The 255,224-nt window shown below is 47.6% G+C and overlaps 5 protein-coding genes across 7 annotated transcripts; 1 reads left to right on the top strand and 4 right to left on the bottom strand.

Moving 5' to 3' along the window:
• Positions 1-2,186: 2,186 nt before the first annotated feature.
• Positions 2,187-35,105, bottom strand: PPA1 (inorganic pyrophosphatase 1). The gene is made up of 11 exons (XM_076010072.1): positions 34,916-35,105; positions 31,796-31,854; positions 21,226-21,279; positions 20,271-20,390; positions 17,926-18,012; positions 16,514-16,640; positions 9,800-9,927; positions 9,189-9,274; positions 4,708-4,777; positions 3,618-3,660; positions 2,187-2,536 (listed from the first exon to the last, which is right to left on the bottom strand). The coding sequence occupies exons 1-11, from the start codon at positions 34,977-34,979 to the stop codon at positions 2,505-2,507; spliced, it is 870 nt and encodes a 289-aa protein (XP_075866187.1). The 5' UTR covers positions 34,980-35,105; the 3' UTR covers positions 2,187-2,504.
• Positions 35,106-49,045: 13,940 nt separating this feature from the next.
• On the bottom strand, positions 49,046-61,508 carry NPFFR1 (neuropeptide FF receptor 1). The gene is made up of 5 exons (XM_076009653.1): positions 61,476-61,508; positions 60,350-60,538; positions 58,566-58,911; positions 53,010-53,109; positions 49,046-49,984 (listed from the first exon to the last, which is right to left on the bottom strand). The coding sequence occupies exons 1-5, from the start codon at positions 61,506-61,508 to the stop codon at positions 49,108-49,110; spliced, it is 1,545 nt and encodes a 514-aa protein (XP_075865768.1). The 3' UTR covers positions 49,046-49,107.
• Positions 61,509-86,097: 24,589 nt separating this feature from the next.
• Positions 86,098-166,915, bottom strand: LRRC20 (leucine rich repeat containing 20). 3 transcript variants are annotated; one of them, XM_012762614.2, is made up of 5 exons: positions 166,844-166,915; positions 161,489-161,633; positions 124,771-124,920; positions 107,597-107,764; positions 86,098-88,195 (listed from the first exon to the last, which is right to left on the bottom strand). In XM_012762614.2, exons 2-5 carry the CDS (start codon positions 161,568-161,570, stop codon positions 88,041-88,043), a joined length of 555 nt encoding a protein of 184 aa, XP_012618068.1. In that variant the 5' UTR covers positions 161,571-161,633; positions 166,844-166,915; the 3' UTR covers positions 86,098-88,040. The 3 variants fall into 3 exon arrangements, with proteins under 3 accessions (XP_012618068.1, XP_075866188.1, XP_012618071.1); XM_076010073.1 differs by lacking the exon at positions 166,844-166,915 and adding an exon at positions 161,764-162,191; XM_012762617.2 differs by lacking the exon at positions 161,489-161,633 and having other exon boundaries at positions 166,844-166,896.
• A 20,898-nt stretch (positions 166,916-187,813) lies between these two features.
• Positions 187,814-213,957, top strand: EIF4EBP2 (eukaryotic translation initiation factor 4E binding protein 2). The gene is made up of 3 exons (XM_012762613.3): positions 187,814-188,286; positions 210,355-210,540; positions 211,847-213,957. Exons 1-3 carry the CDS (start codon positions 188,142-188,144, stop codon positions 211,876-211,878), a joined length of 363 nt encoding a protein of 120 aa, XP_012618067.2. The 5' UTR covers positions 187,814-188,141; the 3' UTR covers positions 211,879-213,957.
• A 3,317-nt stretch (positions 213,958-217,274) lies between these two features.
• NODAL (nodal growth differentiation factor) lies at positions 217,275-229,511 on the bottom strand. The gene is made up of 3 exons (XM_012762612.3): positions 229,311-229,511; positions 223,550-224,247; positions 217,275-221,969 (listed from the first exon to the last, which is right to left on the bottom strand). Exons 1-3 carry the CDS (start codon positions 229,504-229,506, stop codon positions 221,817-221,819), a joined length of 1,047 nt encoding a protein of 348 aa, XP_012618066.2. The 5' UTR covers positions 229,507-229,511; the 3' UTR covers positions 217,275-221,816.
• Between the last annotated feature and the right edge of the window lie 25,713 nt (positions 229,512-255,224).

A 255,224-nucleotide genomic window follows, 5' to 3' on the forward strand; every position in this document is an offset into this window, starting at 1 on the left:
GTAGGAGCAGCTTTTTCTAAATGTAAAGAACATTACGTGCAAAAGCACAAGTTAGGTCCTTTTAGAGCAAATATGCTCATCAGATTGGACATAATCGCTGTTAGAGCTGCAGCACATGCAGGCCTGGGCTCAGTGATGATGAGTGACTGGAGCTCTCGTTCAGACCCTTTGCACAACCAGCCAACGCTTCAGGTTCCCTTATCTGGAAAAAACGCACTGATTAAATTCAAGAGTTGTTGAGATCGCAACTACAAACAGCCTTTACCACACACCCACTATGACACTGCCAATGAGCAAGGTCCTTTGCACACATTCCCTAAAGCAATTTGGTAGTTCTTTATAAATCTAAACATGTGGCCAGGTACAGTGGCTCACGCTTGTAATCCTAGCTCTTTGGGAGGCCAATGTGGGGACATTGCTTAAGCCCAGAGGTTGAGGTTGCAGTGAGCTATGGTCACACCACTGCTCTCTAGCCCAGAGAACAGAGCAAGACCCTAAAAAAAAAAAACCCAAGACAATGACAAAAAAACTAAACACATGCATGTATCATGATGTATCATGTGATCCAGCAATTACACTGCTAGAGATTTATCTGAAAGAAAATTTTTTGTGTTGACACAAAAACATGTTTATAAATGTTCAGAGCAGCCGTACTTGTAATAGCCAAAAACTAGAGAAGCCCCGATGTCCTTCAACAGGTAAAACAAATCATGATACATACATACCATGTGACAGTACTCAGCAGTACAGAGGAATGAATTATTGATACATACAGCAAACTTGAATGAACTCCAGGGAATTAATGCTGAGTAAAAAAAAGAGGCAATCCCTAAAGGTTATAAATTACTGATTCTGTTTGTTCTTGAAATGACAAAATTATAGAGAAATGGAGAATAGACTAATGGTTGCCAGAGATTAAGGATGGAGGTGTGGCAAGGACAGGAAAGAGGTGGGTATGGTTACCAAAGGGCAACATGAGGGATCATTGGTGTCTAAACTGTTCAGTTCCAGTATTTCTGTCTAAACTGTGTCTAAGCTTACACAGGTGGTTGAACTTAAGCTTACACAGGTGACTGAACTGTACAGAACAAGGCCAGGCATGGTAGCTCACGCCTGTAATCCAGCACCTTGGGAGGATGAGGTGGAAGAATCACTTGAGCCCAAGAGTTCAAGACCAGCTTGGACAACATAGCAAGACCCTGTCTCTACAGAAAATAAAAAAATCAGCTGGGCATGGTGAAGTACACCTGTAGTCCCAGCTACCCAGAAGGCTGAGGCAGGAGGATCATTTGAGCCCACAAGTTCGAGGCTGCAGTGAGCTATGATCAGGCTACTGCACTCCAGTCTGGGTGGTAGAGCTAGACCCTGTCTCTTAAAAAAAATAAAACTGTACAGAACAGTTTTATAGAAAAATATAATACACAAATATTAATACAAGCAAAACTGAGAAATCTTAATAAGATTGGTGGATTGTATAAAGTCAATGTCCTGGTATACTATATACTATAGTTTTACAACTGTTATTTTTGGGGGGAACTAGACAAGGTATACAGAAAAATCTCTATATTACTTCTTACAGTTGCATGTGAATCTATAATCACCTCAATAAAAATTTCAATTGTAAAAATCTGAATGTTTATCACATGCCATTACATGAATGATGTCTGTTGTACAGATGAGGGAACTGAAGTTGAGTAGCTGGTGCCTGACTTAAGGTTACAGAGCTAGTAAGATGCGCCAGGATTCAAACTCAGGTGTGTCCAGCTCCAAACACCATGAATTTAACCACAAAGCTATTTTGGTTGATACCTTAGAATATAATGTAAATAACTTAAGGGTCCAATTAGTTGACTAAAAAAGTAAAAAAATAACTATTAATATATAACTTCAAAGGGTGAGCAACATTGTACTTTCTGCTACTATGATATAAATTAAAAAGCTTTGGTTTAGAATGTGATGCCAGGACTTAGGCATAGTTTTAAGAGTACTATAAGAGTACTTGAGCATAGTTTTAAGAGTACTATAATTATAATTTTACTCTCAGGTTCCTAAAAATAATGTTAGTTTTTATCTAATAATTATAAAATTGAATTATAATACTATCAATAGAAAACAAACACCAAAAAGTACCCATACTTACTTGGTAATGTTGGCTTCAGATTAAAATAAAAATACCCTAAACCAAGTTTCAGCAAAATAATTTTATTTCCTAACACATAGTAAACATATACATCCATATGTGCTCTTCTTGTATATCTATTCACAAATGACTCCCAAATTACAACTGTTTCATATTTAAGCATGTGCTACAGTTATCTTAGTGGAGATATGAAAAACGCTTTAGACTGATAACATTCTGAATATATTGGGTTGGTCACAGCAGAATTTGCTTTCATTAGATGAGTTCTATGTATTTAAAACTTTGAAAAGCTACTACTTTTACATCTAATACTTCCAGACGAATAGGATGCAGCAATATCAGCTTGTATTCCAGAGAAATCTCATTAGTTTTTCTGGTGATGGAACCATTTATCCACTGCATTCAGAGAAAAGAAAAACAAATCAGATTCTCTGTTAAAAAAAATTGCACCCAACATAGAACAAAGACTAATGTACTTACTTTAATGGATCCTACTATGAATGAATTACCTTAAAACAAACATACATACATAGAAAGCTTTGAAGCAGTAAAGGCAGATAACTTGTCAGTGTTTTCTTTTCAGTGTCCTTACTCTTGATGCTATTGTATAGTGTAATTTTCAAACTTGTTTTTAAAGTGGCAGAACCCTTTTCTTACCAGAAAAACCTTACAGAGAATTCTAACATCTAAAGTGGGAGACAACTGTTTTTTGGGTGAAGCAGCCTGTGGCCAGATGGGGATGCAGAGCCCAGCCCCCTCGGGGTTCCTCCCAGTGTCCTCGGGGCATGTCCATGGAACTCACAGGAGTACAGTGGGTCACAGGTGGGGAACTACTATGATGGAGTGTGGCACTGAAGGTGGTATGTAGCAGCCTATCTTTCTTCCCAAGTACACTACAGAACTCTAAAAATGTTTCTCTTCTCCCCTTCCTTCTCTCTCTTCATATGTATGTGGTACGTTAAAAAATATATATATGACATGGAACCTGGAGGACATTTTGCTAAGTGAAATAAGTCAGGCACAGAAAGACAAATACTGCATGATGTCACTTATATGTGGAATCTTAAAAAGCTGGACTCATGGAAGTAGAGAGTAGAATGGCGGTGGCCAGGGACTGGAGAATGGGGGAAGGGGACATATTGATCCAAGGGTACAAAGTTTCAGACAGATAGGAAGAACAAACTTTGATGATCTACTGCACAGAATGGTGGCCACAACAAATAATAATGCACTGTATATGTCAAAAATTGCTACAATAGATTTTAAATGTTTTCGCCACAAAAAAAAAGATAAGTATGTAAGGTGCCAGATTTGTTAACTAGTCTGATTTAATCATTCCACATTGCAAACATATATCAAAACATCACAATGTACCCCATAAATATATACAACTGATTGTCAATTAAAGATAAAGTTGATATACATAATCCCCCCATATATATATGTAATTTTTAATGTAATTTTACTGGAATCTTACCATCTGTCGGTACTGTGCAGGCAGATTCACATGGTGGTGGTAGCTAAAATAAAATATTAAAATATATCAGTCTAATCCTGGGGGGGGGGGAAAAGCTTAAAAGTATGCTGACAAAAATTTGAAAGAATCTGAACAGAAAACTATCCCAACTTTTAGGCTCTAAAAATAACTTATAACATATAGAACAATGTAAGGTTTGCTCTACTGCTAAGAGATGCTAATAAATTCCAGCCTCTTGACTTTTAATGATACACAGGAAAATAATAAATTTTTTTTTAAATAAAAAAATAAAAAGACTTATGCATACATAATGATTTTATATATATACCCATATGTAAAATACGGGCAAAGTGTTCTCACTGAAAAGTTATAACAGTTAGCCACTGGCTTTTCCTTCCAATTGTTCTTATTTATCTCAACTTTGTCAGGATTCATACATAAAGAAAGATAATTCTAAATGTACTGACTTCGTTGTTACATTGTTCTTTTTTCCTTGTAATATCCCATTTATGGGGCAGGAAAAAGTCAGACCTAATTTTCTTTTGCTTTCCTTATTTAATATTGTAAATGAAAATAATTTAAGGTGATCTAGTTCAGTCCTTTGGTTAATCCAAATCAGATCATTAAAGATAGTACAGAAACAACATGATTGCTTTTTAATAGTTTACTACCTCACATGAAAGTCTTATAAACCATTCCTGTAATGGTACCCAAAATTTGATAACTTCCTTAGTCCTTGCTATAACCAAGTCAAGTAAATTCCCACTGGTTCTTTTGTGGAAAATGGCTTATGATAGGTAATAGGCACTTGGGTTACCTGGTATATTCTGGAATCATTTTGATTTTTACAAATTACACTACCATGATTGATTGACTAGGACCACTCCTCAGCTTTTCCCCTCAAATGTCTACTTGTATGTGTTTATGGTTCTAGTTTCAAGACTTTATAGTCTTGACTTTATAGTCTTTCAAGACACAGTAATATACACATTGAAGGTACTCAAATATTTGTTGAAACAAGTACTTCTCCCAACTTAGCACCATATTTTAGCCACCAGGTATTTTCTTTTTAAAGGAAACTTTTACGTACAGCATCCACAATGGCTTTGGCAGCATCGGGATCACACTTGAAGGGGCTCTCAGACACTGTTGTATTCATGCTATTAAATGAAACGAGAGAAGTCATAAGAAAAAATTCTCTCAAGAGTTAAAAAAATAAGTAAGTTAGAGATGTTTGATCAGATGACAATTAAGTTTGGTTTAGTTGAAAGCTTTCTCACTTAAATATTCTGATAATTTATTGTGGCAAAGTACAACTATTCTTATGGTCAATTTTATTAAAGTATTTTGTTTGTTTGTCTTAAAACAGGATCTTCCTCTGTCACTCAGGCTGGAGTGCAGTGGCATGATCATACCTCACTGCAATCTTGAACTCCTGGGCTCAAGCAATCCTCCTGCCTCAGCCTCCTGAGTAGCCGGGACTACAGGCACTCACCACCATGCATGGCTAATTAAAAAAAAAATTTTTTTTTTTTAGGGATGGAGTCCCAATATGTTGCCTAGGCAGGTCTTAAACTCTTGGCCTCAAGCAATCCTCCTGCCTCAGCTTCCCAAAGTGCTTAGATTACAGGAGTGAGCCACTGCACCTGGCCTCAAGTATCTTAACAAGTTCAGATTCTTTATTTTTTCATTTTTGAGACAGAGTCTCGCTCTGTCACCTGGGTAGAATACAGTGGTGTCATTGTAGCTCACTGCAACCTCAAACGCCTGGGCTCTATCAATCCTCTTGCCTCAGCCACTCAAGTAGCTGGGACTGCAGGCACAACCATGATGCCCAGCTAATTTTTTTTGTTTAGTAGAGATGTGGTCTCACTCTTGTTCAGGCTGGTCTCAAACTCCTTAGCTCAACTGATCTTCCCACCTTGGCCTCCCAGAGGCATGAGCCACCGCATCCAGCCAGCAAGTTCAGATTTAAGAATCTGTTTTATAATTCTCACCGAAATAGCTGAGAAATGCAAATTAAAATGAGAAACATACCTTTCCTAATTGGAAAAAATGAACAACAATAAAAAAAAAAATCAGTTCCTATACTGCTGATGAGAAATCTGAAACTGACACTCCTGGCAGGAATAATAACTGGTTCAGCATTTCTGAAAAATAATCTAGTAAATAGTATCCAAAACCTTTAAGGTCATAGGCTTTAACAGAGAAATTTTGCCTCTAAAAATCTAGTCCAAGACTAAAATGATTTACAAATATGTCTATCATATTGGAAATAACCAAAATGTCCAGCAATAAGGAGTTATTAAAAATGGCTTATGAAAAAGTAGAATAGAGGATAATAGAGGCTGAGAAGGGTAGGGGTAAGGAAGGAATAGGGAGAGATTTGTTAAAGGATAAAAAAGTACAGCTAAATAGGAGGAATAAGTCCTAGTGTTCTATAAACACTGTATAACCATAGTTAACAATAATATATTATACAGTTTCAAATAGCTAGGAAGACGATATTGAGCATTCCCAACACAAAGAAATGATGTTTGTGATGATGGATATGCTAATTACCTTGATCTGATCATTATATATACATATTAAGACATCACTATATATCCCATGAATATGTATAATTATTATGTCAATTAAAAAATCAGGGCCGGGCGAGGTAGCTCATGCCTGTAATCCTAGCTCTCTGGGAGGCCAAGGCGGGTGGATTGCTTGAGGTCAGGAGTTTGAAACCAGCCTGAGCAAGAGCGAGACCTCATCTCTACTATAAATAGAAAGAAATTAATTGGCCAACTAATATATATAGAAAAAATTAGCCGGGTATTTTTATGTAAAGCCTTGACCCAGTGTTTAAAAATATAATTGTATTTAGATCTTATTGCTCCAGTACATAGGAATTGTGTAAAGTGTTACAGCAGCTGTATATGTTTAAATTGTGTGTGTTGAAGATTAGGAAAAGATAGTGGTTATTTTTCCTAAATGAAATAACTTTTTTCTTTGCCCTACCACCCAAATTCTTTTCTCAAGTTGCTGACATTTGGGTCAAGGTTTTATTAAAAGCTACATTTTATAACACTGGCACAAAAAAAGTAGTTTTAAGCTTGTTTGCACAGTTCTTTTTTTCCATTGGAAATGGAATTCATTGCCTTAGGTCTTTTTAAATAGTGTATTATTATCGTTGGGGCTGGCTCTATGCTTGAAAACCGGTTTATTTATAACCTGTTATAAGTGCTATATTCCGTTTGCAGTTAGGAAATGCAGAATTCAAAGTGATCTCCTAGCTTGTAAGCAAACCGAGATGCACTATCCCTTTTCTATAAAAAATGAGTTAATGTGTCAAGAAACCAACTCTAGTAAAGTGGGGTTTAACATTACTCTTTCCTATGTGTTTTATCTAATTATTTTGGTTGTTAATATGGTGATAATTGAAAGTCAAGGTAAATTTTAAATATTAAGAATTTTGATTTATTGAGCTTGAATTATGCCACCATGTTTATGTACAAAATGAAGGTGGCACCATGGTGAAACTTAAAGAGAAGTAGCTTCTCAGTTGTAACAATTTTGATTTTTTCTCTTTCCTTTGACCTCCTCTTATCTTGAACCATAGCAAAAGGATACTGCATCTCTCATTACTGTAGTGCTAAGGTTATTGATGTTATATAAAACACATCTCAGTCTCTGTTTCTTTGAAAGGTATCTATTAAGTCCTGCTAGCTTACTGATAAGACTAAGCAGTGAGAATAAAGATAAATGTGTTTCATGTTTTGCACAAAAATGCAGAATTTGTATAACCACATGACTTCATAGTTGTGATCTTAAAAAAGAAGGAATTTCTCCTTTATCTTTTTCTTGCAGTTACTGTAAGAATACTTTAAATCTCTAAGCTTCTAAAGTGTTAGAGGTAGAGCTGGTTTAGTAAAGATGTAGTAGTAATGTTTTATCCATTTAGCATGTGTTGATTTTTCCTTATGTACTCAAAGGTGACTTATTTGTTGAGCTCAGTGATATTATAGCTAAAAATCATTCATTAGCAAAAGGAGAAGCAGTTTCAATCTAACAAATCAGAAGTTTCTTCTCATTATTTTATATTGAGTTGGATATTTGACTCTAACACTTTTCTACATACAAAATTCAAGTATCGTGAAGGTTCGTCATAATTGCATTATAGAAGAATTTAGAAGTGCTTTGTAGATTTGACATTCAACCGTAGTATCCATATGTTGGTTAATTTTCTTCTGAGCCCCATGATGGAAAGACTTCAAGATAAATTTGAAAGAAATTAGATTATCAGGTCCATTAAATTGTTACATGTATCTTGCTTAAATTTCTGTTTATTAATTTATATCCACCCAATTACATAAAGCAAATTTGGAGAAAAAAAAAAAAGAAAAAATTAGCCGGGCATGGTGGCGCATGCCTGTAGTCCCAGCTACTCGGGAGGCTGAGGCAGCAGGATTGCTTGAGCCCAGGAGTTTGAGGTTGCTGTGAGCTAGGCTGATGCCACTGCACTCACTCTAGCCTGGGCAACAAAGCAAGACTCTTGTCTCAAAAGAAAAAAAAAAAAAAAAAAATCAGTAAAAAAAGGTTTATCCGTAAAATGGAATATTATATAAAGATGGAATGCTATATTATAAAAATATTACATTTTTAATAACATGGGGAAATGTTTATAATATAGTGTTAAATTTAAAAAAATCATAAAACATATGATCCTTTTTTTTTTGATATAGGGTCTCACTCTGTCATCCAGGCCAGAGTGTCATCAGCTCGCTGCAACCTCAAACTCCTGGGCTTAAGCAATTCTCCTGCCTCAGTCTCCCAAGCAGCTGGTACTACAGGCGAGGTCCACAATGCCTGGCTAAGTTTTCTGTTTTTTTGTAGAGATTGGGCCTATGTTGTTTAGGCTGGTCTTGAACTCCTTGCCTCAAGTTCTCCTCCCACCTCAGCCTCCCAAAGTGCTGGGATTTACAGGCACGAAGCAGCATGCCTAGCTACCCTCACAGAGCTCTGATCTTGCTGTCTTCTTTCTTTATAGTTTTAGTTTGTACTTGTTCAGGAAGTATCTTATGGGCACTTTTTTAGTTCATGTATTTACCTTCCCACTCACCTGAACGCTGACTGACAAAATCAATAGTAATCCCCGCTTATCTGCAGGGGATACGTTCCAAAGATCCCCAGTGGATGCCTGAAACTGCAGATCATCCAAACCCTACATATGCTATATCTTTTCAATCTGACAACAAAGATGGCTCCTAAGATGCTAACGGGTCAGTAGCCTATAAAGCACGGATATGCTGGACAAAGGGATGACTAACACACTAGGTAGGACAGAGCAGGAAGCGTGAGATTTTATCATGCTACTCAGAATGACATGCAATTTAAAACTTATTAATTGTTTATTTCTGGAATTTTCCATTTAATATTTTCAAACAAAGGTTGATTCAAGTGACTGAAACCATTTAAAGTGAAACAACAGATGGGGGGCACTGCTGTATCTAAGTGTTTTGTGATTATTAAAACCTTTGGAGTTTGCTTTGTTTGTTAAACTTGCAAAGAAGAGTTAACACTTACCAACTGATTCCTTTTCCATCTGTTTTCTTAGTCACTAATGCTTTCCAATGGTCGTGAGTGCTTTTAATAATATCCATTGTGAAGTCCTATAATTTGAAGAGATGCATTATAATGATAGAAAGGAGTTCTTTTCCTATTATCAACATTTTCCCAAATCGTGATACTTTGTCTTTTTTGAGTCACTTTCTTTCAGTGGCGCAATCATAGCTCACTGTAATCTTGAACTCCTGGGCTCAAGCAATCATCCCACCTCAGCTTCCGAAGTAGCTGAGACTACAGGCTCATGCCATAATGCTCAGTTAGTTTTTTTAATTTTTTGTAGAGACAGGGTCTTACTATGTAGCCCAGGCTGGTCTTGAGTTTCTGGCCTCGAGTGATCCTCCCACCTCAGCCTCCCAAAGAGCTGGGATGGTGGTGTGAGCCACCGTGCCTGGCCCTGAATTACTTTCATTGGTTAAAAATGGGAGAACATTTAAAAGAATACAAAAATGCCAAGACTATCTTATGTCTTTAGACTTTTGTTTAATGCATCTTTAGATGGTTATAATACAGCTAAATTATAAGTCTCAACACAAATAGGCCTAAAGGTAAAGTTCTGAATGACACATTACCTTATCTTTAAATTCCGCATTGAAAGCAAACTCATTTTCTGGTTTTCCATCAGGAACCTTGTATCTTCTAAACCAGTCCACAGTAGCTTCTAGGTAGCCAGGTTTCAGCCGTTTGACATCGTGAATATCTAACAGTAACAGATTTCAAGATGCATAAGTAATTATTTATGCATTCAACAAAAATATCAAGTACTTACTTTGTGAGAGCTGTGGTGGTGGATGGCTTACCGAAAAAAGTTCAAGAAAACGTTGGAACTAACCACATTATGTTGCGATGAGAACCCGCACACATTAAAAGGAAATCATCTGATTCTTTTTTTTTTTTTTTTTTTTTGAGACAGAGTCTCACTTTGTTGTCCAGGCTAGAGTGAGTGCCGTGGCGTCAGCCTAGCTCACAGCAACCTCAAACTCCTGGGCTCAAGCGATCCTCCTGCCTCAGCCTCCCGAGTAGCTGGGACTACAGGCATGCGCCACCATGCCCGGCTAATTTTTTATATATATATCAGTTGGCCAATTAATTTCTTTCTATTTATAGTAGAGACGGGGTCTCGCTCTTGCTCAGGCTGGTTTTGAACTCCTGACCTTAAGCAATCCGCCCGCCTCCGCCTCCCAAGAGCTAGGATTACAGGCGTGAGCCACAGCGCCCGGCCAATCATCTGATTCTTAGAATAGCTCTGACACTAAGTTCCAAGAGAAGAATCGGCAAGATAGTAACTTCTATTAGATAAGAAGAAATGACTGGTGGCTACATAATTAAAGAACCAGTTTGTCAAGTGTGTATAACTTCATGAGAAGGGTAGAAGATACTGAAAAAGACAGGTGGAGCCTGTATTTCAGAGGATCATATCTCATTACATAAGAAAAGTAAAAAAAAATGAATTAGACTGAAATCCACTGATGGGTTACAAATAAAATGTGACTAGACTTTGCTGGATAGTATAGGCATTCTATATCACAATGCTTTAATTGTGGCCAATAGTAAAGTGTGCTGCTTAAAAACTTTAAAAAAGTTTCTGGCCGGGCATGGTGGCTCACACATGTAATCCTAGCACTGTGGGAGGCTGAGGCGGGAGGATTGCTTGAGCATGGGAGTTCAAGGTCACAGAGAGCTATGAGCTATGATTGCACCACTACACCTCAGCCTGACCAACAGCAAGACAACTGTCTCTATTAAAAATAGAAAAAAATTAGCCAGGCATGGTGGTGCACGCCTGTAGTCCCAACTACTCAGGAGGCTGAGGCAGGAGGATCACTTGAGCCCAGGAGTTTGAGGTTGCTGTGAGCTGGGCTAATGCCACTGCACTCCTGCCAAGGCAACAAAGCAAGACTCTTTCTCTCAAAAAAAAAAAAAATTTTTTTGAACAGCCATCAGCAACATCTTCTAGCCTCAATGTCATCAAACTGAACTTTAAATGACCAACCTCCTGCTCAATGCAAGCAAATAGAAGGTACAAGTGTTAATCAGTAAAAGTATTACTGGAAAGAGGAATTACATTCAACAGAAACTTATTTATAGTCATATAATATTATTTCAGTCCAATTTAAGATCTACATATTAATAGTTAAAGAACATCATGCATTTATTTGATTATAATACCACTAAAAGTATGGAAAATTTACAGAATGAATTGGGAAATATTTAAACACTGATAAATTTCAAAGAATTTATAGTTGACATAAAATGTGTCAGCTGATATAGAAATAAGTTAAAAACCCAGAAATCTGAAATGCAAATACTGGTGTTTTCCAATACCAACAACCAATTCTCTAATTCTCCAATACCAACTGCGTATCCAATACTTCAATTCGATCTTGACACTATCTTCCTGGAGTTAGCATCAGATCCTATAAGTTAAAGAGCTCAGTCTCACAAGACTGCCCTACATCAGATGTTAGCTGCAATCCTGGGCCTCCCGTACTTCTGACCAACCTGCTATAAATTAAGGTCACCACAATCCTTTCTTCGGATTCCATAATTTGCTAGAATGGCTCACAGAACTCAGGAAAACACTTAAGTTTACTGTTTTATTATAAAGGATACAACTTAGGGACAGCAAATGGAAAAGCGGCATAGGAGGCAAGCTATGGTATGGACAGACAGACACTGCTTTAGGTTGACACTTAGGGAAAGCTGTGTACTACTCGCACTATGCGACGGGCCACTCAGAGAAGGCGTTCGGGCTGCCAATAACACCTACTGCAGGGAAAAAACATTCTAGCAAATTAGTGCTGACATAGAGATGCGACTGGCTTCACTAATCATGGCCAGAGCACGGCACTTAGAGTGTATTCTCCTGTGTGAGTAGCACATGTGAAAATGGACACATTGATCAATAGAATCAGAGTTGTACCATTAAGTAGTTAACAGATAGATGGTATGAATGCACTCTCACTGTACAAAATTTAAACAAAGCAGAAGTATCTGGAAACAAAAAATTAAGTCTCTCTTCATCCTTCTCATCACTGCCCTATTAAAGAATTGGTGTTCTTCCAGTCCTTTTTCAACAAATTTACACACACATGCAAATATATATTATCTCATTTTAAGGGAGCATGTTCTCAAGAAGACTTTTTTTTCCCTCTCCAACTAACACCTTGCTCACGGAACAGATGACTCTGATCACTGTTGTGCTGACCTTGGCCACCCGGCTGGGGTGGTGTTTGTCAGGTCTCTCTATTATAAAGCCATTCTCCCCTCTCCCACTTCTACAATGTACTCTTTGGAAGGAAGTCACTATGTGCAACCTACAATGAAGGAGTGAGGAGTTACATTCTACCTTGAGAGTGAAGTATCAACATAAATGACTTTAAATTCTTCTGCTTAGAGATTTGTCTATTCTCCCCTATTTGTTTATTCAATATTTATTTTTGTCCATATGGACTCATGGATATTTATAATAATTTACACTCTGGGTTAGCAGCTAATACTACTTTATTTTGATTTGCCCAAATTGTTCCAGCTTTGGCCACAGGAGCTCTCTCAGTTGTGTGTCCCCTTGACAGACTCCCATCACTACTCTTTTTTGAGAGCATTCTTTACTTCCTAGAACTACACGATGCTCCAGGCTCATCTTATTCCCTGTCCCAGCTCTAGAATCAGCCATTTCTCCAAGGAGCCTTGGTTCCTTTTTATTGTAGAATGGTATTAGAAACCAAGATCCAGGTGTCAGGGGTGCTCATTGCTACTGAGATGGTCTTTTATGCTCTCAGTTGACAGAACAAAGAAACATATGTGTGTTTCCTGATCTGTATATACATACATATCTAAAAGTGTTTCTCTACGTATCCATCTGACTCCATAATGATGAACACATACTGATATTTCCAACTCTAATCCATCACCACATGGATCATTCTAGCCACACCTCCTTGCTTATCTATAACCTCCCATTCCAACAGTGAGAAACCTGTTCCCACCATCTTCTATCCATTTATTTCATTGTTCAAATCCAGTATACATGTATAGTGTATAGGTTGACAGAATTGTCAACCTGTACTCCACTGAGAAACAACTTTACCAACTAGAATACAATGTTTATGTGTGGGTTTTCTTGCCTTTAGTCTTACTGACTCCACTCATTTCTAAAGTTACTTAGTTTAGAACCTTTTCTCCCCATCTCCTTTGGTGAGGGTTATCTCATACATTTTTAACATAGTTAGATCCTTCTGTCACAGTTTGCATTCCATTCTGGTATTGACCTTGTAAATGACATTTAAAAAATTTGCATACATTAAGGTCCACTCCTTTCACTGTGTGTTTTTACTTATCTATTACTGCTATAATAAACTACCACAAACTTATGGCTTAAAAACAACACAAATTTATTATCTAAGAGTTCTGTGGGTCAGCAGTTCTACATGTTGTCACCAGCCTAAAATCAAGGTGTCGGCAGAGCTGTACTTAATTCTGAAGGCTCTAGCAGAGAATCTGTTCCTTTGCCTTTTCCAGCTTTTACAGGTTGCCCACTTTCCATTGCTGTGGCCACCCTAACCCCTCCCCCCCACAATCTTTAAAGCCAGCAATGTTGTACCTCTCTGACCTGCCATCACATCTCTCTCTGCCCATAGCTGGGAAATGGTCTCTGCTTTCAAGGACTCATGTGACTGGACTGGGCCCACCTGGGTAATCCAGGATACTCTCTCCATCTCAAGGTTCTTAACCTTAATCATATCTGAAAGTCCACTGACCTTGTAAGGCAACGTGTTTACAGGTTTCAGGGGTTAAGAGGTGGACATCTTTGGCGGGGATGGCATTATTGTGCTACTGTAAAGTTCTATAGGTTTTGACAAATGTATATATCATATATCTGCCATTGCAGTGACATTCAGAATAGTTTTATCACCTGTTGTAAAATATTGGCCCCTCCAAAGATGTCCATCTTTTAGTTCCCAGATAATATGAATATGTTATGTTTCATGGCAGGGAGAATGAAGGTTGCAGATGGGATTAAGGTTGCTTATCAGCTGACCTTAAAATCGGGAGATCGTCCTGGGTTATCTGGGTGGGCCCAATATAATCATAGAGGTCCTTATAATGTAGAATAGGAAGGCAGAAGAGTCAGAGTTAGAGAAGGAGTTGTGACACAAAGCAAGCTTGCAGTGATATACTGGCCCGATCTGCCATTGCTGGCACTCACAGGGGCCATGAACCAAGGAATGTGGGCAGCCTCTAAAAGCTGAATAAGGCAGGACAATGCATTTTTCCCTAGAGCATCCAGAAGGAATGCAACTCACTGACACCCCCCCATATTCATGTTTATGGAATGACACTTTGATTTTAGCCCAGTGGGACCCATTTGGGATAGGGAAGAAAAGATTAATTCAATAACTAGATAAATAGATTAGACCATTAACTAGAAGGAAGGTTAATATAAAAATAGTCAAGTTAAATTAGACATGGAGTTAAAAGGTATAACCATTGCTTTTTCTAAAAGGACTTCAGACAATCAAATTATAGCACTAGCTAACAGACTTATGGTCAATTGATTTTCAACAAGGATGCCAAGACAATTCAATGAAGGAAAGAAAAGATTTTTCAACAAACATTGCTGGGACAATTGGACATCCACATACAAAAGAATGAATCTGGACCCCTATTACACACCATCTACAAAACTTAACTCTAAATAGATCAAAGACTTTAATGTAAAAGCTAAATTTATAAAATACTTGGAAAGAAATCTAAGTTATAAATCTTCATGATCTTGGATTAGGCAATGGTTTCTTAGATATGACACCAAAAGTACAAGCAATGGAAGAAAAAACATAAACTGAACTTCACCAAAATTTTAAAGTCGAGTTCTTCAAATGATACTATTAAGAAAATAAAAGTACAATCTATAGAATGGAAGATAATATGGGCAAAGCATACCTGATAAAGGTCTAGTAACCAGAATATATAAAATACATTTATAACTAAACAATAAAGACACATCCACTAGGACGGCTATAAATCAAAAAGATAAATGACAAGTGCTGGTGAGGATGTGGAGAAATTGGAACCCTCTTGCACTGCTGGTGAGAATGTAAAACGGTGCAGCTGCTTTGGAAAACAGTTTGGCAGTTCTTCAAACGGTGAAACATGGATACCACAAGACTCAGTAACTCTACTCCTACATATATACCCAAGAGAATTAAAAACATATGTCTACACAAAAACTTGTGGAATGTTCATTGCAGCTTTATTCATAATAACAACAAAAAAAACCCTCAAATGTCTATCAGCTGATGAACAGATAAATAAAATGTGGCATAGTCATACAAGGAATGAAATTCAGCCATAAAAAGGAGTACTGACACGTGGCACAACACAGCTGAACCCAGAAAACATTATACTGAGTGAAAGAAGCCAGACACGAAATATCACACACTATACAAGTCTATAGATATGAAATATAAGCAAATCCATAGACAAAAAGCAAATTAGTGGTGGCCAGGGCCTGAGGGAAGGAGGAAATAGGCAGTGACTTAAAACTAGTAGTAATGGCTGCATAACCTTGTGAATGTATTAAATTGCCACCAAAATGTATTTTTAAAAATAGCTAAAATGGTGAATTTTACCACCAAAAAAATGGGAATTAAGTGCTGATATATGCTACAATGTGGAAGAACCCTCAAAAACACTATGCGAAGTGAAATAAACTAGACATAGATGCCACCTATTATATGATTCTATTTACATGAAATGTTCAGAATATGCAAATCTGTAGGGACAGAAAGCAGATTGCAGCTGACAGGCACTGAAGGAAAGGGGACAGGGAGCAATTGCCAATGGATGGATATAGGATTTCCTTTTGGGATGATGAAAATATTCAGAAATTAGACAGTAGTAATGGTTGTATCATACAACTTAGTGAATATACTAAAAACCACTGAATTGTATACTTTACAATGGTGACTTTTAGAGTATGTGAATTATATCCCAATTAAACATTTTTTAAAAAAATAAACATAGCAACTAAGTGCTAGTATATGGGGAAGGAGAAGGGGAAAAAACAGTAAACTCAAACTACTAGACTTTTTTCTTTCCTGGAATGAAGGAGAAAGTTTCCTTAGCTAATTACCCTAAGTTCAGTAGTAGAAATAACAATGCTTTGTCAAATTCTTTGGTTCTCCATCCTTCAATAGCATGGGCTTACAATTCCATCATACAGGTGAGGTTTGGTGGTGCTTAGATATAATGAGAATGGCTGTGAACTCCTCAAATTGTCTTACCATTATAATTGGCTGCATCCGGATCATCCGCATTAATGGCAATGACTTTCCAGTCAGTTTCCCCTTCGTCAATCATAGCCAATATGCCCAGAACTTTTACCCTGATTATTTCACCTCTTGCACATACCTGAGAGTCAATAACCAAAGTCAGAACAACACCACAAAAGGAAACTTTGAAAGAAAAGTTTTACTTGGTGGATAATAGGAAATAAGAAAGATGCCAAGTTCTGCAAACTTACCTGAAACTTGCACCTTTAAGTAAATTTTTAAAAGCTAGATAAGTAAATGCTTCATCAGTTCTTTTAACATTAAGGTTGAAAACAGGATTTATAGGTCCTATTTTCTTATAGGTCATAAGAAAATCAGTAACATAGTTCCAGGTACTTAATGTTTTTAACATTACTATTGATTATACTGAAGAATAAGTCCTCTATAGTTTCCAATCCATATTTTAATGTGCTTTCTTTATATTTTATTAAAGCCACTTAGTTAAGCAAGTCATTCATATGATAACTTAAAAATTTTATGACTTAAAAAAGTCATTACAGCTTTGTTTACTATTTCTCTGAACCTGAGAGTGATCATAAAGAAATAACTATAAAAGGAACCTTAGGGCAACCCTACTTAATAGAGGAATCCCTAACGTAAGTCTCCAACTCACGAGGTTATTTAGTTTGGGTCAATTCACTGATCACTCTAAATCAGCAGGAAAGTATTGCCTGCTGCCATGTATTGAGATGAAATTTGCCTCCTGGTACCCTTCACCTACTGACTAATTATCTGCCTTCTTTTTTTTTTTTTTTTTTTTGGTGAGACAGAGTCTTACTCTGTTGCCGTGGCATCAACCTAGTTCACAGCAACTTCAAACTCTGGGGCTCAAGCAATCCTGCCTCAGCCTCTCGAGTAGCTGGGACTACAGGCATGTGCCACCATGCCTGGCTAATTTTTTCTATGTATTTTTAGTTGGCCAATTAATTTCTTTCTATTTTTAGTAGAGACGCAGTCTTGCTCTTGCTGAGGCTGGTTTCGAACTCCTGACCTCGAGTGATCCTCCTGCCTCGGCCTCCCAGAGTGCTAGGATTACAGGCGTGAGCTACCATGCCCAGCCTGCCTTCTTTTCTTTTTAATGCCTGCTTCAGGAGGAATAATTATCTGTCTTCTAAAGCAATGGAGAACATGTCCAGTTCTTCCATATATATGTTCAAATCATACAAACACACATTTTTCCAGACTAGGTTTAAGTGTACAAATTATAACATTTAAATACTTAGAATGAAACAAAAGCCTTTAATTTATCACCCAAAGAGACATCATTATTTCACTAAAATTCATATATTTTATTCACAATATTTTTAAAAGTATGAACATTATTATCATTTTAACACTACAAAAAAAATCTCAGATTTCATTACCTTACTTCCAATTTCACACACATCAATTGGGTCATTGTCACCACAACAGCCAGTATGTTTATCATTATGTCCTGGGTCTTCCCAAGTCTGAAAAAAATAAATAACGCTTATCGCTTATCATTCCATACACGCTGTGGACAAAGTGGCTCATGTTGAGAGATTAACAGATAATCTCATGAGTCTTTCTGCAAATATATGTATCTTTAGCTATTTTTTCTCATTTTTAGTTCTTTATTCACATTTAAGCACTTAACAATCTTAACTACACACAATAATTTCTTTTTTTTTTTAGACAGAGTCTCACTCTGTCACCCCAGCTAGAGTGCAGTGGTGTCATCACAGCTCACTACAACCTCCAACTCCTGGGCTCAAGCAATCCTCCTGCCTTAGCCTCCCCAGTAGCTGGGACTAACAGGCACATACCACCATGTCTTGCAAATTTTTCATAGAGAGAGGGTCTTTCTCTTGCTCAGGCTGGTCTCAAAGTCCTAATGTCAAGCAATCCTCCTGACTCAGCCTCCCAGAGTGCTGCGATTACAGGCATGAGCCACCATACCAGGCTTAGATTTTCTTTATCATAAAATTCCAAAACAGAGGTAGGTAGGCAGTAAAACTAAAAATGGAAATATGTTCTGATGGTAAAAGTATCATCGCTGACCAGAAGCCAAGACTGAAAAGTTTAATCAGGATTTTCTGAAGCTTTAAATTGCTGGCTTTATTTACTTGCTAAACTGCAAGCCAGAGAGTCCTTGCAGAGCATCTCACAAAGGAACTCATAGCCCGTGCTTGCCAGGAAGTCAGGTTTAAAATGTAGCTGTTGTTTTGGCTCTTTTTTCTCCCAACCAGAACATATTACTTGGATTTGTTTGCCTACTCAGCTGGAGTAAAGGCAAAAAGATCAAAGTGAAGGACCATAAAGGAAGACCACATCCAACAGTCAATATTAATGAAGCAAAATCCAACTGACAGAAGAGTATTTCAGCAATCTTCTTCGAAAGGGACACTATTTCAAGGTCAAACACTAAATTGATTGAAGTACAAGGTAATGTGTTGTAATTAAGGCAGACTAACGACTTTGTGATTACCTAACAAGGTAGGTGAGTTTTGATCTATGTTCTAGTAACTTAGAGGCTATTTCACAGTAGATTCCATTTAATAGAGTTAATGGTTAATTAAAAACAAACCAGGCTGGGCGCGGTGGCTCACGTCTGTAATCCTAGCACTCTGGGAGGCCGAGGCAGGCGGACTGCTCGAGGTCAGGAGTTCAAAACCAGCCTGAGCAAGAGCGAGACCCCGTCTCTACTATAAATAGAAAGAAATTAATTGGCCAACTAATATATATAGAAAAAATTAGCCGGGCATGGTGACGCATGCCTGTAGTCCCAGCTACTCGGGAGGCTGAGGCAGCAGGATTGCTGGATTGCTTGAGCCCAGGAGTTTGAGGTTGCTGTGAGCTAGGCTGATGCCATGGCACTCTAACCCAGGCAACAGAGCAAGACTCTGTCTCAAAAAAAACCAAAACAAACCATTTATCAACAGGAAAAAACTAAATTGAATATTGTTATAGCATTAAATCATAAGGCCTAACCAAACCTGAATTAAGTATATGTCATTTATTCATAATAAACATGATTCTAGTGATTCTTCATTCAAATATTAAATAAGAACCTACTACATACTGGCATTGTACTGGGAATAAACTAGTAAACAATGCAGATAAACCCCCTCCTCAAAGGGTTGACTGTTTAACAAGAGCCCCTCATTACTTTACCACAAATAGCTTGACCTAAAGAAGGAATCAGGACTCATAAAAGTAAACGGTGGTAAGAACTTGTGTGTGCTAGGTACTAAGTGCTTTATTCCTCACAATAATTGTATGAACTAAGTGCTATTAAGATCTCAGGGAAGAGATATTAATGTATCAAAGAGAAAGAAGGGAGGAAAGTGAGGTAAGCTAGGAAGTGGCTGCCTTGGCATTTGAACCCTGGTCTGATGCCAAAAATCAGTGCTGTTAATTACTAATGTACACTCTCTATTTAACAGACTGGCCACTCACTTTGTAAAGAATGAATTTATATAGCTTATGATCACTAGATAGAAAAAAAGAAATATTTCAGAAAATAAGCTTTCAAATCTGAATTTAAGCATTATAAATATTTACCTTTCAGTTTATCTTGAAAGTAAGTTATTTAAGTAAGCATTAAAATGAGTTAATTACCTTTAAGTTTTTAAAATATACTATAACAAAAAGTCTCTGAAGGTGTTTAAATCTTTTTACTAACAGCAGTAAGCCAATTTTTAGTAAGCTAAAACAGTACATTTTCAACAACTGCATAGAGACATACCTGAGGGATGGCCCCATAGTTCCAGATATACCCTTTATAAGGGAACAAATTCGCAACATAACGAAGTTTTCCTTTTTTCACATCTTGTTTAATTGGGTTTAAAGGGTCCTTTGTAGCAATCTGAAATTAAAAAATTCAAATCATATATTTGGATGTGACATACTATTCAAATAAGGATTCAAGGAAATGAATTTTGATATCCATGCCCCCTAATTCCACTTTAATGATACATTTATTCCTACTATTTTTATAATGAAGGTGTTTCCATAATCAGCCATTAAGTGGAAAGCTATTAAGCTTACTTGAGGTATGTAGGAACTATCAAGAAGGAAAAAAAGAACATACTAATTCCAGAAAGCAAAAACTATAATTAGCAGGAATACTAACGTTTGTGAAATAAAAATAAGAAGATTATTAAAAGGACAAAATAAATATTATCCAACTTCAGCTTTCCTTTAAATCACTTAAAATTATTCAAATAATTGTCTATTACATGCAAAGTGTGATTACTGTCAAAAAGTTTAATTAAGTGATATAAAATATGTAATAAATATCCCTAACAAAAAGATAACTACATTAGGTGTCATCAGAAAGACATTAACAAAATGTAACAAAAATTTCAATAAGATTATTTTCAGCTGTGTTGACCAAGGAGGAATCAGTGATGGACTTTAAAGAGAATGAAGAAGAAAAAGGTAATTCTAGGTTTTTGGAATATTGGAAGTAAAGGTATGAGGAAAGGAAGTTTGGAGCATTTTTGCAAATAACAAATTGTTGAATTTAGCTGGAGCCCAGAGGGAAGACAGGCAGGTAATGGGAGATGCTACAGAAAAATAGACTGGGACCAGACAAGGGAAAACCTTGGAGTTCAGATGTTTTAGTCTTGAGTGAATCATTGTGGCTAGATCAAAACCAACATCCTAAGTTTTACTATCAATGTAAGACACAACATTACCTCCATTTTTGCATTAGACCAACGTGGTACTTCAACTACCATGTGGAACACATCCTGGGAAAACAAAGAGAAAATGAGAGTCATAGGGGCTAATTTGTTTTCTTATTTCAGGAAGCATATCTTATTTCTTCCAAAATTAAACTATTCATTGCATCAGATCTTTGAAGTCAATGGGCTTTCAACAAAATGCATCAAAAAAATAAGATAGCCCGGATGTGGTTGCTCACACCTGTAATCCTAGTACTCTGGGAGGCCAAGGTGGGAGGATAGCTCAAAGTCAGGAGTTAGAAACCAGCCTGAGCAAGAGCGAGACCCTGTCTCTACTACAAATAGAAATAAATTAATTGGCAAACTAAAAATATATATAGAAAAAATTAGCCAAGCATGGTGGCACATGCCTGTAGTCCCAGCTACTCGGGAGACTGAGGCAGAAGGATTGCTTAAACCCAGAAGTTTGAGGCTGCTGTGAGCTAGGCTGACACCACAGCACTCTAACACTCTAGCCCGGGCAACAGAGTTAGACTCTGTCTCAAAAATAAATAAATAAATAAAATAAGATAGAATGACAGATAAAGGGATAAAGCAATTATAGGAAACCATTAATTGTAGAAATCAAGGTGCTAGGTATATGGTTGCTCATTGTATGTTTGCTTGTAACTTTTCTGTATGTTTTAAATTTTTTTCGTTTTAAGAAATGGGATCTTGCTCTGTTGCCCAGGCTACAGTACAGTGGCCTGATCATAGCTCACTGCAGCCTCAAACTCCTGGGCTCAAGGGACCCTCCCACCTTAGCCTCCTGAGCACCCAGCTAATTTTATTTGTTTATTTTTATTTATTTAAGAGACGTGGTCTTGCTATGTTGCCCAGACTGGTCTCAACCTGCTGGCTTTAAGTGATCCTCCTGCCTCATCCTCCTGAGTAGCTAGGATTACAGGCATGAATTACCAAGCCTGAATAAACTACTCTATCCCTGTATCCCTCTAAAGCAATAACCAGATGGTTTAGAAAATATAACACGAATTGTTCATGGGTAAGAAACCTCAGAATCAATCTTTGATTAAATTTCACTTTATCCATGAAGTTTTCAAGAACTGCGTCTATCTAGTACCACTTCTCTGGTATAAAAATGAAAAATCTGTAGGTCTGTGATGCAGGAATAACTCAGGGCTTTACAAGCTTTTTGCAGCAATACCTTCAAAGCTCACAAGATGGAGCTGTTACTACATGAAAGATTAACTGAGAGGCAAGCCAAGGAGATTGGTTATTAATTTTAAAAGAAAATGCCACCAAATGAATACATTGCTTCAAGAAAAAAATAGCAAATAGAGCTGAAATCACTAATTCAATGTTTGGAAACTATATTGAACACTCTAATAGAATTAAATATGTACAGACCCTTAAAACAGCATTACCTAATACCACAAACCTAGGTAATTAATGGGAAGGAAAAGAATATCCATCAGAAAACGTAAGAGAACTCTACTGCAAACAGAACTATAACAGTGCTTTTTAGAACTAAGCTGGTCTAAACCCAGCAAGGTATACCTGCAAAAAGCTGCAGAGTCAATACATTTATTTTTTTCAACAATATTTACTGAGCACCACCACTACAACACACCAGATACTTTTCCAGGCTCCAAAGACTAGCAGTGCACAAAATAAACTTAACTCCCAACCAAGTACTTCTACCTTGTAGGCCACAGGCTACAGCTTGGGATCCACAAACCTAGGTGAGCGACTAGTCTATAAAATGAATGTTTAGCACATTTTCAAATGCATATAGATGCTATAGTAATTACTGTACATTTTTAAAAACAATGAATTTGTACTAGCCTTTAGACATTATTTTCTCCTTCAATAACATAAAGGGGGATGTTTTGAAATATTTTAATATTAAAAAGGGGGGTTTCTCACACTTTAGTAGGGACTACCTTTTAGCAGGAACTATCACTACAGAACAACTTACTTCTCCTAAGCTACAATTCAAGGAGATGCCACTAGGTGAACAATAGTAATATTTAGGATTTTATCAGTGTGGTTGATATGAGAAATTCAACCAGTTACTCCATTGGTATAAAATCTTTTACTTAATTTTTGATTTTTTTTTCAAGACAGATTCTCCCTCTGTCACCCTGGGTAGAGTACAGTGGTGTCATCATAGCTCACTGCAACCTCAAACTCCTAGGATTAAGCAATCCTCTTGCCTCAGCCTCCCAAGTAGGTAGGACTACAGGCACATGCCAGCACACCTGGCTAATTTTTCTATTTTTAGTAGAGACGGGTGTCACTCTTGCTCAGGCTCGTCTCAAACTCCTGAGCTCAAGCGATCCTCCTACCTCGGCCTCCTAGGGTGCTAGGATTATGGGCATAAGCCACCATGCCTGGCCAAAAATCTTTTACTTTAAAACATTATGCATTCTAGTATTTCCAGTGTGGGTTTTTTTTGTTTTTTTTTTTTTTTGAGACAAACTCTCACTTTGTTGCCCAGGCTAGAGTGAGGGCCGTGCCGTCAGCCTAGCTCACAGCAACCTCAAACTCCTGGGCTCAAGCAATCCTGTTGCCTCAGCCTCCAGAATAGCTGGGACTACAGGCATGCGCCACCATGCCCAGCTAATTTTTTCTATATATATTAGTTGGCCGATTATTTTCTTTCTATTTATAGTAGAGACGGGGTCTCACTCTTGCTCAGGCTGGTTTCGAACTCCTGACCTCGAGCAATCCACCCGCCTCAGCCTCCCGGAGTGCTAGGATTACAGGTGTGAGCCACTGCACCCGGCCATATTTCCAGTGTTTACATACTTAAAAATACTGAGATAAGATTTTTAGAAATATAATACCACCCAGTTACAAATTCATGTCTTCTTTCCTTAATCCCAATTGGTTTCAACCGTTAGTTAGCTCAATACTGGATTTTCCTATTATCCCCATTGTTGTTTTTTTTTTTAGTTTTTGTTTCTTTTTCTTTTTGACCCATCTTGTTCTGGATGTGTATCCCCATTGTTAGGACTTCCCAGAACTCTATTCTCCACTTAGACCATACTCTGGATTGCCAGTCTGCTCTGGCATCAAACCTCTCAGGTTTCTGTTTATAGTTCTAGAGAAAGGAAGGAGGTTAGTATCCCTAGAGGGGTAATTTTGATAAGCCTGTGCCTTATAAGGAGAAAGGCAAACTATAGCTTTAGCTTTGACTTCCCAAAGTCAGAAACATAAGAGTCAATCTCACTTCCCAGATTTATAATCATTTCATCAAGGAGTCAAGAATGTTGATATCCAGATGCTAAGGAAATTCGAAACTTAAATCTAAATTGTACCATTCCATTAATCAAAAAGATTTAAAATAAAAGAATTTCAGGGATAGAAGAAATATCTCCCATATCTTGGTTAGGCCTATAGCTTCACTGATTAAACATAAATATTACGGTAGTTATGGGAAGGATAGGCCTCATCTCCAAACTGGGTAGTGTTCCTGTGGACCAGGTCAGTAGTCCGACAAGTCAGTCACTAATGAACAGGTTATGGCAATCTGGTAGACTAATACTAATGTAGTTAAGTATATATATATATATATATATAACATACTCTTGACTTAATTATATCCCATCTCTGAACCTCAGTAGTAAAGTTATATGTGTCTTTATTGAGAGACTTATGAACCCCTCATGACTTATGATCCATTTCCAACCCTGGACCTAGGGAATATGATGAGCTGTATTGCAGAGTAACACAAGTAGCTGAAATCAGCATCTTTAAGTTGACTCATCATGCATTTCTCTAGATAACATCAGAAATCAAGTAAATACCAGACTTAGAAATAAAATCACCCTCTGATCTCACCACCTATTTTTTAATCTTATTGTTTTGTAATAAAATTTGGAGAAAAACAGCAATGATAAAATTTTCTTCTAAATTCATCTAGAGATTAGACATAAAGCAAGAAGCTAATACGAATCAAGAATAGCTCTATTTTTATTATTATTTTGGGGGAACTTCTAGAGTAGTTAAGATCCCTATCAGAAGAACTCACATAGTTAATTAAAAATGCTCCTTTTAGGCCCTGCGAGGTAGCTCCCACCTTTAATCCTAGCACTCTGGGAGGCTGAGGCGGGAGGATCACTCAAGGTCAGGAGTTTGAGACCAGTCTGAGCAAGAGTGAGACCCCATCTCTACTCAAAAAAAAATAATAGAAATTAATTTGCCAACTAAATATACATAGAATTAGCCAGGCATGGTGGTGCATGCCTGTAGTCTCAGCTACTCAGGAAGCTGAGGCAGAAGGATCACTTGAGCCCAGGAGTTTGAGGTTGCTGTGAGCTAGGCTGATGCCATGGCACTCTAGTCCAGGCAAGAGAGCAAGACTCTGTGTTGAAAAAAAAAAAAAATGCTCCCTTGGCCAGGCGTGGTGGCTCACACCTTTATCCCAGCACTTTGGGAGGCCAAGGTGGGAGGATCACTAGAGGCCAGGAGTTTGAGACCAGTCCAGGCAACAGAGTAAGACCCCACTTCTACAAAAAATAACAAAAAATTATCCAACATGGTGGCACACCCCTGTAGTACCAGCTACTTGGGAGGCTGAGGCTGGAGGATCATTCAAGCCTAGGAATTTGAGGTTGCAGTGAGCTACGATGATACCACTGAACTCTAGGCCTGGGCAAAAGAGCAAGATCCTGTATATAAAAAAAATTTTTTTTTTTAATTAGCTAGGCTTGGTGGCTCACACCTGTAGTCCAAGCTACTTGGGTGGCTGATGCAGGACAATCCCATGAGCCCAGAAATTAAAGGTTACAGTGAGCTGTGACTGAGCTACTGCACTCTAGCCTGAGTGACAGACCAAGACCCTGTCCCTAAACAAAATAAAAATTAAAAAAATTTTTTAAAAAGTGCTTCCCCATAAAGGTGCTGTTGAAACAGTGTACCAGATTTCAATATTTCCAAGATTTTACCTTATTCAGTTCTAGCAAGTGACAACAGCTCTTAACCCTTACTTTTAGGCTTTGGCTGTAAAGTTGGTTATATGATTATAGAAAAACATACTCTAAGTTATAAGTAAATGGGCCTGGGCTCGGTGGCTCATGACTGTAATCCCAGCTACTTGGGAGGCTGAGGCAGGAACATCACTTGAGGCTGGGAGTTTGAGACCAGCCTGGGAAACATAGCAAGACTTTGTCTCTAAAAAAATAACAATTAGTCTGGGATGGTGGTGCATGCCTGTAGTTCCAGCTACTTTAGAGGCTGAGGCAGAAGGATCCCTTGAGGCCAAGAGTTTGAGGCTGTGATTGCAGCACTGTCCTCCAGCCTGGGTGACAGAGTGAGACCCTATCTCTAAACAAAAGGAAAAAGTAAATGGATTCCTTAATTATTTCATTGGCAAGTGACAAAAGTCTATTTGAGAAACCAAGAGAAAGACGTAAGATGACTAAAGTTCACATTGTTGTGCCCCTTATTGAGAATTGTTTAACTCAGCAAAGAAAAACATGACTTATACCAACCAAAAACACATTTGCCCAACAAATTGTGTTAAGAGTCTGGGGAAAGAGTTAACCTACTAAAGTTAAAAAATTAAAACACACACACACAAATAAGACTTTCAGTGGTACTCATTTGTTTTCCAGTTACATATTTTTCTACTCATAGCAGTTAAAAAAATTCCCGTATTTGATAACATAAACTACCATTTGTTACCAATTAAGTTAATAAATAACTTAATTTGCCATGGCATAACTAAGAATAAGCTCCTATTTTTTTCCCTTCAGATAAGTTTTAGGATGACTAAATTTTGAAAAAGGATATTCTAACCATAATCTGTTTATTTTCTTCTCTTTATAAAATCAAATAAAAGGGCCTGCATCTCCAGTTGTCAAACTTTTCTATGGTTTCCAATGACTAAGAATTTTGCCCATGGAAACTTTCCCAAGAAGGTTTATACCAAGCTGCAGAAAATATTCTGTTAAGTTTCTTTCTTTTTTTTTTTTTTTTTTTTGAGACAGAGTCTCACTTTGTTGCCCAGGCTAGAGTGAGTGCCATGGCGTCATTCTAGCTCACAGCAACCTCAAACTCCTGGGCTCAAGCAATCGTTCTGCCTCATCCTCCCGAATAGCTGGCACTACAGGCATGTGCCACCATGCCTGGCTAATTTTTTCTATATATTTTAGTTGGCCAATTAGTTTTCTTTCTATTTATAGTAGAGACGGGTCTCGCTCTTGCTCAGGCTGGTTTCAAACTCCTGACCTGGAGCAATCTGCCCACCTCGGCCTCCCAGAGTGCTAGGATTATAGGCGTGAGTCACCCCGCCCAGTCTCTGTTAAGTTTCTGAAGCATAAAATTTTCTGGCCGGGCGTGGTGGCTCACGCCTGTAATCCTAGCTCTCTGGGAGGCCGAGGCGGGCGGATTGCTCGAGGTCAGGAGTTCGAAACCAGCCTGAGCAAGAGTGAGACCCCGTCTCTACTATAAATAGAAAGAAATTAATTGGCCAACTAATATATATATACAAAAAAAAAAAAAATTAGCCGGGCATGGTGGCGCATGCCTGTAGTCCCAGCTACTTGGGAGGCTGAGGCAGGAGGATTGCTTGAGCCCAGGAGTTTGAGGTTGCTGTGAGCTAGACTGACGCTACGGCACTCACTCTAGCCTGGGCAATAAAGTGAGACTCTGTCTCAAAAAAAAAAAAAAAAAAAAAAATTTTCTGTTAAGTTTCTATTTCATTAGAAGCTTGACTTTCGGGCAGGTGGGAGGGGGGCGGGTATATACATATATAATTAGTGAGATGTGCACCATCTGGAGGATGGTCATGATGGAGACTCAGACTTGTGGGGGAAGGGGGGAAATGGGCATTTATTGAAACCTTAAAATCTGTACCCCCATAATATGCCAAAATAAAAAAAAAATTATATATATAAAAAAAAGAAGCTTGACTTTCTTTTAGAAGGGAAAAAAAGAAATACAGTTTCACATTTATGTATGTTTCTATATGTTCCCAATAGTCACCTAATAAACAAATAGAACCCTACACTGTCAGAATTAGGATTTAATATGAAAGTTTAAGGTATGGAATAGAAAAATATCAAACTTCTAAAATTAAAACATTAATTAAGTCATGGCAGGGCGTGGTGGCTCACACCTGAATCCTAGCACTCTGGGAAGCTGAGGAAGGCAGATCGCTCCAGGTCAGGAGTTCGAAACCAGCCTGAGTGAGACCCCATCTCTACCAAAAATAGAAAGAAATTAATCGACCAACTAAAAATATATATACAAAAAATTAGCCAGGCATGGTTGCACATGCCTGTAGTCCCAGCTACTCGGGAGGCTGAGGCAGCAGGATTGCTTGAGCCCAGGAGATTGAGGATGCTGTGAGCTAGGCTGATGCCACGGCACTCACTCTAGCCTGGGCAACAAAGTGAGACTCTGTCTCAAAAAAAAAAAAAAAAAAAGTCACGACATTTGAATACTTTAAGATTTAGATAAAGCTTTTACTACCCAGTGTTGAAAACAATGTTTATACCAAGATCTAGATTTTCTAAATTTCTGGTACCTTAGAAGTTCTATGTTGGAAGATACTCTAAGCTCCAGGTCCTTTTACATTTGATCCCCCAATCAACTCAGAGCCAAGGACCCTCCCACAGTTAACAAAAACAACAACAAAAAAAATCCTGTGAGTCCTTGCCTTTGCCTTTTCCACCCACTGGATTTGGAAATAATCCAAGTAGTGTATCTCAGTCACAAGAAATTCCAGACCTAGCTAGACTGATTACCTAATGGCATATGCCAAATTGGTTGTTCTCCACATTGAAAGGTCCTGACATGGAGTAGAATGTAAGTCCTTGAATATTTTTCCTTTGTGGAGCTGTGTTAAAGGTATGTTAATATGTTAAAGACTGATAATGGCATTGCCTTATCACCCCTCAGATCACTGACCATATTAGGAACAAAGTCTAGGGCCAAGCACATGGAAATGTATTTATGTAAACTTAATCACATTGGAATTTAAAAAAAAAAAAAAAAAAAGGAAATCACACTATTCTGTAACAAATTGAATTAATCAGATCTTTTTCTTAGGCTACAACCCGAAATAATTTCTGTCTACCACACCCTGATTTGTGTTCTAAACAAATAACTTCCTTAAAAACAAAAGAACTCTTTCTGACCTCTAAGGCAGGAATTAGAAGCACTGAGGCCCAGTGAAGTCTGGACTACTGGCGAAATCCAAACGCCTTGCAAGAGCTTTATGCTTTCCAGCTGGGACATACTGGGACAAGGGGAGAAGTCTTCATTTGAGTGATCCACTATATAGACACAACCAGTCTCTTACAAGACTTCAGTGTCGCAAGGTAACCTGAGTGAAGATGTTTTACACAACACCAAAATGTAGTAGCCCCAGTTTCCTATTTTGGAGTAACTTGATGCAGCAGTAAGAGTAGGTATCACAACTTCTATGATCATTCTGGTCCTTGATGAAAATCACTATGTACACCAAAAAATAGTTGTAATTTAAAAAGAAAGTTTTCCTTCCTTGTCATTCCTGTATGCCAGGGTACCATCAATAAACTAAAAGCATGTTTTATACCTCTTCAATACTCAAAATGGTCAGAGACGTTACCGTAAAATGTTTTACAGTATGATATACATACATCATACAACAGATAACTCAAGTCAATCTAATGAGGCCAATTCAAGAGAAGAGGATTCTGCCATTCATATCAACTCCCAGAAAATCAGATATAACCAATTAGAGTTTCTGGATAAATACAACTTAGTTAGACTCCCACAGGAAAACACATGCCAATTAGAGGTCCCTTCTGTAACTGTGCACATAATTGGCCTCGGACTGTTTGCTCTAATGCTCCAACTGGAGCCCAGCTTAAGTAGGCTCCTCTGAAGCAATGAGTAAATTGGATTTTCTGCCAGTGTCCAAGTGTCATTACAGAACGGCAGCAATCTCCCTAGTAGAAGTACAATAAATTTGTCTATTTCTATTTGACAATAACGCCAAGAAAAACTGTAAGACTCAGCATATACAAGACCAAAATTTTGTATTTACTATTATTGTAGATGTGCACTGGAAAGTGATGTTCACATGTATTATATACTAACATCTAGCTAAGGAAGTCAATAACCTATGTAGCTTTTACAACACAAAAAGCTTTGTACTCAATGTAAATCAAACTTCCTTATTGAAGAAAAAAATTGAAAGGTATAAAATGAATCAGATATTTGTCTTTGTGTTAAGTTCCTAAATATAGCACGAACTTCTCACTGAAAGGAATATAAAAAAAAATGTGTTTTTTAAAATAATTATTTAAAGCTGTATATATAACACATGCTCTTTGTTAAGATTAAAAAATATAAAAAGGCACAAATAAAAATGAAACAAAAAGTCATGTTAATCCCACCATTAAAGAATGGTAAGTATTTTGGTACATAGTTACAGACTTTTTCCCCTAGAAATGTAAAGATTTTTACTAATTTGTGGTAAACATACCAATGTATGCTAAAGTTGGATTTCTTCAGCTTACTGGTGTATATCAGAATAGTCATTTCCTGTTAGAAGTCTATGTACTTACCTTTATTAACACTATTTGCAAATCTTAACTCTGTTAGCCCATTCCTGAATGTTCCTATACTCACTGGATAATTTATTTTTACTGTTTAATAAACATCCCACAGCCAAAATTCTGTGCTGGCTACCCATTTTATTTCGAAACCACTAATGAAGTACTAAGATTTTAGTTCCAAATATACATACAGAAAAGACCAATGTGATTTTTCTTAAACCAAGGCAGCTTAAAAACTTTTGCTTTTATTCCTCTTTTCCTTCTCCAATTTTATAGCTGCTTCTATAACCAAATAATCTTGTTTTAAGACTGACTTCTTATTTACTCAATGAACCTTCAAATCACAGCACGATGGGCCATTTTAACCCTTTGCACTCGGATGTCGAGTGTGACTCGACATGGTTAGCAAAAATTATAGACATTAAAATTACTCTTTGAATGTATCAATAGTTTGAAATATTAAAAAATCCAAATAAATAAGTTTGTATTAAAAGAAACTCCAGTTTTTTATTCTACTGCTGCGCTTTGTAAAATCTGGGGTATTTAAAAAATTAAATCCCGAGAAGAATAAAGGAATCGAGAAAAAAAGCAAGCAAGTGCAAAGGGTTAAGCACTTGTTAAGAGACATGTATGAAAACTGATATGTAGAAGTAGCTGACCTGAGTAGAGACTAGCCAGCTGTGGTAGCTTACACCTGTAATCTTAGCACGTTGGGAGGCAGAGGAGAGAGGATGGCTTGAGGCCTGGAGCTCAAGACTACCCTGGGCAATATAGCAAGACCCCATCTCTACAAAATATTTAAAAATTAGTCTTGTGCCATGGTGGCACATCCCCGTAGTCTCAGATACTTAGGGAGGTTAAGGCTAGAGAATCACTTGAACCCAGGAATTCAAGGCTGCAGTGAGCTATGATTGTGCCATTGCACTCTAGCCTGGGTGACAGAGTGAGAGACGCTGCCAAAAAAAAAAAAAAAGGAAACAAAGAAGAAAAAGGAAAAGACTGTCCAAAAGACAAGGATGCCTTACCTTATCTGCATAAATTGGAATATCATGAAATGGAGATATATATTGTCCTTTTTCATTTTCTGCAAAATCAATTAGAAGTTATTACTGTGATGAATTATTCAGCAAAACGTACACAGTACACATTTTTTTATACAAAGATTTTATTCTTACACCAGGAAAACTGATTGTACATTTCACCTTTCCTGACTTTCCTCCAAGACTGGGTTGGGTTTTCATCCTATGGATTCCATAGGCATCTAACAGGTATTAATTTCTATACTGAGAGCAGGAGTGCCCTTATACACCTCTGTATCCCCTGGGCCTAGCAGTACCTAGTATACAAAAGGTGATCAAATTGTTTTGAATTGATCTTACATCACTGAACAGTTTACAGAACTATTATGAAATACTTGGGGAGAAAGGAGGGGAACAATATGCTAAATTACAGAAGATGCTGCTTTAAGCAATACGCCATGAAGACAGCACACCATCTGAGATTATGATTTTCCTTAAAGATAATCAAGTTAATTTCTACATTCTAGAGATCTGACTATATAAAAGATAACTTTTTAATCTTTTGTTAAAAATAGAGATAGGTCTTGCTATGTTGCCCAGGCTTGAACTCCTGGACTCCAGTGACACTTCCACCTCAGCCTCCTGAGTAGCTGGGGACTACATGTGCATCTGGCTCAAAACATAATCTAAAGACTTCCTCACTATTCTTTAGGAAACCTAAGAGCTGTCTGCACTGTATCCCTTCAAGTTTAAAAATCAAAGTGGAACAGGAAAAACAGAACAGCGATCACCCCCAATCCTATAAAGGTCCCCTCAGAGTGGACTGTGACTTTGTGGTCCTTACAACCAACCCTTATCAGAGACTGACAAATGTTAACATTATAAAGGTAAAAAAGTTTACTTCTATTTAGGAAGGATGCTAAGAAATCTGTGTCTTTCCAAAAGCACTTAAAATTTGATAATGATATAGTAGGTTATAATTATTGGTACTTCTTTTTTTTTTTTTTTTTTTTTTTTGAGACAGAGTCTCACTTTGTTGCCCAGGCTAGAGTGAGTGCCATGGCGTCAGCCTAGCTCACAGCAAACTCAAACTAACTCCTGGGCTCAAGCAATCCTCCTGCCTCAGCCTCCTGAGTAGCTGGGACTACAGGCATGCGCCACCATGCCCGGCTAATTTTTTTCTATATATATTAGTTGGCCAATTAATTTCTTTTTATTTATAGTAGAGACAGGGTCTTGCTCTTGCTCAGGCTGGTTTTGAATTCCTGACCTTGAGCAATCTGCCCGCCTCGTCCTCCCAGAGTGCTAGGATTACAGGCGTGAGCCACCACGCCCAGCCCTATTGGTACTTCTTAAATTCCAGAGAGTTCTATTTGATAAAAACAGCTACCTTAGCCAGTGCCAAAGTCAAGGAAAAGCTTTGTTCTCCCATAATGGCCATCAAATACTCACTGCCAGTAAATAATCTAAGTAAGAGTAGTATGTTTGTTCTGCATATGTAACTTGAAGACAATTACCCAGATAATCCCCTGACCTTCAAACTAGAGTCTCTGGTGTAGGCGCCTCCTACAGAGAAATTCTGGAATCAACACTATTTCCAGAAAAAAGTTCAGTGAGTTATTTGTCAAAAGTTCTTGCACTGCCTTTGCTGCTTAATTCTGAAATTAAATAAAAATGTGGAGTCCCACTCTTCCTGGGTTTTACCTGGTAGCTTTAGAGTTAGATGTGCAAGCTTTAGGGTTTACTTTCCTCTTCCTCCCACACCAGGCTACTTTTTGCTGGGAACTTTGTTCACTTGTTCAATATGCATTCCCTTTCGTCCCCTCTACTCCCACCCTTCCATGCCCTTCACACACCAACTCAGAGTTCACTGCACCTGCCCATTTCCTTCCGAATAAAACTCAAAAGAGGTTAATATTAGAAGAGCCTTTGGTGACACATTTTTGAACACCTACGTTATCGCCTATAATCTATTTGCAGTGTGGGTGTGGGTGGGGTGGAGGAGAGAATTAAGATAAACCCCCAGAAGGCCTGGAAAGTGGCTCATGCCTGTAATCCTAGCACTCTGGGAGGCTGAGGCGGGAGGATTGCTCCAGGTCAGGAGTTCGAAACCAGCCTGAGCAAGAGCGAGACCCCATCTCTACTATAAATAGAAAGAAATTAATTGGCCAACTGATATGTATAGAAAAACTTAGCCGGGCATGGTGGCACATCCCTGTAGTCCCAGCTACTCGGGAGGCTGAGGCAGTAGGATTGCTTGAGCCCAGGAGTCTGAGGTTGCTGTGAGCTAGGCAGATGCCACGACACTCACTCTAGCCTGGGCAACAAAGTGAGACTCTGTCTCAAAAAAAAAAAAAAAAAAAAAAAGATAAACCCCCAGGTAGCTTTCCTCCACCTGCACAGCACCTGCCAGCCTGCAGAGGTGCAGGACTTGGGGTAGGCACCCAGTGGACGGCGATTCCTGATCAAGGGTGAAAACTTGGCACTTTCTTACTCATGCTTCCCTGATTGACGTCACCTATTTGACCTGGGGGGAACAGCTTTCTGTTTCATAAGGAGCATTCCCAGCACCAGCGCTGAGGGAAAACACGCGGCGGGAGACTCAGGAGCACTGCTAGGACCCCTGAGGATGGGTCCAGCGCCTCCACTGGCTCCGATCTGGGCCTCAGTTTCCCCGTCTGTAAAACGAGCCGACAATCTTAGCTACAGAGGCGGAATTAAGGTCTTTAGAAGTCATCGTCCCCGCCCCCCGTTCCTCCAAACCTAGCAATCCTCTTACGGGGATTATTTTACCTCCAGGCACCTTTCTAGGGTGACTCAGTGATTTCCTTTTCCCATCAGACCCTGCCCGAGCCGAACACCTGCGAAACTAGCCCGGTCCCGATTCGGGTGCTCCGGAGCGTGTGAAAGGGGAATATTTCCCTTTAGCAGAGGGATGGCCGGAGGCGGGCCCGCGCCGTCCCGCCCGCAAGTGTGAGATGTGAGGGCCGGCCAGGCCCCGGGGACCGGCCCGAGGAGCCGGGCCCGCGCCGGGGACAGGGGGATGAGCGCGGGCCGCAGCCGCCCGCGGGAGGCGAGGCCCGGGAATGAATGGGCAGGCGGGGAGGGAGGGCCGCCGACACTCACTGAGGAAGACTCGGTAGTCGAGGGTAAAGGGCGCGGCGCGCTCCTCGCTGCTGAAGCCGCTCATGGTGCCGGAGACCAGTCGCCGCCGCCGCCACCGCCACAGAGCCACCAGCCCGCACGCGGCGCCGACTGACAAGGAGAGTCCCACGCCTGCGCACTGTGAAGACCGGCGCGGCCACCAGGGCGGAGGGCAGCCTTTAACTCGGCTCGCCCTGCGCCCCACCCGGCCGGGCCCCGCCTGCGCGCAGACGCACTCGCCCTGCCCGCGCACCCCCCCCACTCACTCTCCCGGGCCCCGCCCCTCGGGCCCCGCCTCCGCGCACCGGCCCCTGGCTGCGAGCCCCGGCCACGTGGCTGGCGGCCGGCGCCTCCCGGGGCGGCCCGCGGGCTACGGGCACTGGCGCGGGAGGGCAAATGCGCAGACTCTCGGCTTGGACCAGCCAGGAGTTGACCGCCGACCTCTCCTCCGTCACGCACACGGGTAGCTCACCTTTGGCCTTCACACACACCCACCTCCCCGCAGAGCAATTCCTTATCTCGGAAGGTGTTGATAAGCACCGGTCTTAAAGACGAGAATTGCTCGCATCCATTTTAGCATAGTTGAGGCAAATTACTGACACCTCTCATGGCTACCGGTCAGATTCCGGCTCTGCTTTCTGGTGTATGGCATCGGGCTTTTAACCTCTCTGACTCAGTTTCTCATCCGGGAAACGGAGATAATGATAGTAACCGTGTCACGGTTTGTTGGGATGATTAGCTCAGCCTATATGCCAAGAGTAGGAGCAGAGCCTGGCTCGTTGTAAACACTCAGGAAGTGTAATTATTATTCTCAGCCTCCCCAGTGGGGGAGGACTTACCCTGCCCCCTCCCTGCCCAACCCCCTCTGGGTCCTCAGGGACTTAATACGGCAGGTCTGGGAAGGTCCGGGCGTGAGCTCAGTGTCCCTTGAGGCATTTCTCTCAGCGGTAGGCTCCTCTGAGGTTGTTTTCCTAGTTCTGTTTTGTCATGTCAGGCCAGACCCCAAAAACTAAAGTATGACTGAGGCTATGGGCAGATATTTGCATCACTTACTTATTCAGTCCTAAATGTGGGGAAAAAAATATATCAAAATCCCAATTACAAGTTAGGAAATTATTATGCACATTTCGAAGAGTGCCTAGTTTTGTTTTTTTTTTTTAAGTTTTTTGATAGGTACGGTTTCCTTAAATAATACTGTTTTTGTAGGACATTAAAGATAATGTGCCTTAAAGATATTTTGAGTTAAACTCTTTTTTCAAAACAATGTCTATTGTATAGGATGAGATGTATGAGTATTCAATGAAAACCCAGTAAGATAATTTTCTAGTTAGTTATAGTGCCCCTCCCTTTGTCTCCATCCAACTCCCAGACCCCACTGACACACACTAACTTTTTTTTTTTTTTTTTGAGACTGAGTCTCACTTTGTTGCCCAGGCTAGAGTGCTGGGGCTTCAGCCTAGCTCACAGCAACCTCAAACTCCTGGGCTCAAGCAATCCTCCTGCCTCAGCCTCCCGAGTAGTTGGGACTACAGGCATGTGCCACCAAGCCCGGCTAATTTTTTCTATATATATTAGTTGGCCAATTAATTTCTGTTTATAGTAGAGACGGAGTCTCGCTCTTGCTCAGGCTGGTTTCGAACTCCTGACCTTGAGCAATCCGCCCACCTCGGCCTCCCAGAGTTCTAGGATTACAGGCGTGAGCCACCACGCCCGGCCCACACACTAACTTGTACAAGGCTTTGATTCACTGACCTCTTGAACGTTACACTATACTGTTGTGCTGTAGTTAGAATACAAGGGCAGACAAAAAACCAGTGGAGCAGTAGTTTAGTCAATAATACTATGTAGGCCTGAAAACTGAAAACATATTTGCTGAGTGAATACTAAGTAGGATCAAGTCTGGAGAATTTTTTAAAGGAATGCTCTTTTGATTGAACTGCTCTGTCATTTTTCTGCCTTTGGGCAGACAGAACCAATTTTCTTGGAAAAACCCAGAATCCACTTATGAACAGACAGAAATGATGCAATAATGTGTTACGCACACTTTCCCTTTTGCCTCCTGCCAGCTCAGAGCAAGATAATAAAGTCTAACTGAGCTTTGGACTTGCACACTAGCTCTTGTTTCATCAAATGTATTCAGAAAACCAATCGACTCCAATCCCAGTAAAACATCCAGCCCTGGTGCCTTGAAACTTTCCCTTGCAGGCAAGTGTACTGAGAGACCGTGCTCTATTTTTCATGTCTACCTAGGGCCTAACACAGTACCTGGCCTGCAGTAGATGTTCAGTGAATCTTTGCTGGACCAATGGTTGGAGGAATTAATGACAAGGAGGGGAAGATACCTTCTTAAGTGTATTAGGTTGACAAAGGAGGAGTGCATCTGCTCTCAAACATTATCTTTCTTGCTCTGTAACCAAGTCCAGTGACACTTGTCAGTCCATATCTGTCCCTTTTGCTGAGGGTGACCCTATTGGATATCTCCAATTCTTGATGCTCTCTCTTCTTTGGATTATGAGAAGATTCTCTTCTGATGTTCTTCCTACTTCTCTGGCTTTCTTCTCGTGTTCTCTCTCTTTCTTTAGAGATACCCTCTGTCTAGGTTATTTATATCTTTGGCATCCACTACCAACTATAGGTCCTATAACATGAAAACTTTCAAATCTATAACTAAGTTTTATTTAACACTTACTGTAGTCATGCTCTGTGCTAGGTGGTAGGGATGTAGCTCCACAGGCCCTTACAGAACTTATGGTCTAGAGGGAAGACAGGCTTAAACAAATAATAGAGATAAATTTAGGCCAGGCGCCTTGGCTCACGCCTGTAATCCTAGCACTCTGGGAGGCCGAGGTAGGCGGATCGTTTGAGCTCAGGAGTTGGAGACCAGTCTGAGCAAGAGGGAGACCAGGTCTCTACTAAAAATAGAAAGAGATTAATTGGCCAACTAAAAATATATAGAAAAAATTAGCCAGGCATGGTGGCACATGCCTGTAGTCCCAGCTACTTGGGAGGCTGAGGCAGGAGGATTGCTTGAGCCAGGAGTTTGAGGTTGCTGTGAGCTAGGCTGATGCCACGGCACTCTAGCCCAGGCAACAGAGTGAGACCCTGTCTCAAAAACAAAAACAAAAAAAAAAAAAAACAGTTAAATTGGAAATTTCTGTGACTTGAAACCAAAATATCTTGCCAATGAGTGGATGTATCCTCCTATTACAGGGAAAAGAGTGAATAATTGTATAGGTCAGGTGGCTCACACCTGTAATCCCAGCACTTTGGGAGGCTGAAACAGAAGAATTGCCTGAGGTTAGCAGTTTAAAGCCAGCCTGGGCAACATAGCAAGACCCCATCTCTAAAAAAAAAAAAAGTGAATAAATAGGAAACAATAATACAATCTTGTACAACTCTGACAAGGAGCTTGAGACACCTAGTCTATAGGGGTTAGCTCCCCTGCCCACCTGTGGCACAACAAATACAGCTGAGCAAGGGAAGGGAGTAAAGAATGGGTATGACAACAGGGGCTTAGGATAGCAATAAAGTTGGATGAGAAGGCAGCTTGAAGTTGCATTTGCATAGTCCATTATATAAGACAGAAAAAACAAGTTTCCAGACTTGTCAATGACAAATAGTGAAGAGGATCTTGTAGAGCTTATGAGGAACTGAGGGAGACTAAAGTCTAAGTTGAGGAGCCTGGTGGGTGGTTAGATGTGAGGCCTGGAACTCAGAAGAGAAAGGTTGGCTGGAGCCATTGATTTGGGGAGTTGAAGCCATAGAAGAAAATGAGATCACCTAGGGGAAATCTGTGGGGTAAAAAGAGCAGAGGGAGGGCCTGGAACAGAACCCCAGGGAATCTCAATATTCCAGGGATGGATGGCAGAAGAGGAGCCAACAGGCCGGGCGCGGTGGCTCACGCCTGTAATCCTAGCACTCTAGGAGGCCGAGGCGGGCGGACTGCTCGAGGTCAGGAGTTCCAAACCAGCCTGAGAAAGAGCGAGACCCCGTCTCTACTATAAATAGAAAGAAATTAATTGGCCAACTAATATATATATAGAAAAAATTAGCCGGGCATGGTGGCGCATGCCTGTAATCCCAGCTACTTGGGAGGCTGAGGCAGTAGGATTGCTTGAGCCCAGGAGATTGAGGTTGCTGTGAGCTAGGCTGACGCCACAGCACTCACTCTAGCCTGGGCAACAAAGTGAGACTCTGTCTCAAACAAACAAAAAAAAAAAAAAGAAGAGGTGCCAACAAAGGGGTCTGAGAAGGAATGCCAGAGAGATGATAGGAGATAAAACTGGGCAGTATATGGATGGGCGCAGAGGCTCACACCTGTAATCCCAGCACTCTGGGAGGCCGAGGCGGGAGGATCACTCAAGGTCAGGAGTTCAAAACCAGCCTGAGCAAGAGCGAGACCCCGTCTCTACTAAAAATAGAAAGAGATTAATTGGCCAACTAAAATATATACAAAAAATTAGCCAGGCATGGTGGCGCATGCCTGTAGTCCCAGCTACTCGGGAGGCTGAGGCAGGAGGATTGCTTGAGCCCAGGAGTTTGAGGTTGCTGTGAGCTAGGCTGATGCCATGGCACTCTAGCCCTGGCAACAGAGTGAGACTGTGTCTCAAAAAAAAAAAAAAAACCCTGGGCAGTATGGTGTCTTGGAAGCCAGGGAAAGAAGAGTTTTTGAGGGAAAGGGGATTGTCAACCCTTATATATAGCTGCCTTCTAGACTGCTCTGCTTGGCTGGTCCACAAGCATCTCACATTCACAAAGTCCAAGAATGAGCTCACCCTCTCTCTAGTGAGTCTCCTCTGTCAGTTAGTGATGCCATATCTGCCCAGTCAGCGAATCCGGAAGTTCCTCTAGCTCCTCCTGGTTGACCTCTGCAACAGCCACTGGTGGTTGCCCACCCAGCACCTGTTCACTCTCCCTTCTTTCTAACAGAATTCTGTTCAGACATACATCCACCTGCCCCTGTATGTCCATGTGCTTCAAAGGACTCAGTGCCAGCCTCCGCCCCAGGGGAAGATCCTGATTAGTCTAAATTAATTATGGTGGTTCCATTCATTGTGCCTGTGACTGGTTTGCTCATGGGTATATGACATGGTTCTGGCCAAAGCAATGTGAAGAGAGTGTGACAGAGACCTGGGAGAGGTTCTCTTGCTTCTGTGAGTGATACACAGCTCTTCTGTTGGACATTGTCATGGGACTGGCCAACCACTGCCTTCCAACCTGGAGGAGAGGTAGCCTGTAGGTAATATTGATAGACCTACAAGGAAGATGCAGAGTGGAAATCCCTTAACTGTTGATGATGTCATTGAACTGCTGAATTAACTGGCCCTGGAGCTTCCCTGCCTCAGGTCTTCTTGTTATGTAAGATAATAAATTGACTTTGTCGTTGTGTTTAGACCAGGGTGATTCAGAGTATTCTGTTTCTTACAGCTGAAAAACATTCGAAGGGATACAACTTCTCAATAGTCTTTCACCCTCTCCCCCAGACTAATGAGATTGGATGTTGACTCTAGTTCCAGGATAGGCCTTAATTTGCCTAAATCAGTCATTGTAATCTCATCTCATTAACTGTTCAGGAACCCTGTCCCAGAACATGGGATTCAGAACGTGGCATTGCCCTGGCCATAGGGGTTGGTTCAGTAACGGGTACCTGACCCAATCTGAGCCATTAAGAGTTGCTCCTTCCTTCTGCTCTTAGGGAAGGTCATGACAATAGAGATTCCTAGCTCCTCTCCCACCCCTCTCTCTCCTTCTCTCTCTGTCTCGATGTAAACAGGAAAGCATGTAGCTCAGATTGCTGATGGCTTCTCTACACCGAGGGAAGCAGACTCAGGAAGAAGTTCACATCATAGATGGTAAAGAAGAGGAATGGCAGTAACCTGGGTCTTAGGTGACACTGTTGAGCCCCTGGAGCAACCAGTCCTCTCTGCACTTGGCTGATATGTTAGCCATTGTATCCTTTTTAGTTTTAGCTAGTTTGAGTCGAGCTTCTGTTAGGGGCAACTAAAAGCATCATAGAAGATGACCCATCCCCCAGCATGCTACTGGACCAGGTAACGCTGAACTGATTTCTCAGACATCTCTAGAACTTGTTGCCCCTTCTCATCCCTACTTCCTAGCCAATCTCAGATTTCCCACCTGTATTCCTGCAAATACCTCCTACTTTACTGGCCTCCAGCTCCATCTCCCTCCCTCCCTCTCTCTCTACATGCTGCCAACATGAGCTCTAAAAGATGAAGTTCTGAGTGCATCACTCCCCTGCTTCAAACCCTCCTCTCTATGTGGTTGTCTCTAACTTGTTCTTTAGGACTTTTTCAAGCTTCTTCTGGGAACCTTTTATTGACATCCCTCAGGCTGTTCTCTGACTTCTTTGGCCAACCGTGGTACCCCCATTGTAGAAAGCACCATGCCAACCACATTATGATTTTTCTCTATTCTGTCTCTGCTCACTGGTCTGTGGTGTGGTCCTGTGACTCAACAGACACTAAGTTTGTTGACTGAATACAAACTTAAGTTTCATCTAAACTGTCTCATGTACTTATAAATGGGGAGTTAACCAAACAGGTAATTTGTTATAGTGTTAAGAACACTGGACTACAGTCCACAAAGCCTGAAATTTTGTATTGCTGTTAACACTTATGAGCTATAGGGACCTAAATCATGTGCCTTAACCTCCACACAACTCAATTTCCCACCTGCAAAATGGAAATACTGCAGTTATGTTGGTGGTAACATAAACTACTGTCTACCTCTGTTGAAGGGATAGATATTTTGCCTGAAAACTTTTCATTCACAGTGAAAAAGCAAAAAGGGAAAAGTTATTAATGCAATGGAAAGTAAAACATAAACACCAAACTCTTTTATAATGAGTTTATTTTCTATAATTTATAGCGTAGGTAATGGGATCATTTTGCAAAGACAGGGCCTAGAGGAGAATAAAGGAGGTGATTATGATCATTAGAGGTGGCTTCAAGGGACCAACAGATAGCACTATGGACAAACAGAATACATAACACAAAATGCTTTTCTTTGGGGGCAGTCAAAACACATAAATGTAGGTTGCTCAGTCACTAAAACAGATTGACTTGGCTGTTCTAACTGCCACACAGAAAGGAAGACAGAGAGGGTGATGGGGGAGAGTGATTGCTCCTCAAACAGAGAGTGATTTAACACCACCACTGGCTATGTGACAGATAAACTAATTTGCCCAAATCACTAAGCTTGGGTTTTTCCATCCACATTAATTTGGTTGCTTGCACATGACAACAGCATCATTTGTTGATGACAGGATTCAAAGACCTGGGCATTGCAGCTAGCAAGAGAACACAAACAACTCAAGGCAGGACACTACAGCCAGTTCAGCAGCTTTAGCTCCTTCAGTGACCACAAGGGCAGGGGAGCCCGTGGCTGCCTTCAGGGCTTGATGTGGTGTTGGATCAAACTATTAATACATTTAAACCTTTTACCTAAACTTCTGGTATTCCTTCCATCTCAAATCTTTGGAAGCCATTGAATGTGATGGAAATGTGGTCTTGTGGCCAAAATAGCAGTCTGGAGCCTGTGGCTGGCTGGTTTTATTTTTAGGATTATAGGAGACCTCCATCAAGCCTCTTTCTTTTATTCTGAACCTCAGTTTCCCACATGTAGGAAGGAGAGGCCACAGCAACTTGGGCAGTGGCAGAAACCTGGGCTTCATTGTCAAATGGGCCAAGATTTGAGCCTCAGCTTCAGCACCTCCTAGTTATATGACTTTTAGTAAGTTACTTCTTTGAGGCTTGCTTTTCCCATCTACAATATAGGAATAATAATAAATACCTGCTTATTTCATGACTTCATTCATTCAACATCGACTGAGTGCCTCCTATGCACCAGGCAATATCCTAGCTCTAAGCCCACGAAGGTAAGTGAAATAGACATAGCTCCTGTCCTCACAGAGCTTAGGGTCCATTGCGAGAAATAAGCATTAATGACAGACACAAAGCACTTAGTACTATGCCTGGCTTTTAACAGGTACTGAATGAGTGTTTTGAGTTGACCAGAAATTTAATTATTGAAATCCACTAGCATTTTGATATACATTAATTCCATTTTCATTGATCCCATTCCTAACTCAGGGCCTTGGCACATGTTGCTTTGTCTGGGTTCATTCCTCAGCTATTCACATGGCTCCCTCTCTCACTTTTTCATATCTGTATTCAAATGTCACCTCCTCAGAGGGGCCACACCTAACCCCCTATTGAAGTAGCCCTCTCACCTTTATCACACTATATCCTCTTATCTTGCTTTAAACACATTCTTGATAGGTTTAAAAAAACATCTATTCATGATACATACCTCTTAGATTTAGGGCAAATTTTTGTGCAAAAATCTCTATCGTATTTTTAAAAGGTAGATTCGAAGACACTTTACAATAAAAAATATAAGAATGGCCAATATGCCAATATGCACACAAAAAGAGGCCCAGCATCACTAGTCATGAGGGAACTTTAAAAAGGTTGCTACTACTTAGTGTTGGCAAGGATGTGGAACAACTGGGACACTCACACACTGCTGATGGGAATGCAAACTGTGAAGCTACTGTAGAAAACACTTTGGCAGTTTCTGACACAGTTAAACTATATATAATACATACCATGTAATCCAGCAATCTCACTCTTAGATATTTACCTAAGAGAATTGAAAACATACGTATGTATAAGGACTTATATATGAATGTTCATGGCAGCATTATTCATAATAGCCAAAAACTGGTAACAACTATCAACTGATGAATGGATAAACAAAGTGTGATATAGCCATACAATGGAATAGTACTAAGCAATAGAAAGGAATGAGCTACTGCTACATGCTGCAACATGAATGAATCTCAGAAACATCATGCTATGTGAAAGAAGCCAGACTCAAGGCTATATACTATCTGATTCTATGGACATGGCATTCTGAAATTAGATGGGTAGTTTCCTGGATACAGGAGCAGGGAGAGGATAAACTATAAATTGGCACTTTTTAGGATGATGGAAATATCTTCAGTGTGGTGGTGGCTACACAACTGTATACAATTGCTAAAACTCATCGAACTGTACTCTTTTTTTTTTTTTTTTTTTTTTTTTTGAGTCTCACTCTGTTGACCAGGCTAGAGTGCTGTGGTGTCAGCCTAGCTCACAGCAACCTCCAACTCCTGGGCTCAAGCAATCCTCCTGCCTCAGCCTCCCAAGTAGCTGGGACTACAGGCACACACCACCATGCCTGGCTAATGTTTTCTATTTTTAGGTGTTTGGCTAATTTTCTTTCTATTTATAGTAGAGACAGGGGCTCGCTCTTGCTCAGGCTGGTCTCGAATTCCTGAGCTCAAGCAATCCTCCCACCTAATCCTCCCAGAGTGCTAGGATTACTGATGTGAGCCACCGCGCCTGGCCTGTACTCTTAAAATTGGTGAATTTTATCACATGTAAATTATGCCTTTAATAAAGCTGTTACAAAAAATTTAAATATATAGATACTTATGCATAGAGAACGACTCTATACTTATCTCTCATGGTGGGATTGGGGTGCTTTTCATTTTCTTGTCTTTGCAGAGAGAGAAAAAACACAATAAAATGCCATAAACATAAATAATTGGGTTATTCAACAAGGAATCTCTTGTCGATTCAACATTGTTTGCTTGTAATGCAGCCATTTGGGTCACCTCGTTCTCATCTGTCTTTCCTCAGTGGCACTTATGAGGGGTGAGCTGAGGAAACGGATGCAATAAGGTACAGAGCTTAATAGCAATGCCTTGTCCATCCAGCCCTCGGTTTGGCTCTGACCTTGATTTTTGGATGAATACACAGTAGACTAATGGTAGGGGACTCTCATCCTACTTTGCCAACCCCGCCTTCCATTCCAACCCAGATCAACTCATGCGTCCTCCAGGCCCCAGAGAAAGTCTTCAGCACAGGGCTGGGCAGACTGTGGTTTGTGGGGTCCAGGCTGGGCACCCGCCTCTGGCTCACATTGGTCTGCTGGGTGCTGCGTGGTCTTGGTGAAGTCAAGAGGCCATTCATCAGTGGAGACCCGCGATGAGAACAACTGCTCATGCTACACACAGCCGGACACGGAGTCTCTCCAAGAGCCCCTCTGGGGGGGGGTACTCAGTGTCAACAGGCCTCTGGCCCTTTTCCCCTATCACACACATCCAGTTCATCTCCTAACTTTCCACTTGCGAAAGGGCAGTCACCTTAAGAGACCTCGCCAACCCGTAGGCAGAGGATGGCACACCAGAAGTCCACATTGCTTGCACTAGAATGCCATGGCTGCACGAGGCCCCCGACAGGGTCCACGTGTCAGGACACAGGAATCCAGTGAGGATAATAGAGCTATAATTATAAAAAATAGCTTCATAAAAATATCCCATGTGGAGGTAATACACAATTTTATAGCCACTCTACTCAAGAAGTATAGCCCAGCAGAGAGGCTCAGAGCAGTTGGGGTGGGCACAAGGGAGTCACTGCTATCCTTGAGCCTCTGCTTTGTCACCCACAAATGATAAGTTGGGAGAGACCCCAAGTTCCCAACTTTGGGTCTCTGTCCTCAGGGTTCACACAGGCACTATTTTCAGGAACTACTTTTAGTTACCTAAAAATTCCATTCATTACTCACAATAGCCAAAAGGTGAAAAAACCCAAGTGTCCATTGACAGATGAATGGATAAGCAAAATGTCCATACAATGGAATATTATTCAGCCTTTGAAAGCAAGGAAATAATTTTAGACATAGGGTCTCTCCTTGTCACCTAGGCTAGTGTGCAGTGGTGTGATCATAGCTCAAGCAATTACCCTCCTGCCTCAGCCTCCTGAGTAGCTGGGACTACAGGTATACACCACCACACCCAGCTGATTAAAATTTTTTGTAGAGATGGGGTCTCACCATGTTGCCTAGGCTGGTCTCAAGCTCCTGGGCTCAAGCGATCCTCTTGCTGTGGCTTCCCAAAACACAGGGATTACAGGTGTGAGCCACTGCACCCATCTCTGAGGGTGGAAATTCTGACACATGCTACAACATGGATGAACCTTGAATACATCATGCTAAGTGAAATAAACTAGTCACAAAATAAGAAATACTGCATGATTCCCCATGTGTATGAGGTACCTGGAGTAGTCAAAATCAGAGACAGAAAGTAGAATGGTGGGCACCAGGGGCTGGCAGGAAGGGGAGTGGGGTGATACTGTTTAATGAGTACGGAGTTGCAGTTGGAATGATAAAAAAGTTCTGGAAATGGATAGTGGTAATGGTTACACAACAACGTGAATGTATTTAATGCCACGGACCTGTACACTTAAAAATGGTTAAAATGGTCAATTTTATGTTGTGTATATTTTATTATATCCACAAAGAAACAGACTTACTCCCCACATACCCACGAGGCCTCACTACTTCATTAAAGCATCGGGTCATGCCTTCATTCAGATGAAGTCTCTGAATGGGCAGGTACAGCCTGATTGATTTTTTTTTTTTTTTTGAGACATAGTCTCACACTGTTGCCCAGGCTAGAGTGCTGTGGCGTCAGCCTCACTCACAGCAACCTCAAACTCCTGCGCTCAAGCAATCCTCTGCCTCAGCCTCCCTAGTAGTTGGGACTACAGGCATGTGCTACCATGCCCGGCTAATTTTTTTTCCTCTATATTTTTAGTTGTCCAGCTAATTTCCTTAGCTGTAGAGACAGGGTCTCGCTCTTGTTCAGGCTAGTCTCGAACTCCTGAGCTCAAGGGATCAGCCCGCCTTGGCCTCCCAGAGTGCTAGGATTATAGGCGTGAGCCACCACGCCCGGCTCTGATTTTTTTAAAAGAAATAAAAATAACAGCAAAATATCTGAATTGTGACCTATGCAGTTTTTTTGGCAGTTATCACCTTTCAAAGCATGGCATCTTTGGGGGTAATTAAACAAAGGGGCATGATGGAAAGGTTGGCTTGGGTGAGTGCCTTGGTCCTATCCCAGTCCCCCCACCCCCAAAGCCTGTGACTTTGTGCCGCGGGAGTCCATGCTAAAGGAGAAACACACTCCAGAGGAGAGAACAGATGGTGTCTTCAGACAACTCCTACCCAGCCACAGGGACAGGCATTTTAGGTTTGAGATAGTCCTTTTTCTAGCCTATATTTGGAGCCTAGAGTCAGAATTCTTCCCTATTCCCTATTCTAAATAGCTGGGAACACTCGGGCCTACGTGACACATGACACTGATACAGCACCAGAAAGGCGTGGCACCAGCTAATACCACTGAGGGGCAGGATGGCAACCCTCTCTGAGACCCTCATCCATCACCCCAGACTCCTGAAAGAGGACAGTGTCATAATAGACCTTGGCAGCCTGCTCAGCACACGGGTATAGACAATATACACAGAACAGCTCAGGGTGGAAATTACAAGAGTAAACACAAAAGACTCTCATTTCCCAGACCAAGAGCCTGGGCGGCAGGATTCTGGGCCTATGAGTGTTCTGATTCACCATTAGGCAAAAAACTTTTGGGGGCATTTCCAGCTCTCCTCCCCGCCATGCCCACCTTCCTTGAAAAGCAGCATGCAGCGTGGGAAGAACAGACCACAAATCTAATCCAAATCCTGCCCCTCGGTGGCCCTGTGACCTTGGCACTCAGTTACTTTGTGAAATGGCAAGAACAACACCTCTTTCAATCTCATTAGTATGGATCAAATGAGACAGTGTCTGGGGATATGCTTGGAGAATGTATTGTGCTACTGCTTTGGAATTTTCTTCTGCTCCTGTACTTGGAACTTAAACAGGGCTGTCATTGTGTGTCAATTAAGGAAACAATCAGAGCCTCAGAGCCCTGACCCCTGGAAATGTTTCTTTTTTGTTCACTAAATGTTTAGCAGCACAATAATTTCTACAGAGGTGAGGAGGAAAATGTCCAGTTAACTGCAGATGACTGGGGCTGTGCAAGGATCACACAAGGCGATCCCATTTTCTCCCATCTCCTGGAGAGAAGCCTCATTTCTTTAAGGTGATGCAGGTTTGCTGGATGAAAGAGCAAATCAGGGATCACCTGGTCCCCATCCTCTTTTGGGTACACGAGTTATCCGCACTGGGGGAGTGTTTAGTGTGTGTCTTTCACGAATCCCCAGAGGGCACCCTGGCTACAGCTTTGGTTGGCGGTCTTCTCCCTCTTGGTGATCTTCTCCTTCGCAGGGAGCCTGGAGGGGAGAGGCCTTGGGGAAGGCTTTGTACTTGCAGCTCCAGTGAGCAAATGCGTTTCCAAAGGCGAGACGCCGGTACTCTGCTTTCCCTTCCTCCTTGTCCATGAGTCAATAAACAGACACCTCCATATGGCCTTGCAGCTGCCTGTCACATGGTGAGTTCTTGCCACGGCCTGGGTGGTGAAGGTGGGAGGGAGTCCCCTCCTCCCTTCTCTAGCTCAGACCCAGAGCGCAAGGCCTAGATGACCCTGCAGCTGAAGCAGGGTTCCCCAGGATTCCTTCTGAAGCTGCTCAGCTGTGACAGCCTGGAAGAGAATGGCCCTGGACTTTTCTTGGAACAAAGGAGACAAATCAACATATTAAAGCTGGCAGGAGGGGCACACCTTGTCCTCCTAGGAAAGGGACAAGGGGAGGGGCTTTGGTAACAGAACAAAAGAGACCCCACCGCATGGACACAAAGCATCAAAGGACAGGTGGGCTTTGTTTTTAAACTCTTCCCAGCTGCCTCACCAGGATCTACACAGTTCACTATGCTCTACCTTAACGGGCCCTTTTGGAGCCAGCTGGAGATGGCAGAAACCAGACAGGAGTTAGTCTCACAGGCTCGCATGAGATTCCAGCTAAAGACCTTGGGCTCCTCACCTCGCCTCTCCAGGCTTGTTTTTGCATCTGTAGAAGGGGAATAAGAAAACCTATTTCCATTCCATAGAGGCAGTACTAATAAAAAAAAAAAAAAAAAAAAAAAGAAAACCTATTTCCAAAGCATTCAGTGAATCTAATGAGATGATGTTTGTCTACCACACAGAAGGGACACGCCAGAGAGTCCTCCGCCTATCTGCCTCTATCTGAGGGTGAAGGTGTCCCCAGCGGCTGCCCGCTGCCTTATTTTGGAGAGGGACGCACCATGCATCCTTTTCTCTAACCCCACACCACACTGCTATCGCGTCCAGGTGTTGCCTGCCCGCTCAGGCCTGCCCTCCCTGGACCACGTCAGATGTCCCAGGCCGGCATGGTGAGGGGCAGATGGGAGCAGCCAGCACCCTCCGCCGGCAAGCCATGGTGGGCCACCCGCCCGTGTCGCAGCGGGAGGCGGCCGGGCCTGGGGGCCCCGCTGCTGGGCCCCGACTCCGAGGGCAGGCCCGAGTCGCTGGGCTGCACCTCCACGAAGACCCGGCGGCGCAGGAGCCGGCCGGGCCGCTCGGAGTAGGCCTGCCGGTGGCTGCCCCAGGGCGGCAGGCAGAGCTGGGCGCGGAAGGCGGCCTGGAAGCCGCGGCGGAAGTTCTCGTTGAAGTAGCCGTAGATGATGGGGTTGGCGCTGCTGTTGAAGAAGGCCAGCCAGTGCGCGAAGGGGAAGGCGTACACGGTGACCAGGTGCAGCTGCGGCGCGCTGAGCTGCCCGTAGTCGGTGAGCAGCAGCAGCGCCCAGAGCGGCAGCCAGGACAGCGTGAAGAAGAGCGCGACCATGACCAGCATGTGCACCACCCGCGCCTTGCGCCGCGCCGCGCGCCGGCCGCCCGCCGCCGCCTCCTCGCCGGCCTGCGCGGGGCCCGGCGCCTGGCACAGCTTGCGGGCGATGCGCGCGTACATGACCACGATGAGCGCCAGCGGCGCCAGGTAGATGTGCGAGAAGAGCACGGTGGTGTAGACCTTGCGCATGCCCTTCTCGGGCCAGGCCTCCCAGCACGAGTACAGCGGGTAGGAGCGGTTGCGCGCGTCCACCATGAAGTGGTGCTCCTCGCGCGTGACGGTCAGGGTGACGGCCGAGGGACACATGATGAGCAGCGCCAGGGCCCAGATGACCGCGATGGTGACCAGCGCCTTCCGCAGGGTCAGCTTCTCGCGGAAAGGGTGCACGATGCAGCGGAACCTGCGGCAGGGGGAGAGGCAGGGTCTGGGCGGGGCGGGCCCTGCCTCGCATCCCCGCGGCTCACGCGACCGCTCGAGCGACAGTCGGGCTCTTTGGTATGCAAATTGGTTTCTCACCTGTGTGGGAGGCAGCTCATCCGGAACAAAGGCAACGACAGGCTTCATGAGAGAGGGGGGGAGGCTACAGATAAGCGTGGGAACAATTAATCCTGTTTGTGCTCGTTTGGGGGCAAACTGATTAGCTAGCAGCTAGCAGAGCACTCGGGCTGCACAGTCTGTCCCTGAGCCAATTCGGTGTATCAAAGAACACAATTTCTAGCTGTTGATGGATTCTCCAGAAAACTTCAGGAGGTCAGATGTGGAGCCTACATGACAACAGTCTGTCCCTCTGTCATCTTGGCCAAAGTCCTTCTTGTAAGTATCTCCACCATGTAAGGACAAGTCGGTACCATTTATTTCCTCATAAGGATGTCTCAGCAGCAATTCTTACACCCTTGAATTACAGATGAGGAAACTGGGACTCAGAGGCATCACCACTTAGCAAGAAACCTATTTGTCTTGCTCCACTGTGCCACATAGACCAGTAGGTATAAACCCTTCCTGTGCATTAGACTCTACTGAAGCATTAAAAACACACACACACACACAAAAAACTGTGCTTTATTTCTTAGGGCCAAAGTTTCTAATTGAATTAGTCTAGGGAGGGGTTTTAGTACTGATTTTTTTAAAAAAGTTCCTGGAGTGCAGAGTTGAGAACTGCTGCTATCTGTAGGTGGAGGTGGAGCCTCCCCCTGGCAGTGTGATTCAAAGGCAATCGCTCAACTGCAAGTTCTTTGAGAACAGGTGCCAAGTGACTTTTCTTCTCAGTATTCCTGGGAGGGGTTTATGCATCAATGCATGAACAACCAGAAGGGCACATTACTCAAAAATTTTTCTGAGTCTCAGTTTCCTCATCTGTAAAATGGGGCCAATAATAATATGACTTACTCTGTAGGGTGGTTGAGAAGATTAAGTGAGGCTACATTTACCACACTCTTTGAGACATTTTGAATGCTTGACAATGAGGAAAAGGATGGGCTCCTACTTCCCAGAATATCTTTCCTCATCTACTGATGCCGGAAATAGAAGACTATCTAGGGAAGCTTACTTGTTTAATGGAGAGGGAATCTGGCCCAGAGAGGGAAAGGGACTTTCTTATGGTCACGTGGCTATTTTAGGGTCAGAACCTTCTCTAGAACATAGGTCTAGAGCTGACTCCAAGTCTAGTGCCCTTTCCACTTCTCTAAGCTGTGTCCTGCCCTCCTGCCTACCTACTCTTTCCTTGGCCTGACAGCACCCTTTACCTCTCCCATGGCCTGACTCAAGCCTCGCAGTCTCAACCTGTATGCCTTTGACCTACTGGCTTCATAGCAGCACATACTTGAGAACTCTCCAGAGAACAAATACTTCTTAAAGCAAGGAGTATTGGCTATAAGTGCAATAGCAGTTAATGGATGGAGGAGAATCCTGGGGTAGTCCAGGAAGGCTTCCTGGAGGAAGTGGGTCTTGAAGAATATTGCAGACACCACTAGGAGAGGTTGCAAGCTCTCATATCATTCAATGATGATAACAAAGGTCAGTGAAGGGGAGGGACTTCCCCCCATCATCCAGCTAATTAGCGGCCTTGTGGACAGAGGAACCCAGTGCCATCATCCCAGCTGCCTACTTCACTGGGATACAAAAAATACCGGGTTCTAGGAGGGCAGAGGTGGAGACTCCAGAAAGGGTGGGGCTACGAAGTGCCCATGTTGGGGAGAGGACAGGGATATTTTTCTTTTTTTTGAGACAGAGTCTGGCTTTGTTGCCCAGGCTAGAGTGAGTGCCATGGCACCAGCCTAGCTCACAGCAACCTCAGACTCCTGGGCTCAAGCAATCCTGCTGCCTCAGCCTCCCGAGTAGCTGGGACTACAGGCATGCGCCATCATGCCCGGCTAATTTTTTCTATATATATTAGTTGGCCAATTAATTTCTTTCTATTTATAGTAGAGATGGGGTCTCGCTCTTGCTCAGGCTGGTTTCAAACTCCTGACCTCGAGCAATCCGCCCGCCTCGGCCTCCCAGAGTGCTAGGATTACAGGCGTGGGCCACCGCGCCCGGCCTAGGACAAGAGATATTAACAGCTGGCATTTGGATTCCGTGTCAGGAACTATCCAGAAACTCACGGAAGCCTCTCAACCACCCTGTAAGGTATTTGCCATTTTACCAATGAGACTACAGAGGCTGAGAATAAAGTGACTTACCCACCATGATCCGGTTAGGCAGTGATGAGGACACTTCCAGCTTACCTGCCTGCCTCCTCCTCCCCAGGGTGAAGCACCTAGAGGGATCCCTTACACCACTAATGATGCTAAGGGGGAGGAGGACTCATTGCAGCGCAACAAGGAAGACTCATGGGCACAGTGCTTTACAGTTTGCAAAGCCTCCTTGCCCCCTGGCTCCATTCCACACCTCCAGCCACATTGACAGATCCATGGTTATCAGAGAATCTGATGGAATCTGAGGCTGAAAGCCCAGAAGCGGGGGAGCTGGGGACTGATTGAGGCCTGGAGTGACTGCCAGGGGCCAGCACGGAGGCAGTGGGGTAGAGTGAAGGAGCAGGGAGACCCCTTCCTCCCCAGCCATACCGAGGCCCCCCCGTAAGCTACTTACCTAGCTCCCACTCCCTGGCTCAGACTTAATGGTGGCAGGATTCCTACTGCTTAGGAAACAAGAACTGCTCTCAAGGTCTGCACAGTCCCCAATAATCCCTATTAAATCTTCTCAAGAGCTAGTCCAGGCCTTCCAGAAGGAGGTGGTGGAGTCCTTAGCAGGTCCCCTAAGTCTAGAGGTCAGCTGGGCCCACAACCCTTCCCTTTAGGGCTGAGGATTTAGCCCCTCCTACCGCAGAGCAGCCCCAACCTCTAGCTGGCCCAGCGTTAGAGGCAGTGGCTCCTCTTTGTGCCGGGCCCCAGCCGGCCCAGGGACAGTCCAGCCAGGTAACCTCTCACCTTTCCACAGCAATGGCCACCAGCGTGAAAACGGAAGCCGACACAGACATGCCCTGCACCAAACCGCTCATCTTGCATGTGGCGTTGTCGAAGGGCCATCCTGCAATGACAGAAGCCCCCACAGAGTGAGAGATGTCCACCCACCAAGAGCCAGAGACCTCGGGCTGTCCAAGCCAGGTCCCTTCTGAAGCTCGTACCTTGCCTCCATGTCCTGCGAGGGGTCACCTGGCCTCTGCTTGCACACTTCCAGGGATGAGGAACTGACCAGCCCACATACCACGGACAGCATGACTATGAGACAGATGCTCTTTCTACTGACTAGTGATTTCTATTGCTGAGCTTTTCATCCATCCAGCCCTGCCCAGCTCTCTGCTCCCATAGCCCTGCCCAGGCCCTAGGCCAGCGGTTGCTTACCAGAATCACCCGGACAGCTTTGGCAAGAGCCAACAGCCAGGGCCATCCCAGGCCAATTACAATCAGAATCTCTGAGGGTGGAACCCAGACATCAATATTTTAAAAATGTACCCAGGGGATCTGAATGGCAGCCAAAGTTGAGGACAAATCAATTCTGACTCCCAGGTGGGGGACAGGTGTAAGCAGTGGAGCCCTCCTACCGGTGTCGTTACTCTCATCCCTGGGCTTCTGCCTTCTGAGGAGCCCTGGCTCCACCTGCCCTCAGCACTGCAGCGTGTCACTGGTCACATCTTGGGTCCTGAGGTTATGTGCTGGTAACTGCCTGGTGTCTCTGTCCCTCTAGGCCTGGAGGCCCCACCTTACTCTGGCCTGTTGTTCCTGGAACAGGAGTGCTCTCTGGAGGCAGGGCCCCTCCCTCCACCAACAGCGCCCCCTGTGTTGGCTTTCTGCCTGCGCAGTTACTAAGTCCCAGGCACTGTCTCATCCAAGCCTCACAACAACCTTACTATTACTGTCCCCTTTTTACAGATGAGAAAACTGAAGGGGAGATCAATGTCTTACATGCTCAGAAAATAAATAATTGAAATCTACCAGGACATGGGCAGGGGGTGGGGACCCAAAGTGAAATATAAATGATAACAAACCTAATTGTATTACAAATGAATAATATAACCACATTGAAGGGGGTGAGGAAAGAAAGACACTAACCTAAGTAACACTATTTTGAATGTATAAGACTAAAGACAAAAAAGAACTGTTTACAAATTCTGTATTCTCACTGATAAATTTGTGGTATTCTTGACAAAAGTGCGTAAACTGGATCTAATTAAGAGAAAACATTAGGCAAACCCAAATCGCAGAAGTATGGGTTAGCAATACTGAAACTACTTATGTGTATGCTAAGATTCAACAAATAAGGGAATATCCATAGATAAATAGAGATATTTAACACACATATCTTTATTTCTATATTTGTCTGTCTGTATGTGTAAATAATGTGTAGATGGACATCCAGATGAACAGACATAGAAATAAAGATATATGTGTTAACTATCTTTATGTTAGTGTGCCTATATTTCCTAGTTCTTTTTTTTTTTTGAGACAGAGTCTCACTTTGTTGCCCAGGCTAGAGTGAGTGCTGTGGCGTCAGCCTAGCTCACAGCAACCTCAAACTCCTGGGCTCAAGCGATCCTTCTGCCTCAGCCTCCCAAGTAGCTGGGACTACAGGCATGCGCCACCATGCCCGGCTAATTGTTTCTATATATATTAGTTGGCCAATTAATTTCTTTCTATTTATAGTAGAGATGGGGTCTCGCTCTTGCTCAGGCTGGTTTCGAACTCCTGACCTCGAGCAATCCGCCTGCCTCAGCCTCCCAGAGTGCTAGGATTACAGGCGTGAGCCACCGGCACCTGGCCTATTTCCTAATTCTTGCGAGGGTTTAGATGACACCCCATTAGCAACGAGCACACCTAGAACCCAGATCTTGGTTTCTAAATACCATTCTCCAATAAAAAGAACTCCAATAAGGAATAAAAATTATTCCTTAGAGAAATGATTAATACAGAGATGGAACAGGAAAAATACATGATGATCCTGGAACATTTTGTGGTACCAGAAAGTAAAGAAATACTCAAAAAAAACCAATCATAGCAGCATGTTGAAAGAACACTGGAGTCAATTGGAAATAGCCAAAACAAGGGCAATTTAACAACAAAACAAATAATGGTAATATTGGATGATAATGCATACAGTATTAATGCATACAGTATTGTATAAGTATTAATGCATACAGTAGCATCCCAATGAATAAATGTTGAAAGAATGATGTAAGTAGAAGATCATCATTGAGGAATACAACAATAATAATTGTCGTAGGCAACTGTCATATGTAAGAATCATCAACAGATACTGAAATTAGTGGGCAAAAGTATAATGAGTAAAAAGACATTTGTGTAGTCTCAAAGGATCACCTCATAAGATACTTACAAATTGTAAAGGGAAAAATGTTTACAGCACACCCAAATTGCACAACATTCTGTAAAATAACTGATCAGTACTCTTCAAACACGTCAAGGTCATGAGAGACAAAGACCAAGGACCTCTCACAGACTGGAGGAAACTAAGAAAAATAACTATTAAATACAGTGTGTCATCCTGGGTTTTTGGACATGGACATTTGTGGGAAAAGTAGTGAAATTCACATCAAGTCTGCAGGTTAGTTAATAGTGTCATGTCAATGCTAATTTTCTGCTTTTTATCACCACATTATGGTTATTCAAGATATTAACATTAGGAGAAGGTAGATGTAAAGGAAATCTCTGTGCCAGTTTTGCAACTTTTCTTTAAATCTAAAATTATTTCAAAATAAAAAGGAAAAGTCCACCAGACTCAAAAGGCTACATACTGTATGATTCCATTTATGTGACATTCTTGTAAAGGCAAAACTATACTTTCTGTCCCTACAAAAAATAGATCCACGGTGCCAGGGGGTGGAGGGAGGGGCCAACTACAAAGGGACAAAGGGGAGCTTTTTTGTAGTGATGAAATTGTTTTTTTTTTTTTTTTTTTGAGACACAGTTTCGCTTTGTTGCCCAGGCTAGAGTGAGTGCTGTGGCATCAGCCTAGCTCACAGCAACCTCAAACTCCTGAGCTCAAGCAATCCTGCTGCCTCAGCCTCCTGAGTAGCTGGAACTACAGGCATGCACCACCATGCCCGGCTAATTTTTTCTATACATATTAGTTGGCCAATTAATTTCTTTCTATTTATAGTAGAGACGGGGTCTCGCCCTTGTTCAGGCTGGTTTCGAACTCTTGACCTTGAGCAATCCGCCCGCCTCAGCCTCCCAGAGTGCTAGGATTACAGGCGTGAGCCACTGTGCCCGGCCTGATGAAATTGTTTTAAAACTTTTCTCCTCCTGCCCCAGCCTCCTGAGTAGCTGGGGCTACAGACATGCACCACCACATCTGGCTAATTTTTAAATTCTTTTGTGTAGATGGGGTCTCACTATATTGCCCAGGCTAGTCTCCAACTCTTGGGCTCAAGTGATCCTCCCACCTGTGCTGCCAAAGTGCTAGGATTACAAGCATGAGCCACTGCGCCCAGCCTTCTAAATCTTAATTGTAGTGGTAGCTACATGACTGTATGTGTGTTCATCAAAACTTGTGGAACTGTACACTAAATAAGGTGGATTTTATTTTATGTTAAATTACACCTTAACAAAAGTATTTAAATGTAAAATGTGCACATATCCATGGCACATTTTCTAAGAATGCATACAAACAAAAAGACACAGATTAAATATAACAGAATGGCTTCCTGTGAGTCAGAGATGGGATGTGGAGTGGGGTAGGGGTATAGAAAGGAATAAATAAATCAACAAAAAATAAACAAGAGGCCTCCCAAGAGAGTTAAGTCACATAGTGCCATGAACTGTGGACATGAATAATTCAACCCTCTGCACCTGAGAAGAAAGAAAGAAAGAAAGAAAGAAAGAAAGAAAGAAAGAAAGAAAGAGAAGTTGTATGAAGTTTTAATTGCAGAATATTCTATTAGAAACAAGCTAACTATCCATCAAAAATAAATTATAGTATATCCATACAATAGAATTCTAAACAGTCATAAAAAGAATGAGAAACTCTTATCTACTAATATGGAATAACATGTAAGTTGATTTTAATGAATCATTTATAACATACATGATATATTTTTAAGCGGGGGTGGGGAGTAAAGGTACAGAATTGACTGGGAAGTTAGAATTTCCTTGATTTGCTTGTACTCATGTAAAATATTTTTGAAAAGAGATACAAGAAAATGGAACCATTGGTTTCCTCCCAGGAGAGAAGCTGGGAGGCCAAAAGACAGGGGTGGAAGAGAGAGGTTTCACTGGATAATTCTGGGAGATTTTGATGAATGACCCATGTGAACATTTTACTTATTCAAATAATTTTAATGGAGGTGTGTGAAAAGGGCTGGCAGACACCACCTTAACCAACTAGTGGCCTCCCCCTATCACTGTTGGCTGGTGTGTGTGTGTGTGTGTGCCTGCATGCATGTGTGTGCATCTCTGCACATGTGTGCATAAGTACACGTGTCTGTGCTTTGGGAAGGAGAAGGATGCGCAGTTTTTGTTCAGCATTGATGGAGGAGTCTGAGACTCAGCAGAGAGTAAATGTTCCACCAGGCGGAGCCAGTACTGCCAAAGGGGTGCTGACTCAGCCCTAGCTTCCCTTCCTGGGTCCTGGAACCGACAGGAACACAGGCTGTGGCTGCTCTGCCCCAAGTCAGTCCCAATGGGGCTGTCCAAGCCCTGGATCCTGAGCTCCAGGCAGCTGCTGGGAGCTATGAGCTCAGAATCTGCAGGCTCAGACCTCTAGGGGTCTCCAGAGCTCTGAAAACCACCTCCTCCCCACCTAGAGTTTCAGGTAAGAGGATCCCTGATCCTACAAGAAAGGCTAATCCCATGAGAGAGAGATGACAGTGGTGGCATTCTGACATCTGCAGGATGCACAGGTGGCATTTAGAGGTCAGGTGGTCTAGCTGTGCTTGAATACCTTCTACCAAATCCCTCCTGAGTGGCCAGCCAGTCCCTGCTTAGATACTCTCAGTGACGGGGAGCTCATTACCTACAGGGCAGTGCTCTCTTCTGTGGGAGAACAGCTCAGTTGAGTAGATTTTTAGGTTCTTGATCAGAGAAACCTGCTTCCCTACCAGCGGTTCTGGATCTGTCCATGGAGAGTGAGACTGACTGGTACACAACAGTAATTAGAAATAGGTGTGGGACTGTGGGCGTGGACACTTCCCAGCTGTGTGACCACAGAGCACTCTGAGCACATTTCCTCATCCATGAAACAGGGATAATAAAAAAGCCTACTCCCCGGGATTGTTGTTAGGGTTAACATAACGTAAGAAGGGTATACAATAGAATGCCTGGCGCAGTGAAAATGGGCAACTCATTGTATCTGTTATTTCTAGCCTAATCCCTCGGCCATCAGACTGTCTAGAGAGTTTGAGGCAATGGCATCTTGGCCAAGAAGCCAGCCCAGCAGTGACTTCAGTCTTCCAAGCTTCCATTTCGGGCCTAAGCTGAGGAGTGGGAGTGGGGGTGGGGGGGGCGCCCCTGCAGCCCGCCGCCCACACTCACCAGTGATGAGGTTGTCCACGAGGGTGGTGGGCATGCAGAAGATGCCCACCAGCAGGTCGCTGACGGCCAGGTTGAGGATGAACATGTTGGTGACGGTGCGCATGTGCCGGTTCTTGAGCACGATGAAGCAGACCAGGGCGTTGCCCACCATGCAGAGGAGGAAGATGAGGGCGTAGGCCACGATGAACATGGCCGCCACAGGGGAGGAGTGCTGGTAGTAGGAGGAGAAGGTGAGGTTCACAGCTGGGGCAGCCTCGGTGTTGCTCCCATTCTGACTTGGGGGCCAGCTGCCGTTGGGAGGCTGGGAGGACTCCGCTAGGACAAAAAGAGCATATGGGTCAGGACCCTGGGCCAAGAAGAGATGACTGAGTTCTCACCACTGGTGTGAGACTATTCTTTTGCCAAACCCTGACCATGCACTGATCCAGGACTTTCTGCCCACAACCACTCAAAGCCCTGATCACACCCCATCTTGTCCACACACCACCCCCCATCGAGGCTCCATCCTTCTTGGCCCTGCTCTGTGCCCCAGAGGCTGCCCTGTAAGAACCGCATGACCCAGGTTCCCTTGTCCTCGGCCCCTGGCTGAGTTCAGCCAATGGGAGGCATAGAAGGGGATGGCAGGGCAGGAGAGAGAGGTGTAGGTATTTGTCTGCTGACTCCCTCCCTGCCTGGCCAATTCTGCCAGCACCTGTTTTTTTCTGTGCCTACCACTGGCTCCTGTTGGGTGACTCCTCTTCCATGGCTGTGGCCCTTGCCAGGCTACAATAGCTCTGCTCCTTCTCCTTGCACCACCAGGCCTGCAGGTGGTAACAGCTTCCTGTGGTTGCTAGTCCCTGCGTGCTTCCACATTTCTTGCTGGATCTCTTACCCCTCGTCTCAACTCTGTAAAGCCTTCCATTAACTCTCTTCAGTTAAACCCTTTCTGAGTGCACTGCCTATTTTCTTCTGGGATTCCACTGTTACACCCTCAAAACCTTTGGTGTCTTTCCTCCTCATCTCCTCTACGGAATTTGGTCGGGAAAGGCAAGAAGGCAGTAGAGAAAGGGAGAGTAGAAGGGGAATGTGGGCCAAGGCCAGGGAGCAGAGGCACAACACGTTCGCCAGAGCATCCACAGCCAAAGCCACAGCCCATCCTTCATCGCCTCCCATCGTCGAGATCAGCTGCTCCTTCTGCATAGCACCAAGCAAAGCATTTTCTTTTTTTTTTTTTTGAGACAGAGTCTCGCTTTGTTGCCCAAGCTAGAGTGAGTGCCGTGGCGTCAGCCTAGCTCAAGCAATCCTACTGCCTCAGCCTCCCGAGTAGCTGGGACTATAGGCATGCGCCACCATGCCTAATTTTTTCTACGTATTTTTAGTTGTCCAGCTAATTTCTTTGTATTTTTTAGGGAGACGGGGTCTCGCTCTTGCTCAGGCTGGTTTCGAACTCCTGACCTCTAGCGATCCTCCCGCCTCGGCCTCCCAGAGTGCTAGGATTACAGGCGTGAGCCACCGCGCCCAGCCAGCATTTTCATATCTAATATTTTATTCAACTTTCCGAGCCACCCATGATGTAAGCAGTCAGGTATTAGGCTCATTTGAGATGGGGACCGGAAGGGTTCCGTGACTTGCTCGAGGTCCCCCGACATCTTCGCAGCGGAGTCGGCCCCTCGCTGTGTGTCTCTGAATCAGGACCAGGCTTCGGTGTTTCGCAGGGAGGGCTCAGTGTCCAACCACATCTCTTCTGGGAAGTCATTAGTTGGGGTGACTCATGATGTTGTCTCATAAACTCTCCTCCTGCTTACCTGTGGGATTGAACGTGGCCTGTTCCAGGGGATGAAGAGTCTCTGGGGGGTCTTTCTGTCGCACCAGAGCTCAGCCACTGGGCTGGAGGCTTGGGATCTGGAGGCTAGGGACACCCTGGGGGGAGCAGGGCTGATGAGCTGGCACCATCCGGTGCAGAAGGGGACACTCTGTGGGCGCCGGAGGGGCTGCTGGGGGAGGTGGAGACGCAGAAACGTCCTGTGCCTAGTGAGAGGAGATGACACTCACCTGCTGAGGCCTTCCAAGGGCTTCCAAATGCACTCAAACATCTTTATTTTAATATTTAATATATAATTAATATTTAATATTTTGACACTGCAAAGCAGGGGTCCTCAAACTTTTTAAACAGGGGGCCAGTTCACTGTCCCTCAGACCGTTGGAGAGTGCAGCGCACATTCCACACGTGTGCACTGTGGGCCCGGGACCAGTCGGCTGCTAAGCAGGACAGGCAGCGGCGGCAAAAACACCCTGCAGGTGGGATAAACGTCCTCGGTGGACCACATGTGGCCCGTGGGCCGTAGTTTGAGGATGCCTGCTTTAAAGTATCAAACATGGATAAGAGACAATACATAGGGAACCTATATGAGTATAAAGTTTAATGAACCATTAGCAGAGAGAATAGTATAAAGAACCCCCACCTATACATCATGTACTTTCAACAATTATCAACTCAAGGCCAGGAGTTGTTTCATCCATACCCCCACCCCTCTTTGGATCATTTTGAAGCAAATATTAGACATTACTTCCTTTCATCCATAAAAATTTCAGTTTGTATCTAAAATATAAGAACTCCAAAAAACAAAAAAACTCCAAAAAACAAACCAAAAAACTGTGATCATGTTATCATCAAACCTAACAAATTAACAATTATGTCATAATATTATCAAATATCCAGCATCCAGCATTCAAAATTCTGTCTCATAATTTTTTAAGGAGTTGGTTTGTTTAAATGAGAATCCAAACAAAATTTCCGTTTCTATTAGCTATTATGATATAGCAAACCACCCAAAACACAGTGCTGTGGCACCACAGCTTGGCAATCGAGGTCGTCCTTCTGCAGGTCTCTCTTGGGATCACTCCTGAAGCTGCCGTCATCTGCTGGCTCACCCGGGCCTGGAAGGTCCAGGACGCCCCACCCATGGCTAGTGATTAGCACTGGCGATTGGCTGGGGTGTCTCAGCTTTCCTTCGAGTGGCCTCTCATCCCCTAGGAGGCTGGACTGGGTTTCTTTAGAAACTGGTGGTCTCAAGTTTCCAAGAGGACAAGGGAAGAAGCCTCAGGCTAAGACCTAGGCTCCGGAATTTTGACAATTTCACTTCTGCCACATTCTATTGGCCAAAGCAAGTTGCGGCCCAGATCCAAGCCAGTGGAGAAAACAGTTTCACTTTTTGATAGGAAGAACAGCAACAAGACATTGCAAAAGGGGTGTGGTCGTAGAAGTGTGATTCATTACAATGCATTATTACACAATCTACCTCCATCCCAATATTGCAGCTGGTGGGCGTGGCTCTCAGGGCTCTTAGTTTACAGATTCCCCCGCGGTCTCTTTCCCCTTTGTACTCTATTGTCACATAGATTGGATCATTGTTCTGCAGTTTCCTGCAGACTAGATTGTGCTGATTGCTCCTTCATGATGTCCTTTTACACGTTCTGCTCTTTCTGTCGCCTGTAGTTAGATCTAGAGACTAGATCAGGTTCTGTCTGGTGGTCTCTCTCTTTGCGGTGCTAAGACTGATCAGTGAGCTCAAGTGATGTCAGCCTGACCCTCCGTTGTCATGATCCCCATCAGCTTTTGACCTAATTTTCTCAGCAGCCACTAATGATCATTGCCCTACACCCCTCACTGCATTTTAAATACAATCCATGCCTTTCACCATGGCCTGCAAAACGCTGCATGCTCTCGTCCCTGTTGCAGTCTCTCTGGCCTCATCCAGTGCCGCTCTCCCCTTTGTCCATCACGCTCTGGCCACTTTGCCATCCTCTTGGCTCTTGCTTCTTTCAACCACAGGGCCTTTGCTCTCTCCCTCCTTTAGGTCTCAGTGTACTGTTGTTTTCCCATAGAAGCCCAACCTGATTACTACCTGTATAGTATGTGCCTCGCTATTATCTCTCGCAGCATCCTGTTTATGTTCTTCAATCTGTCAATATTTTATGTGTTTCCAAGTTCATTGTCTTTTTCCCCCACACTTAAAAGTGAGCTTCCAGAGAGCAGGGGCCTTGTCTTCCCTGTCTTATTGGCCGCAGTGTCCCCAGCATCCTGTCAGCGCCTGTCCGAAGTAAATGGTTCAACAAACAATCAGTGGTTATGGAATGAATAAATATTTGTAGGAAGGAGAAAAGGAAGGAAGGTGGATCCTGACACCAGGTGATAGGTCCAGCTCGACGGAGGCAGTACCGGTGTTGGAAGGCCTTCCCAGGCCCCTGCGGACGAACCCCTAAGGGAGGCTTCTCTCATCACAGTGCCTGCAGGGAGACTTCCCAAGCAGCTGAGCCTCAAAATCAACTCTGAGTCAGCTCCTGTGTCTGGGGGAATCTGTGGGTGTGGATGAGCAGAGGAAATTTCCAGAACCTTTCAGGCTAGACTCCAGTCTGTTTTCCCTACTGCCCTTTGCTTGGCCCTCAAGTGAGTTCATATTCCAAAGTCTGTCACTGGGAAGTGTCTGGGAGTGACCCTGCCCATCTCAAGAGCCTCAGCTGAGCCTGGGCATGCGGCTCTAGACTTAGCCCAGCTTCCAGCACTGCACACTAATCCTTTCTCAAGGAGGAAAGCTCTTCGTATCCAAGGCAATTCCCCTGGACTGGAGGCAGGCCATCCTCCCACCACCCATGGGCTCCATGCCAGCAGCTAGAGACCTCATTGACACCTTAGACTTGCCCTTTCTGGGATCTGCCAGGTGCCCTTGCGGTTACATCCTGTGAAATTTTCATCTGCTGAACCCAGTTAAGCCATTCCCCTTCCGGGGGAGCTTCCAGGAGGTCTTAGGATGCAATAATGGTTGTCTCCAGGGCACTCTGAGGACCTCAGAGGCCAAGCTCTGGGCCACCAAAAGCCCGGGGCTGGAGAGAAGATTGAGGTGCAGTGGTTCTCCAACTGGGGGGGTCCCTGACCAGAAGCATCAGCATCCCTTGGAACTTGTTAGAAACACAAATTATGGGGCCTCATTCCTGACCTTGGGAACCCGAAACTTGGGGGGGGGGAGGGATGGGGCGGGGGCCCAACTATCTCTGTTTTAAATTTTAAAGCATGCTCCAGATGATTCCAAGGCACACTCCGGTTTGAGAACCGCAGAACTGAAGGACTTGCCCCAAGACCTGGGCAGTCCCAGCCGTCCTTCCTCACCTCTGCAGGAACTCGTCGGCGTTCTCCCCTTTGCAACAGAAACACAAACATTTCCTGGGCAGGGAGGTCAATGTGGGCTCTCTGGAAACCAGACTCCTGGTTGGTAAAACGGAGCTGCCAGCTGACACCAACGGAGGAGGGTGTGGGGAGGGTTTAGGGGGACGGTGAGTGAAAGCTCGTGGGAGCTCACGGCACGCGGCAGGAGTCAGTGTAGCAGCTGCAGCACCGACAGGATGAAATTGCACGGTGGCTGTGAGCGTGACAGTCTATGGCTCTCTTAGTTTGGGCCTCCGCACGAGCCCGAACGACGTGTCAGAGAGAAACAACCGCACGAGGAAGCTGGAGCCAGAGTGGCTCTGGGCGGTTCCCCGCGCTCGCGGGTCTCACGCTGAGGGCTTCGCCGACAGCGCCCCCTGCTGGTGCGTGCTGGTGAGACACGGGAGCGCGGCCGCTTCCCCAGCGCGCGCGGGGACGCCGCCTGCCTCTGAAGAGCACGGCAGGAGCGCTGCCTAGCGCACAAAGCACAGGGCGGGACAAATGGCTATGGAGCACACGAAACAAAAAGTGCAAGTTCATTTCCAACCTAAGAAATGCAATTTTAAAAGAACGTCGGGGTAATTTTTTCATCAATCAGATTTGCAAAGATGCTGGGTGAGCCAAAACCCTGCGTGCCCACTACTCCCTGCAAGTGTGTGTCAAACATCGAGTGCTCTTTTTTGGGAGGGGATCCAACGCTTTTGAAGAATTTTCCTTCGGGGAGTCAGCCCTCCTCCTTGCAAGTCCTTTTTGACGGACTGTCAATCAGGAGTCTGCACCCACCCCTGGCCAAAGGACAGCCAATCAGACCTCTTCTGCTTTGGATTTGCCCCTGGGTCCTAAGGAACGGGGCAGCTTTTCCTTCCTTTACACGACCTACCCGCACCCTTCCAATAGACCCCCAATGTTAGTAGCAGCACCAGTTTCTGTTGCTTGTAGCCCTAAAGCTAGTCATCCTTGGACCTCCTAGGAGTCTGCAGAGTCCCTGTTCAGAACCCCAGGGACAGTGGAAAGGGTAGGGCTGGGCAGGGGTAGCACCACAGACCCTCAAGGTTTCTGCTCCCAAACACACGTGCTGCCTCTTAACAGGCCATGTGATATTGTGCAGGGACCTTGCTGACCTAGAAATCAGGAAGCCTGGCCTTGAGTGTTGGCCCAGTGGTGGTCACTCACTACATATAAGAGGGGCTGCAGGGTGGGCCACTTGGTTTGAAAGAGAAGCTTAGGAACTTGTTTTAAAGCTATGTCATACAGTTTTAAGAGAGAGGTGTATTTAGTTTGGGGTGGCTTGGGGATTGATGATCCCCAAGAGGACCCTAAGCCCCCATGCCACTTCTTGGTACTCCATGTGAACTGGGAAGATCTATTTCATTCTTGTGTCCTCCTTGGCTTTCAAATGTAGATGATGAGGGCTTCTTGCCTCTTCCCACCCCATGGGGTTGTTACCAGGCTCAGAGAGCTATCAGAATAAATTACAAAGGGCTCCACAGTCCTACAGGCTCCTTCTTGACTGCATTAGCTACCTCTCAGGCCTCTGTGGGGGGCCGAGGGGTCACAATGAGGTTCCAGTTCATCTGGGTTTATTCCCAAGGAAGCAAGCCTAGGCGAAGCCTTTGCTAGCACTGCTGAGAACAATGGACAGTGGATGTGCAGGAAGATCTATGAGGAAGGAGACTTTCTGAGACCGGCAGCCTCCTATTGCTCCTCCTACAGGCTGAGCCAAAGTCCACCCCATCCCAGGCACCCACCACAGCCACAGCAACGTGGATTTTGGAAGCCTGGCCCCTTCTGGGTGAGTAAGAACAGGCAAGCCTTCCAAGAATAATTTAGATTGGCAAAGGCCAAAGATTTTGAGGGCAGAATTCCTGGGGCAGCCAACAGGAGCCCCCAAACAAGCCCCTTTTTATACTTTCCCTTTTTCTACTCTGAGGCCTTTTTATTTCTCCTTGTTTCCTCCAGGAGCTCTCTGGTTTTAGCATCAAAACCTGTATTCAGGAAAGTTTCTGATACAAGTCATTTACCTCTCTGTGAAAACTGAACTGCCTTTATCACACATTAAGCCTCTACTCTGAGTCCTCTTAAAGCAATCCCCAGCCTTAAAAAGGGAAAGTAGAAGAGGCTTAAGGGGGAAGGGGAGAATTAAGGAAAGGGGGCAAAGGATTTTACTCTCTTTTGCTTTTAGTAAGGCTAAACATATGCCCTGGAGCTCCATTTCTGGATTCTATGGCTGTCTGTTCCCTCAGGGTCTGCCTGTTTAGTCTACCTGTATTGCTGGTCACATTTCACTTCCTGCTTCATCTGGGCATAGAGTTTCCTTCCCTCCCACTAAGCCGGAAACACCGTAGGGGCAGAAGCCATGCCTAGTTCAGCTTGGAATGTTTCCCACCATCTGGCACAGGGCCTAAAATATATAGACAATTAATGAATGTTGACAATTAATATTGATACTAAAGGCTATGAATTTTCCTCTAAGCACTACTTTACCTGTATCCCATAGGCTTTGATAGATACTGTTTCCATTATTGTACAACATCAAGCTTTGACAAGGAAAGAATTATTTTTGTTTCACAGGAAAGTCAAAATTCAAAGCTCAAAGACAAAGATACTTGCTCTCAGAATATAGGGTGCAGTAGTGGTGGACATTTACATTTTGCTTGACTCCAGGATTCTGGGTCCATCAAATAAGACAGGAGACCTGGTCTGAGTTTGAGCCCCAGGCTGACTTTGCCATCTCCAATCATTTTCTCTTCCTCTCTGGGTATCATCAGATCACCTGTAAAGACCTCCAGTGTCCATTAGCAGCAACTAGGGACCCTTGGTTTGGGAGAGATTTTGTCTCCCTGAGGCTCTAGCTACAAGGCTGACACCATGAATATTGTGTATATCATCTAAAATCTTGCCTGAAGAAGCAGGCACACAGTGGGCAGAGGCTGAACCAGGGTTGCCCTGGGCTCAACTGAGGAGTAATGGAAGAGGATACCTAACCCCTTTGAGATTCATTCCTCCTCCACCCAATTCTTCCCAACAAGGCTTCACCACCCAGAGTCTCCGTGTCTTTGTCACAAGTTACTTACGTTCTCTCCCTCCCCACCCCTAGCAGGATTTTCTTTTAGAAAAGATTCTGATGAACTTGTTCACATGGACAAGGAAGTGACTCATAACAAAGTGCTGTGTCTCTTTTGGTGTTTGCATTTCCAAAGGAGTCAGCCTTTAGATCAAAAACAGCAAAGCTCTAATGATACAATTTCAATTATTAATGAAAGAGTAGTAAAAAGCTTTTGAGAAAGAGAGACTGAATTTAATTATTTTATATTTGTATTTTAAATAGATCTGGTGCAAATTAGCGATGTTATCAATTCTATTCACTGTGCCTTAGTTTTCTCATTTGTAAAATCAGAGTTGAGCAGCTGCTTATGCAAGCTTCTCCTGGCTCTAATAGCCTAGGTTTTTTGCAATAGAATGGACCATACAATGATTGAAGCAGAAATACTCATTGTAAGTATGTCTCCTCAACTCACTGCTGGAAGCAGGACAGACTGTCTTCGGATAGACCATGCCCCAGTGAGAACCAGACCTGCACACATCTGGCCTCTGCCTTCCCAGCAGCAGCTGAGACCCCTCCCATTCCTCACTCCTAGCAAGACACGAACGTGCTGAAGGTCTTCAGGACAAGGATGGGCAGCTGGACTGCATGAAAGCTGCAGCCCCACAGTATTCCCAGAATCTAGGCCATTCGTGCAGAAAGAACAAGCAGACATATCTATAAGCTGTGTCTCCTGGGCCTCGGTTTTATTATCTGTTAAATCGGGGTGATACTGTTTCCCTGCCCACCTCCCAGCTGGTTGGGTGGCTTCAGGGTGATGAAATGCTTTGTGACAAAGGACAGGGCACAGCGACTCTGGCAGCACCATTTCCAAGGCGCATGGAGAAGCAGCGCCCACCTGGACCTCCAAGATGCTACCATGTCCTGTGCTGGAGAGACTCCAGCTGACTTGCTCATGTCTCCTGTCTTTCCAGTGACTTCCTTCCCCTGTATGGCCCCTTCCTCATCGGTGTGCCCAGCTCCAGCCAGTGCGTGCATGCATCCTCCCAGCCTAGGGCCCCTCAGCCACGGAGCTCCCAGGCTGGGTAGACAGCTGGTGAGGCCACCGGGGGCTCCCAGGAAGCCACTAGCCTGGGGTCGGGCTGGGATTGCCATGGTAGTGGATCTGATTTGCTGTCCTTCTGCTGACTTGTCCCCCAGCATAACATGACCGTCAAGGCCCAGTGGGGAAGGCGAATGGGTGTTCCTGCCCTGCCAGCCCTGTCAGTTCTATAGGGGGCTCGGCAGACTGCAGTGTCTCTCTCTAGGTGTTGGGAAAAGGCTTTGGGGCCCTCAAAGATCCCCCCACCCCAGGCCATAGTTTTGGTCCACCCACCTAAGAATGTCCCCTTCTTCCCCCAAGTCAGTAATGAGACCTGTCAGCCCCCGTCGCTCAAGCTGGATCATGGAAACCGGTAAGGAGACAGATTCTAAGCCGGCTTTGAGTGATAGAGAGATCTTCCTGATGTTGAGTTGAATTGCTCCCACCGGTCCCAGTTCTGCTCCCTGGAGCCATACAGAACAAGAGTGAGCCCCTGTACCCAGGATCACCCTCTCTCCCTGCCTTTTTCTCACCTCAGTGTCCCAGGGTATCCAGCGAGAGGGGCTCCGTCCCATCTCATCATCAGCCTGTCTTGACCCCCCTGCCAGTAACTTTCCTTAAGAATACAAGCCAGGCTGGGCGCGGTGGCTCACGCCTGTAGTCCTAGCACTCTGGGAGGCCGAGGCGGGCGGATTGCTCAAGTTCAGGAGTTCGAAACCAGCCTGAGCAAGAGCGAGACCCCGTCTCTACTATAAATGGAAAGAAATTAATTGGCCAACCAAAATATATATAGAAAAAATTAGCCGGGCATGGTGGTGCATGCCTGTAGTCCCAGCTACTCGGGAGGCTGAGGCAGCAGGATTGCTTGAGCCCAGGAGTTTGAGGTTGCTATGAGCTAGGCTGACGCCATGGCACTCACTCTAGCCTGGGCAACAAAGTGAGACTCTGTCTCAAAAAAAAAAAAAAAAAAAAAAAAAAAGAATACATGCCAGATCTAAATGTATGCCATTGATTTTTTTTTTTTTGGACCTAAATTCAGGAGTTTACATTTTATTTACATTTACATTTCTTTTTCTTGGTTTCAATCCAGCATGCCAGTATATGGAGATAACCTTAAATCCTGAATCTGGTAGTGTTATGGCTCCTATCCACAGGGTTGACAAGCATGCCTCTTACTTTCCCCTTAAATTATTAATTCACATCATGTCAGAGGAAGAGTCCTAAGGATCCCTGGGCTGCTGCTATAAAGCCTTTAATGAGACGCCGCGTCAGTCCTCCGCCATCCTCCCCACGGCTCTCTGTCAACGCACGGGGTTTTCATGAGAGATCTTTGCAGCATCCTGCTGAACTGTTATAATTCATCCTTTTTTCCTCTCAGACACCTAGTCTAAAGGAGGCAGATGGTTTAGCCTGATTTGGTTGGTTTAGCCTGATTTGTTCTTTTATTTGTTTCGGAAGTATTATTTATTGTAAAACTTACAAGCTTTGTGAATAGCGATGTCAAATCGACAGCTAGATGGAGTTACAGAATCATCTACCAACCAGTCGTATCTGATGAACACTTGCTCCAAAGGCATTGATTTGATTTTTATCTTGTATTCTTTGGGGATTTTTAAAAAAAACTTTTTTTAATTTTTTTGTTGTAAATGGATGATTTATAATTGTATAAATGTATGACCTACAAGGCTATAATTTATGAATACAATGTGGAATAATTAAATCAAGCTAGTCAACATAGCCATCACCTCAAATACTTAACATTTTTGTAGTGAGGACATCTGACATTTACTCTGTGAGCTATTTCGAAATGTACAATACTCTATTATTTAATAAACTATATTCACCATGCTGTGCAATAGAACACACACACAAAAAGAGAGAACACAAGAAAAGAAAAACATATTCTTCCTGTCCGAGCTTATGTTTTCTTTGGCCATCATCTCCCCATTACTCCTCCCACCCAGCCTCTGTAACTACCATTTACTGTCTGCGTCTATGGGTTTGATTGTTAGAGATTCCACATAATGTGAGAACAAGCTGCATTGCCTTTCTGTGCCTGGCTTGCTTCACTTAGCATAATGTTCTCCAATTCTGTCCATGTTGTTGCAAATAACAGAATTCTGTTTTTTTGTTTTTTTTTTTTAAGGCTGAATAATATTTCACTGTGCACTCAAACCACATGTTCTTTATCCCTTCATCGGCTGATGGACACTTAGGTTGACTCTAGCATTTGGCTCTTGTGGATAATGCCTCAATGAATACGGGGGTGCAGACATCTCTTCAAGAAACTACTTTCAAATTTGGGAGTAAGTGGGATTGCTAGATCATATGGTCATTCTATTTTTAGGTTTCTGAGGAACCTCTAAACCATTTTCTATAATGGCTATGCTCATTTAAATTCCCACCAATAGTGTACAAGAATTCCCTCTTCTCTGTACCCTTGCCAACACTTATCTTTCATCTTTTTTTTTTTTTTTTTTTTTTTTTTTTTTTTTTTGAGACAGAGTCTCGCTTTGTTGCCTAGGCTAGAGTGAGTGCCATGGCGTCAGCCTAGCTCACAGCAACCTCAAACTCCTGGGCTCAAGGGATCCTCCTGCCTCAGCCTCCCTGGTAGCTGGGACTACAGGCATGCGCCACCATGCCCGGCTAATTTTTTATATATATATCAGTTGGCCAATTGATTTCTTTCTATTTATAGTAGAGACGGGGTCTCGCTCTTGCTCAGGCTGGTTTTGAACTCCTGACCTTGAGCAATCCGCCCGCCTCGGCCTCCCAAGAGCTAGGATTACAGGCGTGAGCCACAGCGCCCGGCCTATCTTTCATCTTTTTGATAAAAGCCATTCTGGCAGGTGTGAGACGATGTCTCGTTGTGGTTTTAATTTGCATTTCCCTAATGATTAGTAATGCTGAGCATTTTTTCATATATTTGTTGGCTATTTGTATGTCTTCTTTTGAGAAATGTTTATTCATGTCCCTTGCCCATTTTTAAATTGGCTTTTTTGTTTTCTTGCTCTTGAGTTGTTTGAGTGCCTTGATTTATTCTTAGTGAGTATTAACATACGCTCCTAATGAATATTACGTTATTTGTTTCTTTCTGAAGACGCCTTTTTGTTTTGTTTTTATAAGAAAAGGTGTTCTTATGATAAAACAGTCTGAGCACTACAAAAGAGAGAGTAAACAGCACAGAAATCTCACACCCAGAGACAGTCCCTGTGGCTGATGTATTTGTCATGCTCCCTGCCTGCCACATGCCCTCGGCCCAAAGATTTCGGCTGGGGTAGACAGTTCCTTGCACTTCCAAAGCCCCTTCAAGCCTGCCCACCCAGAACTCTCTTGATTTCCTTTCTCTGGAGCCACAAGCAGAACAACCCAGAACTGTGGGAGTGGAGAAACACTCAACCAGTGGGGAGGGGCAAACAGCAGTCAGCACCCCATCTCATGTGGGGCAAATCTCAGGTTCATGCTGCACTTTTCTCAGAGGGTCCCCAGCAGGATAGAACCCCCAGTTGCCCACACTAAAACTAGCCCATTAATGCACCCAATTCTTGCTTTTTCTCCCATCCCTATTTCACATTCCTCATTCTCTCACTTCTGCTTCCTGGCATCCCCTCCCTAATAATAAACTCCCTAAATCCAAGTCCTGTCTTAGGGTATGCTTTCAGGACCAGGAGGATCCAAAAATGTTAGTGACCATCTCATTGAGAGATATAGATCTCAATGATAAACCTATGTAATTTCGCATAAAGAGGAACATACTACATATGTGTTCAAAAACCTTTTTTGTTACAGTAGGCATTGAACATATTTCCATGCCAATAAATAAAACCCTAAGCACACTTTTTAATGTCTACACAGCATGCCACTGCAGGTGTGTCTCGTCTTTGATTTAATTTACTTAATCTACGGGCATCCAGATGGTTTCAGACGTGCACTGTGATGTACGTGCTCAGGCTCAGTCTGTGCAAGCGTGCAGATGGCCCCCTTTGAAAACATTCTGAGATGTGTGATTGCATTGTGTGTTTGATCAGTTCTTCTAGAGTTTTAATAGCGGTCAATACTAATCTGAGCAGTTTAGAGGCTTGTAAGAAATCTATCTTTCCTCCCTTTTTGAAAACCAGGACATTTGCCCATCTTCAGTTTCCTAGCACCTCCATCATTCTCTGTAATTTCCCCTAAGGCAATGATTACATCTGCAAATACCTCCCGGTCCCTGGGATGTGATTTGTTTGGGCTTCAATGGGGTGAGCTCATTGTAGGTGGCTCGATCTCTTTTTCTTATCATTCGCTTATCTTGGGTCTCAATTTCCTCCCTATGCTCTTTATTTCACAATTTGAAGTAAAATTACCTGTGCCCCACTCTGCCCGCCCTTGAGCCCCAAGCCTGAGCAGCTTCCTTCTTGTCTTCCTTACTTGGAGCTCTGAAAGCTCTTTGCTCTGTCTTTGACAATTTTCCCCTGGTCCATTCACTGGAGCTTCAGTGCTTTGCTAACACTATTCTTACAGACCCTGCCAATCTTCCAGATGCCTCTCGGGTTATGCATTCCTCCTTGCATCTTTTGTGTGTGTGCTTTTCAAACCCTAGCTCATTGGAAAGCTACAAGTGCAACCCTCCAAAGATTTTCTATAAAACGCCCTCTTCTTTCTTGACAGCAGTGTTTGCAATTATTGGAATTTCAGGGTTTTATCATCTCTTACAGCAGCTTTCTCACTCTGGCATGAATTTGTACAACATATCCTGTCTTGTTTTATCCTCACAGGTATGCTGTGAGCCAGCTGAATATAAGTTCATCCATTCAACAGATGGGTAACCAGTAGCACAGAAAGGTTTAGGGACCATCTCAAAGACACCCAGCAAGCCAGTGGACCAGCCCTCAGCACTCCACTTTCTTGGCCTAAATATAGTTTCCCTTGCCCACAATGGCTAAAACAGGGTCTACCCTCCGCCCCCATAAGACTGGAGCAAGCAGCCTTATGCCTTGGGCCACTAGCCCTTAAAGTCCTGGAGGTTAGGTCCATAGTTCCTTCTTTCCCCAGGGAGAGAAATCTCCCTGTGTGGAGGAGATCTCTAGAATTCCATCTCTCCCACTATCCCCACCTCTTCAAGCAGGCAAAATCGTGACAGTTCCTCTAAAGCTAATAGCCAACTGTCCTTGCCTGGTCTCAAATGATCCTCTGCTCAGAGGCCAGGACTGTGTGCGTGCACACTCTCACGACATGGACATAGGGACACCCCCCCCCCCCCAGATCTTTCTTTCTCCTGCTCTCTGTCTCGGTTTCTGTCTGTCTCTCTTACACACACACACACACACACACACACACACACACACACACACACACACTCATAACATGGCCATAGAGGCGCCCCCAAGTCTTTTTCCCTCTCTCAGTGTCTGTCGGTCGCTGTCACAGACACGGAGTGTCACAGTGTCTGGTTCTGGACAGCCATCGGTGATCAGCCGCCCCAGCCCCTTTCCTCTCCCTCGGCCCCCTGCTCCTGACCCAGTACCCCACCCCGCCCCCATGCCCAGTCCCGGGGTCACTCACCCTCCATGCTGCCCACTCTTGCCGGCTCCGGGACAGTCTCCGGCCTCTTTGGTGGCAGGGGCGGAGGGGCGGTCTCCAGACACTTGCTGGCCGGCCAGCGCCCTGAGTCTGAGCTCCGCGGGTCCACCCGGGCGAGGGGCCCCGGCCCCTGGCCAGCTCGCTCTGCCTTCGGGCCGAGTCAGCCCGTCAGCCGCGGCGGCTGGGCTGAGGCTCCCGCGCAACGCAGCGCAGCTGCCCTCTCGCCTCTGCCGCCGCCCGGAGAGAGGGGGGGCTCCGCGGCGCAGTCGTCATGGCACTCGGCACACCTGCGCCCGCCCGCCCAGCGAGGGCGCCCGGCCGCCTCCCTCCTGGCACTCTCTCCGCAGGGACGAGCACCCCTCCAAAGTAGGGGACACTCCGCCCCACTCTGCAGCCCTAGCAGGCACGTCCAGTAAGACGTGCCTCTCTCCCGTGCCCACATCCCAGCCTCTGTCCCCACTCCTCATCCTTGCTGTCCCCAGCCTGACACGCGGGGTCCCCAAGCTGGTGTCCCGGCCCCTGGCCCTCCTGAGAAGGGGGTGAGAGGTAGCTGTGACTCCACAGGAGGGCCACAGGTCAGTGCTGAGCTCCCCCAGGACAGTGGGGACAGGGTGTCTGGTACGTGGAACTAACCAGCTCAGGCACTTACCAGATGTTTGCCCTTGGGCAAGGTCCTTCCTCCAACCTGAGTCTCAGTTTCTGCGTTTGTAAAATGGGGTTTGTTTTGTTTTGTTTTGTTTTGTTTTGAGACAGAGTCTTTCTCTGTTACCCAGGCTACAGTGCAGTGACATCATCATAGCTCACTGCAACCCCAAACTCCTGGGCTCAAGCGATCCTCCTGCCTCAGCCTCCCGAGTAGCTGGGACTACAGGCATGCACCACCACAGGGCTAATTTCTCTCTACTTTGTAGGGACAAAGTCTCACTATGTGCATAATGGTGTTGAGGGGAGTAAATGTGACGATGCCACACTCTCCTGCCCAATACATAGCAGATGCTCAACAAATGGTCCCTTGAGCTGATTGGACGCCACACGCCTCCCACCATCTCCAGGCCCTGTCAGGCCCCCAGCAGACACCATCACAGATTTTTGTCACATGAATGAAGACCCCAGGTTCTAGCCAAATGAAAGAAAGTGAATAGTCCATTCCTTCCTTCATTCAGAGTCAGGGTTTTGTTCCAGTGGCTCTGGGCAAATGGATCACATCAGGCTTCCTCCTAGACTCACTTATTTCTCTAGCTCCTCCCTTGTTCTGAGCAGCCGGCAGAGTCTCAGAGCTAGAAGGGGCTTAGAGGTCATTGGGTCTAATCTTGACCCAGGGCAGGTGTCCTGACCCTAACCCCTAGCATGGGTACCTGTGTCCGCACATCCCTCTCTCTTCCCCCTGGGCAGAAGGAAGGGGGGCTGCCCCCTCAAGTTGGCCCTACTGCTGCAGAAACACCTGAGTTTCACTGGGCTTTTGTGTTTCTGTGACTTTCCTCAGTTCCTTCATCTATAAAATGGGGACAATAATAGTACCTTACCCCCTAGAATGATCGTGAAGATTAAAGGAGTTGCTATATGTAAAGCACTTGGAACAGTGTCTGGCACATAGTCCTCAGTAGATATCGTTCATATCATCATTGTCTCGAGTCCACCCCTCTGTGGAAGTGCTCGCGTTTCTTGAAGCCCCTGACAGTCAGAACCCAGAACTGGGACAGGTCACGTTAAGCCTCCTGGACCCAGGCAGAGTTCGCTGTGCTGTAAGGTCCGCACAGCCCAGCACTGGCGTTGACTGTGTGTGGGGCTTTGAGAAAGGTATATAACCTCTGCATGCCTCTGTTTCCTCTCATCTACAAAATAGAGGTAATAGTGCCTACCATGTAGGGTTGTTATGAGAATTAAATGAGTTAATATATGTAGTCATTAAATGAGTTAATATATGAATTAAATGAGTTAATATATAGGTACTCAGTAAACATGACCTGTAATTACTGGGGCACTAGACTTTGAATAATGCACTCTCACTTTTCCAGGTTTTTTTCCTTCCTTCCTCCCTCCCTCTCCTCTTTCTTTAGCAGCCTCATCATTCTAGTGGCCGATTATCCCATCATCTTTTGTCTGTGAATAGTTCTAGATCTCAGAGCCTTTTCCTTCCTTCTTATCTTCTTCTACAGACATTTTTCTTCAACCACTGACATCTTTGTACAGTGCCAAAGGCCCGTGGTAGCATACAGACAAATTCAGTGGATCCAGCCCTGGAGAGCAGGCAGGGCAGTGCCATGGATAGAAAGGACAGGGTGTGAATTCTGTAAGCCCTCTAACCTCATTTTCCCCATCTGTAAAATGGGAGTCGCGGTGCTTCTTCTCAAGGCTGCCATGTGGATTAAGATCACATGCCATGAAATATAGTGCCCTTCCTCATTGCCAAAGTTATGGGTGGATGTCAAACAGATAGATTGGGTTAAAGTTTCTCTGTGCAGATAAAGAAAAGTGCCTCTTCTCCTTTTCTTCCTGTTATGGACTGAATTATGTCTCCCCAAAATTGATATGTTGATTCCCTAACTCCACAGTGTGATTGTATTTGGAGATAGGGCCTTCAGGAAGTAATTAAGATTAAATGAGATCATAAGTGTGGGACCCTAATTATATAGGACTAGTGCCCTTTTAAGAAGAGGAAGAGGCTGGGCAGAGTGCCTCACGCCTGTAATCTTAGCACTTTGGGAGGCCAAGGCAGGACAATTGCTTGAGGCCAGGAGTTCAAGATCAGCCTGAGCAAGAATGAGACCCCATCTCTACAACAACAACAAAAAAAAAAATAGAAGAATTAGTCAGGCATGGTGGTGTGCACCTATAGTTCCAGCTACCTGGGAGGGAACCTGAGTTGGGAGCATCACTTTAGCCAAGGAGGTTGATGTTGCAGTGAGCTATGATCATACTACTGTATGTTAGCCAGGGCAACAGGGGGAGACCTTGTCTCAAAAAAAAAAAAAAAAAAAAAAAAGGAGGGCAAGACACCAGGAATGTGCATGCACAGAAGAAAGGCTATGTGAGGACACAACAAGAAGGTCAAGGACAGAGGCCTCAGAAGAAATCAACCCTTTTGGCACCTTGATCTTAGACTTCCAGACTCCAGAACTATAAGAAAACAAATTTCTGTTGTTTCAGCCACCCAGTCTTTGGAATTTTTTTATGGCTGCCCTAGCAAACTAAGGCCACCTCCCTACCCCAAGGGGGCTCCCAGGCAACCCGAGGCACTATTATTTTCCATTTCAGATCATGCCTTCCTCCCAGGTTCACCTGACTGCAGGGCTGGGGCACTTCTCTGCTCTGAACCTTGAATCCAGAGCCCTTGAGTCAAACGAGGCACCGTTGCTCTTGTTTTACAGATGAAGTCACTGAGGCTAATGCCTTAGCAAAAATGACACAGCTTGTCAGTAGAAGAAAGAGGCCAAGAAACCTCCCCTGGACTCCTTGGTCACTGGCCCTGCTGCACCCCAGCCCAGCCTCCCCCCAAGTTTCTTGGCCTTCTGGGAGCACCTAAGAAATCCAAGGGTGCAGTCTTCTGGGGTGTAGAGCAGTCCCTGTCCATCTTGACCAGGAAGGAGCCCACCATGTCCTTAGCCTGTAGGGCTTCCAGCACATCCATTCCAGCCAAGACCTGGACCTGGACATTCATCCTCAGGGCAGCTGCTCCCCACCCCTCCCCCAACAGCTACAGCGCTGCTCGTGTGCTGTGGTCTAGGAGCCTTTTCACAGAAAGCCCCGCCGTCCTGGAACCTGGTTTCCATCTGGAAAGCTGCGTGCCAGGAGGTTACAAGAGGAAAGGAGAATTGAGAAGTCCCTTGAAGGAGGAAAAGCCTCCTGTGCCAACTAGAGACCATGTGGACACCTGCTTGAAGAAGCCTCTGAAAGGAGCAGGGAGGAGGTGGAGGGTGATATTCTTGGACTAGAGTTTTTTGGGGGGCTGTGGGGTCCATCAAAGGGGCAATAGCATGACTGCAGGACTGCCTTTCTTCTTGGAGAAGACAAAACAGTACCTGATACCCTAAGGAAGAGAAGATTTAATGGTTTGTGGTGACTTTGGAGAAACTGAGGCAGGGCAAAGCAATTCAGCTGAGGTCCAGAGCTGGCCAGTGGGCCATGTGTTGGGCTGGGTGATGTTGTTGTCTGGGAAACAAGAACCTCCGATTCTAGAGCAAGCCCTGAGCATTGCGTGACCTCGGGCAAGTTGCTCATGCTTTTTGAGCATCAGTGTGAAAAGGGAGGCGGCACTAGGATCAAATCATTTGGTGATCACTGATCTGGTCTCCGAGTTCTGTGAATGCCACTCGCATCTCTAGCTTCCAGTGGACGCAAACCTGGAAGTCCTACCTGTCCCAAATTGGCTCATCATCTCTTCCGTCCCCTGCTGGCCTCTTCTCTGGCTGTGTTGTCCTTCCAGGGAAAGGCACCTGCCTGTACAATCTGGACATAGCCAGGTGGCAAACTGAGGGACCAGACAGGATTCTGCCAATGCAGAAGTGAAAGTGACCATGTGTGGGCACTTGGGCACGTGTGGCCCGCTTCTGCCACCCTGCTCCAGGAGATCACTGCTGTTGGAATGTTGGCCCAGGGTTGCCAGCTCTTCTGATTTTTCAAGAGAAGCCAGAAATCCAGATATTTTGCATAAAAAGATTTCAGCTTCCAATTATTTTTAAACACTGTGCAGACCAAACAAAATGTATCTATGGGCTGAATTTGGCTCAGAGCCCTTTTGCAACTTCTTAAATCTCTGGAGATCAGGGGTTCACCATCCTGGCTGCATATTAGAATCACATGGGGGAGCTTTAAAAAAATTACCAGTGCCAAGACTGTAGGGCAGACCAGCTAAAGCGTGTTTGATTCAATGGGATCAGACCCATTCAATTGTATCTGTCTCTGGTGGTTAGGGCCTGGGCATCAGTGCCTTTTCAGAACTCTCCAGGTGATTCTGATGTGCAGGCAGGGTAGAGAGAGAGTCACTGCTACAGCCCTCCTTGGCTTTCCCCCTTCCAGGAGGATCCATGGACAACTGTGGGAGACATGGATGAATGAGTGAGTGAATGAATGAATGATCACCTAGCCTGGGATCCACGCACTGTACTATCCCCAGTGATCCTCCCAAATCATGAATCTAATCATGCCCACCCGTTTCCATTCTCCTGAGGGCTTCTAGGTACCCCTGGTTTGAACATGAGCCCTCCACATGCCATCTAAGCTGCCCCGGTCCATGTTCACTTCTCCACCCTCAGATCCTACTGTTTCTCCCTCTTATCTGACACGACACCTGCCGAGCACCTTGCCAGTTTTCTAACTGCTCTGTTCCTTGGCACGTGCTGTACCCTCTGCCTGGGTAGCTCCTGGTGCCCCCTCTCCTGTCCCCCTCACCTGCCCATCAGCCTGTTCCTTGTCTTATCCTCTCCTGTCTGCTATCTCCAGAATAGCTCTCAGACCTGAGGTTCCCAAACTCTGCTGCACTTTACAATTGCCGGGGGGTGAGGGTGGGGGGGGTTAAGCCCTCCCCACCTCAAACTCAGGTCGCACCCACAGCAGTTAAATGACAATGTCTGGGTGTGGGAACCAGATCAGTTTTTGAAGACCCCCAGGTGGTTCCAATGTGCAGCAAAATTTGAGAACTACTGTCTGTGACATTCCAGTCGTGTTTCTCTCCCCACACCTGTCTTCCCAACTAGTCTATGGCCTTCCCTCTCCGTGTTAGTCTGCCCAGGCTGCTATAACAAAATGCAACAGGCTGGGGGGCTCGAACAACAGAAATGTATTTCTCGTAGTTCTGGAAAGTCCAAGATTGGGGTTCCATCCGGTTTGGTGTCTGGCCAGGGCTGTCTTCTGGCACGCAGACATGGCGGTCTCGCTGCCTGCTCTCGCAGCTTTCCCCGGGGTGTGCACGCGGGAGACAGTGAGCGCCCTGGCTTCTCTTTTTATAAGGACCCCAATCCTAGGGGATCAGAGCCCCACCCCATGACCTCATTTAAATTTCTTTTTGGAGACAGAGTCTCCCTCTGTTGCCTGGGCTAGAGTGCCCTAGCTCACAGCAACCTCAAACTCCTGGGCTCAAACAATCCTTCTGTCTCAGCCTCCCTAGTAGCTGGGACTACAGGCATGTGCCACCATGCCCGCATCCTCTCTCGGGTCAAGCACGCTGGCTCCTGGCCACCCCACTTAGGGAAAGCCCCAGTCTTGTGAGGGTCTGTAAAGACCAAAGTGAGGAAGACTTTCTGCTGTTTTTCATTCCCATAGAAGCAACCTTTCCTGGTGGGAAACACAGGTATTTACCAGAGGACCTGAACTTGAGCTGGGAGGTGACCACATCATACAGTAGCTCTCTCACAAGTGGAGGGCCCCAAGCATCAGCGTGCATCATTCAGCCATTCAGCAAATATACACGTGCCAGGCAGGCATTGCTCTAGGGGATACAGCAGAGACCAAGACACACCAAGATCCTTCCTTCACGGAAATTTTATTCTAGCGGGAGTAGACAGATAATTAGCAATAGATATAATAAGTAAATTACAGGGTCTATTGGATGAAAAGCACTATGAAAAAACGAAAAAGTTAAGAAGGTTCAGGGAGATAAAAGTGGCTGGGGTGGAATGGAGCAGGCTGCAGTTGGGTGGTTAGGGTAGGCCTTGGTTGGAGCAATGACTGGAAGCAATGACTGGAGCAATGACCTGGCTAATTTTTTCTATATATTTTTAGTTGTCCAGCTAATTTCCTTCTATTTTTAGTAGAGATGGAGTCTCACTCTTGCTCAGGCTGGTCTTGAACTCCTGACCTTGAGCCATCCACCGCCTGGGCCTCCCAAGGTGCTAGGATTGCAGGCGTGAGCTACTAAGCCCAGCCTTCATTTAACTTTAATTACTTCCTACTGGCCCTGTCTCTCCAAATACAGTCCACTGGGCAGTTAGGGCTTTGATGTGTGAATTTTGGAGGGACACACACAGTCCATTAGCCCACCCAGAGCAGAGACCCTGCCTCATGCACTGCAGCACGCCCTGTCCCGGCATCCTTCCCGGTCGCAGGCCCTGAGTGGGTGTGGATGGAACACACAGGCCTCTGCCGGCCACACACACACACACACACACACACACACACACACACACACACTTCCTGGTCTCTAAGCACTGCTGGAGGTGTGTTATAAGATGCTTGAGAGAGTTGGTAGGTGCCAGGGAGAAGGGTTAGCCTCGTGGTGGGGAAGCCAGGCGTCTCTGAGAGGAGACTCAGTTTATCTCTCTCTGGCAGGAAATACACACGGGCCTTTGGGGCAAGGAAGGCCTTTGGTGTGGCCGTCATTTTGAAAAGAAACCACAGGGGAGGGGGAGAGTCTCAGCATGGCGGGAATATGGCCCCAGCACACAGCGTTTCAGCACGTTAGTGGTAGTGGGAGAGGAGGGACTGTCCCCTTGAAGGGCAAGACCAGGGGAGCTGCGGAGAGGCTGAGGCCTAGACGGGGGCAGAGTCCCTGCCTGGCAGCCGGCAGGCACCCCTCCCTCTCCTCACCCAGCCTCCCAGGAGCATTTCCTTCAACATGTTTTAAAACACTTCTTAGCGAGCTCTCCCCAAGGAAGCAGGTCAGCGTTGTTATCTGCTTTTGTAAACGGCAAGTGAGGGTTCTAATGGCTGACTCACTCCCGCAGCACGGGAAAAGAGGCCCTGGGGGCCGAGCAGAAGAGCTCCCACACACAGGGCCCCGCCTGGGCCACAGGAAGGACCCGGGCAGGGAGTCAGGAGACCTGCACATTTGTCTGGGCACTGCCACCCACTCCCTGCACATCCTTGGGTGAGTCAGACCACGTGCCCGTTGGAACACAGCCTCAGTGACTCAGTGTTCCCAGCTATAAAGTGGGAGAGGCAGAAGAACTTTCTCACTCTGTCTCCCTGCTGCTCCGGAGCGCCAGGTGCGAGGAGGCTTCCTGAGGGGCTGGACACCCTGAGGGACTGTCCGGTTGGGCCCTGCACCTGGGCGGGGGCAGCGGGGGCTTCTGGGGTGGGCACTGGGTCAAGAAGGATTCAGGCCACTGCGTCAGGAAAACGTCTCTAGAGAAGGTGGTGAGGCCTCTTGGGAAAAGCTGGGCAGCTCTCTGGGACGGCTGGGGGCAGCCCAGAGGCCTCCTTAGCATATGCAGGGCCTTCTAGAATCCATTTCCTGGGCCCTGGACTCGGATCCTAAGAGACACAGGCTCTGGTCAAAAGGCCTGGATTTGAGCCCAGGTTGCCCCACCCTGCCCCACCAGTATCTGACCTTGGCCAACGGTTGCCCCCTCCTCCAAGCCTCAGTGTCTTCGTCTATACAACTGAAATATAGTAGCTGCCCTGCCTGCTGCTGTGGGGATTAAATGAAACGGTAAGCCGAGAGCACTCAGCGCACTCACAGATACACGGTGAGCTGCGAGTACGTTTTTATTGTAGCTGCTTCTCACTTCCTGTGCTGTGTTTTTGCACCTCTGGTTCTTTCCTTTCCCCTTAAGATTTCTCCGTAGAACACAGAGCATCTGATAAACTGGGTCCCAGGAAGGTGACCACTCAAGAGCCACCCTTCTGTGGGGATCTGTTCTTAGCAAGTACTACCCCAAACCTGGAAGAGGCCAGGATGCATGCTAACTGCATGCGTGAAGCACCGTTCCACACGCCTGCCCCTGAAAATGTGCCATTGTGACTTTGTTAGTTCCTATTAATTCAGGGTACAGACCCTGTGAAGTTGCTTGTTAACTTGTAGATTTGTGTCCAGTAGAAAAAATAACCCCAAAGTTGACTGTTTGTTGTCCAGGAGGACATTCGTGGCCACAAACCATGTAGGGATTAAAATGCAGGTTCTGATTCAGTAGGTCTGGGACAGACCTGGACTCTGCATTTCCAATACAGAGTTGCACAGTGCTGTTGACACTGATCGTCTGAGGACCACACTTGGAGTAGCAAGGGCCTGGTCCAATCCCCCAACTTTGTCTCTTGGAATCCCCTTCTAAGTCCTGATGGGGGTTGAAATAAGATCACAGGGAGAGGGCAATGCTTGACCGAGAGCAGTGATCGGATCTCACCCTGGTGGCCTTTCAGGCCCGTGCAGGCTCTGGGCGGGGTTGGGCACTACGCGTCCTCTCTCGGGTCAAGCACGCTGGCTCCTGGCCACCCCACTTAGGGAAAGCCCCAGTCTTGTGAGGGTCTGTAAAGACCAAAGTGAGGAAGACTTTCTGCTGTTTTTCATTCCCATAGAAGCAACCTTTCCTGGTGGGAAACACAGGTATTTACCAGAGGACCTGAACTTGAGCTGGGAGGTGACCACATCAGACAGTAGCTCTCTCACAAGTGGAGGGCCCCAAGCATCAGCGTGCATCATTCAGCCGTTCAGCAAATATACACGTGCCAGGCATTGCTCTAGGGGATACAGCAGAGACCAAGACACACCAAGATCCTTCCTTCACGGAAATTTTATTCTAGCGGGAGTAGACAGATAATTAGCAATAGATATAATAAGTAAATTACAGGGTCTATTGGATGAAAAGCACTATGAATAAAAGAAAAAGTTGAGAAGGTTCAGGGAGATAAAAGTGGCTGGGCTGGAATGGAGCAGGCTGCAGTTGGGTGGTTAGGGTAGGCCTTGGTTGGAGCAATGACTGGAAGGAAATAAGGGAGTCGGCCAGGGGAATATCTGGGGCGGGGGGCAAATGCAAAGGCCCCAGGGTGTGAGCATATTGGGCTGCCGAGGAGCAGCTGGAAGCCAGTGTGTTTGGAGTGTGAAAGACACCGGAGAAGTAACAGAGGACAGATGACGCCAGGCCTTGAAAACCATTGTAAGACCTTGGCTTTTACGTTGAAGGAAATGGACAGCCACTGCTGGACTTGGAGCAGGAGAGTGCCTTAGGATTTAAAAGGATCCTCTGGGTGTTGGATGAAGAATAAATAGGGACTTTTTAAGGTGCAGGGGTATGGCCCTAATTCCAGAGTCTGGTTTACTGGGGGCTCAGGCAGGCCTGGGAATCTGCATCTTTAAAAGCACCCATGATCGATTATCTTGTAAACAGTGTAGAGAAGTGTTACCACGCCCTGCACAACTCCAGGGGGCATGCTCTCGTTGTTTTCTTTCTGAGATGCACTGCGAATGACAGCCCTGTAATGGGCACCGAGGCAGTCCCACCGAGGCCACCCTGGAAGGCACCCTAGTTTAAACGCTTTCACCTGCAGGAAGGAGGGTGCCGGCTGCCTCTGCTGTGTGGATTTGGACGTACATGTAGAGCAGCACAGGCCCCAGGTGGCTCCTGGCCAAGGCCTGGAATTCTTCATCATCCCACGCGGTTAGCCGTCCTCCAAGGCCTGCGGTGAACCTTTGTAGAGTCCTTAACTATGAAGGTGGAGTGGGCGGGAGCTGTCAGTCTTCTCGTGCCCGTGGGACGGAATCTCCCGTGCAGACGCGCTCCGGGGATGCGCAGCACGCAGCTCTGCGTTGCCCCGAGGAGGAGGCCAAGCTCGTGCTGGGCACTAAAGGCTGTGCCCACACAGGGCGGCGTGAGCAGAGGTGCGCGGAAGCTCTCAGGTGTGTGAAATGGGCGTGAGGCTGATGTGCTGACCCACCTCATCTGTTGCTAACCCTGTGGCATTAGGGAAGGCTGTGTTGGCACCCACTTTGCAGATGAGGAAAGTAAAGGGTCAGAGAGGCCTTTTCACAGGAATGTGATGAGAAAAGGACCGTGTCAGCTGGAGACAGCGATTGACCACTTCTCCTGTCCCTGCCGCCTTCCTCGGAGGCCTGGGGCTCTTGGCAAAGACCCTAGGCTCGCAGCGGCAAAGCAGCCCAGGTGAAACAAACCCCAGCCCTGCTCCTTCCCAGTCCTGTGCCAACCCCCTCCCTCCCCCCAGAGCCTGTTTCCTCATCGTAGAGTGGGCACCAAGAGGGCTGTTGCTAACAGGAAAAGAGAAAACGCCCCAGTGCCTGCCCAGTGCCAATGAACACGGGGAGCTCTGTGGTGCTTGCTCTTCTTGGACCTGACGCAGCTGGGCTGTGTCCCCTCTCTCAGGCATGGATCTGGCCTGCCTGGTCCTGAGACACGGAGCGCATGGTCTGTCTGCTCACGTGCCGAGAGTTTTTCCTGCCCAGTGGCCCCGAGTCACGCCCTTTTCCCAGGCCCACCCTCCTGGCCTTGGCATCTCGCCCAAGTCCCCGCTGAAACCTTCTAGGGCAGCTGCCAACTCTTGCCCTGCCAAGAACTGCACCCTGTCCCCCAGGACTGGCTTGCTGCAAAGCAGGGCTGTGGGGTCCAACACGGTATTTTAGGGAGGCTCACAATCAAAGCCCTCCAGCCTCGCACAGCTTACTGTCTACGTTAACTTCATTCTTCCCTCCGACCATTCTCTCCGACATGACTGTACTATTCCAGGAAACTTTGCCCAGGAAGTAAAAGTTGTAAATATTAACAACTTTATTGTTCATTCCAGGAGCTCTCTGAAAGAATCATTTAAAGTAACATCAAACTGCTCAACTCTTCGTTGCATCAAAAGACTCTTGAACCCTTTGCCTCAAAATTCCCCCTTGCCATGTCCACCTATCCTATAAACTATGTCATGAGCTTGACCCAATCCTAATCAAGCCTTCCTCCCCATGCCTTCAAAGCCCCACCTAACACCAGACTCCGAAATCTGCTCTCTTCCTGACTGCCCTCCCAGTCGGACACACGAGAGAAGAGGCAGAGCCGTTGCTCACGGCAGGAAGGGCAGGGCCAGCTTTGTCTGGCGAGCAGGTTGAGCTGGTGGACTCTGGGGACCCAGCATCCAACAGGACACCGCGCAGCGGGGAGTCCTCTCTGCCCTTTGGGCTGGGGAGCGCGGCACCCTGAGTCTAGGCTGATCCGTAGGGGAAGTTCAGAGTGACAGCAGGGCCCTCAGAAGTGGAGAAATAGTGACCATGGGAGTTCCAGAAAGCCCTTGGGGATCTCCTGGTGCAGCCCCTTCGTTTTACAGACAGGAAACAGGGCCTGCAGAGGAACGAGATTTATCTAAATCACAAAGCTAGCTAGGCTTGTTACAGGGATTAAATGAATTAATATCTGTACTGTGCTTACACACTGCCTGTCTAAGCACATTATCCACTAAGCTCTGTATGTGTTTGTTAAATAAAAATAATGGAGTGTCTGGCCGAAAACTCAAGGCAAACTTAAGCTAGTCTCCCATTTAAAAAACAAAACCCACCTTTAACCTTAAACCCAGCACAGTGGCTCTCTAACGTGAGCACGCCTCAGAACCACCTGGAGGGCTTGTTAAAACAGTTTCTGATCCTGCACATCCGGGATGGGGCCAAGAACCTACATTCTAATCAGCTTCCTGGAGGTCCTGATGCTGCTGGTCTAGAGACTCCTCTTTGATAACCAGGGACCCAGAGGGACAAATTAAGGGTGTAATTTCTGGCACCACTGAGGGAGAACTTTGGAGACAGTGGGTCTCCTCAGCCCTCCCAGGTATAGTTCCCCGCCGCAAGTCTTGTGCCAATTCTGCTTCACCCTGCCTGTGCCCACCTGTGGACAACCCGAGTGTCCCCCCAGGCTAGCTTTCTCTACCTTGTGCTTTCAACACAAGCGGCAGCCCTCTTGCCTGCAGGCTGGTTTGACAGCCAGGCTGCAGGAGGTTTGTACAGCAAGAATGAACCAAACACCAACCAGGCAGATGAAACCAACACATTCTTTATTGCAGACTGAAGCTAAGAGGCTTACTCACACAGTGAGCTCTGATCTGGGGGCTTTTCTGACTGCCCAAGTTTTCCCCGAGAGTCAAGGGCAACTCTCCCAGCAGAGTAGAAAACAACTTCCAGAAGCAACCCCTCCAAAGGGTCCGAGTCGAGGACCTGGGTAAGCGGGCGGCTTGGCATGCAGGGGTTACCAGAAAGGCAGGGTCCAGAGGGTTGGGCACACCCAACCCTCACCTCCTTGTGACTGTGGGTCACTCCCGTCCTTGGGAGTGTCAGGACTAAGACTCTGGAAAGATCTAAGAGGCCAAGGATCTCCCACGGCTGGGTTAGGGAAGGAGCTGAGCAGACTCAACTCCCTGGAGGTGGCAGGGGGAAAACTGAGAGAACATTCATCCTCTGCTCCAAGGTCATCCCCAGGGTCACCCTAAGGCCCTTGCTTCCCGAATTGTAAAGTGCTTGTAGGAGTCAGCTGGGGATCTTGCTAAGGCAGTTCTGGTGAGGGTTCTCTGAACCACAGGTGTTACCAGGGAGCTAGAGCCCCAGGCCTTCTCTTGGCAGGGGACGAACCATCCTGCCAGGCCAGGGACCCACAGGGCTGAGGATGGGCCCTGCAGAGGGTCGAATCCAGGGGCCTGAGACTCTGCATTTCTAACAAGCTCCCCAGTGACACTGCTGCTTCCTGTCCACAGACCACACCTGGAGTGCAAGGCTCTGGCCACACTTTGTGCATATCACAAAAGTGTGCGTCTTTTTCAACAAGGAGAAACCCCACACCAGGACACAGGGTGGGTGGGCCCGTCCAGCCTGGACAGGACTTCAGCCTCTACTTGCCCCCCACATCCACAGCTGGACTTGGGAACCCTGGAGATCCTGTCTTGACCGCCTGACCCTGAACATCCTTTCCCAGAGTTTGACCAAGCAACCTTGGGATACGAACGGAGTGAACAAGTCTCTCTTGGACACAGAGCCAACATTGGCCCAACCAGTCAGCTCCATGCCAAGAGACAGGAGACCTGGGCAGGGGGAAGGGAGCTGGAGTGTTCTGAGAAGGGCTTACTGCGCTTAGCAGTGGTCCGAGCTCAGAACAGCTCGGTAAAGTAGCTACTGGCCTCCAGAACGCAGGATTTGGTGGCCTGGCTTTGTCCCGAGTCCTGGGGCCTCAGGTGCCTCTACAGACCCAGACAGAGGTGCAGACCAGGTGGGGTCTGGGCACTCTGAGTCTGCTTGCTCCACGGAGGAGAAGGTGGGAGGTAGATACCTGGCGGACCAGAGGTGAGGGTTCTCCGAACCACAGGTGTTACCAGGAAGCAAGAGCCCTAGGCCCTCTCCTGGCAGGGGACTGACCATCGGGGACCCAAAGGGCTGAGGATGGGACCTGCAGAGGGTCGAATCCAGGTTGGTTCTCAGGAAGCAATAAATAGATGGAGGTTGTCTTCTACTCCTCTCAGGCAGCGACTGGCTTTCAGTACTAGAAACAAGGCCTCAAAGCCGCAGAGGCCCAGAAAACGCTCAGCAGTGCCCCTCTGTGGGCTCAGAGCTGCCGATGATTTGGAGGTAACGTGGAGGCATGTACTGCCTGAACAACCTCCAAGGCACCCAAAGGAGGCAAAGGCTCCCTGCCCTTTCTCCAAGTAACAAGGCTCAGAGAGGGCAGGAGATCTGTCCAAGTTTGCACAGCAGCTGTGAGTGCCCAGAGTCCAGGCTGCAGCCCCCACGTCACCTCTTCCCTCAACATTCCAAGTCCACTACTGCCGCAAGCTACCTATCCTGGACTGGCTGCACCCCCGCCCACCACGCGCTGTGCGGCCCACCCGCCCCCAGCCCCCCAAGCTTGGCCTCTCATGGGCCCGTGGGCCCCCCTTCCTTCAGGGTGCCAGGCCGGTGGCCTCTGTCCCTTGCTGGGTGGGCATGAGGAGGGTGGCCTACAGCGGTGGGGCCCTGGCGCCCTCCGGAGACATGAGCATGTCAAACTTGATGAGTGGCGGCGCGATGACGCGCACCTCGGCGCTGAGCGGGTTGAAGCGGAGGTTGATGCAGCGCAAGGCCGGCATGGCGGCCAGCTTCTCCACGGGCACATCTGTTGGGGACAGAGGGGACAGGTTAGAGGGGCTGGGGTAAGGAGCAGGCAGAGAAGAAGGACGTTGGGTCAGGAAGACTGTGAGCACACGGTGGTGTGGAGCAGCTCTCCAACACCCCACGCATGTGGGCTCAGCTCTCGGTGCCCAGCCCTGTGCGAGGGGCCACCGTGGCCACCAGGATACTACAAAGACATGGACGAAAGCATCCTAAAATATAAGGACCAGGCTTCTCAAAAAGCTAAACATAGGATTGCTGTATATCCCAGCATTTTTACTCCTAGGCAGAGCTGAAAGAATTGAAAACAGGTATTCGGACAAATATTTTACATACATGTTCACAGCAGCACTACTCACAACAGCCGATGACCGGATAAACAAAGCGTGGTGTAGACATGTGATGGAGTATTATCCCGCCATAAAAAGAAACGAAATTCTGACACGTGCTACTACATGGAGGAAGCTTGAATGCATTGTGCTAATGAAAGGCAGGCACAAAATGACAGACACCATGTGATTCCACTTACATGAGGCAGCTAGAGTAGTCAAACTCATGGAAGGAAGCAGGAAGTAGAACAGAGGTGACTAGGGGATAGGGAATGGGGAGTTATTGCTTCATAGCTACAGTTTCTGCTGTGGTGATGAAAAAGTTTTGAAAATAGATAGAGCTGATGGTTGCAAAACATAGTGAATGTAATGTCACTTAAGGAGTATGCTTAAAAGTGGTTAAAATGGCAAATTTTATGTTATGTGTATTTTATCACAACTTAAAATTTTTTTATTTTTTTTAATTTTTTTTTTTTTGAGACAGAGTCTCGCTTTGTTGCCCAGGCTAGAGTGAGTGCCGTGGCGTCAGCCTAGCTCACAGCAACCTCAAACTCCTGGGCTCGAGTGATCCTTCTGCCTCAGCCTCCCGGGTAGCTGGGACTACAGGCATGCGCCACCATGCCCGGCTAATTTTTTATATATATATCAGTTGGCCAATTAATTTCTTTCTATTTATAGTAGAGACGGGGTCTCACTTTTGCTCAGGCTGGTTTTGAACTCCTGACCTTGAGCAATCCGCCCGCCTCGGCCTCCCAAGAGCTAGGATTACAGGCGTGAGCCACAGCGCCCGGCCACAACTTAAAATTTTAATAATGTAATGTGTCAAAAACCACTGAAGTGTATATTTTAAATGAGTGAATTGTATAGTATGTGAATTATATCTCAATAAAGCTATTAAAAAGCAAAGAATATTATGTGCATGAAGTTAATAATCTTGCTAAGAGAGAGGAGGCTGCATACAGTGACCTATGGAAATTCTTCTTTTCTTTTCATTTTTTTTAATCCATAGACTCTGCTTGATATGGGAATTCTTCTTAACTATGGGAATGCAATTCTTTATCACATCGTCTGGTCCATCATGACCCTGAAGAGTCCCCAAGGAGGAGGCATGTCTACCCCGGGTCTAGCTAAGGGAGGTTAGTTAAAAATTAAACTTAATCAGGAATCTTGATAATGCATCCTTCCTGCATCGCTGCCCCATAAGAGCTATCTGGGAAGTTCCAGACTATATTAATTTGGATCATCAACCAGAGATTGACTGTTATCTGCAACCAAAATAAGGTTTTCTCTTGTTACAGCTCTAGTTTCCAAAATATTATGTGTAGAATTTGCAAATCAAGTTTCAAATTGTCATCTACTTAACTTATAAAATAATACTAGGGCATCTCCCAAAGCTCATCAAAAATGCCGCATTGTAACATATGTAAGGTAATGATCTACTAGTTAACTCAAGGGCCAATATTTTGAGTTATAAGTGAAGAGGCCATGTAGCCTAATGTCACAGACTTAGGACTTAACAGACAGGCCTGAGCTGAAGCCCAACTTTACCCTGTACTAACTTTTATTGCCTCCCTGTACTTTAGTATCCTAATCTTGAAAAGGGAAATAATGAATTCTCCCTCAAACAGGTGGTGTGAGAACTAAATTGGGCAGTGACTACTTAATGGGTATGGCTTCTCTTTTGGGGTGATGGAAGTGTTTTGGAACTAGACAGAAGGTACTGGTTGTGCAACTAGTGAATGTACTAAATGCCACCAATTGTACACTTTAAGTGGTTAATTTAAGTGGTTCATTCTATGTTATATGAATTGCATCTCAATTTTTTTAAAGAAAGGACCAGAATAAGGCAGCAGCTGTATTAACACTTGACAACACTTTGGTTCCTCCCACCTAACCTTCAGGATCACTCAGTCTGCACTTCAGTTCCCAGATCTGCCATGTGACAGCCGTGTGGCCAAAAGCAAATTATGAAATTCATACTAGGGTAACAATACTATTACTGTACATACCTCACAGGACTGCTTCAGGATGAATAAGACAATCTATGTACTCCACACGGCATTGAATGAATGGTAGATACTATCATTAAAGGACACAAGGCCCAGAGAGGTCAAGTAACTTGCCTAAGGTCACCAGGTCATAGTAAGCTGAGTCCAGATTTGATTCTTTGTGGTCTCCATACAAAGGAAAAATTTTATAACGAATATTTTGTAAACAAAGGCACATTTAGTTACAATTTCCCATCTTCCCTGCATATGGCGACTTTTGGAACACCCTATAGTGTAAGCAAGAGCGTTCTCCTCTCTCCCACTTGCCTATTTATTATCAGTATGGCTCTTATGTTTCTAGTGGCTTATAATTCATTATTGTATCTCATTATTTTGATGCTCAAATTGTCCCAGGTTTGGCCAGACCCTCAGTCTGGCTCCTGTGTCTTTTGACATGGCCCCAGCAGATTTGGGATATGACACAACTTCTGCCCCAGCCCTGGAATCAGCCATTTCTCCAAGAAGTCCTGGTTCCTTTCCTTAGGGAAGGGCATTAGTGACCAATAGTGACAGTGCCACTGATCAAGCCATGCTTCACAACCCATCCACAAGGCCCGTGAGCACCAACCTATCTGCTTTGACTGCTGTCTAGTGTATATAGCACGGTGTGTACCTCCCACACTCTGCCCCTCTGCTCTGCCAGCGATGACACCCAGGTGGCCTCTGTCTGTCCTTAGGGGCCGGTGTGGAAAAGTCTTTGGATGTGTGCCCAGGAGCAGGACTGACTGCTCCGTTGAAGGATTCATGTGCATACTTCCTCTAACTGCTCTCTAGAACTCCTGCGGTCTACCAGGAGCTCGGTACCCGCCTCACTGCCAGGGCTTTCAGGGAGGCCTCGACCTGCCTGTCCCCCCTCCAGGCTGACACACACTAAGGCCCTGACCTTCAGCAAGGTTCCTGCAGCCTCCTCCCTCCCCTGCCGGGAGCCTCATGGTGAAGGCCGGCTGCTGTCCTGCCCTCAGGGCTTGGCAACTGGGATGTGGCTCCACCCCAGCCATCCTGGGGAGATGGAGAAGGGGAAGGGGAGGCCACTGGCCCAGGAAAGCCCCTCGTATGTGTGTATGCACTTCCACGGGTGATCACAAAGCACTTCCACGTGTGATCCCCCTAGGCCACAGGGGCAGTGCAGCGCAGGGCTCCTCTGCCCACTTTGCAGAGGGGGAAACTTAAGAGCATGCAGCTATTAAGAAACAGCTGTGCCCTGAGTTTGCTGACAGCTGGTTCACATCATGCTCCAGTGTCCCATGTTCGTGCCCGACTGGATGAGGTGGGCATGGGAGGGGAGAAAGTGACTTGGCAGGCGGTTCTGACCTATGGGAGCTCCCAGCACCATGGGAGTTTGCAGGGATGTGGGCCTTCCAGAGCACTCTGCTGGGTTGTTGCTGATGGTGGTTTTTTAGGTGTTAATAACATGTGTTTCAGGCTTGCTGACTTAAGCTCTTTAATGTATTTAATCCTCACAATAGCTGTCTGAGTTGAGTGCTACTATCTCCGTCTCACAGATGAGGAAGATGAAGTGTGGAGAGATCGAGTCCTTTGTCCAAGGACACAAGCTGGGAAGTGCTGGAGCCAAGCTAAGAAGCCAGGCCGGCCTCACAGCCCGCCCCCACCCCCACCCCACCACTCTCCGTGGCCCTCAGATAAGGGAGATAGAAAACAGTCTTGCCCAGGGCTGCAGGGACCCAGCAGGAGTGTCTCTGGCTTCCCCTGACCAAGACGCTCACCCACCGCCACCTGGGCCACCTGGCCAGTCCCTCCCGAGCCCAGGGCTCCGCGCTGGGGACACAGGGTAGGAGTCACAGAACCTCCAGGCCCTGTAATGTCCCCATGACAGTCACTTCCTTGCTGACCTGCCCAGAGAGAAAGGGTTTCCTGGAGATGTTCTCAAATTCATTCCAGAGTCTTCCAGGCCTTTTTGTTTCTGCTGTGGGTCACAGCGCAGAACAAACCTCTCTCTTCTTGTCCATGACAACACTTCTGAAACCTGTAGCTCAGCAAATGCCACCACCTTCTACAGGCAAAGGCCCCCAGAGCCTTCCCTTCACGTGATATTTGGGGAGTGGGTGCACAGTAGTGAGACGCCCGTGATCTGGAGTCAGAAAGGTGAGCCTGGCTTTTCCAGTGACTGCCTGTGTTGCCTTAGGCAGGACCTCTGAACCTGAGCTCTCTCACCTATATGAGGTCACACTGCCCGCCCTTCAGGGAGGCCATGTGAAATGGACAAGACCCCTGTGTGCAGTGTGCCAGCAACACGCATTCAACAAGGGCAGGCCCCTTGCTCCCTGCCACTAACATGGGGACCACCGAGCACCACCCCCAGATGCCCAAGGCAAGCCCTCGGGCCTCAGCCAACAGCATCCCAGCCTGAGTTCACCCCTGAGAGGGCCTGGATGCCAGATCACGTGGACAGGGAAGAGGCGGTGAGCCTCAGCTTTCTCCTGAAAGTGCCACAGCTCCCTGAGCCCCTCACCACCATTCACCAAAGGACAAAAGCCCCAGATGTGGCCTCCACTGAGAGCTGAGAGGACCGACTGCCACTCGTGTTTGTGGCCAGGGTCTGTACAGGTCATGGCAGGGACCATCAGAGCTGGGAGGGCCCTCAAGTTGTGGAAACTGAGGCCCAGCAGGAAGTAGCGACTTTATCCCAGGTCACCTGGCCACTGGGTGGCAGGGCTGATGTTGAGACGGAGAAGGCCGGCCCGAGCAGAGAGGAGCGATGTGCTCCTCCGTGCAGCCGGCCCCGGGCCCTGTGAACAGGCAGCCAAGCCCTGCACAGGAGAGCTCACCGCCCTCAGACTTAGGGGTGACCTGGCCGCTCAGCTCCTGTGGCAGGCCCCGTGTATTGGACGGGGGCCAGTCCATAGCCTTGAACGCTGCGGGATCCAGGAATGCTTGCGCCAGGGGCTGGGTCGCCAGCAAGAAGACACTACCTGTCTGGCAGGCAGGTCCCATATGACAGGTGAGAGGACGGGAGTGAGCGTGAAGGAGGCGTGGGAGGGACCCAGAGTCCAGGGCACACCTGGGAGGAGGGAAGACTCGGAGACAAGGCTGTTTCCGGAGCGCAGGGTCACGAGCAGGCCCCACTCCTGGGAGATGAGGAAAAGCGAGATCAAGTGATATTAGAGCCCGCCCCCGGCCTTTGCTCCTGCGACGCAAATGTCACCTTGCACAGCGGCCAGCACCCTGGCCTCGCGCCTCCCAGCCCTTGTAGGTGAAGGAAACGGCTGCCCACGCCAGTTCTCGCAGCTCTCCTTTCGATCTGGGCCCCCATTTTCCCTGCCAATAACGGCTGGGAAGAAAAGTGCTGATTCCTTGGTATCTTCACCGTCTTCACGGTAGCAGCAGCTCTGTCATGGCTGTACCTGACAGCACAGCTGGCAGCATGGGCCGGGGGCACACACCAACGCTCTGCCCCTGATCACCTAGAATGAGAAAACCCCCGTGTGCTGGGCTTTTGGAAGGTAAAGTCATTTCATGGGGAGTCAACTTCCACAGGACACAGAAGGAAACCGAGGCCCAGGGAGGGCTAGTGCCTTGTCTAAATGGGCCCAGCAAAGGAGGCCACTCCTGGGAACTGATATTTGAGGCCCTGGACTACATAGTTCCTCGCAATGACCCATTTCGCAGGTATGGAAACTGAGCCTCAGATTTGTGGTGCCCACGGTCGCCAAGCCAAGAAGTGGTGGAGGCAAGATTTACAAAAGCCCATGTGTGTCACCCCTCAACATGGAGGGGCAAGGCCAAGGCCAGAGCCTGGTCTCCTTGCACCGGCCCCTCAGCGCCCAGAAGGTAATCTGGATGGCAGGTTTGGCCGAGCAGCTCAGGAAGGGCTGGACCCTGGGCTGAGAGCATCACAAGCTCACTGTCAAGATACTCTCACTTCAGAGATGGGGGCTCAGAGCTGCTAAGTCACCCCATTTCCCCACCTGCCGCTGGGGACCACTGGTACTGCCTCAGTTTCTCCAGAGGAGCTTGGACTGGGGGGTGGCTAAAGACCCTTCCCACTCTGGACTCTGTGACTCCTCTGTCCATCAGCTGGGGAGCCAGCGGCCTGTGCAGTGGCCAGTGCTCCTGAGGGCGGGAAGAGGGTCTCCCTACGAAGCTGCTGCCACAGGTCTGCTGGGCACGGCATGAGGACCAGCTCAGCACAGCCTTGGAGCACATCCGTCCGGGTCTCAGCCTGTTGTTTCCATACCTACCACTGAGCTGGCCTCTCTAGGGTCTGCAGAATTCTCCAAGCTGCCCAGCTGAGGATGGTGACAGCCTTCACAGGGCAGAGCAGGGATTAGGTGTATCTCTTTCCCCTGATTTAGCTGGGAGTGTTTCAGCAGCTCAGAGGAAGAAGCAATAAGGCCATCAGAGCATGTCAAAGCTTGGCAGAAGCAACAAACCAGAGCAGTCACATTAGCAAGTGACAAGCCCAAGAGGCCAACTGGGATTTTCTGGATAAAGCTGAAATAAGATCATTTACGCTCACAGCAACCTGACAACAGAGACAGATGGCTGGAGGCTGGAGGGGAGGATTTCCAATGATCTGCATTTTGTGGATGGGGAAACTGAGGCTGGGAGAGGTTAAATAAGCTTCCCCAAGCCATATAGCACATCAGCAGCAGAGTGATGACAGAAGCCAGGTCTCTGGATCTGGCACACCTGGAGAGGAAAGGGGCCTCAGCTTCTGCAGTTCTGTGGGCCATGCCCTCATCACCACTCACCCGCGTCCTGCGGCTCCCCGAAGCCCAGCTCATAGGTCACTTCTTTTGTCATTCCCCTCGTTCCTCCTCCAAACTCTCATAACATTTTCTTTATGTCATACTTGTATCACACATCACACTCTGCAACCTGTGACTATGTTTGTTCACTCTATAGGTGTGTTACCAAGAGCAGTGCCCACGGCGTGCTCAGTAACTGTTGGAGGAATGAATGAATGAATGTCTTACTGCCAGGACTAGACCACAAGTCCCTTCAGGCTTGAGACCACCCTGGGCTGGGCAAACCGCAGACCCACCATCCATGCAGCTTCATCAATTCTGTGGTCCCCCAAGTGTACAATGGTGGGGTGGTCATGGGCTTCTATGTCTCTGTGTCTCGGGCGGGGACTAAAGGCAAAGGCTCACAGACCGTGGCAGGGGAGAAGGAACTCAACCAGGGTTAAACGTGCCGGGTCTTGCCCTCCTCCCACTGCAGACAGCCATCCGGATTCCTGCCTGTGCCTGTGGGAAGCCTGGATAATCAATACTAGCAGCATCGGAGTGGGCAGTGTTTATAGAAAATTACTTCCCCGAGGTCAGCTTGGCCTCATCTCACTAATCATTAGCAGTATTGACTGGTAAACTCGTTTCACACCAGTGAGGCCAGCCGAGAAGCAAGATGATTAAAAATGAGCACTCCAGAGCGCTGTTCTCCATCCCTGTGGCACCCATGGTCCAAAGGATGCCAAGAGGAGGAGGGGTCTGGGCCCAGGGAAGCAGCAAGGGGCGGTGGGCTCCCAGCAGAGACCAGCTGGCCTCCGAGTCCGCACTGCTTGAGAACGCAACCCAGCCCGGCCGCAGAACTCAGCCTCCAGGCAGCTCTTGGTGCCTGGGGACCAAAACAGCTAAGCTCAAGGATGTCCTGCTGTGCTGCGCTGAGCTTCACACCCCCACTTGAAATGCCACAAGAGAGAAACAAGCAAACTGTGGTCACCTGGCGGGGACAGGGAACTGAGCCTGTGACAAGAACAATCCCTTCCGAGCCACGTGCACGCACATCTCTCAGACCGCTCGCTGCTGGTGGGAGCCGGGTGGGGGCAGCGGCTGAGCCCCCCTGCACTAAGGCGCATCCTGGCACGGGTGGGGCCGGAAGCAAACAGAAATAGAGCAGCCCCCGCCCCCGGGGAGCAAGCAGCTCACTGCAGTTCCTGAGCCCCAGCCCTCAGGAGGAGCTGGGTGGAACAGAGTTCTTCGTCCACTGCTAAAGAAGGGCCATTTGGCAAATGGCAAAAGATTTATTCAATCTGAAGAAAAACCAGAGTACGAAGAAGGTCCATTTGGGAGGGTGGCCAGGGCCAAAGACCCGGGACTTTGGCCCTGGCCCAACAGCGTCTTTGGCTCTGCCAAGAGGATTTTGGCTCTGCCATTTAAAGCCACACACCCTCGGGCCAGTCCCTCAACCTCTCTGAACCTCTGCCTCTCAAGACAGCTCTTCTCCCTCATGGTCTGTGAGGTGGGACCACAGGTGTTGCCAGGAGGGACCACAGGAGCTCTCCAAGGTGGATGACATTACTGAGGTGCATAAGTGTGGCAGCCACCTCTCTTCAGAGGATGAGAAGCACAGAGTGTTTTAAGAATCTACTAAAGAACCAACAGACACCTTTCCCTGCTTAAGTATGAGCCGCAGGGGAAGAAAAAGGAGAAAAGCCCTGGCTGTAATTTCCTTCTGTGCCCAGGCTGGCCAGCAAAGGTGGGCTGACGGGTGGTCAGGGCCACCCGCCACAACCCTTCCTTCCAAAGGCTCCCTGTGCCCGGGGCCTACATGCAATCAATGCCGACTCCTAAGATCCTCCTCGGAAACCACACGGTCTTCTCACTGGCCACTCTGGAGACAGCCAAATACGCAACTCAGATAGCCGAGCCCACACCGTGGCATTTATCTCCTCCCTCCCCCTCTCCCACACTCCGGCCTGCGCCCTCCCCCAAGCTGCCCTGGGCCTCTTTCATAAATAGTTCCTCCAACTGCTTTGGTTAGACGCTCTGGGGAGGGCCTCGGAAAAGAATGGCAATTCCACTGTCACCTCTGGAGCATCTGCAGCCGCTCCCTGGGAGCTGGTGGCGTGCGTGTGTCTAGACACCCTATGGAGGACTAGAGCTGCTCCATCCGCTGTGTCTGTGCCACTGCACTGCAGGGTGACAGGGCTGGTGGGAGGGAACCTCCTCTGAGGTTCTCCCTGGGGGTGGAGGGCGAGGATGGCTCCTTTGTAAATCCTTCACGCTGAGAAATCAAAGTGGCTGATACCAACTGTACAAATCCTTCTGCTCGGGTTGAATATCATTGTCAGAGAAACAAGACCTCCCTTACAATCGCAAAAAGAAGAAAAGCTCCCAAGGTGAGGATGAGTTAGGTAGGGTGCTGCTGCCCAGGGGAACCAGCTCCCAGGAAACAAAATGGGTTGAAGATGAGGCGTGATGGGGTGGGGGTGTTCTCGTTCTCAGCTGCCTTTGGCTTATTGGTAAAGCTCCCTCCGAAAGGCGTTTTTGCGGGACTGGAGCAGCAGAGCACCACGTGCAGGGTCTAGGGGGTAGCAGGGTGCAGGAAGAGCAGCACAGTTACAAAGCTCTTCTCTGCCACCCTCCCAGCACCTGTCAGCTCTCATGGCTGGGCTTGTTGCTCTTCTTGCCCTGACGTAGCTGCTAAACTCACATGTGCACACATGCACATGCAGACATTGGGAGGAGGAGCAAGAGGGAGGCTACGGCTTCTTCTGGGACTGGAATGGGAAGGCGGAGGTGGTATGTTTATAGGCCTGCCTCCCCGAGGCTGTGTTTATATGAGCTTCCAACTAGAAAGGCGGCCACTAGGAACCTACACTTGGGCAGAATGGTGCTTATTGATTGCGAGTTCTGGTCTTGCTCAGTGGTTCTGTCTTGCCTGCACACTGGAACCGTCTGGAGAGTTTAAAAAAATCATGAAGCCTGAATCCCACCCCCAGAGATTGTGATTTAACTGGCATGAGGTGTGGTCTCAACACGGGGTTTTAAAAGCTGGCTGGATGACTTCAAGGTACAGCTAGTTTGAGCACCACTGGTGAGGATTAATGGGAAAATCTGTTGACGATTCTTCCATCTTCCATCATGCGTGCTGCCTCCTGCCTCACTGTGCATGGCAGAGCTGGAAGGAGCAAGGCTGACTGCCTTCCTGGCCTAGAGAAACCTGCCTCATTATCTTACACCGTTCTCCCCACCAATTTCCTTCCAACCAAAGTTGCGCTGCGGCTTCCTATCCCCCTATAGCTATGTGCAAAAATCTTCTCTCCCTATGCAAAACACTGTCCCAAATATCTAGGGCTCTGCAACAAGACTGCTTGGGTTGGAATCCTGGCTCTGTCCAGATGGCGTGACCTTGGCCAAGTTACTTAACCTCCCTGTGCCTCTGTTTCCTCACCTGGAGAGAATAATAGTACCTGCCTCATAAAGTTGTCTGAGGATTAAACAAGAACATCCTTGAAAAGTGCTTAGAGGAGGGTATGAAGTGAATGGTCACCTGAGTGTCAGCTAGCGCACTGCACGATGCCAGAGGCCCTGATAACAGCGAGTGAGCTCTGTCTGTCTTTGTGACTCCAGCTCAGTGCCTGGCACAGAGTAAGTCACTCAGTTAAAAACAACCACTGGTGAATGAATGATCATTCCCCAAATGCCTGAATCCATGTCTGCATAGCCACAAGCCTCTTACTCCTTGAATGAGGCGCCCCTGCAGGGCTGGGCTTGAAAATCCAGAGCACTGGCAGCTCTCCAGCACCCTGGACAGAGACAGGGACAGGCGGGAGTAGAGACTGGTGGCGAACAAAGCACAGAAGCTATTTACTGTGTTTTAAAAGAGGGTCAGGGAACTTCTCTTCATGCTGTTGGCCCGGGTGCTGCCAGCAGAGTGCCAACAGTGTCCTGGAGACTTGGAGGTTCTGGTTCATCAAGGCTTCACTGCACAGTGGTTGGCACAGAGAATGCCAGTAGGGCAGAGACCAAGTGTGTAGAAGGTCTCTTGTCCACAAACCTGGCTTGCTAGCTCCCTGCAGGTGGACACGTGGGGCAGGGCTACAGATGGGAGCTTCCTGCACCCTTGTAGCTGGGGGCCATGTCTAATTTGCACTAATTGCTATTGATGCCTATTTGTTTATTCCAATTTCTCCTTCATGTGGCTGCACAGTTGGCAAGCACTCCCTGCACTGCCTAATGACTGCTCCCCCAAGTGCTTTCTTTTTTTTTTTTTTTTGAGACAGAGTCTCACTTTGTCGCCCAGGCTAGAGTGAGTGCCGTGGCTTCTGCCTAGCTCACAGCAACCTCAAACTCCTGGGCTCAAGCAATCCTGCTGCCTCAGCCTCCCAAGTAGCTGGGACTACAGGCATGTGCCACCATGCCCGGCTAATTTTTTCTATATGTATTAGTTGGCCAATTAATTCCTTTCTATTTATAGTAGAGACGGGGTCTCGCTCTTGCTCAGGCTGGTTTCGAACTCCTGACCTCCAGCGATCCGCCCGCCTCGGCCTCCCAGAGAGCTAGGATTACAGGCGTGAGCCACCACGCCCGGCCTCCCCCAAGTGCTTTCGAGTGCAATCGATGCCTGTGGGCACAACACGGAGCTCTGCAGGCACCAGGCAAGGGCGCGAAGTGCAGAGGGCACTAGTCTGTTGTGCACTCAGGCAGCTGCCACCTTGGAGGGCAAGTCATCCTTCCCTGGGTCCTACGACACTCAGAATGCAGGGGTCAAGGAAGGGCTTGGACTCTGGGCAGCTGGCTATGCTCAGGGCGGGGAATCCACATCCCATGCCCAAGGAGGAGACAACTCCACTTCCCTCCAGATGGGCTTGGAGCCCCAGAACCAGGGGCAGGAGAGAAGTGCCAAAGTTTTGACTTTGTCCTCCCAGATGTGTCAGCCAAGTGGGTTCCTGCTTAGTCAAATCCTTGCCAGCCTTGAAAGCTGTGCATCACGATTTTTCCCTCTTCTAAATACTAAGTGGCCATCTCAAATCCCTTTTACAGATGTGGTGAGGAAAGGAGGGAGGTAGAGGAGGAGGAAGGACCTCTGCCACCCACCCCCAGCACTGTCAGTCCCTTGCAGCTGGCCTGCCATTCTGTACTGCTCCGTTACTGGCTTTTATCTTTTCACGCTACACCATGAGGATATAGATAAGGACCACTCTTTCTACTCTTCAGATGGAGAAACTGAATCTCTGTTCCAGCTAAATGACCTCACACAGATAATAAGTGGTAAAGCCTGCTCTCAAACATAGATCTTCAGCCCCCTCACCCAGTGTCCTTTCCACCATCCTTGAAGTGGTAAGTGGGAAATTCCTCAACTGGCAATTACCTCCCTCTGTGAGCCATAATGGGGTGGAAGAGTGGGACATGGAATGACTGAGCAGCATGCTTGCAGGAGTGGGGAGGGGGGTGGTTCCGAGGGGCCAGGGAGGGCATCACATTCTGCAGGCTGGCCACTCAGAATCCTCTGGAAGGACAACTGTGGTAACCTCTCCCTGGCCAGCTGACCCCTGCCCTGGACCTTGTGACCCACCAGTTACCTCTGTCCAACCCTGAACAGTGTCCTCTGCCTCCTCTATCCCGGCCCCCAGGTAAATGCAGGCTGCAGGGCAAGGAGCGAGGTGAGTGAGCAGGCAACATGTGGCCAGGATTCCTGGTGGGCTGAGTGGCAGGAGGGCCAGCAGGCAATGGGAGGTGATCACAGTGACCCTACCTCCAGCCCCACTTCCAGTGGGTGGAACTGTTCTCCTCACTGTGCAGACGAGGAAATGGGGGCTGGCAGAGATGAGGTGGCCTGTTCACGCAATGATGTGCATGGGGCTTCAGACCTTTGCCTCTTCTGCTACAAATCCCTGAGAAGCAAGGATTCCCTGAGGTAAGGGAAGGAGGACAGGCAGGAGTCCAGTGTGGAAAGTGGTCAGGGTTGAGTGAAGTTTGATTCAGAGGCTCTTTACCTCGCAGGGGGCCACAAACCATCAGGAGAGAGAAACAAGTAGGCAGAAGATGAGTGTGCACTGGCTTCTGCTTTTGTTATCACCATGGGGGTCTCCCCTTCTGTGCCAGGCAGAGAGGAGACAGGCAGGCAGTTCCAGGGGACACACTGAGAGTCTTTCATGCCTATGGTTCAAGCTGCCTTGTGGGCCTGGGGGAAGTTCTGAGGGCAGCTGGTGCTGACAGATCAAGGTGCCCTCTTTGGCAAACGGGGAGATCTGAAGCCTCCCCCTGTGTCACTATCTGGCCTGGCAGGAGGCAGGGCTTTGCGTCCAGAAGCATTTGTTTTGCTCAAGATTCCCTACTTCCTGCTGATCCCATCCTACTCAGCATTGGTGGTCTGCAGGGTGGGCAGCAGGCTGGACCTCTCAGAGCGCTCGAGGCCTTGGCATGGTCCCTTTAATGAGATCTCCCTGGGAGGGAGTCTCTCCAGCAAGGCCTGGCATCTTTAACCGACCAAGCAGTGCAAAGTGGAATATGGTGCAGCTCGAAAGATGAGACCAGACAGATTCCAAGCATGCCTTTTACAGCTCTGAGCAGAGGTTGCTGAGAGCAGCAGCCGATGCTGGAGGAGAAAGAGAGCACCATTTGCTAATCCACATGCAGATTAGACAAGCCCCAGCCCCCAAAGGAGCTAGGCAGCTTTGTGGGGAAAGAGGAAAGAGGGCAAGAGATCAACTTCTTTGCTTTGATCTGTCTTAAGAGCTGACAGCCTAGCATGGCACCCAGGAAGCTACAGGGAGCTTGGCTGTTGCCAATTGCTCCCTTATAAAATATCAGCTACCATGGCCTTGCAGTGTGACTCCCCCAGGGAGCTTGGCTTTTCCTATACTTACAGGACTCTGGCTACAGTTGAGTGAGGCCAAGGTGGGAAAACCTATGTCCTTGCAACCTGCCAACTCAGTGTGCAAACAGTTATTGGGTGCCTACCAGGCATGTGGCATCCCTCAAATGCTTCTCCCTGCAGCCATGGAAATTCTAGCTCAGGAGGTATGAGATAGGACCCAGGAACCTGCATTTTTAACTGGCACTCCAGTGGCATTGGGATGTGGGCTCTGAGGAGCATACTCTGAGACCTTCCGTGCTCGGGAGGCGCAGTTGTGCTTGGGAGGATGGTGAGGCCGTTAACAGAGTTGGCTGCTCTGGGATGGCACCTGGTGCTTTAGGGCAAGGCCCTGGGCCAGCTCCTCTCAGACTGTGTTGCACAGTAAGTCCTCACTATATATTGTTCCTTGGTCCTTGGATACTGTGAATTTAAGCAAAACAGTGTACTGGATAACAAAACCAATTTTACCAGGCTAATTGATATCAACAAGAGTTAAGTTCCTATGGCTTCCGGCATATCATTTCCTCTAACGGGCAGTTCCCAAGAACCTGTTAAGTGCGGACTTACTGCACAAACAGATCACCCACAGATCTTGCCCAGGGGCAGATTCTGATTGGAAAAATACTAGGTGAAACCTGAGGCTCTGCATTTCTTTTTTTTCTTTTCCTGTTGTTTTTTTTTTGAGACAGAGTCTCACCCTGGGTAGAGTGCAGTAGTATCATCATAGCTCACTGCAACCTCAGACTCCTGGCCTCAAGCAATCCTCACACTTTGGCCTCCCAGAGTGCTAGGATTAGGGGCCTGAGCCATCATGCCAAGCTGAGGTCCCGCAATTCTAACAAGCTCCCAGGTGTCCCCATGCTGCTGGTCTATGGATGATCCTTTGAGAACTGAGAGTGAGGCAGAGATTCTCAAAGTTCAGCATGCATCCAAACACCTGGGGGGAGGGCGATTTAAACAGGCTGCTGCCGTCCCCTCAGAGGGCTCCAGTAAGTGTGGAGTGGGGCCTGAGGATGTGCATTTCTAACCAGTTCTCCAGTGCTGCTGCTGCTGGTCCCGGGCCCACACTTGCAGAAATACAGCCCTGGATAGAGAGAAGTGAACAGGACAAGGGTGGAATTAAGCAAATGCAGCCCAGAACATCCCTATGTAACACAGATAATTTTCTTTTTAAAAGTGGCATTGCACTATTTATTAAATTCTTAACAAGGACAAGTTTTCCTAGGATCTCTTGCTCTCTCTGGAACATTAGGTACATAGGGGGGAAAAGTTAAATTCTAGTTTAACTGAAATAGTCTCCTGTTTAGCAAAATGAAGACTCCCAGATACATGACTTTCTCTCCACCCCCACACGTTGCAGGACCGACCTGCTGTGCGGCATCGAGTGCTTGCGAGCACGTGGTGGCCTTAATGCAGTTCCCGCCCCAACCTTTAAGCCATGTGTGTTGGCGACTGGGGTGAGCGAGCTGACTTCCTTATCTTCAGGTGGCCCATCATGTCCCTATGCCATTGCTCACAGTCAGACTAAATTCCTCCACCTCCTCAGAAACCCTCCCCAGATCTTCCTGGGAGCCCCGTCCCACTAGGACGCGCAGCCAGCTTCCCTCCCGCTGAGAGTCCTCTCCCTGTCACCCCATGGCATGCCAGACCTCCCCTCCAGCTGCGGGTAGCTGTCTAGCCGTCTAGCATTGGCTTACGCTAACAACTGTAAGCAACTCGAGGTCAGGACCTGCGTCTCATGCATTTTTGTAGCCTCTGCTTCCCTGGAGACCATATTTCTCCAGGCAGTCTTGTTTACAAATACTTAAACACTTCCACACACCATCCCGTGTCCCAGAAACTTGTAAATGACTGTTGTCTGAACAAACATTCTAAGCTACAACCCCGTTTCCTCCCTCTTGAGAGTACTCACAGCCAACAACCATGTCTGGCAGGCCAGTCCCTAAGGACCCAGGAAGCCCCTCAGAAAGCTGCTGTGTGTCTGCCAGGGGGCTGGCTGTGGGAGGGCAGAGGCTTCTGGAACTATTCTGCTTCCTGTTCACCTGAACGGGGCCCAGAGCTGCAGACTCAGGGCGCCTGGCCACCGGCAGAGAACAGAAGCCCCAGGAAAGGACTTACAGAGCAAGAGCATAGGCTGTGCAAGGTAGAAGACAGGGGTGGGGACATGAGGAAGGAAGGCTGTATAATGTGGTGGGGGCATGAGCTGCCAAGAACAGCCCCCACATCTCTGCAGGACAACTCACAGGAGTGGCTTTCCATACCTGCCCATCATGACACAGAAAGAAATACAAGTTTTCATCATGAGCCAGTAGATATCCTGTGCATGCACATAGTAAAAGTGAAATTAAAAGTCAGGCAATGGTAATTATCGTGCTATGTGTGATGTACTCTGACATCTTCTATTCTATTAAAAAATTGCTGGTCTCAACCCACTAATTTGACTTCATGATTCACTAGCCGGTCATAACCTGCAGCTTGAAACAATCTGCCCCATTGTGTCTCAGGTATCTCAGGGGAGCTTCGGGGCTTTGGAATTCCTGCTCTGAGCAGTACTCCCCACCAACTGAGCACCTGCTGTATGCCAGACACAGTGCCAGACGCTCGTGGGGGCTCCGGAGAGAAGAAGCAGGTGGCTCCGGAGAGAAGACGACGTGGAGACCACCCTCGAGGACAGAGAAGGGTCACACGCATGGGTGGCAACAACAAGGGCAGTCTTGGGCTCCACAGATGTGAGACCTGAGGGTCTTTAGCCACCAGTGAGCCCCAAGGATAGGCACCGCCACCTCCCAGAGGCTGGCATCAGAAAGCAGACACGAGTATCCCTGTCCCTCCCAGCCGATGTGCCCTATTGGTTCCAAGCTTCTCTCCTCCACAGAACGCGCCACCTCCCCTGCTCTATGCCCAGGGTGGCCTAGACTGTGGAGGAAGGTCAGGTGGCAGCACTATTTGGAAACAAGAGGACAAATGAGCTGGTCCCGGCAGCTGCCGAGATGCTGAGAGCCTCCAGGCCTCCCTGGGGACATGCCACAGGTATCTCTGCGGGGGTCCCTTTGGGGTGGGAGTCCTTCCAATGCACTGGGGGGCTTGTTTCAGAGCCGCCTGTTCTCTACTTACTAAAGCTTAAAGGCAAGTCATGTATCTCAAATTCCTTTCTCATAAGAATTTTGTTTTATTTTCCTAGCACCCTCTAAGGGTTCTGACAGGAAAAAACAAGCCACTTTGAAGGTGGTTTAAGCTCCTTCGCCAATTATCCCAGCGAGCTCCTGCAGGGATCAGCCACTGGCAGCAAACAGCGCAAGGCTATTTTTCCATAACGGAGGGCTCAGCAGCCCCTCGCCGCGCCAGCGCGCCCTGTGGTGTGGAGGCGGCAGCCTGCCCTCCTGCCGGCCTGGGATTTGAGAGGCCACCAAGTAACTAGAATGGACCGGGGGAGGTAGAAAATGGAAGCAGGGTGACGCCAGCAAGGGGGCAGTGGCTGCCTCCATGCACCCTTTCTTGCCAGCTGGGGGGCGGGAGAGGGCCCTGGCATTGGTTGAGCTCCTCTGGGAGGAGCAGCTGGCCACTTGGGGGGAACCAGGATCCTCTCCTGGACAGACCCAGCCCCTGGCATCTCCACATCGCCAGGGCTGGCAGAGCCTGGGCGGCAGGGGCTCTGTCACAGGCTGAACTGACTGGGAAACACGGCCTAGTTGCTGCTGTCTCTTTTACCTGGCCAGGTGTACAACAGGCACTGGGCCAAGAAGGCTTAGAGCCTCGGTTTCTATGTGTGCCGCATGGGGACCATCACCCTGTGGACAAGGGATCACACGTGTCCTAGGTGTGAAGAGTCATCGCTGTCACTCCGCAGAAAGGCAGAGTGAACCCAAACAGCAGATCTACGGTCTGGGGCCGTTGCTGCTGAGGGACATTGTCAGCCGTGTGGGAGGGGAAGTGTTAAGGGACCCGGGCTACCCTGTGCTGCCTGCTTTGGTGAAAGTCACTTCTTGGACTGCAGCCAGCAGCGATGTGCACTCAGCCTGCTCTGCTGCCTGGGAAAAGCTACCTTCTTCTCATCTCTGATCACCTTCTGGGGTTGGAGGATGCGTTCCACGTGAAAGATGAGAAGCCGAGGCTCAGGGAGCTGCTGGGAGCCTTCCAAGGCTGCGGTTAGGAAGCATGGAAGCCAAGGCCAGCACCCGTCCTGACCCACCTCCCCACCAGCAACATGCCTGGCTTGGGTCGGCACCGGCCATAGTAGCTCTTGCTCGGTTACTGCCCCAGTTAGGTAAACAGTAGAAGAAGCAGAGGCACCAGGAAGAGCCTCAGAGAATAAGAAGCAGGAGAGGAAGGATGCAGGCAAGGAGGGCCTGGCTAGGAACGCAGGGAAGGGGGGGGCTCCACAGCCAGACCCTGGGTGATCAGGACAGCAGAGGAGGGACGGCCTCACAGCAAAAAGGCACTCTGGGCAGCCCCTTTCTAATTAAAGACTGTGCAGGGGCCCACGTGACTGGAAGCCAACCGCTTGGGGACCCTGGTCTTAGGAGCACAAGACTGAGCCAGGCGTGTCCCACAGGCAGGCAAGGGGACTCCCCCCCCCCCAGACACAGGGCTGAGTTCTGGCATCACGTATTCTCGTCCTGGCATTCAGGCAGTCTCACAGAGCAACTGGATGCTCACCGGTAATGTGCTTCAGCCTCAGTCTATTCGCCTGTTGAAGAACAGACCCAGGCCCTCAAAGGTGAGCTGGTCCTACCTCCCACCCAGCCAGGGCCAACTCCTGCCTGCAGCGTCCGCGGGAGACAGGCTCTCGCCACCGCACGAGGCAGGCCATTCCCCATGAGAAGGCTCTTGCTTTTAATCAAATGGCATAATGGCTGTAAAAGGGCTTACAAAAATGAAAGCACAACTGAAGGGGGTATTATTAACGTCATTGACATTAGAACAGCACTGACATTAGAGGCGATGTGAGAGAGGGCGAAATGGGGCCACGGCCAATGAAAGAGGGCGCACAGGAGGGAGGGGCCGCTGGAGGAGAAGCGGGCATGAAGAGACCCCGCTGAGGGCCCGGTTTCTCTGGGGAGATTAGACTGCTAGCTGGAGGGCCGCTCAGCCCTCTGAGGTCCTGATGAGACAGAGAGGCACATAATTGTGCAGGAGGAAGGATGGACCCCTCCTGGACCTCAGTGGAAACCAGCCCCTTGAGGTCTGCTGTTTGTAGAAGATGCCCATCAGACTGCCCAGCTCCCTGGTGGGGGCCCTGGAGGCTGGGCTGGCAGGGAGGAGCCTGCTCGTGCTGGCAGGCACATCCTTGCCCAGGCCCCTGCTGCCAGTGATGAAGAGGTCCTGTGAAGGCAGGGACTCGGGGAGGAGCAGGTGCAGAGGGTCAGAGCAGAAGGGTCTTGGAGACAGCCTAGGCCGGCAGGTGGAGACCAACACAGGGAGAGCCTGAGGCCCACGGTGGCCCTGCGCACGCCGCGTGCAGCCAGCAGGGCCAGGTCCACTCACCCACGATCTCGTTCTCCTCTAGGTTGATGGTCTCCAGCGCTGGCAGGGTGGTAAGCTGCTCGGGGAAGTCTTGGAACTGGTTCCGGGACAGGTCAATGGCCTTCAGGTGCTGCAGGGCAGTGACCTCACTGGGGAGGCGGTGCAGGAAATTCCCTTCCAGGTGGAGCTCTGCACGCGCAGGGAAGGAGAGCGGGGTAAGAAGGGGGCTGTCCAGAGGCCACAGAGACTGCCGGCCACTGCTCTCTGCTGGGCCAGGAAGGCAGTAAGGAAGCCCCAGACCACAGAGGAAGTCCCCCAAGCAGCTGGTTAAATGTTTATTTTTGCTAGAGGAGGGACAGCTCCTACCATTGCTCAGGGCCTGCCACCTGTCATCCTGGCTGAGGTCACCCCACCTGCTCTCGGCTTTGGAATGGAAGGCTCTCCCCACAGACACCTGGGCCTAGAGGAGGAGTCAGGATGTGCAGGCTCCTCCCTCAGATGAGGCCTCGGCTCACGGCTTGAAGGGGAGGCCAGGATGGGCAGTCCCTGGGACCCCTGTACCCCATCTAAGGGACCCTGCTCTCCACAGCACTCCTTGCCCAAGGTGCTGCCTGGGCAGCCACGTTCTTTCTGTGTCACATGCTCCTACCCTGCTGCCCCCCTGCCACAGCTGACCAGACACGGGTGGGTTCCTGCCTCGAGAGTGGTCACTCTAAGAGCTGACCAGAGCCCTGTGCGGGGATCTGGGAGGCAGGAGCTGGGCCGGGAGCCCCTCTGTCGGGAGCCTGGCCCAGGCAGTGCCAAGTGGTGGAGGATGAAGGTGAAATGCCACAGTCTAGCAAAGAAGCCAGGAGCCCACAGGGCCCTGCACAGGGAGGAGGGGTGACAAGCAGAAATAGGTCAGCAGGTAGCAGGGGAACATTACACAGGGCTGACAAGAGGGGCTCTGGGGCCCACCGCCTGGACACAAATCCCGGCCGTGCCACCTGCCTTCACTACTTTCCCTCAGAAAGCCATTTAACCCGGTCAGGTCTCAGTGCCTCACCTGTAGACAGGAACCTGTAGACAGTAACAGCTGTGGGAAGACTAAGTCTATTAATACAGGCAGAGCCCAAATGTGGTCTGACGGTGAGTCCCTCCTTTGTTACATGACCTTTGTTACAGGACCTCCCTCCTTTGTTACAGGACCTCTCATCCTGTCTCACCCAGGGAAACTGAGGCCCAGAAATACCAAGTGGCCTAAAGAATGTCCCTCAACTCTTCTCCCCAGGGCTGGTTTTGTGGGCATGTGACCTGTACAGTCACACAAGCCCCATGCTCCGAAGTGCCCTACACTTGGGGTGGAACGTCCTGTGTGGCCATGTGACTGTCTTAATCATTTTATCCTTCAATCTGTGTTTGCTGATGGAGCTGGGGTCATGTAGTCTGTGCTCACACATGGTCCTGCTGCCCACGCCTCCCCAGGATGGGTGGTCTGCAGCCTTCTCTCCCGCTCTCTGGTGCCCCAGGACCCTCCTGGCCTCCATCCCTGCTCTTCCAGGGTGCAGCCCTCCACCCCCAGCAGGGAGGGCCAGAGTCAGGCACGCCCATGCCCCGTGCCGTCTCAGATGGAGCACGGTGGCAGCTCTCCCGCCCCTGCGCAGGGCTCCTGGGCTAGCAGCACAAGGCGTGTCTGGTGGACAGCCAGCTGGAGGCTGAGTCTCAGCAGGAATGAGCCTCCCGCCCATCCCCGACCCAGGCATTGATGCACAGGCTTAAAGCTCCTTGGAGCTGCAGGTCTGCCATGGCTGAGGGGGGTGGGCTCTTAGGAAGGGAACACACCTGGCTCAACTTCCCCAGATCACCCCGGGCCAAGGCGAAACACGGCCAGTCCAACGTCTGGTAAGAGCAGAAACCTCGAAGCCGTCAGGCCTGAGGGTGCCTGTGTGTGCCCTACAACACATGCCATGGGGCGGGGCCCCAGGGTCCTCGGAAGTCTGCACTTCTCTTCCTCGCCACCCTTCCTGAGTCTGCTTGAGCTTGTCATTCTGGTCTACTGAAGGCACCTCTGGAGATGAGCCACGAATTAACAAAGTGTGTACTTTCCACACACGAGTTAAAGGCTCTCATAATTGCATTTAACGACATAAGGATGAATGGCAAAATTCATGCTAAGTTTTGGTTTTTCCTTACTTAGAACAACATGAACTAGCAAATGAAAAGCACCACACCAGGCTGAGAGAGGGACTGCAAATAAAGGGCAAAGCTTCCTTCATACCTTCACGGGCACTTTCCCTGCTTTCTAGACAAGAGAGAATTCTCGCTGGGCCCCACCAATTATGCAGCCGGCCCTGCCCCTTCCCTGTGCTCCACGCCCTTCCACAGCCCCATGATGTAGCTGCTCAGAGGTCCCAACTGCCCCCTCCAGGGTTCCCACAGTGAGAGCTGAGCCCCTCCCCCGCCCAGGGCCTCTGTACACACGTGTGCATGCACACACACAAGTACATGCATACACACGCCTGGGTACCAGCCCCATGGCAAGTCCCCTGCTCCAGCACGCTGGGGCTCTGGGCAGGTGGGAACTGCATCTGACTTATCTTTGTCCCTAAGTCCAGCCTCCCAAGGGGCACCTTGTGGTCACTCAGCAAATAATTGATACATAATGACTCTTCTCCCCCTAGGAAGCAAATAGATAATGCAAAGGGCCCGGACTGCCTCCCATTTTTCCATCTTCAGGGACATCCTGAACACCCAAGGTTCCATCAGCAGATCTACTGTCTGCTCCAGGCAAACCCAGGCCCCCTCCAGCAGCCAGGTTCTTGGATAGCCACACCTTACACCATAAAAATGACACTATGCTATCCAGATCACAATTACAAGGTCCCAGTATTGGAGCAGACATTGGACAACATTTAGTCCAGGGTTCTCCAAATGTGCTTTTGTCTGATAGCATTTCCTCAAACAGGCCAAGCATGCTGCTGCCTCAGAGCCTTTGCACATGCAGTTCCCACTTACTAAACCACCGTTTACTCGTGTATTTGCAAGCCTTGCTGCCTCACTTCATTGGTATCTTTGCTCAAATGTTACCCTACCTAAAGTAGGGTAATGATACCCACCCACTGGATTCTGTTCTGTTCTCCTGTAGTGTTCACCTTCATAGTATCCATTATTACCCAACATGTTGACTAACTTGTAAACTGTCTGCCTCCTCCTCTGAGAACATAAACTGCACAAAGGTGGCACTTTGCCTCCACTGTAGAAAAGTGTACAAACACTGCCCAGTACACAGTGAGCAGAACTGTAGAAGCCTCTACCCCTGGAGGCAGTTCCCAAGAGCCTTTTGGGAACTTGTCCCTGTGCCTAGTCTTTGGGGTCAGGGCTGATGGGGCCATGGAAGCTGATGTGGGCCTGTAATGGGTCATTTTAGGTGTCAACTTGACTGGGCTAAGGGATGCCCAGATAGTTGGTAAGGCATTATTTCGGGATGTGTCTGTGAGGGTGTTTCTGGAAGACTGAGTAAAGCAGACTGCCCTCCCCAGTGTGGGTGGGCATCCTCCAGTCTGTTGAGGGCCCACACAGAACAAAAAGGTGGAGGAAGATGGGATTGATTTTCTGCATGAGCAAGGACATCTACCTTCTCCTGCCCTCAGACAATGGTGCTCCTGATTCTCGGGCTCTGGGACTTGGAACGGGACTTTACGCCTGCGGCCCCCAGTTCTCAGGCCTTTGGACTCAGGTTGGGACTTACGCCCATCAGGGGCTGTCCTGGTTCTCAGGCCTTTGGGGTTAGACTAGAACCACACCACAGGCCTTCCCGGTTCTCCGGCCTGCAGATGGCAGATCGTGGGACTTCTCAGCCTCCATGATCTCATGAGCCAATTCCTTATAATAAATCTCTTTCTAGGTACCTATATATATCCCATTGGTTCTGTTTATCTGGAGAATTCTGACTAATGCAGGGGGTGATCTCTGGAGGTCTCAGAGGTCTCCTCCGGCAGTCCGCCCCACCCGAGGCAGCATCCCCGAGTGGCAGAGCCTCGTTCCCCTCACCATTGCTGATGCCTGCCCTCAGCCGGCCGTGTGTGGATGGCACAGGTGGGGCCGCCTACTCTGGGAAGGTTGGAGCTGAGAAGGCTCTGTCTGGCCTCTACCCCTGGGACTTTGGAGCCAGGCAGAGGGCCACCCACATACCTGCTGCCCACCCTCAGCACCAGCCCCTAATTCCTAGACCCAAGGCTCATCTGAGCTACATCGCTAGAGATGAAAAACGAGGTCCCAACCAGTCCCTCACCCTGCTCAGGGTAGCACGTTTGGGGTCATACTCAGGCCTGGCTTAGGTACAATGACATCCTTGAAAGGGACCTGGAATGACCAGGGAGGCTTTCCTTCTTGCAGTGACACTTTTCTTACAGCTCTAAAGATCACAAGGCTTGTGGATACAAAAGCAAGCTGAGGTCCTGCCTTTCTGTCCGGGCAGGCTCTCGGGAGAGGCTCAGCTACAAGGAGCAGGTGCTGGCTCTGCCCGAGGAGGGGCCTGTCCCCCTGCTGAGAAGCAGAAGGCACAGAGCAGGTGGCGGCTGGGTAGGCAGGGCTGGCACCGCTGGCGGCCAGCTCCCTAAATGTGTTAGGGTGACCAAAGGGCTGAATTGCAACTGGGAAGGGAGGGGACACTTCCCATTAGCGAGCTCTGGAGGGGTGCGGATCTGCTCTGGGACAGGGAGTGTCAGCCCGCCCCAGGGATCAGGCCCAAGCTCTTTGACAAAGTGCTGGGCCTGAGAGGGGGATGGTTTCCAGGAGACAGCTCTACTGCAAGACACCAGAGCTTTAGCTCACTAGGTATGGGACTAGTGTCTGTTTAAACACTGCTACGTTCTAGGCACTTGTTCTAGGAACACTTTAATTTTACTATAACCCATTACCCTCAATTTACAGAGACGTGAAATAACTTGCCCAAGGTCACACAAAGCCCAACCTGCCTTAGACATCTGTCTTTCCTCTTCCAGCCCCAAAGTAGGATCTGAACCCCCCAGCCAGCTGTGTCCAGAGCCTGGCACCTCGTCACATTGTTGTCCTGCCTTAGGGGCTTTGCACGCCACTTTATCTAGTCTGTACCCTTAATCCCTGCAGTGCCTGTTTTCCAAGTAGACGCTCAGCAACCTCCTGCTTATTTAGTGATGAATCAATGAAGGAGAAGAACCAGTAGGACCCAGCTCTGCTCTAACTCTTCATGTGTCCTTGGACCCATCCTCTCTGGTGGCCTCATGACCAGAAGGTCCTCCCCACCCATGTGTCACAGGCTGTGACAATAAGTTGACAGAAGGTCATAAGAGGCGGGAGGTGCTACACAATTCAGGCATTTGCTAGGCGCCCACTGTTTGCTCAGTCTGGTACTTGAACTTGAAAAGGATAATCTTTGAAAATTAAAAACACTCAACCAACAGAAGGAACTACTTCTGGTAGAGAGGTACAAGACCCACAAGACCTTTGCAGAAACAAAACTGAAAGCAACATGAAAGCAGGAATCAAAAGGGACAAATAAAACAGTGTGGGCGTGGCTGTGACACAAGGCTTGCGGGCAAGGCACTCAGACGGTGATGCCAAAACAGCAGGCACTTACTCAACAAATACTACCCAGCCCTGCCGCAGGGCAGGCACTGCGAGGGGCAGGAAGCCACGGCCAACAAGACAGTCTAGATCTCTCCCTGAACAAACTTACACACTAGTTGGGTGAGAAAGTCATAAATAAGAAAAGAAATAAGGTTATTTCAGATCGCTAGGAAGGCAGGTAAGGTCAGGGGGAAGGAACCAGCTCTGCAAAAGAGCCCAGGGAAGAGCTAACAGAGCAAACGGCAAGCGCAAAGCCCCAAAGTAGGAAAGAACCTGGTGTGTCAAAGGAACAGGAAGGAGATCCATATGTCTGGGGTGAGAGGTAAAAGAAGAAAAGTGGTTGAGAAGAGGCTGGAATTGGGTTATGCAGGGCATCGAGGACCCTGGGACGGTGCTGGATTTTACTCTCAGTGAGACAGGAAGCCAAAAAAAGCTTTTTTAGGAGGGGTGTGCATAACCTAGCCGATTTTGTGTTGATCTTGTAAATTCAGACTTTGCTGAACTCATTTATTAGATTTTTGTTTGGGGAGGATTGGAGAGTTTTTTCCCTTTTTTTGTGAGTTTTTTTTTTTTGCAAATTCCATGGGATTTTCTATGTAAACAATGATGTCATCTGCAAATAGAGATAGTTTTATTTCTTGATTTCTAATCCGTATGCTTTTTATTTCTTTTTCTTGTCCTACTGCAATGGTTAGAACTTTCAGGGTGAGAGTGGACATCCTAACCTCATTCCCAATCCTGGGGGACTCAGTGATGCACTTCATCACTAAGTCTGATGTTAGCGGCAGGATTTTTGTGGATGCTCTTTACCAAGCTGAGGTAGCGTCCCCATATTCCTAGTTTGCTGAGAGTTTTTGTCATGAATGGGTGTTGTAGTTTGTCAAATGATTTTTCTTTGTCAACAGATATGATTTTATAATTCCTCTTTAGCCTTTTGATATGATTGATTGATTGATTTTCACTGATTGATTTTCAAATGTTGAACCAGCCTTGCAAACCTGGAATAATTGATAAACCCCACTTGGCCATGTCATATATTCTTTAAATACATTGCTGGATTTGATTGCTAATATTTTACTGAGGATTTTTGCATGGCAGATATTGGCATGTAGTTTTCTTTTTCTTTCTTTTCCTTCCCCTCCTTCCCTCCCTCCCTCCCTCCCTCCCTCCCTCCCTCCCTCCCTCCCTCCCTCCCTCCCTTCCTTCCTTCCTTCCTTCCTTCCTTCCTTCCTTCCTTCCTTCCTTCTTTTTCCTCTCTTTCTCTCTCTCTTTCTTTTCTTACTGTCTGCCTGCCTTTGATATCAGAGTAATACCAGCCTCATAGCATGGGTTGGGAAGTGTGCCCTTCTCTTCTGTTTTTTAGAAGAGACTATGTAAAATTGATGTTAATTCTTGTTTTAAAAGTTTGGTAGAATTTTCCAGTGAAACCACCTGGTTCCGGAGATTTCTTCTTTGGGATCTTTTTATTTAGAAACTCAATTTCTTTAATGGTCATAGGCCTATTCAGATTGTCCGTTTCATCTTGGTTGAGTTTTGGTAGTTTGTGGTTTCTAAGAAAATTATCCATTTCTTCTCAGTTGCCAAACTTATGAGGGCAAAGTTGTTTATCATAAACCTGGTAGGTTTTGAGCTAGGCCCCTTCCCCAGGAGAGGGTGATGAGAGCAGGTTCCTGGAGTGAATGTCCCACCCTTGTCAAAGTCCCCATCTTGCCCACATCCGGCTTTATGTGCCAAATTCCATCAAAATTGTCAGAGTAAATCTCACAGGTGGCCAAGTCTAAGCCCCATGAGAGGAAAGTGTTCTAGAGAAAGGCCTCAAACTGGACACAATGGGGCCTGCTCCCTGCAGTGAGAGGGGCTGGCAGGAGAGCAAGTTCTCCTGCACCCTTGAGGCTCACATCTCAGAAGTCATGGCCCAGTAGGGTCCCTGAGTTACTTCTGCACCTACACCAGTGTCCACTGCTATACCCAAGCCGCCTTATTCACAAGCTCCACAAATCCTCTGTGCAGTAAGGCGAGGCACATGTACACAACTAATTAAAAATGCCCCGTTGGCATTAGACAAACTTTCAGTAGCCAAACCATCTGCTTCCATGGCAGGAGCCTGACCATGGGCCCGGGGACCCTGAGCTGAGGTCTTGCCTCACATCTGCTTGGAGGTGGGTCAGACAAGCCACTTCTCCCTTCTGAGCCTCGGGTCCCCCATCCCTGAAGACTTGGACTTGGAGATCTCTCTGATTCTGTTCTTACTGAAACTCCTTGCGTAGAGACAGATTTCTATGACTGGGCCATTTTCCTGACTACTTGGCCAGAGACCCCTCATAGACACAGTCAGGTCCCACGGCGTCACCGTCATCACCATATCAGAGCCATCTTCATCAAGAATCTTCCACGCACCAGACCCTGCACAGAGCGCCTCATGTGTGTTATCTCCAACCTCACAAAATCACTATGTGTAGGCCGGGCGTGGTGGCTCACGCCTGTAATCCTAGCTCTCTGGGAGGCCGAGGCAGGTGGATTGCTCAAGGTCAGGAGTTCAAAACCAGCCTGAGCAACAGTGAGACCCCCGTCTCTACTATAAATAGAAATAAATTAATTGGCCAACTAATATATATAGAAAATTAGCTGGGCATGGTGGTGTATCCCTGTAGTCCCAGCTACTCGGGAGGCTGAGGCAAGAGGATCGCTTGAGCCCAGGAGTTTGAGGTTGCTGTGAGCTAGGCTGACGCCATAGCACTCACTATAGCCTAGGCAACAAAGTGAGACTCTGTCTCAAAAAAAAAAAAAAATCACTATGTGTAGATGTTTCCTCATTTCTCAGATGGGGAAACTGAGGCCTGGAGAGGCCAATTGCTGCCAGCAAGGCTGCTGATGACTTTGCATTCTTATTACCTCCTATGTGGCCCCGACCTGGGCACTTGAGGTTTTCTGTATCGTTTCCAGCTCAGAGGAAGAACCAAGCATGACCCACAGTCCAGCCACTGGGTCAGCCAATGTGCTGAGCTCCCACCCGAACCCAGCCAGGGCCACATCTGACTTTGTTTCTCACCCATGGGGTCTCGGCACCCTGGCTGTTTGCCCAGAGTCTCACCACCCCCTCTCTGGTCTCAGGGGGCTGAACTAGGGGGCTCCAGGGCTCAGAGTCAAACGACCTAGCTTCCTGGGATGGACAGGGGCTCTGGGGGAAGACCCCACTCCATCCCACTCCCAAGGTTGTCCACAGCCCCAGTCACAACAGTTCCTGATTTATCACACCTACTAAACTGTGGCTTCCCGTGTCTGTTAAATGGACTTCTTCCCCAAGTTCCTCTTATTACTTCCTGCATCAGCCTTATCTTGGACCACTGCCAAGGCTGACTCAGAGGCTCAGATTTACCCCAGCAGAGAGAGAAGGTCTGCTGATTCCATTAGCAGACAGACAAAGCTGGCCTGCAGTAATTAGGAGACAGACAAAGCTGGCCCATCAGCCAGAGAATGTGGCATCTCCCAAAATACCTGCCCCCTGAGGATCACTCAGCACCTCGGCTCTGACCCTGCACCAGTGAGCAATCACAGTCGCGAATGCCAGGACCCCTCGCAGGGCAGAATCAGATGGTCAAGCGGGGAAAAAGTGTCCTTCAAACGGTCCATGCTCAAAATGCAAAGCAAAACCACAAAACCAAAATCACCTAACCCCAGTGAGAATGGCTTTTATCAGAAAGTCCCAAAATAACAGATGCTGGCATGGAGACAGAGAGAGAGGAACACTTACACACTGCTGGTGGGACTGCAAACTAGTACAACCTCTGTGGAAAGTAGTATGGAGATACCTCAAAGAACTAAAGGGAGACCTACCATTTGATCCAGCAACCCCTCTACTGGGTATCTACCCAATGGAAAAAAGTCATTTTATCAAAAAGATGCCTGCACTTGACTATTTACAACAGCACAATCCACACTTGCAAAGATGTGGAAACAACCTAAGTGCCCATCAGCACATGAGTGAATTAATAAAATGTGGTATATGTATACTATGGAGTACTATACAACCATAAAAAATGGTGAACTAATACCTTTTGTAACAACCTGGATGGGACTAGAGATCATTCTTCTAAACGAAGTATCACAAGAATGGAAACACAAACATCACATGCACTCACGATTAAATTGGAGCTAATTGATTAACACCCACGTGCATATATATGGTAGTAAAGCTCAATGGAAACCAAGCAGGTGGGAGGGAGGAGGGGACGGATAAATGTATACCTAACAGGTACTATGCAGGCTACCTTGGTGATGGGCACACTTATAACTTTGACTCAAATTGCACAAAAGCAAAACATGTAATCAAGACATTTGTACCCCCATAATATTCTGAAATCTATAAAAAGGAAAACAAAAAATTGGCCCATGCTCAGTGCTGAGGAAGCTCCACACAGGGACAGTTGTGGCCCACAGGGGTCAGAGGACACAAGGGTCAGAAAGCTACACCCACACCTTGGGGTAGATAAAGGGAAGAGGTGTGAAAACACTTTAAACCAGGTCTGTAGCACAGTCATAGCATTGTTAAAAAAAATAAAAAATAAAAAAAATAAACCAGGTCTGGAGCAGATGAAAATGAAGTACTAGACATTCTGCCCCATGACAACACTAAGGCAGCTCTCATTATACCAACTTTCTAAAATACATTGTAACAAAAGCCAGACACAAAACGGTGTGCATCCCCTACTCCCATGAATAGTTTATAAAGCAGCTCTGGATCTGCAGCCACAGACAGTCTCAACCTCCTTTTTTCTTGTGACCTCAGGCAAGTTACCTAGGCTCTCTCTGCTTCAGTTCCTTGCTTAAAAAAGAGAGAGAGAGAGATAATAAGAGAACCCACCTTGCGGAGTTGTAAAGATTTAAATAATTTTATACTTGTAAAGTGCTTACAACAGTACCTGCCCATGGTGGTACATTATAAAGGCCACTAATATTAAATATATTTATATTTACATAGGCATAAAATATCTCTAGAACTGGTAGTGGTGGCTGCCTCAGGGCAGAGAACTGGACGTCTGAGGACAGAAGAAATAGGGAGACATTTTTGCCTATTATCCTTTCAACCCTTGGAATATTGTGTTTTGTGCAACTGTTGCCTAATCAAAAATAAACAAGTAAATGGACACATTTTTTTCAAATGAAACCTCAGAGCTCTGGCAGGTGGGTCAGGGGGAGGAACAACTAGAGTAACACATGGGAGTGGGTAAGAAAGGCAGAGGTGGGGATGGAAACTTGTCTAAACTGCAGAGCCAGGAGCAAAGGAGATCTGTGCTTAGCACTTGGAGGAGGGAAGTGAAGGGAAGCTGCAGAGTCCTCTGTCACACAGGGGCCCTGGAGGACAGACACATCCGATTTGGCTCAGAGGCACCATCCCACGCCCTCCTCCCCACGCCTACTGGCACACAAGTCCCGGGCTGGATAGGCAGAGGGGCTGCTGAGGCCTGCTGCTTTCCAGGGGTTCGTAAGATGCAGGATGGAAGAGATGCTCTCCTGCTTTCGTGGCAGGACTCCCTCTCCAGGCTGCTACCAACTGTCCCCCAAAGCCAATTTAATTTATTTCTTCCAGCTCCGTGGGTTGGTTGGTCTCTGCAGGGCCGTTCTTCTGCTCTCTGTTGTACAGCCTTAAAATGCCCTTGGACCTTGGTAATCTCATTTCTGGGATTCTGTTCTAAGGATATTGAATCCATGTCACTTGGGTGGTGCCTTTAACACTGTTAGGGAGGGCTGACCCACTGCCCAGAAGCATGCATGAGGGGGTCACAACCTTATCACCACCTCGATATCAGGTGGGAACTCTTTTTTTTGGGGGGGAGGTCATTAGGTCATGAGGGAACTCTTAATCATCAGCAATTGGAGGTGACCCTTTGTGAATAACTCAGGGGTTAGGAACTCTCCCAGACCCCATGATTCCAGTGGTAGGCGGCCCTGACCGAGCAGATCTGCCTGACCCCAGACCACAGGTGGATGTCAGTGTCTGACTGACTGCTACAAAGCGTCCGTGTCTGCCTGGCTTCCCAGTACACTTCTGTATCGCTCTTCTTTTCTCTTTCGTCCACTAAGCGACACCGGGTTGCTTCAACCAGATGGGCTGAAGCAAAGTAGCAAGTGGGGGAAGAACAGCATGCTGTGACTACACCCCATCTCCTTCTGCTTTGGGGTTACCCATCCTGATGGTCTTCCTAAGGACAGCGCTCTTGCTGCACAGTTTTGTATATTTATCATGCCTGGGGACCCCTCCCTTTCCAGAACACCAGGGAATAAGCCCTTCAGGGTCCCTGACAGACACTGTCTACTGGCACGCCCCTCCCCATCCCCAAATACCTCCCGAGACTCCCGACCACACATGGTCAACGGCAGCTTGGATGGTGTGACCCAAGGAACAGAGGGACCAGCCCCATCTTCCTGTCAGCAGGAACTCAGTTGCTGTAAACTAGCTCCTCTGTGCCCCCGGCACCAGGCACGGTCGGGAGGGGGCCTCAGAGCAGAAGACTCTCCAGACAAGGCCCGGGTGCCTCCCTCCCACCTGTCCTGATTACAGAGGTAATGAGGAAAATTGCTCCACTTTCTCCGGCAGCAAACAAAGGAGCTGCTGCCTGGAGGCCCCAGTGGTGAGGACAGCAGGCCCCTGGGGAGGTGCGTCATGCCCTGCAGGGCTTGCTCGGGGATGACCCTGAGGTCACCATACTCTGAGGAGGAACTGTACTTTCTTCTGGCTGGCTGGCACCTCCCTGTCAGGAGAGCTTAAAGAACGAGCACTTGGGAAAACATCAGAAAGAGGCAAAGAAGCCTGTTGCTGCTCAAAACCACAGCAGAAGACCAGCTGCAAGCCCAGAGAACGTCTCACGCCACACTGCTCCAGGGACGGGGGCTCCCACAGAGCCCAGCTAGCAGCCCTCTGGGGCCCAGCTCGGACAGGCCGAGCTCTGTCGCCCCGTTTTCTCCTGCTGCAGGGCCTTTGGGTCCGCTCGTCTCCACAGAGGCACCCAGCCCAGCGGACCGCAGCAGCCCACGACTCCCAGCCCACCCGCACCTGCGCGAACTGCCCTCAGCCAGCCAAAGCCCAGCGGCTGCCTCCCTGCTACCCAGCCAGGCTCCCCTGGTGAGGGGACTCGCCTGCCTTGGGGGGAGAAGGATGTCACGACCTCCCTCAGCACTTGGCCGTGGAGGCTCTGCCCCTTCCCGCACCCTCCCGGCCTCACGTATGGACTCAACTCTCCTCCCGGCTGGGATGCTTCCCTCTGCCTTGTCCACAGGGCCTGGCCCATGCCCACCACCCAGGACTCTTCCCAAATATCCCTGCTTGGGCCGATCGCTCCCTTCAGCCGGTCCCTCTGCTCTGTAACCGCCGTGTACCACCTTTCCAGTCATTTTCCAGACAACCTTTCATCTTCCTGAAAGATGCCTCAGAAACGCCCCCTTATTTACCAGGCAATCTCCTACTCATCTGTCAAACCTCGGCTTTAAGTCGTTTCCTCCAGAGATTTTCTGATTCCCTGCCCACTCTGAGTAGAATTGACTTTGCCTGCTCGGTAAACTGCCGTGCCGCCCTCACACCGTGCGGTGGGAGTCTGCTTGTACACTCGCCGCCCCGGCGAGACAGCGGCCCCTCCAAGGGCCACGTCCGGCTCTTAGTTTTCTTGTCACTCCCCCCTGACATGAGTGTCACCGGGATTACATGATACAATGCACAGAGGACACTTGGCGTGGAGCCGGGAGAGCCAAGCACTCAGTGAATGGGGCTCTTGTGTCACTGCCCCAGGTCTGCCTGGCACCCCAGGGCCAGGCCAGCACAGATGCCTGTGACGATCTGCTGAACTGAACTGGAAGGCAGGGGTGTGAGAGGCTGAATACACAAACAGACAATAACCAGGCCAAGTATAAAAACAGAACCCTGATCCACAACATGCAGCAACCTGCCCGGAAACCAACCCCTGATCTGCAATAACCAGCACAGGACACCAGCCCGCCACACGTTGTAGGAAGTCAGACTCTGTCTCTGGCAATAATCTAGGAAGCCAAACAATATCCTCTGTAACACCTGATCCCAATGGTCAGGACTTGATTAATAACTGATGGCGTCCCTGATTTTTGTCCCTGCTTCCAACTGAGGACCAACCAGAGAAAGCCAAATATGCGCCCCTCAGCATCATGTAGGACTCCCCGATTCTAGTCTGCAGCTGCCCCCTGCCAACAGCCGAGAATCGGAAAGTATCTGCAGGTTTCCCTTATTTCTACGATTCAGCTGTCCCACTGTGCCTTTGAGTCTCTTCCAGAACACCAGTGGTGGCGGCTGACTCCCTTGCCATACAGCAAACTCAGAACAAATAGCCTTTGCTTTTCTCAGGTGGGTGGTCTTTGTTTATTTCCATAGCTGTGTCTCATATACCTCTGGTGTCTGGCAGGCCCAGGTACACTCAAAAAAGGAGCTGGGTGGCTAGGGAGGAAGTGGGGTGACTGCGATCCAGGAAAGAGGGGACAGAGCCACAGCCATAGTGGGGGGACCCATCGTCCACAGGTCCCACCTGCCGTCAGACCAGTTCCATATGTGCCCTCGGCTTTCTCAGGTCTTGCTTTTTCCTTCCATGAAATGGGTGAAGGACATCGAGGCCGTGGAATCTCTTACGGATGGCCCAGCCCTGACAGGGCCTCAAGACTCAGCCCTGGAGACAGCGGGGCAGGCAGGGAGGACGCAGAATGTTCTCTCCCCAGCCCACCTCTGTCAAGTACCCAGAGGAGGACAGAGCAGGCCTTGCAGAGCCCAGCAAAGCTTGTCTACGCCTCCCCTTCACATATGAACAAAGAGGGTTTTTCTAATTGAAAGAAAAACCATAACAAAGGCTCAGGCCCAGAGCCACCTCTTGGGGGAGGGCAGCCAGAGACACACTAGGCTCAACCCCTCCCCACCACTGCCCACCACAGCCCTGGACCTGCTGCTTCTGTGAAATCCAATTAGCAGGCACACTGGCCTTCCCTTTGTGATCCGAGGTGGTGTCGGGGGGTCTGGAGCCGCTGCAGCGAGGAAGGAGTTCAAACAGCATCCTTCAACAGACTTGGACTGGAGGGTGCTCTGATAAACATAATTCCCCAGACAGCCGGAGACGGATGTGTGGCACTGTAAGTGGCATTTCTCTGGCACTTTTCTCCGTGCCCCCTGGAGAGGGCCTGCTTACTCATGCCACGAGGCACTGCTCAAATGTCAAGTCCTTTGAAAGCTCTTGCTCCATACTTAGCCCCTGCCCACGCCACTCTCAGGAAGGATTAATTCCCCTTCCCTGTGGTTCCTTCCAGCATTTTGTCCATGCTAATATCACAGCACTATCTCAGCGGTGAGGATGAGTCTGTCCGGAAACCCTGGCTTCCTTCGGAGAGAGACCCTGGTGGATGAGCCTTCTTTGTCTCCCTGACTCCAAATAGGTCTGGGACACAGCAGGTGCTAAGGGGAAGGTCTAAGGAGTGCACAGAAACTCTCCTCGCACCCAAAAGAAGCCGCCCACCTGCCTGTGTCCTTCCTGGGGGCCCCAGACAACCTCCACCATGCATTTTCAATTGTTCTCTCCTCCTCTGGAAAGCAAATATCCAATCCCAATTGGATGGACACAGCAGTAGAGGATGCTTGAGCTAATGCAGGTGGCTTAAAAAGACAGCGCTGGCCTGCAAGGTGGACAACCTGGGTTCTAGTCCTGGACCTATTCATCTGAGACCCTGGACAAGTCTCCTCCCTCCCTGACCTTCCTTCTCCACCCAGGAAATGGGATGGCAGAGGCAGTGCTATTAACAATATATTTCTTGCATTATTTCAGGATGGGGAAAAAAAAGAAATTAAATATATAATATAAATAAAGTAAAAAATTTAAAAAAAAATAATAAAAAAAAAAAAGAAAAAAAAACCAATATATTTCAAGAGAGTCTCTCAATTGGTGGCCCATGGACTAAATCTAGCTTGCAAATATGTTTTATTGGCTGTCATATTATGTAAAACCTGGGGAAATTCACATAAAAATCCTTATTTGCAGTTTTAATTAAATCAGCAGAAGAGTGGACAACATTGGCCCATTTTCTCTCGTGGTACACCTGGCTAAAGCTGGGCAGGCCATGTACTTGTTTGCCACAGTCCCCGCCACTCCCTGTTGCAGCCCCAACCTAAGTCACTCATTCCTTAAAGCTAGGCTCTCAGGCACTTGTGTTTATAATCCCTGAGCTATGGTCAGGGTACCATGGCTGTGGCACTTTAGAATGACTGGTGTGGGTACCAACAAATGCCTAGGCCCAGGCCCACACCCAGGCGTTCTGATTCAGCTGGTCTTGGGACCCAGCCTAGGCAACAGCGTTTGCAGAAAAGCTCTGATTTCAGCCAGGGAGGAGAACTGCTGGTCCAAGGGGCATGCTGACTGTGAGAATCTGTCTCATTTGTGTAAAGAAGCAGCTGCCAGGAAAAGAAAGTGGGCGAGGTAGGCCAGGTTAAAAACATCCACAGGCCTTGCCCTAGTACCACCACCATCCCGCCGCCCCCATTATGGGTATTTTAGCTTTTCAGGCACAAATGCAATGAGCTCTGTGAGCTTCGCTCAGAAACAGGCACACAGACTAATCCCTCCTCCTTGGCCTTCTGTTTGTACCTTTCCAGGTCCTGCTGGTAGCTCCCACCTGAGCCACTGTACAAGCTACTTCCCATCCCTGGATCGTGCTTGCGAATTTACACCACCCTCTCCCTTCTGGGCGTGCCCAATGCCCACCCCTCCTCCAGGAAGCCTGTCCAACCTAAATTCAGCTGTATGAGATAGGCTTGCTCAAGTCCCTCATGCACTATCAGCATTCTGTGTATTTGTTGCTTTAAACAAGATCTTAGACTCTTTTCACATAGAGAGTTCCAGAAGGCAGGAACCACCTCTCCTAGGCTTGCTGTGTCATCTGCAATTCTCCAGCCCCACCATTTTGCAAACACACAAGTATCCAGGCCGCAGTTCTGTCCCAGGTGTCTCTGAGCAGCGGTGACATCTCACAGAAGGGTGGGGCGACTGCTCTCTAGTGAAGGGGGCAGGCATGCAGTGGTCATGCAAACTGCTCATGCATCCAGAGGAGCCATTTCAGCAGAATCTACAAGGCCTATCTGCTGGCCTCCTGCCATCTCCCTGCTAAGCACCATGTCCCACATGTTCAGTGTGCACCCAGCAGAGAAAATGCCAGCATCCCTGGCATCTGTCACTCCTGAGCTGGGAAAACAACACAGAAGAACAAAGCTATACTGGAGGGTGAGAGGGAGGCTCGTTCAAGGCTACTGAGAAGTAATGACTTCTGAACCTCAGGACCCAAACACCCCACCACTGCTCTGTTCAAAAAAGAGAATCACTTCAGGACTCACACCCTTGTCCCTTCATCATTCTGACTCACAGCCAGCTAGAGGCAGAAGTGACCTAGAGATTGCCAGGCTGCAGGGAGAACACAGGTCCATCTTCAAAGTCTACCCCTTGGGATGACTTCGTGGGTCTAGCTGACCAGGGATGGGTTCTAGAGATACACCCCAGATAGTGTCAGAGACTGAAGGACATGGGACGGCCATGCCCTCTTGGCTGGTGCCGACCAGGACCTACCTCGGAGCTGACTGAATGTGGTCATGAACTTGCTGGTGAGAGACTTGAGCTCGTTGTTAGCCAGTGTGATGAGGTGGATCTGGTCGGAGACATTCCGCAGGACCTTGTAGATGCCAATGGGGAAGGAAACCAGCTTGCACTCGGCCAGGTCTGCAGCCAAAGGATAAAGACAGACCAGAGGGTCAGCCACAGCTGCCCACACGCTTGCCCCAGACCCGCATGGACCCCAACCCCAGCCTCCTCCCGGCCTCCTTGCCCTCCCACCTGTCTCCCTGGACCGAGCTTCAGATCCTGCCCTCCATCTTCCGGGGACTTTCCTCAACAGCATTATCTCACCTGTCCTTCCCTCGCGCCCTAAACCTTAGGATTTATTCTAGCACCTTCCCTATTTCCACAGCCTGCTAGCTGGTAGCATGTCTACAGGACAGTGATGACCAACACTCATAGCTGTGTCCTTGTAGCCCTGCAGAATCCACAAGTCCCTCTGCAATAATCAAAGACTCAACAGTGAAGCTGCAGTCTTAAGAGCACTCCACAATAGTCTACTTTGAAAACAGGCAATTCACACAGGCTTTGTGGTTTGACCTTCTTCCTAGCCCTTTCACACTGAAGGCGAGCCTTGGACAGGCAGCGGCTGGGAGGCCGCGGAGCACGACAGTCTGGCAACTCCTTACATGGCCTAACACAGAGTTATAATCTGACCCAGCAACCCCACTCCCAGGTATACACCCAAGAGAAATGAAAACATATTAATACGTCCACGCAAAAACACATGACACACAAGTGTTCATAGCGACATTATTCACAATAGCCTGAACATGGAAACAACCCAAATGTCCATCAACTGAGGAATGGATCAGCAAAATGTGGCATATCCATAAAAAGTAATGTTATCCAGAAATAAAAAGAAATGATGCCAGGTGTGGCAGCTCATGCCTGTGATCCTAGCACTTTAGGGAGGTCAAGGGTGGAGGATCACTTGAGACCAGGAGTTTGAGACCAGCCTAAACAATGTAGCAAGACCCTGTCTCTACCAAAAGTAGAAAAATTAGCGAGACACAGGGGCACCCACACCTGTAGTCCCAGCTACTCAGGAGGCTGAGGCAGAAGGAGCACCTGAGCCTAGGAGTTTGAGGTTGCTGTGAGCCAGGCTGATGCCACGGCACTCTAGCCCAGGCAATAGAGCGAAACTCTCTCTCTCTTAAAAAAAAAAGGAGGGGGGGGGAGGGCTGGGCGGAGTGGCTCACACCTATAATCCTAGCACTCTAGGAGGCTGAGGTGATCGGATCGTTTGAGCTCAGGAGTTCGACACTAGCCTTAGCAAGAGCGAGACCCCATCTCTACCAAAAATAGAAAAAAAATAGCCAGACATGGTGGCATGCACCTGTAGTCCCAGCTACTTGGGAGGCTGAGGCAGAAGGAGCACCTGAGCCTAGGAGTTTGAGGTTGCTGTGAGCCAGGCTGATGCCACGGCACCCTAGCTGGGCAACAGAGTGAGACTCTGTCTCAAAAAAAAAGAAAAGAAAGAAAAAATAAATATATAAATTGCATTAAAAAAAAGGAAGTCAGCCACAAGGGCTTACAGATCATTCACTCCATTTATATGAAATTACTAGAATAGGCCAATCCATAAAGACAGAAGGTAGATTAGTGACTGCCTAAGGCTGCTGGGGATGGGGGTAGTGATGACTGAAGGGTAGAGGGGGGTGGTCTTTGAGGGGTAATAAAAGTGTCTAGGATTGTGGTGACATTAATAGTTGCATGACTCTGTGAATCTATTAAAACCATTGAACTGTATGCTTTAAATGGGTGAACTGTAGGGTATGTGCCATATCTCAATAAAGCCAATACGTGTGTGTGCATGTACATATGTATACATGCAGCAGCAGGGGGACACTGAAAGCACAAGGTCAGAAACGAGGCTGCCCAGCTCATCTAAGTGTCACTCACGTTCCCTGAGCCTCAGTCTCCTCATCTGTAGATTGCAGGTATCATCATCTACCTAACGGGGGTGTCAGGAAAAATACATGCAATAAAATGATGACTAAAAAGCACCTGGCACATACCTAGTGGGGATGCTACGAATGTTCTTTCTCTCCTCCCTTCCACTTTACCCTTCCCATTCTATCCAAATCCATTCTATGCTTCAAGGCCGGCTCCCTTCCACCTCTTCCAGAAGTCTTCCTAGGTCACCCCTGTTGCTAGTGGTCACCTCCCCACCCCGAGCCCCAGGAGCACTCACTGCCCATCTCTCACTCAGCAAACTCCCACCTGTCCCCAAAGAGCCGAGGCTCTTCTTGGCCTCTGAGTCTTTGCATGTTGCTCCAAAATACATATGCAAACTTTAATAATATTCCCATATGCAAGCAATAAAATATAGTTTTTATTTTTTATTTATTTTTTTTTTTGTTCACACAAGCCTTCCAGAGAAAAATATAGTTTTTAAAGACCCTGTCCCTAACATCAACAATAATACAAAATATATGGAAACAGTCATAATTGAAGCCCTTCTTCCTCATCTGCCTCATAGAATTTCTGCTACTGCTTCAAGACCCAGCTCAAATGTCACCTCCTCCATGAAGCCTTCTCTAACTGCCCTAAGCAGTTAGTTGCTCCAGCAGCTCAGCCTCTTCACCCTGCATCGTATTAACCCCTTTTTGTGTCAGTTTTCCCACTAGACTGGAAAAACCCCCAGAGCACAGTGCCAGAGCGCAGCAGGCTTGAGGGCAGGGCAGAGTTCTGTGACCTCGCTGAGGACGTTTGAGAAAAGATAGGGGACAGGTGGGAAAAGGGCAAAGGTCCAGGTGATTGAGGGGACACAGGGCTCCTCTGACTGGCAACAGGGATGTCGTTAATGTAGTGCTGTCCAAGCCTACTCTGGTCAGGGGCCACGGTAGGTAACCCCGGCTGCTGTCCAGTGTCAAACATCAGCTCTTACATCGGCGGGGAGAGTGCCCAGTCCTGCAGGCAGGAGGAATCACTAGAAGTCAGGCTTTCAGAAGTGGGAGATGAGGGGCTGAGCTGGACGTGGACCAGCAGTTGGGCTCAGAGTTTGGGGCAAGCTGGGAATTCTAGGAAGAGCAATACTTCCAAACAACGAGCCCCTTGGCGCTTTATTACAGATACGCGAAGGGCTGGACAGGGGTTTTTGTAGGGGTTGTTGTGAATTATCCCAGCCCCTTTGGGTAGGAGCAGACAGATGTCATCACACATGCCAGGAGCAACATCAAGGGAATGGCAGAAGCTTTCCCTTTGAAACAAAGAGCAAAATAACGATGCCTTCGGTCACCAGTATCCCTGAATACAGTCTTGAAAGTTCTGGCCAATGAAATAGGAGCACAGACATTGAAAACAGACAAAATGATTATTATGTGCCCATAGAATGACTGCGTAGGCTCAGAAACCCAAAGCAATTATCTGACAAACCACATGAACTAAAAAGAACTCAGCAAAGTGGGTAATCAGAATAAATATGCAAAAGTCAATAGTATTCCTATACACCAGCAATAAAATATAAAGGCCCTATTCCAAACAGCAACATTATAAACTACATAGAGATAATCATAATGGAAAATGTATCTGACCAATATGAAGAAAAGTAGAAAAGTTCATGTATCTTGTTTTTACAAATAGATTTATATGTGAAGATATATAACATGTTCATTGACGACAACTCAAAATATTGAAATGATGTTGCTTTGCTCTAGCAATTAATTTCTATGTTGTTTAATGTAATTCCTACCTGAATTCCCAAAAGGTGTTTTTAAAAACTTGATTAAATGGTTTTAAATTTTACCTAGGGGAATATTCAAGCAAGATCCTCAAAAAAAGAAGGTGAGGTTATAACAAATATGGCTACAATAATTAAAACAGAAGGCAAAAGGAAAAATAGATCATAGAAATAAAATATATAGTCCTGAAAGTATTAGTCCAGAATTAATATGTCATAATTTGATAAACACTAAAGGGGGCTTCACAAATAAATTGAGGAATGGAAGGATTAATCAACTGATGTCAGAAATACCACATAACAATTTTGGGAAAACAAATGAGAAAGATTAACCTAAGAATCAAAATAAATTCTAGATAGAATCACACTTTAAATATTTTTTGAAATGAAGCAAAAAAAAAAAAAAAACAATCAGAAGTAAACAGAATTGAACATTTATACAACGTCTTAAGCAAGGATGATTTTCCCAGTCTAGGAGCTATAAAAGAATCACAAAGGAACAGATCAACAAACCTAACCGTGTAAAAATTGTAAAACACTTAGACACTTGAAGAAAAATAAGACAGGCAACAGATTGTGAACAAGGATCTGTAAATAGGATACATAAAGAGTTCTCTTGGCCAGGCACAAGAGGCTCACGCCTGTAATCCTAGCACTCCAGGAGGCCGAGGTAGGAGTATTGCTTGAGCTCAGGAGTTCGAGACCAGCCTGAACAAAAGCGAGACCCCATCTCTACTAAAAACAGTAAAATATTAGTTGGGGATGGTAGCGTGATCCTGTAGTCCCAACTACTCGGGAGCTGGGGCAGGAGGATCACTTAAGCCCAGGAGTTGGAGGTTGCTGTGAGCTAGGCTGACGCCACCACACAGCTCTAGTCTGGGCGACAGAGTGATACTCTGTCTCAAAACAACAAAACAAAACACACAGTTCTCTTTATTACCAAAAATGCTCAGTATAATTGAATAAAAAAAAAATTAAGACTACTTGAGAAAGAAAGGTATTCACAGAGGAAAAAGTATAATTAGTAAACAAATATATGGCTTCTGATATCTGTTACCAAATTACTTTTCAGAATATTTATGCCAGTTTACATACATCCTGTCCAATAAGTAATAGGATCATTAAAAAAAAAAACTTGCTCCTAGCACTCTGAGAGGCTGAGGCGGGCAGACTGCTTGAGGTCAAGAGTTCAAAACCAGCCTGAGTGAGACCCCGCCTCTACTAAAAATAGAAAGAAATTAACTGACCAACTAAATATATATGAAAAATTAGCCAGACATGGCACATGCCTGTAGTCCCAGCTACTCGGGAGGCTGAGGCAGAAGGATCACTTGAGCCCAGGAGTTTGAGGTTGCTGTGAGCTAGGCTGACGCCACGGCACTCACTCTAGCCTGGGCAACAAAGTGAGACTCTGTCTCCAAAAAAACAAAAAAATAAACTTGCTAATATGACGAAGGGAAATGAAATCCCTTGTTTTAATTTGTAATACTTTCAATAACGAGACTGATTATCTTTGCTGGTTAATTAACTGTTTTCACTCCTCTTGCGGAAAATCCCGTTCATGTCTCACTATTTTTCTTCTTTTCTTCCAATGGTTGGGTAGAGCTCCTTAAACAGTACCATTTTCTTATTTGATGGCTCATATTATAGAATTTAGGTGGTGTTTTTTTTGAAACAGAATATAAAAAGCATATGCCCACTGTAATTCCAACTAGGTAAAAACATATGCATGCCTGGGAAAGACGGCAGAAAGGAAAATAACTAGAATGTTAACAGTGGTGATTTCAAAGGATTTGAGCAATGGGCCACTATTTATAGTCTTGATGTTTGTTTACTTTATGTAAAATACCACTATCTATTTATATGAAACCATTTGCCAAGTGTATAAATAGTATTACTCTACTTTTAAAATAGAAAAATAAATTTATCATAGAATTAACTTTTATTGGAAAAAATAACTTAAGCAATTCAAGGATGAACTGAGGACAACCAGGTCCTTCTCATCTACGAGAGAAACAGAGACAAGTAGACCCAAGAAATGCAGGGCGCCCGCGCTGGACTAGGGCAGGGCTGGGAGACGGAGCTGCAGGACACAGGCACCCCTGCTCCCCACAGCAGGGAGAGAAAGAGCTCACGACCAAGGGAGAAGAGACGCAAAGCCATGAAGCCCTGCAAGTTACTCCAGAGGGTCCTCAAAGCAGCCTGTCTTCCCCAAAGAGAGCATCCCAGAAATGCCAACCCACTCTTACACCTCCCACTCTTCCAGTGTCCGAGTCAGGCAGCGTACAGGCCCTCTGAGGCATCACTGGCCAACACACACAGGACACATCACCCTGACACTGGAGGACACCGAGGGCCCAGAATGCCGCCCCCACTGCCTGCTTCTTTCATTCACTCTCTACAAATAGCGATCAAGGCCCTACTGTGTGCCAGGCACTGATCTGCATTGTGTCCTGCGACTTTCCCATGATTTTTTCTGTTCCTGGGTATTTCATCTGCTCCCTCCATTCTGTGACCCCTGTACTGCCTTACTGGCGGCTGGCGTGCATGTGGAGGGTGCACCACAAAGCTCCTACTCGGCGCAGTCTGGCTGCCACTGATGGCAAAGGCCACCCAGGAGTCCTGCAAAAGAGCCCCGCTGGGATGTGATGCAAACACCCCTCATCCCAGCCGCATCACCAGCCACTAACTCAGCATGTGGACTCTTGGCCCCACTGCGAGGAGAGGCCCATGATCTCTATGGTCCCTGGGACAAGAATATCAAGACCCAGGTACCCAGACATTCTCGTACAAACCTCAACCTTGCCTAGTTATACTCCCATCTGTACACAGGAGCAATATACTTCATGTCCATGCCCTGCGGGATTGAGATAATAACCACAGACAGGTGCAGAGGCTCACGCCTGTAATCCCAGCACTTTGGGAGGCTGAGGCAGGGGGGTCACTTGAGGCCAGGAGTGTGAGACCAGCCTGAGCAACATAGTGGCATCCCGTCTCTACAAAAAAATTTAAAAATTAGCTGGGCGTGGTGATAATCACTTATAGTCCCAGCTACTAGTGTGGGCAACAGAATGAGACCTTATCTCCAAAAATAATAATAATAACCATAAACAATACCACTTACTATTTCACATGTATGGTGTCACAAGAACTATCTCCTCTCTACACATGAGGAAACAGCAATTAAGTGGCTTTCCCAAGGTCATACAGCTAAAAGTAGGGAAGGGATAAGATTTGGACCCAGATTAGGCCAGTCAGGAAGCCAGGGATCCTAACCACTCTGTTATACTGCCCCTTGAGTCAACAACATGCCCAGGTGCCAGCATCAAGAACAGGCCAGAGAAAGGGGAGTCTATTCTGAGCTCCCCAGTGGGAAACCAGGGCCTTGGCTACCAACTCCTTAGGCCTTTCCAGTTCAGAGCCCTCAGTAACCCCCAATACCTCTGGGGAAAGGAGGCCACAGCCTTCTGCATGAGCCAGTCACCTTTCGTTCTTAGGAAATTCCTCTGCAGGTCTAACTCAGAGGCTGGGCACCATCTATACTCATTATACCTGTTCATGGAAGAGAAAAGCCCCCATGAGCTGAGCCAAGTTCAATGCTGGGTCCCTGGATTTACGGAAGCAAACAGCACTGCTTCCAGAGGACACAGCAAGGATGTAGCTGGGGGCCAGGCCCCACTAGGGAAGGGGGGACCCCACCACTCAGGGAAGAGAAGATCCAGGCTGCAGACAGGAGAGTTGTCCTCGAGAAACTGCGGTATGTCATCAACAAGAGGGTACCACTCTCTATGGGTCCTGAGAGCAGACAGTATGGAGCAGGCATCCTCAAACTACGGCCCGCGGGCCACATACGGCCGCCTAGCACATTCATCCGGCCCTCTGGGTGTTTTTGCCGCCACTGCCTGTCCCGCTTAGCAGCCGACTCGTCCCAGGCCCACAGTGTGCACTCTCCAATGGTCTGAGGGACAGTGAACTGGCCCCCTGTTTAAAAAGTTTGAGGACCCCCGGTATGGAGCATAATTCACCAAGTCACAAAGAAAAGGCTCCAGGGTGAGAGAGTGACCACCAAGTCACAGGGCGTGACCAAGCAGGCTCCCCGCAGAGAGCATCCCCAGCCAGACAGAGGCCGAGCCGTGAGCTCAAAGCTCTCATTCAACTCAATAAGACAAACATAGCTAGGAGCATTGAGTATTTGCTATGTTCTAGGCACTTTTAATATATTAACTTATTCAATTACTATAACAACCCATGAGTTACCCTCACAGCAGGGAAGTGAGGCCCGTGTTGGCAGATAAATTGTCCACGGTCATTTTGTTAAGGGGATGGGGGCCAAAGAATCTGAACGCAAAAATTCCAGACCTAAGATTCAAGTAGGGGGCCAGTGGGTAGTTTGCTTGGGACTTAGCTACTTTTAGCACTGAGAATCCTGCATCCTGGGAAGCCCTCTTCAGTCCCAGGCAAATTGGGATGTTTCGGGTCACTCTACAGAGAGGAGAAAGAGAAGGTGACCCAGGGGTGAGCCACGGCACGAGCAAAGGCCCCAAAGACCTTCACCCGCTCTGGGACCCCACGTTCGAGCTCTGCCTTCTCCTGCAATTGCTGAGCGCTTTATCCTTACGCCACAAACACTCAGAAAGGAAGTCTCTGGGCTTTGGAACCATTTACTGCTCCTTAGTGGTGCATGTCCACAGACCCCAGCAGGGGCTTGGGGTTGGGGTGGGGGTTAATCAACTACAAGGAGCGACACCAGACTCCTGTGTCACCACGTGATGACAGCTGGATGCAAGCACGCCTTCCCCCAGCACCCCTAGCTGCTCTCTGGGCTGCAGAGAACAGAAGATCCTTCAGGGAACACAGCACAATAAACACAGACATACTGATCCTAATAATTATAATTATTATTGCGAGAAGTCCAAACTGCATGTCCCCAAACCTCTTAATGAGAACAGTACTTTGTGTTAATAGAGAAGGCTTTTATTCAAATCACTCAGGTCCTTTATTAAAGCTAATCTCATTACTTCTAATGAATGCCTAATGAATAGTAACTGGTGGGCAGAACCAAGTCAGAACAAGCAAAATTCAAAAAGTAAGCAGAACATTCAGGTCGAAGTCAGGAGTGCTGGGTCAAGCTAGCTGTGCGATTTAGAAAAACAGAACTCTGACCCCTGGCAGCCCCTGCCGAGAGGTGGGCAAGGGTAACAAGGCCCCAAAGTGGGAAGCACAGAGGGTCACGGAGCCCCCTGCCATCCAAGTCACTGTGCCCACAGATGAGGGTGTCAGGGGCTTAGGCTGGGGGTGGGGGGGGCACATGGGCTTCTGGCCAAGGAGGAAGGCTCCCAAATGCAGCGGAGGAAATCCGTGGCCAGTGTGACCTGATGCCACGCAGAATCTTCACGGAATCTCAGGGTTAGAAGGAGACAAGAAGCGCTGAGCCCACGTTTCCCAAACCTTCCAGTAAGAATCATCTGGAGAGGCTGGTCCTTGCACCCTCCCCAGATAGTGTGCCTCAGTGGGTCTGCGATGGTGCCCGGGAGTGTGTGTTTTTAACAAATGTCCGCAAGTGCTTCTTATCAACAGGCAAACTCGGGAGACACCGAGTAACGAAGCCTCCCACCTGAGAGCTGAAACTCTCCAGGGTCTCCACCGGAGCTCAGAGAGTTCTCCTTGAACACTGGTGATGGAGGCTCATTCTCTCTTCCATGGAACGGTTTTAACTGCTAGAGAGTTCTTTCATGGACCACTTTAATAACTGCCACCCTTCCTCCACCCACTGGTCCTGCCTCCCTCTTTTGTCACATGTAGTATACCTGTCCCCCCTTCTGCATGGCAATCCTTTACATAAATGACGACGAAGGACATCAACAACTTTTTTCCTTTTTAAGTGTGGCAAAAATACACATAAAATCTATCTTATCAGGGTTGCCAGGGTTAGTGAGGAGAGGGAAGGATGAACAGGCAGAGCACAAAGGGTTTTTAAGGCTGTGAAAATACTATGATACTGTAATGTTGGACACACATTGCTATACACGCACCCAAGCCTACAGAAAGTGCAACACCCACAGTGAACTCTAATGTAATCTATGGACTTTGGGTGATAATGACACGGCCACGTAGGCTCATCGGTTGTGACAAATGTCCCACTCTGGTGCAGGACGCTGATAATGTGGGAGGCTAAGCACACATGAGGTGGGGGAGTGTATTAAGAAATCTCTTTACTTTCCTGTCAACTGTGCTGTGAATCTACAACTGCTCTTTAAAAATTAAGTCTTTAAAAAATATTTACCATGGGGGGGGAGGTTGGAGGGGGGCGGGTATATACATACATAATGAGTGAGATGTGCACCATCTGGGGGATGGTCATGCTGGAAACTCAGACTTGTGGGGGGAGGGAGGGAAAGGGCATTTATTGAAACCTTAAAATCTGTACCCCCAGGCCGGGCGCGGTGGCTCACGCCTGTAATCCTAGCACTCCAGGAGGCCGAGGCGGATGGATTGCTCGAGGTCAGGAGTTCGAAACCAGCCTGAGCAAGAGCGAGACCCCGTCTCTACTATAAATAGAAAGAAATTAATTGGCCAACTAATATATATATCGAAAAAATTAGCCGGGCATGGTGGCTCAGGCCTGTAGTCCCAGCTACCCGGGAGGCTGAGGCAGAAGGATCACTCGAGCCCAGGAGTTTGAGGTTGCTGTGAGCTAGGCTGACGCCACGGCACTCACTCTAGCCTGGGCAACAAAGTGAGACTGTCTCAAAAAAAAAATCTGTACCCCCATAATATGCCAAAATAAAAAATATATATATTTACCATCTTAACTCTTTTTACATGTATAGTTCAGCAGCAGCATTAAGTATATTCACATTGTTGTGCAACCAACCTCCAGGACTTGCATCTTACACAACCGAACCTCTGTACCTACTAAACCCTCCGTTTCCCCCCCGGTAGCCACTGGCAACCACAGAACATTATACATTTCTCTCCAGGCGAAAACATCTCTAGGACCTTCAATCCCCAGTGTTCTGGAGCCTCCCCTTAAGATCAATCAGCCCAGACTCTGGCCCGGCCAGAACTTTCTCCCGTGCAGGCTCTCAGTCTCCAACACACATCTGCAGCCACTGACTGACGCCAGCTGTATACCAGAAGCTGTGTTGAGGCTTCAGACCTATATTCCCTCTACTCCTCACAACCACCCTCCATATAAGGTCACTCGTATGCTTATTCCTATTTAACAGATGAGGAAACTGAATCACAGAAAAGTTAAACAATTTTCTCAAAGTCACATGACTTATTCAAGGTCACCCACTTAATGAAGTAATGCAAAACATTTGCAAAGTGCTTCCTACCTGCAAGTTAGTGATCTCAGCATTGTCATGCATTAGTTCATTGAATCCTCATGACACTCCCATGAGATGGGCACCGTCATTCCCACTGCTGCCTTACAGAGGAGGAACCGAGGCACAGAGCCACAGGCCTTGGGTGGTAAGCAGTAGAGCCGGGCTTGAGCACATGCCCCAAGTCACTAGGCTGCACTGCCTCCCTACAGTATAGGATGGCCTGCCACACTGAAACAAAGTGGGAGGTGTCTTTCCAGTGGGCAGACAGATCTTCCACAATTTACAGCGGATTCCCGAGAACACTGGTACATTGCATTACCATGGAGCGATACAAGGGGGGACTGAGATAGAAAGAGTTGATGAAAGACTTACCCGAGATCAGGAGCCTGGATTTGTCACTTATTGGCTGTGGGACTTTGGGCAGGACCTTTTGGCTCTATGCCCTTGGTTTTCATCTCAGTAAAATGTCAGGGTTGTAGCTGATCCTCTCCGAGACCCCTCCCAGCTGCCACCTGGGACTCTGGATGGTGGTGCTCTGACTTGGCCACACACTGGGGAGCTTTATAGAGTCCTGATGCCCGGGTCTCACTCCCAGAAACTTTGACTTAACTAGCACGGGCTGGTGCTTGGGGGCTGGGCGAGGTTGAGAGCTCCCCACATGATTCCACCGTGCACTATCCCACTGCCTCTCAAACTACACTGTGCCAGGGAGTCACCTGGGAATCCCGCTAACGTGCAGATTCTCGTGCCACATGTCTGAGGTGGGGCCTCAGGTGCTGCATGGCTACCAAGCTGGTGCAAGGACCACAGCGAGTAGCAAGGGCTTGTCCAGTGCCATGGTTCTCAAAGTGGGGTTCCCAGGCCCACAGATCAGCATCACCCCAGAACCTGCTAGAAATACAAATTCTCAGGCCCCAACCCAGATCCACAGAATCAGAAACTCCGGGGGTGGGGCCCAGGCACCTGTGTTTTAACCAGCTCTCCAGGGGGTTCTGATACTTGGGCCGCTCTGGCATGGGGGGCACAGGCCTCCTCCAGCTGTGGTTACTCTGCCCGGATTGATGATGACAACAGGTGATAATGACAGCAACTCCCCTTCACTGAGAGCTGGCTGCTCTGCCCTGAGTACAGGCCTGCAGGAAACCTTGTTTGCCCCATGCACTTCCTGCTTCCCTGCAGGGTTGGCTATTTCAGCACAGAGCCACAGAGAGAGGCCCTTCGTTCTTCCACGTGACCCTCGGTGTGGAAGCATCCCTGAGCTGGGACTCAAGAGGCTCAAGTTCTCATCCCGGTCTCTCCACTATCAGCCATGGGATCTCAGGGAAACAACGTTTCCATGGGCTTTGTCCCCTTACTGCAAAGGGAGGCTTTAGACTAGCCGATTTGGGGGGCCTCAACCAGGCTGGACATGCTGTGACTCCCTAAGTCTAGGAAGCAAAGGCTCTCTGGGCAATGCTCCTGTTAAAGAGGAGGGACTGCAAGCTGCAGCCAAACCTTTCAGAATCTACCTTGCCGTAGAACAGGCTTGAACGCGCACTGCAATGGGGGATAAGAGGCTTGGTGAAGTGGCTACTCCGCCTCACGTTGCTGGTGAGCATATAGAGCTGGGATCTGAACCCAGGGCAGGCCAACCTGAAGGCCCATGGTCTTCCCACGGCATTCCATCAATCTGTGCCACATGAGGCTAACTCTTCCCACCATGGGCAGAAGCCAGTCTTTAAAAGCAGCAGCAATATAATAATAGCTCACCCCTATCTGACACTCACTATATGCCTGAGACCTTTCTGAGCACTATACACATCCTCACCACAACGCCCTGAGGTGGGTACTACCCTCTCCATCCCCATTTTGCCACTGTGGAAACTGAGGCACGGTGGGTAGAAAGAAGAGTTAAAATTCGAACCCAGGCAGTTCAAACCCCGAGAGAGCTTAGTTTAACAGGGTAAGACGTGAGATTATGTCTGAGCATTAGAATGGAGAAGCTGGGTGGGACGGGGCTCTCGTTCAAGAGGCTGGCGTAGAAAAAGGAGACTTTTCTAGAACATGAAAATGAAAACTGAGACCTGGGTCTACCGGGCAGAGCGAGAACCCCCTTCCAGAAGATGACCCTCCCAGCACCTCCAGGGGTACTCAAGAGCCAGGGGCTCAGCATTGGCATCCTGCTATAAGAAGCAGAACTGCGAACAGTGCCAACGTGCCCAGCTGGGCCTCCCATGCCTGGGGCTGCCAGTCTCTGAAATCCCACTTGGTCTCCAAAGCGGAGACACACAGAACTCAGGGAGCGAGCAAAACGGCTACTCACCAAAGGGCTGTGCCTGCCGTCACCGGGCACAATTAGGCATTACTTTAGCAAAGCAATCTGTGCACAGTGCTTACAGAGCTGACCAGCTCTGAAAGTCTCAAGGCAAAAGCACCCAGGCCCTGCTCCCTCTGGACAAATCCCTTTCCCTGGAGACAACTACTGCAAGGTCTGCGGGGGAATTTTCTGGTCTTTAACTCCTGTTCTAGTGCAGTGTTCCCAAGCCTGTTCCCTGAGTCATGCCGCCCACAGAGAAAAGGTCACAGGAGGAAGAGCTCACCACCGGGGACCACAGGCGTCCAGAACATTTCACCACATTAACACTTAACACTGGGCTCGGGCGGGTAGTTAGGGAAAGGGCAGAAAGGCACTTCAAGGAGGGGCGTCTCCCGGGACATGGGGGCTTGAATGTGCCAGTGGGTGGGGTTATTTTCTTTCACTTTCTACTTCATAGACTATTGTGTGAGATGTTTGCAACAAGCACTTATGACTTTCTTAGAAATACTCTCAGTTTAAAGAAAGTAGCACATTCCTAAGATCCAGCTACCCCTGGGGAATGTTTCTGTCTAATGCCAGGAAGGCTGGTCAGGGGACATAGGCGTTGCCTGGGATGTGGGGAACAGATCCCGCAGGGGCCAAGCTCGCAGAGGCTGATGGGGAGCGCAGTGGACAGCCCCCTCCCGACAAATGCTGCCCACACGGATCCGGAATCTCAGAGGTGCTTTCTCACGGACCTACGGCAGAAGACCTAACTTCTCTCTCTAAGAAATAGCGTTACTGCAGAGAGCCTGCCGCAGAGAATAGAGCTGCCCATTGGGCCCTCCGGCCAGTGGCCGTCACACTCCAACACTCAGGACGCATTCTAACGACACAAGAAGAGACGGACACCTAAAAAGGAAGACCTCTTCCTTAGGATCCAGACTGAGGCTTTTCTTGGGCCACCTCCTTCTTGCTGTGGGGCCTCAGGCAAGTTCCTCGACCCCAGCCTCAGTTTCCTCTTCAGTAAAGCGAGAGCGAGAGCTCATACAAAATCTGGTACACGAATGTTCATAGCAGCATTATGCACAATATCCTGAAAGTGGAAACAACCCAAATGTCCATCGGCTGATGAGCAGATAAAGGACAGGTGGTATCTCTGTACAGTGGAATATTATTCAGCCATGAAAAGGAATGAACTTCTGACACAGGATATAACATGGATGAACTGTGAAAACACTCTGCTAAGTGAAAGAAGGCAGTCACAAAAGGACAAATAATGTACATTCCATATACATGAAATGTCCAGAATGGGCAAATCTATAGTAGATTAGGGGATGGGGGAGTTAGGGAAATGGGGCATGATTGCTAATTGAGTACAGGATTTTGTGGGGCATGATGAAAATGTTTTAGAATCAGATAGTGGCAATGGTTACATAATCTTGTGAATATACTAAAAACCACTGAATTATATACCTTAAAATGTGAATTGTATGGTATTTGAATATCCCTCAAAAGCAAATGAGGACATGATCCAACTAACAGGTGGTTCTGAACATGAAAGAGAACATCTACAAGGCTAGGCCAGGCACTCTGGCTCACACCTGTAATCCCAGCACTTTGGGAGGCTGAGACAGGAGGATTGTTCTTGGGGCCAGGAGTGCAAGACCAGCCTAAGCAACATAGTGAGACCGTCTCTATAAAAAAACTTTTAAAAGTTTGGGGGATGGACACGCTTGAAGCTCTTACTTGAGGGGGAAGGGGAGGCATGGGCAATATATGTAACCTTAACACTTGTACCCCCATAATACGCTAAAAAAAAAAAAAAAAACTTTAAAAAATTAGCCAGGCGTGGTGATGAACACATGTAGTCCCAACTACTTAGGAGGCTGAGGTGGGAGGATCACTTGAATCCAGGAGTTCAAGGCTGCAGTGACCTATGCCCTCTAGCCAGGCAACAGAGTGAGACCCTGTCTTGGAAAAAAAAAAAAAAAATCCTGCTCCATCCTGGCAGCCAGTCAACCACTTTAAGAAAAAACATGCCTAGGCTGCTGGGTACAGTGGCTCATGCCAGTAATCTTAGCACTTTGGGAGGCCAAGGCAGGAGGATCACTTGAGGCCAGGAGTTTGAGACCAGCCTGGGCAAAATAGCAAGACCTTGTCTCTACAAAAAATAGAAAAATTAGCCAGGCATGGCAGCATGTGCCCGTAGACTCAGCTACTCAGGAGGTTGAGGCAGGAGGATCACCTGAGCCTAGGAGTTTGAGGTTGCAGTGAGCTATGATGACACATGCCATTGCACTCCAGCCTGGGTAAGAGCTTGAAACCCTGTCTCAAAAAAAAAAGAAAAGAGAAAAAGAAAAAACAATCCTATATTTAATTTAAATCAAAAGTGAACCCAAAATAGAATACAATCAAATGACACATAGTTGCCAAATTGAGACATTAAATTACTTTGACTTAACTGATGACTCATGACAAACACATAGGTACAAAAAGGAATGGAAACAGCAGCCAGGATGACGCTGACAGTGTGGCCACCAACAGTTCTGAGGGGACCACAGCTGGTCAGAGCAGAGGCCACATGGCCAAGCCAGACCTTGGAGAGGACTGGGCAGGCCCTGAGGTCTTCTACAAAAATAACAGCAGTCCACCCTGACCAAGCATCACTTTATCTAATCCTGACAACAACCTCCAAGGGAGGGTATTATTATCAGCCCCCTTTTGCAGATAAGGAAACTGAGTGGTTAAGGCCCAGAGTGGTTGAGAATTTGCTGAAAGTCACACAGTAAGGAAAGGATGGAGCTTGACTTCTTGAAGACATTGCCCTGCAGAGCAAGTCTGGAGGTCTGGATTCTGGTCTGCTGCTGCCCTTAACCCATCAAGTGACCTCAGGCAGGTCACTCATGGGGGCTTGGGCTCCCTATTTGTAACTCTAGAGAATGAATTCAGCCTGTGTCTCTGCAAGTATGGAACACACAGAACTACTCTCAAGGAACAAATGGGCATCTCTAGGTGTGATGAGACACCAGACACCACTTAGCCCAGGGCAGAGCGGGGGCCAGGGAGCCGCAGCGGAGAGCTGGGGTGGCTGCGTTTGCTGAACCCAGGCAGCACCCTGGGCACCACGGGGCTGCAGGTGGTGACTCACCAGATTTTCACAGCACCGTTTCTCCTCCTTAACAGTCTTTCAGGGTTTCATATGACACAGAATGGTTTCTCACAGCAGTCATTGGGCCTCCTAGGCTCACAGGTGGATGACTAACGGGACCCAGAATGCAGTGACAAACGCCTCCAGCCAGCATCTTGTGCTCCACGTGTGACCTGGCCAGCTGGCATGGCCCACCTCACCCACCTGCCACTGCCCAAGCTCGCCCACCACCGGATGGGCTCCCGCCGTTCCCACAGTCTGGAACACCCTTCCCTCCCCTCTCCGCTCACCAGCCGGCCCCAGCTCCTCCAGGGAAGGTGCCCGCCTCAAACCCCGGGACACGCGCCTTCGTGCATGACCTGGATGTCTTCTCCTGGCTGGTGAACACTGGCAGACTTGCCCCCAGGACCCAGGAGGGGTGCGCTTGTGTGAAGGAGTGTGCGTCCTCCCACCACCACCCCTGCACCTAGCACAGCGCCTGGCCACGCTCTGGGCGTAATTTCAGCCCTCACTACCAGGGAGCTTGGTCTCAGGATCCCCCTCTGTGAAATAGGGGTATGCACACCCTTCCAGGGGGTGAAGAAAAGAAGGAGCTAATATTCATCTAAGGTTTGAGTTCCTAGTAAGAACCATACTACAACAAAGGCGTAATTATTCTAATATGATTTTACTGTAACCTGAAAGGAACCAGCTTTGTAGCCCTGACAATGGTGGTGGCTGTATCTTCACTGAGGAATCCTTCACCCTGCCCTGCAAATCATGCCCTCACCCTTCCATCCCGTGTACCTGAATACCTCTTCCCACAACGTCATTCTCCCATTCAAGAATCTCCATGCCAACAAACAGCCAACAGGTATAGGAGAAAATGCTCAATATCACCAATCATCAGAGAAATGCAAATCAAACTACACTGAGATATCACCCCACTCCTGTTAAAATGGTTTTTTATCAAAAAGATAGGCAAGAATGAATGCTGGTGGGAATGTGGAGGAAGGGGAACTTCTACACTGTGAGTGGGAATGTAATTTAGCACAGCCACTATGGAGAACAGTATGGACAATCCCCAAAACGCTAAAACCAGAACTACCATATAACCCAGGAACCCCACTGTGGGTATATATCCAAAAGAAAGGAAATTAGTGTATCAAAGAGATGCCTGCACTCCCATGTTTATTGCAGCACTATTCACAACACCCAAGATACAGAATCAACGTAAGTATCCATTAACAGATGAATGGATAAGGAAAATATGGTACATATGCACAATGGAATATTACTCAACCATAAAAAAAGAACAAAATCCTGCCATTTGCAACAACACGGGGTATGTGTGTGTGAGAGAGTCTGCCTCCCCCTCCAGACTGGGCACTCCCAGGGCACTTGGGTCCTCTGGGCAGGGCACACACAGCAGGTGCTCAATGTGTGTTTGTTGAAAAAGGAGCCAATGGCAGTTTCTAAACCAAGAAAAGATCTGGTCCTGCTTCAGTGGAGGCTTCCTGAGTAGCCATGTTCAAGAAAGAGGTTGCAGGCCGGGCGCGGTGGCTCACGCCTGTAATCCTAGCTCTCTGGGAGGCCGAGGCGGGCGGATTGCTCGAGGTCAGGAGTTCGAAACCAGCCTGAGCAAGAGCGAGACCCCGTCTCTACTATAAATAGAAAGAAACTAATTGGCCAACTAATATATATAGAAAAAAAAAATTAGCCGGGCATGGTGGCGCATGCCTGTAGTCCCAGCTACTTGGGAGGCTGAGGCAGCAGGATTGCTTGAGCCCAGGAGTTTGAGGTTGCTGTGAGCTAGGCTGATGCCACGGCACTCACTCTAGCCTAGGCAACAAAGCGAGACTCTGTCTCAAAAAAAAAAAAAAAAAAAAAAAAAAAGAAAAATTGGCTGGGTGTGGAGGCACACCCGTAGTCCTAGCTACTTGGGAGGCTGAGGCAAGAGGACTGCTTGAGCCCAGGAGTTGGAGGTTGCAGCGAGCTATGATGATGCCACTGCACTCTAGTATGGACAACAGAGAGAGACTCTGTCCCTCCCCCCCAAAAAAATCTAGTGTTTGGTAGCACAGTATGGAAGCTATAGTTAACAATAACTTATATATTTCAAAATGACTAAAAGAGGCCAGATATGGTGGTCCATGCCTGTAATCCTAGCACTTTGGGAAGCCAAAGCGGGAGGATCATTTGAGGGCAGGAGTTCAAGACCAGCCTGGGCAACATAGGGAAACCCCATCTCTAAAAAAAATACAAAAATTAGCCAGGCACAGTAGGATGCATCTGTAGTCCCAGCTGAGGCAGGAGGATCGCTTGAGCCCAGGAGTTGGAGGTTGCAGTGAGCTATGATCACGCCACTGCACTCTAGCCTGGGCAACAGAGAGAGACCTTGTCTAAAAGAAAGAAAGAAAGAAAAGAATAGAATTAGAATGCTCCTAACACAAAGAAATGATGAAGACTTGAGGTGACGGATCTCCCAATTACCCTGATCATTACACGTTGTAGGCTTATATCAAAATTTCATATGTAGTACATAAATATGTACAACTATCATGTACCCATAATAATTAAAATTTTTTTAAAAAGACACTGATCCCACCATCTGCATCCTGGGCATCACTGAGAAGGATCCAATTCCCACCTCCCCTTTTAGACGTCCCTGTTGCCACTCTCTACCAAGCTGAGCCAGGCTGCTCTTGCTTCCCTGCGATTCCCTTTATTTTCCCACCTCTGTATTTTTGCTGTTGCTGTTAAGTAGAATGTCCTCCCTTATCCTGAAACACTCCCATCAACACCGCATTAAATGCCTCCTCTCCACAAAGCCTTTGCTCACATCTTCAACTAACATAATTGTTTTGCCTTTGAACTCCCACTGCATTTCTGCTGGCTCTGTCGGCCCCTGTTCTGTTGTATCTCACAGGAGAGTTGTTAATTCGTTTGTCTCTTCTTGGCAGAGCCGAGTCCCCGAGGGCAGGAATTAGGTCCCACTGGGGTGGGTGGCATGTTAAAGAGGGCACAGGAGACCAACAGACTCAAGTTCAAATTCCAGCACAAGATTTGCTGGCGATGAGAATCCAGGCAAACCACTGCAGCCAGTGGAGCCTCAGTTTCCCCTTCTATGAGTGATGTGAAAATACCGCCTCTCCATAACTGTTGAGAAAATCAGATGCAATCATTCCTTAGACAGATACTTCCTGGGGACCCACTACAGTGCCAGAGCTGCCCGAGGACAGGGTAGTGAGCAAGACAGAGTCCCTGCCCCCAAGGAACTTACACTCTAGTGCGAAGGACACTTAGCACAGAGACTAATACTTGAGAGAATGTCAAGCAGTGACAGATGCCCTCAAAAAAACAAAATGGGAGAGCCAGTAACTGAAGTGGCAACCCTTACTAGGGTGGTCAGGGAGGGCTTCTTGAAGGAAGTGACATTTAGCTGAGACAAGAACAAAAAAGATCAGGGCATGCAAAGATCTGGGGAAAGGACTATCTGTATAGAAATCACAGCAAGAACAGCTTAATGACACACCTGCCAGAGCTCAGCAATTAGCTCCCTCCTCCCTCTGTCACCTTCCCATCCCACCCTCTGCAGAGCAGCACACTGGCAGACATGGCACATGGTGAATAAATGTTTGCCAGAGCGAACCTGACAAAATGAGGAATCTTCGGGATAAATTGGAGCGCAACAAAAATATGCATCTTAGCAAAAAACAGTCAATGGAGATGAGGCAGGAGCCAATTAAAAGGATCTTAAATTCAGCTTCATCTTCGAGGATAATAATCACCTTTCGCAGCACCTGCCTCTCAGAATAGACCACAATTTCCTAACCTGTAAAGGGAAGGAGATCTCTGATTTCATCTGAGTCACTACATTTGCAGCAGCTCGGGGCTTGTGTGGGGCTGGAAGCCAGAACGATGGCTTGGCCGGACCCCCCCCCACCCCCCTTTCACGCACTTCCCTCCCTCCTATCAGCCAGAGCCGCTTACACTTACAATGCAGGAAGATGCCAGAACTGTGGCTCACGCCTGTAATCCTAGCTCTTGGGAGGCCGAGGCGGGCGGATTGCTCAAGGTCAGGAGTTCAAAACCAGCCTGAGCAAGAGCGAGACCCCGTCTCTACTATAAATAGAAAGAAATTAATTGGCCAACTGATATATATATAAAAAAAAAAAAAAATTAGCCGGGCATGGTGGCGCATGCCTGTAGTCCCAGCTACTCGGGAGGCTGAGGCAGAAGGATCACTCAAGCCCAGGAGTTTGAGGTTGCTGTGAGCTAGGCTGACGCCACGGCACTCACTCTAGCCTGGACAACAAAGTGAGACTCTGTCTCAAAAAAAAAAAAAAAAAAAAAAAAAAAAAAAAAAAAAAAGGAAGCATTTGATTGTAATAAACTCCTCGGCCCCCTTAGAGCACTGCCCCAAGGCTAACACTGTCATACTTGAGCAACACAAGCTTTTGATGCCTCAAAATTATCTGGTTATCTCTCTGATCTCTCCACAACATTTTTATTCTTCTGCCAGCATATGCTTTTTGAAACTACATAATTATCCATGTGGTTTCAAAGAATATTTTTTTTCTCCTTCCAAAACACTGCTTCAAGTGCTGGTGACACACAGAGCAGGCAGGCAACCTGGGGTGAACTACTTAGCCACTGCTTCTCAGGGTGCCTGCCAGTCTGTGCTGTGAGAAGGGGGTGAAGGATGCACCCCAACACGAGGTGGGGGCTGAGGCAGACAGGGACCCGCTGGTGCAGTGGCACTTCTGCAGAAATATCCGTTTCCAGCTGGCTGCACCCAAATTTCCAGGCTCCTGCTGTGAGTTCCTTCATGGGTGTCCCTTGGGGTCCTCAACTCACCAGAATCCCCTTATTCAGCCCAAACAGCTCAGACTTCTCTGGTTTTGTTAAGGCATGATCAGGTTTCAAACTGTACGCCCCTGATAACCAATCAAGCCCCCCACAACTGATCACTGCCTACCTGTCCCAGCCCCTCCTTCCTCACATGTCTCCTCCCACTGGCCCCGCCTCCTGATAAGGCCACGCCCACACAGGCCCTGGCACACAGAAAAGGTGCCAAATTGATTCTTCCCTGGGTTCCCTACAACTGGTCTCACATCCATTCTACGCCCAGCAGTGATCCTCCTAAACCCAGTCCAGATCACGTCACTCTCCTGCCCAGAAACTGTCCTCCAGATTAAGCACACAAGCTCAACTAACTTATTGAATTCAGATGCCACATAGGACTGAAAATATGCATTTCTCTACAACAGGGCTTGCTATCCCCAAACGAGCCACTTGACTTGGTTCCCAACCCGCAAAACAACAGCCTACGCCCAGGCTGCTGGTGAACACGGAGGTAAGAACACAGACTGTGCTAGGGTTCAAATCCCCTCCCTGTCCACAATGAGCAGGGGTGGCCTTGGGGAAGCTGCTTAGCCTTTCTGTGCCTCGGTTTCCTCATCTGTAAAATGGGGATAATAATGGCAGCTACCTCCTAAGGCTGAATGATGATAAGTCACAGGGTTGTTGCAAGGATGGACTGAGATGAATGTGAAATGACGGGGACAGTTGGGCAGGGCCATAGTGGGTATCCAATAAACCCAAGCTCTTATTTTTCATGGGTCATTTTGACCCTATGTGATTTTCACTTTTCAGGCATGAGATAGGACCTTGTTGCACACACTACTTACGGTGAACTATAGGCCCTCCTGCCTCAGCTCCCGTTGCTCTTCTATGTCACAGCCTTGCTATTCCTGGCACGTGCCACTGCATGCGCCACTGGCTGCCCTGCCTTTGTGTACACAGATACCTTCACCTAGGATGCCCCTCCCTCTCTCCATCCCATGCCCTAAGCCTGGTCTTCCTTCAGGGTTCAGCTGAAATGCCACCTGCTCCATGCAAATCCCCGAGCATGGATGCCAAACCAACGTGCTGTGCGCACACAACTCGAGACAGTAAAAGCAGAACTCCTCCTGACTCAGTATCTTTCTGTCCAGTGGCCTCCAGGGCGGTGGCATCTCCACCAGTGCCTGCAGCGTCCAGGTCTCCATCTCCTCACTGTGCGGAGACCACTGTCCACTGGGCTTCTTGGAGACAGCTCAGGGTTGGACCAGTTCCCACATGTGGGGCGATTTGCGGAGAATGAGAAGGGGAGAGAACTAAGAGAAAACCGAGTGATTTGTACCCACGGGGGATAAGAGATTCATTCATTCGTACAAGTGTATTGAGCCCTTGGCCGGGTGGCATAGCAGTGACAGGGAGCCCACAGAATAGGCCACCCACCACTGACCTTTACTCTCACCCTTCCTCCCCCCAGAAGTCTAAGGTCCACAGCGCAGCTAGAACAGGGATGGTGGGGCTTATGGCCACTGATGCTTTCAAAGCTCTAGAAGGACTGAGGGACCCCCAAAGGAGAGACTTGAGCCACATCCATAGGGCTTTAGGGTCTATCCCACCACTGCTGTAAACTGAACAAGCCTCAGGACACCAGCCGGCCACCCTCACCTGCAGCAATTCCAGAGCCGGCCAGCCTAGCCCACAGGGCCTCGCAACTGCTTCTCTCTTCCACAAGACACTGTGCCGGGGAGGAAGGGACCAGGGGACCAGAGCACAGGTGGGTGCAAGCTGTTTACCCCTCTGCACCGCATGGTTTACACCCTAGGCACATGGATTACCTACTGCTTTTTAATTAAACACATTATTTTTTAAATCATTTCTCTGAGTATAAACACGAAGGCTGGAGCCAGAGGACAAATTTGTTCTCTCTCCATCCCAAGAGCTGCCTTTCAATACCGAGCTGTCTTCTCCCTTCACAGCAAGATGTGGGGTCCAGACAGGCCCACGGAGCCCCACGCTGACCTGGGCACAAAGAGACCAAGGCAAGGTGTGTAAGGTTTGCTAGAAACCCCCGCCCAGCCCTCTCCTGGCCCACCTGCCTGGACGCAGCACTCGTGTCCACCTTCCCGGCAATCGGCTGCTCTCAGGCCAGGTCCGAAGCAGTCAGGACTCCACAGGTGCTCTGGGTGGGGGGGTGGGAGGACACTGACAGAGCCAGTGGCCTCTGAAATGAGGGAGCCAGCCCAGACCCAGGCCCTTCACTTCTGCCCCACAAGCCGCTGCCTTGGACCAATTTGCCACCAGGGAAACAATACGGCTCTTGGAAAGTGCTAACAATTTTCCTTTCCAAGCTGGTGATTTGCCTCCAAATAACACCCTCAGCCGCCACCCCGCTGGGGTCTCACCTACACGCCTGTCTCTGCCCTGGCACCCCTGCCAGACGTCAACCTCCTGAGCTCCCCAAGCATTTATGGAGCACCTCTGGAGCCACAGCCGGTGCCCATGGCCATTCTCTCTCCAGAACCCCAAGGCCAGAAAATGCCCACGTCCAGGGGTGGCCTGGAGAACAGGCTGGTCCCTGGCCCCTTTCTTTGACAAAAGAGGCTGATCCAGAGAGATATAAAGTGACTGCCGAGGTCACCCAGCATGTCCGAAAATGAGCTGAGATTCAAGTCCAGCCCAGGCCAGGGCTCCCTCTACTACCCCACAGGCCTCTCCTGGCGTGGATCCAAGGGCCCTCAGGTGCCCTGGGTATCTACCACTCACGGGCTCTCCCTGTCCCCACAATGCCACCACCAGCCAGTGCCCCAGCCAGCCTGAGTGACACTTTTCCTGGAGGATGCTCGTCCCCTAGAAGATGCCACAGCTCAGACATCTCCTTAGAGAAGCACGTCCACACGTGTGCCAGGGATGCACACAAGAAGAGCCACGGCAGCGCTGCTCCTCACGGCCCTGTATGTCACAACAGTGGCAGGGACCAGCAAACTGGGCTACATCTGTGCAATGGAGTTGATCCTGAACACTGATGGAAACGTATAGAGTGATATTTAGGCAATAACACCTGCGTCTTCTAAGTCATGGTATTAAAGTCTGAGGACTAGAGCACGCCGAGGAGCGAGAGCTGGCCTTTTTTCTATGAGTGCACTACAAGAGAGAGGTGCGGACTGCGCGCCCCGTCCTGTTTCCATGGCCCTGACAGTCACCGTGTGGCCCTGTCTCCAGCTGCCTCCTGCCTGGGTGGGTGTGAGAGTGGACCCCGTGTGAAGTGGCGTGTGGGAGCATCTCCCTCTACTGGCAGCCGCAGTCACTGCAGCACCTCTGGGAGATCACCTGGTGCTAAAACGCTGCCATTGCCAAGGAGGAAAATACCGAATTACTGCTAAGAACCGACCTTAAGACCAGTCTACAATTAACACAGGTTTACAGTTCATGCCTGTGGTTTTGTGTCTGTTGTTTGGTGGTTTTTTTTAGTGCAAAAGGTTTAAATTTATAGTTGTGAACGTAACTTGTGTGTGTTTTTCTAAGTAGATTCACAAGATAATTAAAAACTCACTTTTTCTCAGAAAAAATAAAAACACTATAGCTGGCCGGGCGCGGTGGCTCACGCCTGTAATCCTAGCTCTTGGGAGGCCGAGGCGGGCGGATTGCTCAAGGTCAGGAGTTCAAAACCAGCCTGAGCAAGAGCGAGACCCCGTCTCTACTATAAATAGAAAGAAACTAATTGGCCAACTGATATATATATATAAAAAAAAAAAATTAGCCGGGCATGGTGGCTCATGCCTGTAGTCCCAGCTACTCGGGAGGCTGAGGCAGAAGGATTGCTTGAGCCCAGGAGTTTGAGGTTGCTGTGAGCTAGGCTGACACCATGGCACTCACTCTAGCCTGGGCAACAAAGCGAGACTCTGTCTCAAAAAAAAAAAAAAAAAAACACTATAGCTATAAGCACCACATGAAAAAGTCCCACAGTCATAAGGCTGGGCAGTAAATCAACAGAATCAAAGACATCATCATACATCATAAATACATGCACATGAGGTATAAAAACAAACCAAGCTAAGCTATATTGCTTAGAGGTGCATATACGGATGGTAAAACTGAAAAAAGCAAAAACTAAGGAAAAGTTCATCGCAACAGTGAGGTTACTGGTTACCTCTGGGGGTGGGAAGACTACTGGGGATTGCGGTGATGTTCTATGTCTAGTGTTTGTTTTGTAAATATCTGAACTGTGTGTATTGCTTTATGTACTTTCCTACCTGTACTTAAATTTTCACAGCTTTGTTTTAAAAAAGAAAAATGGTTGTGAAGGCCAATTAGGAAGGTCTGGGGGCCTCTCTAAAGAATAATTTAGGTCCGGCATGGTGGCTCACACCTGTAATCCTAGCACTCTGGGAGGCTGAGGCGGGAGGATCACTTGAGGGCAAGAGTTCGAGACCAGTTTGAACGAGACCCATCTCTACAAAATATAGAAAAATTAGCCAGGCGTGGTGGTGCAGGCTATTGCACCTCCCAACTACTTGGGAGGCTGAGGCAGGAGGATCGCTTGAGCCCGGGAGTTCTGGGCTATCTCGCACTGTGCCCACCAGATGTCTGCACTAAGTTCGGCATCAATATGGTGAACTCTTTGGTAGTACAGGGGACCACCAGGTTACGTAAGGAGGGGTGAACCAGCCCTTTCCAGGATGGAAAGGAAGTAGGTCAAAACTCTCATGCTCATCAGCAGGGGGACTGCATCTGTAAATAGCCACTGCACTCCAGACTGGGCAACATAGTGAGACCATACTTCCAAAAAACAGAGACCCCACTTCTAAAAAAAAAAAAAAACCAAACCTAATCTAATCCCCAATATGAGAGCATTTGGGGCCTGGGAGGTGATTAGGTCATGAGGGTAGAGCCGCCATGAATGGACTAGTGTCCTTATAGAAGAGACCCCAGAGAGGTCCCTCCCCACTTCTACCACGGGAGGACATGGGCGAGAAGACAGCTGTCTAGGAGCCAGGAATCGGACCCTTCACTATACACCAAGCCTGCCAGCGCCTCGATCTTGGGCTTCCCAGCCCCCAGCCTGTGAGAAATAAATTTCTACTGTTTATAAACTACCCAGTGTATGGTATTTTGTTATAACAGCCTGAATGGACTAAGACAACTAGCAAATAGTGGGTAGAGGCTAGGGATATTGCTAAACATCCTACAATGCACAGAACAGCCCCCACCACAAAGAATTATCCAGCCCAAAAAGTCAATAGTGCCAAGATTGAGAAACACCAGCCTAGGGCTGCAAAGCCTTCTCTCAAATATATACTGACCCCTCAAGTGTAAAAAGTCCTCTCCAAGGGGCACAGGAGACAAGAAGGAGAAGGTCATTCTTGGCCTCCTGGGACCCCCTAATCCAGAGAGAGCACATCCCGAGAAGGCATTTTAGGCAAAAGCTTCCAGTCACCCCTTCATAGCACACCATGCAGGGAGCAGAGTTGGGAGACAGCAGAATCCACACGTGAACTCGGAGTCCACCTGGAAGAGCAGCACGGGCTCTCCAGTGGGTACCTCTGTCCCCTCCCCGCCTGCCGAATCCCCCCTGCTTCTCCAGAGAGACAGGGAGCCAAGGATGGCAGATCTGAGGCCTCAGCCCTTGTGGTGGACAGAGACAGGCAGCCTTGTGTGAGAGTCCATTCCCGCCTCCACACCCTCAGGGCTGGGCTGGCCTTCAGGACTCCCCAGGCTGAGAGACAGGGCAGTCCCCCTCACCCCTGGCAGGTGCCAGCCTGCTCAGCCCTGCACCAGGAACTGCAGGTCACTAAGGCCCTAGAGGGCCAAGACCCTACCCCATCGGGCCAGAAATGCTGCTCCAACCACAGCCCCTGGCTTCTCCCTCCCTCGGGGTATGTGTGTGTGAGAGAGTCTGCCTCCCCCTCCAGACTGGGCATTCCCAGGGCACTTGGGTCCTCTGGGCAGGGCACACATAGCAGGTGCTCAATGTGTGTTTGTTGAAAAAGGAGCCAATGGCAGTTTCTAAACCAAGAAAAGATCTGGTCCTGCTTCAGTGGAGGCTTCCTGAGTAGCCATGTTCAAGAAAGAGGTTGCAGGCCGGGCGCGGTGGCTCAAGCCTGTAATCCTAGCACTCTGGGAGGCCGAGGCGGGCGGATTGCTCGAGGTCAGGAGTTCGAAACCAGCCTGAGCAAGAGTGAGACCCCGTCTCTACTATAAATAGAAAGAAATTAATTGGCCAACTAATATATATATATAAAATTAGCCGGGCGTGGTGGCGCATGCCTGTAGTCCCAGCTACTCGGGAGGCTGAGGCAGAAGGATTGCTTGAGCCCAGGAGTTTGAGGTTGCTGTGAGCTAGGCTGACGCCGCGGCACTCACTCTAGCCTGTGCAACAAAGCGAGACTCTGTCTCAAAAAAAAAAAAAAAAAAGAAAGAAAGAGGTTGCAAAGTCAGGTGCCTGCGGGGGCCAGACAGGAATGTAACGCAGGAAGGAAACCAGACAGGGAGTGGGAGCCCAGGTCAGGGCCTGGGCTCTCACACCAGGCAACAGCCCACTCAGGTCCCGGGCTCAGCCAGCTTCCTGTCCCCTGCTGGGCTGGTGACAGGGTGCCATCTGCTGGTAAGTGCAAAAGGAAAGCACTGGGCAAGCAGAGGAGAGAATGGGAGAGAGGGAGGTACAGGAGGCACACCCCTCCTCCCCCTGCTCCAGATGACTTCACAGCTCCCAGCCTCGTGTGCAGGCCCCTCCCTGAAACACATCATACCCGTATCCACATCCATTCACCCTCTCACTCACACACAGAGGCCTGCGGGCAACGCCCCTGCCCTGCCCCACAGAAGACACCAGGAAAAGGAAGCTCCAAGTTGTAAATAGTAAGCCAGTGATTCTCAAAATTCAAGGCAGGGAAGAATCATATCAAGTTCATGTTAATGTCACCCAAATAGTGGGAAAGAAAAAAAAACAAAGTTCATGTTAAAATGCAGGTCGATAGGCCCACCCTCTGAGATCCTACTTTTAAAACTCTAGAGTGGGGCCCACATGCATGTATGTTTAACCAATACCCAGATGACCCTGACAGGAGGAAATCTTGTGACATTGTGTTTGGCAAAGATTGCTCAGAGACAACACCAAAAGTACCATCTATAAAAGAAAAGAAATGATAAACTGGACTTCATCAAAATTAAAAATAGGAGCCAGGTGTGGTGGCATGCACTTGTAGCTCCAGCTACTTGGGAGGCTGAGGTGGGAGGATTGTCTAAGCCCAGGAATTTGAGGCTGCAGTGAGCTACGATGACGTTATTGCACTCCAACGTGGGCAACATAGTGAGACCTTGTCTCTAAAAAATAATAAATAAATAAAAGTTAAAAATATCTGCTCCTCAAAAGATACTGTTAAGGGAATAAAAGACAAGGCACATGCTGGAAAACATACTAGCAAAACACATATCTGATAAAGAATTTGCATCCAGAATATATAAAGAGCTTTTAAAACGTAACAAGAGGCTGGGCGCGGTGGCTCACGCCTGTAATCCTAGCACTCTGGGAGGCCGAGGCGGGCGGATTGCTCGAGGTCAGGAGTTTGAAACCAACCTGAGCAAGAGCAAGACCCTGTCTCTACTAAAAATAGAAAGAAAGTAATTGGCGAACTAATATATATAGAAAAAATTAGCCGGGCATGGTGGCGCATGCCTGTAGTCCCGGCAACTCAGGAGGCGGAAGCAGTAGGATTGCCTGAGCCCAGGAGTTTGAGGTTGCTGTGAGCTAGGCTGACACCATGGCACTCACTCTAGCCTGGGCAACAAAGTGAGACTCTGTCTCAAAAACAAAAAAAAAATTAATAAGAAAATGAAGCCACTGGAGCCTATAGTCCCAGGTACTTGGGAGGCTGAGGCAGGAGGATTGCTTGAGCCTAGGAATTTGAGACTATAGTTTGCTAATGATCACATGGGCCCACTGTGGTTCTGAGCAGGCCTGGGAAGAGACACAGGTGTTTAAATAGCCACTGCATACCAGCCTGGGCAACACAATGAGACCCTGTCTCAAAAAAACAAACAAAAGAAAGAATGAAAACTAAATTTTTTTAATGGGCAAAAGATTTGAATAGACATTTCATCAAAGACACATGGCCAGAAAGCACATGAAAAGATGTTCAACATTATTTTGTTGTCATAGAACTATACACTAAAACCACAATGAGAGACTATTACACCCTATAAGAATGTATGAAGTTAAAAACCATACTGAATGTTGAAGAGAACATGAAGGAATTAGAACTCTCAACATTTTGGAAAAGAGTGTGGCAGTTTCTTATACTGTCAAACATACACTTAATACATACAGTGGCCTTCTGTGTCCACAAGTTCCACATCCAAGGATTCAACCAACCACGGATCAAAACATATTTGAAAATAAATAATACAAATTAAATGATACAGTGTAACAACTGTTTACATAGCATTTACATTGTATTAGGTATAATAATCTAGAGATGATTTAAAGTATATGGGTGGATGTGCACAGGTTATACACAAATAATATACCATTTTATATAAGGGACTTGAGCATCTTGGAATTTTGGTATCCAAGGGAGTCTTGGAACCAATCCCCCATAGATATGGAGGGAAAATGGTACAACCCAGCAATCCCACACCTATGTATCTAACCAAAAGAAATAAAAACTTTGCTTCACACAAAAACCTACATGTAAATGTTTATAGGCTTTATTTGTGGTGTTATAAAACTAGAAATGGCCAGGCATGGTGGTTCACGCCTATAATCCTAGCACTCTGGGAGGCCGAGGAGGGAGGATCACTTGAGCTCGGGAGTTTGAGAGCAGCCTGAGCAGGAGTGAGACCCCATCTCTACTAAAAATAGAAAAATCAGCCAGGTGTCCTGGCAGTGCCTGTTGTCCCAGCTACTGGGAAGGCTGAGCCAAAGGATTGCGTGAGCCTAGGAGTTGGAGGTTGCACTGAGCTACCATGACACCACTGCACTCTAGCTGGGGTGACAGAGCAAGACTCTGTCTCAACAACAACAAAACCTGGAAACAATCCAAATGTCCTTTAACAGATGGCTGGATAAACAGATCGTGGTGCATCACACAATGTAATTCTATTCCGCAATGAAAGGAACGAACTACTGATTCACCCAAAACATGGATGAATCCCAAATATGTGACGCTAAAGTAAAAGAAGCCAGGCTCAAAAGGTTATGTTCAGGCTGGGTGCGGTGGCTCACGCCTGTAATCCTATCACTCTGGGAGGCCGAGGCGGGCGGATTGCTTGAGGTCAGGAGTTCGAAACCAGCCTAAGCAAGAGTGAGACCCCGTTTCTACTAAAAATAGAAAGAAATTAATTGGCCAAATAAAAATATATAGAAAAAATTAGCTGGGCGTGGTGGCGCATGCACATAGTCCCAGCTACTCAGGAGGCTGAGGCAGGAGGATCACTTAAGCCCAGGAGTTTGAGGTTGCTGTGAGCTAGGTTGATGCCATGGCACTCACTCTAGCCTGGGCAACAAAGTGAGACTCTGTCTCAAGAAAACAACAACAACAACAAAAAAGGTTATGTTCTGTATGATTCCATCTGCATTATATTCCAGAAAAGGCAAACCATAAGGATGGAAAATAGACCAGTGACTCCGAGGTCCTTGGGGTTCAAGGAGGATTTGACTGCCAAGGAGCATGAGGGACTTTTTGGAGGTAATAAAAAGGTTCTAAATCTTGTTATGGTGAGAGTTACATGATTAGATGTGTTTGTCAAAATTCATAGAATCATATACTAAGAGGGTAAATTTTGTTTATATAGATAATAACTTGATAAAACAAATAAGTTCAAGTCCTGGCAGAAGCATCTGGAAGCTTACTAATATGCAGTCCACCAGGCCCCAGCCTCAGGGGTTCTGTTTTCTTTTTCTTTTTTTTTTTTTTTTTTGAGACAGAGTCTCACTTTGTTGCCCAGGCTAGAGTGAGTGCCGTGGCATCAGCCTAGCTCACAGCAACCTCAAATTCCTGGGCTTAAGTGATCCTCCTGCCTCAGCCTCCCAAGTAGCTGGGACTACAGGCATGCGCCACCATGCCTGGCTAATTTTTTCTATATATATTAGTTCGCCAATTAATTTCTTTCTATTTTTAGTAGAGACAGGGTATTGCTCTTGCTCAGGCTGGTTTCGAACTCCTGACCTCAAGTGATCTGCCTACCTCAGTCTCCCATAGTGCTAGGATTACAGGCGTGAGCCACCGCCAGGGATTCTGTTTTCAAAGCTCTGGAGAACCCATAAACCTGCATTCATTTTTTATTTATTTATTTGTTTATTTTTGAGACACAGTCTCACTCTGTTGCCCAAGCTAGAGTGCTGTGGTGTCAGCCTAGCTCACGGCAACCTCAAACTCCTGAGCTCAAGCAATTCTTCTGCCTCAGCCTCCCAAGTAGCTGGGACTACAGGCATGCACCACCATGCTCAGCTAATATATATATATATATATATATATTTTTTTTTTTTTTTAGTTGTCCAGCTAATTTCCTTCTATTTTTAGTAGAGACAGGGTCTCACTCTTGCTCAGTCTGGTCTCGAACTCCTGAGCTCGAATGATCCATACAATCCTGATGCTGGTTATTCAGGACCCACCCTTTAGAACACCTGCAGGAGTGGAGGAACTGACCGAGTGACAGCGCTCCATAGAAACAGCCCGTGGGGGCTGTCCCTATCCTCTCATTACCACTGGAGACATCCTAACAATGATGTAAATATTAGGTACGATGGTAGATGTTCACCTGTGGTTATTTTCCTCCTTTTCAAGGAACACGGTGGGCCCACTGTGGTTCTGAGCAGACCTGGGAGGAGAGGCAGGTGTGTGAGCAGGAGGAGGGAACTTCAGGTCCTTCGGGTCTCTCTGCCCCACCCCTTAAATGAGGGCAGCAGGGTGCACAAGGAAGGCAGGGCTGTGCACCCCACAGACCTGGGGTGAGCTCTGGCTCCACCTCTAAGCAGCTGTGTCAACAGCAAAGTCACTGGTCCACTCAGTATAGCTCCAGCATCTATCAAACAGAGGAAACTACTGCAAAAGCAACACAGTAGAGGAGGTAAGTTGAATACCCTTATGCAACAAAACACTTTGAAACACTGGATGAAAAAAAATGTTTCATAACTTTGTTTCTTCATCTGTAAAATGGGGATATTAATGTCACCTTTGTCAGAGGGTTATCATGAAGATTAAGCAAGTCAAAACCAGTAAAGTGTTTACAACGATTTCTGGTATAATAATAATGGCAAGCCCCAGGGTTCAAAAATAGAGAAAAGGTCACACCTGTAATCCTTATATTTTGGGAGGCTGAGATGGGAGGATCTCTTGAGCCCAGGAGTTCGAGGCTGCAGTGAGCTGTGATCCTGCCACTGTACTCCAGCCTGGGTGACAACCAGACCCTGCCTCCAAAAAAAGACGGGATGGGGAGAGCAGAGTGCCATGGGCTAACGGCTTGGAATTTTTTAGAAATGCACCCAGACAGGAATCCTCAGAGTCAGGAAGTACAAAAGGCTTCAGAGAGGAATAAAAGATATGGAACGTGAACATGCCCAGCCCAGCAGCCTGACACACAGCAGGCCCCAGATAAAGGCTGGTTCCTCCCTTCCCAGAGCTTGTTGGTCTCTCCTTTTGCCACCTGGGCAGCGCCTCTGTCCCAGCCGGGCATGTCCGTTCTTCCTGCCTGGTCCCACGCCTCTCTAATCTCACACACTCCTTTGCAGTAACAATCATGCTTTAAAGTCATCCCCAAAGCACACAGCAGACCTAGGAGCCTTTGCCCTGGAGGCAGTGGGGTGCAGGGCCTGGCTGGAGGGAATGTGAGGGCAGGCCTGGCCTGGCTGGAGGGAATGTGAGGGCAGGCTGGGGCCACTCAGGAGCACAGGACCCAGGGAACCCCAGACGGAGGGAAAGCCGCTCACTCTGGAGACAGTAGGCAGTAGGCAGGAAAGCCTGGTTCAGGGGAGGGAGGCTGAGTACAGTGCAGAGTTCTCAACTCTGCAGGCTGGTGGTTAGAAGAGTCTAACGATGGTGCCCAAGAGGGGTGAGGGGCTGCCAGGAAAGCGGCTTCCACCCAAGCCGAGGGCCTACTGGGCCAGATGGAAAGGAGCCCACTTCTGGGGATGCAGAAGCCTGGAGGCGGGTGAGAAGGGCTGGGACCCAGGCTCAGGTTACAGGAGGAGCGAGCCTGGCTCCAGTGCCACGGAGGTGCCCGGGGACTGCTAGAGGAGTGTGAGCGGTGCTTAGCAGGGTTACCCACCTGAGTAAGGTGAGAGCAAGCCTGTAACCGAGCTCTTCCAGCCCAGTCTCTACAGGGGATCTCACACTCTGCAGCAATGCACCTGCGACTTGCAGTGGCCACCCTGCCAGGCCTGCACACTGGAGGGGGGAGGGGGGCCAGCACAAAGGGAGGAGCCAGGGAAACCCACGTCTCTCCCAGGGTCCTGGGCTTCCAGAAGGAGCTACCCCTGAACTCTCGACTGTTGCTGGGACACGTGTTTTATTTCCACCTTCTAGAGCAGCAGGTTGTCCCTTATCTAAAATCTATTCTCTAATTTTAAGTGTCATACATTCATTGTACAACATTAAAAAATGCAGAATAGTACTTTCTAACTCCCATTTCTATCTTGTTTTATTTCCTTCTGTTTTCTTTTCTACATATACACACACATGTTTAACGTAATTGGTATCTTACTCTATATACAGTTTAGAATCCTTGGTTTTTTCCAATTCATGTTATACAAGACAATGTGCCAGTCTATTCAAGCATACAACGAAATGTCATGTACCATTGTTAGTGGCTACATAAATGGCATTGTGTGGCTGTGACAAAATTTATTTAAGCAATTTTCTGGTGCTAGATGTTTAGGCTGCTTCAGATTGTTTGCTATTTTACATGAGAACCATGTAGAGTTACTTCACCTATCTTTCAAGACCCAGTTCAATTCCCACCTCCTCCAGAAAGCCTTCCTGGACTACGTCAGCACCCAGCAACATCTCCTATCTCTGAATTATGACAACCTGTGGTCCATATGACACAGCTTAGCATGGATCCTACACTGTCTCCTAGGTGGTAGGCTGGTCTCAGGTCCAGGACTTTACAGCACACATCCCTGGGAGCCTCCATCGTACCTTGTACACAGCAGGTACTCAATACTTACTGACTGCTTAGACTCCAGCCCCCTTAGATTGTATGAGCCTGGTCAGCTCCACTTTCCAAGGGTGGCTACTTCCCACAGTAGCCTGGTTTGATATTTGACTTCTCTGGCCACTGCAGAGGCACAAAGACTCCCTATTGCTCAACCCTAACCTTAAGGCCCAGTCCCTCCACATGGAAGTCTTGGGCTTCAGGCAAGATTGCCATGGCTAAAGATTCTCCCAAGTTGACTAGAGCTTTGCTGCACTCATAACTTGGTGATCACCAACCATTCACCCCTACTCCAGGGCTGCATGGTAGGGAACGGGCTCAGGCTCTGGTGCCAGACAGTCAGGGTTCCAAACTCAGACATGGTGGTGGTCAATTTGATCTGAGCTGTCAATTTGCTCTGAACTCCCTATTCAGAAGCAATTAGAAGCAGGGCCGGTGGGGACCTGGCTGACTGACACCTGGAGGAGGTACATTTATTTGCACAGGGGAAAACTTAGGCCCTACCACCAGCTTTCAGGGATGAGTAAAAATTAAAAATTAAAAATAATATTAATAACAATAGTAAAAATTAAAAATTATTGAGCTCCCTCCATGCTAAGCACCTTATAAACATGACAATTACTCCTAACCACCCTGATGAGGTGGACACAGTTCCCATCTCCATTTTATACATGAAGGAAGAGAGGCTCAGAGAGGTTAAGCCATCTGCTAAGGTACCAGGACAGTAGGTAGCAGAATGGGGATTCAAATCCAGGTCCATGTGCCCCAAGGCCTGGCTCTCACCCACAGTCTCAGTGGTAGACAGCCTGGACCAGCCATGCTGGGGACTGGGGGAGGATCACAGAGTCCCCTCACTGAGGCCCATAGCCATCAGCTCACCAGCTAAGGGCTCCCCCAGAGACTTCCCTCCAACACCAACCACAATCTTCAGTCTTTAGTGAGCTTGCTGACAGAGGAGGTGCCTCTCTCACCTTAGCAAACACCTCTACTGCTTCCAAAGTGCCTGACACTGTACTAGGCTGGCGGGGCAGGGGCGTGCAAATGACCACAGGGTCCCTGCCTTCAAGGATGCTGAATGAGAGCCTCAGAGGAGGAAGGGATCAAGCAGTGGAGAGGGCTGGGCGGAGGGGTTCCTGGAAGAGGCAGTGACCAAGCGCATCTTGAAGGCTGGGTGTCCCTCCACTTCCTGGACCACCACTCCCTGCTGTGGAAGCCTGCATTCCAGACACACCTGATGAGTAGCTGCTCACAGAAATGCTCCACCTTTCCAGTCCCTGGGTCTTAGCTAGGCAATAACCACCATGGAAATAGATGCTCCTTTATGAGACAGACAGACATCGGCACACACAGGCACACACACCCCAAATTGCCTGTGAAATCCCTTTTATGTACCGAAGGCCTAACCCACATTCTACCTGTCCATCTGCATGATCATCCCCCAGGCAGGACTGTGCTCCAGGCCTCCTGGTTCCCACAACATGCCTGTGGTGGTGCCAGGTTCTGGTGAGCGAAACATAAATACACGCATACACACACACTCACAAGCATGTGCACAGATGTGCATGCACACACAGACACACATGCGCACATGCACACACTAGCATGTGCACACGCAGCTAACTGCACTGTACCCCCTGCTGCCCCTTGCACAGGGCAGATGATCAATAAATATCTGCTGAATTCAATTAAATGGGATGACTTGGAGTCTTGGGCTGACTGATGGGAAAAAACACTATGACCAATTCAAAGCAAAAAACATAAAACACAATTCAAGTGAAATAATGGAGTGTCAAGGGGCCTCCTGACTGGGCAACCTCAAAAAAAATCCACTTTGCCGTCTCGCCCCTCCCCCCCCATCTGCAGACTGGGACTCACGGGGCCCAGCAGGCATCACTCACCCCGGGAGCTGTGAGGATCCAACAAGATAACACTCAGAGGCGCCGGCACAGGGCCTGGTACGCGGGTGCCACTCCACACTTTCAGCTGCTCCAAAGGCACACGCGCACTCAGTCACTGGCAGTCCGAGGGCAAGCGGACAGGCTCCGTGATTTTCAAACCTCTTTCACCATGACCCATAGTAAGAAACACGCCTTACACTGAGAGCCAGAACACACAAACTGCACACCGCTGCAATGACAGTTACACGGAATGCTTGTGTGGCAAGGGCGCACATGAGACTGTCTCTCTCCCCTCTTCGATCTCGTTGCTAAGCTCACCTCACCACCACCTCCAGGCAGTGGGAGAGCCCTGCCCTCACTCACCCAGGGTGTCAGAGCCGCTCTCCACCGTCTCGTTGACCTTCCTCGCTACTCTGGCCACGGCCTCACCCATCTTCTTCAGCATGCAGCCACGGGTGTCCTGCCGCCAGCCCCCAGGCCGGTCTGCTGCTCACAAAGGGGCCTGTGCCTGGGGAAGACGCAGGGCCGTGAAGTGCTCGCCTTTCAGCGGGGTCCCCGCCCCTGCATTCACCCCCAGCGACCTCCTCCCCAAGCCCCAGGCTGCCAGGAAGCCTGGGCAGAGGGCCCAGGTCACTCACCTCCTCCTGCGGAGCCCAGAGCCCAGGCCACATCCAGCTCGGCCCTTGGAGTGGCTGATCTGCCTGTCAGAGAGTGGCGGCACCTGGGCCCTACCGGTGTTCTGGGAGGATCAACACGTATGACCTCACCAGACCCAGGGTCCAGGCCTGAACCAGCGGCCAGGCAGGCAGGAGGACACAGGTGTGCGCTGGCCTGTGACTCACTCAACAGGCGGGGCGTCAGGGAGGAGGCGGGGCACAGCCAACTGCAGGGGAAAGACACCTGTCCCTCCATCCCACAGCCTCTGAGCTGGCACCCTGTCCACACCCCTCAGGACAATTCTCCAGCTCCCCTGTTCACTCCACCCACACCTGCCAGGCAGGAAGTGGGGACACAAAGGTAAATCAGAGCCCCGAGAGCCAATCAGAGCTCACAGGCTGGGTGGGGGTGGTCTCTACAAACTCCCTTCCATGTGCCCATATGGACGGGGAGATTGGCCATCAGACCTGATCAATTGGCCCACAGACCTGATTACCAGCTGATGCTGAGTTTATCTGCAAGAAAAGGGAGGGGGAGGAAGGAAATGGGAGAAGGGAAATTGGATCACTAGGGGAGAAGAGGCTGAAAGAAGGATGAGAAAGACAAAATGATAAGGTGTTAAGATATGAAGACACAGAAATGTCCCCAGCTCCCTGTTTATTACACAGAAGGAAACTAGGGCACAAAGAGAAGCTAAGTGACCTGGCCAAGGTAAAGATGAGTAAGTGGCAATAACTGGGTCGGCCCAGCTCCATATCCAGTGCTCACTTTTTGCAAAAGTCCCCCTCCCATCCCCCATTGCCAATAGCAGCATGCATTCCATGGAGAGAGGAATGAACTTGAGGCTCAGGTCAGCACCCCTTTTTGCTTCAGAACCCGAGATCCCAGCTTCACAGACAGCTCGAGGAGCTCCAACAAACTTGTTCTGAGGGCCTAAGGAAAAAGAACGGAAAGGGCAGAGACAAGGGCCATGGGGACACTGCTCAGAGCTGGAACAGACGCCAGAACAAAGTTCCCACGTGCTCAACTAGATAAGCAGGCAGGTGAGGCCACGCCAGAGCTGGCCAGGCCCACCCATGTGCTTGGGGGAGTTGGTGTGAATGTAGCATACATATGTGTTTCATCAAGGAGGCTGACACTGGAGGTTTGAGATACATGGCACAGTGGTGAAAGGCTGTTTTATGGAGACAGGCCTAATGCCCAACTCAACCATTTATTAGCTGAGAAGCCTTAGGAGAGTTTCTTAACTGCTCTGAGCCTGTTTCTTCATCTGATTTGGAGACCTAGTAATACCAACCTTGCTGGGTTGATATGAAGATTGAATAAAGTATATATACCCATCTAGCTTGGAGTCTAGGACATGTAAATACTCAATAAATGGTAGTTGAGAAAAGAAATCAGTACATGTGCAACTATAACACCAGCATCTAATCCCAGTGTGACTCTGAACAAAAAACTCAGTGGAACTCAGCTTTGAGGAATGAGTACAATTTCCATCTCTCCGCCTCTAGGAAGTCTTCCCTGATTGCCTCAGTGTTCTCTCCTCCCTCTGAGTTTCAGTAGCACTTAATGGCTTAGCACACATCACTTGGGTTATTTATGAGCCACACATACACTTGTCTCCCCTGTTGGCCTGTGGGGCAACTTGGGGCAGAGAGCAGATCTATACTGTGCTTCTCACCTGCACTATACATCATACACTGAACAGAGATGCTTAATTAGTATCCCCCAATGGTGATGATGAAGATTAACAGACATCATTTGGGTTGAAAATGTGAATACAGTTCAGATGGGTCTTATAACAAATCTAAGACATTGTCTAAATAGAAAAGGGTCATAAATTCAAATGCCTAAAGACACCAGGTGGGCAAACTGCAAAAGGTAGGCCAGTATAGGACAATAGGGAATAGAAAGGACTTTGGCAAACTGGACCCAACACCTTCACTGCGCTGCCTTTAAGACTATCCCCTAAGCCTGAATCACAGCCATGTTGCTGGAGTCTTGGTGACTTAGTCTAACCCCTTTAAGAATGGGAAAACTGAGGACCCAAGAGGGGAGGTGAACCAGCTAGATGAAAACAAAGAACCAGCCAGGTACACTGGCTCACGCCTGTAATCCTAGCACTCTGGGAGGCCGAGGCAAGTGAATTGCTTGAGGTCAAGAGTTTGAGACCAGCCTGAGCAAGAGCGAGACCCCATCTCTACTAAAAATAGAAAAAATTAGCCCAGCATGGTGGTGAGCACCTGTAGTCCCAGCTACTTGGGAGGCTGAGGCAGGAGGATCACTTGAGCCAGGAGCTCAAGTGCTGTGAGTTAGGCTGACACCACAGCAGTCTACCCAGGGTGACTGAGTGAGACTTTGTCTAAAAAATAAAATAAAATAAAAAGAAAGAAAGAAAGAAAACAAGAACTTAGGTCTCCTAATTCCCAGACTAGCACTCTTTCCACTATATTATGCCTTCTCCCTTCCCTATCTCCAATATTCATCATCAATAGTTATAAGCATTTATGGAGCATCTACTGGCATGGGCATGAGAATGAAGAGGGAGGAAAGAAACACAGGAAATAGCTCTGACTTGTGATTCTGATGAGGAAGAGCTCTCTGAAGAACAACACTGAGGCAATCCTGGCCTCACAGCACAGAGGGAAGGGAAGGGGAGGGAAATTGCCAAGCTGCCAGAGTCTCCGCTAACCCTGGTAGGATCCACAGGCTTCTTTCAAACAGGCGCTATTCCTGCAATTCTACCAGCTGCCACCAGGTGGGGAGGTGCCTAGGCGATTGATAAAAACTAGTCAGATTAAACATCTCACCCCTGTTGGCAAACTCAGAACGCCCCCCTCATGTGCGTCAGCATGGACATAGGAGCTGGAACAGGAACAACATGTAAAACCTAGGTGTCAGAGAAATTCACTAGGATGAAGGACCTCTTATATTCCAGAGGATGCTCTGAGTACAGCAGAGATGTGCCTGGGACACACTCCAACCAGCGTCAGCACCATTTGAGCAATCAGCGCAGAGGGCAGCCCTCCTGGAACCAGAACCCAGGAGAGCCCAAAAGACCCAAGTTATGGGCTCCTCGAGGCATCTGGTCAACCCCACGTGCAGGGATGGTGGAAGCAGCAGGTCAGAGAGTGTCCGAAAAAGGAGAAAGAGGTACCATAAGCCTGCCCGGGGCAAATCTGGGCTTCAGCACAGGGTCTAAGCTCATACTCACACTACTGCTGTCCTTGAAACGTCACCCTCTCCACACACCCCCAACTCTCTGTTCCTCAGAGTGAGCATCATGGTCCCAGAAAATGTTGAAATCCAACAAACATCTCCTGGACACCTCCCATAAGGCCCACACCAGGGAAGTAAAGGTACACAGATGGGGTATGGGCCAGAACAAGCTCCTACTAAGAGATGGCAGCACCAGGCCCAGGGAGTCGGGGTCATGAAGGCACATGGCATAGGCAGGGGGAAGAGCAGAGAAGGTCTGAGCAGCAGGTGCACAAAGGGATTTGGGAGAGAGGGAGACAGCAGCCAGTCTGTTCTCAGATTGCTGGGGAGGGAACTATAGGCCTCTTACAAACCTGTCCTCTGGTTCTCTGTAGGGAACTAAGAGAAGTTTTTTGAGGAAAGTAGCCTAATCCAACCCGAGTTTTTAGAAAGTTATCAGTGTTGGGAGCAGCCCCATTTGTAAAATGGAAATAGCACCTTTCTCACTGGGTTGTTGTGAGAAGTATAATAACTGATATGTAACTTTTGAGAACGGACTTTGCAAACCATTAAGTGCTTCCCACACTAAGGCATTACCAACAGGTGATTAAACAGGTGCAGAGAGGAAGTTTGAATATAATAAATTGGCTGGAGGGGGAAAGTACTGTTTTATGGGAGCTGGCACTACAGCCCTCCTGTCCCTATAACCTGGTTTCACCTGGATACAAGGCTGGGGAAGGGACGATTTTTGCTTAAACCCAGATCGTGGTCCTCAGACTCCCGTCGTTACCAGCAAAAATTCTACCTTATCTGCAGTCCCAAGATCGCTGCAAAGGAGCCACTGCGACACCCCGTCCGCACCAGCTGCTCCTATATTTAGTTACTGGTGTGGTCAGCTGGGAACTTTAGAGCCTGGCAGCAGCTCCGACAGGCAACCGGAGCCTCCTGAGCCATATGTGCGAGCTGCCCCCCCCCCCCCCCCCCCCCCGGCTGCAGCCGGCCTGTCCTTCGTGCCAAGCCAGGAGCGGGTGGGGAGGTGAGGGACGGAGCGCTTGCTGGGACCCAAGTAGCCCCAAAGGCCCACTTGAGACCAGAACAGAGTTGACCCACTTTCCCATCCAAGGGGAAGAAGCCCGCTGGGGCGTGAGCCGGACCAGCTGGCGCCTCGTTTTTGCGCCCTGGGGTTCGGGGAGCCCCGCGCGTGTTCCCTTATGGGCACCTAGGCATCCTCGGACTGCACCTCCCAGCACTGTGCGCGGTGGCCAGCCAGGGTCCCCGCGCCCCACGGCCTGGCCCCGCCTCACCGCCCGGTGCCCACAGCCAATGGCACCGGCGGGCGGGGAACGGAGAGAATGAAACAGGCTGAGGCGGGGGGACGCTGGCGATCTCAGATGGCCAAGGGTTCCGCGCTGCCCGGAGGCCGACAGGACGCTCTGGAGCAGGCGTCTGCAGCTCCCCGGAGCGGAAGCAAACCACGAAAGTGTCGCTTCAGGGACGAAACGCACAGCAGCCTCTCCTGGCAAGGGCGCCTCCCCCGGGAATGGAGGCCCGCCAGGGAGCGCTTCCCCGGGCTCCTATTCCCTGGCACCGCTGCGCCCACTCCCCCGAGCCTTCGGGGTCCTGCAGCGGTGCGCCAGCGAGAGCCGGCGCGTGCCGGGCCCCTGGGCACCGCAGGAGCCGCGGCCGGCGCACCGCTGCCCTTTTCCGCCGGGTGACCTGGGGGAGGGGACGGAACGCTGCAAAAACCGGGGCACTTCTCTCCCTCTCTCCCCCAGCCCCTGCAACGCTTAGCCTCAGACCACGTTTACTTTGCGGGGCACCAAGCGTGTGGCCCCGCTCCGGGCCGCCTTCGGCTCCACTTACGGCGACAATGCCTCCTAGCGCCCTGCGCAGCGCAGTCACACTCCCTCGGCCGCCGCCGGCGCCCCACGCGAGTTCCGCGCCGGCGGGGCGGGGCGCGCGGGGCTGCGGGCTGAGCGCGCGCGACCGCTCGGCCAATCGCCGCGCCAGGACCGGCGCCGGGGCGGGAGCAGGCCCAGAGCCCGGGCCTCGCGCAACCAATCAGCGCGCGCCCCCGCCCTGCGCGCCCGGCAGTGGCGCGCGCCTAAAGGCGGCCCGCGCGCTCCCGTCTGCGGGGAGGCCCCGCTTTGTGTGCGGCTTCTGAAGGGAGGGTGCTGCGGAGAGCCCAGGTGTGGACGGGGACGGGCAACATATCCCAGGATCAGTGGCTCCGAGGCTCCGGATCTGGGTGTCTCGAGGAAATGGAGTTGAACTAGCCGGGTCAGGGGTCATCTGAAAAAACGTGAGGATGGAGCGTGGGGAACTTTCCATGTGACGTCCCCGGTGCCCATTCAGGTTTTTAGAGGCGATAATTCTGGCTACGCTAAGTTACCTCACGTCTCTAAAGCCAAACGTTCTTATCTATAAAATAGGAACTAAAATTCATAAATGGCTACTTCACAGGCCATGGTGGGGATTAACGCGTGGAGCGTCTAATGCAGTGCCCGCGCCCTGACGGGAGAGCCTCAGGGGAGGGGCCGCTGCACGGGCCTGGCGTCTCGGGGAGCTCACCGCACACCCTCTGCGGGACGCTCGGGAAGACGAAAGAGTGAGGCCCCTGCCTCAACCGGACGCTGACGGTGTCAAAAGCTCTAATGAAAAGAAGTACACATCAAGTATGGGGGTGGGGGTGGGGAGTCCTGAAGAAAGCACACTTAATTCTGCCGCTAGGGGTGGCAGACAAGGAAAAACTCATTCCCTTGGGCCTTGATGGATGTTAAGGGTTGAACTCTGTCTCCCCAACCCCCCACCTCACCACTACCAAAAATGATATGTTAAGGCCCTAACCCCCAGGACTTCAGAATGTGACCTCACTTTGAAATAGAGTCACTGCAGGTGTAATTAGTTAAGATAAGGTCACACTGGAGTAGGGTGTGCCCCTAATCCAATGTGCCCAGTGTTCTTAGAAGAAATGCACAGAGAGACACGCAGGGAGAACGCCATGGGATGATGGAAGCAGAGACTGCAGTGATGCAGCTACGAGCCAAGGAGTGCCCAAGGAGTACCCAAGCGTGTTGGCAAGGATCAGCAGCGAGGAACAGGCAAGAAAATAAATTCTCCCTCAGATCCTCCAAAAGGGAGCCAGCCCTACAGATAGTTTGATTTGGACTTATAGCTTCCAGAACCGTGAGTGAATAAATTTCTGTTGTTGTGGCAACTTGTTGAAGCTGCTCTAGGAAACAAATACTATAGGTTAGTAGGAATAAAAGAAAGAGGAGGGTAAATATCTACAAAATCAGTCTTTCAAAACTGAATGCTTAGTATATGCAAGGCCCGGTGTCTCCCAGTACACTAGGAAGACTCAGACACAGACTGTGCCCTCAAGGGGTTATCAGTTGAGTGGATGCCTGAGCAGCCCTGTTTTCTGATCCTTTACCACTGAATCCCTGCCAGACATATACCAAATACCAGATATAAATAACAAATGAGTGGAGTCCCATTCTGCCCAAGCCAAGATACTTGTACTCTGGACAAAGCAGACATAGCTACTTCTGTTTTACTGAACACCAGCCTGACATTTCTGGCCAACATTTGCACATGGATGTCTCCTCTCCCCTGCCAGGCCACATGCAAACCTGAGACAGCTAGTACAGTGTTTCTGAGTACATAGTAAGGGTTCAGTAAATACTGCCAAATGATGGCCCCAGCCTGGGGTTTCCCACATTCATTCTTTACCTTAGCCAATCCCCTGCCCCAGGAAGTTTATCCTGGACCCTCCAACTCCACAGAGACAAGATTCCTCCCCAGCTCAAATGCCACCTCTTCTATTCCTGCTGTGTTTGCTTCTCCAGAGCACTTACTGCATTATACACATAATTATACCATCTGTGCACAAGACTCTGCCTGACTTCAAGTACCAGAGCTTGGCATATGCTAAGTGTTTGTATCAGTCAGTGTTTGCTGCGTAATAAAACACCCCACGATTTAGATGTGGCTTAAAATGATGGCTAATTTAGTTTGTGATTTTATGGGTCAGTTTCTTAGGCTGGGTTTGGCTGGGCAGTTCTTCTGGACTCCCTCATACATCTGGGGTCAGTTGCCAGGCATTCAGAGGCCTCTGCTTCTGAGGGGTGGCTAGCTGTCAGCTGAGGCAAGTGGGCTGCATGTCTCCAATCTACCAGCAGGCTAGCCCAAGTTTGTTCACATGGAGCTGCAGGGTCCTAAGAGCAAGAGTGGAATCGTGAAAGGTCTCTGAAGGTCTAGGCTCAAAATTAGCACTGCTTCATTTCCACAGTTGTCTTGACTAAAGAAAATTGCAAGGCCAGTCCAGATCCAAGGGTGAAGAAGAAATAGACTCCACCTCCTCATAGGAGGAGAAGCAAAGTCACATCACAAAGAACATGGGTACAGGATAAGTGGAGAATTGGGGCTAATTTTGCAATCTACCACAGTGCCCAATAAATATTCCCACATTACCTAGCACATAGTGGGTGCTCAGTAAATATATATCAACAGTGCTAAGATTTTCAATCACTATGTTTACTGACTCCATTCAGTGCAATCAGTTGGCAAAATTTTATCCCTTGCTACTAGGGTCTAGAAGCCTCAAGACAGTCATTGCTACCTGCAGTTTCAGAATAGCAAGTGAGAGCATCAGGAAGGTAGGCCTGTGCAAGGGAACTCCGGCGAGGCTTCTCAATGAAGCAGCTCAACTGACCAAACAAACAGGCTCCTCTGGAGAGATCAGAGCACCTTCAAAGGCTTTGGCCACTTAGGGACTGGCTCCAAGCCTGGCCACCTGAGTTAGAAGCCATACACCCCTCACCTATGAACAGAGAAAGACTCAGGTGTTTGCTAGGGCTTGGACACAGCCTGTGCTCACGCTTGAAAGCTTTGCAAGCCACCTGCAGAAAGGAAAATTCTTGTGCTATGACAGATTGTTATATGGCTATTTCCTGGTGGGTCTGCCCTTCACTGGGCAATATAAATTCTCAGGGCACTTGTTGAGGGGACACTATCCTATAGACAGAGCCAACATCTCATCTCTTATAATTGAAAACCCTGATGGGGACCACTTCCCCCTAGAAATTTTCTAGATGCAATCTCAAGGCCTGTTATGGGTTGATTTGTGTCCCCTCCCCACCTACCACTACCACCACCACACACACACACACACACACACACACACACAGAGATATTGTAGTCCCAAACCCTACCTAGTACCCCAGAATATGACCTTAATTGGAAATAGGGTCTTTACAGAGGTAATCAAGTTAAAATTGAGGTCATTAGGGTAGACCCTAATCCACTATGGTTGGTGTCCTTATCAAAAGAGGAAATTTGTTCACATACAGACATGCATAGAGGGAAGACACTATGAAGAGAGACAGGAAAAAGATGGTCATCTATAATCTAAATAGAAAGGCCTAGAACAGATCCTTCCCTCACAGTTCTCAGAAGGAACCAATCCTACCAATACCTTGACTTCGGATTTCTAGCCTCCACACCTGTGAGACGATGGATTTCTATTGGTAAGCCACCCCACTTATGGTACTTCATTACAGTAGGCCTAATATTATACAAGGCCTTAATACAATATAACACCTTAAATCTCTCCTTTTCCATTCTATTCTCCTTATATTAGCCCTTATCTCACACCTCTTAAGGGAGAAGTACGTTTGGATGAAAACAAAATGTGAAGTCTCATCAAGTGTGAGTCAGACACCCTCTCCCCCTGCCCCTGCATCATCCTGTGCCCTCCTGTGCCTTCCACCAAGGGCTGCACCCCTGCCTGGAGCTGAGTTACCAACAGCCAGAAACTCCAAGTCACTGCCATCCTAAGGCAGAAAAGCAGTTCATCCAGTCCCCCTTCCAGAAGGTTCAGCCTGGTGAGATGTGCCCACCACAACCCCCTGCCAGGTACTTCAGGGTTTGCAAAAATGAGCAAGTAGCAGTCAGTCCCCTCAAGGCACATGCGCTCTACTATGGGGAATAAGATCGATACAAAAAGCGACTCTAAAAAAACACGTCCCAAGCTTCAGCCATTGCCCTGCCACCTTCCTGATTTTGCTATATCTGAGCCCCACCCAGTGGTGAGCTGGAGTCACTTGTACAGACTCAGAGAGCTTGCTCATTCTGCATGTCTTTCCTCAATTCTGGATTCAGTGCAATCACCTTGGTTACTTGAAATAGGCGTGGTGGGAAAATTTCCACTGCAGAAATCAGCACACACTACAGATCAGCAAGATGGTTTACTATACTATTATTTACTTACGGGTTTTTTCTTCAAGTTAACTCACTTTTTAACTTAAAAATGTCATTTTAAAAAGAAACTTTATATCATTCTACAAATGATAAACTAGTAGCACTTGCCATAGATAAAAAAGTAACCTTAAAAATAAATATAATAAAAATGAAACAATGTTACTAAATGCTAGCACATTACTGTTGCTTGATAAAGGGGTGAGTCTAAAGCCTATTCCCTTTGTTATAAAAGAAGTCTAACAAGCATTAGGGATATGGGACTGATCCATCAGCCCCTTGGTTTATTCAGAATGATTTAAATAGATTTAAAAAGGAAATAACTCTCTCATATCAGCGCTATTGTACAACCAAGAATACAGCTTCTGTCTCGGAAAAGACTGTTGTATTGCAACAAAAAGAAATTGGAGTTCAATGGTACCCAGTAAAAAGTTTCAAGAACAGGTTGCTCCCAGTATGCCCACCAACTGCAGGAAGAGGTGATACTTGGGTAAGTCTTCAAGGCTGGGTTGAATTTCAGTAGGCATAGAAGGCCAAGAAGCAGGTGAGAGTGGAAAAGGAATAAGGAAGGGAAGACCATTTCTAGAGGAAGGCTCAGCTAAGCAAAGGCTTAGAAGCAAGAAAGTATAAAGTATTCTGGGGAATACTAAGTGTTCACGTTTGGCTGAAGCTTGGGGAATAAGGAAGCTGTGAGAATGATATGAGAAGGTACCCTGACCTGATTGTGAGAATCTCTGATGCCAGGAAGAGGAGCTGGTGCTTGGTTTACTGGGTGTTTCAGTTAGCTTTTGCTGTATAACAAACCACTCCAGAATTTGGTGACTTATAGCCACAGTTATTTCTGGTCAGCTGAACAGGATTTCTGGTCTGCACTGTCTTGGCTGATCTCTATAGTCAGCAGGCACCTGGCTGGGGTTGGATGGTCTTGTTCAGCCTCACTCACATGACTGGCAGTGAGCAGGCTGTTGGCCTAGAGGCCTCAGCTGTGATAAACTGTGGCCTTGTTCCACATGGTCTCTCATCACCCAGGAGGCCATCCAGGCAAACCTCAAAGCAAAAACACTCTTAAAGCCTCAGTTTGTGGCACAAATTTGCTATTACCCCATTAGCCAAAACATGGCCAGGCCCAGAGTCGATGTGGAAGAGCCATCCAAGGGTTTAAGTACAGGAGGAGTAAACATATTAAAGATCATAACTGAAGCAATTTCCCACAGCAGGTAATGGAGAACTTTTGAAAACCTTTGTGCAAGGGAGTAATGGGATAAGAGAAGAACTTTGGGATGAAGGAATAGAGTATAGGGTGACTTGGAATAATAATAACAATAATGTTTATACCAAAAATAGAACCATCACTTTTTCTTTTTTTCTTTTCTTCCTTTTTTATATGTATAAAGTCCCAAGTAGCTGAGACTACATGTGCAAGCCTCCACACCTGCCTACTTTTTAAAAATTTTTACAGAGATGAGGTCTCACTATGTTGCTCAGGCTGATCTCAAACTCCCAGCCTCAAGCGATCCTCCCACCTTGGCATCCCAAAGTGCTGGAATTACAGGTATGAGCCACTGCACCCAGCCTCTTTCTTTCTTTTATCAAAAAATTATTTGTGAGTCATAGTATCTTGTGATATGACAGGTGTTTAAGAGGCAAGGGCTGGATTAGAGAACATTGGTATATCAGCAAGGGAGGCAAGGCCAGGGCAATGGTTCCAAATTTTGGTCTTCATGGACCAGTACAATTCTTTTTCTTTTTGTTTTTTTTTAGACAGAGTCTCACTTTCTTGCTGGGCTAGAGTGCTGTGCTGTCAGTCTAGCTCACAGCAACCTCTCACTCCTGGGCTCAAGCAATCCTCCTGCCTTAGCCTACCAAGTGGGACTATGGGCACATGCTACCACACTTGGCTAATTTTTTCTATTTTTTTAGTTGCCCAGCTAATTTATTTTCTATTTTTAGTGGAGACAGGGTCTTGCTCTTGCTTAGGCTGGTCTCGGACTACTGAGTTCAAGCAATCTTCCCACCTTAAGCTCCTAGAGTGCTAGGATTACAGGTGTGAGCCACCAAGCCCAGCCAGGACCAGTACAATTCTAAAAGACATAGGACTCATTAATATAGGATTCCTGGTATTTTATCATAACAAATGAACCATGCAAACTATTACCCTTACAGTTTTATTTTTAAAAAGGACTTGGGCAGTACATAATATAGGAAGAAAGTAACAAACTTATCCACATTGTTCTTATTTATTTTTTCTCATTTCACCATGGACTGGTGACATTTGGGTGTCATTTGGCATATCAACATTGGAGAGCCACCATACAAGACATGTATGGTTTGAGACAGCCTCTGGCAGCACGCAGCTCCTTGCTCAGCAGCGTTAAGTGGCTGGTTTAGGGATCCTAGTTCTGGCACTTGTGGAGAAGACAGCTCTGGAAAGAGCATGCGGTTGGTGCGGTAGGTGCAGGCATACCTTGGCTGATAAAGGATCTGTGAGCAATTATTTGTGGAAGTCAGCTGTTTATAAAATAAAAGGCTTGTGGGAGTCTGAAAACCATATTAAAATACATGAAGGCCTTTTATATATAATGATCCTTGTTCTGCCAGAGGGCAGAACTAGAGCTAGAGGAAGTCCCTGGCAGATCCATTTCAGTTTAATGTAAACAAAAGCTTTTGACCATCAGATATTTCCAGTAGAGGTTAGCAAACTACAGGGAGATGGGACTGCCTCCTCTGGAAGAGCTCGAACACCTTTGAGCAACAATTTGTTAGGAGATTCCCAGCTTTCTCTTTCACTTTGATTCTCTCTTGGAGAAACGGCTCAAAACTGGCAGCACCTATGATTCTGTCTTCTATGGGGTGGGACTTTAGGACCTGCTTCCTTTTTTGTCCCCTTCCCCACAAGCTTCTCCACAGGCTCCATGATGGCAGTGGAGGCAGAAAGGCCGAAGTTGCTTATTTACAAGATCAATGACTCATTCTTTCTGATCTCAAATCACATATTGGTTTAATATGGCATTATACATATGTTTACTCCTATGAAAAATGACCTTTACTGGGTCTTTTATTATTTCAAATTTAATTTTATAATTAAATTAATTATAATTTAATTAATACAATTTATAATTTTTTGTTCTCACTAATGTTTCATCCTATTATAGCTTGAGTGACTGGCCCGGTGTTGAATTATTAGGGCAGGATGGCACAGTGACCCAAAGAACCATCAATTTTTCTACCAGGCACTTTACATCATTCTTTTCTCACACACACACACACACACACACACACACACACACACACACACCTGTTAACAGCCTCATTTTAAAGATGGGGAAACTAAGGCATTGAGAAGTTAAAGAGGTTGTCAAAGGTCACACATCTACTAAGTGGTAGAATCAGTATTCTAACTCCATAGCCTAACATACACCATTAAGCTATGGAAGGGCCCATGAGCAAGCCCTTTTGGTGGCCTATGTGGGGAAGACAGACCTGACTTAAGTAGTTGTACAGGGAACAGAAAAAGGACAGATTCAAGAGATCCTTCTGAAATAGACTCTGTAGGACTTGGAAATTAATATGAGGATAGAAGAGGAAAATGAGGCCGGGCGCGGTGGCTCACGCCTGTAATCCTAGCACTCTGGGAGGCCGAGGCGGGAGGATTGCTTGAGATCAGGAGTTCAAAACCAGCCTGAGCCTGAGTGAGACCCCGTCTCTACTATAAATAGAAAGAAATTAATTGGCCAACTAATATATATAGAAAAAATTAGCCGGGCATGGTGGCACATGCCTGTAGTCCCAGCTACTCGGGAGGCTGAGGCAGAAGGATTGCTTGAGCCCAGGAGATTGAGGTTGCTGTGAGCTAGGCTGATGCCACAGCACTCACTCTAGCCTGGGCAACAAAGTGAGACTCTGTCTCAAAAAAAAGAAGAAAATGTATTGGAGAGGTGGTGGACATAGGGGACAACGCTCTTGGGTGCGAAGCTATCAGGAAGACTTGCTGGTGTAGGCATGAGTAAAGAGGAGGAGGGTTTGGGATACATTGGGGATCATGTTAAGTGGACGTCCACTTGGCGACGTCTGACAAAGCCTTGGAAGTAGAAGTCTGGAGGTACAGAGAGAGAAAGCAGGGCTGGAGTCTCATAGGCCAGGGGCTCTGGCTAAAAACATGCAAGAGAAGAATCATCTCAGGGGATGGGGCAGTGCGTGCACAGTGAGAAGTGACAAGGTCTGAGGAGGGAGACACCTGAATGTGGCCGCTGGGGGTGAGAGGGCAGGGCTGGCCCCCAGAAGTCAGGGGTCCTAGAAGGCTCCAGCTGAGGGCTTGGGCCACAGGGCAGAGTGCTACAGGGAGGTGAGGGGGGGAGAACTGAGAAAGTTGCTGATGAGCACTGCCGGGGCCAGAACTAGATGACGCAAACAAAATGACAACAGCCACAATACACAGCACTTAGTAAGCAGCAGACACTGTCCTCAGCATCTTATACGTGTTTACTCATTTAGTCCTCACAGCAGCCCTAGCCATTCTCCCCCAGCCTGCTAGTAACCCTCAAGCTCCAACCACAGTTGAAGGTCACATAAGATTTGTGGCAGCTCTGATCCTTCCCCGGAGCGGAGTTCTTCCTCATGGGCTCCTCCTCCCTGTCCCCAGCCTCTCTAGCTGTGGAAACTCCTTTGGGTTCTCCTGTGAAGCCCATGTTTTCCCCATTGAGGACTCCCCAACCAAGATACCCCCACGCTTATCACAATGGTCTCCCTCAGCCTCGGTGAGCCTTTCACTTACTTTTATTGTCACCTCCTTGAACCCTGCTCCAGAAATACATACATCCTAGCAAATTTTTAGATCTTCAAAAGACACTAACAGCTCTTTGAAGGCAATGACCAGGTCTTATTCATCCCTGAATGCCCAGCACAGGCCTTGCACTTAGAACTAGATCAGTGCTTTTCAATTTATAGGTCATTGCCCATTTGCAGGTTCAGAGATCAATTTAGTGGCCGTACTAGTTATCTATTGCTGCACTGCAAGTTACCCCCAAACTGAGTGGCTAACAATACCACCATTTATTGCACCATGGCTTCTGTGGGCCGGGCGTCTGGGCGCGGCTTAGCCTCTCAAAGCTGCACTGGGAAGCATGCTCCGCCCAGCTCACGCACATGACTGCTGCCAGGATTCAGTTCCTCCTGGGCTTTTGGACTCAGTAAGACCTCAGTTGCTTACAGATAGACATTCAAGGAACACACAGATACTTTTTTTTTTAATCATTGTAGTATGTGAAACACGCCTTGAAGGAAAGCACAGGGAGAGAAAACAACAGGAAGGGCTGGTTTAGATTGGGGGTTAGAGAAGGCCTCTTTGTGGAAAGTGTGGTCAGGCTAAAGAAAGACTATGAGTGACCCAGGACAAGAGAGAAAGAAGAGTGTCTTAGGCAGAGGAAAGCACATTCAAGGCCCTTAAAGCTGCAGAGGGCTGGTGTTTTCAAGGAACCCACAGAAGATCTGTGAGGCTGGTGCACCTTGAGGGAGAGAGGGTATAAGGGGAGACTGGTAGAGTGAGCAGAGGTCAGACTGGGCTGGTCTCAGGAACCTTGTCTTGTCTAAATGCAATTGGAAGTCATGAAGGTTTTTGAGCAGAGGAATGACAAGACCTGATTTGTACTTTAAGATCTCTCTGACTGCAATGAAGATAAGGACTGGAAGGCCAAAGAAGGATATGGGGAGAATAATTAGGAGGCTTGCTCAGTCTTCCAGGTGAGAGGTAAGGGAAACAGGGGACAGGAAGTTGCAAGATAGCTAGGAGGCAGAGTCACCAGGGCTTGGCCATGGATTGGATTTGGGGACTGAAAGAGGGAGGTATCAAGGATGCCACTCTGGCCTGAGCCTTTACTAAGTAGTGCCATGACCTAAGCCTGCAGAGGAACAGGTTTGGGGAGATAGGTTTGGGGTGATCAGGAGTTTAGCATGTCTGATACTGTGTTTGAGATGAGAGTGAGGTATTCCGGTGGGGGTGTCAGTAACAACACCAACACCTACTCCCTCTTGTTGAGTCACCCTGTGCCAGGCTGTGATCCACACTTCACATTTCATACTCAGTCCAGAACACGACCCTATGAGGACTCGTGTTATCTCCACTTTAGGGATGTGAAAACTTAAGCACAGAGACTAAATCACTTGCCCAAAGTCATGTGGCTTATACACAGCAGAGTCAGGATTCAAATCCCTCCTATCATACCCCAGCCCCCAGGTGTCAAGTAGACTGAGCCACCCTGGGAATAACGCAGGGAGGGAGGTAGAAGTTAGGTGGGTGCCTTTAATCCATTGCATCTCCTTCCAGGGTGCCCTCAGGGAAGACAGCACCCGCAGCAGCTTGTCCCAGCCCTGCGGTAGATTCAGAAATGTCTGGGCCTGTCTGGGAGGTCTGTGGGATGAGACCCTGTGAGACTATTTGTGTAATCTCTGATAAGAGATCAGAGAGCCTCATGGGAAAGCACTCCCCAGAAGGGAAGAAGACAGGAGGGTGCTTAGTCCAAGTAGAATGGGTCACATTTGGAAAAGAGGAATAGTGGAAAAACAATTTTTTAATACTATCTTTCCCCCTAGCTACAAAAATGTCATTTACAGAGTGCAGAAAATTTGTAAAACATAAAAAAAGACAATGGAAAAAAGTCACCAGTAACGCAAACTTCCAAAGGTTAGGGTTACTGCTATCTTTTGGATGTGCATCCTTCCAGTCAGATATTTATATACTTTTTAAAAAACTATAATTTTTGTACTTACGAACCATATATAAACCTGTTTGCTTATTTTGGTAAGAATTCTTAGTAGGGAAGTCAAACACTTCACTAGCAGGTAGGTCAGAAAGCAAATCTTACAAAGAAAATGTCTGAGCTGGGCTAGGGAGAGGTACCCCGAGGCTCCCAGGGTACAAAATTTAAGGAGGCACTCACTCCTACTGCTGACCCTACACTTGAAAAAGCCTGAAAGTAAGTGTCTCCTTAAGTATTACACTCAAGTATGTTGCTTGCCTTGTTTTAGCCCCAGCCTCAGCTTTTGGGTCCTAGTGAGAAACTGGCAGCCAGAAACAGGTCTTCTCTGTGACTTGTCAGCAAAGCTTATGTAAGATGTGTCAGGGTGGAGCATTTTCCCATGACAGTGTTAGAGGACAACTATGTCTGCAAGCACACACGGGACACCTGCTTTATTCTCAGGGACTATATCAATTAGGGTACAGCTAAACTGCTATAGACCCCGTGATACTACTGCTTAAATGAAATAGTTTATTTCTCATGAAACAAGTGGTCTAGGGGAGGTTGACAGCTCTGCTCCAAAAGGTTGTTGAAACTAAGGTGGCCAGTTACTGTCATCTTCAACATGACCCTTCCATCTCTGGGTCCAAGGCTGCTAGTGCAGTGTTACCATGTCTGAGCTGGCAGGATGGGGAAAAGACAATGTCCAGAGCAAGCCACTTTGCCTTTCAAGAGATGATCCACATGTTGCACACGACACTTTCATTTACATCCCAGGGTCCTAATTTAGTCATATAACCACAACTAGCTGCAAGGGAGGCTGGGAAATGGAGCCTATGGTTGGGTAGTCATATGCCCAGCTAAAACTTACACATTTTATCGCTAAAAAGAATGGGAAACTGGATACTCCACTCCTCCTCACTCTGAATGTCCTACAAATCATTCATTTATTCAAAAGACATTAACTGAGCACCTTGCATGTGCCAGGCACCATGCTAGTCCTGGAGAAAAAGCAGAGAACGGAATGGGCTGCTTTCATGGAATGCACAGCTATTCAGTGGAGGGGCAGATAGGAATTTAATACTCACACAATTATAACTGGATAGGTCATGAGGAGGAGAGGCACACAGTGGCATGAGAGCCTATGACAAGGAGGTGGTGCCTTGGCACAGAGGGTGGGGTGGGCTGCCCTGAGAAGATGAATCTGAGTGGGATGGGAATGGTAAGGAATGAATAGGAGTCAGCTAATTAATATTAGAGAATATATTGGTTTCTTATGCTGCATATAGAAAATAATAAATTTACACACTTTTAAAAAAAAAACACAACAAATATAGCAGTTTAAACAACACAATTAATATGTCACACTTTTTGCTCAGCTTGGTCTTCTGTAAGGCTGCAAGCAAGGTGTGAGCCAGAGCTGAATGCTCATGTGGATGCTTGGACTGCTGGCAGAATTCATTTCCTTGTGGGGTGGAGGGGATGAGGGGAGGGAAAACTCTAGAGGGAGTCTGCAAGTTGGTGAGCAAGATGCAATCTTACATAAATTAATATGTTCAAGGGGTGACAGCCCTGTCACCTTTGCCAATTCTATTGGTTAGAAGCAAGTCACAAGTCCCACCCACATGTCAGGGTGTGAGCATGGGCAGGTGGGGATCAGGAGGATCACCACAGAGAACAGCCAGGCAGAGGGATAACATGTACAAAGGGCCTGTGATAGAAGGAAGCACAGCCCAATTGAGGACCAGGAGCACAGAAAGCAGGAGAGAGAAGGGTAGGAGATGAGGAAAGACCATACAGAGCCTTATTTAAGTAACAGGAAGCCATGGGAGAAAGAGTGGTGAAGTAATCCAGTCTACACTGCTAGTCACTGTTAGCCCAGGGCTTCTGAGTCCAATCCAGTATGAATGGAAAAATAACCACATCCAAATCCAGCCAAAAGATATGGATGCAAGGAGTTGTCAGCAAGGCAGGTGGGGCCCATGGCTAGATGGGAGCTCCATGAGATCTCTCTTTGTTCACCCTGAACCCAAAGCCAGGGCCATACCAAGAGCTGAGTAAATACTTGTGCATAAATTGGTTGACAGACAGATGTAAGCCAGATCACTTATTCAGAGCCTGCATGGAGAATCAGATCCCCAATAATCGAGTCAGTCTTCTCTCCTGATTCCAACAGTCCCCACTCACCCAGTCCTCATAAAGGATTACCCTTGAAGCCCCTGGGCTCCACCCAAGAGGTCAGAAGCTCCCCCCGAGCAGAGCACCTCTTGCCTCACCTTGGCCAGTACCCACTGTTGGCTCCTACACTCTGTGCACAATGTGCTTTGCCTTTGGGCTGTGCTGGAACAAGGCTGGCACTGGGCTGGCACAAGGTTGGCACAAGGCTGGCACTGAGCTGGCACAGGGTGTGGCACGCCATTCACTGTTTGGATGACAGTGCATTTCCATTTCAACAGTGCTCTCTCTGGTTGGAGCTCAAGCTATCCAAACCAGCACATTCCACCGGATGTGGTGTGGCATTAAGCACACTGCCCACTTTGGCGTTGCTTTCACCCTGCAGGCCAGGGGCAATAGAGGGAGAGTTGTACCCATGAGGAATCTTCTACTCAATACCGGGATGAAGAGGAGAAAGACAGAAATGACAGGTGTTGAACTGTAGTAAACAGGCAGAGAACAAACTGGTTTCCAGAGGACTTTATTATGTCAAAGTAACTTTAACCAAGCTGTGCTTATTTTCAGAAGTCTACACCTACAGACAAAAGGCATCACTGGACAAGACCTCCAAAGGTGTAAATACTGAGCCCACAGCCTGGCTTCCTCCGGCATGGCAGACAGACACACGCTGCTATCCTGCCTGCTCCTCTCCAGCCCGAAGGGCCCCAGCACCTTCCTGGATCCAGTTTGGTGCTTGATCATCACTCCCGTTGACCACACCTTGGCTGAGAGTGACATCTAATCCTCAGAAGAGCACTCTGCGAATGAGGAGTTACCCCTCCTATTTTTCAGACAACAGACTCAGAGCTCAAGGTCATACAGCAAGCTGGTGGTAGAGCCAGCATTTGAACCAAGGCATGCCCGACGTCAAAGCCTATGCGTGGTCAACGGTTCCCAATCACTGTGAGAGGCTAGGGAAATTTCTAGAGCTACAGCAGGTCACTTTGGGCAATGTAGCTTCTCTGAGGCTGCTTCCTCGACTGTAAAATAGGCGTAATAATGCCTGCCATGTATGGCAGCTGTATTAGAGGTGAGCCTGTGAAAGGCATTTGGTACAAAACCTAACACAGCCTTGATACTTACAAACGCTGTTTGTTGTTATCATCTTCTCAACACACTTTGTCTCTTGTATTTCAGGAGCTCAGCAAATGGATGCTGCTTATCCCTCAAAGAGTTCAGCAGATGTGACAATAAAGGATGGTTGCCCAAGGCACGCCCTGCACTCTTTAGGAATGTAGGAGGCCAGCAGGTGCAGGAGATGGTGCAAAGGACCACCAGCCAGAAACTTGATTTCGAGTCCCAGCTCCACCAGGTCCTGGCTGTAGGACCTCAGAGAAATCACTTAACCTCTTTGAGCTTCAGTTTTTTTCACCTGTAAAATGTAGATGAGAATAATAAATAGCCTTTGTCACAGGACTGCAGCTCAGCTTGAAGGAGATAATTGTTGTGAAAGTGCTTTGTAAAGTGGAAAAGTGTTATCTAAACCTAAGGGACTATTAGCCTTATGATGATATAGATCTAGTGTGGGTGGCTATATTACAGAGGGTGGGACCGGCCTCCCTCTGCCCCTGGGAAAGATAAAACCAGGGGGAACAGGGGCAACAGGTGACTGCAGGTGGTTAGAAGGAATGAGTTTAGGGAAGCCAAGGTAGCTGAACACTGGAATAGATGACTGCAGGAGGGGCAGCCCTGGGCTGGGGACACTGGGCCACTTCCATTCTTTCAACCTTCTATTATATTAATAAACTAAAAATATTCCAGGACAGCATTGCCCACATGTGGTAGATCTTACATGTTTGATCCTGGCAATACATCAGGTGTGGATCTAGAGGGTCCTGTGTCTGTGGGGTCACAATTGCATCAGCAGCTCCTCAACCCCCAACTATTTGGGATCCTCATTCAGAGATAACACCCACCTGTACATTTCAGGCCACATAGAAGCCTTCTTAGTCTCCCACGGTGGGCTCTGGGGAGGGGTTACATATATTTTTTCCTTCAAATTCTTATCTGATAGGCAGTCTGGGGTATGTGCATAAATAGAATACTACCTAGCCATAAAAAGGGCTACTGATACAAGCGACACATAACGCTGAGTGAAGAAGCCAGTCACAAAATAGCACACACAGTATGATTCCATTTGTATGAAGCTTCAGAACAGATGAAACTCACAAACAGTGACAGACAGCAGACCAGTGATTGCCTGGAGCCCGGGCTTGAGGGTGGGGTTGCAGTTGTTGACTGCAAAGAGGTATGAGGAACTTTGGGTGCGATGAAAATGTCCTGTATCTTGATTGTTGTGGCATTCACAAGGAAGCAAACATTAGTCAAAACTCACCCACATGCAGACGTGCAAGAGGTTCATTTTAGTGTGTGTAAATTATATCATAATCCAGTCCATAAACATTCTCATCTGAATAGGGAACCTAAAAGGCCTCTTGCCCCACCCCACCCCACCCCCGACCTCTCTGCCCATAACTGTGTCTAATGTTTTTCCCAAGGTTTCCACAAAGGCTTCTTAAAGTCAGTTCGACAAACACTAACCACAGACTGATTCTGTGCCAGGCTCCGTGCAGATATGAGGCAAAGAGAAGGTCATCCTCACCCTTGAGGAGTTTGCAGTGCTGCCAGGAATCCGATGCATCAGCAGACAAGGCTTGTGCAAAGGGTTGCTGCAGAGGACCATAGTGTGCACAGCATGCTATGGGCGCTCAGAGAGAGGGAAACAAATGAACCTTGGCTGGGAAGAAGAAAGTCAAGGAAGGCTGACCCACAATGCATATTAAATATGAGCATGAGGTAGGCAGAAGAATGGGCAGGGGGTGGGAGGTGGAAATCCCAGGGGTGCCGTCTGTCTCAGGGATTGCTATACCCTCCACCCCAGAACAGTACCTGGCACGTGATAGGTGCTCATTAAGTATTTATTGAGTTAATGGACAGTACGAGGGGACTTCAGAAAAGTGGAAAAATGGATTTAAAAGACAAAAATAAAAATATAAGTTTTACTTTTCAACCTGTTAAACTCCAACCTTTTAAGCTCCAACCTGTTCAAGACATTTTGTAAGCCATTTGATCCATCCCTAAAGAACTGAGGGGCCTGGGATTTTAACCATTCAATGCAGTTTTTTTTTTTTACATTATGAACTGAAGAAAAATGGGTGCCCCTTGTGGACTCTTTTTAAGATTAGGAAATAAAAAGAAATCAGAAGGTGCCAAAATAGGACTGCAAGGTGGATGCCTAATGATTTTTCACCAAAACTCTTGTAAAAAGTACCTTCGTTTGATGACAGGAATGAGCAGGACCATTACCATGGTGGAGAAGGAATCTCTGGTGAAGATTTCCTGGGCATTTTTCTGCTAAAGCCTTGGCTAACTTTCTCACAACTCCCTCATAACAAGCAGATGTTACTGTTCTTTGGCCTTCCAGAAAATCAACAAGCAAAGTGACTTGAGTATGCCCCAAAACTGTTGCCATGACCTTTGCTCTTGACTGGTCCACTTTTGCTTTGACTAGATCCTTAATGCCTCAAAATAGATCTTCTTCAGGCATGTTATGACAAATTAGTATGAGTTTATTTTGGTGCAAAACCTTTTTGAAATCCATGCACAGTTTTTTCATAATATGCATTTTCCCTGAACTTTTTGAAGACCACTCATATAAGCAAAGTCAGGGGTCTGCAAACTATGGCTTCAGGCCAATCCAGCCAGACTCCTGTTTTTGTAAATAAAGTATTGCTGGATCCACACTCATTTGTTTACATATTGTCTATGGTTGCTTTTCTCCTGTAATGACAAATAGTTGTAACGGAGACTCTGTGGCTTCAAAAGCCTAAAACAAAAAGCCTCTGACCTTTTAAAGAAAAAGTTAGGTGACCCCTGAGCAAAGGGAAGGAGGGGATGCTTTTAGACTTTAATCCTGAAGGCTGGGAAGAAGTAGGAAATTAGATGAGGTGAGAAAGACAATGGGAGTAAATCCTACTGTCCAGTTAAAAAATGCTGTCTAGGCTGGCGCGGTGGCTCACACCTGTAACTCTAGCACTCTGGGAGGCGGAGGCAGGCGGATCTCTCAAGGTCAGGAGTTCGAAACCAGCCTGAGCAAGAACGAGACCTCGGTTCTACTATAAATAAAAAGAAATTAATTGGCCAACTAATATATATAGAAAAAATTAGCTAGGCATTGTGGTGCATCCCTGTAGTCCCAGCTACTTGGGAGGCTGAGGCAGCAGGATTGTTTGAGCCCAGGAGTTTGAGGTTGCTGTGAGCTAGGCTGACGCCTCGGCACTCACTCTAGCCTGGGCAAGGAAGCGAGACTCTGTCTCAAAAAAAAAAAAAAAATGCTGTCTACACATCTTAACTTTTGTGGTGGATACATAGATTGGTGCCCTCAATACCTGCTCTAACTTCCCTGTGGTTTTAACTTCCTTCTTTACAGTGTGGGGCCTGGGAAGCTTTAAAAAAAAAAAGCAAAACATTTTCCATGATCCCTCATAGCATTGTGTTTCAAATTACAGCAATCAGATGTCCGCACATAAGACTTGAATTCAGAACTGAGGTAAGTGGGGAGAGAGGCAGTGTTGCCCTAGGCATGCATCGCTGACATGGACCTAGCAGGTTCTGTGTGGCTTTGAAGCCCACAGTTATGGCGGCAGCCCCCTGATCTCTGAATTACAGCCAAGGTGGGGCCAGCAGTTGGGACAGTAGCTCCCTACTCCCCAGTTTCCTGGCTATGGTCAGGCAGCAGCTCTCCAGAAGGGTCAGTTCTGCCATGCTCTGAAGGTTGTTTTTGGAGGCCCAGCCTGAACCCCATTCCTCTAGTTAGTCCAGGTTATTTTAAGCACCTACTTCTCTGAATAAACCTTTTCTGTTATTGCAACTGACTCCTGACTGCTATGCTATTTAAAAGCATGTGCTGTGTACTTTAAGTGAAACTGGGTAGATTAAACATCTGCGTTTATCTCTTCTCTCCATTAAACCTCTCTAAAATGAGAGTAGTGGAATTTGTTTTTTTAAAGGCGCAAACCCAACAGGACTAGGAAGCCAGGAAAGGATATGGCAGTGGGCCAGCGATGACAATAAAGTTTTGGAAGCTGGAAAGCAAAGACAAGTGATAATTGACTTAGCAGACTGGGGGAGGTGGAGGTGGAAAAGCTAACAAGAAAAAGGCCAGTTCATATCACGGGACTCCAGGAAGACTCACAAATTGGAGGCTCCAGGTACCTCCGGATTAGAGGTGCAAGGGGAAGCTGGGAAGAGAAGGATTGGTTCAACATCTTTAAAAGGAGCAGCTGCAACCCCAAAATCTCGTTCACTGTCTTGTCCAGATAGGCACCCTTCCCTTCCCGGTGCCTGCTGATGCGAGGTTTGCCTTCTACAGAAGTTAACAGTAGACACAGCATGTCTTGGAGACTTCATGTCCTCAGGGACACATCCCAGCTGTGGCCCAGGGGAAGGTGTTGCATTGCAAAAAAGGGGGTCAGTGACAGTCTGTGTTCTGATTGGAGAGGGTCCCCACTCCCAGCCCCAGCTTGGCTCTCAGAAACATGGCCCTCAGACTTGTATTCCACCAGCCAGAAAATGGAGAATGCTTCCTGGAGAACATTGACCAGCAAAAGAGGAAACATCTATAGATATGAACATTTGACATTTGGGAGCCCCTCCCCCCCCAGTGAATTGACTGGTCTGGATCTGATTACCCTATAGAGAACCCCACCCTGAGACAAGCCCTTTCATGCCACTGCTGCGACTCCCCACTCAGAGCTTCCTTTAAGAACTTTAGCCCCTCACTAATGCTTAACTATGAATAGACAAAGACCACAAGGCAAGTCAGGAACATTTCTAACATGGAAAACAGGGGCTTAGAAATGAGTAAAGAAAGTAAACCCAAAGGAAACAGAGACATAGAGCTGGGATTCAAACCCAGTCTGTATGTCTCCAAAACCTGTGCTCTGTTCACTTCTCCAAGATGCCTGGAAAAGTGAATAAAAAGTATATAATACTTCTCTGTCTCTAAAACTTTGAAACTGTGCTCTGGTACAGCCTCCATTTATTTCATTTCATCCCATGTGTAGTCCCATCCTCTGTGTGTAACTTTTTCTATCATCTTCACCCTTTGCTCTGGCCAGAGAGGTCTCCCTACTGTCCCCAGAACATCCCCATAATCTGTAAAGACTGATCAAGGAGTGATGCATTTTATACATCATACCCTTTGTAAGCTCTACACAAACATAAGCTAGTACTTTGTCTTTTTCTTCTGTTATTATAGAAATGTCACTTTCTCTTGACACATCCAAAGCCTTAGTCTTTCAAGGTTAAACTTAGTCCTCTGCAGCTCTGGGACTCCAGAGTGCAGGACAAATGAGAGACTTTTCTTTCTGAATTCTTGGGACACTCACCACAAAATCAGTACCATGTCATGTCCTGGCCCATCCTGCACTGTGTAAGTTCTTTTGTCTATGTCCTTGTCAAGTACCTGCTTGACCCTCTAAGCAGTGGAGAAGTAGCTGTTTTACTTGGATTAAACCCTCAAACTCTCTTAGTCTCAATTTTTCCCATTTGCAAAATGGGAGTGATGGTAGCTATGTTGATCTTATCCATGATTTTCTTCCCACTCCCATCTTGGGAATGTTGTGGGCAGAAGCAGTTCTGCTTAGCACAGTGTTTTTCAAAGAGTGGTTTAGAGAGCCCCCAGGGGCCTGTGAAGCCTCGCCTTTTCCAACTACATACCTGTGTGAGGCTGAGTTTTCTTTACATACTTGAACTGGAAACAGACACAGCTTGAGAATCCACTTGTCTTCTATTAAGACAGATATTAAAGCATTTGCAAAAATGTAAAACGATGCCACTGTTCTCACTATTTTTTTTTGTTTTGGAAAATATAATTGTTTAAATAAAAATATATGATTATGTTAATATGCAATAGGTTATTGTTATTTTGTGAATTAATGAATATTTAAAAAATTTCTCAGTTTTAATTTCTAATAGAGTAATTATCAATAGACATAACCTACACAAACGAAAGATCTCGGGGATTCTCAATAATTTTCAAGAATGTAAAGAGACACGGAGACCAAAAAGTTCAGAGGAAAGAATAGAGTTCTAGATCTAGATTTTTTCAGGGATTTCGTGGTCTTACATCCTCTCCTTGGCCTCGGTTTATTTCTAATACAATACACATCCTTGTGACGGGGCTGGCTCTTGGCCTCTGCCTTTCCCTATTTAGATCTTGCTTTATGTACGTATATAGGGACCGTCTCTGGAAGGATACGCAAGAAACTGGGGTCAGTGGCTGCCCTTGGAAAGGGGGACTGGAAACTGGGAGAGAGTGGCACGGTAAACCTTTCTGCTCTGTTTGATTTTTTTAAATGCAGTACATCGTGCGTGCATTGCCTATACCTAATAATGAACAATTAAAATTATGTTTTTAACGGATAGAAATGGAAAAGAAACTGAAGTCGGCTCAAGTAAAGTAGTACCGATCGACAATTAAAAACAACCAGAAAGTTTTCCTCGTGGCCCTTCGCCCGGCTCACAGTCACCTCGCCCGGGTGCCTCCGGGTTCCTCCCCCGCCCGCCTGGGCTGACCCCGCCCCTCGGCCGGGCCCGCCCCCCGCGTCGCCCCGCCCCCACACGTCACCTCCGGACAGCCCGCTTCCCCGAACTCCCTCTGGCTCCCGCCTTCGCCCGCTTCCGGTCGTCGTCGTCGCCGCTGCTGCCGCTGCTGCTGCTGCTGGGGCTGCTGGCGGAGGCCGGAGGATCGGGCGGCGGCGGCGGCGGCGGCTGAGAGGGCGGCGGCGGGAGCGGAGCGGGACGAGGGAGCGAGAGGAAGCGAGCGAGGAGCGAGCGGAGCGCGCCCTTCCGCCCGCCTGAGGAGCCGGAGCAGCCCGGGCCCCGCCGCCGCCGCCGCCGCCGCCGCCGCCTGCCTGCCCGCCGGACAAAGCCAAGAGCCCGCGCCCAGAGCCATGTCCTCGTCCGCCGGCAGCGGCCACCAGCCCAGCCAGAGCCGCGCCATCCCCACCCGCACCGTGCCCATCAGCGACGCCGCGCAGCTACCTCATGACTATTGCACCACGCCCGGGGGGACCCTCTTCTCCACCACACCGGGAGGTGAGCGCCGGCCAGCCCTCCGCCGCGTCCCGGTCTCCCGCCACGCTCCTCTGTCACTCCTCGGCGTGTCCCCCCGGCTCCACCAGAGCCCCGGGAACGCCGCTCTCGGGCCGCGCCCGCGCTTTCTGGACCCTTCACTTCGCGTTCTCTGTCGCTCGCAGCTCGGGTCCGCGCGCGCCCCACTCGGGGACGTGGCTGTCCTGTCGCGACAAAAAGCCCTTGTTCTCGCTTCGTGGCCCGTTTACGCACTTGACCCAGTTTTCTCTCCCCTCTTCGCCTGCTTCCCATGGCTACACTTGGCCTTGCGTTTCACTCCGCGTTGCCTCTAACTCTTGCAGAGAGTGCATGTTAACGCTTGATTTTGGAGCTGACTCCCGGGCCTTTTTAGAAAGCAATTTGGGGAGAGGATTTCGGTCCTGGGACCCTGCGGTGACTTGCTTTGCTGCTTTTAGAACATCAGGAGGAGGCTGGAATGCGGAGTCTGGAAGCCTTGCCCAGCCTTATCCTGCTTTGACAGCATTGTTTACTTTGCTGGACGAGGCCCCGCGGGAGGGGGGAGTCCCTCGGCCAGGACGAGCGAGTGATAAAATAATGCTCAAGTAATAGCCAAGGTGGGGGTGGTAGAGCGCTGGCAGCCTTAATAGAGCTTCTTTCCACAGTGGCGGTTTTGAAGGTGGATTTAAGGGGGCATTGTCAAGGAGGACCCCTACTTGGGTGGGGTTGCTTGATCCTGGGGAAGGGGCTTCTAGAGAGAGGCAGTGCAGAAGGAGGTTCCTGAGCATTGCTTTTCAAAATACTACCAGGAACTGTTTACAAGTTAACACTGGGGTAGAGGTGAAGCTAGTTGAATTGGTCACGAGAAAAGGGAGCTCAAAGGTTGTCTGTCCCCGAGTGGGCTGTTCTCCAGAGGGAGGATACTGGAAAGAGATTTTGAGGGGCCTATTGAAGGGAACGGGGCTTCCTTTTCGACTTCAGAACTTTGCCTTCTTTTGGTGATGGGGTGTCCTTTCACGAGAGGGTGGGGATTTCGCTGGCAGCCCCTGCAGTCTACGGGATTGCTCGTCTCATTTTGTGGGCAGGGCTCTGGAGTTGTACTACAACCAATCCGGTGCAGTTAGGCCTGGGCCAAACTTGAATTGGTTGCACAACCGCAAGGCCTGTAGAGTAAGGAGACGGGCCTTGCCAACGCCAAGGGATAAAAATCTGGGGGAGAGCTTTACAGAGGTATCCAGCCAGGCCACTCAAGGGGAGGGGAGACTGTCTTGGAAGACTTTAAAATGACTCAGGCAGGAGAAGTTCATAAATATGTATGGAGAGCTGGGTTTAAGGAAGTGTTTCACTTTGCAGAACGGTAGAGTTCCTAGTGAGGTGGCTTACCTCATTGAAGAAACCTCTCATCTGATCTGTTTAAGACCAGTCCCCTGTGTTTGAGCATGCTGAGATCTTACTTTTTAATTATGAAAGATTTTGGCAGACCAGAATCTGCTCGAGATAGAGTTGTCTGAACTTGAACTGATAGCTTTTAAAAAATGGATATTGTTTTCCATGGTGATGGAAAGGATTTATAACTTCCAGAATTCTTTGAGATATTGGTCAGTAAATGCCTGTGTTTCTAGCAGTGCAAAGCACATGTCACAGTAACAACTGCACTGGGCTATAATTTATTTGGGGCAGGGACTAAACTGTTAGCTATATATTAATCATTATTCTCCTGAGGGAAGAGCCACAGAGAGACACTTTTGGCATATTTTAAACAGCCAAGCTATGATGCTTTTCAAATAAAGGCATAATCTTTAAGCATTTCTTTAAAGATAGAAGCTTGTCTAATAGCCTGGATGAGTTCCTAAAATGTTTGTAAAGATTCTGCCAGAAATACTGATTCATTTAGCCCTCCTCCCAACACACAGAATTCCACTGCTTTCTCAAATATCATTTAACCTGCCTCCAGATAGTTTCTACACACACAATTTTTTGTTTCAGATTTAATACTTGGCTAATTTATAATATTAAGCCTGTGTTTATTGATAGAGCCCATTGTAATCTTTGGATTTTTAACACAAGGACTGACTTAATATGTTTATAAGGATATAGCACTGTTGCAATTGGATTTGATCATTTTTAGCAATTAACTCAATGCTGTTTAGGTGTTCAGTACTTATTGATTTAATTTTACCCTTTTGGAAATTTTCTGCCCTATGGTTTGTACATTTCTCTTTTTATATTCATGTCCCCTTCAGTATGTAATTTTATTTCTCTCAACTGGGGTGAGATAGTTTGTTGTTATTTGGTCACCTCCAGACACCTGAATTAATGTGGTTGGGTATCTTCTGTGAATTTTGTGGGCCCAGTGCAATGGTTTACAGAAAAGGGATGACAGACAAAAAATGCAGTCTTTGCTCTGAACAGGCTTAAAATCTTGATTTGGAGGAAGGGAGAGACAGATAAGATTTTTAGTTCTGCAACTATATAGAGCCAAGAGCTAACATATATTTCAGACTTGAAAACATTTAGAAAAATGAGAGTCTGTAGGCTTGTATTGGAAATCTCTGTTTTGTGGGAAGGGGAAGGATTAGCATTTCCTGCCTGGAACTTCTGGAGTGTCACATGCATGTCAGAGCATTCAAAAAAACATTTGATGTACTAAATGCCCTAAATGGTCAGACTGGGCAGGGACATTCACAACATAATGAACTTATAATTTTTCCCCCTTAAGAGGCCTTTATTCATTGGAGATCAGAGGATACAATCTAACCTTGAGGTTTCTCAAAATTGCCTTCTTGTGGTGGTTTGGGAAATGAGAGTTGGGTGAAAACACACTTGCTGTAGCCTCTTGGATTTCTCATATTGCTAGAAGAGTACCTTTTCTCATTATGAAGGAAGAGGGAAATTTTTGTTGAGTAAATTCCAGGTCCCCTCAAAATGTCCTTGGATTTTATTTTATTTTTTCCTATCTGCCTGTGGAGGAATGGGGATGATAATTGGTTCTTCCATGGAGAAGCACTTCTAGCCTCAGTGGAAGAAGGTAAGGTTACTATAGTTGACTTCATTTTTGTAACAGTCTGGTTAGCTGGAAGGACTCTAATGCTTTCATTTTATAATTGAGAGAAACTGAAGACCCAGCAAAATTACATAACTTGTTAGCATCATAGCTAATTAATATCAGTGGGTAGTCTCAAATTTAGTATCCTGATTACTATTTCAGGTTTTTCCTCCACTGTCTTAAAATGTTTATCTGGCCAGGCACTCATGCCTTGTACACTCAGTGCTTTGGGAGGCCCAGGCAGGAGGATCCCTTGAGCCCAGGAGTTCAAGGTTACAGTGAGCTATGATCAGGCCACTACACTCCAGTCTGAGTGACAGCAAGACCCTGTCTCTAAAAAAAACTTATCTTACTAGGAAAGGAAGTTTGCAATCATTTAAAGAGACTTTTCTACCTCTGGAATGCTAGCTATTACTAATAGGCTTCTTTCTGCTACCTTATTTCTTTTTTAGGTGCCAAAGTCTCCTGGGAGAGTTGTGCTCTGGGGACTGAACAGAAGCATAGAGACCTCTTTTAGCCTTTCTTTTCCTGTATAACATTCTCATCAGCTGTGGAAAAGTATGCTGTTGCCATAACAAGAGCAACAGAGGGGAACTAACTATGATAGTCTGAAATCTTGTTTATGCTGTAGCTCTTCCTCTGCCAGCTGGAGAGTTGCTGTGATTGGTTCACTGGGGCAGAATTACCTGAAGGCCATTGGAAGGGTCAGGAAATAAATGAGAAGGCAGGAAGAGGGAAAATAATCCACTTTGAGTGAATTATATTAAAATAAGCGTATTTGGGAGGGGGGGAGACTTGCTTTTTAATCTGGTTCTTTTTTTGGGAAAAATGAATAGAGCTCTGTATTAAGGAAGGAAGGCCAGTTTCTGACCATGTTATAAAATTTCTAATTTGATGACCTTGAGCTGAGTTTATTACAGGGCAGTAACTTCTGAACCAACAAATGTACTTATTTAACTCTAACTTCAGTTATTAGCCAGAGGACTTATACGTGAGAAGTACATGAAAAACGTAACAAAGTGTGTTCAGTCACTTTGCCTGTTTTTATTTTTTATTTACTTTATATTTTTAGTTGGTCAATTAATTTCTTTCTAATTTGGTAGGGACAGGGTCTTACTCTTGCTCAGGCTGGTTTCGAACTCCAGACCTTGAGCGATCTGCCCACCTCGGCCTGCCAGAGTGCTAGGATTAGGCGTGAGCAACAGTGCCCGGCCACTTTGCCTGTTTTTGAGAAAGATGGCATTTACTTATCTCAGAGTAACACAAATTAACATATTGTCATTTTGTATGAGATTTAGCTTTAACCTCATATTCATCAGCTGCCAGTGTATATTTTAAAGAGGCTGTATTTCAATTTTTATGTTGGGTGCATTTTTGCTGGTGAGGGTCTAAATTCGGAGCCTGGGAAGGCAGCAGTTCTCATCCTCAAGGCAGTGCACCTTATGGAAGGGAGTGCCTCTGCCTGACCTAAGCCAGATACAGTCTGAAAAGGGAAGAGAGTCTAGGGCGATAGTGCAGCATGCACAACAGACCTGTGCACAGCTCCCTGTAGCTCTTCTGAGGCTTGTTAAATGAAATAAGAAGGAAGAGTGGAAATGTTTTGAGGATCAGAATCTTAAAGAAGGCTGGGCATGGTGGCTCACGCCTGTAATCTTTGCATTCTAGGACGCCGAGGCAGGTAAATCAAGCTCAAGGCCAGGAGTTTGAAACCAGCCTCAGCAAGAACGAGACCCCATCTCTACTAAAAATATAAAAAAATGAATTGGCCAACTAAAAATATATATATAAAAAATTAGCCAGGCATGGTGGCGCATGCCTGTAGTCCCAGCTACTCAGGAGGCAGAGGCAGTAGGATTGCTTGAGCCCAGAAGTTTGAGGTTGCTGTGTGCAAGTTTGACACCACAGCACTCTAGTCCGGGCAACAGAGTGAGACTCTGACTCAAAAAAAAAGAATCTTTTTTTATTGTTTATTTCAGCATATTATGGGGGTACAAATGTTAAGGTTACATATATTGCCCATGTCCCCCCTCCCCCCTCAAGTCAGAGCTTCAAGTGTGACCATCTCCCAAACGTTGCACATCTCACTCATTGTGTTTGTATATACCCATCCCCTCCTCCCCCCCTCCCACCTGCTCCATACCCGATAAATGTTTTTCCTGTATGTCCACTTGGATGTTGATCCATTAATACCAATTTGCTGGTGAGTACATGCGGTGCTTGTTTTTCCATTCTTGAGATACTTCACTTAGTAGAATGGGTTCCAGTTCTATCCAGGAAAATACAAGAGGTGCTTAATGAAAATCTTACAGGGAGATATTTGGGATGGTTTGGAGACTATGTAGGCTTGATTAATTGTGTGTGTGTGTATACACACATGCATGTGTAAAGTTCAGATGGGGTAAAGTTATGTGGAGAAAGCTAGTGCATCTGGTTAGGGAGGAAGGGAGTCTAAGCAGGAGAACAGTTTGTCGGTGAATGGCAGAAGAAATTTTTCTTCAAATTAATGCTTAAAAGATTTTTCTTGCTCCATTTATAATAGAACAAAAGTTAGTTGAGACTTGTAGTCAACAGGTAAAGCCTAGGTGACCATTTTTTTTTTCTTTGCTCAAGAAACTGAAATCTAAACTAGGTGACCATTTTTAAATCCGTTTATCATTGTACTTTGCTTTGTGAAGGCCTCTTAAAACCTGTGTGCTCCTTAACACCCAGCATCTGTCTGATGTGTAAGCAGTTTTTAAAGGTTCCCTTCACATGGTTCTCAGGCCACAGCTTGAAGCCAAAAGCTCAGAAATCTTGAGTATTTATATCCAAGTAATATTTCAGATCTCTAAGACAAATGCCTTGACAAACAAAAACTGTTCGTTTCATTGAATAGTTTAAAAAAATAAAAACCACCAGGTGTGGTGGCTCTCGCCTGTTAGTAACCCAGGCACTTTGGGAGGCTGAAGCAGGAGGATCGGTTGAGCCCAGGAGTTTGAGACCAGCCTGGGCAATATAGCAAGACTCTGTCTCTACAAAAAAAAAGAAAAGAAAACTTAGGACTGGGTAAGGTGGCTAATGCCTATAATATTAGCACTCTGGGAGGCCAAGGTAGGAGGATTGCTTGAGCTCTGGAGTTTGAGACAAGCCTGAGCAAGAGTGAGACCCCATTTGTACTAAAAATAGAAAAATTAGCAGGGCATCTTGCTGCTCACCTATATTCTCAGCTACTAGGGAGACTTAGGCAGGAAGATCGCTTGAGTCCAGGAGTTTGAGGCTGCAGTGAGCTATGATGATGCCACTGCACTCTACCCAGGGCAACAGAATGAGACTCTGTCTAAAAAAAAGGAAATTGAACTCCCACCCTAACTCCCCACTCTTTCAACCAAAAAAAAAAAAGAAAGAAAGAAAGAAGATACTTGTAGTAGTAGCTACTCAAGAGGTTGAGGTGGGAGGATTGAATGAGCCCAGGAATTCGAGGTTACAGTGAGCTGTGATCATGCCACTGCATTCCAGCCTGGGTGACAGAGAGATAATCTGTCTCTAAAAAATAAAAAGTAAAGACCTCAGCAAGCAAGGATAAACTGGAAAATACAATTTAATGCTTGTGGATTCCTTGGGATTTTCTATTTACAAGATCATGTCCTCTATGAATAGAGATAGTTTTTCTTCCTTATCAATCTGAATGCCTTTGGTTTCTATTTCTTGCCTAATTTTCCTGGCTAGAACCTTAAGTATGGTGTTAAATAGATGTGGTGAGACATCAAGAATGGACAGCTTTGCCTTCTTCCTGATATTAGGGAGAAAATATCCAGTCTTTCACCATTAAGTAAGATGGTAGCTGTGGCTTTTCATAGATGCCCTTTATCAGGCTGAGGAAGTTCCCTTCTATTCCTAGTTTATTGAGTGTTTTTATCATGAAAAGATGTTGGATTTTGTCAGGTGAATTTTTTTTTAATCTGTTGAGATTATCATGTGATTTTTAGTTTTTATTTTACTGATACGATGTATTACATTAATTGATTTTCAGATATTGAGCCAGCCATGCATTCCTTGGATAAATCTTACTTGGTTGTGGTGTATAGTACTTTTCATATGTTGCTGAATTTGGTTTGGTTTGTCTGTATTTGTTTGGGGATTTTGCATAAAGGAATTTAGTCTTTATGTTTCTTGTGATGTCTTTGTCTAGTTTTGGTATCAAGGTAATACCTCATTCAGTTTTAATTTTTATTAATAGAAATGACCTGCTATTTATAGCTGGAGTGCTGACTATTTACTGGTGAAGATAACCATTGCTTTTTAGGTTTTGAGAGGTACTTATCAGAAAGTTTGAAAGGCTCAAATTTCTTTAAGATGTCATGATTAATCATTAGGGCCTCAGAGAGAAGCTCAGCTTGTCATCAGAGACTGTCTATGTTAGGTGTCAGGCTGCTTCTGCATTGAAATGAAACTGTTCTCTGGTCTGAGAAGTTCCTAGAACAATTATGAATAAGTAGCAGATAAAAACAGTAATCTAGACCAATGATATTCAGTAGGATTAGGTCATGCTCCTTATTATAAGGAAAAGTGGAAGATGTTGGTAGATAATCCATTGTTTGTATTTGTTACGTAAGAAGTGCACAAAAGGAGTAAACTTGGGGTCGGAAAGAAGCAAATAGTTGGAATGGAAACCAGGTTTGAATCCAAGTGTTTTCACCATACAATTAGCAGTGATTTTTTTATTAATTATTAGCATTAGAGACAGGCCACAACAGCTGTGAAATCTAATTCAAAGAATTGATCTGGATGCAGTCAGCAACCTGACAGATCCAACCTGCATTTTCTTGGAATCAGGGCCAGGCATTTCTTGTGGAGAAATTTATTTCAAGGTGAATGTTCAAGCCCAAACAGAAGTGGGCATATTTGATGTGCTTTATTATTATTGTTGTGGGTTTTTTTTTTTTTTTTTTTTTTTGAGACAGAGTCTCACTCTCTTGCCTGGGCTAGAGTTCCGTGGCGTCAGCCTAGCTCACAGCAACCACAAACTCCTGGGCTCAAGGATTCTTCTGCCTCAGCCTCCTAGGTAGCTGGGACTACAGACATGCAACACCATGCCCAGCTAATTTTTTTCTATTTTTAGTTGTTTGGCTAATTTCTTTCTATTTTTATTAGAGACTGGGTCTTGCTTTTGCTCTTGCTCAGGCCAGTCTTGAACTCCTGAGCTCAAGCAATCCTCCCACTTCGGCCTCCCAGAGTGCTAGTATTACAGGCATGAGCCACCGTGGCTGGCCTGATGTGCTTTATTTTGACCCACATTTTCTGATGGTCAAGGCTACATAGACTTAGAAAGTCAGTTGACATTTATTTAAGGGTAGTTTGTGGTTTGTATACTATTTTGGTTCTAGTATCAACTTTTTTTTTTTTTTGAGACAGAGTCTCACTTTGTTGCCCAGGCTAGAGTGAGTGCCATGGCGTCAGCCTAGCTCACAGCAACCTCAAACTCCTGGGCTCAAGCAATCCTCCTGCCTCAGCCTCCCAAGTAGTTGGGACTACAGGCATCCGCCACCATGCCCGGCTAATTTTTTCCATATATATTAGTTGGCCAATTAATTTCTTTCTATTTATAGTAGAGACGGGGTCTCGCTCTTGCTCAGGCTGGTTTTGAACTCCTGACCTCTAGCAATCCGCCCGCCTCGGCCTCCCAGAGTGCTAGGATTACAGGCGTGAGCCATCGCGCCCGGCCTAGTATCAACTTTCAAGAATATCTGATTCAATGTATTTTGAACTCAAAAAAACCAGATTTGCCTAGAATATATACCTATATTTTTTGTGTTGTATCATGACTCCTGTGTCACTATATGACCTTTCACAAAGACTTTTTATTAGTTTCTCCGGACATTGGTTTCTTCATCTGAAATGAGAGGTTTCCACCAGATGCTCTCTAAGGCCTTTTCTAACGTTGGACTTTCTGAATAGGAACATCGTCATTATCAACGTCTCTTTCAGCCTAGGTGTGTGTTCTGTTATGGAAGTGTCCTAAGTCTGCGGCCCCCAACCCCCAACCCTCAAGCTGTAGACCCTGTTATATGTCAGTGGCATGTTAGGAACTAGGCTGCACAGCAGGAGGTGAGTGGCAGGTGAAGCTTCATCTGTATTTACAGCTGCTCCCCATCACTTGGATCACCACATAAGCTCCACCTCCTGTCAGATCAGCAGTGGCATTAGATTCTCATAGGAGCGTTGAAGCCTACTGTGAACTGCACATGTGAGGGATCTAGGTTGCACACTCCTTATGGGAATCTAATGCCTGAGGATCTGAGGTGGAGCTGAGGCAGTGATGCTGGCACTGGGGAGCAGCTGCAAATACAGGTTATCATTAGGAGAGAGGGTTGACTGCATGATAAATGTAATGTGCTTGAATCATCCAAAAAACATCTCCCCCCACTCCCCTCATCCCCCTCCCCATCATCTGTGGAAAAATTGTCTTCCATGAAACAGGTCCTTGGTACCAAAAAGGTTGGGTACCACTGCCCTAAGTGATAGGACAAGGAACCTTCCTTTGAAATTAATATCTTGGCAATCTTTGCTCCCAATTTATGAGACTTAGAGTTAATCAAAGGACAGTAGGGTAGATTTTTCACAAAACCATGGATGTCTTCCATTTGCTATAATAATTTAGCCATATTGAGTTATAAGGTCTTGAGGCTCCAGTTGTATCTTTTGTTGATGTAAAAATTGTCTCTCTGTTTTATTAGCACTTCAGGGATTTGATGGTTGTGCACAATGAAGGTGGTTTGGCCACCACCAATCTCCCTGGATGATACTGGGCTGTGCAGCTTTTAGTTTTCTCTGGGTTATCTCCTCTAGAGCTTTTTTTTTTTTTTTTTTAGAGACACGGTCTTGCTTTGTTGCCCAGGCTAGAGTGAGTGCTGTGGCATCGGCCTAGCTCATAACAACCTCAAACTCTTGGGCTCAGGCAATCCTCTTGCCTCAGCCTCCCGAGTAGCTGGGACTACAGGCATGCGCCACCATGCCCAGCTAATATTTTCTATATATATTAGTTGGCCAATTAATTTCTTTCTATTTATAGTAGAGACGGGGTCTCGCTCTTGCTCAGGCTGGTTTTGAACTCCTGACATCGAGCGATCCGCCCGCCTCTGCCTCCCAGAGTGCTAGGATTACATGCGTGAGCCACTGCACCCTGCCTCCTCTACAGCTTTTTAGGAGTCTGTGTATTTATCCAGAGCTTCCATGAAAAGCAGATGTAGTTTAAAACTGAAATTCATTCATGAATGTTCTCTAATCCAGTCAATCAAACACAGATGTTGTCACCTTCATAAGTCCTTTCTGTATTTTCCCTTCTTATTATGGAGGGAGGAAGAGAGACAAGCACAGACTTCTTTTCTGAAGTGTTAAAAGCACTTGCTTCTTGTTCCTCTTGTATCTATTTCTGATCTTTTGGTGGGCCCTTACATGAGGCATAGCTGGAGAATTGTCAAGAATTCCTCATAGACTATTGGGGTGACATGTTTTAGTTCTTTTATTTTATTTTTATTTATTTATTTATTTTTTTTTGTCTTTCTACCTGAAGCTGAATAGTTCTTTATAATTTTTTTTTTTACACTGTCTCTTGAGGTTTCTTTATAAGAGACAGCGAGTCTCCCGTAGTCACCCAACCTGCAGTGAAACGATCGATCATAGCTCATTGTAACCTTGAACTCCTGGGCTCTAGCGATCCTCCCACCTCAGACTCCTGAGTTGCTGGGACTACAGGTGTGTAACACCATACCCAGCTACTTTTTCTTATTTTTTTGTAGAGACAGAGTCTTGAACTCCTGAGCTTAAGTAATCCTCCCACCTTGGCCTCCCAAAGTGCTGGGATTACAGGTCTGAGCCACTGTACCTGGCCCTTGATTTTTAAAAAATATATTGTGGTAAAACCTATATAACATAAATTTTACCATTTTAACTATTTTTAAGTATACAGTTCAATGGCATTAAATATATTCACGTTGTTTCATGCCCATCACCACCATCCATCTTCCCCAAACTGAAACTTCATATCAATTAAATGGTAACTCCCCATTAAACACCACCACCCCCAGGCCCTGGCAACCACCATCATACTTTTTCTCTTCGTGAATTTGACTTAAGTGGAACCATATAGTAATTGTCCTTTCGTAACTGACTTGTTTCACTTAAAACAATGTCTAAAGGTTCATGCAGTCACTGTTTTGCTTTTTTTTTTTTTTGAGTTATGTTTCTTTTTTATACCTGTGAAAGTAACAGATTTTAAAAGTCATATAGTACTTTTAAGCAAATAACAAAAGGCAACATTCCTATGCCCGTCCCCCCTCATCTCCATTTCCACTTCCAGAGCAACCATTTTAAATTCTTTTAGCTAATGTTTACCTCTGAGTTTCTAAATAAAATGATTTAATGCTGTTTCTCAGTTCTAGATATTAACAAGTTAGTTTCCTGCTATGGAAGATGAGGATTTAGTTGCTGTATACACTCTTCTTCCAGTATATATACTTCTGCTACTTTCTATCCTCCCAATTTAATTTTTAAATTAACCCCTTTTGATTAAATTAGTATTTATTGAATTTAGGTAAATGTTAAACACAGATGTGGCTGATGTTGGTTTCCAACAGCCATTGTTGCTGCTTTCGTGCTATCACAGATTCCCTCATTTATTTAAGTGGCAGTGTGCCAAGCTCCAGGGCTACTCTAAGCCAGTCATGACTTTTCCCCAGTGTTTGGTCTGGTGGGCAGCTGAACCAGTTTTGGCCAAATGAGATGTAGGGGAAGTCTGCAAGGGATTTTCTGGGAAAGATTCTCCTCTCTGATGGAGAAAGTCCCATGAAGGCAGCCCTGTTTGACTTTATATTCTCCTTTCCTGTTTGGGACACTGTTGTATGAGGTTATATTAAATAGGTCCATCTCAGCCTTCTTGGACGGTTTGTCCTGAGCTTATTCAAACTGTGCAGTTTGGACAAGTCACTTAATGTTTCTTTTTCCAAGCTATTTGCATGAGTGGAAGCTTAATTCTAATTCTGGAAGCAGATATAGTTAAACAGAATTTTTATGATGGAGGACCCAGTAAAACTATCATAACAACTATTTTGTAAGTTACCATGTTACAGTAGACTTTCTTTAGGTGGTTTTATTTCAACTTACACAATTTCTTAGGTGTATCATATATATATATAAGCTTAGTGCATGCATTAATTATCATTTAAACTAACCTACTTGGCCTTGAAAGACGCCCTTACACTAGAGTGACCTGTTTCTGTACCAGCCAACTTGGCAAGCATTATTTTAGGCATCGTTCATTCACCTTCTTGTTTTCTGCAGTTTGAGAATCACTAGTTCTTAGATCCAAAGGTAGAAGGGTTTTTTCCTCCTCTCTATCACAGTGACTCAGTTTTACTCCCATGCTTTCCTAGTAATGTCAGTATCTAGAAACTGCTAGATCAAGGATATTAGATTTAATCTAATATCTGGTCATTAAGGGATGAAAAAAATTTATACGTACCCAACGTAAAGATTCCTATTCTGAAATCTAAACATGAAGACTAAGTACAATATGTACATTTTGAAACAAAACAGAAAAAGAAAAATCGAACAGTATAGAAGAGCATAAAATGCTAACAGACTACCACTTTCAACAGTTTCTGTTTATAATGCTTCTGTTACCATTGTTGCTGTAAATAATATGTGTGTACCTTGATCTCTTGATGTCTTTAGACAATATTATTACACCATTACTACTTTCTGCCTCTCATTTCCTGTCCCCTCTCCATTTACCAATTTCTGTAAATTGTATTATTTTCGGTTCTTCTGGAAGTTACCTTTAAAACTCTAAATAAATGTGTGTCTCCTCAACCTGTCAACCTTAACTCTCCACTATAGAAGATGATACTATCCACCAGTCTTCCTGCCTTTTCTTCCCCAGCACATCAGCCTTTACATTATTTTCATAATATCCGAGTTTGTAACTTACATACCCTTCCTTAACTATAATTCTTTTTTTTTTTTTTTTTTTTTTTTTTTTGGAGACAGAGTCTCGCTTGTTGCCCAGGCTAGAGTGAGTGGCGTGGCATCAGCCTAGCTCACAGCAACCTCAAACTCCTGGGCTCAAGCAATCCTGCTGCCTCAGCCTCCCGAGTAGCTGGGACTACAGGCATGCGCCACCATGCCCGGCTAATTTTTATATATATATTAGTTGGCCAATTAATTTCTTTCTATTTATAGTAGAGACGGGGTCTCGCTCTTGCTCAGGCTGGTTTCAAACTCCTGACCTCGAGCAATCCGCCCGCCTCAGCCTCCCAGAGTGTTAGGATTACAGGCGTGAGCCACCGCGCCCGGCTCTTAACTATAATTCTTTTATGCTTTTACTATAGTTTGATTATAAAGATTGAAAATCAGTAAACAGCATATTTAGTATAATATTGTGATTTTTTTTTAAACAACTGTAACTGGAAGGAAAATGTTTCCATCGCCAAGGTTAATAGATTCTTTTTCTTTTTTAAATACTTTATTAATTGATCAAAATCATGTCCTATATTGTGTTATATTTGAGCTCTGGATTTCTTGTATGGTCTCTTGTTGTCCTTCTCCAGGAGTTTAAGGTTAACTTGTTTCTAGTTACTTGTGGCTGTATTAGTTGACATTAAATTGAGCTCGCATGAATGTTGCAGGGAATTTGGATGAAATGTGAATTACTAGGAGTTTCTCACTTCAGAAAATATATGTCTGTGCATCCACATGTATAAGAGACTTTGAATATTTTTGGTTTTTTGGTTTGGCTGTTTGTTTGTTTGTTTGTTTGTTTTAGAGATAGGGTCTTGTTCTGTCGCCCAGGCTGGAATGCAGTGGCAGTATCATAGCTCACTGTGACCTTGAACTAGCCTCAACCTCCTAAGTAGCTAGGAGTATAGGCAAATGGCACCCCACCTGGTCAGATTTTAATTTGATAGTAAATACAATATTCAACAAAGGAAATAAAATATTTTTTCTGGCATTTTATTCATAGTTGAATCTTAATTTTTCCTTTGAATAGCTTTGGTTTTTTTTTTTTTTTTTAGACAGAATCTCACTTTGTTGTCCAGGCTAGAGTGAGTGCCGTGGCGTCAGCCTAGCTCACAGCAACCTCAAACTCCTGGGCTCGAGTGATCCTTCTGCCTCAGCCTCCCGAGTAGCTGGGACTACAGGCATGTGCCACTATGCCCGGCTAATTTTATATATATATATATCAGTTGGCCAATTAATTTCTTTCTGTTTATGGTAGAGACGGGGTCTCGCTCTTGCTCAGGCTGGTTTTGAACTCCTGACCTTGAGCAATCCGCCCGCCTCGGCCTCCCAAGAGCTAGGATTACAGGCGTGAGCCACAGCGCCCGGCCTAGCTTTGGTTTTTTGAATGATCAGGTGCTTTTGAATTACACCATAGAAATCATTAGTCATAAGCAAGTTGATTCCCCATTTTTTTCTTTATCCTGGCTACAGTTAAATTTTTTTTAGCCTGCAGTGATTTAAAATGCAAAAACTTAAAATATCATGCTTTTGTAGTCTATTTTCCCTGGTTATATTTGAGAACATTAGCAGCATTAGTTAAGATCCTAGTTCTTCACTGTGTCTTGTCATCTGAATTATTTGTTGTATTTCCATTCAAGAGCAAATGTATTATAGGAATGCACTAAAAAAACTGTTAGAAGTAATAGGTGAGTTTAGCAGGTTACAGGCTACAAAATCCATATACAAATTGTACTTATACTTGCAAAGAACAATCTAAAAATAAAATTAAGAAACAATCACATTTATAATATCATAAAAATAATAAAATATATAGGAATAAATTAAATCAGAAAAGCATAAAACTTTTACTCTGGAAACTCCAAAACATTGTTGAAAGATACTAAAGAAGACTTAAATAATTGAAAGACATTTGATGTTTATGCATCAGAAGACTTAATATTGTTAAGATGACAACACTCCCCAAATTGATCCACACATTCAAGCACAATCCTCATCATAATCCCAGCTGGCTTCTTTGACAAGTTGACCTTAAAATTTATATGGAACTTTAAGGGACCTAAAATATCCAAAACAATCTTGAAAAACAAAATTGGAAGACTTAATGTTTCCCTTCCTGATTTCAAGACTTATTACAAATCAAAACAATATAGAACTAGCATATGGAAGGCAACTATGCCGACTACTATACCACCAATGCCTTGATTGGTAGGTACTAGCATATGGATAGACAGATCAAAAGCATAGAATTGAGAGTCCAGAAATAAACCCTCACCATTATGGCCCATTGATCTTCAACAAGAGTGATAAGACAATTCAGTGGTGGTAAGGATAGTCTTTTCAACAAATGTTGTGGGTACAACTAGATGTCCACATGAAAAAATGGAAGTTGGACTTGATTGCTCAAAGGCCTAAATGTAAGAGCTAAAACTATAAAACACTTGGAAAAAAACAGATATAAACTTTATGACCTAGGATTAGGCAATGATCTTAGATATAAATCCAAAAGCACAAGCAACAAAACAGGGGAAAAAAAACCAGATAAATTAGACTTAATCAAAATTAAAAATTTGTGCTTCAAAGAACACCATCAAGAAAACGAAAAGACAACCCACAGAATAGAAAATATTTGCAATCACATGATAAGGGATAAAGAATTATTATAATTCAATAATAAAAAGGAAACTCATTGAAAAATGGGCAAAGGATCTTCTCCAAAGAAGATGAATGTTGGAATGGCCAATAAGCTCATGAAAAGAGCACGCTCAACATAACTAGCCATCAGGGAAATGCATATTAATATCAAACCACAATGAAAACCACATCCACTAGGATGGCTATTATCAAAAAAGACAGATAATAACAAGTGTTGGTTACAATCTATAGAAATTAGAACCCTCACATACTGCTGATGGGAATGTAAAATGATGTGGCCACTTTGGAAAACAGTCTGGCAGTTCCTCAAAAGGTTAAAGGTATAGTTGCCATGTGATCTAGCCATTCCACTCTTAGGTATAAGCCCAAGAGAATGGAAACGTATGTTCACACAAAAACTTGTATATGAATGTTTATAGCAATATTCATAATAGCCAAAAAGTAGAAACAATTCACATGTTCATCACCTGTTGAATTGATAAAATGTGATGTATTTATATAATGAAATATTATTTGGCAGTGAAAAGGGATGAATTACTGATAAGTGCTACAACATGAATGACCCTTAAAAGCATTATGCAGGTGAAAGAACCAGTGATAAAAATACCATATATTGTATGATTCCATTTATATGAAATGTCCAGAATAGGTAAATCCATAGAAAGTAGATTAGTGGTTGCATAGGGTTGGAGGGGATGGTGGAGGTCTTTGTGGGTAATGAAAAATGTCTAAAATTGATTGTGATGATGGTTCAATTCTGTGGATATACTAAAAACTACTGAATTATACACTTTAAATGGACAAATTGTATATGAATTGCTCTCAATAAAGCTGTAAAAAACTTTTTCAGCTCTGCAAAGTCATAGTCATTCTTCAAAGTTTCTCTTATGCCTCACATATTTAGGCAGAATCTCTGCTACCTATTTCCTAGTTGGTTTCATTATAATTCTTTAATGCATATGTTATTGCTGATATATAACTTAGAAAGCTTGCTTCTATCCTTGCTTTTTTTTCACTACTTTATCTCCAGAATTTTCAAGGTTGGTGTACTACAGAAATGAGAATTATTTGGTTTTGACTTGCATGATGAATATGAGAACATCTCATAGTGAAATCTCATCCTTATGAAATCTTACCTTGCCATGAACAAAAGTGAGGGTGTCACAACAGATGTTCAAAGTCCATCACTAAAGCTCCTTCTCTTTGTTCATTGGAAAGCCATTGGGCCCCCTTCAACCTATTTGCCCTTATTTCTCATAGCATTCTAATAAGAAGATTGCTGATTTCTAAACCCAACACATTAGAAGTGCCAAGTTAGAATAGGTGTAAAAGTCGTGTTATGGACTAAGTATTGTCTCTCCAATATTTGTATGCTTTTGGGAGTTAGGTTTTGATGAGGTCATGAAAGGGACCCCTAGTGATGGGACTAATAGTGCCCTTATAAGAAGAGACACCAGAGAGTTTGTACAGCCCCTTTTCCCCCACCACAACCATAGGGCAGCTACTTACAAGCTAGGAAGAAAGCTTTCCCCAGAAACCATCCATGCTGGCACATTAATCTTGGACTTTCTAGCCTCTAGAACTGTGAGACAATAAATTTCTGTTGTTTAAGTTGCATATTTTATTATGGGGCAGCCTGAGCTGACTGAGACTTGGTAGAAGTCTGGAAAAAAGGCAGCTCTTAGTTTAACAGTGAGGAGACAGGAAACTGTGGGAGTGGAGGACACAGCATGGCCTTGGGCATCTGGATTCTATATAGTGATGTTCAGCTGTACAGAGCATCAGCTGAATAGAGCTTGAGACTTCTTAGGTCACAACGTAGTATAATAAATGATTTTCATAATAATGACCCTGATATATGAAGAAAGGGTTGAATTGTTTTCTGTTTAAGGCTATAAAAGATTTAAATCTGTATTAGAAATATTTCCATCCAAGATAATTGAAATTGTGGCCGGGCGAGGTGACTCACGCCTGTAATCCTAGCACTCTGGGAGGCCGAGGCGGGCGGATTGCTCCAGGTCAGGAGTTCGAAACCAGCCTGAGCAAGAGTGAGGCCCCGTCTCTACTATAAATAGAAAGAAATTAATTGGCCAACTAATACATATATAGAAAAAATTAGCCGGGCATGGTGGCACATGCCTGTAGTCCCAGCTACTCGGGAGGCTGAGGCAGGAGGATTGCTTGAGCCCAGGAGTTTGAGGTTGCTGTGAGCTAGGCTGACGCCACGGCACTCACTCTAGCCTGGGCAACAAAGTGAGACTCTGTCTCAAAAAAAAAGATAATTGAAATTGTTGGTGAACTAAGTTTTCTGCTATTCAGAATGCCTTGTTCCTCATAATTTCCATGAGCCTTTTTGAGTTGTTACTCTATTTTTCAATGCAAAGGGGGTAAAGGTAAGTTTCTACTTTCCTTGTCCTAAAGTTATATTTGAAACAGGATCATAAGACTTGTGTCATCCTTAAACCAGAATCAAGTGATTTCCAACATTTTCCCAAGTTTTCTAAAAAGAAGGGAGACATGAAAAGCTTTTCTGGGAAGGCTAGGATCATGGTCTTGGATCCAGTCACAAATGGGCTGTGGGCGGGCCTTTGCTCCTAAATCTTTCTAAGAGTAAAAAATGGGAAGAGAATTTTTTAGATTATATAACCTACCTATTAATATAATTTTTAAACTATATATTTCTCTGTCATATAAGAAGAAATATAAAGCTTAAGTAATTTATAAAATACACAAGTACTCAGGCTTTCTCTAACTTCTAGACCAAAAAACAAAAGCAAACCACCTGTACCCATTTCCTGTAACACTACCTACCATCATCCCCACCCCACCTTCACTGAAAAGCAGTGCTTTAGGGCAAATGTTTGGTGGTTTCTGTTATGTAAACTGCTTGCCATACCATCTGCTCTTTACTCTTATTTTGTATGTGTATGAGTAGCAGTTACCTTTTTCATTTTATTTTATTTTATTTATTTTTTTTTTTTGAGACAGAGTCTTGCTTTGTTGCCCAGGCTAGAGTGAGTGCCGTGGTGTCAGCCTAGCTCACAGCAACCTCAAACTGCTGGGCTCAAGCCATCCTTCTGCCTCAGCCTCCCGAGTAGCTGGGACTACAGGCATGCGCCACCATGCCCAGCTAATTTTTTCTATATATATTAGTTGGCCAATTAATTTCTTTCTATTTATAGTAGAGACAGGGTCTCACTCTTGCTCAGGCTGGTTTCGAACTCCTGACCTCGAGCAATCCGCCCGCCTCGGCCTCCCAAAGAGCTAGGATTACAGGCGTGAGCCACCGCGCCCGGCCACCTTTTTCATTTTAGACAGCTCACTCCAGCTCTTGGGATCCTTGAGACTGGTAGAGTGAAGAGTGCTGGACTAGTGGTCAGGCTTAGTCCAGTTCTGTTTCTGGGTAGCACTGCTCTCGGACTCAGCATCATCTGTCAAAATGATCTCCATAGCCCCTTCCATCCTTACTAATCTTACTAATTCATCTATTCTCAAACCACTGTTACTAGGATTTTAGAAGGGTGAAGTTGGGTTCTTTCTTGGTCTTATGGTTCTCAAATTTTAAGGAACATAAGGATGACTTATGTTCCATAAGAGGAAATTGAAAATATGGATTTCCAGTTCTACTCCCAGGGATTCTGATACAGTTGGAATATTGTTTTAATAAGTGTCCCAGGTGAATATGATGGAGGTATCTACAGGTCACAACCCAAAAAATACTGTCCTAGTAAGTTCCATATATGGTACAATATTTTTCTTAGTTTATTATGGAGAGGCTGAGAACCAGTTATTTTTATTTCTTATAAACAAAGTATGACTGTGCAGTGTAGTTGTAGCAGAAATAGTGAAAAAGAAAGTTGATATCCTTTGGAGTTGGTTTGAAGGCCTTAAAACACTTTGTTTTGAAATGCCTTCATGTGCTAATATATGCCCATCTGAGGACATTTGGGTTTGTTTCCTTTCTGAGACACTTAAGTCATTCTTTCCTGTGATTAGCTGATTTTGTAGTATTGTCTAGAGAAAAATATGTTTAGTACTTAATTCTAGTTGTTAAAGCAAAGATGAGGGGAGTGGAAATTACTTATTAGCATTTGTGCAAAAGTATGATGGTACCACTGCAGGTATTAATTCTAAGAAAATCATTGATTTTGTAAACTCATTTTCCAACTATTTAGCTTAATATTGGTATTATTTCTTTAAATATTTGTTCTTTGGAAGGACTCTGGAGTTTCCATTCTTGTAGTAAATGCCCTACTTTTTTCCACTTGCTTCCTCACACTTCAGATAAATTTGTTAGGTTGTTCTCCTGTTTTCTGGGATGTAGCCATCACATGTTGTTTGAGGAAATCTGCCTGAACATGATTCTCCCTATTATATGACAGCAGTGTTCCTTTTTTGTTCACTTGAGAATCTAAAAACATTTATAGCAGATAGTATTTAGATTCTACCTCTTTAAGCTTGGTGACTTTGTACATAATTATACTTTTACATATAATAATGCCTTTAATTTGGATGCCTAAACCCTTAAAGCAGGCTTTTCTTTTCTCAAGCTTGGTGTGAGCAAGATAGTTCCACATGACTACTTCCTTCCCTTTGTTACTTGGGCAGGGTTGGCAGATATGCTGGGCTGCTGTTCACCTCCTTTAACAGACTTCACTAAATGGTCACCACATTCTTTCTTACTGAACCAGCCATAGTCTTAGAATCAGCAGTAGAGCTCCAGGTGTTTGCTACATTTGGCAAACACCAGGCATCTCTAATTGTCACTTCGTTTTATATCCTAAGCTATTAGTATAAATACCTCGGGAGACCATGACAAAAGGAATAGACAGCATCAGATTTTCTTCCACCACCTCCCCACAGTTTTACTGAGATTTTATTGACAAATAGAATTGTATAAATGTAAGGTGCGCAGTGTGGTGATTTGATATATGTATACATTATGAAATGATTACCACAATCAAGCTAGCTAACACATCTGTCATCTCATATAGTGACCACTTTTTTGTGGTGAGAACAATTAAGATATACTGTCTTAGTAAATTCCAAGTATGTATATGATACAGTATTATTAACTGTAGTCACCATCCTGTACATTAGACCCCCAGAGCTTACTCAAAACTAAAAGTTTGTACTCTTTGACCAACATCTCCCCATTTCACCTACCTCCCAACCCCTGGCTACCACCATTCTATTCTCTGTTTCTATGAGTTTGACTTTTTTATAATAGGTTCCACATATAAGTGAGATCATGGAGTATTTGTCTTTCTCTGATTTATTTCACTTAGTATAATGCCCTCAGGTTCATCCATGTTGTCACAAATGACAAGTAAAAAAGTTCCTTTCTTATGGCTGAATAATATTTCTATGGGGGGTTGTGACAGAGAGAGAGGTAATTTTTGGGGGAACCTCCATACTGTTTTCCATAATGACTGTAACAATTTACATTCCTACCAACAGTGAACAAGGATTCCCTTTTCTTCATATCCTTGTTAACACCTGTTATGTCTTGTCTTTTTGATAATCGCCATCCTAACAGATGTGAGGTAATATTGTGGTTTTGATTTGCATTTCCCTGATGATTTGGGACATTGAGCACCTTTTAATGTTCCTGTTGTGGCCATTTGTAAGCAGCAGGTTTTCATGACTCTTTATCATTTAAAATGTACTCTTCAGAACTATTGTTTCTAAAATATACAGGTAGCACTTATTGGATTGTTTTGTAGAATAGAGAGGGGCTTCCAATTCCAGCTTCTACTATAGCTTTGTCTGGGAAGAATGTCAGTCTCAGTGCTTCTTTGGAAAGCCTTTAACCTAAAGGTGGTTATCTGTTTTTTCTCATACTTGTTTATTCCTTCATGTAAAACTTTTATTTTTGAAGATCTTAATGTTAGGACCTAGGTCACACATAAATAAGACGTAACCCTGGCATAAGGAACTCAAAGTGTATCTAGAGAGGCAGATTAACAGGAGTTCTATAGTAGGTGATGTGTGTTGAGTAAAATTGGCGGGAAAGAATGTTTTTAAAAAAGAGGAGAGGGTGGCTTCATAAAGGAAGTGATGTTGGAGCTGAGTCTTGAAGGATAAGCAGGAGTGTCCCCAGCAGAAGGGGAAGACAGGGCATTCTGAGTGGCAGAGGAAGCTGTTCACAAGCAAGGAAGTTACAGTTCATCTTTTTGGCTTTAATTGTAAAATCCTTAAAGTAGAATTAGATAGGATTTGAACTGAGTTTCTGGGTTGTATTATTTGTTGGTAGCCCATTAATTTGTTTCAAACTTTTTATTTCAAGAAAATATGAGAGTACAAACATTTTAGTTGCATTTTATATCTTTGCCTCTCTAGCAAGGGTGTTTCAAACTCTTTTCAACCCTGTTTTCTAGGAACTCGAATCATTTATGATCGAAAATTTCTGTTGGATCGTCGCAATTCTCCCATGGCTCAGACCCCGCCCTGCCATCTGCCCAATATCCCGGGAGTCACTAGCCCTGGCACCTTAATTGAAGACTCCAAAGTAGAAGTAAACAATTTGAACAACTTGAACAATCATGACAGGAAGCATGCAGTTGGTAAGAGAATGACAGTGTTGGGGACCAAGAGGGTGATTCCTGGACTTTGAATGTCTATTTGCTATAGGTTGAAAAAATGTTGATGCTTCAGTTACAACTGATGTTCAGCCATGTGTCTCTAAGGTTCCCCCTCCTTTCCCAAAGATTTATGGAAACCCTGAGTTCTAAATCTTAATCAAATCTGATTGAGTTAGTGGGAGAAAAGAATCAAGTGTCAGAATGGTAAAAGCCCAAAGATGACTTGGTGAAGCATGCCTTAAGGACTACCTGGCCTAGGCTTTATTGGACTAGGGCAACACACACATAGAAAACAGAACAATTTCATAGCCCCCATTTCCATCACCCTCAGGTGATAGACTTTGTTTCTTACAAGAAGAATGTCCTTTTTCTGGTGTGGTGGAAAGCAGTATGGTTTGTTTACCCCATTTTCCAGAGCTGCCTGTAATATTTACATAACCCTCCCCCCTTTTAGTAATGAGCCCTCTTGATCTCTGTAGAAGCAGAATAGTGAGGTGGGAATGGCCAGCTCCTGAAGTACACCTCGGCCTTCACTTGGTGACCCCTAGGTGTGAGCCAGCATTCTGCTCTGTCAAATTCCAAATGCGTTTTTAATGGACAAAGGGGCCAAAGGTCAAAGCCTCCAGAAGAAGGTGCTCACCTAATGGATAGCAAAGAGCTTCCCCGGGAGCTGCTGTTTGGTCAACCTGCAGTAAAAAGGACTCTTGGAAAGGTTTCACTTGTGTCCTTTCCCCCCAAAACCTTCTCTTCATATGTGATGGGACTGCCATTCTTTTTCAAATTAAGACCAGCCAAACCAACGCAGAATAATTGTTTGAAGGTAGCAGAGAGTGGGACAGTCTGAATTATTTTTTGAATCTCATATAGAGAGAATGACAATAAAAACTCTTTAGCTAGGCCGGGCGCGGTGGCTCACGCCTGTAATCCTAGCTCTCTGGGAGGCCGAGGCGGGCGGATTGCTCAAGGTCAGGAGTTCAAAACCAGCCTGAGCAAGAGCGAGACCCCATCTCTACCATAAATAGAAAGAAACTAATTGGCCAACTAATATATATAGAAAAAAAGTAGCCGGGCATGGTGGCACATGCCTGTAGTCCCAGCTACTTGGGAGGCTGAGACAGAAGGATCGCTTGAGCCCAGGAGTTTGAGGTTGCTGCGAGCTAGGCTGACGCCATGGCACTCACTCTAGCCTGGGCAACAAAGCGAGACTCTGTCTCAAAAAAAAAAAAAAAAAAAACTCTTTTGCTTTTTTTGTGTGTGATAAACTTTTCATTTTATTTGTCCAAACTAGGGGATGATGCTCAGTTTGAGATGGACATCTGACTCTCCTGCAAGGATTAGAAGAAAAGCAGCAACGCTGATACTTGTGTGTACCTGATTTGCCAATAGGATCAACAATGAAAAGAAGAGGCAATACCAGCAGTCCCGTTGCAGTCGCCACCTCCCCTCCTCCTCCCTCGTGTGCCAAATGATGGGAAGATGAGTGTCGTCTGACCATTCTTCTCCCTGTTTCCTGTTCCCATTCCTAGTTAGACAGACTAGATTGAAGGCCCTTGGTGTATTTCTGTAGAGCTAAGCAGCCCATAGAGGAAAACATTAAACTGTGGCTTCCCTGGTCATTTTTTATTGAGAACTAACCCCTTCAGATGTATCCCAGATCAAATATCAACCTACCAACAACTGCCTGGCTGGGAAGTCTGGGGGAGGGATACAGAGGTGTGTGGGTTCATCTTCATTCATGTTCCTTACCCTCTCTCTCTCCTCCTTGTTGCGAGAGTCTGGGTTTGAGATCTTTAAAATCATCAGGGAGAAATGATAAAAAGAGAGCTGCTTTCCCTTTTACCTGAGATGTTTGTCCTTAGGGATAGCACAGTTGGTGTAACTCCCGTAGCTTATCTTGTGACACTGTTTTGAGGTCCACTTCCCTTCTTTGCTCTGGGAGGAATGTCTTCCCATTCCTTTCCTTTTAAACCCTTTACATCAGAAGGGAGCCCTTGGTAACCAGCTTTGGTCTTCTGTCATTCCTCCCTGCTTGCATCTTGTTGCAGGGAGAGTCCTTTTGTACTTTGAGATATCTAGGTGATTTTATCTGCTCCCAAAGCAGGTCCATACCAAGTAATAGAGGCACCGTGGCCTCCACTTGGTGCATTAGGCCTGATCATAGTATTCTGCCAGACAGTACTTAAGAATGACCTCGGAACAGTGTTGACCAATTTGAGTGCCCAGTCTCAGTAATTATTTTTAAGTCCAATAAGCATTGTGATATTTGCTCTTGGATTGCAGTTTCCTATGTTTTGAACTTAAAGTTGATTTTCAGAATGTTTCTAGAAAATAACTATTTTTTTTCCTTTATGGACCTGCTTTGTTTGGCTGCTGGGATAGATAAGCATGGGCTTTAAGATGTATTCCTCCCAGTTTTCTTGCCTTTCCCATTCTTTTCTTCCTGTCCTCCCCTGCTCCCTCCCTCTCTTCCTCTCTCCTTCCTTTCCTTTCTTTTTCTCTGCCAGGCCATTTTTCAGATTTACATCAAAGATACCTCAAGTGTTGGTATCTGATAATATCTGTCACTCCTCTTATCTGAGGAGTGACCTTTTATTTTTAAGATGACGACAGACCTATTTTTAGATACGTTTTCAGTACAATTTTGAACAGCAACTTTTTAATGAAACATCTTCCAGTGTTGAAGGTGAGAAATGTCCATAGGCAAGTCTGCTGTTCTATGTTACCATCCTTCGTCTCCCTGAGTCCCTTAGGAGCTCTTTTCTTCCTCGTCTAGTTTTGGGTGTGCATGTTTGGAGTTTATAGCGGGTGGTTTGTAAAGCTAGACCATTCTGCCTTGATATGGGTGTTCATGAAAGCCTAATTATTTTCCTTACCCCTTTGCTTTTGCGTTCCTTCTCCCCACCTCTCCTGGGACTATTGACTGGCACGATAATCTCAGGAGAGTGACTCCCCCCATAGAAAGACTAAAGCATCCATTCCCTCATAGAAAGACAAATAAAGTAGCCCCTAGTGTCCTGGGATTTTCTAGTAGGGTTTGGTGCCTTGAACCCTCTTATTAAGAAATCAGATCCCAGGGTGAGAGTAACAGGCCAATTGGCTAAGAAAGAAAACTGTTTGTTTTTCTTTTGAACTATGAAAAGACCCTGTTTGTGAATACATTTAGAAAGAAGAGAGGAAGGATGTCTACAGAACTTTGTTCTGTTTTTTGCTACAAAATGTGAATAGTTCAAAGTGAAAACCTTTTGTGATGGTTGATGTCTCTCAGGAATAAGCTGGATGGATCTCCAATGTTTTGGGGATGCTCTGAGTCTCAAAAATTGATAATCAGAAAAGTATTTTTTGTTTGTTTGTTTAATGTAACCCTGTTCTGATTTTAATTAAACTCCAAATTTCGTCTCACATACTCTTGGAAAAACTTAAGTTGTGCTGTAATTTGCATAAGAAACTTGCTCAGGACTTTTTTGTACCCTGGGGAGCTTGATTCTTTGGGAATGAAGCTTTTCATTCTTTGTACACTGGCCTTGGCATCCTATGGAATCTGACTCCAACTAGCAGCTAGTCAGCGTGTCAGTGAGCAGAATGGTATGCTCCTCTTAATCCTTATTACTATATATGAAAACCTGGCTTCCTTATTGAACAGTGGGGAGTGGATTTAAAACATAAGAGCTTAAGTAGTATTAAGATGCCATTTTCCTTTTTCTTGCCATCTTGGGGCAAGAAAGCTCTGTGTGTGGTCCCCTAATCAGTGGACATGTTTCTAGTATTTCTGGGGAGTGTTAGCTGTATAATGCAGCAGCTATCCAATCCCTTGTCCTTCTCTGTAAGGACTTCCTTACTGCATGGGTCAGTTGTTTCCTTGAGTCCACCACTATTAGACTTTGACCTCCATAAGTCAGCATTTTAAGTTTTTCATAGAGACAGGGTCTTGTTCCGTTGCCACAGCCAGAGTGCAGTGGTGTGACCATAGCTCACTGAAACCTTGAATTCCTGGGCTCAAGGGATGCTACTGCCTCAGCCTCCCAAAGTGCTGGGATTATAGGCATGAGCCACTGTGCTCGGCCAAATCAGAATTTTAAAAATGATTCCATAAGGCATGAGATAAATTAACAACAGATGATACCTTTGTGTCATGCCTTATAGAATTGTTTTTAGAGCAAGCCAGAGTCGAGGTTTACCTCTGGATATTTGAAAGGAACCTCACAGATGAAGCCCTAAATGAATAATACATCCTGGCTTTTTTGGGGGGGAAGGAAGACCTTTAAGTTACCACTTGAATGAGATGATTCTTATAAAATCTTCATGACCATTTTCTTTTTATGAGGAAACTGTATTTCTATAGTAATGGGGACAGTCAGTCTTAATAGAAGTGACCTCCCTCCAAATCCCAGCAGGAGACCTGTATTACCATGATTCTACTTTCTTTATAGGTGGTTCATTGAATTCACCAGTTCTCATATTCTTTTTAAATACGTATGGCATTCTCAAGAGCATAGGCGTAAAGAAGCTGGCTTCTAGCCATTGGGCTTCTAAGCTGAGAGTTTTGTCCTTCCACCTATATTAGTTATCCATTGCTGTGTAACAAATTACCTCCAGATTTAATATCTTAAGATAACAAACATTCTCTGTCCGTTTCTGTGGGTTAAGAATGTGGGAGTGAGCAGCTTAGCATAAGGGTTCTGGCATGGGGTCTCACGGACTTGCAGTCAAGATGTGGGCAGGGGCTGTAGTCATCCGGCTGTTGGCAGGATGCCTCAGTTTCTTCCCATGAGTGTCTCTCTATAGGGCAGCTTGCGTGTTCTCACACCATGTAGGCTGGCTTCTCCCTGGGCAGTGTATCCCAGAGAGACAGGCAGGGGAAGGACAAAGCTGCAGTGCCTCTTATGACCTAGTCTTCGAAAGCACACACTATTACTTCTTATTCTCTTTAGAGGCAAACCACTAAGCTCAATCTACACTCAAGGAGAGAGGAATTACACCCCACTACTGAATGGAGCAGTATCAAAGAATTTATGGACATAGCTTAAAACCACCACATCCCAAAAAGGATGAAACCAGGTCAACAGGGAGGTAGGTTTAATCTAGATAAGCTGAGAGATATTGCTACCAAAACCAGTTCTATAAGGTGTGCATCACCAAACTGGGGTAGAAGGCAGTCTCTCTTTCCCTGAAGCTACCTGCTAGTTTTGAGAGGGGTGGTGAGAAATGGCAATTCCCAGGAGAAGTATTTCCAGACATCTGCCTATCGGCAGCTCAGGGATGCAAATTTGCAAGTCCTAGACTTGGTATCTCTAAGACTCATTTGCCACTTTTATTTTCCTTTATTTAGCCAGGAATTGACAAAGGAATTGGGACCTTCCAGCTGAGCCACTAAAGCTGTTTTATTTAGAGTTGGAATTGTCAAGCAAATGTGAATTAGATGTTAGGTTATTGAGCTGAAGAAAAGAAAGCAGTTCATATTCGGGGTGAAATGGAGGATGGTATCAGAAAGCCAGGTTCCCATCGTTCTCTCCCATCGCTACACCAGCTTAAACAGACTTGGGTCAGATCTCTCACCCAACCAGCAACTTCTTAGTAAAACAAGGAACATCTGAAAGTTACAAGTGTCTGCATGATTGCGCCTTTAAATCCAGTGTGCAGGTTAACTCTGTGTCCCATCTTGTTCTGAGCTTCTTAATGCAAGTGTATTCTTAAAGAGAATTGGTCCTGTCTTCACCCTCAAGAAAAACCAGATGAGACGTGTCAATTCAGTATATTCTTAGTGAATGTGTTTCTGGCAAGTCTTTATTGGTTTCAGACACTTTAAAGAGGCAGTTTCTTGTTTGCATTTACATTCTGCCTCTTCTGGCATTTTATTATCTGTAGCTCTGCTGGCTTTTAGAGTATACTTGAATAAGAAGCATTGCTGCTGAGGCAGCTGTACAAAAAGGTACTTCTTCCAGAATTAAGGAACTCATCTTTGGAGCACCTTCAGATTAATTTTGTTTTTCCTTATTTTGAAGTGGATTCAAAATAAATGGTCTTTTGGTGTTTGGGTTTCCAGCTCTTTGGGACTTTCAGACCTTAACCTTCCTAGTTCAAACACCATTAGTTAAAGTCCTTCATTTCCATTAAAGTGCAGCCTGCTAGATAAATGGGTTTCACGCCCAGAGGCCATCATTTGGCCAGTTTATGGAGAGGGCCTGCTTTGCTTTGAATCAAGGCAACTGGTGAAGGCGCTCAGTATGTTGGCAGCAGTATCCCAGAGATTGAACCTAGTTCTATTCTCCTCATCTTGGATACCAGCTGCTTGAAGCCAGGGCCCTTCACTCTGCATTCCACTTTAGAGAGGAAGCCCTACTGTCTTTTTCTGGTTCAGAGCTGTCCCTTCTTGCCATACGAATAGATGCACACGTGCAGCTATTTACTACCCTGCGAACCCCAATCACTTACCTGCCTGTAACATCTGGAAAGGCACATTTGTTTTAAAGAAACACTGTTTCTTTGGGAGGGCACTTTCTGCAGGACTTTGGTGGGGCCTTAGTTACCCCCCCCCCCCCAGTTCTTTACCTCTCAGCTTTTAATGAAAGATGAATCAGATTTTGGTGCAGTCAGGTCACAATTCTTTAGAATGCTTATACCCAGGGGCATTTCCTGTTTCTAGTGATGGCTTTCCACTTTAGTAGTGGAGTTTCTTGAGGCTAGCTCACAGAATTTCTAACTGAATATTGTAAGGATGATTGATAGATACTTGCCTTTTCAATTAATCATATTATCACCTTTCCCACCCTCTGGAATTTAAATTTCCTTCTCTAGGCTGGTCCTGGAAATTAATATCTTTTGGTAAAGCTTAGATTTAGAAGGCTTCTGAGTCCCTGTACAGATGGTCTGTGGCTTCTCTTTGCTTACTGACCTCTGCCTGCAGCCTGGCAGGCCATACTGTATGTTACGGATGTCCAGGGGAAAATAGAACTGAGGTGAAACACGTTCCCTGGGTACTTAAACTGTCATTCTGCCACCTTTCTAATGGTGAGAGGCTGGTGGAGAGATGCTGCAATGCTTGATAATCATTTGGCCACACGGAAAATTCCAAAGGGAGCTCTTGCTGGTGCTTTAAACCAAAACTCCTGGACACTTAGAGAATTCCATGAATCTAGCACAGAATAACCATTCTTGCCCAAATGTACACCCTTTCTCTCAATTTAAAAAGAAAAATTCAAGCCCAGGCCAAGGGTAATTTTTACTGGAAACCAGGGGAGTGGGGGAGGGAGGGAACTAAGCAAGTTGTGGGTAAGCCATCCTGCTCCTACCTGGTGTCTGTATCGGGATCACCCAGCACCGTGTGCCAGTGCCTTTCCTTCACTGCAGATGGAGCCCAACCTTGTCCACCTGGGTGAGGAGACCCTCTGCCACCCCAGGGGTAAACCTTAAAGAAGGGGTCTTGAAGAGCCCAAAGGACACTCACATGCTAAGGTGTCTATTTTAAGCATCTTAAAAGATTTTATTTAATAAAAATAGCCCTTCCCTTAGTGCCACCAATGGCCCAGTTCCATCCATTCTGAATGGAAAAGCGGAGACTGCCAGCACTTTCCTCGTCTTCCCTCTGTCTCTCTGATGTGTCGTCTCCTCACCCACTCTCCCATCCCATCCGTCCCACTATTGTGGATGGATAGCAGAGGGCACCATGCAGTCCTTGAGGCAGTCCTGTGTGATCCCATGATCAATTTGTTTTTTTTAACTGTCCTTCCAAACCAGTGGGTGTTTGAAAATTAGGGAAAAAATTCAGTTCTCATCAATGGTTGCTGTTATAGTTAAATCAATAAAGATCTCTTGAGTATCAACTTGGTGTTTTAATTTTTTAAAAATTTCAGGTGAAATCCAACTGAGGGTTATTTCACATTTGGGGAGTCTTGGCTGGTAGGGAGGTGTGCAAAGGTAGTTGGCTGCTTTATGTATCAGTTCTCGACACATGTAGCTCACTTTGTCAATCTGGGCCTATATATGCAAGATGTGACCCTTTCCTGGGGAGCAAGAGCCTGGTTCTCTGCTCAGGAGCTTGGAAGCGAACATGTCTCTACTGGGCTGAAACCACATGATGCCTTTCTCTGGGCACCAGCCTTAAGGAGCCCAAACAACTTTCCTTTCTCTGAGAGGCTGCCCATGGCCCAAAGCGCACCTGTTAGACACCCACCCTGTCTGATGTCTTAAACTGGGTTGTGCTGCAGGGACATCAGATTCCTTGCTATTACAATCCAGCAAGTCTTGCTTGTTAGTATTGAGGACAAGCATTCTGTCCTTTTGTGTTGTAGAGCTTGTGAACAGAGATCCACAGAATAAAGTGACTTGAGGAAGCTTCCCTGTGAAGACTGCAGAGGTTCAGGGCACAGGCTTTGGAGTCGGACAGTTTCAGTTCCAGCCGTGCTGCTTAGTAACCATGTCACCTCCAGCAGCATTCTTACTCTCTAAGCCTCTATTTTCTCTGAAACAGGGTCAAGATGTAACTTCTAGGTTGTTTTGAGACTCAGGTACCTGAGACCATTGAGAACCTAAAGCCTGAGAGTTCAGTAAACAGTAGTTCTTGTTAAGGGACTCAAGCACAGCCCAGTTGGCAGGGACAACCAGAGGTGGTTCAGCTCCATCTCCTGTTTTGAGAGTGGAGCATGCTTCACCACTGCAGCCAATCACCCGGTCATGGGATCTCTAGAACTAAAGAATCTCTTTAAGGGAGGTTGAGGCCAAAATAACCTTAAAAGCACTTTCATACTTGTTTTACTCTGCCCCAAAAGCAATTAGGATCTTACTGCTAATAAAAAAGCGAGGCTTTTCTAGATGGAGATAAACCTCAGGTTATGGTGCTGAGGGTCACAGCCACTTCCCACATCTGTGTATTCTGTGTTTCTGCTTCTCTCACAATGTCTTTCCTTCTCTCCACGCCTACCTACTACCAGGCCCACCCACTGCCCTAGCCAGGGAGAGCAATGGATCCAATTCTTCCCACTCGGGACTTGGCACTGCTTGAGGAATGGTAGACCTTTGCCTTCACAGCAAGTTAAAATAACTATTAAAACCCCAGGTTTAGGCAGGACACGGTTCTCCTAGGCTGTATTTCCTGACTTACAAAGCCTCCAGCAAGCACACGGGGCCCAGAGCATGGAGCTGGTCCCTAGGCTTGGGTAGGTAGGCATTGCCCCAAATACTTCTGTCTGGGCAGAATGACTCTGCTGCTGGCATAGCAAACACTGAGCTTTCAGCAGGGGTCAGCAAAACAAGAGTTACACTGCTCTGTGCCTGCGTCTTCTGCTTGACATGAGGCAATGCCTTGTCGTCAGGTTTGCTCTGAGCCAATAGAGCCGCTAACTGTAAACACTCTCACAAGCCATAGCCACAAATAGCTTGACCTTTCACTCTCCTGGCCCCAGCCATATAAGAACTGTTGGGTACCTATTTAGAATATGCTCTGAAGTCCTGGGGTGGGATTTTCACTCCGAAGAACTTCAGTTCGGTAGCAGGATTGGGTTCAAATGTTTTGTTGCAAAGGCTAAGGTCTTGATCCAAAGCTAGGTGAGCAAAAACCCCTAGATGGTATTAGGAACAGTATGTGTCCCCAGGGCTCAAGAGACCAGAGTTCAGCTAGCTGTGTGGTCAGGCCAGGAGGCCTCTGGGGTCTCATTTAGAAAAGGGTTCTGTGTGTGGAGTCAGATGCAGAACCCTCTTATTCTCAATCGTGGTCAGACCTGGGCAGGTCTATTTCCAGTCCTTGCAGTGAACAGTTGCATTAGCTTTATTGCTAAAGCAAGGCATTGAGATTTCTCAAGCCCAGGCCTGGCTCTAGCAAATCTAACACTTAACCTGGGCCAAGATGACCACATTGGTTTAATTGACTTAATCAAGGCTGTAAATGAGTTTATCTAAACTCAACAGGGTCATACATGATTGGAATCATTTTCCTAAGGCTGGAACACAACTGGACAGGCTTCTTGGGAAAGGAGGGTGGGGGTAGATTTACTGTGGACTCATCCCCAATAAAATGGGCCCCTTGCTCCAAACAACAAAAAAGCAGTCCCCGTTTTTGCATTCTCAATGATGCTTAATCCAGAAGATGAAGATTTGTGTTCAGGAGTTTTCCTACAAGAAAGCTTCAGTTCCTTTTGCTGTGCTACTACACTGAACATGAAACACAGTCAGTCCTAGAACCCTAAATAACAAAAGAGCTGATAAAGTTTAGATAAAGGGGACATGGCAGGGACTGGGCTTAGCAGGTTTTATAAGCTTTAAAGGGAGATGGGGATGAGGCCCGGAAGACAGTCTATGGCTTAAGACTCAAGGTTCTTCTGAGCCTACCAATAGACATGTACTATGAATGCATGAGGCTCCACCAGCCTCCATCTTGCAAGAGGCGGCCGAGCAGTGAATTGCTCACCTGATGTTACACAGCTTCTCAGTGGCTGAGCAGCGACCATAACCCAAGTTTCCTGCCACCCAGGGTAGGGCCTTCACCTCTGCTGGATAGGAAGCTCGGGGCCTCATTAATAGGACGCATTGAGAGACTGAGGTGCATTGTCGCCAGCTTTAATATCTGCCAGAGCAGACTGACTTGGGGATGTCTGAGAGCTCCAGCTTCTGTAGTCCAAAATGCCCAGTCCGCTTGGATGAGTTCCTGCCTCTCCAAAGGCACCAGCTGGCCTAGGAGAACTAGACAATGGCTTTACTGTTTGTGCAACCCAATAGCAGAGACCCACTCCAGGGAGCCTCTGGACAAGGCCAACAGATTGCCACCAGCCTGTCAGAAAGATGGGGGGGCCCCTCCCCCAATCTAGCCTGAGGCAATGAAAGGGACAGTGGCACTTAATCTTTGGGGAGGGGCAGGTCACAGATCATATGAAAGCTACAGATGACTTTGTCCCACCTCAAAAATAAAGGCACATTATGTCCCAACTTTTGCATACAATTTCAGGGGGTTCACAGGTTTAAAAAAAAATCCAATAAAGAACTCTTGCACTTGTGCTTTTACTTGCCACTGTCTTTTTAGTAAAGAGAAAACCTAGCAAGCGCCCTGCGTGGGCTTCCTCCTCCCTCTTCCGGATGCAGCCTCTGTGCTTGGCCAGACTCCAGAGAGCCCTTCATTTACAGAGTGGGCAGCCCCTTCCTCTTCAGTTCTGGTGGGCAGGGCAGCGTCTCCCCTCTGTTTCTCCTCACTGCATTAGATAGATGGCTGTCACGTCTTCCAGAAGCTTCCCAACCTTTCGGAGTGTAGGCAAATCCAGCATCCCTCCAGGATCGCCTCAAAGGCACCCACATTCTTCCACGACCATGTCTTCGTGGCGATCTAGGAGCACTCTGCCGTTGTCCACGTACAGCATGCTCAGGGGCTTGGTCTTCACTGGGGCACAGCAGGTGGAAGGGACCCGGTGGGGCTGGTAACGTTTGAGCAGACTCTGTAAGAGGGAGCAGAGGAGTCAGTTCACATCCCAGTGGGAAGATCAGAATAGCATTTCTGGGTAAAGAGTAAAAAATGTTAGAGTTAAAGTCAGTTTCTGAGTGAAAAAAAAATTATTTTCATAAAGGAATCAGCATGCCAATATATCAAGTCTAATGTCTAAACTTTAGCTTTTTCTTTTAAAAGACTTTAAATAGAAAGATTCAAAAAGTTACATGCATCTGGGCAAAGCAGTAGCTAATTTATATGATCTATTGTTCTAGTCTAGAATGAATACCAATTTTTAAAATATTCCAAGAAATTTCTGGAACTATAATTAGTTCCAGAAATATGAAACAGAGAATCACATGGAAATTCTTACGGGAATAGTTTTGTTTGCCAGAGAAGGGCAGATATGAGTCAATAGGAGAAAAGGTAACAACCCCTTGGGCATTTTGGAACCAGGCCCTATCCCTATGATCTAGCAACGTCTTTTCTAATCAGTGTCAGAGTTGGCCACTGGGACTGTCTGGGTCTCTGTGGTCACCCTGCATGTGGCTTGGTGGAGTATGTGGTGTTGAGTGAGGCTCATGGGACCTTTGCCAGGACAGCTCCTCTGAGGCTCTGGCCCCACCAGAAGCCCCGTGAGCTCAGCTCACATGCTCATGCTCCCCTGAGCCCCTGAACGCCACCTGAGGCTTGGCATGGAGGATACTGCAAGTCCAAGAGAGCCATTCCAGGCTTCATGGAGTAAAATGAAACACTTTGGCTCCATATGATCTTTGGGAACAGGGCAGGCCACCTTATTAGGCTCTATTTTCTGTTCTCTCCATCTCATTCTCCGTCTTGACACCAGTCCTTCTGTTCCTAGACCTTAGGCTGGTTAGTGGCACCTGATGGCAGCCTATGGCCTTGTCTACTTCTGTGAAATGGGTAGTCCATTCCTGTTTTAGGCAGCAAAAATACCATGGCTGGAACAGCATTATTTTAACCATAGCCCCATAAATGTGGCCACCATTTCATCAGTGACGGTTCTAGTGAGACAATACAATAAATGTGCCTATCTCCTGCCAACTGCTATACATGCTGCATGCATGTCATCTCATTAACCCTACAGCATCCCTATGAAAGATGGCATTGCCATCACCATTTACAGGTGGGAAAACTGAGGCTGGAGAGAGTAAGCAGCCTGACCAACATCACATAGCTAGTAGGGAGTTCAGTGCAGGCCTGTCTATCCCCAAAGTCCAGATTCTGAACTTCCTCCCCTAGAATGTCAGACTGAGAAGGAGTTGAGATCCTCTGGTCTGTCCCCCACCCAGTTTTATGAAAGACAAGGAAAAAGTCCCAGGGAAGCAATGTGTTTGAGGCTACCCAACACGATATGACTCCTATAAGCTCTAAGAGGATGCTGTGATGATCGGGTCATCTCTATATCCCCGATACCTAGTGCAGGATCTGGCACCCTGTAGGTGCTTAAATAACTGAATGAATGGACACAGTAATTTAATGGCCAAGCTGCAGTCCTGTCCCCCCCGATCCAGGAGCATGTCCCCATAGCTTATGACCTCGCTTTCCCCTCAAGCCCTGGTATCACACCTGAATGTACGCATGGTTGGTGGGATGGAACTCCTCCCCCACGGGGTTGGGACACTCGCCCTCACAGCGGTAGGCGTCGTAATGCTTGGGGTAGATGATCCAGGAGCCCCATCCGATCAGGTTGAAGTCCACCTGGAACTTGACCTTCCGACACAGTTGGCTTCTGTCTGGCAAGTGATGTCGTCGGTGCCTGCTGCCGGCCTCCTGGGAGAGCTGGCCCTCCTGGGCCCGCCAGGAGCTCTCAGCTTCCCACAGCAAGGTGGAGCCGCCCAGCCGCCTCTGCTCCCGCGGGAGGTTGGAGTAGAGCACGAGGAGCACGTTGTCCACGGGCGGTGTCCGGGACCGCGGCCAGCACTCTCGGGCCACACTGGACATCTGCTCCTCCAGAGCCCCAGGGTGCTTCAGCCACTTGGAGAGGGGCCTGGTCACCTCCAGGACCATGCTGCCGGAGGAAAAGGTGACCTGGGACAGAGTAACTGTGAACAGGTCCATCTGAAGCCGCTCTAAGCAGTCGCCTTGGGCCTGCTGCGAGTCTGGCTTGGGCTGGTGGAAAATCTCAATGGAAAGTGGCTCCTCGGCAGCGAAGGCCCCAGCACTGGGCAGCTGCAGCCGGAGCTCGGCCCACTCCAGGTCCTCTTCTTGGCTCAGGAAGGAGAAGTCAAAAGCGAAGGTCCAGTTCTGCCCGTGGACCTCCACATCTGGGGGGGGAGAAAACCAGGAGGGAAGCAGGGTAAGTGGGAGCCCCCCCAGACTCGGTCAGTATGATTGCCACCATAGCTCATGCTGTGTCCTTGCCTTACGTGAATCATCTCTTAAACTTCACCGAAACCCGACAGGTTGGTAATGTTTTTGCGTCCATCTTAGAGATTAGGAAAATCGAGGTGCAGAGAAGTTAAAGGACCTGACCAAGGTGTCATCCTTGGAAGGTGGCAGAACCAAGAGTAAACCTGGATTTGCCTGACTGCAAAGCCCAAACTCCAAATCACTGTTCTGCTATAGACGCCCGCCATAGCTAGAGAAAAACTGGTAAAAGTTAGATGAGTTCCATCTGTCCCTTTCCTCTTGCCCCTCACACAGGCCAACCCCTCAGCCTTCCAACCTGAACCCTGGGCTTCCACTCACCCTCTGACACTGGAGCAAGCCACCTTTTTGGGCTCTGTTTTCTCACTGGGAAAGGTGACCTGTTTCACAGGCACAGTGAGCAAGAGATGAGCACATTGGAAAAGCTTGGAGCTTTCAGGGAGCCAAAGACTGGCCACCCTCTTCCCGACCTAGTTCCAGAAGGAGACAGAAACTTCAAGTTTTGGCAACCTTGCATATAGGTTTCTAAAGGTGTTTTGGCATGACCTGGCATGGCCCTTGCAGTTTTCCATTCAGTGGTCTTTCCTATCTACCTACCTGCCAGGTGCTCACCCCTTCTGCCCCAAGTCATTCTTACACCTGGGACACACAGACACACAGAGCCCTGTCACGCCCACCCCAAACAGCCAAACCCAAACCGGATGAGGATAAGGGAACACATTCCATTTATTTTTGGTCTTGGACTAATTTCATCTGATGTCTGGGAATAGCATGTATTTGTGGATCTTCAGGTCACTTAAAAGTTATCCTTGCCGGGCGCGGTGGCTCACGCCTGTAATCCTAGCACTCTGGGAGGCCGAGGCGGGCGGATTGTTTGAGCTCAGGAGTTCAAGACCAGCCTGAGCAAGAGCAAGACCCCACCTCTACTATAAATAGAAAGAAGTTAATTGGCCAACTAAAAGTATATAGAAAATATTAGCCAGGCATGGTGGCTCATGCCTGTAGTCCCAGCTACTTGGAAGGCAGGGGCAGGAGGATCGCTTGAGGCCAGGAGGCTAAGGTTGCTGTGAGCTAGGCTGACGCCACGGCACTCTAGCCCGGTAAACAGGTGAGACTCTGTCTCAAAAAAAAAAAAAAAAAAAAAAGGTGATCCTTCACTTTCAAGCCCAGTTTCCTCTTCTTTGCAATGGGAATAACAACACTACCCTCTCTGCAGTATCACAGGACCCAGGGAAATAAAGAGGTTCATTGCTAAATAAAAGTCAGGGGTTGTTCATTAGAAACAAAACAGAGGCAATAACTCCTGTGAATGGGTCCTAGAGGTAGGGACGATCTCTGATTTAGGTCCAGTCTGGGCAGACTGCGTGACAGTTTAATTTTTTATTGTCTCACAGAGCATCTTTGGTCAGAGACTATGAATTTCTCTGGGAAATGCAGCTTGTATTATATTATAAAGGGGCAAGTCCCAGTTTCGGCCTCCTGGCAGCCCCTCCCAGCCCATCTCCAGCAGCTCTTTTTCACTTAATTTCCACTTCCCTCCTCATTAGCACCTGCAGGAGGTAATAACCGGCCCCTGACTAACAATCCAGAGGCGTGGGGAGGGGCCGACATTACCCAGTACCCATTGCCACCCGACCTGACTACCTGGGGGTTAGGAGGACACTATAGCAAGTCCTGGCCACCTGTACCAGAAGGCCAAGAGACAGTGAGTTTAAAAATATTTTAACCCAAGTATCTGCAAATGGCCTTTTAGAAGAAGGCATTCCTGTTTACCAGTTAGGAGCAGGGGGCCCAGAGTCTCCCCACCATGGTTCAAATTCTGCCACCTGCTTTTTGACATTGATTGGTTAGGTTGCTTTCCTTCTCTGGGCCTCAGTTTCCCTCTTTGTAAAGGGGAGATGGTAAGAGTATCTGCCTTCCAGGGGTGTTATGATTAACTGAGGTAATGCATATAAAGTGCTTTGCCTGGCACAACAATCAAAGTTCAAGACACATTAGCTATCATCACCCGCCTCATTCTTTTTTTTTTTTTTTCCCCTCTTCCATAAAGATTATTTTGAACTGAATCTGCCTCACTATTACCCAGGTCCAAAAGTTAGAAATGAGGGTGCCCACCTAGGTGATGAGGGACCTAGATAAGGGCACAAAGTCATCTATAAACAGATGGACATTGTGCATGGAGGGGCAGGGAAGAGACTGCTCCTTCCTGCTGCTGGAAGAAGTTTGTGACCCCATAATCATCCCCGGCCCCCAGGGCTCCCTGGGACACAGTGCTCACAGGTTCTCCTAGATCTGGCTCATCTTAGGAGAGGGGTCCCTAATCTTTTAGGGGTTACTGATGCCTCATGCAAAGCAAGAAAGTTCTCCCCAGGAAAAAAAAACACACACATTCACCCACTAATACAACAAATATGCTTTTAAGGTAGGTATGAGGAAGGGGTTCGGATACCCTGAATACCATCTATGCGAGCCAGGCACAGTAGCTCACTCCTGTAATCCTAGCACTCTGGGAGGCCAAGGTGGAAGGATCATTTGAGGTCAGGAGTTCGAGACCAGCCTGAGCAAAAGTGAGAAGAGTCTCTAAAAATAGAAAAAAATAGCCAGGTGTGATGGTACAGGCCTGTAGTTCCAGCTACTCTGGAGGATAGGCAGAAGGATCACTTGAGCCCAGGAGTTTGGGGTTGCTGTGATGATGCCACTGCACTGTAGCCAGGGCAACAGAGTGAGACTCTGTCTCCAAAAAATAAATAAATAAATAAATCCATGAGCTGAATATAGACTTGGCCACACAGGCCCCACTGGTATCCTGAGCCACCAATTCTAATGAAGGAAGGAGTTGGGCTCATGCCCTTGGGTTCTCTTCCCTTCACCTGGCACTCTTGTCCCCTCAAACAAGGCAGCGAGGCTGAGGCAGGATTAGATACTCCCTTAGAAAGGAGGGAGGGGCACGACACTGAGTGCCCACTCTATGTTATTACAGGCGTAGTTACCCGAGGCTGCTTCCTTCCCACGTGCAAAGTGTTTTACAAACATTGTCTCCTTAAACCCTCCCACTCTTGTCACCATCATTTGCAGACGGAACTGAAGGTCCACGGTGAAGGTGGTTAAACAGCGGCAGACACAGACGCACACCCAGTTTGGTTGGACCCTAACACCCATTTCCTGCTTCTGTGGTGCAGCTTATAAACAAACCCAAGAGAGAAGGGGCGGGTTTAGGGCATGCCATCTCTAGGCTCCCTCCAGGCAGGCTCTTCTCGCTGCTCTTAGAAAATGAGCCCGAATGTACAATAATGTAAATGTGCTGAATGCCGCTGTACATTTAAAAATGGTTAAGAAATTTTTATATACACACACAGTTTTAGAGATGGGACCTCGCTCTGTCTCTCAGGCTGGAGTGCAGTAGCAGCCTCACAACTTACGCAGCCTGGACTCCTGGGCTCAAGCGATCCTCCCACAGCTAGGACCACAGGGAGCACTGCCACGCCTGGCTAATTTTTTATTTTTTGCAGAGACAGGGTCTCGCTATGTTGCCCAGGCTGGTCCTGGGCTCAAGGGATCCTCCCACCTCAACCTCTGAAAATGGTGGAATTGCAGCTGTGAGCCATCAAGCCCACCCCTCGTTATATATGTTTGCACATGCACACACTCTGCAGCAGAAATGGAATAGCCCCCCTTAATTTACAAAAGGGAAGCCAGACAAGTCGAGCCACGTGCCAGGAACACACAGAATTAGGGAGGAGGGTTTGAGGGACCAGGACTCGGTCTTCCAATCTCACAAACCTTCTCGAACTTTCCAGAAGGGCGTGAGCTGGAAAAGTGCGCTCTCCACCTTAGCCCCGTCCCACCCTCAGCGCGGAAGGGCCGCGCATTCGAGCAAATTTCTCTTTGCCCTGCCCCGACCCGCCCAGGGTATCCACCCACCCCACTCTGGCTGGTCAGCAGATGACCCCGCCAGAAAGGGTCACCGGCCGTCTGACCCTAGACCTGGGAGCTAGGAGCCCCTGCCCGCAGGCCACGAGGGGTGACAGGTCGGAGGGGTGGGGTTAGCGGATGTGGATTGCACCGGGCGCTGAGAGCGCCGTCTGGAGCCCGCAGGAGGAGGGCGGCAGCAGGGTCTGCCCTGCCGGGAGGATGTGGATTGGCCTTAGAAGGGGTCCTGGGTCAGGGTCCCCTCTCCTCAGCACCCACCTGCCCGCCGCACTCGCTGCCCAGAGTGCACTGCCACGTCCTCACTTTCAGTTCCCTGCGGGCCCTGACACCCCCGCCCCCTCCAAATCTAGGCCCCGACCCTGGGGCCATCCTGGACACTGGACACGTCTGCAGCCCGGGCTCGAGGACCCAAGGCTGCCTCAATTCGCGATTTCGGGTACCCTGCCCCTAATCCCTGATGTTCCATACCTTGGCCTCAGGTGCTTCCACGCCAGGCCCTGGGACCCATTCACCCTCACTCGCAAGGAGGAAAAATAAAATTGACAAGACAAAATAATTACAGCAATACGAACGACTGTTTGTCGTTACTATGGCCGGTTCCGTGCCGAGCGTTGTACGTGCGTCGTCACCGCGCCCGCCCCAGTCTTACACGGGAGGTGCTGCTACCCTATTCTACAGATGCGCAAACTGAGGCGCCAAAGGTGACGTGACTCCACAGGACCACACGGATGAGAAGAGGCGCGATCAGGCTCCCACCCTAAACCAAGACCCGGGAGGCAGTGGTCCCTGACGGGGACACACCCTGGGCGCCGGAATCCCCTCCCCTCTCGGCCGTGCCCATCCCCCGGCCACCAACGCGGCGCGCTCAGCCGAGCCGCAGACGCGGAGCACCTGCCGACCCAGACCCTTCGAGCCCGGGGCTCGGCACGCGCGGGCGGCGGCGTCCCCGGCACCGAGCCGCAGCCTCCCCGCCGCGCGTCCCGAGAGCGAGGCGCCCCGGGGTGCTGGGCGGGCGCGCGGCGCAGCCTACCTTGCGCCTGCAGGCTGCGGATGATGTCCGCCCGGGGCAGCGGGTCGCGGTAGAGGCTCAGCATGTATGCCAGAGGGGACGGCGACGAGGGCTGTCCCCGCGTACGCAGAGACGCGGCGGCCAGCGTCTCGGCGCCCGCCTGGAGCAGGGCCCACCAGCAGTGCAGGAGGAGGAGCGGCAGGCAACGGGCGAGCATGGTGGGCTACCGGGTGAGAAAACTGCCTCTGCCCCTTATATCCCCGGCCTCAGCAGCGGCAGCCCCGCCCCCGCCCTTCCTCCCTCCCGGGGAGCTCTAAGATCTTACAACCCCCCCCCCCCCACCACCACCGGAGTGGAGGAACGCGGAGGGACCCCCTGCCAGGACGAGGTCAGCCAGGAGGCCTTAGATCCAGGGACCGGGTCTGGGCACCCTGGCACCCTGCTCCGATAGGTACCAAAGGCCCTGTTGCTGAGACAGAGCAGGCTTGTCTCGCCAAACTCCCAGGTAAGAACTGTGCCATTTATCCCGTGGGAACAAATAGCAGCTTCAGTATTGAAGTGCTGCCCGCACTACCTGGTTTCAGCTCAGGATCGCTCACTTTCTAGTCTCTGGGCCCTGCCCTTGTTATTCATCTGCACAACAGTGGTCCCCGCCTTGCCTCCCTTCCAGGTGTAAAGCCAGGTCCAGGCTGGAATTACTTTTAAAGAAATGTAAATCCCTGCCCCGGTGTCAGGCCCCTCCAGTTTTCCTAAACACCTGAGGCCTCTTTCTCTGCCTGCGCTCCCCCACCCAGCCGCAAGTCCTTTCCTAGTTTGGCCAGCACGTTAGCAGCTGGCCAGCACTTACTGTGTGCCAGGCGCAGCGAGAAGTGCTTTACACACCTCAGTGTCTTTCACAGGATGCCTCTAGCTGGCAAGAACCACAGCTTCAGACCAGAGCAGGTGTTAGGAAATGGAATGAGGCCCAGCAGGCTCAGCCCGGAGCTCCAAACCTGTGTCCTCCCACCCCGCTGGGATCAGGACACCCGAGCTGCAGACCACGCGGGCCCTGGACACGCTGCTCACCCAGCCACCTGTTAGCTCCTTAAAGCTGACACTGTCTTGTTCATCCTGCTCCCTTAATACCATCTTTGGGACCTGAAGAATCTTAGGTGAGTAAATAAATCAGTGAATGGCACCAAGTCTGGACTTGCCCGAAGATAAGCATCACCTGGGGTGTTTGTTAAACTATTGATTCCAGGCCTTTGGAATTAGAATTTGGAGAAAGGGCGTGGTCATCTGCATATGTAACAAGCACCCTGGTGATTCTTAGCAAATGACTCTGGAATTTTTCCACAACTTTGCGAATCTGAATGCCCTAGCCCCTAGTGCTCTTGTTGCAATTTGTACCCACTTCTCTACTTTCAGTTTCTTCATTTGCAAAACATGGCTGGAAATCACTCCTCCCGTGTAGATTAAATGAATGTAAATAAGGCTTTGCGAGCTTTAAGACCTGAAGTAATTGCAAAGGATTACACATACAGGTAGTAGAATGAGTAATCCGTGCTTGTCAACTAATGTCCCCAGCCTGATGCTCACTAGCTAGGGGGTGTCAGCCCCAGCGCTCTGTATCGGACCCCACCACAGAGGCAGGGAGCACCTTCATCCAGGTTACGCACATATAAATAAAACAACGATAAATTGTGGTTAGTGCTGACTAGGACTCGGGCACCGAGAATGGCAACACAGTGAAGTTACAGACACCTAGACTGAGGTACGGGAGTCACGCTCAGCTGAGTAGATTCCAGGACCCAGATCTTCCAAATCGCCATGCGCCCTAGAATCCAGGTGGTTCTTTTTTTTTTTTTTTTTTTTTTTGAGACAGAGTCTCACTCTTGCCCTGGCTAGAGTGCCATAGCGTCAGCCTAGCTCACAGCAACCTCAAACTCCTGGGCTCAAGTAATCCTCCTGCCTCAGCCTCCCGAGCAGCTGGGACTACAGGCATGCACCACTGTGCCCGGCTAATTTTTTCTATATATTTTTAGTTGGCTAATTAATTTCTTTCTATATATAGTAGAGACGGGGTCTCGCTCTTGCTCAGCCTGGTCTCGAACTTCTGAGCTCAAACCATAGGCCCACCTCAGCCTCCCAGAGTGCTAGGATTACAGGGGTGAGCCACCACCACGCCGGCCCATGTGGTTCCTTTATAAACAGGAAGGTTCAGCACAGAGTAGCCTTATCCACCAAGATTGGAGAAGCAACAAAAAAAGATCATATGTCTCCTTTCTGTACTGGACCAGAGCTTCCTTACATGAAGGATAAAGCTTTGTCCATCCTGTGTCCCTGCAGTTTGTGGCACATAGTAGGTGGTCAATCACCACTAAAGTTAAAATGAATTATAAAAACAGCTAACATTTATTGAGCACCTATTGTTAATCATTGCATTGATTTTTATCGTTGTTCCTGTTTCAGAAATGGGAAAATGGAAGCTCAGAGGGAACAAGGTAACTTGCTCAAAGCCGAAGATTTAGGAGTGGAAACAGCCGCCCACAGCGGTCTGCTCTGTCACCCAAACCTCTGCTTTTAGCACCTGTTGCGTCCCCATGCGTGAGGGGTGAAAATGTGCCTTGCACTAAGATTTTTTAAAAATTCTCAAAGTCTTGCCTTTCCCAGGGTCCAGCAGCTGCAGACAAAGCTCACTTCTGATGTGTATTGGCTTAGAGCCACGTGGGAGCCTGGAATTTCTCTCTGACCAGCAGGAGCAACCATCTGACAAAGCCCCTCCACCTCTGCACTTTCTAGGGCTCTGGCACCCCGGAAGAGCCCGAATCTCTCTTTCCTCTTTAGGAGAGAGGCCAACAGTCATCCTCATTGTTTAAGGACATTAGTTAGTACAGGATCCGTTGTTCCACAAGTAAAAGCAGGAGTGCCCTTTTCCCAAGTAGGGAATGACACCTTCTCACTTCCTGTGTCCCAGACAGACTGACCCACAGATTCCCTGACCTGAGAGATAACCTTTGAGGCCTTCCCGGCTGGCAGGAGGCTGAGGGCAAAGGTTCTCAAATGCTTTTCATCTGACCCTTTGGGCCTCTCCCTTGACGTGAGCAGCAATGTGTGACATGGTTAAGTGCTGGGACCCTGAGGTCCAGCCTCCTGGAGGCAGAACCTGGATCCCTCTCTGTCACTTTCTACCTGGGTATATTACCCTAATCACTTACTATCTTAAAGCTTCTGCTTGCTCAGCTGTAAAATGCAGATAAATAATGTCTACTCGGCAGGAATGTTATAAATAGTCAGTGTGTGTAAAGTGCACGGTGCATGTAGCATTTGGTCATGCATTTATTCTTTGAACACACCTGCTTATCTAGTTAGTGTGTGCAGGTTAACGCAGCTGGATTCCCAGGGGATCGAGGGCACGTGTTTAATGAGCATTTCCTGTGTGCCAGCTGTGGCGCTGGCCACCGTCACACGTGTTAGCCTGTGTGAGCAATCCTGCTCACCCTTCACGGAAGCTCTGTGCAGAGAGGCATTTCAGAGATGGGGAAACTGAGGTACAGAGGACTTGAACGGCGTACGCTTTGTGAGGGTGGAGGGCACTTGCTTTGTCATGTCCCTGCAGTGCCTAGCAAACTCCTGGCGCACGGGTGCTCAGTAACTGGTGATCGAATGAACCCCGTATTCCTGAAGCAGGCCCCAAGGTACCTTTGCCTTCCACCTGCTTTTTTCTCCGTCTCTCTGGTAAACTCTTGCTCATCTATCAAGACACAGTTTAAAAGTCCGGCCCCAGCCCCCGACCCCCAGCAATTTTGCAGAGCCCTCTTCTAAGTAAGCAGTTGTCCAGACTCTCTTTGGTGATGGCCACCGTGCTGTGAGCTCCCTAGAAGCAGGGGCCACTCCAGACTCATTTCTCTCTGAAGCCCCAGCCCTGGCTGGTCACTGACCGCCGCTTGCTGTGATCTGCAGCCTGCACGAGTGGATCCAGTCCCGGAAAGGGTGGAGGCAGGTGTCAGCACAGGCTTCTTGCTTCCCCCTTCAGTGTTGCCCACCCTTCCTGTCAGCCCACCCTGCTGGTCTTGCAGGCTGAAACCCAGCGGTGAGAGGGACTGTCCAGGTGACCCTGCTGGCGCGTGTGGCCCTCCGTGATCTGGGGATAGAGATAAGCCTCCATCTCCAGCCTCCCCTCCAAACCCCACGTACTCCAACAACACTCCAGCCCTACCGAAACACCTTCCCCAAAGTCCAAAGATGCTATTCCTCTGCCCCCACTTCATTCATACAAAGCATTCCTATTTATCCCACAGAATCCATCCTAGGGGGCTCTTCCTCCACGAAGCCTTCCTCACGTGGTCTCCCTCTCTCTCCGGCACTCTCCCTCTGTGACCTCCTCTTCACTCAGGCTCTGATCCCAGCCTTTCTTTGCTTATGGGACAGGGTCCTCAAGCTCCACGTGGTCCTCAAGTCCGGCGGGGTTGTCCATCAGCAAGCCCGGTGTGCTTTGCTTGGTATTCTTCAGAGCGCTGAGCCCTGGCACTCAGCAAACAGGCGACAAATCATGCTCGCAGCTGGCCTTGGCTGACAGCAGTGTGTCGTCTGCTGCTAATCATATTTTGAAAAGTTTTAAAGTCACCAACAATGAGAATTTTTGAGATTTTGCATAAAATAGTTCCCCCCCTTCATTTGAAAATGGAAAGGTTCAGACCCTCATTTCCACCTGACACTTTCCCTAAAGCTGCACAGTCACTATTCCTGTAGGCAGGGTCTGTTCTCATAAGTGCCATGGTCCTCATCCCCACTTACCACACCCACTTCCCTGGCCCTAAGGACAAGTGAGTTTGAGACCCTCGCTCTGAGCTGGATGAGAGAAAGACATTCTGGAAGCAATCAGGAAAGGCAGACGGGAGGGGTCTTGGGTTAGGCACACCCCATTGTCCTCCACAGGGACTAGCCCACGGGTTATGGGTGTCTGGCCAGACTGGATGAGATAGACATAATCTGTTATTTTATAAATGCTTAACATCATGTGCTTGTGTTATCTAATTTACCCTTCCTATCAATCCTATGAAGCAGATTGGATGTTTAATCCCATTTTACAGCCGAGGAAACTGAGGATCAGAGAGGTTAAGCAGCGTGCCCAAGCTGAAACAGCTAGCCGGTGGCAGGGCTGTGATGGGCCCTAAGTCATTCTGACTTGGGAAGCCGAGCTGGGTAGTGCCCTGCCCCAGCATGGTCCCTTATCACTTCCCTTGCACAGAGTGGCCTTTGCCAACTTCCCCTTCTAAATCGCTGCCCTATCACTCTGTTCACTTTCTCCACAGCCCTTCCACAGTTAAAAGTTAACTTATTTTGCTTGGTTCCGTGTATTTTTTTTTTATCCGTTCCTGTCTCCCAGCACTGGGCTCTGAGCCAGGTTCCTTGTCTGTTGGGCTCATCCCTGGACCCCAAGCTGTTAGCACACTTCAAAGTAGGCAGTTCAGATTTGTTAAATGAATGTATTTAACCCAGTGCCTGCACTGGGGGGCGGGGGGGCACAGAGGTAAGAAGGTGGGGACAGGGAAGAGGCTGTTTTGTCCTGTGGCCACCAAAAGGACATACGCCCTGCAGGTTACCAGCTTCCTCTGGTTTCAAGTTCTTCCACCTTACTCTCCTGAGCACGTAGAGGTGTATACAATAGGTGCTCATTGAGCACTCAGTATGTCTGTCTTGGCATGCTGACGTCTTGACATCAGCAAGGCAATGCCTCTTAGTGTGGCTGTCTCCTTATGGACAAGATCCACGTCGCCCGCCCCTCCGCGTGCCTCTGTGGGCCTCACCGCGGCCCTCCCCCGCCCCCCCCCCTTGTTCCCTCTTGTGATCCTTGCAGGAGCTCTGTGACCTGAGCAGGGGACTCCCAAGCCCATGCCCCCACAGCCCGCTGTCCTCCCCAGCCGCTCCTGGGTGGAGCCTGTGCTTCCCACGGGGTCAGGGGGGAAGGCTCAGCCCTGCCTGGGAACCCCGTGGAATGGAAAGGGTTTGTGAAACAAACAAAGAGACCACCAGGAAGATGCCCTCTCTCCTCCCACTCCGGAAGCTTCTCGGAGATTCCCACAGCCCAGCCAGCCACCTCTGCCTCCTGCCTCCCACCTCGCCGTGTCCCCTCCACCGGGAGTCGCTGGTGCCGAAGTTCAGCTGGAGTTTGCTGACCAAACTCTGCGCCTGGGGCTGGGACAAGGGCTCTGTGTTTGTGAGTGCGAGGGCACGTGCGTGTGTAGAGGGCGTGGACGGGAATGAGAACTGACAACAACACTAGGGAGTGCTCGGGGTGCTCGCTGTGTGCCGGGCACAGCGGCTCAGTGTCTCCCCAAATCGCTTGATGGTAAGAATCACTCAGGCACTTATTAATAATAAAGGGAGTCCCCAAAGTCATACTGCACTATTATTAGTTCACGTTTAAGATTTAATTCTTAATTTAATTAATTTAATTCAGGCCAGGCGCGGTGGCTCACGCCTGTAATCCTAGCACTCTGGGAGGCCGAGGCGGGCGGATTGCTCGAGGTCAGGAGTTCAAGACCAGCCTGAGCAAGAGTGAGACCCCCGTCTCTACTAAAAATAGAAATTAATTGGCCAACTAATATATATAGAAAAAATTAGCCGGGCATGGTGGCGCATGCCTGTAGTCCCAGCTACTCAGGAGGCTGAGGCAGGAGGATCGCTTGAGCCCAGGAGTTTGAGGTTGCTGTGAGCTAGGCTGACGCCACGGCACTCACTCTAGCCTGGGCAACAGAGTGAGACTCTGTCTCAAAAAAAAAACAAAAAAGATTTAATAACTTCATATGTATAAATGATAGGAACTTACAAAACCATTCTTTGATTATTTAAATTTATTTTATTCTTAGTTTTGTGATGTTTGAATAATACATTTTAACTTAATTTTTTGTTTCAGTCAACATTGCTATCATCAAAAAGCATTAATATGAAAAATATATTATTCAAAATTCAAAACTACCCAAAAGTCTGTGAATAATTCAAGTTCAATGAGGAATGGGTAGGCCAACTATGGAGGCTCACTCCTATAATCCTAGCAATTTGGGAGGCCGAGGCAAGAGGATCACTTGAGGCTAGGAGTTCAAGACCAGCCTGAGAAAGAGTGAGAGCTCATCTCTACAAAAAATAGAAAAATTAGCCTGTGTAGTGGCACACACCTGTAGTTCTAGCTACTCAGGAGGCTGAGGCAGGAGGATCACTTAAGCCCAGGAGTTTGAGGTTGCTGTGAGCTAGGCTGACACCACTGTATTCTAGCCCAGGTGACAAAGTGAGACCCTGTCTGAAAAAAAAAAAAAAAAAGAATGTATAAACAAATTGTGGTATATCTACATATTGGAAAACTATCTGACAATAAAAAGGACTATTGAAACCCATGAGAGTGGTGACTGTCAAAACAATGGTGCTGAGTGAAAGACGCCAGACAAAAATAGTACACATGGGATGATTTCATTTATATAAAATTCTGGAAATTACAAACTCACATATGACAGAAAGCAAATCAGTGATCGCCTGTGGAGTGGGGACAGGGTGGGGTAGCCAAGGGGCAGGAGGAAAGTTTTAGGGGTAACAAATATGTTTGTTACCTTGGTGGCAGTGATGGTTGTCTACATGTCTAAGCTTATCAAAACGCACACTTCATGTGCAGTTGTGTGTCAATTATACACACAACTGGAAGCTGGAAAGAGGAAGCTGGAAAGAGGAATTTAAACGTAATAAAAATTACAAGTTAGTCTTCAAAATTTGTAAAACTGATAAGCGTAAAAGGAATTTAAATAGTTAACTGTGATGTTCTTTGTAAGTTTGTAGCATTTATACTTCTGAAAACAGGAGTATACTTAATAGAATATATTTCTAGTAAAGCTTAAAAAGTGCTCTAAGACTTTTGGGATACTAACGTCTTATAGGTCTGTAGCCTCAGTGGGCCTGGAGTGGGACTTAGGAATCCTTGCCCTTCCAGAGAGTCTTACTAGGTAAGATGGGAAACAGAACATCATCTCTTGCTTTTTTTCTCTCTCTCTCTCTCTCTGACTTTCCACGAACCCGCGAGGTAGGTGTTTCTTTCTAAAGATGGGGGATCTGAGGCTCAGAGAGGCTGGGTGACTTGCCCAAGGTCACACAGTTTGTTAATAGTTCTGGGATTGGGGTGCAGGCAGTCTGACTCCAAAGCCCACACTCAGGGTCCGGGCTGGCGGGATCTTCAAGCTGGTGCATCCGCCACCAACATCAAAGGGCCCCAGACTTCAAAGGCAGCTTGGGGGGAGATGCACATACCGGGCTGGGTATGCAGGGAAGCCTGGGAGAGCTAATACGATTAGCCAGAGACCCATCAGACTCTTGGGGCAGGAAGTATCTTCACTGAGCAGGTAATTCACCGGAAGTGGCTTGAATACATTCTCACCCACCAACCACCCTGGGAGCCTTTCATTCTAAGGCTACTAACAAAACCTCTGGACACTTGGGAATTAGGGGTGAGATGGGGGCTGTGCCAAGTGTGTGTTCATTCCATAAATGGAAACACTTGTTACAAGCCAGCTGTTACCAAATTTGTGCCAGGCATAGCACTGAGTACTTTGGATATATGTCTCATTTTTACCCTGAAACTAGGTACAGGGTAACCATGTTCCATGCACAACTCCAAGGAGTTCTTTTCATGTTGTATTCTATAAGTGTAATTATTCCCATTTTACTGATGAGAAAACAGAGGCTTGGGTTGCTTAAATACCTGCCCAAGGTCAAGTTAGCACTAAGTGGCTGAGCTAGAATTGGAGCCTAGGTCTGTTTCCATGCTAATCTCCATTCCCTGCCCTGTCAGTCAGGAGGGGACAAACAGCTAAGACCCCAGTGTGCTCTTCCCTTGCCCCCGCGTGAGGAGCAGCAGGGGTTAGCTGTGTGCCTGTCTGCTCACATACCACCCATACATCTTTAGGGAATGGGGAATGGGCAATCCAATGCTTAGATAATGTCCCCATGATTCCAGATGGTATAACAAGGCTCGTCCCCAAGTCATCCCATTGCTCCCATGTCTGTCCACCCATACCCCAATTATTCTCCCACAAGCCTGCTCTCCAACCCCCCCCCCCCACACACACAAAGACTGCTGTTTCAGAGCCGGAAAGGCCAGGAGTTGTGAGGTCTGAGGGGGGCCTGGAGCTCAAGTTCAGGGCCACATCCCCCAGCTCCATCCAGTCTTGGCCATACTGGTTTCCCTGCCAGGGGGCTCCCAGCCCAGCCTTCCTGGCCTATTTTTGCACGCCCTTGCTCTTCCACCCCACCTCTCAGCTCCCCTTTTCTGTCTTCTCTGGGGAGGCATCTCTTCAGATGACCCTGTTTCCTTCCGCACTGGTACGATCTAAGGTCACATACCCTTCCTCTCCCTGTAACTGTCTCATGTCCTGAGCTGCCCAGCAGGGCTGGTGGGGTTAGTAAGAAAAATTCGGAGGGACCTGCCCTGCTGGGAAAATGCTCATTGCTGGGGAAGTCCAGCCAAGGAAACTCCCTGAGGGCAGATGTGGGGGAGCAGGAGGGGGTGTTTGTTTAAATTTGTACCAGTTAGACTGTGGCATGGTGGGGGAGGGGAAGCGGGACACCTAGGTCCTCCTCCCAGCTCAGCCCTGACCAGCATGTGACCTTGTCCAGCCTCAGTTTGTGCATCTGGGACGATTCCCAGCTGCGGCCTGGCACTTGCCTCTCCCATGCTTGCTGGAGCTCCGAGGCCAGTGGGTCGGAGTATTTCCCAACATTCAGGACCAGCAGGTGGAGCTCTCTGCCCCTCCCCGCCCGTTGATGGAATCCAGCCCATTTCCCCCCTTAGCTCTTACGTGTTGTGCTTTTCTGAACACACAATGAATGCACACTCACTGTAGAAAATGTGCAGACCAACAGTACGTAGAGGAAGAGAAAAGTCTAGATGTGATTGTGGTTAACATTTTGGGGTACATCCTTCCGGTTTCCCCCTCTTAGGCATTTATGTCCATGTGCATCTTTTACTTAGAAGAATCGCACTGTGGGAATTGCTTTGTACATTGCTTCTTTCGTGAAACCTGAACATCTTTCCAGGCCAGAAGGCACCGCCCCACTGCCATTTAAAAAGAAATGTTGCTTATTCTTCAGGCCTCCTCCTCCGGGAAGCCAGCCTAGGTTTCTCCAGCCTGGTCAGCCTCTCTTTCAGGGCCCTTGCGCCATCCTCCCTCCTACCCAGCTCCTCCTAGACTATGAGCTTCCTCTGGACCCCTGCACTCAGCGTCTTGTGTACGCGTAATAGGCGCTCCATAAATGAGGCTGAAAAGGGTAGTTTTCTTGATTGTTATGGAGAGGAGGCCGTGGCAAAGGAAAGGAGCACTGGACCTGGAGTCAAAGTCGTGCTCCAGCGTTTGTGCCTGCCTCTGGCTTCGCTCTCCTGTTTGTAGCACAGGGACTTAATGGTATGTGCGGGGCGGTGCCCGGTCCGGCGCCTGGCACAGCCGAGCGCTCGGCGGGGGCTCGAGGAATGGCAGGCCAGACGGAGCCCCGGGAGGTGAGCGCGCCCGGCGCCCCGAGGGGCTGGGGGCGGAGGCCCAGCGCCCGCCCCCGTGGGAAAGCGCGCGGAGGGCGACCCGGGCGAGTCTGCCGCGGGCGGCGCCCAGAGCCGGCTGCCGAGCGGAGCGAGAGGACCGGAGGTCCGAGGCGGCGGTGAGTGTGCCCGCCCTGCGGGGTCTGTTGTCGCCACTGGGGTGGGGAGACCCCTGTCGCCTGGCCCCCGCCCGAGCGCGCTGTGCGTCTTGCCCACCGCGGCAGCTCCCGGGCCCTGCGGGTCCCGCCGCCTGTCCCGGACACACACAAGCGAGCGCAAGGCACCCGGGAAGCAGGGCACTCTGGCGGGGGGAGCTCCAGCCTGGCCTGGGTCCCGCGTGGCGGGGTTTCCCAGGGCCCTGTCGTCAGCGGGATGGGTCCCCTCCCATGTGTCCTGTGCCCTCTCTGTGCCTACGTCCAGTGGTCTCATTCTCTTGCCACTGGGTGGGATGCGCTTGCTTGGCAAACTGTGGAGCGCTATCAAATGCGGGGCGGGGGGGATGAAGTGGTAGGTCAGGGCCACCTGCAGAGCCCCCACCTGATGCCAGGCTGAGGCCTGGGGGGGCAGTCAGGAGAGACAGGGCGGGTCACACACACCATCACTGTCTTTCTGGCTGGCCCTAGGGCTACTGCTGCCCTTGGGCCCGGGAGGGAGAGGCTCTCCTCCCTCCACCCCTACCCGAGCTGGGAGCCCAGTTTATACCAGCCACGCGGTGTGTCAGAGCGCGTGAGGACCCAGACTCACGGCAGACACGCCCCACGGTTATCTCACCTAGTGCTTGTGGCACTGTGGCTGCTGCTGCCCCTTACAGAGGAGGAGCCGGCTCAGAGAGGGGTGAAGTCACTCGCTCAGGGTCATGGCAGTCAGAGGCAGAGTCGCCCTCCCAAGGCCCCTAGACCTAATTTTGTATCTGTATTTTTGTGTTCTTTTCCTTCAAAAGCCCCTGTCCCCAACTGCATGAGGCTCAGGCCCCATCAAACGTGACCTCTCTGGCAGTACCTGGTCTGTCTGGTGTCCCCTGCGCCACTGCCCCGGAGGGCGGGGGGCGGGGATTGCTGGCGCTGGGGAGTGCGGGCCTGGCGGGGAAGGAAGGGCATCTGGATGGGTCAAAGGACTCACGTGACCTTGGCACCAGTCTTGGCTTCCCACAACTCCAAACAGCCTGCTGTGCAAGGAGCCAGCTTAGGCAGAGACCCCTTGTCACCTCGGGCCCCTCTCTGGGGCTCAGCTGCTCCCGTCTGCGGAAGGGGTGGTCATTACAGGGTGACTACAGACACCGGGGTGAAAGTGGAAGGGACAGAAGACAGAGATGCTGAAAACCCTGGTCCTGCAGCCTTAAGTCCTCCCCTCCCCTGCCCCTCCCCCATCATCCCATCAGCACCCACCATTGTGCCCCCATCTCTACGGCCACCTCCTTTGCAGCCAAGTTCACTCTTCACCCCGTTTGATTCTGTGCGCCTCCCGTCTGCCCCCACCGGCCATGGAATCTGCCCTGGCTTGGGTTGTGCGACAGACTGTGTTGCCAAATTGGTTCTAGCCCTACTGGGCCCCACGGCAGCCTTTGACACAGTTGAAATGCACCCCTACCTCTTGGCTTTTGTGCCACCAAGCTTCCCTGCCCCTTCCAGGCCCTCCTTCGTAATCCTCTGTCCTCTTGACCTCCTCCCCCTTCCCTACGCCTTCCTGCTTCAGCTCCTCACCCCCATGCTCTGCTTTGACTTGTCTCCTCCCTGCCGCTACATGCTTCCCCTGGAGGTCTCAGCCGTCCCATTCCCTGCCCTCCCCCAGCCTAGACCCCTCCCGAGCTCTGGGCCCCTATACCCAGCTGCCCCCTGCATCTCCCATGGGGAGGCCCTCTTGCGGGCCTTGCTGGCTCCACTCAGGCTGAACTTGAGATCTGCAACTTCTTCAACCCAACACCAGCCCTGCCCATCCTGCTTCCAAAACTCTTCTCTAGAATCCACCCGCTCCGCTCCATCTCCTCCTCACCACCTGGCCCCAGCCACCATCTTCTCTCCTGGACACTGGCAGTGGCCTCCCTGCCTCCACCCTGGTCCCTATGGCCCACTCCTCACAGGAGCTGCTAGCGGGACGGCCCCGCTCCCTCACTAGAATGCTCAACACCTCCTGTTGCCTTTAGGGTAACATGCGAGCCTCGGACTGGTGGGCTCATTGCCCCCCAGCTGCAGCAACATGGTCCTTCCCACCGCAGGGCCTTTGTCCGTGCTGTCCCCTCTGCCCGGAATGCCCTTTCTCCCACTCTTAGCCTGGCAAACATCTATTTAGCCTTCAAGTCTTAGCTTAAGCATGCCCTCCTTGACCCTGGCTAAAGACAACCCCCTTCCAGCTGGGCGTGGTAGCTAGGTGAAGTAATCCTAGCACTGTGGGAGGCTGAGGCAGGAGGATCACTTGAGGTCAGGAGTTCAAGACCAACCTGAGCAAGAGTGAGACCCCATCTCTACTAAAAATGCTATGTTTCCCTGAAAATAAGACAGGGTCTTATATTTATTTTTTCTCAAGAAGACACCCCAGGGCTTATTTTTAGGGGATGTGTTATTTTTTTTTAAGTACGGTACAACAATCTACATTTATTCAAATATAGTTAAGCCGTCTTCTTCTGGAACATCATCATAACTCTCCAAACGCCGAATTCCATCCTGAATTTCTTGCGACTCTATTTCCTTTAGAACCATCGGCCCCAATCTCTCATGTCGAACAATAGAGCTCTCATGGGGCAGATGAGAAGGGCTGCTTGTCTTCTTTACCCTTCAAATGCAAAATGCAAGGATTGTGCAGATACGCTGCGTAGCCACGCCCATCACTAGGTCTTATTTTCAGGGTAGGACTTACATTGTGCACATGCTTAGAAATCCTGCTAATCCATGCTTAGAAAATCCTATTTTATGGGTAGGTCTTATTTTTAGGGAAACATGGTAGAAAAAATTTGGGTGCAGGAAAAAAAAGAAAAAATTAGCCAGACAACTAAAAATAGAAAAAATTAGCTGAATGTGGTGACATGCGCCTGTAGTCCCAGCTACTTGGAAGGCTGAGGCAGGAGGATTGCTTGAGCCCAGGAGTTTGAGGTTGCTGTGAGCTAGGCTGACGCCATGGCACCCTAGCCCCAGCAACAGAGTGAGACTTTGCCTCCAAAAAAAATAAATAAATAAATAACCCCTTTCAGACTCCCTAAGAGCATCCCACATTTTTCCTTCGGAGTTTGCATTGTCATCCGAGAGTGTGTCTTTATTTGTGGGGCTGTTGTCTGCCTCCTGCACCCAACTGCAAGCTCCACGGAGCTGTCTGATTTACCGTCTATGTGGCTGTGCATCCCCTGTGCCTAGCATGGTGACAGGCACACAGTGGGCACCCAGGAAACACCTGTTGAAGGAGAGGTGTGGAGGCCGGGCTGCCGGGTTGTCCTGCTGCCATCTGTCCAGCAGGTGGCCTCCCAGGCCAGAGCTTCACCTCCACAAGTGGGTACCCATAGCGGGCGGCCTCATATTTGAGAACAGATCCTACCATAATCTGGTGGTGGGGGGGCCAGTTGAGGTCTAAGTGGCAGGTGCAGGAGCCAGGTTGCTCTCTCTTTTGCATTCCTGTCCCAGAGAGCCCTCTGCATGCACTTCTTCAAGACTCGGATTTGGCATCTCGATGACTTACCTGCATCCCCTGCAGGGGGCTAGAGCCACTCAAGCCAGAGACTCTTATCTTTTCCCTCAGTGCTTGTGCAGAGCTCAGGAAGCAAGCCAAGCCTCCGTCCTGCGAAGAGAATGTGAGTTGTAGTTAATGTTAAGCTCGGGGCCCGACTGCCTGGGTTCTAATCCTGGCTCTGCAGCTTCCTGGTTGTGAGACTTGGGCAAGTTACTTAACCAGTCTGTGCCTGCCCTGTGGCGGGGGACTAGTACCTGCCCAGTAGGGCTGCTGTGCAAGCAGAATGAGGACACGTGAAAAGTATTTAGAATGGTGCCCAGGGTGTAATAAATGCTCAGTAAAGGAGGGCTTTTATTATTGAGCAATTCTTTACCCTCTTCTCGAACCCTGGTCCCAGCTTGGGGAGAGGCTGCCCACAGTTGCCCCGGGCACCACTGTGCACGCTGTGCATGGTGCACATATACATGCGGGAACTGCACGCAACTCTCCCAGCTCTAGCTGGCCACGGCGCCTCTGGCCACAAACATTAATTTAGTAATTACTAAATTAATTTAGTACCTCCCAGCAGCTCCAGCTGGCCATGGCGCCTCTCTCACTAGGACAAGGGAGCCCAGCAGATGCCTTATTGCCTCCCTGGCCCTGTGCCCCCTGTACCCAGAGCCATTAGCTTGGCGAGGCAGGTTGCCATGGCAGCAGGTGACCTGGCCTGCAGGCGGGGGGAGAGTGGCTGGCCTTGGCTGAGCTCTCTGGCTTTTTGGAAGGGGGTGGCTTCCTGCCAAGGCCCAGGCCTTCCTGCTGCTTGGCGGCAACCATGGCCACACCCAGAACTCACCTCGGGCTCCCGGCCCTGGGAACCGGGAGACTGAGCCAGCCACGCATTTCTGGGCGTTCCTGAAGCCCTGGGCACATGCCCGTCCCTCACACTCCACTAGAAAGATCTAACATGGGCCTCCTCCTCTACCCCATGGCGAACTCCTCGAGAGTTCAAATTGTGCCCAGCACATAGCAGGGCTCTCTTGGATGTTTGTAGGGTGAGTGAGAAACAAAAAATGAATTCCCTCTCACCACCCTGATGACAGTAAAGTCTCCAGACATAATCCGGTCTGCTCTAGAGATGGCTTATTCATCCTGCAAACATTAATTTAGTACCTATTGCGTGCTGGACCTTGCTCTAGGAAACAAAATGGGGCAAATCTCAGATAAGGGCGGGTGAGAACTGTCTCAGATAAGGGCTGAGAACTGTAGCAGGCTGATGCAGTAGGGAGGGACCGAGTGGCTGCTTTAGGTGGGGGACAGGGAAGGTCTGTTCAAGGAGGCAACATCTGAGCAGACACCTAGTTGGAAGGAGGGAAGATCTGGAGGAAGAGCGTTCTCGGAAGAGGGAGCAGCAGATGCAAAGGCGCTGGGCAGGGGAAGTGAGATTGGGACTTGGTAGGTGCAGGGGAAGACGGAAATCACACACAAAGTGTGCTGATCTAAAGCTACAATGTGGCAAGTTTCATGTGTGTCTATGTCCTTTCTATGTGTGTCTCTGCCCGGATCAAGCTACAGATCGTTCCCAGCACCCCAGGAGGTTCCCTCCTGCCCCGGCCAGTCAGCGTGGCCGGCACCTTCACCCACAGGTAACCACTCTTTTGTCCTCCGTCATCACAGGCTGGTCTTGCCTGTCCTTGGACTCCACATAAATGGTGGAGTCCTATGCTGTGTTCTCGCTTGTATCTGGCTTCTCTCAGTTGTCATCACCTATGATATCCATCCAGGGCGTTGCTCATGTCAGTAACTCACTCGTTTTTTTTCATAGTTCATTCATTTTATTTAATAGTTGCTGGGTATTCAGTGATAAGACTACATCACAGTGTGTCTATCCATTCTTCTCTTGATGGGCATTTGACTTTTTTCCAAGTGTCTGGCTTTTCTGAATAATGCTGCCCAGGAACATTCTTATACATGGCCTGCCCTACAAAGTATATATACACTGTTTTTTTTTTTTTTTTTTTCCAGACAGAGTCTCGCTTTGTTGCCCAGGCTAGAAGTGCCATGGTGTCAGCCTAGCTCACAGTGACCTCAAACTCCTGGGCTCAAGCAATCCTCCTGCCTCAGCCTCCCGAGTAGCTGGGACTACAGGCATGCACCACCATGCCCAGCTAATTTTTTCTATATATATTAGTTGGCCAATTAATTTCTTTCTATTTATAGTAGAGACGGGGTCTCGGTCTTGCTCAGGCTGGTTTCAAACTCCTGACCTCAAGCAATCCACCCGCCTCGGCCTCCCAGAGTATATACACTGTTAAGCAGCTTTTATATGCTGGGGAAGGGCCTGCTAGTTCTACTCTTTCATTTTGCAGATGGGAAAACAGAGGCCCAGAGAAGGGAATGGACTCGCCCCTGGTTACCTGGGCAGTTAGTGGCTGACAGGGGACACTGCTGACCCTGTGCAAGGCAGAAGGCCCTGGGTCTCCGGGAGGGAAGAGAGCGAATGAACATTGATCGAGCATCTACGATGTGTCGGGTCCTCCATAGGTATTATGTCATTTGCTGCAATTCTCAAAATTACCCTGCCAATTAGGCATTATTGTGCCCATTTTACAGGTGAGGAGCCTGAGTCTATGAAACACATTCGCAGAGTAGAGTCAGGGCTCAGGCAGGCCCCTCTGACTGTAAAGCCTGACACCTTCCGGGATGTCATGCTGCCACTGAGGGAGGGGTGAAGGCTCCAGGGCCAGGGCTGCACAGGCTGAATGCAGAACCCACGGGAACGAAGAGCTTGAGGAGGCTGCCCCCAGGATGGGGTGCAGCAGGGAGAAAAGGTCCCTGTCTTCTCTGAGGGCCCTAGTCATGGTTAACTTGCTGTGCGCCCTTGGGCCAGGCACTCCCGCTCTGCACCTCTGGTTCCTTTCGCTCTGACCTTCTGAGTGGGGTTGGCACTGAGGGTCTCCCGGCCTTCATTGGCCTGACGCCGCCCCTTGCCCCAGGGCTGGACTGGGGACGCTGGGGGGAGAGGTGGCTTTGGGACTCCCAGGGTCACCCCACAGGGCTGTGTGGGGTCTCCACCTCCACGCACTGGTCTTCCTGACTCACAGCTGGACTCAGGGCCCCCTTAGGAGTTCTTGGGGAGGCCGTTTTTCGGGAGGACAATTATTTTCTCCCATTCCGTGGGTTCTCTTTTCTTTTTTTCAATTGTGGTAAAATATACAAAATTTACTATTGTAGCCATTTTTAATTAAACGCTACGGTGGCATTCACAATGTTGTACACCCATCACTACCATCCATCTCCAGAACTTTCTCATCCCTCAGACCGAAACTCCATACCCATTAAACAAGAACTCAGGAAGGCTTTTAAAATCCTGGTTTTGGAAGAAGGGGCGGTGGGAGGCAGCCCTCCTTGAGGGACCTGGGGAAGTTGGGAGAGAAGGAGGAACAATCTGGGAGGGAAGGCGGGAATCTGAAGGGAGAAAGGAAGGGCCCCCAGCAGGAGGTTTAGCTCGCTCCCCTCCCCCTGCCCAGCATGTCCTGATCCCCCAGTCCCTGTGCTGGGCTCTTTCTTTCCTCTCTGTCCCCCACCTGCAACTGCCCTCCCCCATCTGGCCTCTCCCTCTCTCCCCTTGCAGAACAATGGGCATTGTAACCATTTCACTGCCGATTGCCCCCAGCAGCCCAGTGCTGCACCCCCTTCAGAGGCTTGAAGTAGAGGGTGATAGTGACAGGCTGGGAGGTGGGGGGCCCAGAAGGGGACTTGTCCCCAGGTCTCTAAATGTGAAATGTCAGCTAAGTGTGAAGTCAGAGCCGGGAGACCAGCTTCTGGGGGGGTATGGGAGGTGCTGAGTATTGAGAGAAAGGACTCCATTCTCTCCTGACCCCCTTGGGAAAGAGCCCCACCCCCACCCCCCAGGGTGAGCTGGAGGGACAATGACAGTCAAGGCCTCTCTTGGTTCCCATCAGCCTTTGAAAGTCCTGGGATATTTAGCTTGAGAAGTTTGGGGCGGGGGTATGAGATGGCATTTCTCAAATATTTGAGGGGCAGCCCCCTGGGAGGAGGTACATGTGCTCTGTCGGTCTCAGTGTGTGTGGGGGTGGGGTGGGGGAAGGACAGGGCCAGTCGGGGAGTGTGGGAAGTGTCTGAGAAGTGGATGTTGGGTACAGGAGAGCAGAAAGCTGAAGGATGTCCAAACACCCAGCAGGGAAGTGAGCTGCCCTGAGGGAGTGAGTGCCCCGTCACTGGGAGGATTCAAGTCAGGCTGTGGTTTAGTGGCTGAACACAGGGGCTGTAGTGTCAGAGAGGGCTGGGGGATGTTGGAAAGTTCCTCTGTGCCTCAGTTTCTTTGCTTTTAAAATGAGGATGGTAATGGAATCTGCTTTGGGGGCGTTGTGAGGAATGAGATGATGACTCTGAGATTGAACACAGTCATCGGCACTTAGAAAGCACCAGTAGAGGCCAGGAGTACTGTACGTGTGGGGCGATTCTTGGGTGAGGTGGCAAGTTAGGGTAAATCCCCACCAAGAGCCCTTCAGCCCTGATGTCCCGTGGACGGAGAACCCTGGGGCTCATTCTGACAGCGCCTCTGAGAAGACGAAGTTTGTCACCTGCCACCAGATGGGCAATTTATCCACCTGCCCAGCACAGGCGGGGTCAGAGAAGAGTACCTTGTGTTTGTGCGCAAGGCAGGGATTACTCATCTCATTTTATAGACAGGACACTGAGGCTGAGAGACTCCTTCACTCACCCAATATAGACATGGCGAGGCAGGAACTAGATTAGGACTCGGTCCCCAGATGCCCGGTGGGGCCCTGTTCACCCACCTTGTCTGGTGACGGACCTTATGAAGCCTGGTGCCTGGGTTCCCCTCTCGGTTACAGGGGTTGCCTGGGAAGGAGGTGGGTGAGGGCACCCGGGCAAGGTTTTTAAGGGACTTCCTTGCTCTAGAGCCCAAGCGTGGAGCCTCCTGCCGTGCGGAGCCTGCCCAGGACTCCTCAGGGACACGGTGTAGCAGACACAGTGCACGCAGCAGGCTGGGCATCAGGAGAGCCGGGGAAGGAGGCAGCAAAGAGGAAGGAGAGACACTGTTTACTCCGGTCACGGTTTACATGCATTCATTCCTTTGCTGACACCTCGCCCAGGCCCAGGGCTCTTGTTGTTCTCCTTTCGTAGATGAAGAAACTGGGGCTCAGGGACATAGACTGACCTGCCACAGGGCACATGGCTGGTGCTTATGGGCCAGAGCTCAAATCGGGCAGCCTGATTTCAAAGCGCACCTTTATTTGCCCACAGTGGAGGGGCAAGTTACCACCTTTGAATCCATTGCCTCTAGCCCAGAAAGCACCCTGGATTTGGGGGGCTGCACGTGCTCCTTCTGAGCCTTGGCCGGCACACGCTTAAGAGGAGCTGGCATGGCTGGGGGCTCTGCCAGGTGGAGTTGGAACCACTGCACCCAGAGCTGGCAGGTGGAGACAGGTGGCTAAAAGGGGGTTGGCCCATTGCAGCAGGAGAAGGGCCTTGGAGTCACTTGGAACAGTGGTTTCCAAGCATCAAACACTCTGCTGCTGCCTTACACCCACCCAGGAGGCTTTCCCAGGCGCTCCTGGCTTGGGAGGGCTGGGCGGAGCCGTGGTTCAAACCCTCCCTCCCCCAGCAATTCAAATGCACACACGCAGGCAGACTGGGGAACTACTGTCTGGTCCTAGCTCACAGTTTACTCCCTACTGCAGGACAATGAATGCCTGTCTGGGATGGCTCGGGGGTACTAGAGGGGCCTTCCAAGCCAGCAGAGCTCGGGTGACCTCTAGTTTAGTGAATGTGCATTGCACGCATTCTTTTTGTGAGCGCCGTGGAGATGAGCAGCCGCTCCTAGCCGGGCTGTGTTTGCTTGCGGCTTGGAGCTGCCTCTGCCTGCTGCTGGGTGCTTGCAAGATGCAGAGGGAGGGTGGGCTGGTGTCTGTCCCTTCTCAGCCACGAGGACAAAGGAGACTAGGTCAGGTAACGAGTTCCTCGTTACCGGGAACAGTCAAGCAGAGGCAGGCCACCACGACCTCTCAGGGATTTGGTACAGGGATCTCTGCAGGTCACTGGCAGTGACTGGCCTCGCAGACTTTCTGTCTTTAAACTGCATTTAAAACGCCCATCGTGTCTGGAGGTAGGGAGGGGTGAACCGTGTGATGTCTGAGGGTTGCTCTAAAATACTCCAGCAAGAAAACCCAAAGAGCAAAAGGAAAGTGGTAGACAAAGCAAGTGTGGCGAAATCTCGGTCACTGTCACATCTGGAGGGATGGCTATGTAGAATCGATTATACCATTCTCTACGTGTGTGCATACATAAGAATGCTCGAAATTGAAATGAAAACGGGCTTGATGAGAGCATCACAAATGCGTGGATTGGAAAGCCCAGCTGCACAGAAGGGGAGTGGAAGCTGCGCCTGCTCCCCTCTCCCAGGCGCCGGTTCCCCCCATGGCTGAGCCCTCTTCCCAGCCTCCCCCACGGCCTTCCAGAGCTGACTGTGTGCACACAAGTCTGGGTGTATAAACAGGATTTCATTTTTTTTTTTATGATTTAAAAATAGATAACACATCCACATGGAAGAACATTCGGATGCACAAGACGGTCTATCGTGAAGTTTCCCTCCTGTTCTCTGCTCCAGAGGCACCGATGTTTCAGGTTTCTCAGCTGTCCTTCAGAGCTATTCAAGGCAGAGTGTGTGTGTGTGTGTGTGTGTGCGCGTACAATGTGCATGCACCCTTTTTATAGCTCCTCAAGTGCTAGCATATTGGAGACTCTGCGTTTTCTCTCCTGGCTCCCTCCCTCCCTCCTTCCCTCCTGTCTCCGTGGCAGAGATGGGTCCATGATTTTCCTTAATCCACAGCACATTCTCATCATTGGTACATGTGAGCTCTTCCTCTTGGGTTGTTCTGTTTTATTTTCCTTTCATCCTATTCCTTTTCTCATAGGTACCCACAGTGATGTGTTTGATAGATGTTTTTATATAACGTACATATCCTCATTAAAAAAATTATGGTATTCTGTGTATAAGTGCTGTTAGTTTGCATCAATAGTATTCTACAGTGAATCCAGCTCCATTTGTTGCTCGTATCCCTGGATACTGTGTTTTCGAGCCCATCCCACGTCTGTGTGTGCACCTGGGCGTGACTGTCGGCTGGGGTTCCGAGGTTGAAATCCACGTGACTTCGCCATTCCCCCAGAGGCAGACGCTGAGGTTGCCTCCAGCACCCCACTGTCATGGTCAACACCGCCCTGACTATCCCGGTCCACGTCCACGGCCAGACCTCACCCCCCAGGCTGGGCAGCATTTTCCATCAGCCCACATACATCTGTCTTGGGTTTTAAAATAGCTGCATGGTTATTCCTAGTTTCAGATGTTTCATAGTTTAATCTGGCCAATTACCTCGCTATTGACAGACTGTTCGGTTTTCCGATCTCTCATCAGTGTGAATGTGACCAGGCTTGTCGATTCGCACACGTGCAAACACAGCTGCAGGCTGAATACCTAGGAGTAGAACTGCTGAGACAGAGGGTCTGCGTTTGTCATTTACTGCCAAAACAGAGTGTCTCTCCCACCCTTCATCAAAGCCATCTTCTAGCACTAAGGCTCTCGGAGGCTCAGAGAGGGTGGTGGCCTGGCTGGTATAAACAGTCAGTGAGGGTTGGCACTGAGGCTGGGATCCAGGGGGCTGAGCCCTGGCCAGTCACCTTTTCCAGGCACTGCATGGGCTCCTGTGTGTCCCGACTTTGAGAGAGTCTGGGACCTTCCCTGTAAGTCTGGGGGCCTCACTCTGTCCTGGAATGTTCCTGGTAAGAAACTCACCCATGCCCACTGGTCTGGAGAGGTGTCAGCCCAGGAGCTCTGTTCCTGGGGGCTGGCAGCTTGTCACATGAAGGGCCCTGGGAGGCCCTGTCAGGCTGGGGCCTCCGTAGCTCCCTTGACCCCCGCCCCGCCCCCACACCCCCTGCAGCACCTTCATAAATGGCTCTGTCTGAGAGAGACATCCTTGGGAGCCCGGAGTGGTGTTGCTTAGAGACAACTGGGCAACAGATCTGGGTTATTTAAAGGAGAGAAAGGGTGGGAGGGAAGGGGAGACAGCCTGTTTATTCAGGGATGCATGGACCCCCTGCTGCAGGGTTTGGCAGCCCCCTCCCAGTGCTCTACCCTTCTCAATGTCCAGGGCTGGGGGCCACTTGGAGCTCCTTTCTGATGGCAGTGGGGGTAGGGGATTCTCTGCATATTCCAGGGGTCACTCTGCAAGTGCTGGCTGCTGGCTCTGGGAGGGGGAGGTGAGGGCAGAAGGATGACACCTTAGAGAGGAACCTTCTTGTCGTGATGATAACCACAACTACTGCTGTGTATTGAGCGTCCTCTTGGACCGGTATTCGTTAAGGGCTCTAAATTTATCAGTTCATTTAATCTCAAAACCCTGTCAAAGTAGGTATGGTTATCCTCATTTTATAGATGTGAAAACTGAGGCTTAGAGAGGTTGAGTGGCTTGCCTGAGGTCACACAGCTAAGCAGAAGAAACTGAATTAAAGATGAGGTCTGTCTGATGCAGAAGCCAGAACAAACCCACTGTTCATTGCTAGAGTTAGCTGGGCCCTCCTGCGGCCTCTACTTCACCCCGAGCTGACCTAGAAGGATGCTGTTCAGCTGAGCACCTCGTCTAAGCTGCCCTGGCCCCACCCCCAGGCTGCAGGAAACACATGGCTCTGAAATGATCAGTTTACTTGTCTGCCTCTCCCACAGGTCTGTGAGCACCTTGAGACAGGGCAGGGACTTGTTCATCTCTGTGTCCCAAGCCAGGGTCAGGCACATGGCAGGCACTTAAAGAACACTCCGCAGGGAGCTCGATGCTCGAGCAGCTCTCCCTCAGACGGGGTCAGCTGTCTGGCTGTGGGCCCTCGCTCCCTCCCTGGCAGCCCTGCAGGGCCGGAAGAAACTGTCTTCTGCTGCTGCTGTGTACCGGTTTATTGTGTCTTCCCACTAAAACGTCAGCTCCAGGAAGGCAGGACCTTGTCTGTCCCATTCACCTCTCAGGTCCTAGAACAAGGCTCGGCATTGAGGGGACTCCGTGTTTGTTGACTGAATGAATGAAATATTTGCCAAATGAACGAGCCAGGATTTCTTCCTCCTTTTCTTTCCACCTCTGATGGAGCATTCCCCCTGTAGCACCTGAAGAATATTCTGGAGACAGAATCCTCCTCATCCCATATGTCCTGAGCACTGTTCGGTCAGGCCCTAAGTGGTGCTGGGGAGTGGAGGGGAGCAAGTTCTGGGCAGCATTTTCAAACTGCAGGTCACAGGAAAAATCAATTTTGTGCCCTGCAGGCAGCAGTAAGAAAAAGGAATAGGACAGGATAGATGAGTAAGTATCACAATGCATCCAACGCAAGGAGGCCAAGCATTTTTTTTTGTGAATAACTCACATTCATGTACCTGTGTGGCTGGTCACAGGTGTAAAATGTATTTCTTACTCTGGGTCTTGATCAAAAAAGTTTGAACCTTGTATGTGAATCTGGGAGGTGGGAGATGTGATCCTTAGCCCGGGAGGAGGATATAACCGAGAAAAGTTATAATGACCCTGATGATGATGATGATGATGCCAATTACTGAACACGAATCCTGTGCCAGGCAGGGGTGCTCGGGTCCCAGTGCTGGCAGTGAGGGGAAGGAGTCCAGCGTAGACAGAGATCCTGTGTGAGGGAGGAGGGTGAGGGAGGAGTCCGAGGAAGACTGCCTGGAGGAGGTGGAGCCTGGACTCAGTTTCCAAAGCCCCTGGGCCCTGGCAGGTTCAGGGCTGGGTCACAGTGTGAGCTCTGGTGGCAATAATAACAACAATAACAGCGGCCATCAGTAAGCACTGACTGACTGCCAGGCACCTGTTTAATTCTCCAGATATTCCCAGGAAGCAAGAACTGATCTTTGCGCCATTGTACAAACGAGGAGATGTGGAGAAATACAGCGATTTGGAGGGTAGGGGTCACACAGCGATAAAGTTGCTGTGTCTAGATCCAAGCCTAGGTCTGCCCTGCCCAAAGCCGGTGTCTTTCTTTAAGCCTTGGATTGCACACAGAAGGGGGGTGCTGGATCCTGGAGATGGGGCCGTGGGCCTGGCAGGGCACACAGCCAGGGCAGGCGGGGGTCCCATCTGTGCTGGGACTCAGGCAGCAGGGATGAGTTACCTGGGGCGGGCAGACACTGGGCTCAGGGCGCAACTGCATGTCCCAAGATACCCACCCTGGAGGGGCCCACGTGGTCCCCGTTCTTGGCAGCAATGTGGTCACGAGGAGCCAAGCCGGGCTGCCCCCTGCCCTGATGCTGTCCATTCCTTGGGCCCAGTGTTCCCCGCCTGTGGCGGGCTTGGCAGGGAGAAAAGCAGCAGGGCCTGTTTCCCGTCTTTTGTCAAGTCTCATCTTTGCTGGTTGAAACCCAGCTCCCCTGCTTTCCAGCGAGTCATTTGTGCCTGTCAGGAAACGATTCTTGGCTTGAGTAGTCCCATGAGGGAATCCGGGCTCCTCACAGCTTATGTTTCTGCCCAGCAACTGACCTTGAGAGCTCTCTCCCAAGAGCACCAGCACCTTGCTTGGGTTCAGGGGCTGCAGATGGCCACAGGCGACCATCTAGGGGCATGAGTAATGGGGTTGCTCATCTCGTCTGGTTTGGGACCGTGGTGGGTTGGTGTGTGTGTGGTATGCATACCCTGACGTGCACACACGCTCACTTGCATGTCCACCCACTCTCATCCCCACAAACGTGCATCCCTGCAAACATGAGTTCACATACCAGCAACACATGTATGTGGGCATGCAAACGTGTTCAACACAGCACATATTTGCACCGGGCCACCCATGGGTCCCTGGCCTTCTTTAGATGATAAGGTGGTGTCTTGGGTGCTTGTGTGTGTGGGGTGTGGGGGTGGTAGTGGTGGTGGGGGGCTGGGTGAGCAGGGGTCTGTCCTGAGCCCTCTATTTTCTGAAGCCCTGTTCTGGGACCCATGAATCTTTTCTCAGGGGATTTTGGGCTTCTATTCAGAGCATCCCTGACTTCTCAGGGAGCTTCTGCTACAGTTTGAGAGGCTCGTATGGACTCAACTCATTCTTCCTTTCTTCCTGGAGCTTGGGAGAGAGCACGGAGTACCTTCTCTTGGGTGTACCTAGGGCTGCACTGTGTCTATCTCTCCTCCACCTCTCAGCCTCTGTCCCCAGGCACAGGGTGGGGCAAATCTGGTCCTGAAGGCTTTCTTGTGTGTGCAGGGATGCCCCAGCTGCATGGCCAGCAGACCATCAGGGCTGTAGGACTTGCTGCTTTGAGCAGGGACTCGGCAGACCCTCTGGGGTGTTGGGTTGAAGAGATTAGTTTGGATGCAGTCTGTGGCCTGATCCTGAGATACCTCCAACCCCACAGCCCTCTACTTCTAGAGCCTACCAACTGAGCCCCCAGCCTGTCTGTTGGAGCCATAAGGACGGTGACTCCTGGCTCTCCTGAGAACATCCCTGCTCTGGGCTTTTCTGCTTGGTTCAACAGGAACACCTAGTGTGTACATGGTGAATATAAATGAATGAACGGAGATGTGCCAGGCACTGTGCAGGGGCCCAACAGACAGGTCAGACTTGGCTTTTGCTCTCTAGGAGCTCAGTGTAGAGAGGCAAATGGCCATGGACCCCAGAATCTGCTGGATAGTGAGGGCGAGGGGTAAGCAGCATGAGAGTGTGTGCGTGTGATGTTTGTGCACGGATGT

The sequence above is a fragment of the Microcebus murinus genome, chromosome 14 (genome assembly GCF_040939455.1).
Source record: "Microcebus murinus isolate Inina chromosome 14, M.murinus_Inina_mat1.0, whole genome shotgun sequence".
Classification (NCBI taxonomy): domain Eukaryota; kingdom Metazoa; phylum Chordata; class Mammalia; order Primates; family Cheirogaleidae; genus Microcebus; species Microcebus murinus.

Excerpts from the sequence above, each read along its gene's own strand:
- NODAL (XM_012762612.3), bottom strand. The coding sequence starts at position 229,506 with ATGCTCGCCCGTTGCCTGCCGCTCCTCCTCCTGCACTGCTGGTGGGCC. Across the intron at positions 224,248-229,310 it reads CCGCAGCCTGCAGGCGCAAG|ATGTGGAGGTCCACGGGCAG; the intron begins GTAGGCTGCGCC and ends CTCCCCCCCCAG. Across the intron at positions 221,970-223,549 it reads CCAACCATGCGTACATTCAG|AGTCTGCTCAAACGTTACCA; the intron begins GTGTGATACCAG and ends TCCCTCTTACAG.
- NPFFR1 (XM_076009653.1), bottom strand. The coding sequence starts at position 61,508 with ATGGGTGGGGCGTCCTGGACCTTCCAGGCCCGG. Across the intron at positions 60,539-61,475 it reads CCTGGACCTTCCAGGCCCGG|CAGCCCCTCCGGCGCCCACA; the intron begins GTGAGCCAGCAG and ends CACCTCCCCCAG. Across the intron at positions 49,985-53,009 it reads GTGGCCATTGCTGTGGAAAG|GTTCCGCTGCATCGTGCACC; the intron begins GTGAGAGGTTAC and ends CCCCTGCCGCAG.
- LRRC20 (XM_012762614.2), bottom strand. The coding sequence starts at position 161,570 with ATGCTGAAGAAGATGGGTGAGGCCGTGGCCAGAGTAGCGAGGAAGGTC. Across the intron at positions 124,921-161,488 it reads GAGCGGCTCTGACACCCTGG|ACCTGGCCGAGTGCAAGCTG; the intron begins GTGAGTGAGGGC and ends CTTTGGCTGCAG. Across the intron at positions 107,765-124,770 it reads CACATTCAGTCAGCTCCGAG|AGCTCCACCTGGAAGGGAAT; the intron begins GTAGGTCCTGGT and ends CTGCGCGTGCAG.
- EIF4EBP2 (XM_012762613.3), top strand. The coding sequence starts at position 188,142 with ATGTCCTCGTCCGCCGGCAGCGGCCACCAGCCCAGCCAGAGCCGCGCC. Across the intron at positions 188,287-210,354 it reads CTTCTCCACCACACCGGGAG|GAACTCGAATCATTTATGAT; the intron begins GTGAGCGCCGGC and ends CCTGTTTTCTAG. Across the intron at positions 210,541-211,846 it reads TGACAGGAAGCATGCAGTTG|GGGATGATGCTCAGTTTGAG; the intron begins GTAAGAGAATGA and ends TGTCCAAACTAG.
- PPA1 (XM_076010072.1), bottom strand. The coding sequence starts at position 34,979 with ATGAGCGGCTTCAGCAGCGAGGAGCGCGCCGCGCCCTTTACCCTCGAC. Across the intron at positions 16,641-17,925 it reads TGTGTGAAATTGGAAGTAAG|GTATGTGCAAGAGGTGAAAT; the intron begins GTAATGAAATCT and ends ATTGACTCTCAG. Across the intron at positions 9,928-16,513 it reads GGATGCAGCCAATTATAATG|ATATTCACGATGTCAAACGG; the intron begins GTAAGACAATTT and ends TGTTACTGTTAG.